General features: G+C 34.2%; 5 protein-coding genes and 1 long non-coding RNA gene across 17 annotated transcripts; 3 read left to right on the plus strand and 3 right to left on the minus strand.

Annotated features, from left to right (window-relative positions):
* Window positions 1-10165: 10165 nt before the first annotated feature.
* On the minus strand, window positions 10166-143370 carry LOC100369010 (cAMP-dependent protein kinase catalytic subunit PRKX-like). The gene is made up of 7 exons (XM_006825822.3): window positions 142959-143370; window positions 104707-104875; window positions 19982-20245; window positions 12947-13066; window positions 12038-12133; window positions 11024-11159; window positions 10166-10474 (listed from the first exon to the last, which is right to left on the minus strand). Exons 1-7 carry the CDS (start codon window positions 143092-143094, stop codon window positions 10349-10351), a joined length of 1047 nt encoding a protein of 348 aa, XP_006825885.1. The 5' UTR covers window positions 143095-143370; the 3' UTR covers window positions 10166-10348.
* On the minus strand, window positions 31166-33461 carry LOC144344247 (uncharacterized). Its single transcript, XM_085496274.1, has 7 exons — window positions 33410-33461; window positions 32814-32899; window positions 32583-32687; window positions 32183-32482; window positions 32004-32099; window positions 31724-31844; window positions 31166-31351 (listed from the first exon to the last, which is right to left on the minus strand). Exons 1-7 carry the CDS (start codon window positions 33436-33438, stop codon window positions 31348-31350), a joined length of 741 nt encoding a protein of 246 aa, XP_085352400.1. The 5' UTR covers window positions 33439-33461; the 3' UTR covers window positions 31166-31347.
* A 426-nt stretch (window positions 143371-143796) lies between the features above and the next one.
* LOC100368706 (elongation factor G, mitochondrial-like) lies at window positions 143797-191643 on the minus strand. Of its 2 annotated transcripts, none has more exons than XM_085501956.1 (20): window positions 191528-191643; window positions 180567-180865; window positions 176522-176569; window positions 168087-168200; window positions 167308-167440; window positions 158453-158618; window positions 156797-156952; window positions 155959-156032; window positions 155713-155789; window positions 154944-155104; window positions 154761-154836; window positions 154412-154549; window positions 153091-153192; window positions 152933-152989; window positions 152423-152512; window positions 151726-151856; window positions 150064-150133; window positions 148797-149034; window positions 148387-148547; window positions 143797-145856 (listed from the first exon to the last, which is right to left on the minus strand). In XM_085501956.1, exons 2-20 carry the CDS (start codon window positions 180621-180623, stop codon window positions 145668-145670), a joined length of 2238 nt encoding a protein of 745 aa, XP_085358082.1. In that variant the 5' UTR covers window positions 180624-180865; window positions 191528-191643; the 3' UTR covers window positions 143797-145667. The 2 variants fall into 2 exon arrangements, with proteins under 2 accessions (XP_085358082.1, XP_002742278.1); XM_002742232.4 differs by lacking the exon at window positions 191528-191643 and adding an exon at window positions 183541-183691.
* On the plus strand, window positions 171491-172820 carry LOC146750887 (uncharacterized). Its single transcript, XR_014928675.1, has 2 exons — window positions 171491-171786; window positions 172657-172820. It is a non-coding gene; the product is annotated as an uncharacterized LOC146750887 (long non-coding RNA).
* LOC102810162 (muscleblind-like protein 1) lies at window positions 187772-222495 on the plus strand. 11 transcript variants are annotated; one of them, XM_085501966.1, is made up of 11 exons: window positions 187772-187997; window positions 200260-200336; window positions 203473-203649; window positions 207651-207836; window positions 208069-208314; window positions 210109-210174; window positions 210599-210731; window positions 217558-217625; window positions 218561-218663; window positions 219243-219296; window positions 219468-222495. In XM_085501966.1, exons 3-11 carry the CDS (start codon window positions 203572-203574, stop codon window positions 219611-219613), a joined length of 1080 nt encoding a protein of 359 aa, XP_085358092.1. In that variant the 5' UTR covers window positions 187772-187997; window positions 200260-200336; window positions 203473-203571; the 3' UTR covers window positions 219614-222495. The 11 variants fall into 11 exon arrangements, with proteins under 11 accessions (XP_085358092.1, XP_085358083.1, XP_085358091.1 ...); XM_085501957.1 differs by having other exon boundaries at window positions 187774-187997; window positions 200260-200797; XM_085501959.1 differs by having other exon boundaries at window positions 187776-187997; window positions 200260-200797; window positions 218579-218663.
* A 3672-nt stretch (window positions 222496-226167) lies between these two features.
* On the plus strand, window positions 226168-228676 carry LOC100368551 (transmembrane protein 256 homolog). Its single transcript, XM_002742231.4, has 4 exons — window positions 226168-226317; window positions 226836-226873; window positions 227188-227268; window positions 228113-228676. The coding sequence occupies exons 1-4, from the start codon at window positions 226224-226226 to the stop codon at window positions 228254-228256; spliced, it is 357 nt and encodes a 118-aa protein (XP_002742277.1). The 5' UTR covers window positions 226168-226223; the 3' UTR covers window positions 228257-228676.
* The last annotated feature ends 59682 nt before the right edge of the window (window positions 228677-288358 follow it).

The following is a 288358-nucleotide window of genomic DNA, read 5'->3' on the forward strand; positions in this document are numbered from 1 at the left end:
GTTCGCTACTGCTGTACACATGTATGTACACACGATGACAAACCCGGAAGTGAGAATACTGACAGCGCTAAAACAATGTGCAAAAGCAGTCATTTTGTTTGTGATGTAAGCGGATCAGAGTTTTTATATAAAATGTCACGTTTTGTAAATTCAATAAAATTATGTGCATTTTATGTATTAAAAATTATATTTACTACAACAAACAAATTGTTTTTGATTCAAAATAATGTTTTTATTTAATTAAGAAAATACGTGGTGCGGTGATATTTTTAATATTGTGCACCAACTATCCGTCGAATCACAAATGTCAAAATGGCCTTAAATGCAAAAAACGTTTTTTCTCTTCAGACTTCATAGTATTCCGAACATGTCAGAGAAATACAGATCAACCCGAGGTTCAAAGTCGCCACTTATCTCCCAGGAACCCTGGGGATCAAACACCGGTCCGGGATCGTTAATTTTTAGAGGAAACACTTTTTTACTGCTTAAAATGGTGAGTTTTTAATATTTGGGCCTATTAAAAAAAACGTGACCCGATATTTCATATTTTTTGGCCGGTCGCTGAGGGCAACGAAACAATTTTTTTAGGAGTTTTAGGAGTCCAGCTGTTAGGACACAAATGTCATATTCTAGCTATAATATTTTTGTTACAAGATTCTCTGTCTACATAGCAATGGTCAATACGTTACACACTTAACTGAATCGCAAAATACCTCTGGTGTTCCTATTCTAAACCATGTATTCAATTTGCATAGAAATCAAACCATGCAATACACATTGTTAAGATTAAATTTCTATCTCCAGTATATTTGTTTTAAGCTCTTTACTTGTAATAGATTCTAAACTTCTGCTTTAATGTTGGTAACTGAACTTTCATTGTAATGTCTATTAACACTTGAATGCACTAATTCAATAATTGTCACTACCTGAATAAATGTTTTCATATATTTCCAAGTTTATGAAAATAATTACACCCAAATAATTGTTAAAAATTACCAGACACAACACTGGTGTCATAAATTCACTTTCTCACCCACAACAATGTTCAGTATTGACAGAGGACAAACAAATGATTGACATTGTTCGAACTATATACCTTTATACACATTTAAAAATTCAATTGATGACAGAAATATCAATCTGCGATACTCAGAGTCATTATGTTCAGCAAGTGATTTCTATCATATCATATCAGTGAAGTGAACACTGATTTACAATATTTGTATGTGTATAAAACAATCTATTATTTGATCTTTTAGTTTATGAATAGAAATACACAGCCTATAATCTTGGGATAATATGAATATGTCACACACATAATCTGGTTGAGATCTGAGTTCATCATAGTCTGTTAGTGTGTCCATTGCATGTATCCACGAGTCTGAAAATGCATGTAATATGCAAGTTATCAAATTGAAAATTGTATTGTTATTTATCAGCATGTCTCATCTTTGTGACAGTGTTTTCTAATTACACATGCTTCACAGAAATTACTGTACAAGGCGTCAACCATAGTTGGCACAACATACAGCACCCTTTAAGTGTATGCAGGACAAGCATTCCTACAGTCAAGAATATAGCACATGTGAAAGATTAGCATTATGTTGTTGATACAAACATATGATAACTAAGTGTTTCAGCCAGTACAAGACACAGTCGTGCTATACTGTAGTCTGTGGTATCCAGTACTGGTTTTTACAAGATGTTGATTGCACAAATAACAAAACTATTGTGTGTTTCTGAATCAGTTTCCAATAGAACAATGCCAACAAATCCGGCAACAACCTTAATTGTACAATGTAACTGCTTGAGATGTTTTGGCAGTCTTCATCACTGGTGGCATTGTCGGGCAATTTGCAGTTTTAGTATCTCCATTTGGCAAAAGATTTGGTGCTGTGAAAATTGTTACTACATGACCTTTTGAACATGTAAATCCAGTATTTGGGGCCAAAGAAAATATTGAATTAGCATCATGAATATTTTAATCACGACAAGTTTTGTTCAATGACAAATTCATTCCAAACCTGTGCATGTATATTGATGTTAACATTTATCACAAAGGAGTTTTCCGATTTTAATTTTTTTTTTATGCAGCTGAACATTTCTATGATCAAAAGTTAAATGAAGCTTGTCTTCAATTTATCTCATGGATGGCATAATAAAACTATGTGCATTGTATAGTATGGAGTGGAATTGTTGGTTCTCTCTTGTATGCACATCTTTGGTGACAATTTCACAATTCTTTCCCATTTGTCATCCAAATATAATTAATTTAAGAGAGAGTGGTACAATTCATTGTCTTTGACAAACGTACGCGTTTCAGATTAAAAATGATAATTTCATTTAACAGTGGATGATGCTTTGTAAGAGGATTGAAACCGCAGTCAGGAGGGTGCCCTCAACTATTCAAAAAAAAAATATATAATTGTCAAATATTCCTATTGTATCAGCATTTGTATATTAAAAACAAAATATTATATCTTAGTATTATATGATTCAGCTGGTTTAAATATCACCAGGGTTTATTCAGAAAAGTATACATATATGCAGCCAAGAGTTTTGTTTTAATTATTTAAAAGCAAATTTGTTGATACTTATCTGCCATGGAGAATAGTGTGAAGTCTGATTATATAATTCCTGATGGATTTCCCAGGTAACACTATGATTACTTGAAGTGATTAACCAGACTTGTGCTTTGAATCACAATCAACCAATTATAGTTGTGCCTAGTGGGAACATGTTGATCTCTGGTTGTATGATGTGTATTTACTTTAAGAAGACACTTTTCTTTCTATCCCAGCAATTTATCTGCTTCAAATAGTTATATAGAGAGTATACATAAAAGCAGACATGAATTTGATACTCCCAATTGTGCTTGCAGAACAGATATGCCAACGTTAAAACAGCAGCACGTACCGGTATTATTTATTCTATTATTAGCGTTCACTCACAGCTCCTTAGCACGGGCTAAGAGGTCAAATGTACGGATTAAATCTGGCCTGCTTTTAAGATCCAGTCCAGTAGCACGGGCTAACAAAGTGTGCGTGAATGCATGCTTAGCTCGGGCTAAGCACCTAAAACGCCATTATATTCAATGTTCATTTGAACAATTTACTATCATATTCATAACTATTCATTTAGGCATGACAATCAACAGAGTATATCTAGGGACATCGTTCTTGAGAAAAAAAAGAAACGATGAGACTTAATTCCTGTTATTCTGCACTTGAACTTGTTTTGCTATTCTTTTATAACCATAGAACTAACATGTATATCTTCTGAGTTATCGTACTTAGTAATTATAGTTAAAATGACTGAAGATTTTTGTATGAGCATTTGTTAGCCTATGCTAACCACTGATTCCTTCTGTGCATGAACGCAATTCAGTCTATCCGATATGCAAATCTTAGCCCGTACTTCGTGTAGCGCGAACACTACTATTTATTCAGCCTAATCTCCCTGTGCGTGTGTGATGCTATCATGTTTTGATCATTACAAGTATTGTGACTTTAATAGTTGAAATTTGATTTTAATGTTTGGTAAACACCCATGGCTTTTTGTAAGCAATTTAAAAAAAAAAAAAGTTATTAATATGTTAATTATGTATATTGTAATGAGAAGTATGCCATTCTTGTGCTTTAAGTATGCAAACTGAATGTGGAGTACACTTTTGATTGCATGCATGAAATTTGGTGTTGTGGACCTTGCAGTGACATTAATTACATGAAATGGTATTTGTAACTTTCAATATGATGCAGCTTATTTCAAATTCACTCAATATATTTTTAAAAGAAAGAAAATGGGACACTATGAGATGTAAATAAATCATGAAATAAAAAATAAGAATTTTATCCACAATTTTAACATTGTATTTATTAAGTTCTGATGTAGATGTTGGATGTATTCTGTAGTTTTAAAAGTTGGTACAAGTCACAATGGCATTCATGCGCAATATTCAACACACTTTTTAAATGCAAAATCAACAGATTGTTTAATCTTTAAAATGCGTGATTTCATTCAATTTGATTGAAAATGGCCGACTGGTGAGAATTGCTCATGTTGTCTACCCATTTTTGTGTTCATTATGAGTCCCTGCTAAGTGCCAACAATAACAAGCAGCCTGTCAGTTGAGATAGCTCTGCTGTTAGCAATGCACATTTCAATTAAAGAACTGAAGACATCATTAAAAAATGAACAATATGTATAGTATCAAAGCAATCAGACTTGTGGTTTTTAACAAGAAGTCAAAAATATCACTTTTTACCAAAAATGACAAAGATCATCATTACGAAATGAACAAATCGGAGAGGTGTTCACATGTAATACCTATATATGTAATATAAAAGCAATCGAACTTGTGGTTTTTTACAAGAAGTTGAAAATATCACTTTTTACCAAAAATGACAAAAATATTCACCAAAAAATAGAGAATTTGACATGAAATGAACAAATCTGAGAATATCTGCATATCAAATTTGAAAACATTCTGACTTGCGGTTTCGAAGAAGAAGTTGAAATTGTAAAGTTGACGATCGCAGACCATCAGTAATATGAACAGCTCCGCTGTGTTGACTTTGTGTAACATGGTTTGGCTGACATGCTTAACAGATTTATGTTAAACAGTTTTGGTGAAAAAAAATCAAATTTTAGTTCAAAGATGCCTGCCAGTGTGAGCATAAACCATTATGCATCAAAGCAAACAAATCCCGCTGTTTCATTGACACTGAATTCAAAACAAACTTTCTGCTCCAACATCACTTTTTTATTACAATATAATGAAAACACTCAGTTTTGGAATGTAACAAAAATTATTACATTTAATTATTAAATTACAACTAATTTTATTTTATTGGCAGAATGATGGTACTTCATATATTGATAAACTGTGTCTATATATACAACAACTCTAGTTGACTTATGAATAAATAGTTAACAACTGAGAAAACTTGCTAGGAATGGATTTCATTTGCAGCATATATTTTGGTCCATTCTAAGAAACATAACTTGCATCACAGACTGATCATTTTTCATTTGCACCCTTATGTGCGCTGACAACTGAATCTATATTCAGGGTTGTGTCTGTAATTAATAATTACAGAGCAATGGTCATGACACTATGATGTGTTCTCAAGAGACGTGTACAACGCATGTATAAATACATTCAATTTGACAACTTTATTTACACAGAATTCAAACATGCCGCTTGATTGCCACAGACATTTTGAAAAAAATTGCTTTTGTGGTGAAATATCCATAGAACAAGTTATCTCATTTTTGTGACCTTAATAAATTAACATTTACATATTGGGTTTATACATGGTTATGCATCAAAGACAGACTGTCCTTTATTGAAACTCCATATTTTCATTGGTCAAGTACAGCCCTGTTATTTAAACAATAAAACCCCCACAGCCACATATTGAATGAGAAGAAGTGTCTGAGGCAAGATAATGCACGATGCAAAGCCAAACATGTTATCGCATCTCAACCCTTCTCTAAATTTAACGTAATGCTGTAGGGGATTCGTATTATTTTTATAAATCACTACCATCAGAATAAAACAAATTCAGTTAAATTTTTTGTTGAAGTGAATTTACTTGCAAATAGAGGTTTACATGATTGTTTGATAATGTAAAGTTATGTCATAAAAAGCTCAAATTCTGATACTGATGATTTATAACCTACAATAACAGGGGAGTGCTTTAGATCAAACTTTTCATGATTCAGTCATGTTAAGAAATCCTGTTTATTTTCATCAATATATTTATCTACGAGTGTGTTTTCACACATCATTTTCCACGAGTAACAAAAATACAAGTGCCATGTTCTACAACACAATTACCACACTGTTGATTCCTTCTTAAGGTACTATTACATGTATAATTAATATCAATAAGACCTTGCACTGCTCATTATTGCGTGATAACAAGGCACGGATGAGGATATTCGTCCAACTAATGGTGAAGGTGGAGTTGTGATAATATGCGAGTAGATACAAACACATTATCATATATAGACACTTCGCTGAATCCAATATGAAATTATGGGGGATTCATTGTTATAAATCATATGGTGATAATAAAAAGCTCTAATTCTGATAGTGGTGATTTATAATACTAATAATGAGCATTGCAAATTCCTTTATTCTCTAATCACGTTGTACTTTGAAATTAATATATACACTTAATGAAAACATTTCTATTTTTAAAATGAATACAATAAAAATTCTATAATAGTTGTGTACAAAATTTTATCTTAATTGAAATACATAAAAATGGTTACTACTTAATACTTATAATAGCACAGACAGAAAAATCCTAAAATTAAGTAATATATTTAATTATAATTTGGTCTTATTTTGTTTAAAATAACCAACCTTAAATAAATACATGCATACCATTAAGATATGACAAAAAATAATTCAAACAGAAAATGTTTAAATTTATATTCAATTTTCTGAAAGTATCCTACTACCAATCACCTACCTAAATAAATTAGGTGACATTTTTGTTGACAGGTGTATTTTAGTACAAGCCTGCGCAGTAACAGTACACTCACATATGTAGTTACACTCTATTCATTAATATATTCTACTACTATAAAGAATCTATTCACTCTAATCAGGTGTGTGCTATTCATTAGAAATTAAATCAAGAATTCAGTCTGTCCAACTTGAAGCCCAAGACAAAATACAAATATGACTTTTGCAGAATGTAATGGGAAAACTGGAATAATTATTCATGTTTCTTGAAATACAAAATGTTTGTCAGTTACATCAGATGAAATTTACTGAAAGGTTGGGTAATGAAGCGTTTCAAGCTGAGTGAATGCAACTTAGAAAATGTCACCCATCCTTCAATTGTAGTCTACTCAACCAAATCAAATAGTTTAACCTTTTTCCACAAATATCCTGAGTGAACCGTGATATAAATTGAGTATTGATATATTGCTATGGTTACAAACTATTTAAGTAATTGGTAGGAAAGATCAGAGCTCATAATACCACTTGTCATCGCATCATTTATCATCAAATCACTTATAAGTTCTTCACTTTCTAATCCACATTTTTCATAGACCACCTCTCATTGCAGAACTTATTAGATCATTTTACATCCCTTCTCACTATGTCATTTCTCATACACCCCTGATCTTCACAACATCTAGATTTCTACTCAGACTGAGCAAATCCCAACCATAATTTGATGACAACCTGTCATGGATTATAACAGCTGCCTATACATGTATGTATCTATGCACAGCATACCAATCAGTCTGCAACTATTGACAATGGGAAGAGAAATCAATGATAACATCAGGTGACAATAGCACACCTGAACTACAGCCATGCAAGTATGCTTCAACAAAGGTTAAGATAAGAATACATGTCTGAGGCGACAAGCTTCCACTGGTCTATAGAATTCATGAGACGTATATTTTTAGAAAAACACTAGCATGTATATTTGTAGCTACATCTGCCTAGAGTTGTCTCTGCTCTGCATGTTTATGCCTTGAGCTGCCTTTGCTCTGCATGTTTATGCCTTGAGCTGCCTTTGCTCTGCATGTTTATGCCTTGAGCTGCCTTTGCTCTGCATGTTTATGCCTTGAGCTGTCTTTGCTCTGCATGTTTATGCTTGGAGCTGCCTCTGCTCTGCATGTTTATGCCTGGAGCTGCCTCTGCTCTGCATGTTTATGCCTAGAGCTGCCTCTGCTCTGCATGTTCATGCTTTGAGCTGCCTCTGCTCTGCATGTTTATGCCTAGAGCTTCCTCAGCTCAGCTTGTTTATGCCTAGAGCTGCCTCTGCTCTGCATGTTTATGCCTAGAGCTGCCTCTGCTCTGCATGTTTATGCCTAGAGCTGCCTCTGCTCTGCATGTTCATGCTTTGAGCTGCCTCTGCTCTGCATGTTTATGCCTAGAGCGTCCTCTGCTCAGCTTGTTTATGCCTAGAGCTGCCTCTGCTCTGCATGTTTATGCCTAGAGCTGCCTCTGCTCTGCATGTTTATGCCTAGAGCGTCCTCTGCTCAGCTTGTTTATGCCTAGAGCTGCCTCTGCTCAGCTTGTTTATGCCTAGAGCTGCCTCTGCTCTGCATGTTTATGCCTAGAGCTGCCTCTGCTCTGCATGTTTATGCCTAGAGCTGCCTCTGCTCTGCATGTTTATGCCTAGAGCTGCCTCTGCTCTGCATGTTCATGCTTTGAGCTGCCTCTGCTCTGCATGTTCATGCTTTGAGCTGCCTCTGCTCTGCATGTTTATGCCTAGAGCTGCCTGTGCTCTGCATGTTTATGCCTAAAGCTGCCTCTGCTCTGCATGTTTATACCTAGAGCTGCCTCAGCTCAGCTTGTTTATGCCTAGAGCTGCCTCTGCTCTGCATGTTTCTGCCTAGAGCTGCCTCAGCTCAGCTTGTTTATGCCCTAAGTTTATTTCCAATACTGACTTTGTGCATTTGTTCTCCAACAATGTTAACACCATCACAAGTGTCTATGATGTTTTGTCATGGCGTATGTATGATCTGGTGACAGGTGTGTATAATCTCCAGACTGGTGATCTGATGTGTATAATCTCCAGACTGCTGATCTGATGTGTATAATCTCCAGACTGGTGATCTGATGTGTATAATCTCCAGACTGGTGATCTGATGTGTATAATCTCCAGACTGGTGATCTGATGTGTATAATCTCCAGACTGGTGATCTGATGTGTATAATCTCCAGACTGGTGATCTGATGTGTATAATCTCCAGACTGGTGATCTGATGTGTATAATCTCCAGACTGGTGATCTGATGTGTATAATCTCCAGACTGGTGATCTGATGTGTATAATCTCCAGACTGATGATCTGATGTGTATAATCTCCAGACTGGTGATCTGATGTGTATAATCTCCAGACTGCTGATCTGATGTGTATAATCTCCAGACTGCTGATCTGATGTGTATAATCTCCAGACTGCTGATCTGATGTATATAATCTCCAGACTGGTGATCTGATGTGTATAATCTCCAGACTGCTGATCTGATGTGTATAATCTCCAGACTGGTGATCTGATGTGTATAATCTCCAGACTGGTGATCTGATGTGTATAATCTCCAGACTGCTGATCTGATGTGTATAATCTCCAGACTGCTGATCTGATATGCAAGCATTTCTGAGAAGTGCCAAGCATATACAGAATAAAGTGTTATTATCAACTGGTCTAACTATTTAACTATAGCAAACTAATTTATCTAAAAATTAATTTTAAATTAAAGTATTAAAATAAAATATTTTTTGGTAATTGTTGCCAGTGTAACCAATCATGTGTATTCTTACATTTTTACATTTGTCCAGTTCATCCAATCACAGGTGATCTTACATTTTGACACTTATCCATTCAACAGGCCATCTATATTAACATTTGGGCAGTATGGTAAATATTCAGCCAGACAAGTCCAATCACATGTCATCGTGTGCAATATATACCTCAACAGACACATTAATTTATAAAGTAACAGGCCACCTCAATCATTATACATACATTATACATACTCCTTGAATGCGAACGTTTACGGTACATGGTACATTACGGTACAATGTGTATTCACCTATTAACCAAGTTTCCTATCAAAGGGTCATTTGACATTGTCCATCCAATCACAAACACTCTTACTTGGTTAATATACACATGCAACTGGGATTATCCAATCACAAACACTTTTACTTGGTCAATATACACATGCAACTGGGATTATCCAATCACAAACACTCTTACTTGGTCAATATACATATGCAACTGGGATTATCCAATCACAAACACTCTTACTTGGTCAATATACACATGCAACTGGGTTTATCCAATCACAAACACTCTTACTTGGTAAATATACACATGTGACTGGGTTTATCCAATCACAAACACTCTTACTTGGTCAATATACACATGTGACTGGGTTTATATCTAATCCACGTACAGTTCTCTCACTGTTTCATTCACCTGTTTTTGTTGCAGCAAGATTCAATCACTAACAACCCAAAAACGTGAGAAATACACCCTCGAGGGAATACAATAATTCCAATAATGCTGTCATCCTATTTGAACACCCCCCCCCCCCCCAAAAAAAAGATTAAACTGTCTAATTAAAACTGTACACAGATTGACAAAGAAATGCAGAGGTTAAATTACAATCTTCCAACATCATCATCATCAAGTATTGTGGTCAATTTCAGTTTGATTTTAACATTAAAAGCACAAGCATGCCCACAATATTAAAAGCACAGGAATGCATGCTCTCATTTCATAGAGGTCAAGAGGTCATGTTTACCTAAAATGTTATCTGGTCAATATGGACAAATACTAATCAAAATCTTAGCACACAGGCTCAGAAATCTTTGAAAATCTCGACATCTTTTTCACTAACTTCAGCAGCATTCTGCCAGTCTTCTTCATCATACTCATCAAAGTTCTGTGTGTCGCCGTCATGCAGTACTTCAGGTATGATTGGAGGCTGTAATCAGAATGAACTTCATTAAAATTAATGAAATTACCCTGCACTGTGGAAGAAATAATCACCACACAATAGGGCAATGTTTGCATCAACGATATCATCCTGCTCCGTTGAAGAAAAAACAAACTGAATACAATATATTTGAACTTTGCAAAGTAATAACATTTTTAGTAATTTTTGCATATTTCATCAAAGCAGTTGATTGTGACCAGAGAAGTTTGTGACACATTCTATGTACAAGTAGTTTCAGCATTAGAAATAACAAAGAAACAAATTTTAGTCGCTTTTCAGATTATTTATTGACCAAGACATCAGAGGTAAAAAGTACTTGAATGCCATAATTATTATAACAAAATCATATGACTCTTAACGCATAAGGTGTGCTGCTAATAGAAGAACTAAAATGCACAGTACAACTACCATCTTGTACTTGTAACACACTCTATATACCTAGTATGAATACAAACAATACTCTCATAGATGTAATCATGCACGTTCACTATTCAACATTTGTAGATCTGATTGTACTACCCAGGCATTGTAACTCACAGTTAATTTACGATCTGTGACTTCCTCCCAATCAATTCCTTTAAACCATTTATGCTTCTTAATATCTTCAGCTCCATTTTTCATAGCCCCAAGTCGTTTAGTTCGGTCGATCACCAGCAATCGCTTGATCAAATCTCTGTTCAGAATAAACGAGGTATATTGATAACAATATAGATAGACACATAGTAATCTGTATGATGGAATAGACATGCAGACATCTCGTCTGTAGGAGATATGCAATATCGGAAATGAAACATTATCTGATATTAATCTTTATTTTGTTGTTGCTCTAGGCAACAGTTTTCTAATTATGAAATCATAGAGGTCTCTCATCTATTACATTTCTTAAGAATACTTGCCATCAATACTATCAACAAAAACTAATTATTCGAAAATATGTCCCATCATATACTAATAGATGTATATTAGTATTATCTGAAAATTTATCTAGATCATCAAAAGTTTGATCTAGATCATGACCGACTTATAGAATGCAAGCACAAATATCCCATGAAGCAATTTTGAATCACGTGTTAGAGATATAAAATCGATGTATGGATCTGGAACACCATTTTTGCAAACATTATGGCCACTCAACGGTCATTTTGAATCAGATCTATTTAACAAAAGGGCATCCATTGCTAAACAGGGTTTAATATTGTAGAACCAAGTTTGAAGTAAATTGTACTATGTATGCCTATAAGTTTTGGATTCAGAATTGCAGAAATAATGCTTGATTTGGGTACACAGGTACACTTGAGGTCATAAGTCTCTGTTAACGTTACCGTCATCGAGTAGAAGTTATTGGCCAAGGCCAATGTAAAATTAATAAAAAAAATACATATTATGATATACCCCGGTAATATGTATTGACTTTCTTTAAATTATACACTCCCATTGCTCTCACTATTGAACATATTTAGTAATATTTCATTAACTTATAATCTGTCACAATCTGAGCAAATATTTCAGAGAAGAATGAAAACGTGTTATATATAATTATTGATGTCTTACTTGGCATTCAGGTCTAGATGTCGTGGCCATTCAATCTTAGCAGCCAAAATTTTCTCGTAAATACCAAAGGGATTGTCATCAAAAAAAGGAGGATATCTGAAAATAATGAGATAAAAAATACTTTCAAATTGATGACATGTCAAGATGGTTTAATAAACCAGTACAATAGTTGTCATCAATCCAGAATACATATTTACCATATTTGTTCTATTAGAAGCATATCTCCAATACAAGTACATATAAACCAAAGTTGTTTGCATTTTGTTGTATACTCAATTATTAAAATATTAATTTACTTATTTTGACCATAGAAAACTAAATGTGGAAGAACTATTAAGCAGATTTCTGAATTTCCAGCTGTACATATGTACATTGTTTAATATATATCATGATTTTTGTTTTTCAAAAAACAAGTTTATAAAGTTTGTGATATTTTAATTCCTATACTATATAACATTCATACTGTACAGATGTACTTTATGGAAATATTTAAATTGTCCACACTGTTAGATTGTTATGTCTAATATCATGGCTGCCAGTCGGCCACTCCAATAACACAACTTTAGTAGACACATACATGTACATGTATATGTTCTTATGATGCACTGCAGATAATATAACCAGAGAAATCAATAAGGACAGCTAAATAATAAAAATTGGCAATAATAACCTTTTCACCACCAGTTTCTTCTTTTCATCACAAATTCACAAAATAGTCCCACTTTCCTTCAGAAGATTCGGACAAAAATAGCTAAATTTTTTGACTAAAAGCTGTTGTCTGTTGGCTCCAATATTAGGAAATTTACAGAAATATTGAAGAATATAAGAAAAAAGTGCAGACAAACTTGAGCACGAAATCTGGTGTTGAAAAGGTTAATTACAGTAATGTATAATGATTATTTAACTTACCCTACCAGCATTTCAAATATAAGAATACCTAATGCCCACCAATCTACAGACATTCCATGTCCTTTACTTTGGATGATTTCAGGTGCTAAGTATTCTGGAGTACCACATAAAGTCCATGTTCTAGTATAAAGCATATAATTATTATAATTGTTTACAACTGATAGCTGAGTAATTAACTAATTAAACTGAATTGCTGGGTATATTTCCAGTGTTATAATTACCATGGATTTTATTATCAGAATATCATGTGTAGTTTTTGTTTAAATAGTGTTTAGTTCTATTAAATGTTTTCTGACTTTAATTTGTACTACAAATGTATTAATGTCAATATTAATATGACAATAATCTGACAATGTTGAGGTCAATGCCTGCACATGAATGAATTTCCCACATTTATAAGGATCTATTATAAGTCATTGACATAGTCCTCGTTTTCATTATAGCATTAGATATTGCATGACTTGCAAAGCATTATCCATAATATCAACCAATGCTTATCACGTTGTGGTGAATGTGCCTACCATATGTTATAGTGAATGCCTACCATGTATTAATGGTGAATGCCTACCATGTGGTGGCATATGTATATCATGTCGTGGTGAATATGCTCGCCTATCATGTCTCAGTGAATGCCTATTGTGTTGTGATGAATGACTATCACATTGTGGTGAATGACTATCATGTTATAGTGAATGCCTATCATGTTGTGGTGAATGCTTAACATGTAATGTATCATGTTGTGGTGAATGCCTATCATGTTGTGGTGATTGCCTATCATATTGTGGCGAATGCATATAATGTTGTGGTGAATGCATATCATGTTGTGGTGAATGCATATCATGTTGTGGCGAATGCATATCATGTTGTGGTGAATGTCTATCATGTAATGGTGAATGTGCATCATGTTTTGATAAATGCATATCATGTTGTGGTGAATGCATATCATGTTGTGGTGAATGTCTATCATGTTGTGGCAAATGCATATCATGTTGTGGCGAATGTGTACCATGTTGTGATAAATGCATATCATGTTTTGATAAATGCATATCATGTTGTGGCAAATGCATATCATGTTGTGGCAAATGCATATCATGTTGTTGTAAATGCATATCATGTTGTGGCAAATGTCTATCATGTAATGGCAAATGTGTACCATGTTGTGATAAATGCACATCATGGTGTGGTGAATGCATATCATGCTTTGATAAATGCATATCATGTTGTGGCAAATGCATATCATGTTGTGGTGAATGCATATCATGTTTTGATAAATGCATATCATGTTGTGGCAAATGTGTACCATGTTGTGATAAATGCATATCATGTTTTGATAAATGCATATCATGTTGTGGCAAATGCATATCATGTTGTGGTGAATGCATATCATGTTTTGATAAATGCATATCATGTTGTGGCAAATGCATATCATGTTGTGGTGAATGCATATCATGTTTTGATAAATGCATATCATGTTGTGGCAAATGCATATCATGTTGTGGTGAATGCATATCATGTTTTGATAAATGCATATCATGTTGTGGCAAATGTCTATCATGTAATGGCGAATGTGTTTTATGTTGTGATAAATGCATATCATGTTTTGATAAATGCAATCATGTTGTGGCAAATGCATATCATGTTGTGGTGAATGCATATCATGTTTTGATAAATGCATATCATGTTGTGGCAAATGCATACCATGTTGTGGCGAATGTCTATCATGTAATGGCGAATGTGTTTTATGTTGTGATAAATGCATATCATGTTTTGATAAATGCAATCATGTTGTGGCGAATGCATATTATGTTGTGGCGAATGCTTATCATATTACGCCGAATGCCTATCATATTATGCCGAATGCCTATCATATTACACTGAATGCCTATCATATTGTGTCGAATACCTATCATGTTTTGACGATTGCATAACATGTTGTGGTGAATGCATATCATGTTGTGGTGAATGCATATCATGTTGTGGTGAATGTCTATCATGTAATGGCGAATGTCTATCATGTAATGGTGAATGTCTATCATGTAATGGTGAATGTGCATCATGTTTTGATAAATGCATATCATGTTGTGGTGAATGCATATCATGTTGTGGTGAATGTCTATCATGTTGTGGCAAATGCATATCATGTTGTGGCGAATGTGTACCATGTTGTGATAAATGCATATCATGTTTTGATAAATGCATATCATGTTGTGGCAAATGCATATCATGTTGTGGCAAATGCATATCATGTTGTTGTAAATGCATATCATGTTGTGGCAAATGTCTATCATGTAATGGCAAATGTGTACCATGTTGTGATAAATGCACATCATGGTGTGGTGAATGCATATCATGCTTTGATAAATGCATATCATGTTGTGGCAAATGCATATCATGTTGTGGTGAATGCATATCATGTTTTGATAAATGCATATCATGTTGTGGCAAATGTGTACCATGTTGTGATAAATGCATATCATGTTTTGATAAATGCATATCATGTTGTGGCAAATGCATATCATGTTGTGGTGAATGCATATCATGTTTTGATAAATGCATATCATGTTGTGGCAAATGCATATCATGTTGTGGTGAATGCATATCATGTTTTGATAAATGCATATCATGTTGTGGCAAATGCATATCATGTTGTGGTGAATGCATATCATGTTTTGATAAATGCATATCATGTTGTGGCAAATGTCTATCATGTAATGGCGAATGTGTTTTATGTTGTGATAAATGCATATCATGTTTTGATAAATGCAATCATGTTGTGGCAAATGCATATCATGTTGTGGTGAATGCATATCATGTTTTGATAAATGCATATCATGTTGTGGCAAATGCATACCATGTTGTGGCGAATGTCTATCATGTAATGGCGAATGTGTTTTATGTTGTGATAAATGCATATCATGTTTTGATAAATGCAATCATGTTGTGGCGAATGCATATTATGTTGTGGCGAATGCTTATCATATTACGCCGAATGCCTATCATATTATGCCGAATGCCTATCATATTACACTGAATGCCTATCATATTGTGTCGAATACCTATCATGTTTTGACGATTGCATAACATGTTGTGGTGAATGCATATCATGTTGTGGCAAATGCATACCATGTTGTGGCGAATGTCTATCATGTAATGGCGAATGTGTTTTATGTTGTGATAAATGCATATCATGTTTTGATAAATGCAATCATGTTGTGGCGAATGCATATTATGTTGTGGCGAATGCTTATCATATTACGCCGAATGCCTATCATATTATGCCGAATGCCTATCATATTACACTGAATGCCTATCATATTGTGTCGAATACCTATCATGTTTTGACGATTGCATAACATGTTGTGGTGAATGCATATCATGTTGTGGCAAATGCATATCATGTTGTGGCGAATGTCTATCATGTAATGGCAAATGTGTTTCATGTTGTGATAAATGCATATCATGTTTTGATAAATGAAATCATGTTGTGGCAAATGCATATCATGTTGTGGCGAATGCATATCGTCTTGTGGCAAATGCCTATCATATTACGCCGAATGCCTATCATATTGTGTCGAATACCTATCATGTTTTGGCGATTGCGTAACATGTTGTGGTGAATGCATATCATGTTGTGGTGAATGCATATCATGTTGTGGCGAATGCCTATCATATTACGCCGAATGCCTATCATATTACGCCGAATGCCTATCATATTACGCCAAATGCCTATCATATTGTGTTGAATACCTATCATGTTTTGACGATTGCGTAACATGTTGTGTTGAATGCATATCATGTTGTGGTGAATGTCTATCATGTAATGGCGATTGCGTAACATGTTGTGGTGAATGCATATCATGTTGTGGTGAATGCATATCATGTTATGAATGCATATCATGTTGTGGTGAATGTCTATCATGTAATATCGAATGTGTATCATGTTGTGATAAATGCATATCATGTTTTGACAAATGCATATCATGTTTTGATAAATGCATATGTTGTGGTGAATGCATATCATGTTTTGATAAATGTATATCATGTTGTGGTGAATGTCTATCATGTCATGGCGAATTTGTATCATGTTGTGATAAATGCACATCATGTTTTGATAAATGCACATCATGTTTTGATAAATTCATATCATGTTGTGGCAAATGCATATCATGTTGTGGCGAATGTCTATCATGTAATGGCAAATGTGTTTCATGTTGTGATAAATGCATATCATGTTTTGATAAATGCAATCATGTTGTGGCGAATGCATATCATGTTGTGGCGAATGCATATAGTCTTGTGGCAAATGCCTATCATATTAAGCCGAATGCCTATCATATTGTGTCGAATACCTATCATGTTTTGGCGATTGCGTAACATGTTGTGGTGAATGCATATCATGTTGTGGTGAATGCATATCATGTTGTGGCGAATGCCTATCACATTACGCCGAATGCCTATCATATTATGCCGAATGCCTATCATATTACGCCGAATGCCTATCATATTACGCCGAATGCCTATCATATTACACCGAATGCCTATCAAATTGTGTCGAATACCTATCATGTTTTGGCGATTGCATATCATGTTGTGGTGAATGCATATCATGTTGTGGTGAATGTCTGTCATGTAATGGCGAATGTGTATCATGTTGTGATAAATGCATATCATGTTGTGGCGAATGCATATCATGTTGTGGTGAATGCCTATTATATTACGCCGAATGTCCATCATATTGTGTCGAATACCTATCATGTTTTGGCGATTGCATAACATGTTGTGGTGAATGCATATCATGTTTTGATAAATGCATATCATGTTTTGGTGATTGCGTAACATGTTGTGGTGAATGCCTATCATCTAGTAAAAATGAGTAGGATAAGACAGTCATGGCTTTCCATATGTACCAAGTATAAACATATTCCATCAATGCACAACTGAGATCTACAGGAATGGCGGCCATCTTGAATCTGATCATGAAACAAATGCATGTACATATCTGAATTTATAATATTTGACACATGTAAAATTTGAATTTCATCGGACCTGGGAGCATGTGTGAATATACAGACTGATGGATGCACAGAGGTTAATCCATAAGTCTGTGTTTTTGGACTGCATGTATCCAAAAGAAACTAGCCCATTATTTCTTTCTTCTCAAATGCACCACTGTATGTACATTGCATATTAAATTTTTCAACATCTCTGGGCATTATAATTGAAATAAAACTCTGTATATTGTTCATTATTGTGCCTTATAATCCACTACTATCAGAATTAGAGATTTTTCTGATGTCACTTCACATTATCACTTCACATTGATATATAATCGCAGGTATTATTATTAAAATCCACCTCAACAAAAAGCCCCCTAAGTTGACTAGATTTGTTTAATCCCAATAGTGGTGATTTATAAGAATCCTCCACAGTGTCATATTGAATTTGGAGCAGGGTTTAGATGCTTCACCTCACACATTATAGAGACCAATATGGCACTGTGCATGGGGACTCATTGTTAAATACTAGTAACAGGGCTTGATGGGAATGTTTGCTTAAAGCATGGTGGTCGTCGCACAGCGTGTTTTAAAATTATGTAAATAAACAATGTATTTTACATGCATTGTATACGTGGCTATGAGTCCCATATCGAACAGGATGCGGCATGGGATGCATTATTTAAAAAATTTTCAGTCTACCTTACACAACTACAATTTCAACAGATCTTAGAGCTTTTCAGTTTTAAATTATTCATAGATATATTCCAACGTTTTCAAAACTTTTTGAATGGAAGTTAGTAGCCTCCCCTCTCTGTGTTATGTGTCATGCAGAAATTGAAACCATAGAGCACTTGTTTGTGGAATGCCACTGTGTACAGTCATTGTGGGAAAAACTGCAGCAAAACTGTAATTTAATTTCAAATACAGATTGTAATGTACAAAATATTATACTTGGCATCCATGAGGTGAAAAATATTATGTTGAATCATTTTATTTTATAGTTTACAAAATACATATACAAATGTAGGGGAGAAGTGAAAATCTTATCATTCTTTGGTTTCAAGGCATACATAAAAGACCATGAACATATAGAACATCAACTTGCTTTTAATAGAGACAAAATATTATATCATTATCAGAAATGGGAGCCAGTTAGGATTTGGATTAACGGATAGCCTATCTTTCAAGCCAGCAGTCAACATTGCTCAATTTTATTAATACCAAGGAAGCGAACTGGTTAAAATGTTTTTTGGTAATTGTAAATAATTTCTTTTTGGCTATTGAAATAGTACAAACAAAACATGACAGCTGGCTTTGAAGGGTACAAAATAGAAAACACCACATATTAGCCCACATCTCATTCTTGTTTTCGTTTCAGTTTTTTTTTTGTGTATGTATGCTTTTGTTATTGTATATTTTTATGTTGTGTGAAAAATAAAAAAAATCATACAAAAAAAAAAAAGATGCGGCACAACGACTGTCGTCATTTAAATAATGGGCTTGACTGATTCTTGACCATTATTGCACACATCCTTGTATATATAATGGAGTGTTTTTTTACTGAGTAATAAGATTTAGATAAGTTTATGTTAGCAGGTGCAAAGTGTACATATCGAGGTGAAGATGAGCATGTTTGAACCCTGCAACCTTTGCAGTCTACAGGAGATATTTTCATTACTAAAAGTGATGTTATCTCGTGGTATAATCAATGAAGTTTACACTTTACAGCTGCTGTGTACTTCTATTGTACACAAGACATAAATCAACGAACAAAAATATAAATGAATGGGTCAACAATAGACCATAAGCAAGCGTTGACATTAACTTCTATCCACCTGTCCCAAACAGGCAGATTTTATGAAAATAAATGACACCTAATTGTTGTAGTATAGAAACCATAATGAAGCCTATAAGTTATCATGACTTTCAAAAAAGTTTCAAAAATACTTTTTAATTATCAAAAGAATTAGAGAAGAGTGTGAAAAGTCTTGAACTACAAATATTTTTGAAATAACATGAATATTTAATATATACTCACTTATCTTCTAACTTCTTAGCAAATCCAAAGTCTGTAATTTTAACATGTCCATCTCGATCGAGTAGTACATTTTCCGGCTTTAAGTCTCTGTACACAATGTCAAGATTATGTAAATAATCTAAAGATGTTATTATCTCTGCCGCATAGAATAAGGCATTAGCCGTATTAAAACGTCCCTGGTCACGTAAGAATGTGAACAATTCACCACCGCAGGCATATTCTAATAACATGTACAGAAAAGTGTTGTCATGGTGACTCCAACATCTACGGGTAGAAAATACAAATACAATTAGTTGTGATTGATTGTTTTAGTACTATGTAGGGTTAATTTGAACCATCTTCAGAAAACTGTATATCCTGGACTATTTAAAAAAAGACCCTTTCCTGAATGCTTGAGACATGTATATCCCAAAAATGAAATGACCAAGAACTGTTATATAAAAGTGAATACAAATTTCCCAGCATGCTATGCATATTTGCTCTATTGCACATGAATGTCCTGTAACTACAATTTTGTCGATTGTCATGATCATATTTGCTACAATTCACCAAAAATTGCAACTGTAATAATCATTCTGTAAAAAATGAACCATTGCTTATTACATTTTGTAGCTAGAAATTAAGCTCCAGTTAACATTTCACTGCATAATGGTAAAACTATTATGTGATATGGTGGTGATGCATCTTGTATATAATTAACAAACTTAGCAGATCACACACGTTGATAATAGTTCAACTTTGCTTTTAAAATAGGAGTATATAAATAGCAGATTTCAATTGAATATACATGTTATATGTCTTCTCTTCAATGCAGTTCTAGAGTTCATTTATTCATAGCAATTATTCATTATGAAACATGTGACCTGACAAAGTATGCATATCATTATTGTCTTCATTATGAAATCGATTGTGTGCACAAGAATTGATTACAACATTGCCACACATGTCATGCATGTATTAATTTAAAACTTGAAATCTTATTCTGAATTATGAGACAAAAATAAACTATTTATAATACATTGTATGTGTACATGCAGCTGGCACTGAGTGCATTGATTATGTTACGTTAGATTTTCTGTTCAGTCAAATTAGTTTTCAACATATTCTGTTGGTTCCTTCTATGAAAGTCAAAGAAAGCTTAAAAAGAACTCCTGTGTGCTGACAGTATTGGGACACATTAAAATTAATTCAAAATTTAAAATTAGCCTTTATACAAACAAGAAGCTTGGCAACTATTATTTGTCTGCTATTTGAGATGTACAATGTGAAAACAATGTGTTTCACATTTTCAAAATTTAGAATACACAAAATACATTTGGGTTTTTTTCATCTGTGGTTTCCAGCCTAATTAATTTCAGAGCACCTCTGTGATAAATTCAATTTAAATCAGATTTTTTTAGATATCAATGATGGGCTAATAATAGATCAATAAGCATGTTTTTCAACATTAAAATAATCAATTAAAAATGAATTATTATATAATTTAAGCACTTATTATGCATAGATTTAGGCATGTGTATTGCTTCAGGGTGGAAATGTACCAAGTTTTGTTATGATGTGATGATTAACTTTAACTAAATTAGTTGAAAAGCTGATTATGCAAATTAGGTAATTATTATGAATGTATATAAATAAACCCAAAACTAATTAGATCATCACATTGTCAAAAAAATCACAACTTATTATGCACATTGAGTAATTAATATGAACAGATTTTAACCTAAAACCTCTCAGGTCTGTGCAATGTCCTGTGACATCTACATGTATGTACCGAATTTCATTGAAATGTGATGATTAGTACTCGAGATATCAGTGGAAAAGCCGAAAAATTTACTAATCATTATGTAAATTAGGGAATTAATATGCAAGGATTTTTACCCAAAACTGACCAGTCTGTGCATTAGTCCATAGCTTTATGTACACAGTTTCATCAAAATCCAATGAGTGGCTCTTTAGATATCAGAGGAACAGTCATGGAACAGCTACAAATTAGCTAATTATCACACAATTAGGTAATTAATATCTATGGTTTCAACCAAAACTTAATCAAATCTGTGCATTAACCCAAAGTATCTATATATGCACCAAGTTTCATCAAAAACCATCATACGGGTCTTGAGATATCAGTGGAAAGGACACCTACACACACACACATACAGACAGCCTAACTGCAAAGACCCCCAATGTGTGCTTTGCACACGAGAGTCAAAAACATATCTGTCTCAATCAGATTGCCTTGGCAACAGACTTAGAATAGTGAGAATTAATGATCGTCTTGAGAGTCTATAGATAAATATTTACCAAGATGTGACTTGAAATTCAACATGATCTATGAGGAATTAATTGTTCATTTATAAAACTTTATATATTTAAAGATATTTATAGTCATATAAGTACTTCATCCCACAAACCAGTTGGTTCATGGAGCTCTCTAGCCTATTCATCTAAAATCCCTGCGGACATGTCTGCACACCCTCAGAGTAGGAACCAAATTTGTATAATAGATTAATTACTTTTTTAATCCCAGGATAGAGAGTTCTGGGGAACTGAACCTCATAAGTAATCAGTCATTTTTAAATTATGTCATCGGTATACAGACAACAGTTTGTCATGTAGACTACATGTAGATTTTCAACACGTAAACAACATGTAGTTTTAATATGTAGTTTTAATATGTAGTTTTAACATGTAGTTTTAATATGTAGTTTTAACATGTAGTTTGAACATGTAGTTTTAACATGTAGTTTTAATATGTAGTTTTAACATGTTGACAACATGTAGTTTTTAACATGCAGTTTTAACATGTAGTTTTAATATGTGGTTTTAACATGTAGTTTTAACATGCAGTTTTAACATGTAGTTTTAATATGTAGTTTAAATATGCAGTTTTAACATGTTGACAACATGCAGTTTTCACATGTTGACAACATGTAGTTTTTAACATGACTAGACAGCATGTAGTTTGAACACATGCACAAAATGTAGTTTTAACATGTAGTTACAGCATGTTGACAACATATAGTTTTTAACATGACTACTTACAGTCAATTATTGTTTTAACAATTACAGAAAAAGACCTGTTATATCTCTGCTAATTGATCCAGTACCCCAAATTAAAATTCTCATACACATATCATGAAATGAACATACATGTATCTGAGAAAAAACCATGTCATGGAAAAATATGGTAACCCTGAGAATATCTCCCATGGCAACCTTAAGAATATCTCCATCGAAACGAGGAGAATATCTCCCATACTAACTTAAAAAATATCTTCCATGGTAACTTAGAGAATATCTCCAATGGTAACCTGGAGTACACATATACCTCTCATGATACCTAGAGAATATTTCCCATAGTAACCTGGAGAATATCTCGCATGATAACCAAGAGAAAATTTTCCATGGTGACCTGGAGAATATCTCCCATGATAACCAGGAGAATATCTCCCATAGTAATCTAGAAAATATCTCCCATAGTAACCTAGTGAAGATCTCCCATAGTAACCTGGAAAATATCTCCCATGATAACCAAGAGAAAATTTTCCATGGTGACCTAGAGAATACATGCATCTTCCATAGTAACCTGGAGACTATCTCCCATAGTAACCTGGAAAATATCTCCCATAATAACCAAGAGAAAATTGCCCATGGTGACCTGGATAATACATGCATCTTCCATAGTAACCTGAAAACTATATCCCATAATAACCTGGAAAATATCTCCCATGATAACCAAGAGAAAATTTTCCATGGTGACCTGGAGAATACAATCATGTATCTTCCATGGTAACCTGGAGAATATCTCCCATAGCAACCTAGAAAATATCTCTCATAAAAACCTCGAGAATATCTCCCATAGTAACCTAGACAATATCTCTCATGGTAACCAGGAGAATAACTCCCATGGCAGCCAAGAAAATATTCCCCATGGTAACTAAAAGAATATCTACCACAAAGAATATCGCCCATGATGACTAAGAGAATATCGCCCATGATGACTAAGAGAATATCACCCATGATGACTAAGAGAATATCGCCCATGATGACTAAGAGAATATCGCCCATGATGACTAAGAGAATATCGCCCATGATGACTAAGAGAATATCGCCCATAATGACTAAGAGAATATCGCCCATGATGACTAAGAGAATATCGCCCATGATGACTAAGAGAATAACTCCAATGGTTAACTAGAGAATATCTCCCATGGTAACCTAGAGAATATCTCCCATGGCAACCTAGAGAATATCTCCCATGGTAACCTAGAGAATATCTCCCATGGTGTCCAAGAGAGTATCTCCCATGGCAACCTGGAGAATATCTCCCATGACAAACTGGAGAATATCTCCCATGGTAACCTAGATAATATCTCCCATGCTATCGAAGAGAATATCGCCCTCGGTAACTAAGATAATATCTCTCATGGTAACTAAGAGAATATCCACTAGAAGAATATCTCCCATGGTAACCTAGAGAATACCGGTATCTCCCATGGTAACCTAGAAAATATCTCCCATAGTAACCTGGAGAATGTCTCCCATAATAACCAAAAGATTGCCTCTCATAGTAACCTAGAAAATATCTCTCATGGTAACTAAGAGAATATGTACCACGAAAAATATCTCCCTTGGTAACCTAGAGAATATCTCCCATGGTAACCTGGAGAATAACTCTCATGGTAACCTGGAGAATATCTCCCATGGTAACCAAGAGAATATCTCCCAAGGTGATCAATAGAATATCTCTAATGGTAACCTAGATAATATCTCTGATGGTAAACTAGAGAATATCTCCCATAGTAACCTGGAGAATATCTCCCATAGTAACTTAGAGAATATCTCTCATAGTAACCTAGAGAATATCTCCCATAGTAACCTAGAGAATATCTCTCATAGTAACCTAGAAAATATCTCCCATGGTAACGTAGAGAATATCTCCCATGATAACCAAGAGAATATCTCCCATAGTAACCTGGAGAATATCTCCCATAGTAACCCGGAGAATATCTCTCATAGTAACCTAGAAAATATCTCCCATGGTAACCTAGAGAATATCTCCCATGGTAACCAAGAGAATATCTTCCATAGTATCTAAGAGAATATCTTCCATGATAACAAAGAGAATATCTTCCATAGTATCCAAGAGAATATCTCCCATGGCAACCTGGAGAATATCTCCCATAGTAACCAAGAATATACCTTGTGGAAAACTAGAAAATAATTTTCATGGCAATATAGAGAATTTCTTCAATGGTAACCTGGAGAATATCCTACATGGTAACCTAGGGCAAATTAACCAGTTTTGTGTCAACAATTCAATATATCATTATGAAATATACAAATTTGAGATGAAATCTATATTTTAATATCTGCATGGTATCTGGTTTATAGTTGGTGAAGCCCTCAAAGTATAGTAAGTGGATTATTCAAATAGATCCACTGGCCTATCTGCGGAAGAGCTATAATATAAACATGCATGCTATGTGCATTGCCAAGCATAAGTTTCCATTCATTGCTGCGATACCAATATAAATTATTAATTAATGACTAGTAATTACATACACTACAGGGATGATATGTTTCTACTGCCACATAATAATTCATCCAGTTTATATTATACAATAAATGCCAGGTAAATTGGATTCACATATGACAAAGTTGCCAGGCAGAATGCATGCATTTTCATGGTGAAATATACATATTGGTCTAATTAGTGAATTTAAACATTCTGTCACACATAACATAATCAGAGGCAGGATTCAAAGATAACAGCACTGATATGTAATGCATAAATGCTTAAAATAGTTAAACATAGTCTGTACAAAAACACAATTATAAGTAACATATTCACTCTATCAGAAGTGTATTTTTACTAGAATCACATACATGTATAAACCAGAAATGTCATTTGTATGTTGGATCATTGAAATATGACTTATTCTGACCATGGAAAGATCTGTAAGCAAAATAGAGCAAATACATACTGTAAATCCATTATTTTCACTGACATTTAATTTCACTATTTCACTGTACGTGTTTTAATTTCATGAATTTGTCAAGAAAACAGTAAGTTATTTCACATGTTCATGTTAATTTAGCTAATTTTAAAACCCAGTGAATAATTACTGCATTCACAGTATTCAGATCTAAACTCCGGGCTTAAACAAGTGATCCTACATTTTTCATAATTGACATAATAATTAAAAGCATTACTAATTTATAATGAAACTGGATTAAAATGCCCAAATTGCTTAGTCTCAAAAGTACAATACTGTCACAATAAACCTCAACAACTCCACTGGGGAAACAGTTAATTTTTTTAAATATAACTCCAGTATTGACCCATATTACTCCGAGTCAGCCTGCCTGCCACAATCCAATATATTTCAATTTGTGAAAAACCTCTTAAAAATTCATGTCTGTATACTCAAGAATGCTATCTGATAATTTTACTAAACAAGTGTATATTGAAATGTGAAATGAGGTGAAAATGAGGTGACAACAAAACCATTTCATGTTTGTTTGAATGCTGAAATTAATATATTAGCTAATATTAATTTTGTATACCCGAGAATTGGAATTCTTCTTTTGAAACAAGGGTGCATATATATATTCAAATTTTATATATTTATATATTATTTTAAAAACACAGGCGACAGCATTATCAATTACTGTAAAACCATTTATTTTCACTGACATTTAATGTCGTTTTTTTAATGCTATGGACATATTTACCGGTACATGATTTTCAAGGATTGGGTTACATCTTTAACAAATACTGAAATTTTAGAACCTTAATACCTTTCCAATTTACATATTTCATCCATTTTTAATTGGACTGTGCAAGAAATTCATGTACAAATGTATACCAAGTTTGAACAAATTTTGACTTTTATATACAGGACCAATGTCTGGTTCTGGATTTACAGAAATGCTTAATTTTGATGAATTTTCAGTACTAAAATGGCTGCCATAACCAACTTAAATCGGATTAAAAATACATGCATATAAGTATTCCAAGAGATATATGTACATTTAAGATGTAATTGAATGATCGGTTTGGCTCACATTAGAAATGCACATCTAATCAACAGGTTTTATAGGAGTTTTGACCATCCTTTGATGTATTACAATAATGCAAACTTTCAATTCAGGTCGCACATACCATATCCATCTTCAGATCACAAATAAAATATCACACCGAGGGGAATTTATTATTATTATTTTATAGCAAGATTAAAACAAAATTCTGATCCCAAGACCACAATATCCTCTTAAAACTGAAATATTTCTACCATGTCTTCCCTTAGGGTGGCATTTATAGCAATACATAACACTACACAAAGACCGCAGATAACACAAGATGGCAATACAATCTAAACCTTCTGTTTACAGGGTCATAGCAAGACAAATTACACCTTCGTGATGACGATAGATCTGAACCTGGAGAATAACTATTAAAGCCATTCTGTGAATGTGTTATCCACTAAGTGTTATGAACTAGGTTGGTGCTTTTTAGTTGGTGAACTTTTAGTGTATGATTCTATGGAATCACAATCAGATAGGAAATGAATGAATCAGGCTGTACATGTATACACAATATCATCTAATGTCAATCGCTCAAATTACAGTTAAGGTTTCACAATGAAAAAAAAGTTTTGGTGAATTTATTAATTTATATCAAGTTCTCTAAATGGGAATACATATCTACAGAATGTGAAAGTGAAAATATGAGAAAATTTATTATGTCGAGAAACAAGAAAATCTTTTTAATTTTATTGTAGTTGAAAATGAAGGGTATGATTGACAGGTACATGTTGAAAAGTTCATGTGCTATTAGGTGAAAATTGTTCAAAACAATGTGATAAAATTAATATAGCTATATTTAAGACAAATGGATTTTAAATTTGTTTACCAATTTTGTAAATTGTAAAATTTTGAATGACCTTAGTTAATTAAAGAATATGCGTGTCAACAAAAAGATAAAACTACATTGTATACTCTACCTCACTTTTTGCATCACTTTGTATATTTAAGTTGTTCACCAAATACTAACTGAATGTGCAGTTGCATTAGTCAACTCCTAACTTGCTTTTTAGTAAAGCTAAATCCCCCATGCATAAATACACTAATAGAATGTAAAATGTATATTTAAATTACGATAATCTCAGTAAATGGTCAATTTCACCATCAATAATGACAAAAGTTGTTCCAGGCACTAATTGCTCTGTCACGACAGTGTAACCACAATACGCACAATGGTAATTTTCTATCCAATGATAGGGGTTGAAAAAATGGCTGCCATATAAAACTAATGATTTGATTTTGAACTTGATTTTCTTTTTTTATAGCTCAATGTCAAAATGATCTTGAAGAGGGAATATGGCATTCAGATATCCTTACTTCATTAAACTTGACTGTCATCTAATGTGTATAGCACATTATTACTGGTAGGTATGAAAATACCCAAAAAGTACTTTCACATTTGTCAAATCCCATGCCATGTTTTGATGCCACTGCAACACTAATGTCTTTATTTATCCTGTTTTTACTAGTAATGTTACATGAAATGCAGGATCTCATAGTGAACAAAAAATATTCTATTACACATGACTCAAAATATATTACGGATATATCATGTTTTCCTTATTAATAAAACATTCCAATGGAATAATAAGTTAAATATTGGTATGTGACTCAGACATTCTGTAAAAGTTACTCCTAGCATATACTGTTGTAACAATCTATACATAATCTGAAAACTAAGATATATGTGAAGACATTAGTGCATATGTAGTACCAAAGGAATTATGGGATGGATAATTTTGTTATTGTGCTTTTTTGAACATTCTGACTATGGGAAAAAAAAAACATTTTAACATAAGCCATATTTCATTTAATAAGCATACACAAAACTAATTTGTTGGTTTATGTGAGCGTCTATTGATTGGAAAGACATAATTAGAGGATTAGAGGAAAACTATTTTGCGATAGATGAAGCAGATTTGCGCACACATTTCACACTATTAACACCTCAAAGAGACCATTATATAGTCATTAGTCAATCATCCTGTTCATATTGTAAGGGGTATATAATTATCATATCAAAATAGAAGATTATTTTAATTATACTTATTATTTTGTCGTGACATATTTTCATACATTTGTAGTACATGTACATAAAAAAAAAGTCTGATTTCCATAGCTACCTACATGTAACATTACTTTACAATATAGTACAATACTGCTTAGTGTAACTATTTGAATCCCATTCAGCAACACCAATATTGTTTGTGTCATCATAGACCTTAGAAGGTCTATGGTACCATTTACAATTTTACTTTTTAGTACCTCCAATGATGCATTGTGGTACCTCCCATGATGCATTGTGGTACCTGCCATGATACATTGTGGTACCTGCCATGATACATTTTGGTACCTCCCATGATGCATTGTGGTACCTGCCATGATACATTGTGGTACCTCCCATGATGCATTGTGGTACCTGCCATGATACATTAGGTGGACTCGATTGGCCGCGCCGGTTGGATACGCCGTAATATGCCGATCACGTGATAGGCACATCGGTCGCGTGAAGGTCAATCGAGGGCGTTCCATCTTTAACGGCACATTTGAGTAACAGCCCGGTTTCGTAATGACACAACACAGGCAACGTTCGCTGGGTATGGTCGGTGTAATATCGGAGTTATTCGAAGAGGAAGAAATAGAAACCGATAATTTACTGTTAGTAACTCTACTGTAAGTAATCATAAATATGATAAGTTTTTATTTAAATAAAAATAGTAATATTTGCCGACTCTCTTTTGATTCAAGCAGTTACCTTGTTTTAACAAAGAAATGTTTAATTTTATTTGTACAAATACATGAAAATTCTACTGTCTTTATTTTAAGTTTTTATCGTATCACTGACTAAAATAGTATACCTATATTTTTTTGCAGTCTGAGAGATGATCACGTGAAAATTAACAACTTTTGGGAATATACAGTACCACAATACCAAGATCGCCGATTCAGACGAGCGTTTAGAGTGCCACATTCTGTGTTCGAGTATTTGGCAGACATTCTAACGGGGCCGCTAATTGAAAACGAACCAATTCATTGTGGTGGTCGACCAGCGATATTACCCGACAAAAAAATAGCGATTTTTTTAAAATGTGTCGGGTCGATGGAGACGATACTTGATATAGCACAGTTATTTAACATAACTGAATCGTCTGTAATCAAAGTTAGACGTCAAGTAACAAACGTGATTTTAATTCATTTATTGAATAACACTATTCATTGGCCACTCAGAAGAGAACTACAGGGCATTTCGGCATGTTTTAATGACATGCACACCAGCAACCTTCCAAATATCATAGGAGCCGTCGATGGCTCACATATACCTATATCTACGCCACACGAACAACCTGATGCATATTATAATCGGAAAAAGTTCCGTTCTGTTGTTCTTCAAGGTGTTTGTCGTGAAGACTTACAATTTATTGACGTCAGCGTAGGATGTCCGGGCAGAATGCACGATGCCAGGGTCTTACGAAATTCTACCCTTTGGAACACCGGAATGGGCAATTGTCAACGAGGTCAATATCATGTTATAGGTGATGCCGCGTACCCGTTGACAAATTGGCTCATGACACCCTATCGTGACAATGGTCATTTAGACGAACACCAGAGATTGTTCAACACTTCTCTGTCAAGAAGAAGAGTGATTATTGAACGGGCGTTTGGATCGTTGAAACGAAGATTTAGGAGACTTCTGAATGGCATCGATATCACAGACGTAAATGAAATCAATAAAATCGTGCTTGCTGCATGCATCATCCATAATATTTGCATTAAGCACGACGATATTGATTTCGACGAAAATGATCATGATGATGACGACAACGCTGTTGGTGTCCAGTGGCGTCAACTAGTTGCTGATGATGTCGTAAACGACGTTATTCCACATAATCCAGGACGTGAAGGGAGATTGAAAAGGATTAATTTAACTTATAATCTTTGAGGTTGCCAATAACTGCAGCAATAATGATTCTACTTTGGTTGCACTTATATTATCGTCAATTGCCTTACAGTACCAATGTCTGCGACTAAGCTGAGCGTTAGTTCCTTACATGTTTTAGTTAAATGAGGAAATTTAAATTATAAAACAATGCTGTATTGTATTTATATAACATTTAATGTTTCTTATATCAAAAATGAAAAAAAAAATGTACATATTTCTGGTCTAAATAAAATTGTTTAAACATTTAGACCATAATTGCAAAAAAACAACGAATAAAAATAATAATTTATAACTGCGACATGTTCTTTTTTCTTTGAATTGAGTAGGTCAGTGAAGTTCATCTGAAATGAAAGAAAAATAAAAGGGGTAAGTTAGTCATATATATATATATATATATATATATATATATATATATATATATATATATATATATATATATATATATATATATATATATATATATATATATATATATTGATTGTCTACACCTAAATTTAATGAAACGGTAAGTACGACCTTGAAATTTGTACTGTTATTGTTATATAGCCATGATAATACAAACATGCACTACTTTCCTTGTTTCAGTACTGAGTAATCGTAGTTTAAAGAAATCAGAAGATTTGTACATATACTTTAGCCCGTGTTAATGACAATCTCAGCACTTATTTATAATGCTTCTATTTTCAAACTACTAGTGATTATTCACAACATACTTATCCTTCAAAGCTGAGATTAGGTCTCTTAATATGCCATTCCTTTCTTTGTGGCGCTGTGCAGCATCCTTCTCCTTTTCTTTCATAAAAGCTATGACTTTGTCAGCACCACTCATTTTATCTAAAGGAATAGTAAATTATTTTAAAATAAAGGTAAGAAGATGATAAAATATTTCTAGTATGGGTATTTTGATGCACGATGTACTGTATCAAGAATCCGGTACGCAGACAATTTTAAGATCATATAATATGAATAATGTATGCAACTAATGCAACTTACTTGTTACTTTAGTATTTGTTTTTTTCATCTTTTTTTTGGCTGGTGTCGCAAGACTTTCCTCGTCTTCACTCTCACTTAATGAGACATTCACAATTTCTGAAAAATTATAAAAACTATTAACCCTATAACATAATTTTAATTTGTGTGTATATTGAAGCAATTTAAAATACTATTCTTACCTTCGCCGCCATCCGCAGAATTCAGCGTTTTAATATTTATGTTTATATCTTTTTCAAAAGCACTCACAAGGCTTTCGTCGATTAAAATTGGATTATTTCCAGATTTTCCGTTGTGTGCTTTTTGTCGCTTATATTTTTCTTCCAGTGATCTTATTTTTAATCGACATTTTTCTGTTGTTATACTTTCCATCCCTGGAATTCCACGCAGCTTTGCAGCAACCTTAACCCATTTATTACCATCTTGTCTGTAACAAGTATAGGCGTCTAATATAGCTTTAATTCTAGGCTTGATCCAAAAATCTGTAAAAATACACGATTATGAAACAATTATTCAAAGCTTATAATATAAAAAATCAGTTAATATAACTTATTTATCTTTTTTTTTATAAAATCAACATACCACTTTCATGTCTCTGTACGCCACTGGGACCAGCTACGGGCGTTTCCTCCACACAAAATGATGTAGACATAACAGACTTAGAAAGAGTTTCAAGTGCTATTTTGTCTGAAATTAAACACATCAAATATTTAATACATATTTGTTATCTTCTGTGGACACATTTCTGTTGTTATATATGCTTAGCTTTTATGATTACGTTAATAGATATCGAAATATTGTATTGTATCTTACCACCAGATTTTATTCTGTTCAACATTGTTTCATCAACAATGGCTGTTATTTGTTTTCCTGATGGCACTGTTACACTAACTTTGAACCTAATACACACATAAAAAAATCATTTATTTTTACTATTATACATTAAAGTATACATTACAAAGATAAATTTGAATATATTTGTTATCCTTTATTTAAACAGTCGTCATATAATATTTTTTTTTAAATTATTGAACCATATGTCGTTTGGCAAATTACTGTGAGAATGACATATCTTCTGTTTATTACACAGTTTATATCAAAATAAATTCTACTTGATGAGCATAGCTTATGCGAAAAATTATTAGATTTAATTCCATCAAAAATCGTAACATAAATATTATGATTTAGAAAAAAATTAAAAATTCCCGCCATGTACTGTTGTACACGGCTGCGCTATTTGTTGCGATAAACCAACTACATCCTCATTTTCAAGAATTACGGTCGAAAATTTTGTTATTTTTTTAAGTTTTGAAATATTCGAGTAATTTAAGCATAGTGGTATAGTTCACGAAGAAAATAAATATAACACTTCAAATAAAAACCCCATTTCCCCAAAAAAATGTACTCACATTTGCCGCTGCGATGTTTGCTCCGCCATGTTTACGTAGGTTGCCCCGAAGGTCACTGGGCGGGACAACCGGTATACGCCGGTTAGATGCGCGCGCATCCAGCCCGGAACAATCGTGGATGACGCGGTGTACCTAGTTGCGCCTAGGGACATCAATCGAGTCCACCCATTGTGGTACCTCCCATGATGCATTGTGGTACCTGCCATGATACATTGTGGTACCTCCCATGATGCATTGTGGTACCTGCCATGATACATTGTGGTACCTCCCATGATGCATTGTGGTACCTGCCATGATACATTGTGGTACCTCCCATGATACATTGTGGTACCTCCCATGATACATTTTGGTATCTCCCATGATACATTGTGGTACCTGCCATGATACATTTTGGTACCTCCCATGATACATTGTGGTACCTCCCATGATACATTGTGGTACCTCCCATGATACATTGTGGTACCTCCCATGATACATTGTGGTACCTCCCATGATACATTGTGGTACCTCCCATGATACATTGTGGTATCTCCCATGATACATTGTGGTATCTGCCATGATACATTGTGGTACCTCCCATGATACATTTTGGTACCTCCCATGATACATTGTGGTATCTCCCATGATACATTGTGGTATCTGCCATGATACATTGTGGTACCTCCCATGATACATTGTGGTACCTCCCATGATACATTGTGGTACCTCCCATGATACATTTTGGTAATCCGGTAATCTGAAAGCACTTCTCAATAACAAAAATTCTGAAACCGTCCAAGCAATTGCCAAGTTTATCAGCGACTGTTTCAATAAAAGAGAGAATTTCATGAAAAGCAATTTACCAGCTGCCTCAAAATAACACCAAAAAAATATTTATATAATAATATTTTCACAGTATTACTATTTATTTCTTTTTTATTATTATTATTACTTATGTATTTTATTGTTCCTTATTGTATTCTAATCTAGATCCCAGAAGGGATACAATATCAATAAAGGTTGTTATTATTATTACATTGTGGTATCTGCCATGATACACCTCCCATGATACATTGTGGTACTTCCCATGATACATTTTGGTACCTCCCATGATACATTGTGGTACCTCCCATGATACATTGTGGTACCTGCCATGATACATTGTGGTACCTCCCATGATACATTGTGGTATCTCCCATGATACATTGTGGTACCTCCCATGATACATTGTGGTACCTCCCATGATACATTTTGGTATCTCCCATGATACATTTTGGTATCTCCCATGATACATTTTGGTATCTGCCATGATACATTGTGGTACCTCCCATGATACATTTTGGTACCTCCCATGATACATTGTGGTACCTCCCATGATACATTGTGGTACCTCCCATGATACATTGTTGTACCTCCCATGATGCATTGTGGTACCTCCCATGATACATTGTGGTACTTCCCATGATACATTTTGGTACCTCCCATGATACATTGTGGTACCTCCCATGATACATTGTGGTACCTCCCATGATGCATTGTGGTACCTCCCATGATACATTGTGGTACCTCCCATGATACATTGTGGTACCTCTCATGATACATTGTGGTACCTCCCATGATACATTGTGGTACCTCTCATGATACATTGTGGTACCTGCCATGATACATTGTGGTACCTCCCATGATACATTGTGGTACCTCCCATGATGCATTGTGGTACCTCCCATGATACATTGTGGTACCTCCCATGATACATTGTGGTACCTCTCATGATACATTGTGGTACCTCCCATGATACATTGTGGTACCTCCCATGATACATTGTGGTACCTGCCATGATACATTGTGGTACCTCCCATGATACATGGTGGTACCTCCCATGATACATTGTGGTACCTCCCATGATACATTGTGGTACCTCCCATGATACATTGTGGTACCTGCCATGATACATTGTGGTACCTGCCATGATACATTGTGGTACCTCCATGATACATTGTGGTACCTCCCATGATACATTGTGGTACCTGCCATGATACATTGTGGTACCTCCCATGATACATTGTGGTACCTGCCATGATACATTGTGGTACCTGCCATGATACATTGTGGTACCTGCCATGATACATTGTGGTACCTGCCATGATACATTGTGGTACCTCCCATGATACATTGTGGTACCTCCCATGATACATTGTGGTACCTCCCATGATACATTGTGGTACCTCCCATGATACATTGTGGTACCTCCCATGATACATTGTGGTACCTCTCGTGATACATTGTGGTACCTCCCATGATACATTGTGGTACCTCCCATGATACATTGTGGTACCTCCCATGATACATTGTGGTACCTCCCATGATACATTGTGGTACCTCTCATGATACATTGTGGTACCTCCCATGATACATTGTGGTACCTCCCATGATACATTGTGGTACCTCCCATGATACATTGTGGTACCTGCCATGATACATTGTGGTACCTCCCATGATACATTGTGGTACCTCCCATGATACATTGTGGTATCTCCCATGATACATTGTGGTACCTCTCATGATACATTGTGGTACCTGCCATGATACATTGTGGTACCTCCCATGATACACCTCCCATGATACATTGTGGTACCTCCCATGATACATTGTGGTATCTCCCATGATACATTGTGGTACCTCCCATGATACATTGTGGTACCTCTCATGATACATTGTGGTACCTCCCATGATACATTGTGGTACCTCCCATGATACATTGTGGTACCTCCCATGATACATTGTGGTACCTGCCATGATACATTGTGGTACCTCCCATGATACATTGTGGTACCTCCCATGATACATTGTGGTACCTGCCATGATACATTGTGGTACCTCCCATGATACATTGTGGTACCTCCCATGATACATTGTGGTACCTCCCATGATACATTGTGGTACCTCTCATGATACATTGTGGTACCTCCCATGATACATTGTGGTACCTGCCATGATACATTGTGGTACCTCCCATGATACATTGTGGTACCTCCCATGATACATTGTGGTACCTGCCATGATACATTGTGGTACCTCCCATGATACATTGTGGTACCTCCCATGATACATTGTGGTACCTCCCATGATACATTGTGGTACCTCTCATGATACATTGTGGTACCTGCCATGATACATTGTGGTACCTCCCATGATGCATTTTGGTATCTCCCATGATACATTGTGGTACCTGCCATGATACATTGTGGTACCTCCCATGATACATTGTGGTACCTCCCATGATACATTGTGGTACCTCCCATGATACATTGTGGTACCTCCCATGATACATTGTGGTACCTCCCATGATACATTGTGGTACCTCCCATGATACATTGTGGTACCTGCCATGATACATTGTGGTACCTCCCATGATACATTGTGGTACCTCCCATGATACATTGTGGTACCTGCCATGATACATTGTGGTACCTCCCATGATACATTGTGGTACCTCCCATGATACATTGTGGTACCTCTCATGATACATTGTGGTACCTGCCATGATACATTGTGGTACCTCCCATGATACATTGTGGTATCTCCCATGATACATTGTGGTACCTCCCATGATACATTGTGGTACCTCTCATGATACATTGTGGTACCTCCCATGATACATTGTGGTACCTCCCATGATACATTGTGGTACCTCCCATGATACATTGTGGTACCTGCCATGATACATTGTGGTACCTCCCATGATACATTGTGGTACCTCCCATGATACATTGTGGTACCTCCCATGATACATTGTGGTACCTCTCATGATACATTGTGGTACCTGCCATGATACATTGTGGTACCTCCCATGATACATTGTGGTACCTGCCATGATACATTGTGGTACCTCTCATGATACATTGTGGTACCTCCCATGATACATGGTGGTACCTCCCATGATACATTGTGGTACCTCCCATGATACATTGTGGTACCTCCCATGATACATTGTGGTACCTCCCATGATACATTGTGGTACCTCCCATGATGCATTGTGGTACCTCCCATGATACATTGTGGTACCTCCCATGATACATTGTGGTACCTCCCATGATACATTGTGGTACCTCCCATGATACATTGTGGTACCTGCCATGATACATTGTGGTACCTCCCATGATACATTGTGGTACCTCCCATGATACATTGTGGTACCTGCCATGATACATTGTGGTACCTCCCATGATACATTGTGGTACCTCCCATGATACATTGTGGTACCTCCCATGATACATTGTGGTACCTGCCATGATACATTGTGGTACCTCCCATGATACATTGTGGTATCTCCCATGATACATTGTGGTATCTCCCATGATACATTGTGGTACCTCCCATGATACATTGTGGTACCTCCCATGATACATTGTGGTACCTCCCATGATACATTGTGGTACCTCCCATGATACATTGTGGTACCTGCCATGATACATTGTGGTACCTCCCATGATACATTGTGGTACCTCCCATGATACATTGTGGTACCTCCCATGATACATTGTGGTACCTCTCATGATACATTGTGGTACCTGCCATGATACATTGTGGTACCTCCCATGATACATTGTGGTACCTGCCATGATACATTGTGGTACCTCTCATGATACATTGTGGTACCTCCCATGATACATGGTGGTACCTCCCATGATACATTGTGGTACCTCCCATGATACATTGTGGTACCTCCCATGATACATTGTGGTACCTCTCATGATACATTGTGGTACCTCCCATGATACATTGTGGTACCTCCCATGATGCATTTTAGTACTTCCAATGATGCATTGTGGTACTTCCCATGATGCATTTCGGTACCTCCAATAATGCATTTTAGTACTTCCAATGATGCATTGTGGTACTTCCCATGATGCATTTCGGTACCTCCAATAATGCATTGTGGTACCTTCAATGATGCATTGTGGCATCTCCCATGATGCATTTCGGTGCCTCCCATGATGCATTTTGGTACCTCCAATGATGCATTGTGGTACAACTAGCAGTAATAGTCCCTGTTAGTCAAATAGTAAAAACTAAAATGATTCAGCCAGTTTCAATCAGAAAATGAAAAGAATTAAATGAGAGTGAGGAAATAATTAAGAGTTATAATTTCCCTTCCAAGGAAGAGAAATTTTTTATTTATTTCTGCTTTCTTCTCAAGTCATATAGTTGTAAAGTTTGATTGCAATCAGTCAATGTATGTCAGAGACATGGCTCTACAACAATGCTTGTATTCATTACATGCATAGAGGTCAGTCTACAAATCCTCATTTTAAGTGCGTTCATTGCATTGCATTATGTAATATACATCGGCACTATAGGACAACCACTTCTCATTTGGAGAGGGGAACTATTCTACTGTAATAAGCAATTCAACCTGGAATGCAGTTTTTAATTAACCAAAATGGAAAACATCATCCAACGAAAGAACCAATCAGTGACAGCTTCACAATTGATAAAAAAAATTCTGCACCTACATGTATGTTCTTGGCAAAAGATTTTTTCAAACAAAAACACTGAATGTGGTAGAATTTCATAGTCATGTCTCACAACTTTAGTTTTTATATACTTTAAAATATTTTATTTTCACTTGGAATAAATTTTCGCTGAAGGAATGATTCAGTGAAAATAAAATCCAGCGAATACAACTTTTTTCCTATATTTTACGTTCAACTCATCAAAAATCGGTGAAAATAAATTCCATACAAAACATCTAAAAATACTTTTCAGTGAAAATTAAATTGAGCTAAAATAAAGTATTATACAATTACAATATATTAGTCACATTTATATTTTATTATTACTTGTATGGCAACTGAGTGTGTTTCTACCATGCATACACTCAGTAACATAGCAAGCAAGGAAAATTGTCTATTTCCATTTAGTTTTAGTGACTTTCCAAATAGTACCATAATAGTTTAATGAGAATTTATCTCCCAGAATGCATTGTGCATTCTGCTCAGTAGATGCAAATCTTAAATCTAGCTCTAACTTTATAAACATCATGAAATTTTGAGCTCAGAGGAAATTACGCAGTACACTTGGTTTACTGCCTAGGATATATAGTTGTATAACCCTAGACAGACATACACTATAATCAGCAGTATGAAACGATGCTGAAGGGAAGAATCCAAAAGTCATCCGGCTTGGGAATTACGGCATGATCAATAGCTATTCCTATCTGTAGACTGACAGCTTTTTGTTAGTTTGTAGTCATACTACGAAGTCACAACCGAAAATTGCTCTAAGCAAGTACTAAAAATAGTCATGTAAAAAGGGTACCCAAAAAAACCTTATCCAATATATTCTTTTTTTTTTTTTTATATTTACAAAACCTAAACACGAGGTTGTAATTGGTAAATAGTTTAAAAATTTCATAAGTGAAAACTGCCAAATTATAGCAGTGATAATTGTGAGTGTCCGCGACTTTCCTGAAATGTTTTCTTCTTGTATGCTATAAACTCATCAAATCTGGAGAATTTCTAGCGTTGAAAATTAAATGGTTTACAGTATGTAAATTATATGTAAATTATATGCAAAGTATATGTAAATTGCATGCTGATTAACAAGATGTCTGAATATTTGAAGACATCAGATTTGAGGAAGTTGTATTTTTTCAAATCTACGGATATCTTGGATGCAATGTTTTCGATATAAAATGTCCTTACTTTCGTCATCATTGTAATAATATAATATGATGCTATCAGAATTTAGAATCGGAATCATTATGACATTTCAGTATTAAAACCGGTCACAAAAAAGCTAATTTTTAATCTGTTGATCACCATTTTTTATTGGAATCTTCAATGAATAGTCACTGGAAATATTCATCCATGAAACCAAGCCAGAGTGAGTCATGTTTTTTTATAGCAAGAGTATGACAGGATATACATGTACAGATCTATATATGGAGATATCTGGTATGTGCAGCAGTGCCTGACGTAAAATTGAAACACTTCTTATACCGTTTAACAAATCCATATTTCAATTCTTTAACGACATTAAAGGTATTTATGAGCCTGAGGTATTCACACAGCAAGGATAAAATTGAAGCTGAGTACCCCCAAAACATTTGAAAAAAGATCACATTTTTTACTGGAAAATATTAAATACATTTATGAAGAACATAAAAATGTTAAAAGGCATATTAATTTGAGATGACAGAGGTTAATAAACATTCTTACATAGTCATAATGATTTTGATATCAGTGTATTAAAAGAATTTTTTTACATTTATAAAGAATATTTTGAAATAAAAAAAATCATTAATGCATTTTTATCTCACTATAATATACTGTAAAACATGTCTTTTTAGCTAGCATGTTATTTCAGCTAATTCAGCTAATCTGTAATTTTGCTAATTCAAGATGTCGCTAAGTTAGAATAAAGTATATTCTCACAATGAGATTGTTGACACTTTAGATAAATTAAGATTCACTTAATTCATGCATGGAGTAAAATTCGCTAAAATGGCATGTAGCTATTTAAACATGTTTTACAGTACTAAGATGATACTGGAGAACACAGAAACCAGCAACTAGTATTTTTTGTATGGAGGTATGAGGAGATTCTAATGCCATAATGAATTAATTACACAACATTATAATTTTCAATGGACGAATTTCAAAACAAAAATATATATTTAAGCAGTGAACAACTGCAGTTATGAAAGAGTTTGATACATTGTGACAGGTTTACATGAATGAATTGAACAGTTGAATTTTTAAGACTAAAGCATGTAATGGAATGGTTAGGTAACAATATTTTTCATCAAGTTTTAAACAAGTACCTACATGTAAATAGTTGAGACATTTTTTTGATACAACATTTTTTTGACAATTGGTCACATAAACTATTCAAAAAATTGTCATATGAACAATTTAGAATATTTGATATGCACATAAAACAAGCAGCCTCTCGGCTGAGATAGCTGCGCTGTTAGCAATGCACGTTTTAAATAAAGAAATCATTAGAAGATGAACAAATCTGAGAAAAGCCTACTTGAAATGCCTATATGTACATGTATAGTATCAAAGCAATCAGACTAGCGGTTTTCAACAAGAAGTCAAAACTATCACTTTTTATCAAAAATGACAAAAATATTCGAAAATTAGAGAATTGAAGATATCATCACGAAATGAACAAATCTAAGAAAGGCCTGCCCAAGTATCAAAGCAATAAGAATTGCAGTTTTCAAGAAGTCGAAAAAGTAAAAAGTTGACACGGGCGACGGACAATCACTCATATGATAAGCTCCACAACAGTGAAGCTAAAAAACATGATATACCAAGAAAATTAATATTTAACAATAAATACAAAATGTAATGTGAGTAGGAATCAGTATTGGGTGACTGAATTTTGCACTACATTTGGTGCACTAGCGCTTTCAGCAGACACATGTCTGGATCAAATATAATCCCCACATTAATGTACTAGTAATTCAATAAAAATACTCTAATCTATTAAGCACTAACTTAAGCAGGCTGATACTGTAACAAGCCGGTAGGCTGGTTGGCGATCTGCACAGCTCAAAAAAAACAAACATGTTTTTGGCTGTTGTCATGGTAAGATACAAACATAAAGTCAACATTGGTTTATACATGTAGGATCAAAACATCGCCCACTATTTGAAACATCGCCCATGGGCGGGATTTAGGATGGACGGGGTATCAGCCGAATCCGGTAACTAAAACCTGGCCCTGTATCTGTTCACAAAAAATCAGAAATAACTTTATCACTAGCACTATAGCTGTTATAATTATTATTTTGCGGTTGTATTTTCTAGATTTATTGATTGAATGCAGTATTTATAGTTCATTCATAGTTCAAAGTTGCGTTTGGATAACGTTGATACAGTTTAACAATGTCAGTGCTGGTGATCTATTGTCGGTGCGCAATTTAGCTAAAATAAAAAGCATGATCATTTGAACACTGCTATTACAAGACTGGTAGGAGGTAATACATTTGTGGCGAAAGTATTCAAAAATCAGTTTTTTGGCTGTTGCCATGGCTGTGAAGACGGTATGACCTGCCTGCCAAGTATGAACAAAATTAGCCAAGCCAAAAAATTCACAGAAGAGTTAAAAAGCTGTTACTGGTGAAAAGTTACTCCAACTTTGAGGTCAAATTTCTTGGTAATGAAAAAAGATTAAAAAAATCAAATACTAACTTTGTGCCCACACTCAAGCTGAGTAGAATGAGTTATGTCTGAGGTGTTCAATCCTAAATTTGTAAGAGGAGATACAATTAGTGTGAATTAAGCTATTGACCAGTTGGCCAGACATTTTTTCAAGATTTTATCTACTAACTTAAAAGTGAAAGTGTGACCTGCCTGCCATGTTTGAGTGAAATCAGCCAAGCCAAACAAAATCAATGACGAATTAATACACAGATCCACTGGAAATCACACACACAATTTAGTGATTATCTCATAATTTATGTCACTGCCTAAATTAGTGTAAGATCTTCACACACTTGTCAATACACACTATTTTGTTTGTATTTCCTTACTACATGCAGGTAATTTTATACCAAAAAATTTATGAAATCAGTGAAATAGACATCAGTATCACATGACAGAGCAATTATAATACAAGTTGTTAAATAGTATGCATTTTAATTTTGTGAAAACAAACAATTTGAGTTGTGTGTCGTATATTTCACATGGAAAACGTATTTACCAATGAAACACAATGTATCACAAAATGCTTCAAATAATAATATAACTCTAAGGTATGAGATCATCTTGTTACCTTCATTATGTATATGAACAAGTACAAGTGTAACTATGACAATTGATGCTGTATAATATAATTGATATAAATATCATTTTTGAGATTGTCTTCAAAGTTAGTCTGGTTTATATAGACAGGTCTGTGATGTGTGAGATATGGCTGGAGGAGAAAACTAGATGAAATTATCACGACAAAACAGTTTTGGCGCCTTCCACCATTAGTGTAATTAGCTGACAAGACATTAGTGAAAATGTTGTGTTGTCATGTCGTGTTCAGATAAAATGTACCTAAACAGGTTAATTAGTTACAGGTAATGGTATTTATGTCAGTATAAACATGTATTCTCCAAGGTGGAGGTAAGACATAGAAAACTCTACGTGGCTTAGACGCAACATTGTACAATGTATTTCTATGGGCTCTGTGTGAACTGCTGAAAACGCCGGTTGAGGACTGGTGAACACAGCTAAAGTCGAGAAAAAAAGAACAAACACAATTTCGTGGTAATCAAATTTATATAATTGTTACACATAGCACTAACATGTAAGAAGTCTTAATTGTTACACAGTTCATTGAAATGCGTTGGTCAGTTTTTTAGATGTCAATCGAAAGCTGGAAATTGATTATTACGCAAATTAGGTAATCAAACCTATTAAAATCTATGAAATGTACCAGGGCATGTAAGTACTACCAGCAGGTTTTATTGGAATCTGTTGAGATCATCTTGAGATATCCATAGAAAAGCTGTAAATTGACTATTACGCAAATTAGATAATTAATATGCAAGATTTCAAACTAAACCTAATCAGGTCTGTGCATTGTCCAAGGGCATCTATGTACCAAGTTTTGATTAAAATCTGTTGAGTTTTTTTTAAAATAATGTTGGAACTGACATGCATACACATACTAGTACATACTGTGATTGCTATATGTTCCAAGAACATTCATTGGATTAACTTTTAATATAGCTGAATTAACTTTTAATATAGTTGCGCTATGTTTGGATTAATTAAAATGCAACCCTAATATAATATTCTCATTTAATTAGAGTTTACCTTTTTACTTCATGACTAATTAACCCTAAGCTAAACGTCTAATGTATGGTCCTTAATAAAAGTTATATGTCATGAAAAACATATAGTAATGTGCAAGTTCATACATACATACGCAGACATACAAACAGACTGGCTAATCACATAGACATCATTGAGTGCTATGTATACAAGAGTCAAAGAGTATCAAAAACATTACAATTTATTCTCAGTTTGGTTGTTAACTGGAAACATCCTCAAACAAGACCTCTATAATACCTCTATAAATTTTTAGCTTAATTTCTACTGTAAAATGATTAATTTTCACTGGGTTTAAATTTCGCTGATTTACCATTTCAAGCATATTCAGTGGGTTTTAAATTAGCACATTTTCCAGTCAGTGAAATAAGCAAAATTAAAAGCCAGTGAATAATTAACCCCTTCAAAGTATATCCATATTTTTCACTGTCACTGATCCCCGGCTATAAAATTTAACATTTCAGACTGTCGCTCACAAAATAGAAAAGAGTTTCAGTATCTGACAGTGAAAAATAGCTACAACCGATTCATATGATATAATATTAAATATGCTTTCTGATCCAGTCTGATACATACATAAACCGGAAATTAATTTCCATTGATCAACACAGCATGTTCTATTCATATACATTCAAACAGAACACTGTACCCTGGGGGGGGGGGGGGCTTAATTTGTTTAAAGTATCTAAAATATTAAATCTCACCTACCTCTCATCCCCCCTCAATTACTCTGAAATATTAAATCTGACCTACCTCTCATCCCCCCTCAATTACTCTAAAATATTAAATCTCACCTACCTCTCACCCCCCTCAATTACTCTGAAATATTAAATCTCACCTACCTCTCACCCCCCCTCAATTACTCTGAAATATTAAATCTCACCTACCTCTCATCCCCCCTCAATTACTCTGAAATATTAAATCTCACCTACCTCTCATCCCTCCTCAATTACTCTGAAATATTAAATCTCACCTACCTCTCATCCCCCCTCAATTACTCTGAAATATTAAATCTCACCTACCTCTCACCCCCCTCAATTACTCTGAAATATTAAATCTCACCTACCTCTCATCCCTCCTCAATTACTCTGAAATATTAAATCTCACCTACCTCTCACCCCCCCTCAATTACTCTGAAATATTAAATCTCACCTACCTCTCATCCCCCCTCAATTACTCTGAAATATTAAATCTCACCTACCTCTCATCCCCCCTCAATTACTCTGAAATATTAAATCTCACCTACCTCTCACCCCCCTCAATTACTCTGAAATATTAAATCTCACCTACCTCTCATCCCCCCTCAATTACTCTGAAATATTAAATCTCACCTACCTCTCATCCCCCCTCAATTACTCTGAAATATTAAATCTCACCTACCTCTCATCCCCCCTCAATTACTCTGAAATATTAAATCTCACCTACCTCTCATCCCCCCTCAATTACTCTGAAATACAATGTAAATGTAATGAACAAAAGCTTTGTCCAACATGAAACAGGTACTAAATGTTTTATTTTTTCTCTTATTTACTTTCATTCAATTTAAGACTCAACACACAGATTTGAACAGTTTCTTAAAAGAATGTTGATACAGTTAATCAAGGTGTATAAGTTTCTATATTTAAACATTTAAATATTAAAAGTATATCTCAAATCTAACTTACAATTTTCATAGTTGCAACTCACCAAGCTGAACGATTAGATTCCAAATACATGTACATCTATGTAAATAATAGGTTTTGAGAGCCGAAGTGGCTGTGGGGGAATCTCTGAACTCTCAGTAGATTTTGGTGGGTCAAAGATATTACATCATACATGTACCAGTTTGTCCTCATAGAGGTTTGTGGTTTTTGTGATTCATAGAACTACATGTGAAACAACCCATTACATGTACATATATGTACCAAATTACTAACTCTGTGATCAGAACACAATTACGATAATCTACAATGAATATGTAAGCACCCGGTCGGTATGAATCACGGCAATATTTGTCAATGAACAAATATACACAAATATTTAGTAGTGACTCAATGCATGTCTCAAAGAATGAAATGTCCAATTTTGAACTTCTATGCAGCGAATGGAATCAACTCAATAAATATATTGTAATGAAATTATTAAATTCATCATAAATTAATAAAAATGACATGATCTGGTCGGTACATTCAATTATCATAGATTGTATTCCAGATTCATTAACCAATATCACCAATCTGTGAAAAAATATGTGATTGAATGGCCTCCTCTGACTTTCCAATTTCATTACTGGAAATGGTTATTCATTACTGCAAGTCTCTGAGCGGCAGCCCCAATCCCAGTCTCAATGTCACATGTTTATGTTGGAGATCAAAGTATGCCACCCTTATGACATGCTGGAGTATTATACAAGTATCAACTGATAAAAATCCTAAAAACATAGTGAACACATTTTTACCTTGCCATGCTTTGAAAATCCAGTCTCACACATTTTTTGTTGTTGCAAATTTGCAATTTCACGTACCTGTGAATTGTGCTACATTCGGCAGAATGGGGAATATTTGTTTACTGTTTCTAAATCAACGTTTAATGCATGTATTCACCATTTAATAAATATTAAACATACATTTATAAGATATTAGTAATTATATTATACCAGTATATTGATGGTGTTAATCCATCAATTTGATTGGTTCAAACACAAAATGGTATATTGGCTGATAATGCACGGCTAAACCAAGTGGCCCTGGAACATGAATTGTCTACAGGTTTAATGCAGAAATGCATAAAACTGGTACCAGTAGTATTTTATTTTTAGGGAAATATAGTGGTTGAATTTTGAAAATATATTGGAAAAATACCGAATTAAAAACATCTGAAAAATCATATAACCATAATATTGCTTTTTGTTAATGGTGGGATCCAAGTTGTGAGCGCCAGTCGTTGGGTGATCATTGTTTGCCACACAAACCTAAACCACCATCCCTCAACACCGTGAGGGACAGTGCCTAAATGAACACCAGAGCGTTGTGTTCTCCGTGTTGTGACTTTAAAATGGATTGGGAACCTCAAACAAAGAAAACATGATCTTTAAGTTTAACTGGTGACCAACTAGATGAAATTGGGGAATTGGGGGATTGAAGGACAACAAAAATGCAAAAAAACAACGAGTCACAGGCAAAAATGTTTGCCACCAATAAACAACCGGTGCATCCAGTAGCGGCGTTCGAATTCCAGCTAACAAAATTGCAGTGAAATTGCACTCTGGTAATTGCCATCCAAAGAACACGGGACAACTCAGAATTCGATGAAAATATATGGTATTGTAATTCTCCACTATGGGTAAATAAATTACAGGAGATGATGAAGGTAATTTCAAAATCTGCAGATTTGTGCCAAGTGTACACGGCCGAAGTTGAGGCAAGGCATATCATGTACATGTACGTGTCACAAAAACGATGCAAGAATCCGATTTTACACCAACAAACTTACCTCAGTCTCAGAACAATGACAAAACCTGTCAGGCACACTGTCACAAAGCTTTGGTTATTATACCAAAGATGTATCCAGGTCAGATGTTCGGACTGAGGTCGCCGTGCCGGTCACCGTACATGTTACACTACCGCGTCCTGCTATGTCGCAAACGATGGTCGAGCCAAGTGCCGCTGAACGTAAAATATCTACAGATCAATACATTGTTTTTAAGCAAAAATTCTTTATTTTTGTCCTAAATGACTATTAATCAGATATCCTAGATGAACTATAATGCGTATGTAAGGATTAAGGTATGAATATTTACAGCTTGCTTGATCAAATCAGGACTTGTCAAATAATGAAACCAAATCTCTTGCAATTGGAGTTATTCATTGGAATGTGATTAAACTTCAGCTTAAATTAATCTAAATGATCCTTGTTCATTAAAACTCATGATTGAGTTTGCTTTCATATTGCACTTGAACTTGTCGCTGCATAATTTATCCCCGAAATTCAGAATCTTTGTTGCCATACAATGACTGAGTAACATGTTAGAATGATGAAGCAAATGATGAAAATGGTTAATTAGTATGCAAATTAGCTAAATAATATACATAGAGTATTATACACCTTTATTAGTTATTAATCTATATATACAAAAAATACGCTAAACCAATTATTTATCTAAATTAGCTAATTAAATTATACAGATTGATTCAGTCAAGAATTTATGCAAACTGTATACACGAACCAAGTTTCCATTCAAGCAAACTGTTAAAATATTAGCAAAGTGTGAATTTAGTTAATTGGTATGCAAATTAGCTTATTAATATGTAAAAATTATTATATACAGATTATTTTTAATAATATCATTATGATAAGATATTATTTTCAAACCATTTGAGAAATATGATACGATACAAAGAACATTATGACAAACAACAGTTGATTAGAAAGTAAATTAGCTGATTAAAATGAAAATTTATTAGAAACTGTTGTCAGACAATCAACTGTACAAAGGATACATACCAATGCATTGGAGCAAACCGGTATGATTAACATGCATAAATTTGTATCATGTCTGGCGTTCATTATATAGTGGCTGTGTACCAATTGTCATTTCAATCCAGCAAGTGGACACGCAGACAGGCAGACGAACGGACAGACATTAGTACAACATTACCTCCCGTTTGTGTTTTGCACTCATGGGAGTCAAAAAGAAAATGTTATGACGTAAAATGCATGGCTCCATCTATCATTGTGATGCAAAAATCCAGCTGTGTATGTGGAGACAAGCATTAATAATTAACTGTATACATTTAATAGTGTCCAGACTAATTTCAGAAAATCTATTGATGTTTAGTATAATGTTGTTCATTATTGACATGGGCTGATAGTATTTATTTAATTCTTATTGAAACATGTAAGTACATTGACAGTAAAAAAAGCTTCCAGCTAATTGAGAAAACAAAAAATTGACACATTGGGAGGGGGTTCAAATTGTTGGCATTTATTTGGGGCCAAATTTGTGTGTAGTGAGGTAGAGAATTGTTCATGTCAAGTTGAATGCAGGTATGTTCATATACAGATGAGAATTAAATAGATACATGTACTATCAACACAATATATTAGTTTGGATGTTGTTATGATCTTCATTTAATTGTACATCCAATACTTAGGCAGTTAGGGTATCTATATCATTTATACATGTATTAAAGTTGTATACAACAATACAAGTGTTCATATCATGATTAATGGCTATAATATGAGCAATCAACATTCTGTAATACCTGTAATGGAAGTCGACATGAACAAAAATATGTTTTTTTGGTAATAGAGAATGTTGTACATGTTGCTATGGTGATAATTTTGCGATAATGAAAAAAAAAGCTGCATTTTCATGGTTTTGATTGTCAGTCTAATGTACGTTGATAAGAAAGTTTGTCCGTTGGATGCTAGTACAGACAGGTGAGAAAATTTAAACATTTAATGATGGAATTGATAGACAAATAATTAGTATAACTGTGATGAATTTGATTTGAACAGAAACAATACCATAAAATTGCAATTAAAATTACTGTCTTATATCCACAGAGTCATTATAAGCAATGAAACAGATTATATTTCACTTTTCTGTGTCAATAGATTTGACTCAAATCACATCAAGGAATTTGTAAGTCTTACTGGTACAGACTAGAATCTTTTTTTTTTTTTTTGACAGATTGCTCGATGCATCAAGAGCTTCTGTGATGTGATGCAAATCAAATTGTCTATATTTAGCTTTACACAGACCCACACAAAAAAAAGACTAAACGAATTTAAAATGGAAGATTCTAATACTGTTCTGGGGTGTGTAGCTTCTGAGACAATGGTGACAGTGTCACACTCAAAAAAAAAAAAAGGTTCACCAAATTATTTAACTTTCTAAGTTTCATTTTAATGTATGACAGTATATTGGTATCAGTATCACTGAGTTATTTGTTTGAAGAGGAATAAATCAAATTTGAAACACACCTGGGCTATACCATTTCTATACAGGTTCCGGCAGCTATGAATGATAAGAGCTTGTTCACTACTTGTGTGTGTTTTAGATGCGAAGCAATAGCATCTGTAGGTTCGATAAAACTAATTGAAGTGACCGTAATCCAGCAATAATCAGATCAAAGTTGGGGCACAACCATTTCCTTTTTGATTGTCTATAGCAGATGAGAAGCCGACAAAAAAGGTAAATCTATTTTTTCTTCACATGCAGATGAAAATTTGTTGAAGGATTTCATCAGTTCATTCATCTCTGAAATACATTTGTCTTTAGACTTATTTCTATAAATTGTAAAAAAAAAAAAAAAAATTATAAGATTCTTCGGAAATTGTTTGTGACAATTAAATTTATCACCGATATAAAATTTCTTTCATTGGAACCACTCCCACCCAACCAACTTTAGCATCATTCTGTAGCGCAATTAAATGACATCATACTTACACGGAAATATACAGAATCAATTTTGTCTACATTGATATTTTGGTTCGTAAATTATGCAAAGAGTTCAAATGTAGCTGAAAAATGTTTGTGGACACAAATCGTAAAACGAATTACTATTTACGATGTTCGTTTGCCACTATTGTCACTTCCTATTTGCTGTACGTGTATGTAGTATTGGAAGAATTGCTGATACATGAAGGCTTTTGATAGAAATGTAGTGAGACTTATGAGAAAATGAAGAAAAACACGGTACACAACTCTTTAACATTACAGAGTCAAATTTCAATCTCCCAATTTATTATTAAAGCATTCCAAAATTCGATCTGTTCACTTTCATATGATATGTGTAATATAGAGATTTTCTTTTACTGCAAGTTTAATGACTTTCTTATTTAATCTTTACATTTTTCCCCATTTCCAATTCAGCAGTTTTTGTGTTAATTTTTTTAACAATTCATGAGTAAATTGAAAAATTCAAGGAATTGCGTGTGAATTAGCAGAATTTAAGTCATTGCGGTAATGTTTTTGATTGTGCAGATCACTTAAAGAAATGTTAAATTCCATTTTTGCATTGAAAAATTAAAGGCTTATTGTATAACAGAAAAAACACAAAGATAAATATTTTGTTGTGAAAATCAAAATATGAACATATTGTTGTGAAAATCAAAATATGAACATATTGTTGTGAAAATCAAAATATGAACATATTGTTGTGAAAATCAAAATATGAACATATTGTTGTGCAATCTTCACTATGATATTTCATCTCAGTGGTGTCTTTGTGATGTACGCTCTGCTCTCATATCGACGTGTTTGTAAGTATTGATGTGGTATTAGTCATTCTTATATTTCTTTACAGACAGGTGTGTAAATAAAAGAGGATAAATTAAACTCAAATCAAATACTACACAAGTACCATGAAAATGGTTAAAACCAGATGTCATTTCATAATAATTCACTATAATTACTGCAAACAGAATGAATTTGTCGAGAAACCTTGATTTACTTAGCAGCTAGTGAAGATGAGGATTTATATTAATTTCACACTTTTTTTGCAACGAAAATTTAACATCATTCTTCATTTTATTCTTGATTTAAATAAGGAGCTTCCATTATCAAAGTTAAAAAACAGTATTCATTTCCTTAACGATCGATATAAAAACATTATCCCATACAGAGAGAAAAATTATACAATGTATATAGCACAGTCAGTCGTATATTAAAACGTGTATTAAATAATAAAGCTGTAGGAACCATTACACAGTAGAAATGATGTCTACAATGTACTCATTTATATGCTATTGTAGTAACTTTAGTTGTCAATATATAGCTGTAGGGCTACACTAGTCAGTCATTTCTCACTATAGTCAACATTTGTAGGTAGTTAGTGTATATGGTAAGCAGCATAGTTTCCCTTCATACAGAGACCACTAGAGGGCTCTAAATTTACACTTATTCAGGAAAATAAATTTGGCCATTCAAATTTCACCCACTATAAAAATGATGTAGGTTGAGGTTATGATACAGGATGAGGGACAGGCAATATTATTTGTTGGGATGGTTTAATATTTGACAGTTTTCATCTGTACAAATAATTCCTTCCCTTAACTTAGTGGTCTACATCCTCTTCAAAGTTTTCAGGAATAAAATGAGGAGCTGTATATCATATTTACTCTATTAGAAGAGGATAGGTTGATGTGAGTAATGTGAATATTTGCATCTCAAGCTTAGCAGATGAAGAGCTTGATATACCGCTTAAATCATCAGAACTTCTAGAAATACCACCCAAAAAAAAAAAGATTTAGATTATGGTGAACATGAAATGGTGAGCTGTATAATTTTAAGTACACAAGTCTTTATACAGTGATGCTCTTACCAATTCAATTGAATTTGTTGTGAATTTACATCATTGTGTGGAAACTGCTACAAGAGAAATGCCTCATATCAATACAAGCATGAAGAGAATGAAGAGAAAACTGATGGTGGGTATACAACCCACACATCCTCTTACTCAACCACCAGTTGTGTCAGCCGGCTATTATCCTCTTTTACCCTATTAAATAGTCACATGTCCAGTGACATGTTACAAACTCCTCATTAGATGTGTAGGTTGTATACCCACCACCAGACATAATATAATATGAGGTTATTACGATGATACCTCAAAGTAATTGCACAAGGACAGTACAGCAGGAGTATTGTTCGATGGGCATAGGAGGTTGATGTGATGGTATACTCTCTGAGTGCATACTTTGAGGTATCCTCGTAATAACCTTATATATTATACATTTTTTCCTTCCAAGGATACATCATGGGAATGCCAAAAAGTTTAGAACAGAATCAGCGAACTTCTTTGTGTGGAGTCCGGTCAAACCCTAGAGGCAGCCATGTTTGTGTTTATTATTAGAGGACGCTCATGTGCGTAATCATTCCATATTTGGAATTCGCATTTCCTAATATGGTAGGATGAAAATGCCTCTTAAATACCGCAAAATTACGACACGCTGTAACTTACGACGTTATGGTGACTGATGTATCTTAATAGTAATCATAATACACCAGACATCTTGAACCGCAAATTTATGTCAATTTTGTAGATATTATTTTACAAAAAGTACATTTATTCTGTTGTTTCTTGTAATCAAGACATGCATGTCACCATAGTTACCATCTCAGTAACTTTTGAAAAGCTAATAATATTTACATATGCAGCGCGAGTTATAAGGGGATAATATTCTTTGCAATGTTTAATAATAATTTCTTAAAAATATGTCTGCATTAACTGTTTTGAATATTCGTTTATTCAAGTATGTCATTCATGACACAATACAGACCTTTATCACCCAATTTCTATGTGAGACCATCATGTCTCAGCTACACTCAGAGAAGCAAGACTTGACAAGCAGGGGGCAAGGGGGCAAGGGGGTAATTGGGCAGGTACAACACATATTAGAAACCTAATTAGTACAAGCATGTTGTTGCTTATAATAGCGCACAAGCTAACCTGTACTCATCTGAGGTTACTATAAATAGTACGTAGTGTCATCAATTATTTAAGATAATCTATTTTTAGAACATGCTAAAAGTAAATAAATTTTACATTACACATACCTTAATTAATACACATGCATAATTTGGGTGGATACCTTTGCTCTCAGTATATGGATACTGTGTTGTATTTATCTATAGGGTAACATGATGATTATTATAATGCAGACTGTTGCCATGGTAACTATTTATATTGGGATATATCATAACTCTACCCATGTCAGTACATTGATGATTCCAACCATGCATGATTATACTGAAACCATCCATGCATATTCACATTATTAAAACAGAAAGTAAATTTTTATGGAGTCTGAATTTGTTCAGAGTCCATAATTATATTGATATTGGGAATTGAAATATTTTCAAAGATTAATGCAACTTTACTTTTGGAGCTCAGTATTTTTGTCTGCAGAATATGACACAAACCTTGTTTTATAAATGATTTATATATTTATAAGTTTATATATATTAATGAGCCTTGCATTTAATGAACACCATTCTTATCCAAATCCATTGCTGTCCCATTCAGCTCAGTGACACAGCTGTTGACAAAACATTAATCTAGCAATTAAAAACAGTAAAAGCTATTTAACTGATACTGTTGAGCTGATCTAATTCTCATTCTATTATTTCACCTTATGTATAATTCTTAGATGTTATTACTCCAAATATTGGGGTGATATATTTTATGAGTTTGTTATAAATACATAACATTTTTCATTATAGCATCAGTCAGCTGATCAAAGAAATTTTGATGAGAATATACTGGATATTGACCACCATACATCCCTCTTATATAAAATAAAGATTTGTCTCTTCAATGAATTCAAAAGTTGGGCCATGAAATGAATTAATTTTTTTCTGAATTGATATTTAGTGAATAATTAGTGCAGATCACTTAAAGAAATATTAAATTCCATTTTTGCATTGAAAAATTAAAGGCTTTTTTAAAATTATTGCTGGTTTCTATGGTGATGTAGAAAGTTTATGGGTGTTTAATTTCTGCTACTCTCACATAACAAGAGTTTAAGTATGAAATGCAGGAAGCAATTTATACATGTAGTTAGAGCCACGATTAATATCATAAACAAAATACAATTGACTGCATGGTGCCATACATAGAAACATTCTCTTCTTATCCACACAATTGAAATACATGAACCAATGATATATAAAACCTGACATTGTCGATGAAATACCAGTAGTCCCATCAAGTTTTTAGTGGCAGTGTGAATTATTAACAATGAAAGATGTAGACTATAATTAAATATTGCTGGAGCATTCAGCTTAATAACTGAGTAAAGACAATTTTCTTGAGCAAAATCTGTAAATGTCTAAGAAATGGTCAAGAACTTATGAAAATAAAACCAATTTTTAACATGGCCACCAGTCAGCCATTATGAATCAAATCGCAATGCAAACTTGTGTGTATCAAAACCCTCATGTGTGATGTCCAAACCAAGTTTGAATAAAATTGGCCAACACATACCTAAGAAATGTTTGATTAAATGTTCCAAAGTTTTATGGGACTGAAATGGCTGCCAATCGGTCATCATACATGTACATGCATATGTAGAAGCTAATATTTGGTAATCGTAGTCCTAAATAACTATTAAAAATATTTATCAGTTCGAGCAGCGTTTATTTATTTATAAACTACATGCATATGTATATCGATAATTAAGTTTTGTCTACCAATACTTTCAGCAAAATCAGTCAAAGCATGTTGAGAGGTGTCTTGCTTTTTCGCCATATTTAAGTAAGTCTATACAGGTGTACTAAAAAACTGGTGGAACACTTGTCAGCCATGTTTAATCAGATCACAAATAATATTGACTTGCATCAGTAACCCACCATGAGTGATGATAATAATATGTAGCAGGCAAAGTCTGGTGAGCGAGTGCAGCCGAGAAGTTTACGATTTACTAAAAATACTGACGTAACCATAAAACATCAAAGCGCATAAACTGCGAAGTCGAAGTCTTAATTAGCTCATGCATGAGTTGAGCAAAATTCAAGATGGTGCAAAGCATGATTCGTGTGTTGCTGATAATCAAACTGATCCGAAACACTATTGAAAGTTGAACTATTTTAAGTTCGTTGAAAGAAAACGATTGCCTTTTCATTGAATCATGAATGAGATGTTTTCACTTCTCATAATTTGTGAAACAATAAACAAAATGGCACCACCCACCGACCGAAAGTGGACCAAGTGGAGTATATAGATTTCTTCTATATTCTTCTATATACACACATGTTATCTATAGAGCTTGCTTCACCTCTCTCACTGCGCTTGCAATAAAGCTTGCCTCAGCAATGGTTGGTCAAAGGTCAACAGAACAAGAAACTAATCGACGTGCATATCAAAATCAGTGCAGACATCCCTGAGAAATGGTGTTGAATTGACACATGAATGGACAGGGTCGGTATGCAACTTGAATATCTACATTGTGTGTATGGTGATCTTGCAAGTTTCATGTGTGCATCAAATGAACATTTTTAAACCAATGGCAAGAACACAGTGGACTCAAAAGTGTTTGATTGTGTAAACAGAAATCAACAAAATTACCACCACATTCGAAAACATGAAGTAATTCGTGAATAACCAAACAACACAGTCTGAGACAAAAAATAACCAGTTCTTTGACAGAAACTCTTATTGTATTCACATAGTATATCAAGCAGAAATGTACATTTGTATTGTGATTTAGTGATCATCTCACAATTTGTGTAATTCTTTAATTCTCATGACATCTTTATCACATATCACATCACTACCATGCCTTCATCTTATAAATCCTTGGAAATTGCAAATTGAGAAGGAGCACCAATCTTTTGTATAAAACAAACAATGCACATGCGTACACAGCACATGGGAATAACCATGCAATTTATGTATGGGTGTCTCAAAACAGCGTATGCGACCACAGTTGCGACTCGCCAAAGTGGTAGCAAAGGGGCTTTGCCACCGCAGAAAGACATTTTGTGCAACAGCGTTAAACGTTCTTTTTATGGCCAATATTCATCCTCCAATATTTATAGTGAAGCTTTGTTTGGCTTCATTTCCACGCCAGCGAGTCATTGCCATTTGTTTTGTTTATTTGACTCAATTACCTATAGGTTACATTTGTGTGATATTTCTGAGAAGTGGACTTCCTTATGTAAAGAAGGTGATAGCTGGTTTTCACAGATATTAATCATTCACTCTGACACTCACCTTTTGTCAACTTTCAAATTAGTGTTAAGATGCATTTTCTCATTCAAATACAAATTGCCAATGGGCCCGATAAGTGTCACGTTTCAATTTCACTTGCTGTGCCGAAGAAGTCTGATTAATGTTAACGGTGTGACCAATCGCTATATCACTTTAACAGTTGACAATTTCGAGCATGTCAATGTGACTGTCGAATGGTTTCTACTTATGATATGTCAAGTTTATTTATTTCATCAGTTCATTTTTTCATCAAAACCATGAGTTATTGATCATTTTTAAAAGATTAGATAGGTATCAAGTAAACTACTTCGGTATTCATCATTTGATGACTTTAAGTTCAAGGAAGGGAAAATACAAGTTTCTATTTCTGTTTTCTTTTCATGTCATGTCATTGCATTTGGCAATTTTTTTTTTCTGTATAAACTGACACAAGTACATCACACAAGTATTTCTATATTGTGCAATGTTGGCATCAATGATTGATTCAAGCAAAACAACATCCTGCAAATCTGCAAAACTAAAAAAAAGGAAAAGTATAATTAGAGAGTTAGCCAAGCAAGTATTTTTTGTCTGAAAAGCATAAAATACTGTAAAATTATAGGCAGTCGCTGAGTTGAGGCTCTACTTACCCAATTCAATAATAGATTTATATCTTAAGTGAACAGATTATCTGTTTTTATGGTGTGATCAATAGCCTTTATAAATTCTATGTTAATTATATGCAAAGTGAATACATAAAATTTACATCTGCATAGACACGGTACTACATTATTCAGCCACATGCTGCAGAGAGCTGTACATCAGCTCAGACAGCATGGTGGGCATTCAATCCCAACGCTCATATTGATTTTAGCCAAGAATAACGAGGAAATACAACGGTACCTATAAGTACAACGGTAAGATAAAACTCACACCATAGATTTTATTTTAAACTACTGTTCAGAAAATATAATCCTTTTAACCTACTTTTAAATGATTATTGAATTATTATCAATCATTAGGTTCAATCCTTTACTTATAGATTTTGATGACTCATAAGACTTTTAATTTTATTATATTCCCAACCTAAAAAGAAATATCACTGTAACGCTACTGTAATGTTATTATTATTATTATTATTATAAGTGTTATTATTAATGAGACTGGACATGTTTCATGTCTCATTCACTGGGAAACTTTGAAATCCAGCAAATTATTAGACAGCATGGCTAGAATCAAATGCTAAGTACTCAAGATACAACAATATTTCAGTAGCAGTTTTCATTCAATAAGATGACTAAGAATTAAGCTAATGAACTGTGCAAACAAGAGTTACTAATATCGCATGCATCAATTAGTTGGTATATTAATTCTTTTGTTTTTACAGCAAAACTCTTTTGTTTTTAATGTTAGAGTCCAATAAGTTAAAGCACTGCATGAACACACACACAAGGTCAGCAAGGCATTTTAACAAATTATACATTTATTGTTATAAAGTTATAACATAGTTGAACTATGGTGACCTTGCCCTTTGTTATATAATATTATTCTCTTTATCATAGTTTGTTTCAATATGAATATGCATTGTCATAATTAATTTTGAATAAAGTTTTTGAATTGAAACAACAGTAGGAAAGCAGTTTACCGAATGTCCTTGATTGATATAAATAAAGATATTTAATAAAGATATTTATAAGATATTTATCTCACAAAAACATTGGTGCCTAATTTCCAGCTTTATTCAAAGTAATTTAGATATTTTAGTATAAAAAAAAGTGCTGCATTTAGACACGAATAGATTCATAAAACATGCAAGATAACAGAAAACCTTAGCTGCCTTTTGCCCAAGTATTTTGTACAGGTGTCTGTCAAAAATTAATGACTCACTGAGACAATATGAAATGCCTTATTATATTCATTGTGTGACTACTCTATTATTTGAAAAGTGAAAAAAAAACGCTCTATATGAATAGCTATCATGTTGTAAGCTCTGCTTTGTATTCAAATCAACTTGCATAGTTAGTTGGTGTCCAGTGGAGAGAGAAGTCAACAGTATTGTTGCCTCCTGAGAATCTACATCTTCAAACACTGCAATCTTTGTTTTTGAAGTGCGTATTTAAAAAGTATTATAAAAGCTCTATCATTCTGAAACAAATTCCTGTGAATTTTGATTTTCATTTGTCGAATTAACTGTTTGTCAAATGCAGAATACAAAATGTGGATGCAACGTTTTGCTTTTTATGTAGTTTTTATGTATTATTTTTGATTTGATAACTTTGGACTAAACAGATTTTCTACTGGCTTCAGATCTTGATCAAAAGTTTGGCACTCAATTCATAGGAGTGCTTATATTGATTATCTGACGTACATCTTGTTTTCTGTAAAGATTTTATTGGTAGGTTTGCAACTCTCTCCACGATTTTTTGTTTTGAAACCCAGTCTAGTATTCCCAGGGGATTTGGGAGATACATGTATATTGCCAACATATTATTACAAGATAAATGATTAGCTTCATTGAACACATACAACAATGCATATTTCCACTGAGACCTTTCGATGTGTATCACCAGTGATCAGTCAAGTAGAACGGTCAAATCAGATTTTCTCAATTTTTGTACAACATTTTCATACAAGACATATGTCGTTCATACTAAGGGAAGGCTTTATACTGATGAATAAGGTGACAAAGTTTGATAAAGTTTGGAATAGAATTAGTAAAGTTATTGTGCACACAATAACACGTATTAACGACGACAACGATTACAACAATGACGACGACAATGCCGGACAGAAATCTTTCCCTTAATATATTTCCTTTAATATAGGTAAAAATGTAATGTTAATATTGAAATCCTGAAAATAATGTTAATATTGAAATTAATGGTGAGTTAATTGAAGAATATTTATTTATATACCATTTAATTTTTAATACTATAAAGAATTTTTACAAAACAGTCATTTTAAGGCATTTGTGCAAAAATTGCTTAGTCTTTCCATGACTACAAAATCTTTTGAAAGCAGCTTAAAGTATTTTAGTCTTATGTACCCGGTATATACAAGTACCCCCCCCCCCCAAATAGGATTAACATGGTTAATAATTTATTAACTGCATTAAAAGTTTCTTATCCCTGAACACGAAAATATTTATTGTCAACATTTATGACTTTAAAAGCAGTAATATAACACTAACTTTATTACTCATCCATAACCTAAGTAATTGAAATGCAGAACATTATGTATCCAATCATGGCAAGAACTTCTAGATTTTACTTTGAATGAATGAGAGACAAGATCAAATTTTCATGTACCAAGGAAACGGGTCAATTAGAGAAAAAAAAAGAGATTATCTTCCAAGATGTCTGTCAGCTGCTGCTTAGGATACTAATGGGTACAGGGGATTGTGTAACCTGAGCTGAGCCTTCCATGTTTGGACTGATTGCAGACTTTATGGCCACAACATTAGTGGTAATATGTCACCAAGTCAGTTAATAATGAAAACACGATGTAGCCACGAGGTAATAATCGCAACAAACAGCAGTCGCTGGCATTCACGCTTCCTATAGTTATAACAGTGCCGACAATCTCACTGCGCCTGTTGTGAATTCCTCAAAGGCAAACAATGATAAAAGGAAAAATTAGATTTTTGAATTCATTAGAGTGCTACAGAAGATCAAGCCAGAAATACTGTTGTTTTTTTCTCCTCATCGCTACAGTTATCAAATTATAAAACATACTACAACTTAATGTTGGATGAATATTGGATCAATACGTTACAGTGCAGTATTTTAAAATTTCCAGAACAGAACAGAACTAAGGAAAAGAAGCTTTTCATCAGATAGATTATAGAATCAATATATAGGTTAATAGATTGAATGCTGCATTTGAACATAATGGATCACAAGAATTAATGTTTTATGTGTGCTAAATATGAATTTAATATTTAATGGATAAAGGATCATAGTTATCATTCTATGGAATTTATGATAGGCAAAAAAATCATTGCCAACAATTGTGTTTTTTTACAAGGGTTTTAAGGAATGTGTAACTGATGACAGAGACAGAAAACTCACAACACTTGATAATATGTGAAGCTCAATACGTGTATAATGCATGCTGATTTTGAGAGCGCAGTCATCTGAATTCTCAAAGAGCAAAGGAACCAATTTATCACATGGTAATTATCTGGAGACAATCAATGCTGATCCTTTGCCTGAAGAAATTTGTGCTTTCCAATTGAATCACTGAAGGTATCACGGAAATGGTTTATTAAAACTGAATGCATAATTTGATATTGTGATTAAAGTTTTTTGAACTAAAAGTTTTGAATAATTAATCAAGAATGTGTTAGGGAAAGAGGGCTGTGTTACTTTTGAATATTCAATAAAATGAAACTGACCATCAAAAATGTAATTGACAACTTAAATCAGCAAAAGTGGGGAATACCACAGGCCACCCATCAGTACAGAATTGGATGAAACGGGAATATTAGCAATACAAAAATGGCTATTACGTAGTCAATTATTTGCCTAGTACAAAATGGTTTTATTTCGTTCTGAGCTTTGAGAGCAATACGAGAGTAGTATCTCTATGTCTAATGTTGTTTATATCATGTTACCATTAAAAAAATTAGCTTTGTATTTGTATTTTCTTTTCATTTTTTTAAATTCTGCCAAAAACTTATAACTGACACACGATGACCAAAATCATGATATACATGCTTGTTCATTACCAATCAAAGCCATGAATAAAACACAAATAAAAATCATTGCAATATAAAGCAAAGGACCTTAAAAAATCGCTACAATTACTGAGGGTTAGTCACATGACAATGGCAGAACAGTAGAGACTAATGATACACACTGATATTTATAAAAGTCATGACGTACACGCACTTGTTAAATGAACCTTGAATACATAGAGAACATTTCTCATAGATTGAATTAAATTTTTCAACTTTATGAATACTTACATGTGCTAACTCATCTGCCGTACTAGAGGTTGCCTGATACACATACAAAGAAACAAATAATAAAGCTCTTCAAAGTAATAAGATATTTTTGAGCTTCTTTCATTTTGTCACAAATGTAATATCGTTTTCACTATCACCAACTCACATACAACAGAATACTGTCCTACATTCAATATTTGTTTGAGTTCATAAAAGACACTGATAAAAGATTGACATATCTGATAAAAATCCAAAAGCAATATCATATTCTGTCTGTTGGATGAAGATTTATATTGATATAAGAGAAAATGGCAGAAAACATGCCAATATTAGCACCTACAGAGGACAGGAAAATACCAGGCTAAGACAGGGTATAGGATGGTGTAATATTAAAGCGAGTACACCGATAGGTCAAATCTTGTTCAATCATTTGAATGTCATCATTTTCACGTCCCAAATACTAGTATGCATGCAATATTCCATAAATTTGTATGTATTTTTCTAAAATTTGTTAATTTTGGATTAAATAAACATAATTTCAATTAATTGGCTTGTTCTTTATCAGTATACATGTACATGTATGTGAAAAAAAGAATATGGGGAAAAAGGTTACGCGTACATTAGATCCATATGGACAAATTTTCAGCCGGCACTTCTGATGGTGTAATATACTAGTATTCTTTATGAAACAACAAATTTTAACAAGTTATTAAAAAATAGTTGACAGATGATATTGATTACTTTCACTCTGAAATGTCAATTGTAACATAATTTTTGTCAAAAATGCACTAAAAATAGATGAAAGGTAAAAACTAGATAAAACACAATGTGACTACATGTATACATATTGTTCAGTACTATCACACTGGATGACATCATCTGTATATTACTGTGTTGGCTTATTTTAGTCTGCAAGTTACAACGCACTGATTAATCCTTTATACTCGGTGACATTTCAATACAAAATATCATGTCTTAAAGGATGTCAAGAGATTTCCCCTCGTAACAAAAACTCCCATACATCATAAGAAGTCATTAAAGGCTGCCATATCAGCATTTATCAAATGAATCGATGAATACAAATTCATACTCAGAGAAGAAATAAATCAGGAGTTTTACTTTCATCAAAATAGACAACTTTTGTGGAAGTGTCTAAATTGCTATTTTTTTTTAAACATTTTGTACAGATTAAGTTTTTTTTTTGCAAATTATTCATGCATATCAATACATATTTTTGTTCATATTTTTCTGCAAATTTTAGTGAATCATTTATGGCCGAATTAAAAGAAATTTTTTTTGGTACTTTAGAATATGGACAATAAAATACTAGTACTGAAATGAGGGTAATTGTAGGTCAGTGGCATTGATAAGTTTGTCCAATTTAATATACAAACCATTTTTCATAAAATTTTTCTCACCCACATACTAAAAAAACAATTTTTCGTCCTTTTATTTTTTGTATAAGACTATTCAATACTAAAACAACATGATTAATGTTCATTCTTTATTAAATAATAATTTGAAATACATGCATTAAAGGAAAACAGGCATTTTCTCCCATTCTACCATATGGGGTGGTGTATTTTATCTGTATGCAAAATTGCAAACAAACAAAATTTAGAGGCGCAGGTTTAATATTGTGTGCGGTGACAAGAAGCAAAAGTTAATGTTTTTTTTTTTAAACATAGCAGTTTGGTTGAGTAGATTGAAAACATGTACATGCATGACTTGTTTATATCAGCATGGTTTACGAAAAATGACAATTTGAACTTTGACCTGAGTGTAGGTAATACGTTTTATTCACTTTTATTGCATTGAAAGTAGTTGCTAGGGAAATCATTATAATCAATTGTTTTTTTAATTTCATTCATTGTCATTTCCTGCGAATAAGTATCATTATTCTCGACCGTGGACTGACCTCACACTTTTCAACTATGCCAGGAAAATCATGGGGTGTTCACACAATAACAAAAGTGCGGTAAAATTCATGGATGAAAGAAATATCTCCTTTACTCTGTTGTAAAGTTTTGTATCCAAAAATTAAAATATTCGCTTAAATTGTTTAAGAAACTTATGGTCTGAAATTAACGTGATTTCTGTCAGAATATCACACCTAACACTGAATGTTGTGTTCGAATGTCCCCTGGTAGAGATTACATATATTCTGAAAGCTTGACATATTTTGTAACAATGTTAGCTTTTAATTCTTTGAACACAAAACTTTTACAAAATCAACTTGCATAATTTTTATCAAAAATGTTGATCAAGACCTGTAGCTATGGAAAAATTATGTATATTTGGTGAAAATAATAAGATAATAAGAATAGAAAATACCGTTTTCTCTAAAACCTAGTGAGAAGCCATGCAACCTTCTTAAATTAAACACAGCGACTTTTGTTACAAGATGAAAAATTAGTTTGAACTTTGATTACTATTTTATATTTTCCAACATGTCAAACATGCTAAATTATTTGTATAATTATTTGATACTGCTGAATTATACATCAAAACTTGCTTCCTTGTTGTATACATGTATCATAAAACTACATACATGTCTCATCAATTATTCTGTGCCCGGGTAAGATCATTAAACACCCTCTGAATGATTGAATGTAAAGAAATCATTTTTATTATGTTTGTCATTGAAACAACTTTATATTATCTCCATCTTTAACTATGCATGTAGAATTAATATTAATTAGTACCAGTCTGAAGCAAAAAACATTTTGATCAGTTAATGAAATTTTCCAGTCTCTATATTCTGAAAGCAAAGCATCATGAATTCATTACATGTCCATGCAGTCTTTTAATGTGAGAAACTCCACACAAAAAACCCTGTTAATTTGAAATGTGTTTTTAAATGAGTATAGAATTTTAAATACAAAGTAAATTTTTCCATGTCATGCATAACCTTGATACTACCAACTGGTATTATTTTAGAATAATATCAAACATATATTTATTTATTTATGAAATTACATAGTATATATAACAAAGTAGAAATCGTAAATCAAGAGCTGTAAAGAAAATTTACCATTAAAGTCTAAGAACACAAGACAACAAACAATCAATAAACACACTACAGTGTTAAAGTGTCAAGAAAATTACCAGGACCTCAAAGTAAACTCCATTTAATAAAGGCATGAATGATTTTTTCATATAAACAATTTTGATAAAATGTAAAAGATGATTGAGAAACGATTTGATCAATCACAGCAACGCTCTAGCAGATACATATACCCATATATATGTAAAATATACTTGCATGGCCATTCATTGAAAGAACCTGCAAAAATGCATACTAGGGAATGGTCGTTATCAAATGTCTTCTATATAGAAAAGTCATGAATGATATAGTCCCGTTGGAATTAGGGGAAATGTTATTCATGCCAAGAGTAATATGAACCAAAAGCATAGTTGATAATTTAGAATGAATAATTGACTGGTCTATAATCAACAGAAATTAGATGTATTAAATGAATCTTCCAAAATCATAGTATATGGTCATGAAATTAGCAGGATATGTTATTTTGTTTTCTTTTTTATCAAAATTGAATTTCATTTCCTGTCCAAGATACCACATTTTCCAAAGAACAAGATGGATGCCAGTTGGCCATCTTTGATCTGATTAAGGAACAAACTGACATGAACATGTATTCCAATATGTATGATGTATGTGCCAAGTATGATTGAAAATGGTCCCTAAGCCATGGAGATATAGTTACTGTAGTACGGTCAAAAAGCAAGATGGCCACCAGTCGGCCATCTTTGATCTGATTATGAAACAAACTGACATGAACATGTATTCCAATATGTATGATGTATGTGCCAAGTATGATTGAAAATGGTCCCTAAGCCTTGAAGATATAGTAGTATGGTCAAAAAGCAAGATGGCCACCAGTCGGCCATCTTTGGTCTGATTATGAAACAAACTGACATGAACATGTTTCCAATATGTATGATGTATGTGCCAAGTATGTTTAAAAATGGTCTCTAAGCCTTGAAGATATAGTAGTATGGTCAAAAAGCAAGATGGCCACCAGTCGACCATCTTTGATCTGATTGAAAAACAAATTGTCATGAACATGTATTCTAACGTGTACAAAGCATGCAGTCAGCCATCTTGGATTGAATCAGTAAACCACTGCATGTGCATTTGTCCAAGATAAAGTACTAGGAACAGTGTTCTGAAATATGACTCTGGACGGACGGACGGACAGACGGACAGAGACAGGATTATAAATCCCTGTTTCAAACTTTGTTTGAATGGGGACTAATGAAAGCATAGATTTGAATGAAATGTTTTATGAATACTTTACATAAAAAACATTAATGCCTTCATGAAACGTGCATATGGGTATTAAAATAAATGTCAGATATTTTCACTAACAGTGAATGAGCTAGGGCTCCACACCTGACACATATATCTTCTAGTTTGTGTTAGGTTTAACAGTCAACTGATGTTGTTGCCATTTAAGAGCACATTTCAGTTGTTATTATAATACAGTCATTTTAAAATACTATTGAATCTTTTTACAAAACCTGTCAGCCCATATTTTGTAATTTAAATAGATTAGTTTACAAAAAACAAGTAAAGTAAAATGACAATGCAAGAATGGTAGATAATTTTATAAATGTAGTTTACTATAAACTGGCTGTTAAAATTACAATGACCTTTCCCTCATATCCATTCATGCACATGCAACCAACATTACCCTTATCCCCAAATCCCAAGAAAGATTTAAATCACAAGAAGAAAAAAAGTATCAATGTCATAGTAGCCTGAATTCACACTTGTGGGAGCATTCCATCAAATGGGAATAAGTATGACATACTGCTTACGTAGGTAATTTGATCACCATGGTAATGCAGCAGATGAGCTGCCAAAGATTGATTGAAATCGGGACTAAAACGGGGAATTCATTAGCATTATAAAGATAGCATCTCAGGTTCCATACCCTCCAACTATTTGATAATTTATCGTTCCATTTTAACTCTTTCTCACAAATTGTGCCGACGAAGAGAAGAAGAAAAAACGATAATTACAATTATGCGCATGCCAGTGCATGTAATATACAATTATAAAACATGACCAACTGCACGTGTTATAATTATATTAAGATGCAGAATGAAAAGAAAAATGACAGAAAACGACAATAAGAGAAAAAACACCCAATTATGCATATTTGTAGATATTTTTAAGAGCATGACAAATAATGCATGTATAAGTGTTAATAAAGTATAAATGTTGTACAAGAATAACTGTAGAATACAACACTTCATAAACTTCTGTGCATGTATACTTTAGAAAGATTATTATTTTCTAAATTTCGAAACAAAACTTGGGAAAAATGTTCTTTAAAAAATTAAACGTGCAACAGACTCTGTCAAATCAGAGAACAACAATGCTGAGGATGGGAAAACACAAAGTTCTGTGAGAATTAAGTTTCTTATCATTTTCCTAAATTTTAGTATGATACAAAGGTTTGACTCAAAATATAAGCAAAAATTGAAAGAAGATAATAAACGGATATATCCCCCCTGATAGAGCTGCTTGTATCAAGTTTAAAAACAAATTTCCTGATATTGTAACTATGGTATTTGTAACAGTGGAGGCAATGATGGAAGGGCAAAAACAAGTCATTGTTCACAGCAAGATCTTGTTGGCAATTGCTTCTGAAGGTCTATTCAAGCCCCAATCAAATATGGAGCAATTAGACTTTCCAAAGTGTCTATAGCACAGACCTTGTAATTGTGTCCAAGGCTCAGAAGTTTGAATGAAGACAATATTCAGTTGATTTATGTTTAATGCCATGAACTTCTACTCTGCCTTAATTCATACATCAAAACAATCCATAGCATACTTCTACCTAAAGGCAGTTATAGTGAGAACATTATGGCTAGGTCCATTTAAATAAAGCCTGCGGTCTCAAGAAATATATTGTTCTTTTTTCTTGTATGCCTTCATTACACGCCTTATTGTACAGACTTTCAGGTTAAATTCAATTATACAAAGTCAGGCCAACATCAATTATATTGCCGCTCATGCCTCATGAAAATACGCCATTTGACTTGAAGCATCGTTCCTGACGATCACACAAAATTAGACGTGATGTAGTTGAATTTTATGATGTCCTGTGGAGAATTGAACCTCACTATCAACTTATCAAGCTAATACTGTAAATGACTTTATTATTCACTAGGTTTAATGGTGCTATTTTCACTGATAAGTGAATTACATGCTAAAATGTGATCATCTTTTCACTTGAAAATCTTACAACTTTCTGTAAATCCCAATGATCATGATCAAAATAATGAACTTTCAAATAGCAGGGAAAAATAATGCTTTTAGAGTACATCATGGTCAAATATTTTTTTAAAACTTTTTTCACACTGTTTTCCAGATCAGATTATTTCATGCCTCCTCCACAGGGAATAATGCAGGGTTTAACTTTTATTGTTGGCCATTGGTGAAACCCATAGTAATTACCAAATAATGAAGTTTTAATCAGAATTTTCCATTTCCTATAAAGACACAATGCAGTCAATGGTTGTCCAAACTGAGGTATCTTGAATATAGCCTTCCATTCCGTTCAGCAGAGATAACCTGACTTACCAGCTTCCAAGGTCCATGCATGCCCTACGAAATTTACCTAATTGGTTTGCTTGAAAATAATAATGCTTTTGCTATATCCTGTTTTAGTCATGGTAATATGATGCAAAGTAAGTTTTCAAAGTATGTTGTTGTAGTTTGAGGCAAATATGTCACGTTCTGGCATACACAATGTGTGGAACAACATTGCACATCTCCGTAATCATAAAATTGATTTTCAGACAATTTTGTATCATCTACATATATATGTTCCAGGAATCCTTGAAAAACATCTTTTGACCACTGAAAAAAAAAACCTGGGTCCCTGTTCAATTTCATTATTATGTAGAGCAGTAATCCAAATGCTAGCAGCAGTCGTGGATTAAAATAGGCTTTTAAATCGAGAGATGATGATGACAGTCTAACTTACCGCAAGCTGCATTAATTTCCTGAATCATGCAAGTCGGGGGAAATCGTGAGACTGTGTAACAGTTACAGGGAATTGGGAGTTAATATTTCACTAGGTTTCTTTACACAGGGAATCACATGGAATATTTCACTAGGTTTCTTTACACAGGGAATCACATGGAATATTTCACTAGGTTTCTTTACACAGGGAATCACATGGGATATTTCACTAGGTTTCTTTACACAGGGAATCACATGGAATATTTCACTAGGTTTCTTTACACAGGGAATCACATGGAATATTTCACTTGGGTTCTCTATACAGGGAATCACATGGGATATTTAACTTGGGTTCTCTATACAGGGAATCACATGGGATATTTCACTTGGGTTCTTTACACAGGGAATCGCATGGAATATTTCACTTGGGTTCTCTATACAGGGAATCACATGGGATATTTAACTTGGGTTCTTTACACAGGGAATCGCATGGAATATTTCACTAGGTTTCTTTACACAGGGAATCACATGGAATATTTCACCTGGGTTCTTTACACAGGGAATCACATGGAATATTTCACTAGGTTTCTTTACACAGGGAATCACATGGGATATTTCACTAGGTTTCTTTACACAGGGAATCACATGGGATATTTCACTGGGTTTCTCTTTCACAGGGAATCACATGGAATATTTCACTTGGGTTCTCTATACAGGGAATCACATGGGATATTTCACTTGGGTTCTTTACACAGGAAACAACATGGAATATTTCACTTGGGTTCTTTACACAGGGAATCACATGGAATATTTCACTTGGGTTCTTTACACAGGGAATCACATTGAATATTTCACTTGGGTTCTTTACACAGGGAATCACATGGAATATTTAACTGGGGTTCTTTACACAGGGAAGCACATGGAATATTTAACTGGGGTTCTTTACACAGGGAATCGCATGGAATACTTCACTTGGGTTTTTTACACAGGGAATCACATGGAATATTTCACTAGGTTTCTTTACACAGGGAATCACATGAAATATTTCACTTGGGTTCTTTACACAGGGAATCACATGGAATATTTCACTTGGGTTCTTTACACAGGGAATCACATGGAATATTTCACTTGGGTTCTTTACACAGGGAATCACATGGAATATTTCACTTGGGTTCTTTACACAGGGAATCACATGGAATATTTCACTTGGGTTCTCTACACAGGGAATCACATAGAATATTTCACTTGGGTTCTTTACAAATTCAAAATGAAGTTCTAATCATTTAAAACAAATAAGCATGTTCTTTTTCTTCATTTTATTTTATACTGCTACAACTAAAAAATATCTTAAAACATGATACATAAAAAAGCTATAAACATTTCACTTAATATAGCCTGGAACTGTGTTAAATAAATCAACTCGCATGATCACTCACAAAAATGAATAAGCGGCAAGATAAAACTGTTTTCTTTGATGCATGAATGTTTAAAAATTTAGAAGGGTCTTGTGCGTGACCAGATCCCCCCAAACTAAGTGATATAGAATATCATTGTGGAGATAATATAACATTGAAATGTTATTTACTTATCACATCATGAACTAAAAAGTGACATTGAGTACTCTATGTTTATTTCAGGTATTTTATGTTTGCATTAGAAATGGCAAATTTACGTAATTCTTTTTTTTCACTTATTTATGGCTCTAGCAAAAATAGCAAAATTGTATTTTTAGTGAAAACAAACTTTATAGTTATCTACGATGCATCAAGGCACTGTTTGAAAAATAAAATGAATTTCAGATTAAAATGAATAAATCTACATTTAATTTTATGTGTATAATCGGACATGATTGACACAAATTACCACACTCATGGTAGATTTCATAAACTCAATGATACAACAGTTTCTTGAATTATTAAAATACACATCATTCATAAGATGTAGAACAGACTTTGATTCACTCAGAATTATTGAAGAAACTAGATAATAGAAAAAAAATGTTAGCGGAATAAAAAGGGTTAGAGGTGATTGTATTACGTGGGTGATTTATTAGGTGTTCATGGTACTGCACACAAATAATACAAGTACATTGTCAGTAATTAGTGCACATTTTTTTACCATGAAACAGCACATTATAGAGTTCACAAACAGAAAACATTCATCAGGAAACCTGAAAAGTGATAGCAACGGATATTGAGGTTCGTTTTACAGTGGTTGGCAAATACAAGAAATGCCTTCATATTGCCGCAAGGTGTAGTTTAAATGAATTCCGTTGTCATAGTTACTAATCATCATCACTGATTTCCAAGGCCTTTGTCCATTTTTAATAAACGTTCTTAGTTACCTATTATAACTTTGAATGTCGGGAATGTACCACATGGAAGTATTGTACTGAATAGAAGTGAAATGCATCAATTGAAAACATATAACCGTATTCTGCATACAAAATATTTAATTTGCCTAAACCCTTCAAATTTGACTAGAAGCTGAGTTTTCAGATGATTTCACATGTATTCATGTGCAGGACATCGCCCAAAACTCTTACATATACAGTATTTGTTCTATTATAAGCTTGTCACTGGTAGAAGCACATATAAAACAAACATTGCATTTTTTTAAACTAAATCATTGAAATATGACTTATTTGACCCTAGAAACACTAGTATGCACTACTAATAGAGCAAATACAGTACATGAACATGTACATCTGTGGTGTATTGAAGTTATTTTCACGAGTAATTTGGTAATCCATGCTGTATTTCCATGAGCTATGATTCTGGAGGTTTTATTCAAATATGCATAACCATAACATAAAACAATATAAATTGAGTATCTGTGGCAATCAATTTGTGCATCAACAGCCAAGAAATCACAACATGAGAGAGAACTCATTTGCATATTTTTTCAGTTAATATGAAGTTGTTATGAGGATACCTCAAAGTATGCACGAAGACAGTACAGCAGGAGTATTGACTGACATGCAGTGGAGGTCGATGCGACGGTGTACTGTCTAAGTACACTACATCGAAACTTCCCATAGAAGACAATGTAGAAATCTTACACTACATCGAAACTTCCCATAGAAGACAATGTAGAAATCTTACACTACATCAAAACTTCCCATAGAAGACAATGTAGAAATCTTACACTTCATCAAAACTTCCCATAGAAGACAATGTAGAAATCTTACACTACATCAAAACTTCCCATAGAAGACAATGTAGAAATCTTACACTACATCAAAACTTCCCTTAGACAACAATGTAGAAATCTTACACTACATCAAAACTTCCCATAGTTGACAATGTAGAAATCTCACACTACATCAAAACTTCCCATAGAAGACAATGTAGAAATCTTACACTACATCAAAACTTCCCATAGAAGACAATGTAGAAATCTCACACTACATCAAAACTTCCCATAGAAGACAATGTAGAAATCTCACACTACATCAAAATTTCCCATAGAAGACAATGTAGAAATCTCATACTACATCAAAACTTCCCATAGAAGCCAAATGTAGAAATCTTACACTACATCAAAACTTCCCATAGAAGGCAATGTAGAAATCTTACACTACATCAAAACTTCCCTTAGACAACAATGTAGAAATCTCACACTACATCAAAACTTCCCATAGAAGACAATGTAGAAATCTCACACTACATCAAAACTTCCCATAGAAGACAATGTAGAAATCTCACACTACATCAAAACTTCCCATAGAAGACAATGTAGAAATCTTACACTACATCAAAACTTCCCATAGAAGACAATGTAGAAATCTCACACTACATCAAAACTTCCCATAGAAGACAATGTAGAAATCTCATACTACATCAAAACTTCCCATAGAAGCCAAATGTAGAAATCTTACACTACATCAAAACTTCCCATAGAAGGCAATGTAGAAATCTCACACTACATCAAAACTTCCCATAGAAGACAATGTAGAAATCTTACACTACATCAAAACTTCCCTTAGACAACAATGTAGAAATCTCACACTACATCAAAACTTCCCATAAAAGACAATGTAGAAATCTCACACTACTTTGAAACTTCCCATAGTTGACAATGTAGAAATCTCACACTACATCAAAACTTCCCATAGAAGACAATGTAGAAATCTTACACTACATCAAAACTTCCCATAGAAGACAATGTAGAAATCTCATACTACATCAAAACTTCCCATAGTTGACAATGTAGAAATCTCACACTACATCAAAACTTCCCATAGAAGACAATGTAGAAATCTTACACTACATCAAAACTTCCCATAGTTGACAATGTAGAAATCTCACACTACATCAAAACTTCCCATAGAAGACAATGTAGAAATCTTACACTACATCAAAACTTCCCATAGAAGACAATGTAGAAATCTTACACTACATCAAAACTTCCCATAGAAGACAATGTAGAAATCTCACACTACATCAAAACTTCCCATAGAAGACAATGTAGAAATCTTACACTACATCAAAACTTCCCTTAGACAACAATGTAGAAATCTCACACTACATCAAAACTTCCCATAAAAGACAATGTAGAAATCTCACACTACTTTGAAACTTCCCATAGTTGACAATGTAGAAATCTCACACTACATCAAAACTTCCCATAGAAGACAATGTAGAAATCTTACACTACATCAAAACTTCCCATAGAAGACAATGTAGAAATCTCATACTACATCAAACCTCTCATAGAAGACAATGTAGAAATCTTACACTACATCAAAACTTCCCATAAAAGACAATGTAGAAATTTTATACAACATCAAAACTTCTCATAGCGGGTGACCGATCCCTGGATCTTTCCAGGTGGTGACATCCTGTTACGGGATACCGCTGATATCTCCATTTCCCCTGTCAGTGTCTCCCCTGTTGGGCATTGCCAGGGGACTCCCGCAAGGCGGAAGCAATCAGACAGGAAGTAGCAGTTTGCTGGGAAAAGGCGCCATACACAGGGTACATCAGCCGGAACCAAGTCTAGGCTTCTACCCAAATGTGTTCGTAGTACCAAATCTACAAGTTCAGTGCTGGACCTAGGCAGACTGAATCAGTACGTGCTCCTCGATGGGTTCCACATGGAGACACCATTCAGGGTTCTTCTCTCCATCCGACGCTTTGACTGGCTAGCCCCACTAGACAATGTAGAAATCTTTGAACACTATAATTTTACCTGCCAACATTCATTTTTTTTATTTATTTTTTTTGACAAATTTCTCTTGGTTATAGGTCTTATTGAAAACTTTGTAAAAATTGTTATAAAAATTTATAAATGGTGACAAAAGTTGACTTAGGCACTTAAATAGGCAGAGCAAAAAGTTTTTAAAATTGAAATTTCTAAAAAGTCGTATCAACCACTCTAGCTATTGGATAAATTGGTGTGACTCGGTAGCTACCTCTAAATGTGCTATTTCAGAGCTACCGGTAGTTAGTTTTTAGATATGCAAGGTGAAACCTGCAGTGGTTTCTGAATCAGTAAAATACCTGGTAGTTAGAAAATGACAAAATAAATCTACAGCCAACAAGTTCAAGTTGTATCAGATTTTCTTTACAATTTGACCACCATCAAAATAAATTCTGATCAAAATTATTGAAAAATATATGGTTCAGATGAGTATTATTGTGATAATAACAAACTTCACAGAGAGAAATTTAAAGTTAATGTGTTCTCATTGTGAATAAATTGTTAATTCAATCATGTATTTCAGTGAAAGCCAAATATGTAGAAGCCATGCTCGCCTAAGATCCAGTCTTGTTATACAGCTACAGACCACAATTAAATGCATGCAGTTGTCAACTCAGCACTTGTAAGTTGTCGCTGTAATCTTTGCTTTAATTAAGTGACTTGAGATACAACAGCATTTATATATCAGAAAAACTTTAAATACACCACGGAATACTCAATGACAAGACAACAAGTACGGTAATATAAGCACATTTAAGGTAAATAACTCCAGTTGATGCTTTTTGTAAGCAGTCTGTAAGTACAGTTAAACATTAGTATTAGGCAGATATACTGTAATCAAGCTATAGGATCAATTTTTAAATGTGTCCACTGAGATTTATATTTATTAATTTATCTGTAAAACGTAACTTTAAAGAGCTAGCAGTCTGTCAGTTAATAATAGTTTTACAGATTATGATCCATAGTATTAAATATGAAGATCATTGCAATTCATATAATTATGAAAAATATAGAAATATTTTGATATGTACTGGTTCAACAAAATAAAAATAGCATATTTGAGTAAATATGAAACTGTGAAAAATAGAAATGCAAGATATGAAACATATCAACTACAACTAGAGCAATGGTAAAATGATTAGCATGTTCACGTACGTGGGATCGAGGCAGTGGGTATGATTACTGGAGCTGACTGTTTACTCAGCAGTTTATCGAATACAGTCAGCCCTGCCTTCCTAACATGCGATAATAGGTTTTGGAGACGAGAGTGTCGTTCACGTTAGAGATTTAGGCACGCGACTATAATCGCGACTGAGAGTTTGTATCAAAACGTGTGTGAACGGTCAGGACCTTGCCGGAAAAATGCTAGTATGACATGACGATTGAGGAAGTGTAGCTATATATATGATCGGATGCTGTAGTAATGAATGAAATGAATGCAAACTGTCAGGGATGCAGTGTCAGTGTGCTGCTGTAACTGGTATTTTCTCAACGTGAAAAAATAAACGTTTTTCGAATCTTCTTTGCCGTTCATATGTACACAATTACTTGTAATAAATACCTTAACAACAAATGGATATAAGGTCAATATAGCAATCAACATATGCTATTGTTTTTTCCATGTTTGGGTCGAATAACAGATTGACAAATGAAGACATGAATTTGGCACAAGCCAAGTGGGTCCCAAGTGAGTCCCGACTAACGTGAACACAACTGCTGTAATCCCTCTGCAAACACAAAGGATTACAAATTTTGGCACCCAGCAGAAACAATTTTTTTTTTTTTATAAATATTTTTTGTGCCAGGCGACAGTTCCGGACATTCAGTGTCACTGTTGTCTCTCCTGACTTTTTTTTTTGTATGTGCAAATTGCAAGTGCTAGTGACGACACATAGTGCATTTTGCCACAGAAGTCAGAAACAATTTTTAACCACTTTCTTTATATATTGTAAATTAAATCTACCTGACAGTTTTCGAGAGGAAGTCAAACATATCAGTTTGGACCAAAAAACTAACAAGAGTAGTAATAAATTCATCATCCATAGTTAAAATGTAGGTACTCTGACCACCATTCAGCATTTGCCAAACCAATCTGGCTTACTTCTGTTTTTGTTGATGAAATTTAAAATGTAAAACTTGGTGGGGTACAGGAGGAGAACAGCTGGACAGGGACATGTTATTGACAGCTCAACTAAAAATAACTTGTAATTTCTGTTACATACATACATGTATGTATTGAGTATAACGTCATTTTAATGCAAATACAATGTCTTTTTTATATTAAACTTAAAATCTATCAGTTTATGGAAAGCTTTTAAGTGATTTACTACAGGAAAGATAAGTGTGGGAATGACAAAAAGCTAGCAGACCATTACTAAATTGTACACTTAGGTTATAGTATTCTATTGGATATCTGTATTTCATTCTAGGTTGAAAGGTATATTTCACGTTGTAATATATGTGTTTATTTCTCTGTAAATTCATACAATGTATATTGCCCTAGTTAACTGTGAATTTTTAACCTGACAGACATATTACAATTACAAATTATGAATTTAAATTAAAAATTAGCATAATCCTATAAATATAACATAAACAAAGTGGATAAAAAGATCAAATTTTAAAAATTCAACATCAAGCGCTGTTTCTCCTCCTATTCTGAATGGACTACTTCAGCAATCAGCAACATTCACCTGGCAATTAAAGCACATATAGAGGAGTTGGACAGTCTGTAATTTAGGATTTTTCAACAATCTCTCTTGACAGTTCCACTCAGATAAAATGTCAAAGCTTCATTTCAAGTGTTTTTTTACATATAAATTAGATACAAATTTAGCATATCGATGACCTCATTGGCAGCTTTGAGCCTATTTTGTATTGAAAAGGTGATTTATTTAGAAGGCTAATTTCTTGAACTAGCAATTACCTATTTTTACAATCAAATAAATTCAGCTCGTTATTGCATTTAACAGCATTCCATTATAGGAGATGCACTGTTATGACAAGTTTTGGCTATTACCGGTACTTATAAATTCTTTTGTGAATTTGCATCTTTCATAGCATATTTTAGAACAATCTGCAAAACAATATCTAAGATTTTATTCAAATTTGAATATTTTCCACACCAATGCGAGAACACCATTTAAAGATTACACATCTCATTAACAACATTTTTCACTTGTGTAATATTTGCATTAATTGGTGGAGGGGAAAACCTTTTTTTCCATTCATTTTGGCAATCTATGGAGGTCTCCAGCGGGGGGGGGGGGGTGTTACACCACAGTCCCTCTATATGGTTAAACCATGATGAAGTCATCCAATATAGCTGGAATAAAAATGGATTATAGCGGTACATCAACAATCTCCAAAGTGCAGGATAATACCTTCTGGGCAGGACAATGTTTAAAAGTATGGCTTAATCTCATCCCCAATGAATAGCATTTATGACCTTTGTATTAACTTTTCACATTAAGATATAACATCTAAAATAAGATAAATTTATTTTACTGACACACCTTAATGCATCCTTTTACCAAAAATAAATCGACTCCCTTAAAAGACAAGTTTGCATAAAGGTCAACACCTGGACGATTATGCAAAAAAAAATGGATTTATGTTTTGACGTCACTGCCATCAATCAATATATCTAAACTTGGATGTCGCTATGCTAAGTAAATTAACATTTTATATTGAATATTGAAAGCATTTTCTACTGTGATGCTTGCTCATAACAAAAGAGTCAGAACAATTAAAAGAACATCCTATATGATCTGCAACCATGTATTGTTGTGACAGTATCGTTAGTACCTTTTGATGGTTTTTGCATGGAGTGTGAAAGAACAGTAAAGTCTGCCGAGAAATTTGTTATACATACATTTTGTACACTTTGTTCCTTAAAAGGTTTAATTTGTTATTGTATAATTCCCTTTGCTGATTTAAGCAACACCTATTGGTGCATGGACAACAATTGTCAATTTTAAAAACCTAACAATGCAAACAAAAATAGTAATTTAAAATGACACCATTTTTTTATGTATATTAAATAGAATATATAAGTTACACTGTGCTTTCTATGACATCTAAGTTGTTCCAAAAACATTAATACTATACATGTATACCAGTATTCTAGAGGCCATGCATACATGCATGCATATGCTCAAAATAAAGCGAACGCATTTACACATATGTCATTTGTCACACATTAGTTAACATAATAGACAACAGTTATATTTAATACTAGATTGATACATACTTTCAAAACAACCATAATCAAATACACTGGAGAATACAGAGACAAGCAGGTGCAGACTTTTCTTTGTTGTAGTGTCTTTAGGGATTTGTATGCAATTTTGAGCAATTAACACACAATATTATGTTTGAATATTCCAAGAGAAGACCACACACATACAAAATCCAAGAAAATATTAGTTGCCGGGTGAATTTTGAAACAAAACTTTGCCTATGCTACACACTGTAGACTGTAGGACATACATAAGGATGAGGAATGTTACACTAGATGCACCAAGTCACATGGTTATCATTTTATTTCTTTTGATGTTTGCTACAGATGCCTGCAGTCATGTGTTCTCTAGCGTTTTTGCCAAAATATATTTCTACATAGCTTATATACTTTTATCATGTACATGTACTTTAAACTGGCTTTCTTTATACCCCAACAAACTACATCCTGTCTGCATCAACAACAAAATCCCAGGGGTTTGAAACTCAACATCCAGGGAATCAAGATTCACTGACAGTATTAACATATCACAATTAAATTATCTCAAAAACTAACATAATACATAACAATTAAGTTATTAATGTGCATACTATAGTATATATTGATCAACTTGTTGTACATCTGACGCCAAAATATTAAAATTCCTCTGTTAATAAAAAGCTATACACACATGTTCACAAGTGTTATGGATGTGTTTAAATGTCTTCCATATTTGGAACACTTTCCTTTGTGAATTTCACTGAATACAAAAGTTCACCCAACGCAAAATGTATTTCTACACATAGGAAAAAGATGTATAATAAGGTTATAAGAAATACTACACTCAGTATACACTCGGTGAGCACTCAGGCCATACCTGCATGAATACATCAGCCTACACTACATGCCTTGACTGCTTTAATGCCTTCATACATACTTTGCGGTATCCTCAAAATAACCTCATACTAATCAGGTGCATATACCGGTACATACATGCATTATTGCATTAGAATATGTACTAGTCTTTTTAATAGCTTTCTGAATATTTTGAACCCTGGACACACAAGGAAGGCTTCTGAAGATTTATGATATACTTGTCTGGGAGTTCCATTAAAGATGAATATAGTGGAATCCCCTAGCTGATAAATACTGGCATTATAGCATAGCATATGCCATCCTTGCATGCACCATTTATTGTTCACAACCCACGCACTTAGGAAATTATCAGCACTGCATCCAGAGAGAAAGTTAGTTGAACTGTGAAGAGATTTACAAATGTGCTTCTAAAATGATTTTATAATACATTGTAGTAGATCATAAATTTCATTCAGAGATATTATTTGCTGACGTTTTCTCAATTTTAATAAAGTGCTGCAGTGTATTAATGCTTCTATGCAAATTTAACAGATCATTATTCTAGGTTATTAAAACATATAAACAATGTTAAATTGTCTGTTTCTTCCAAAAATAACATGATATAATTTTTTGGTACAAAAAATTAAACCAATTTTCATGTAAAAATGCTCACCAGAGTGGCTATTATTATATAAATAATTCTCAAAAGCATAATCAATATGTCAGTATTTAAAGTAAATTAGTTGTTCAAACAAAAAACTCAGTTCTGTTTATTTAAAGTTTTAAAATTGACCTACATATATTTAATTAGGCACTATACATGCAGTATTTTATAGATGCAACTTTCACATTGGTGTTCAATGTGTAACACTGTTGATTAACTACATTATAACATTGAATACAGGCTTTACATTTACAATCCATTCATGACTGACTACTTAAATACATACAGACATTTCCTTTTTCATAATTGAGTGTAAAACTAATAAGTCTGTGCAATGTACCGTAACAGACCATCTATGTGCCAAGTTTCATTGAAATATGATCAGAACCAAAAAATGATGAAATATTATGCTAATTAGGAATTAATATGAACAGATTTTAACCCAAAACTGATCATCTTTGTACATTGTCCTAGAGCATCTATGTATAAAGTATAGAGATATCAGTGAAACAGCTGAAAATTGAATAACTATGCAAATTAGGTAATTAATAGGCACAAATTATTTACCCCCAAACTAATCAGGTCTCTGCATAGTCCTACAGAACCTATGTACAAAGTTTCATTGAAATGTGACGATTAATACTTGAGATATACGTGAAAATTTGAATTATGCAAATTAGGTGATTAATAAGCACAAATATTTATCCAAAAACAATCAATCTCTGCATAGTCCTTGAGTATCTATGTACCATGTTTCATTGAAACGTAATGCTTACTACTTGAAATATCAAAAGCTGAAAATTAATTTATTATGCAAATTAGGTAATTAATATGTACTAATATTACCCTAAAAACTACCAGGTCTGTGCAGTGCCCTATGACATCTAGCTACCAAGTTTCATCGAAATGTCATGATTAGTTGAGAAATCTATGGAAAAGCAGAACATTTACTAATCATTATGCAAATTAGGTAATTAATATGCACAGATTTCATCCAAAACTAATCAAAACCTGGCATTAGTTCAGAGTGTCTATGAACCAAGTTTCATCAAAACCCAATGAGTGGTTCTTTAGATATCAGTGGAACAGTCATGGAACAGCTAAAAATGACCTAATTACCATGCAAATTAGGTAATTAATATGCATGGATTTCTACCAAAACCTAATCAAATCTGCGCATTGGTTCAGAGCATCTATGCACCAAGTTTCATCAAAAAACGATGTATGGTTCTTGAGATATCAGCGGAACAGACGGACACAGACACATATACACATACTACACAAACACACATACATACACACACACTAACTGCAAAGACTCCCATGGTGTGCGAAGCACACAGGAGTCAACAAAAGACTTGACATGTGTTCATTGGAAGTGCCCTCTACTGACCAACAGTAGCTGACATGACGAACTGTTTAGACTTGCTTACAGTCTGCTGTTTTCTTGCTTTGTTTTTTTTTTAAAAATACTAGAAAACATATGATAATCAATATAACATGATTCATCATGCCTAGTGACTACAATACCAGTCAGTCAGCAGAGGGTTCTTCCAAGGCACAAAAATCTTTTAGATTTTTATGGCCATTCTGACTTTTGCAAAAAAGACTATATATATGTACATGTACATGTAAAAGTCTATCAATGTCTCAAAAACTACATGCTCTTTCAAATATTGCTTCAATTGAGGAAGGATTAATATACATACAGCTCCAAGGCTTTCAAATGTGCTTCCTTTCTGTCTGAATGCTTGTCACATTTTCTCATATTGACATGCAATGACAGATGTGGATTTGAACAGGATAAGCAAGCACAGATTTCCATGATGTTTTACTGAAATCCAAGCTATATATACATGTAAAAGATTAAGTGTAGCAATGGACTGGGCAGGATCAAATTACATTCCCCGGTCTATTGCACATTTTCAACAACTTACAATAACTTTTTTTTCATTTCACATTAGATTCCATTAGGCTTTGAAAAGTAGAAACCACAGAATGACATGTCATCACGATAATACATGTTAGCATTATAGATAGTATTTAAGTTGGATTTAAATAAAGATACTTAAGAAACCCAAAGTAAAGTGTTTTGATATGAATTACATTATTGATTAACTTAAGTTGGGATATTTAATTTTTTTTCATCTTGAGAAAGACACTATAAGATGGTATCATTTGAGTTCTCTTGAATCAGTGATATTTTAAATTGACTCAATCATTTGATGTACCTGGTCATATTTTCTTTAACTGACAAGCTCTTGTCAACATTGGTTAATTTGTTTAGTGTATACGTGTGCATGTGTGTGAATCTTCTTGTAAATATAATTGTTTTTCAAACACAGTGTGACCCTACATGTGAGGGGGACATTGGATATACATATACTGTATGTGCACAGCAATTGTAATGTTTTCATCAAAGCTTCCACCTCGCACAACCCTTCTGATCCTCCCACTCCCTGTAATATGTGGAAGCAATAACTTCAATAACACATGCCTACAATCATGCAATGTTTCAACAAGGAACAATGTTTCAATTTCAGCCAGCTTCAGTTTTGATGTTTCTGATACATGTTCCAAAAAACAGTCCATATTGGTGCGCTTATACATAAAAGCATTGGAGCCCAAGCAACCGAAAATGACCATGTGTACAAACACGTTCGACTCAAGCCAAGTTTGCGATTTTAACAATTGTTATTTTGCATATTAATGAGGTTGTACTGTGACTATGGCCAACACATTGTAAGACATTCAATTCTTTTACTATATGCATAATATGTATATTAATTCATGTCATGTGAAAACAGTAAAACACTATTGGAATAGACTGCATGTACGTCATCTGCAAAAAAGAACAGATACATATAGCTGACGCACACAATCAAGTTGCAGAGTGGGTGGTGAAAGATATATAAAACAAATTAGTGAAACAGGATGGGTTGAGTTAGTGATGACAGATCAAGCATTTATAGAACTATCCTAGGGGATTCAAGAAGTTAACAGTTATTGGTTCCGTCAGTTCACATCATCATTTGCCACCAAATCTAGTGGAGAATTTAGAATAGAACCAGAATTGTATATGAAATCACACTTTAGTTTATGTTATTATTGTAATTTAATGCTTTATACATTTGACCGATATGAAGAGTGATGTTTCCGCAATTATTTATATTAAAAGTAATAGAAGTAAACAGAGGATAATAGATTTAGATGACAAATACAACTTATTTTAATCTTATCTTTATTATCTTGACAGTTTAAGATTTGGTTATGAACGTATGAACATTCAGATATTAAAGATAGAAATTTGCTGAAAAAGAAAATACTGGAAGGTCAATTTTTCAATCTAAATGTGCATGTATAAGTTCTGGCCTGTGAATGATGTCTTTAATGATCACCAAGCTCAATTTTCAATCATGGGCATGCGTGTTAGAAAAGTCAAATCAATGATTCAGAACTAATTAGATTAGTTATAGTGCGATAGATTAGTCAGTGTCTGTGGAATCATGAGAGTACTATGGCAATCATTTGTAAGTTTTTATGAGAAAAATTATGACAATGAGTGACTGTCGATAATAGACTTCAACACTTTATACCTTGAATACAGGGGAGGGGGGGCACATCATAAATAATGACTCTGACATCACTCATTGAACATGGCATAAATTACAGACTCCATTTCTCAAATGCCAAGTATTGCTTTCAGTAAACATGTACTTTACATAATAATAACATATTTTTTAAATTGTAAACAAATATTGAGAAAATTTGGTAAATTTAGTAAAATTACTGACATGGCTATTTTGTTTACATACATGTAGGTGAAGCCTTTTGTAATTCAGATATGTTCTACCTTTAAAAGGTGTATACGCAAAATATGTATGAACAAGTAGGACAATTTACACAGATCAATGAGTACAAACTGATACATTTGTTACCAAGCTTTAACTATGCAATTTCTTTAGTGATTGGAAGGTATCGAATAAGTCACCAATGATAATTAGTCCATGTTGCACCCAGGTCAAAACTTATAGTAAGTGTGACGACCATCGCCCTTCAACACTTAAATTATGACAATGTTTCTATTGAACGCTTTGAAAGCCAGAATTCTCCTCACCAAAATCTTGGTGCAACATTTTTATGTATTTTTCTCTTTTTGTTAAGTTTTAACTCAATTAGACATAATTTCTACAGGTCTTGATTAAAATTTCTAATAAAATATAAAAAAAATGTGTGTTTTAATTTATGAAGTGTAACAATAGTTGACTTTGGTGCACAAAGGTTTTATTGAGTTCAGTGTAGTATTCGGAAATGAAAACAAAATAGAACATGATTAAAAAACTGCAATCCACGGTACATAAAATAACAACGTTCCTGAATTGGCTTACCCGGCAACCAAATTAAATTAAAGAAAAACAAAATATAAATTGTGTAACCTTCAGAATCAATTTCGATGTTATTTTACAAATGGCTGTACAGGTATACGTTACTATGTTACGTCTTAGCCACCATTTCCACAGCAACTAATAAGAACCAAGAATTGGACTAGTTTTTTAAAAAAAAAATACATATAATTGCAATTATAAATTGTGAAAGTCAGAAATTTGATTCAGCTGACAATACTGATAAAAGGTTAAGAAATTATAGAACTTCCTGTCCGGCCACAGTGCTCTATACAGGGAATACACATGACATTGAGGAATACATATATAGGTATATGCACACTGCATTGTGGGAAATATATGTTTTTGTAAAATACACAATGTATTACAGGAAATAAACATTGCATTACTGGAAACATGCATTGCATTGTGGGAAATTCGAATTGCTTTTTGGGATCATGCATTGCAGAAATATAAATTGCATTATGGGAAATTTGGCCATTTTAAACAGTAAACAGAAGAAGGCATTTTAGTACAACATATAAACTTGTCATATGATTTTTTCCCAACGATGTTCATAGATTACAAATAGTAGGTTTTTAAATATTTTCTTCAATCTTCTATAAATAGACTCAATTATAAAAGAAGTTCAAGCTGAAATCATACAATCAGTTGAACAATTCATACTTAACAAGAAATGAACCAGTTTTCCCGTCGGGAAAAAAAACGAATCAAGCGTTTTCCAGAAATAACTGCACACTTCAACACAAGGGAATATCAAATAAGCAATTTTACACACTCATTAATAAAAACTGATCAAAGCAGCAATGTAGAGCACATGTATAACCATGAAGTAGAAGGTAAAGTGCAGAAGTGCCAAATGTTAAAATGAAACTATTTATAATAATAACACCCTTAGAGAGACATGATTCAGCTAACAGGGGAACAGGTAGGTGCAAATAAACATTAGTGATTTCTAGCTAGTTTAAATAGGTGAAATAAAGCAGTTGAATTATTCAAAAAAAGTTATAATAAATATTGTCAATAGTTCATTGATACTCAAGGATTTGATGAAGAACCTCTTTACAAGAACGAAGACTGATTCTACTTCAGGGGCGGATCCATTTAGTGATGATGCACCAATACAATGACGTCATTGTCACATTGTATTGCGAGCTATATGTGCATGAGTAACTATGGCTTGGGGGGTACCCCATGCACTCCCCACTAAATCTGCTTCTGCATTTCATTGAAAACTCATGATAATACACATACTGATTTAAGATCATTTCGTGAACACCATGAAAAATGAATTAATTATTACAGCCACATATAATATGCAGCTAAAGATGGATTCATATTACAAGATTTAAAGCTCAAATTTAAACCTGGTTATAATCCGATACCATTTTGAAAGGATTTCATTTCATTCAGTTGACCGAAATAAACTTTAGAAGTACAATAAATTATTAAAGCACTAATTGATTTACTGGTAATTTATTTTCACTCTTCACCTCCACAATCACTCAGAAGTGGGTGTATGGATGTTTTATTCATGTTGCACATTTTCAGATATTAATGTGCAACAATGCCACCTGGTCTATGAAATGTGGGAATATATGTGTGTAAAAACAAGACATATGACCTCACATTTTTATCAGAATATTATATTGATTTGAGGCAACCACGTCAGAAATAAAGAAATTTAAATAACTGACATACGTCATATTATTATAGATCTAGCAATAAAAAAACTGAAATTTATTGTGCAGTATAAATCTATATGTGTATCACTTTGAAAACGTTCTGTACTCACAGGAATGTACAAATTTGACTTTATTTGAGGAAAACTACGTCAGCAACATTGACGTATTCAGGATTATTGACATATCATTTGAACTCTTTTATTTGTTCACATCAAGTACAGAAGCGATATAGTGTGGGACGAAAATAGAATCTCTTCCCTGAATGCACACAGCACAAAAAGTATTTTGTTGTATTCAAGGCTGTTGTATTTATTAGAAAAAAAGATATAAACATGTAATAAATATGGTTGTCATGAAAATACTTTGTGTTCTTTGTTTCATTGTTTATAAATTGATTATATATTGACGTTATTGATGCATTTGTCACTAGGCATGTCATAATTGGTGTAAATGCAAAAAATCAAAACTACAGACTTTAACTTTAACTTTTAGGCTTTGTCTATTTGCTGAAACAGTGTGGTTGTCAGTTTTGATGCAAGTTTAGTGGAAATATATACTTGAATTCTCCTACCCTATTGTATTAGAATGCCTTGGATGGAATAATCCCCCTTTTTTTTGCAATGTTTTTAAGATATAGACTCTATCTGAAAATAGAAACATTAATGTGATCAGAAATAGGCAATTCTGCTTTGAATATATTTATAATAACTAAAACAACATTTTCAAGCACATCAGATGATATTCACAGTTGTTTCATTGTGCATTAAATTTTACAACACAAATCGATTTCCCATTTATCAATGACATAGGTATCAAATTTAATGCAGGTGTAAAATTTTAATTTTGTTGAGAGTAAAATCTAATCTTGATTACAATTTATCTCTTAAATGACAAAGATGATGATAAAAATGATAATATACTGATTTTTTTTTAAAAAAAGAAATTTGTATAAAAGAAATTGCTAAAAGATTTGATTAAAGATAAAATGGAATTCTAAATAAATTCAGAATAATAAAATTTTAAATACATAATTTCATATTTTAGGTTCAATAAATCCATTATAGCATTGAAACACACACGTTACACTTGAGAAGGTAAATTGTGTCTTAGTGAGTATGAAATGATGCAATATGGTACCATTATATGTGAAAAATATACAACTGGGATACATTACAGATGCATTAATGCATGAACATCTTCATGATCCACAGTACCTTAAATAAACAGACATCTATATCCAAAGTAAAAGTAAACAAAGACTAATTCCATCCAGTCTCATTGATACCATCTTTTATTTAATGATACTGCTGCAGTGGTTTTATTGAAAAATATTTGTAAGTTATATGTGCGTATGTATAGAGTGTAACTAAAGAGTGGTACAATGACTGATTTGCATGATAATATCTCCCACTTACGATTGAAATCCTCATTTTGTCAATCCATGACATGGTAACGAGTCGCCTACAGACAATTTGCAGTATGTGCATGTCCACAATTTGAGAGAGAATTGGTTGTACCATATATCGAGGGTTCATCATGATTGAAAGATGGGGTAAGATCGTGCCTTACAGTATTCCTCCTTTCACTCCATTCCTGCCAAATGAGGTAAGATCGTGCCTTACAGTATTCCTCCTTTCACTCCATTCCTGCCAAATGAGGTAAGATCGTGCCTTACAGTATTCCTTCTTTCACTCCATTCCTGCCAAATGAGGTAAGATCGTGCCTTACAGTATTCCTCCTTTCACTCCATTCCTGCCAAATGAGGTAAGATCGTGCCTTACAGTATTCCTCCTTTCACTCCATTCCTGCCAAATTAAGTAAGGTAGTACCCTAAAGTATTCTTAATTTCACTCCATTCTTGCTGAATTCCTAGCATGTAACACTATAGATCCCACATGTACATATACATGTACTTAATTTTTTTCTAAATCATCTTTTGTGATTGTGAAAGTAAATGTGCTATTGGGTAGAAGGTTTGATTAAGTTTTTTTTTCTATCAGAAGCTGAATTCTACCATTTTTTTATTTTCAAAACTATGATACAGCCAATGTAGTGCAGAATACAAGATCAAACATGTACTTTCATGTATTTTCTGGTCATACAGAAATTATGCTTATTAAGACGCCTACATGCATGCCTGTTAATGAGTACTCTTATAGTGAGACTGCATTTAAAGAGCATATCGTGATTATTATTATTCAGATTCTGACAATAAAAAATGAATGAATTTTACAAAATTTAGTTTTAAAATCATAAGAGATTGTTCAAATGATGACAATTTGAATTGATGAATATTTGTCTCTAGTAACATGTACATTTTGTAACACGCTTTTAAAGATCAAATAGAAATAATTATAAACCAATTTTTTCATCAAAAATACTTTACACCAATATCAAATGATCTTTATAGACATGTGCTCTTTATATGGAGGTTGGATTATTTTTTGGATGGATTGCCGACTCATACATTTAACATAATTTGTCTTGAAATAGTGAGATAGTACTGTTGCAACAAAAATACATTCATTTGAGTTGATCCAAACCAAATATGTTTGGTTTGGGGGAAATTAAACATTATTTTATAAACAGAATATTAAATTTAAGTGTGGTCTGTAAGCAAAGTAAATCTTCAAATATATTGCTAGAAAGGTCACTTAAGACAGGTGGTTTTTATATACAGGTTGCTCATATGCCTTAGGACTGCCTAAAAATGGTCATTATAAACAGGTTGTCTTTATATAAATGGTGATCAATAACACAGGTTTTACTGTTCTACTCAAGTTTGTATCCCATAATATATCCCGTTCTAACAATAATCACATAATAGTGGTGTATCTGTAACTTACCAACATCTGATAGCAAGTTTTATTTAAACAATTTATTTGAAGTTTTTATAATAATAAAGATATGATCTAACATTTTACATCAAAACAGAAACCGGAAATTAATTTTAAAATACAAAGTAAGTCGGTAAAAGAACATTTTCATGGTTATTATAATTTTAGATAATATATCATTGCTCACAATGTGTTATCAACATCAAGTTATTTTGTTCCACAACATTCAATGTACACAGTTTAATTCTAATAATAGTGTGAATTGATGAGTTACTTGCAAGTAATGAAAACGACTCTAGTCATTGCATAGAATCATAGAGTTGATAAAAACCAAATAAGTTTGTTTTGTGGAAATAAAAAGTTGCTTTATAACAATAATCTATCATCTTTTGGACATCCATTGGGATAGGAGGAGAGGTGTTTCTGAAAGAATGTGACTAGAAAGTTCTTGCCTACTATTTGACCAAGAAGTAATATATATGCTTCTGTGACTCGCAGCTTTTGAACTATTGTTATGTTGACAAATATAGAATAAAAACTATTTCAAAATAGTGTAGTGTCTATGTAATCCCCCCCCCAAATAGTTTACATTGAAGTCAGTGACAACGATGAGAGATACCCCCCACCCATATAACTTTCTCTTCATGTATGATGATACAGGCAAAAGAATTAGAAAGAAAAAAATGTATATAATCACCATGTTTTACAAATTTATGGATAATAGTATGTATAAAATCATTTTAGTTCATCTCTTTTCATCTAAAAGTTCAGTGAAAAATCATAAAATAAATATTTATAGCAGAGCTTCAACAATAATGTCTCAATAGACATGATATCAGAAACATTTATCTGCAAAAACATAAAAAGTCTCTCATAGCTACTTTCCTTTCTCATGCATTTTTCACACTTTTGACTACATTTCAGTCTCCAGAATCTCTCGACACTGAGTGTGCCAATTTGATTTGATACAATGACATAATGCTTAAGGGTGTGATGGGGCAAATGTCTTCTTCAAATACTAGCAGCAAGCAACCAAGGTGCAATCATCCAGAATAACATCACTCAAGACTGCAAAGCACTTAAAACAGTAAATGTCATGACCTGGTTGAATATAGCAATGCATTTTTCACACCAATAAGTTGTATCATGCTTGGCTTCTTTTAACGGAAACTCCAGGCTACAAGAATATCTCTTGAATGAAAGACTTAGTGGGAATTTGACACATGCTTTTTTTCACATTTGAATCTTATGCTTGTGGTGAATTACTTATAATTGTTTATATACAGCAGCATCTTTCCCATGCAGTCTCACACTAATAATTTAATCACTTGAAAATTAATAAAAAATTATATAAAATATTTAGTAAGAAATCTCACCTTTATGCAAATTAAATTAATTAACATGCACAACAATGCAAAAATAACCAAGCAAGCATGAACATCATAAAATTATGTGGAGGACTCAAACAAACTTATCTTATATGCATGTTAATTGTGGCTACACTTGTTTTCCTTTAAAACCAGTTTATATACTGGAAATTACCCACTCTCAGGATTGGTCCACCCCTGACCCGGCTCAACCATGTAATTATGTACAGTGCTTTATATCCCAATATACAATTACAGTTAATGTTTGAATCTATCAAGCTACACACAAACCAAAATCTATTAAGGCAGTTTGAGCCAAATTTAAATTTTGCTCTACTGAGTATGTTACTGCACATACATGTATATGCAATGCATTATGGGAGATAAACTTCTATTGTATATAATGTAAACTAGTATCACCTCACAGAATTATGTGTCATTTTTTTAAAAATGATTTCACAATGTTAGATTTTATATAAATAATAGTATATATGATTTTTTCATACATACAAATAAGCAAAATATGTTATTTTTGTGCTCAAAAGTTAAACACTGTTTATATGAATTATATAAGCCCCTCTTGCTGACTTTCATACGTGTTTGAAACAGGAGTTGTCAAATTCAGCTAAACACAATTATTATGTACATACAAACGATTCAAAATTACGTGTTTTGAATTACAAATGCACATGTACAAGGAAAATCATTATCATCAATTTATAACAAATGAAACATATAAAACATGTATGTCTCAAACAAAATCTGTTTACAGCATTATTCTGTTTTTGAATTAAATCTGAATTTGCCACCCCGATAATTCATCTCTTTTTTTTATACTTGGTGATCCAGTATCAGAACTGATAAAGACGAAAGCATCAAAACAGGTTCAAAGTTTCTCATCTTTAAGCCTGTCTCTGCCTCCCTATACTTATACATATATGTATACAAATTGCATTCATTTCAACATGGAGACAGTACATACATGTACGTGCTAAGTGTCACAGATGACACATTTGCTTTGTATCTAATCTGTGCGGAATATACGCATATGGCCAGTAACTGATGAGTCAATTCTTATTAAAGTTTTAATAGTCAATTATAAAATAAACTGCTTCATTACAACTATATTTATCAGGGTTCATAAAAATGTCACCTTACTTTCCTTGCACAGACTGCACAAGTACATGGTGTATATACATACATACATGTATGTAAGCTTAGTCTAATTTTGCACTTTCTACTTTAATGGCTTGGCAATGAGTCTGAACTGCTGATGGGTACATTCTACTTAGCTAGAAATAGCTCCATACACAAATCCGCATCTAAATAATTGGTGAAATGAATAAACACGAAATTCATGAACAAACTGGAGTACCAGCTAATATAGGTGCATGTCAATTTCTTGAATATGTAACTCTGATTGGACGACGAACCTGATTTAGACTGAGCTTTAAGATACATATGCATTGTTGTTTTATTTGTTTATGACTCTAAATATGAATAAGAGATAAGTATGTGCAATCACATCTGAAAACTGGCTTCAACTTTTATACTGTATTTGTTCTATTAGTGATCATACGCCAAAAAATGCATTTATTGTACGTTTGATCATTAAAATATCACCATGGATACACTTCTGTTATTTATGTAAGCACATGTGCTACTAAAAAATCCAATAAGGTACTGTCTACCGTCGTCATATGCAATCACGTGCACTGCCACCTATTCACTGCACCTGTTAGATATAGTATGTTATTCAGCAACTGATTTGTTTGAGGACCAAGATATTGATCTGATTTTATGCTGTCGCAAAGAAAAGAATTTTAAAACCAAACATGGTTTTGACTACTTTAAGACAGGCTGCTCGCTCACACTTGTTCATTTGGATCAATGCATAATGAAATAGCGCCCCCATTAGTCAAGTGAGAGAAAACTGCCCATGAGAATATACATATAGGAACAGCTTAAGATACCCAATCAGTGTTCTGGAAGAAACTTTCAATTCATGAAGCAGATGCTTATGGAATAAAATTCAACAGATTATACGAAATGGAAAAATGTTTGAATTCCTGATCCTCACAGAATGATAACCTGGATGATACAAGCGCAAGCTAGATGCTAATTATTATAACAAGCAACCTTTCAGCTGAGATAGCTTTGCTGATGCAATGTACATTTCAATGAAAGAATTAAAGATATCATCATGATATGAACAAATCTGAGAGAGGTCTACCTATGTATCAAAGCAATCAAACTTGCCGTTTTCAAAAGAAGTCAAAAATATCACTTTTTACCAAAAAATGACAAAAATATTGATCGAAATTGGAGAATTAAAGATATCATCATGAAATGAACAAATGTAACAGTTTGGAGGGGAAAGGATAGATACTCATAGAGTTGCTTACTTTCACTAATAATTTCCCAATTTCATTATGAACACAGTCTGAAAACCAAATAGTGATTTGAATCCAAATATTGTATGCTAATTTTACCCTTAAATCAAGACTTGCATTAATGTACAAAAATTTTGACCATGGCCTTGAACCACATGAGACAGTTGACTGATAGAATCTAAGCGGTATAGGGTAAAGTACATCCGTCCCTAGAGGGTATCAATAATACTGACTCTGGTAATAGAAGTTTTAGTGCATTTGTCTTATAGTTACAATGAATTAACTGTCAGTCAGTGTATTCATATATTGTAGTTTAGTAGGTCGTATTTTTTCACAATGCCTAGTGGGTATAAATACACTTAATATAAAAGTATCATTTTATAAATAGAATTTAAGATTATTTGTATTTATTGTGTACCATTTTTTATAAATTACAGTAAGACAATGCCAGGCTTATACTTTCATTGCAATGTCTCATTTTATATGTTGGTATGTGAGTTCTTATTGATGTTGGTATGAGCCAACATGTTCCAATACCACATGATGACAATGACTATTTTGAGTAAGTACACTGCACTGTGTTTTGATTTTTGAAATGTCAGCATTTATATGCTCCTTTTTGGACAAGTGTATATGTACCAATTCTACACTGTAAACTTTATGAGTGTCATACAGTTTAACAGATGTGAGTCTCTAAATATCTATGTTAGGAATGTAAAAAAATGGCTGCCAAGCGACCATCTTAAACTGGATCATGACACAAATCAACTTTCATTGATGTTGACAATTGTTTGGACCTAAAATTGTATGAAAAAAGTTGCTGATTGTTGTCAAACAAAATGGCTTCCAGTAGGCCATATTGGATGGAATTTCAAAAATATCAATATGCATCTTTGTGAAATAATATAATGTACTTTATAACTGAATAAACTTGGGTGATCATAAAAAGGCAGCCAGTCCCCAAAATCCGTGAAAAGTAATGTATGTGCTTCAGTATGCGAACAGCTAGATACATTGTATTAACTAAGTTTGAACTGAATTGGCCTGCACGAATCTGAGATAATGCTTTACATGTATAAAATGCATTTTTTTAAAGACTTTTGGGGTCAAATGTGGCTGTCAATTGGCCATTTTGAACGTTATCAAGAAATAAAATCTGAAGCATATGTATCAACTATATACCAAGTTTGGCTGAGAAAATGTGAAAGTCGAACAAACTGACAAAACCCAATCCATAAGTCTCCCCTGTATCCAGTTAGAGTTACAATAATTATTTTATAAATGAAATTATTAATCACTGCAGATGATGTTTGTTATGAGTATGATGAATAATTTAACTGTTATACACATGTACATGCATATGTCAACTATTATAAATTCAGAGGCTGATTTCATAAGCTGTCAAGCAACATTTAATCAGTTAAAAGACAGTTCTACTAAATTTTCATGTTAGCCATAAACCACTAGCTATTAAGACATATTAAAGGACAGTAAAGAGACTTAAGTTACATGACATACAATCACTAGCATTCAATTCATTATTATTCATATTACACTACCACCATGTACCGATTTAACTGTCGATATCAATATCACATATTTAACTATAGCACATAATTAGTTGGCTGATTTGTTATGTAACAGTATCAGACGTTAAATTTATTTCTACAGCCACCCAATCAGCTAGGTAATTATTTCCAATATACCCATGTGTGTGTTATTTCAGCTGGGAAGGCATGGTTTTATCTTCCGTACAACCTGGGAAACATTCCTCTCACCCACAGCTCTGGGATTAGCTTCACACAGCAAACAAAAATGTACAGCTTAATTTTCATGTGGCTGACAAATCAAGAGAAGAGCATTTCTTGAACTTTCCTAATATTGTTCTCATTGAAAAAAAATGTACATATGATATTAGTTTTTGACACTACAATTATAACATAGCAAAACTATGACAACCTAGCCTATAAGATAAGAGAAACTGATATTTTGATGGCAGAACTGTCTTCTTATTGTCAATCACTCCAAATTTAAAGGTTAGTTTCATTGGTTTAGATTGACTATCCTATACCAGGCATTAGAATCAGGGGTTGTGGGCTTTCAAGCCAATGCAGATTAGCCCAGAAATATTTTTCATGGTTTGAAAATCAGATTTGAATTCACAGGACATAAATATCACCCTAGTGATAAATAATATTCCCAGTAATAAATATCCCAGTGAAAATTGCTATAAAATTATGACTTTCTTGACTAGAAAAATTAACAAATTATGTCATTTTTGAATACAATCAATATAATCAACGAGGACGACAACAACAATTATAAGGACAGACACTTGCCATATATCTTTTCTTCTATTTAATGATTCATGCAAGGTAAAAATATACACCCCTCCTAAATATATATCATAAACTCAACATGTGTCAAATAGTAAAATAATGTTTGTGTTTTTGCTAGACCAATTCACTCACATTCATAGGCTCAATGATATGTGAAATGTACACCATTTTACCATGTAATTAGCATTGGCAGGGATACACCCTCACAGGGACTGGTAGCTACATGCCTGCAGGCTGTCAAATGAATATAATTACAACACACCAACAATGTGTTATATCTGCTGAGTACACTCCTGCTTAACTAGGCTAATTTTAACTTCAGTACTCTTATCAACTTCATCTACGGACAACAGACTAAAAAGTACAGTGGTAATGAATAGGAGGAGACAAAGTAAAGCGTGAGTACCGAAAACATAATGGATGCAATTCAGTTTTACTCGTGCCAAGTCACGTTCAACTTTAGCATTCATTTTGTCTACACAGTGAAAATATGTGCATGGCTTTCACTACATACTTAAATCCAGCCCCTTCAGTAATATTTGGTGATATGATGTGTGCGTGATGTATCAACTGTCAAATTTAAGTTTGAGTGAATAATATTTACACATTTTAATTTTTTGTGTGGTCATACCAGCTTTATTTACATATTGTGTGTATCCTTAAAAACAAACGTTACTGTACTCAACAATCTACTATCATTTTATTATTTGTAGCCAAATAGATCATTGTGGTAAAATGTTTATATCTAATGTTATAGATAATGGTTTCTCATTCACATTAATTTTCACACTTTTATCTTATCCTTGTTAAATTTTTTATCAAATTATTTGTAAGTTTTTCATCAATTTCTGTATATTTATACTATCTACAAAACTTTATTTTTAAGAAAATAACTTCTTAAAATAATTCTTAATCAAAATCTTAATCAAAATATTTAAAACTTTTGATCAAGATAAAATAAAATTACTGAATATAATCTTTTTCAAAATTAGTAAAAAAATCCTTGAAATAAGATATAATGGTCATATGAAAACTATATTTTCCTCAGGAAACATATTTTTGTTTTGGTCTGTCTTAGGCCAAAACAAATGGTTTCTGGTCTTTAGATATTAGTGTAATGATGCACATTTGTTGTGCCCATATTCCTTTCAATATCACAATACTTCAGAAGAAGCTTCCCAAAAATGGGGCAATTACATGTATAATAATGGCCTGAACTTTACAAAATACTAAGAACAATATTGACTGTTCTTAGCACTGTAGATTCCATGTACAATTCAAATCTAGTTTCTAACCACATAAAGGTAATGACATAACAAGTAAACGAGAAATAGACTAATGTGCAATGAGTCATTCTTACAGACAAATCTGTTCACATTTTCCTTTTTAAAGGGTGCCATATTGAAGAATATTGACGCTTATAAATAGCACTTCAGTATTGAACCAATTAGTGAGGCTGTGATGAGGTAACGAGATATCACTCAACTGTCAACTTAAAATACTGATACACAAAAACTACCTGGCAACCTTCTTAACCGTGGGTGAAAACATGCGAACTAGGTGACCGCATGAGTACATTGTTTCTCAGGAGACATCTACAGGGAGTACTGATGTTTAATTAGATTAATTAATTTCTATGACAATCACACTGTGCAGTCAGTGTGGTGAATATTACGTAATATAAATCTAATTATTCGATAGCTTAATCCTCTTTTTATTCTATTTTTCTGTGTATAATTTTCTGAACAGCATTTGCGCAATTACAGGAAGGACCTTGCTAAAAATAGAACTATAGAATGTTGTTCTGTGCGTGAAATGGATCAAATACAGGCAACATGTGCAGCTGATAAAAATCACTTATACCTCAACTGGGTTATTTTGCTCTAGCCTTTCAGAGATTAGTCATAAGTTCCAATTACTGCTTGAACAAATCCCAACAACCAAATGACATGTTCAAACAACATAACAGTTATATGTTCATTCTAGTTTTTGTTTTTTACATAATGCATCATGACTTCATTAATGCCTTGACAGTTTTGACAAAACAGTAAACAATACTCTGAAACCTAATGTACAAGGGTAGTACCAAAGTGTCTTGAGGGGAGAAGAGGATTAAAAAAAGTGTGGCAGATGAATTAGGTCTTTCACTTTACTTTATTTTTTTACCCTACTTTATGTGAAGTAAATCTATAAATCAGTCCATCCACCCCCCCCCCCCCAATGGTTTTAAATGTATCCTCTCTGGAGCATGATCAGCAACCATATCCAGAGAATTACCCCTGTGACCATCTAATCTGATCGAGGTATTATATACAGGAAATTAATTTTCAATCTGACAGGTCAAAAAGCTATTCATGTACTATAGCAATGACATCTATTATCATTATGAACAAATATATATTTCCACACCATAGTACAATTATATTATAACAGTATTCACAATCACCCCTTCGTTGATTTGACATTACCTCAACCTTTAGGCATCACCTGTTACTTAACTTGCTGGCACATATGATATTTACGTGATTTATGCTATGGCTATATTGCATACACATTTCACTATCGATTTCTGTAGATTTTCTTCTGAATTTCGATATAGACACATGAATGTAGTATGGATTGTAAAGTTGAAGTCATGTAATCCTCCAATTAACCGAAAACAACCTATTCTCTATGGACCAATTAAAATGCATCATCAGATGAATGAAATTCTGCCGCTATGTGTTGTAAATTTTAATGCAAAATAACAGTTTCTGTCATGGATATACAAAATACAGCCAAAATATTTAATATTTTTTTCTGAAATGTTTCATTGCTTAATTATTTTTAAACTTTTCTGCAATATTTTATTTTAACAAATCTTTATAGTTATTCTAGATTGCAAAATGAAAGGTGTATAATTATCACATTGCTCATTGTCATTTAAACTCACAGTTGCTTGTAACATAAGAAAGACCGGGGTAAATCACAGAAATAACTCTGTATACAGAGTAAACAATAAGGTAATCAAAGCATAAACATGCAGGCTTTAATAGCGATTTGATGCCATACGTGTGCGCTAGGGGTTTGATTCATGCACACTGTACATATTTACTTTGATCAGCATGTGTGTGTCTACGACAATAGACAGTCTGAAACTGGTACAAAATTTCAATGTGATCAATGGATAAAAGAAACAAATGATATTAAAAAATGTAATTTCCTGAACACAACCATAAAAGGCAGGTTACTGATCATAAATGTTTCAGCTGTGCACCAGTATTATGTGACAGTCAGCAGCAGAAATTATAAATATTATTTTTGTACGATTGTAATGATTTGAGACTATGACAATTAGTTTAGTTATTTGCATAATGATATTGATACATTGTATAGAACATCTCATGAGTATTTAGACTCCAGGCCTAGCAGTTGAGCAATAAACATCTTAGCTACAAGTGCTCCTTTCCAGTGCGTTATTCTCCTCCCGGATTTGGTGACCAGTACTCACTTGGTACCTTGAGAAGTCTGTTCTCAGTTTACAACGAAGTATTCATATTTTAGAGGAGCGGGCTCCCTGACTGATTACATCTCATATTTCATAGTGATTTTAGCTTTAATAAACTTGAAAATATGCCAGTCATTGAACTATAAAACTTAATTCTAAAACAAACAAAAAGTTTATCCTACAGAATATTATCTAAAAATTATTATTAAATAATTTAAATTCTTATCAAATCCCATCATCAAAAAAAGATTGCCACATTTTATGTTAATGTGATTTAAATTATATCTCATTATTATTATTAGAGGTATTTTTTACTTAGTATTATTATTGATATTAATATCAATATAAAATTATTCTTATGATTTTTTTCAGATATCTGAGTGGATGTATATGCCTGGCAATTCAGAGCCAAAATTGGTCATAAACTACTCCACGACTGTTACCATAGAGCAGAGGAGAATATATTGTAGATGCATTGAGGGAACGAATTGCAATTTATGACAAATCCCCTAAGGGATGTACAATTGCATGGTATTTGAGTTGTCTGCGTAAGTGCCCGAGTCGTGACTGACAAAGAAACGCCGCTTTCTTCCACATTAGTAACAAGCGGAGTGCATCGATACATGCCTTAACGTTTTGAAACCTTATATGTGGATTGAAAGCATGGCAAACAAAAATGAAAGCTATCCGGTTATATTGGATTTTATTTTGGCAACAAATATAACAAATGCATCTACCGGAGATTCAAGTGATGCACATGATAGATCAAGCGCTGCTATCATCGTGGAAGCTATCATCATGATCCTCATCTTCTTGACATCGGTTCTCGGAAATGCCTTAGTGATTATTGCCATAGCAACCCAGCCACGCCTGAGAACTGTTGGAAATGTATTTATCGCTAGTCTGTCGTCAGCAGATATTTTGTTCGGCTTCATTATGATTGTCAGTATTGACTCATTACTGAACAATGAATGGCGGTTTGGACACTTGATGTGCAATATTTCGGGAACACTGCTTGGGACATCGGCGGTAGCCTCTCTGTTACACTTAATGGCCATTAGTCTAAACCGATATCACTGCATTACATCCAGGAATTTCTACCCTCGTCTTTATCGTAGATGTAACGTGTACTGGATGATCACCGTTCTGTGGATTGTATCCATCCTTATAAACCTACCACCAAACTTTGGTTGGAGCAGTATCTCTTATGATAGAAGAATCTACTCTTGTCAAGTGATTAGAGTACAGGACTTAGCTTACTCTCTCTTTTTATTCCTAGCTGTCTTTGTGACCCCATCGTGTGTATGTGCATTCTGCTACTACAGGATATTCCAGACAGTACGGATGAGCCACAAAGCCATACAGACGCAGCGACGTGAAAGCCTGGCCAGTACGAGCTTTGAGTCATCCAATATGTACCGATCCACCCATCATCACATGACACGCTTCATCGTCTTTCTTTTCTTTGTGCTAATGTGGCTACCATATATGATTTCCAACTTCCTTGACTACATGATGAAGGTACCAGACAACGTCCACACTTGGTCGGCACTTGTTGCCTGCCTTAACAGTTCCGTGAATCCAATTCTATATGGTGCCCTCAATCGTAATTTCAGGGAAGGATACAAGGCCATGTTCTTTGATAGCCGATGTCTATGTAAATCACGTGATCACAAAATGGAGACATCATCAATCGATCGAGTATGAATCGTCACTCTTTGCAATAAGAGACCCAGAGAAAAATCAGTGGGTGGTTTTTGATGATATTTTACAAGGCGATGATGAATCATCCAGTCAAAATGAACACTGACGCTCTTATTCGATATTGCCTGTAGGCCACAATAACTCATGAAAGGCATTACAGAAATAATCATGTACGCAAAAAAAAAAGATTTTGTGGCAAGGAGTTGTAAATAACATTTTACTTATTCGTTAACATTGATAAAACATTACTATTACTAAAAAAATGTTGATCATCAACCATAAGGTGAAAATAATGACAATACATGTACATGTAATAATTAAATCAGGCATTCAGTATGGCCGAACACTATCAATAATAATATGTATTGTACACATGTGTCAAATAGAAGGTGGTTGTGGTTAGTTATGTTGTTTGACATTGCTTCTGTGAAATATTGCAAGTAGAGCTTACTGCCAAAATCTGCTTCAATTCAGCCTTATGTTATTCAGACTTTCTTTTTCAAATATACAAGTTACTGGTACTGTATGTAAATTGCTTCCCAATATATATTTATGATATAATAAAATGTGCTATGCTTTAAAAGTGTTCCCAAGGCTATTCATTTTTATCATAGACTTTATTAGTTTACTGGCATTATACTTTAAATAGTATGTATAAACAGAGGAATAAATTTAACTGCCACCAGAGGGCGCTATTCAATGTAATACAGATTTACAGTAATCTTCAGAGTATTAGTATCCATGGAACCAGTTTTGTAAGAAGCGGAAAAAACACTCTTACTAATGAATGAAATATATTGATATATACGCCAAGCAGATCTCACAAAAGCTACCAGCAGGTTTGATCTCACCACACATCTGTACATGTGACACCATGCAGATCTCCCAAAAGCCATCAGCTTTGATCCCACCACACATCTGTGCATGTAATACCATGCAGATCTCCCAATTAAGATCATCAAGCTTTAAGTATTTCAGTCTATCATTACGACTCCTGCTAAATTTGGAGATTGATCATAGAAAGTTGCCTCTTCACCTTAGAAGCCCCATTACGATACTACGCTGTAAACACCTAAGGTTTTTGGTAACCTGCCACAAGAGGGCGCTATATCAATAGTTCAGGCATTAACTTTTCTATAGTTACAGTGGTGATGACCATTGCAAGGAACTAAAGTTGGATATAACAGATAGACCTTGAATATATTGTGGATTACACAATACATCAGTTCTCTTATAAAGACAAGTCTAACATTACTTTGAGGGGGCTATTAGCATCGTAGTTAAAAAAACAACAAAATGTTGCTATGTAATCTTGACATGAAAATACATACATACATGTAATGAATGCTGACATCAACTTTTTTCTCAAACTATTGCTACCTAATTTATGCAAATTTATGCAAAGTGTAGGCACTACTGAAAGAGAAACTACCACATGTCATGGAATGCATAACAAAATGTGTATTTGAATCATGTACTAGCTGTACTGATGTCATTATACTAAGATCTAAGATGAAAACCAGATGTAGTCGTCATTAGGTAACATCTGTAGATGATTTAAAATATTCTTGAGCTTATAACTTTAGTTATAAAAGCACTTGTATTTTCAATTTTTAGTTTGAAGTAGGTTTCTGCCAACCCTTGTCAGTTAGTTTTAGATTTGACAGAAAATTGTTGAAAAGTTGAAATTCAAATCTTTTGAAAAAATCACATTAATCACCATTGAAACATTTAAAGTTATACTGTGAAAAGCTTACTCTGTGTTAAATATTAATGGTTGACAAAATACAATACCATATTTTATTTATTAGTAGCACATAATAAATACAAAGATTGCAATGTGTACTTTTTTATTAGAGACATGCTTCTAATACAGCAAATGTGATTATTTGTGTGTATTTTTACTGCAAGCATATATCTGAAATATCATAAATTCTCATAGGATGATGTTATCTTGTTCACCAAATAGATAAAACAAGCCAGTTATTTGGCTAAGATAAATACTGCAGTATTAGTCACCATGGTTACAACTATTTTACACTTTAGCAAATCCCAGGAGGTGTAATATATACAGCATACAATATACAGTGTGTAATATAAATTCCAGATGTGAGCTAAAAGCTTTATTGTAATAGAACCCTAGAGAAATATTGATCTTGATAATTTGAACTGATTTGGATCTATCAGGTCATCTGCTGATAGTGTATATGGTTAACAACCAAACAAGTATTCAATGCACATTAGAGGAGGAAGAGAGAGTTTGTACTAGAGGGGGAAATGAGAGCTTGTACTAGAGTGGGAAATGAGAGCTTGTACTAGAGGGGGAAGACAGAGCTTGTACTAGAGGGGGAAGAGAGAGCTTGTACTAGAGTGGGAAATGAGAGCTTGTACTAGAGGGGCAAGACAGAGCTTGTACTAGAGGGGGAAGAGAGAGCTTGTACTAGAGTGGGAAGAAAGAGCTTGTACTAGAGGGGGAAGAGAGAGCTTGTACTAGAGGGGGAAATGAGAGCTTGTACTAGAGTGGGAAATGAGAGCTTGTACTAGAGGAGGAAGACACAGCTTGTACTAGAGGGGGAAGAGAGAGCTTGTACTAGAGTGGGAAGAGAGAGCTTGTACTAGAGGGGGAAGAGAGAGCTTGTACTAGAGGGGGAAATGAGAGCTTGTACTAGAGTGGGAAATGAGAGCTTGTACTAGAGAAGGAAGACAGAGCTTGTACTAGAGGGGGAAGAGAGAGCTTGTACTAGAGTGGGAAGAGAGAGCTTGTACTAGAGGGAGAAGAGAGAGCTTGTACTAGAGGGGGAAGAGAGAGCTTGTACTAGAGGGGGAAGACAGAGCTTGTACTAGAGGGGAAGACAGAGCTTGTACTAGAGGGGGAAGAGAGCGCTTGTACTAGAGGAGGAAGAGAGAGCTTGTACTAGAGGGGGAAGAGAGAGCTTGTACTAGAGGGGGAAGACAGAGCTTGTACTAGAGGGGAAGACAGAGCTTGTACTAGAGGGGGAAGAGAGCGCTTGTACTAGAGGGGGAAGAGAGAGCTTGTACTAGAGGGGGAAGACAGAGCTTGTACTAGAGGGGGAAGACAGAGCTTGTACTAGAGGGGGAAGAGAGCGCTTGTACTAGAGGGGGAAGAGAGCGCTTGTACTAGAGGGGGAAGAGAGAGCTTGTACTAGAGGGGGAAGAGAGCGCTTGTACTAGAGGGGGAAGAGAGAGCTTGTACTAGAGGGGGAAGACAGAGCTTGTACTAGAGGGGGAAGACAGAGCTTGTACTAGAGGGGGAAGAGAGCGCTTGTACTAGAGGGGGAAGAGAGCGCTTGTACTAGAGGGGGAAGAGAGAGCTTGTACTAGAGGGGGAAGAGAGAGCTTGTACTAGAGGGGGAAGAGAGAGCTTGTACTAGAGGGGGAAGAGAGAGCTTGTACTAGAGTGGGAAATGAGAGCTTGTACTAGAGTGGGAAGAGAGAGCTTGTACTAGAGTGGGAAATGAGAGCTTGTACTAGAGGGGGAAGAGAGAGCTTGTACTAGAGGGGGAAGAGAGAGCTTGTACTAGAGTGGGAAATGAGAGCTTGTGCTAGAGGGGGAAGAGAGAGCTTGTACTAGAGGGGGAAGAGAGAGCTTGTACTAGAGTGGGAAATGAGAGCTTGTACTAGAGGGGGAAGAGAGAGCTTGTACTAGAGGGGGAAGAGAGAGCTTGTACTAGAGGGGGAAGAGAGAGCTTGTACTAGAGGGGGAAATGAGAGCTTGTACTAGAGGGGGAAGAGAGAGCTTGTACTAGAGGGGGAAGAGAGAGCTTGTACTAGAGGGGAAAGAGAGAGCTTGTACTAGAGTGGAAAATGAGAGCTTATAAAATCCCGAAGCAAGTCATAGTCATCCTAATGGATATACTGTTTAAGCTGGAAACAATGTTTGTGTTCACAAGAACAGAAAAATCATAGCCAGTTTGACAAATAGTATGTATATTTGAGTGTATATTGGTCAAAAAATTGTTAGTTTCAAAGCAAATACGCTTGGTAAAGTAATAAATGAAATTATCATACCGAACATGTGTAATACCATTCAAGATTATGGGTTACAAACTTGATAAAAAACTATGAGACACCAAGTTATTGCATGAACATTTAGACTACCATATTTAGTCTAGTAGTGCATACACTTACATACGTAAATGAAAGTTAACTAGCTAGAATACAATTTTCAATTCATGTTACGGTACTCTTTTATTTGAGATTCACATCTAGTAGGAATAAATAAAAGATGAATGCTTCAGTGTAATATTTATAATATTTATAGATAATTCAGGGATATTTTTTCTCAGTTTGACGTCATCTGAATTAATCCGAGCTATGGTGAGGATTGACGCTACTCTTGTGGTAATCACAGCAGTGATCATTATGTCACACTGTGGAGATATGCAAGTTACGCATGTGATAAGGATCAACAACTGACCGCTGTATGCAAATAATCAATTTGTATCAGCAGTCTATCAACAACGGTTACATCTTTGTTCATCTGAAGAGTGTCACATGTAATACATACAATGCATAGAATGTTCACATGGTTAAATATAAATGGTTGTAACCTTCAGAACTGCACAGATCTTCATTGCAGCGAACATTAATTTCATGTTCTGGCAGTAATCGCGCTTGTCTGCATATAATTGCATTTCCAGAATGACAAAAAGTTTGAAAATAAAATATACTTACAATTTTATCAGGAAGGGATGATTGATCTGTTGTAAAATTGACTTTTCACTCATAATATGTTCAATTTGTTTCAACCTAATAACTTCAGATATATTCAGGACTTTTAAAGCAAAATATGTCTTAGTTTTTTTGTCTTTGACAAGCACAACTCTGCCAAATGTTCCAGTACCTGAAGGAGATATTAAAGGAAAGAGGTGATTAGAGAAACATAAATAAATAGAAAATATTCATTCCTGCTGGTCTAAATAATTGGAGCGATTTTATTTAGCTGTCTATTATTTGTCTTCATTACCATATTTATTCTATTAGCAGTGCATCTCCAATAAAAGCACATACCATATTTATTCCATTAGCAGTGCATCTCCAATAAAAGCACATACCATATTTATTCTATTAGCAGTGCATCTCCAATAGAAGCACATACTATATTTATTCTATTAGCAGTACATCTCCAATAAAAGCACATACCATATTTATTCTAGTAGCAGTGCATCTCCAATAAAAGCACATACCATATTTATTCTAGTAGCAGTGCATCTCCAATAGAAGCACATGCCATATTTATATAACAGTGCATCTCCAATAGAAGCACATACCATATTTATTCTATTAGCAGTGCATCTTGAATAGAATCACATACCATATTTATTCAATTAGCAGTGCTTCTCCAATAGAAGCACATACATGTACCATATTTATTCTATTAGCAGTGCATCTCCAATAGAAGCACATACTATATTTATTCTATTAGCAGTACATCTCCAATAAAAGCACATACCATATTTATTCTAGTAGCAGTGCATCTCCAATAGAAGCACATACCATATTTATTCTATTAGCAGTGCATCTTGAATAGAATCACATACCATATTTATTCAATTAGCATTGCTTCTACAATAGAAGCACATACATGTACCATATTTATTCTATTAGCAGTGCATCTTGAATAGAATCACATACCATATTTATTCAATTAGCAGTGCATCTCCAATAGAAGCACATACATGTACCATATTTATTCTATTAGCAGTGCATCTTGAATAGAATCACATACCATATTTATTCTATTAGCAGTGCATCTCCAATAGAAGCACATACCATATCTGTTCTATTAGCAGTGCATCTCTGATAGAAGCACATACCATATCTGTTCTATTAGCAGTGCATCTTTGATAGAAGCACATACCATATCTGTTCTATTAGCAGTGCATCTCCGATAGAAGCAAATACCATATTTAATATTTTAATATAATTATTTTAATTTAGCACATACATGTATAACTATCAGCAAAATACTGCCTAGTACATGTACATGCAAGTAAGACCTAACCCTAATATGTGCTATACAGTACATTTAATTTTGCTTTCTCTATTATGGGCAAAAAGAGAAACAATTCAACTTGAATTAACAAACAATTCTACATCAGTTGACATCTCTAAAAAGTTGAATATGTATTTGTGCATTTCAGACAATTTACCACATAGCCACAACTACTGTCATATTATTAGTTCAAGAATTAACATGTCAAGTTTGAACTTACTGCAGTGATGCTGTTAATATGCACAAAGAACCACTTAACTGAATACCAATTACGGATGACAGAATCTGGGTTCAAATTCAGGATAAAGGAATTTGTGATAGTATTCATAGAATACAAGAAAGGTGCCAGTACACAGTGTAGTTGAACTGTTTTCAGAATGTTTTGTTCCCTTGGCATACCAGACCTAGATTACCTTCCATTCAACCCAATGTGCAAATACAATTGATTCCAAAAATAATGCTTTAATTTGACATACAGCTGAATGTTTGCAACATTCCTGATACTGCCCTTCCACCTCCCTCTAGAACTGTGCATGTTTTCTCCTGAACTTCCAACTTCAAGTCAAATTCAATACTGAATTTCACTTACTCATTAAAGCAATGCATCCGCTTAGCAACAACAAGTTGTACACAAAAGGATTTCTTTCATAGCGTGTTTCAAACATCCTATTTTTTTCCCTATCAACTGTCATTACCATGGAACAAATAAAATGTAGAGAAATTATATGTTAGTACAAAAAATGTATCTACACATGAAATGTTAAACTATTCTCATAAAACATGTCTGCATATTCAACATTATTTGAAAACAGAGTAGTTTATTGCAAAATGTTGTTGTTCATTTGCATATTTTTTAACCCATGTAATACTGAAACCAAAATGATCTTTGTGGCACCATACATGTCCCTTTAAGACAAACTATGGTAAGACATGGTAGGAAATGGTAAATTATGTCTTTTTAAGACAAACCAAGACATGTGGTAGGATAAGGTAAATTATGTTCATTTTGGTCAAAGCATGTCATAGGTAATGGTAAATAATTTCCATTTTTATCAAGACATTTGGTAGGAAATGGCAAACTATGTCTATTTTAATCAAGACATGTGGTAGGATATGGTAAATTATGTCCATTTTGATCACGACATGTGGTAGGCAATGGTAAATTATGTCCATTTTGATCAAGACATGTGGTAGGCAATGGTAAATTATGTCTATTTAGATCAAGACATGTGGTAGGCAATGGTAAATTATGTCTATTTTGATCAAGACATGTAGTAGGCAATGGTAAATTATGTCTATTTTGATCAAGACATGTGGTAGGCAATGGTAAATTATGTCTATTTTGATCAAGACATGTAGTAGGCAATGGTAAATTATGTCTATTTTGATCAAGACATGTAGTAGGCAATGGTAAAATATGTCTATTTTGATCAAGACATGTAGTAGGCAATGGTAAAATATGTCTATTTTGATCAAGACATGTAGTAGGCAATGGTAAATTATGTCTATTTTGATCAAGACATGTAGTAGGCAATGGTAAATTATGTCTATTTTGATCAATACATGTAGTAGGCAATGGTAAATTATGTCTATTTTGATCAAGACATGTAGTAGGCAATGGTAAATTATGTCTATTTTGATCAAGACATGTAGTAGGCAATGGTAAATTATGTCTATTTTGATCAAGACATGTAGTAGGCAATGGTAAAATATGTCTATTTTGATCAAGACATGTAGTAGGCAATGGTAAAATATGTCTATTTTGATCAAGACATGTAGTAGGCAATGGTAAATTATGTCTATTTTGATCAAGACATGTAGTAGGCAATGGTAAAGTATGTCTATTTTGATCAAGACATGTAGTAGGCAATGGTAAAATATGTCTATTTTGATCAAGACATGTAGTAGGCAATGGAAATTATGTCTATTTTGATCAAGACATGTAGTAGGCAATGGTAAATTATGTCTATTTTGATCAAGACATGTGGTAGGCAATGGTAAAATATGTCTATTTTGATCAAGACATGTAGTAGGCAATGGTAAAATATGTCTATTTTGATCAAGACATGTAGTAGGCAATGGTAAATTATGTCTATTTTGATCAAGACATTTAGTAGGTAATGGTAAATTATGTCTATTTAGATCAAGACATGTGGTAGGCAATGGTAAAATATGTCTATTTTGATCAAGACATGTGGTAGGCAATGGTAAAATATGTCTATTTTGATCAAGACATGTAGTAGGTAATGGTAAAATATGTCTATTTTGATCAAGACATGTAGTAGGCAATGGTAAATTATGTCTATTTTGATCAAGACATGTGGTAGGCAATGGTAAATTATGTCTATTTTGATCAAGACATGTAGTAGGCAATGGTAAATTATGTCTATTTTGATCAAGACATGTAGTAGCTAATGGTAAATTATGTCTATTTTGATCAAGACATGTAGTAGGCAATGGTAAAATATGTCTATTTTGATCAAGACATGTAGTAGGCAATGGTAAATTATGTCTATTTTGATCAAGACATGTAGTAGGCAATGGTAAATTATGTCTATTTTGATCAAGACATGTAGTAGGCAATGGTAAAATATGTCTATTTTGATCAAGACATGTAGTAGGCAATGGTAAAATATGTCTATTTTGATCAAGACATGTAGTAGGCAATGGTAAATTATGTCTATTTTGATCAAGACATGTAGTAGGCAATGGTAAAGTATGTCTATTTTGATCAAGACATGTAGTAGGCAATGGTAAAATATGTCTATTTTGATCAAGACATGTAGTAGGCAATGGAAATTATGTCTATTTTGATCAAGACATGTAGTAGGCAATGGTAAATTATGTCTATTTTGATCAAGACATGTGGTAGGCAATGGTAAAATATGTCTATTTTGATCAAGACATGTAGTAGGCAATGGTAAAATATGTCTATTTTGATCAAGACATGTAGTAGGCAATGGTAAATTATGTCTATTTTGATCAAGACATTTAGTAGGTAATGGTAAATTATGTCTATTTAGATCAAGACATGTGGTAGGCAATGGTAAAATATGTCTATTTTGATCAAGACATGTGGTAGGCAATGGTAAAATATGTCTATTTTGATCAAGACATGTAGTAGGTAATGGTAAAATATGTCTATTTTGATCAAGACATGTAGTAGGCAATGGTAAATTATGTCTATTTTGATCAAGACATGTGGTAGGCAATGGTAAATTATGTCTATTTTGATCAAGACATGTAGTAGGCAATGGTAAATTATGTCTATTTTGATCAAGACATGTAGTAGCTAATGGTAAATTATGTCTATTTTGATCAAGACATGTAGTAGGCAATGGTAAAATATGTCTATTTTGATCAAGACATGTAGTAGGCAATGGTAAATTATGTCTATTTTGATCAAGACATGTAGTAGGTAATGGTAAATTATGTCTATTTTGATCAAGACATGTAGTAGGTAATGGTAAATTATGTCTATTTTGATCAAGACGTGTAGTAGGCAATGGTAAAATATGTCTATTTTGATCAAGACATGTAGTAGGCAATGGTAAATTATGTCTATTTTGATCAAGACATGTGGTAGGCAATGATAAATTATGTCCATTTTGATCAAGACATGTGGCAGACATTGGCAAACTATGTCTATTTTGATCAAGACATGTGGTAGATAATGGTAAAGTATGTCCATTTTGATCAAGACATGTGGCAGACATTGGCAAACTATGTCTATTTTGATCAAGACATGTCATAGGAAATTATTTTCTTTTTTAGTCCAACAAACAAATGATAGCAAAATACATAAAACATACAAATTTTCCAAGAAAACTATGTCTGAATGAAAGGGGTTATTTAAAGGTTATTAAATTATTTCTCATGTGCATTACAATACAAAAGAGTAACAGTATTTTAATATGTGAATATATCAGTGGTACCACAATAGAGTGGTGACATACCATAACATCAATACTTCATCTATATGGCAACCAACAACATTATTTACAAAGTAAACTAGAGGTCACCGGGGTGTCTCACTACATGTATATACTTATTGTATGTATACTAACTGTTCACCACTGATTAAACCAACAAATAATGTTACACCAATTGAATATACATTTTACAATACCATTCTTGAAATCATTTTCTAATCTGATATTTGGAGTTATTAGGGTGCAAACTGAAGAAATTTTAACAATATTATATATAGTTGAATTTTATACTGAGTTACAATGTTTGTCAAGTCAGTGCAGAAATAAACACACTAAACTGTCAAAACAGTGCTCCTTATTTTAACAACCAATTAAAAGTGTGATAAAACTACTAGCAAATGAAAGTATGATAAAAAATACTAGCAAATAATAAAAGAGTGAAATGTTTTTTATTGTTTTTTTTTCAAAACATTATAAAACAAAATAAATTTGCATATGGTGGATGGCCCTTAGATATTACAGCAGGCAGAATGAATAAATTTAGGATTATTCAGGACATAATCTTGTCATAGTTTAACAAATTAAGAACAAGTCATTGTAGGCGACATAGTTCTGTTTTATTGCACATCTATGTGGCTGAATTGATCAACATCTGACGTCACATTTGTCAATATTGGTCTATGGGCATTCATTGCTTTTTTTTCACAGGAAACCGCAGTAGAACCTGTAGGTAAAACCACAGTAGAACCTGTAGGTAAAACCACAGTGGAACCTGTAGGTAAAACCACAGTGGAACCTGTAGGTAAAACCACAGTAGAACCTGTAGGTAAAACCACAGTGGAACCTGTAGGTAAAACCACAGTGGAACCTGTAGGTAAAACCACAGTGGAACCTGTAGGTAAAACCACAGTGGAACCTGTAGGTAAAACCACAGTGGAACCTGTAGGTAAAACCACAGTGGAACCTGTAGGTAAAACCACAGTGGAACCTGTAGGTAAAACCACAGTGGAACCTGTAGGTAAAACCACAGTGGAACCTGTAGGTAAAACCACAGTGGAACCTGTAGGTAAAGCCACAGTGGAACCTGTAGGTAAAACCACAGTGGAACCTGTAGGTAAAACCACAGTGGAACCTGTAGGTAAAACCACAGTGGAACCTGTAGGTAAAACCACAGTAGAACCTGTAGGTAAAACCACAGTGGAACCTGTAGGTAAAACCACAGTGGAACCTGTAGGTAAAACCACAGTAGAACCTGTAGGTAAAACCACAGTGGAACCTGTAGGTAAAACCACAGTGGAACCTGTAGGTAAAGCCACAGTGGAACCTGTAGGTAAAACCACAGTGGAACCTGTAGGTAAAACCACAGTGGAACCTGTAGGTAAAACCACAGTGGAACCTGTAGGTAAAACCACAGTAGAACCTGTAGGTAAAACCACAGTGGAACCTGTAGGTAAAACCACAGTGGAACCTGTAGGTAAAACCACAGTGGAACCTGTAGGTAAAGCCACAGTGGAACCTGTAGGTAAAACCACAGTGGAACCTGTAGGTAAAACCACAGTGGAACCTGTAGGTAAAACCACAGTGGAACCTGTAGGTAAAGCCACAGTGGAACCTGTAGGTAAAACCACAGTGGAACCTGTAGGTAAAACCACATTGGCTTATTTAATTTACTCCATTCGTTAACAGTGTTTAGGGGAAAAAAATAGGTTTTGCTTTTTACATTATATACCTCACACATTTTTTATTATTTTTATTTTGCTTACTGGTAATGTGCGCCACATATGGTAGAATAAAGAAATGTTTTGTTTTCAGTAAGAGGATATTTTGTTGTTCCAAACCAGCCATTAATGCATTTATTTGAAAGCATTATTTAATGAATGTTAAACATTGAACAAATATATTCTTGTTCTGATATTGAATGATTCAAATACAAATAATTTTTTTCAAAAACAAGTTAAAACTGCAGTCTTTTTCAAATTTTTCCTAAGGATAAAAAAAAAATCTTTTTTTTGGCCTTGTTGTGGTCTGAAAGAAACATGATTTCAGCAAGAATATCATCAATAACATTTTCATTGTACTCTGATGTCTCATAGTTAATAACAAATCAAAATGGCCTCCATTTTGAGTGAAATGTAAGAAACAGTAATACCTATATGTAATATGAAGTACATGTACATCAAATTAGCTTTTTATATTTTCTGTGATTTGTTACTACCAGTACAAAACATTCTAAATATCAGGTTGTTTTTATTTACATATTGGCATTCAAGTTTCCGCTAACATATTTGGGAAAAGTTTTTCTTCCTTTTATTCATATAACCATAAAAACCTATTATAAATTGGCACCAAAGAAGACTAAATATATACCGTAAAATCTGTATTAGAAGCCGCATCCCTAATAGAAGTCGCATCCATACTATTTGAATAATTGAGAACTAAAAATTCATCATTTCTCATATGTGTAGATGCTCTAATAGAAGCCGCATCCCCTCTGTTGCATTGTACCATTTTAATAGAAGCCGCGGCTTCTAATACAGATTTTACAGTACTTTGACTGGTATGTGTTAATCAAAATTCACTCTAAATAAAGATTAAATACAGTCATATACACTTCTAAATTTAGTTAATATGCCTTGTTCAAAGTTTGTGCAAGTTTTAATATAAAACATTCACCACAAGATCAAGTTTACATGTAGGTCATTTTCAGGTCAATGATGTTAATAAGCAATGGTAGCAGTATATGTACACTGATAAAACCTTAAACTTCATGCCTACGAGACAATTAGCGGTATTGCTTTGAGAGAGGTCATATTACCTGACAATAAATTTCATTGGTATACTAATATTTGTTCAGACATGACAGAACTCTAAATCCCCATGTAAATCACTCTAAATTGTCAATCAGTAAAATATCGCCATAGTGATAGATGATAAACTGCGGCTAATCTATAACTATATTCAAATATGTGTATTGGTAGATGTAGCTGACTGACACTGATTCAATGCAAACCATTCAACTGACGAATTAAAAACATTTTTACATTGACTTAATTTGAAAAAGTTCAGTTTTTATGTGTGAATAATTGTCTTGCAAAAAAAAGCAGTCTACAGAACAGAGATTTCAATAAATGAAGTTTATACAATTATTATTCTGTTATTAGTCTCACAAATATCAACAAGCAGCTGTTAAATGCTTTCATTTTATTGAATCAAGAGTTTAAAATTATTTTCTTTTGTATATTCTCATGTTTAACCCTTTCCCCACCCAAAGGATATGTGTAATCAACTAAAGATAAAGATATTATTCTGCTGTAATACTGTAAATGAAAAATAAACAAAACCATTATCAAAAAATGAATAAATTTGATTATAAAAGTAGAATGCAAATAATGTTAGCAGTTTTGACCAAAAATACGAAAGTATTCATCAAAATAAGGGAATCATAAACATGGACATGAAACATCTTCTAATTTAACTGTTACTAAAATTTTCAAATTAATCCGAGTTTCAGGAAAGTTAATCTGTTTAACAATATCTCCATAAATTTATTGATGTGTGTGCAGAGAAAATGTTTTCAGATTGAATTAAGCTGTTTTGTCTAATAGTATGATTTGACGCTCATTTTATCTACAGTAATTCTCCTAACCTCAACATGTGTAAATGCCATGGATTGAATTACTTCAATATTTAGTAAACAATGTGATAAATGGGTCTCTGAAACCTTAAATATATTGTAGCCCCCACCCCCAATAAACATTTCACTGTTCGTTCTGTATGCAAATGAGATGAAATATACTAAGAAGCTTGAACGTAGACACAAAAATATGATAATTATACTAGTTTTGTTATGAATAATTATAAGTGTGATAACTAAAATATCAAAGTAGAGACCACAGATATCATATTTATGCAACTGACTGTTACACACTGTATCTTTTGGGATGGACCTATTAAATTATGTCAGAGATAAAACTGTTTATGACACTAACTTTTGTAATTTGTTTTATAGTAAATACGTGGATGTGATTACTGGTCAGTCTTTACCCAGATGACATTGGAATCCAAATAAACAACTTCAGTTTTCATATGTTTCTATATGTGTTTGGTGTGTTTCTAATGGAGACATATATATATACAACATTTGGGGTACCTAAATAATCTGATAACACTACAAGGAAAAACACTACCCACATGGGAATCATTGTCAAGTTTATTCAATACTGACTTGGTCACATGGTTAGGGGCATTGATAACTTGATAGTGGACTTTAATGATCCTGGCTTTGCAGTATGGGATTATTATAAAAACAAAAGTAGAGAAACTAGAGTGGATAATTGGAAAAGACTGGATAACACGGATAAGAACTATTGCAGCATCTATACACAGATAGAAGCATTGAGTGATGAGTACATTGTATATTGTTATCACTGGTACCGTGGTAGAGGTGCACATTCAAACAAACAAACCCTGAGGTCACATATCCTGATATTTTGAAAAAGAGATGCAAAATTATTATCAATTACTAGTTTGTTACCTACATCACAATCACTATAAACTATTGGCAGGTCATTCTAATGCAATATTGAATTTATTATCACAAAAAATCCTTGAACTCTGACCAAGCTTGACAAATAATTTGATTTTAGAAATTTTGGTATTTATAAGTAGCACATCAAGATTTTAACAACTCTTTAAAGAAAAGGTTGTTATGTTACCATGACAATTATGCTTTAACCTGGCAAAAATGGAGGTAAAACTTTGGAAATTATTGTGTGGACTTCAAGGGTTGTGGCTATCAAAGAGAAATGTAATCTGTACAAAGTGGGCCAAACAAAAAAATAGTAATGCTGTGAGAAAAAATTTCACAGCAGGGAAAACATTAGCATCAAAAATCTCAACTTTCAATACATGAATATGTAAATTAAATTACTGAACAGCAGATACAGTGTACAACTTTAATACCATCATGATGCCCTATCAAATTTTTATTATTTTCAGTGATTTAGTGAAACCCAAGACACACTTGATACATCTTGGAAATAGTTTGTTTGTTGCAATAAAATATAAACTGAAAAAATCATGACATAGTCCCAGTCTGTTTTCAATATAATACATCTTAAAAGATAAATGTCTTAATCTTGTATCGGTATTTTTCCTACAATGCATAAGGTCAACAATTATGAAACAGAACTTGAAACAAGTGCCATTCAATGTGTGTGATTTAATTCATAAAAGTATATGCATAACATATATACAAGTTTGTGCAATCAGCCAAGGCACTTATCAGAGATATAGCTCCTGACCAACATTCTTTAAAATATGACAGCCACAAAATGACCATTTTTAATTTGAATCAAATTTACAAAACAAAGTGATGCACACCAAGATTCAAAGCATTTACCGGTACTAAGATTGAATGAAATTCGTCCATATGCATATGACATTGAAATCTGGTTTCAAAATGGCAGAAAATGCTTGCTTTTAATAACATTTTATTTAGTCATCTTGAATCAGATCACAAAACAAATGCACATGTGCATGTTTTTCAAGACGCATAATGTACATGTAACGTTAAACAATGAGATACAAGTGGGGACACACTACTCGGCCATTTTGAGTATCCCAAGATGCATGATGTATGTGTAAAGTTTGAACATGTTTGAGGTAAAGGTGAGAACACACATTTATTAAAACAAAATGGCCACTAGTCAAGCCATTTTGAATCTGATCTGCAAAATAAAGGGATGTGCATTAAGATCCTAAAATGTAGAATATGTGTTCAAAATCTGAATAATAAAAAATATATCCATACATGACCGAGATCCTGTTCCCGAATTGCAGCATGATTGATTTTGATGAGTTTTTTAAGCACAAAAATGGCCGCCATTCAGCCACTTTAATCAGATCACAAAACGAATACAATGTGCTTATGTATCCCACAATGTATGATGCACGGCTAAAGATAATGACAACAAAGCATTTTTAAAATGTTTTACCTCAAAAATGGGTGTTCTTACAATTCTAAAGTTCAAGTCCTGATAATGTATGCGTGAAGTTTGAATGTGATTGGTCCAGGCATGGCTGGTATTGACATGCATGGCAGAGATGCAAAGTCAATCCATACGACCAAGTGTTGTCAGTGTGTCTTACCATATTCCATACTATTCAATGTATGCAATTAAAAAACATTTAAGATAGGTATAAATAAATAATTATTTTGGCAAAAGTAGGTTTTTGCCACCACAAGGCTTTCACATGAAAATTCTGGCGAACGGGATTTTTTCTGTCCTTACCAGTATGTATAATTGGAATGGTTCTGAAATATCGCCTTTAAACAAGTAATGCACTCTTAGTTCAAAAACTTGGACTAAATGTTGGAGCAGTAAAAATGTGCAATTACAGATCAATAAATTACAGAAATTTATCAAATAGGGTTCTAGTGATATAGCAAAAATACTGTTACAGTACCATATAACATTGTAACTATATAATGTTCTTATTAATCATTTCATTCATGCCAATGAAGCCTGCATACTTCCAGAAGAACACTTTAAAACAATCATCCACTCTGCACCATCTGCTTATTCCCCATCTATATCATACACTGAGTAGCAGACAAAACAAAAAGTTCTGCCTTGTTGAACATCACATAGTAACATTACAGTCGTCATGGCAGCAAATATCACAACACGTTACTGAATGATTAATTATTATGAAAAAAACCTGATAGTTACCATGGGTTACACTTTTAAATGATGTGTGGGTCAAGTACAAAGCTGACCTTTTCAGTAATTGTCATATTATCAGTTCTTTACAGCTGTTTACATAAGCAATGTATCAAAACATTTAGTAACTCTTTACAATTTTTGGTTGGTACACATCTATATTAATGACGTCTGTAATGAACACTGATGACACATTAGCAATTGTATAGATAAGTTAAACACAACAGTAGCAGCATTCTAAAATAAAAACAAATGTGGACTTCCTGTGAATCCTTTTTTATTTTATTTTTCCATTTTCTAAATTATTCATTTTCTAATTGAATGTACTGTAAAATACTTTATTTTCTCTTGGAATTAATTTTCACTATTTTCGCTGAACGAATGTTTTACTGAAAAAAAATCCAGCGAATATACATTTTTCATATATTTTACATTCAACTTTTCAAAAATCAGTGAAAATAAATTCCATACAAAACACTTAAAATGTCTATTCAGCGAAAAATAATTCCAGCTAAAATAAAGTATTTTACAGTATTGCATAATTTGTTGAATAGTTCAATTATATTCTATCCCTTTTTATTCTATTCTAATTATTCCATTCTATTCAATGAACTGTGCTCTAATCTAATTCCAGCATTTCATTCTACTCTATTCTACTCATTGAATTCTTAAGACTATTCTAATCTAACCATTCAATAATATATCTCACTGTTGTAACATTAGTTAACTATTAAAATCAATCAATCGACATACTGACTGACTGGCAACTGATATTTGGACTATTCCCTGGCCCATTAACAGCCTCGCAACCCTAATAAATTTGACTTCACTTAAACACCAACCAGAATATAACACAATACAGGCCCTTGAAACAGTTTTAAAGTTTGTTTTAAATGACAAGTACTGCCATAAAATAAAACTATCTACCAGGTAACACATAGTTGATAGGTGGTAACATTTTTTTAAAGGGGAGAGATGCACCATATTGGATGGTGAAGTTTTATTTTTCATGGCAGCATTTTTTTCTCAAGCAAAATACATCTCTATACCAATTATCTGAAAGCATACATGCATGCAACTTTGAAAATGAGAAGAAAAAAAAAACATTTTCGCAAATGGTAAAAATATACAAATTACTGAACAGGAATATTAAATATCACCACACTTCAACATAGTCTAACAAGTAGGCGTGAGTAGGCCCTCCCTCGGCATCAGACCTCGCTAACGCCTGACAGAATAGTGTACGTCTCGCCAGCAAGTTCAAGCCTTCTTACAAGGAGTTCAATGAATATTCATTTAGGTGGTCATGGTAACACCGTGGTAACATTGGGCGGAAATTTGCCAGCACCTTATCACAAATTATGTCAACAAATAAACTCTGCCATGAATGGTTAATCTTTGATGGCTTTCACTATCTGACGTTCCTGCAATTTGATTGGTACTGACAAAAAATCATTCTGGCAAGTGAAAAACTACACTATTCTGTCAGACGTGTGTTGGGCTTAGAGCACCGCAGAGGGCACAACTCATGTGACTTCGTCAGGCTAACTTCAACAGTACCAGCATAAAACCAGTTTTATTCTTATGCATACAGTAAATATTGTTTTAAATATAGCATTTTTCAAGTCATATTTACTTTTTACACAACAAGCATACACAAGCATTTGTTAATTGTTATCAATGACAGTGTGAGAAGTAAGATTTTCTTACTGAAGAATGAACAGACTCCCAAATTCATTTGCCCCATGTTGTGGAGAAAGGCATAAGAAAAATTTCGAGAAAAAAAATGCTACATGGGAAATTACAGAATGAAAAAAAACAATTTAAAAAGAAAATCCCACATAGATTTCATAGATAAAAGAAAAACAAATTTATAGTAACACTAAATAAATGCAGAGTAGTTCTAGTTCAGTTCCATCTCCCTACCTAATATTCTAATGGTTAAGCCCCTTAGTAATATACAGATTGTAACAAGAAATCAAGAAATAGGGCAGGTTTGGCGTATACTTTCACATGCTAACACATCATGTGTAATTCTATAGAGGCGTTCTAGTGTGACATTCCACTATACTTATGATTGTCAGCAAGCAGCATGATACATCAGCAAAGTAAGGCCTTTCTTCAGCGACTTCACAAACTTTCACAATACTCGCAACGCCCACTTCAGCAGAATGAAATCTCTAACGCTCAACGAATGGAAGCTAGCTATGGAATGACTCTCTCAATTTTTCAAGCAGGATTATATTGCCATGGTAACTTCACATAATAAATCTTTACATAAATTGTGCTGAACATTACATGTACTTATCTGTGTTATACTGGCCATGGCCATAAGAATGCAAAGAAATGAACACTTAAAATTCAAATTTGTGTAATAGCTCATATTTGCAAAGTCAGATTTAGATCAAGAAAACAGAATGGTTTATGTTGACTGCAACTCCAGTTTGTGACAATTAATGATAAAAGGGGGCACCGACTGGGACTGTGGAAGGTCAAACATCCTAAAAGAAAAACAATTCAACAGACATTGTAATATAATCAGTATCTGGTATGCCAATACAATTAATAGGATATCCATCAGACAAAAATAAATGTTTATTTGGAGAGGACTGAAATGATACGAGAGTTCATCAGTGGGAAAGCATATGCACGGCGTGGGTAAATTGCATGTGTTGAAGGTAACGGGACTGTTCAAGATTTTAGAAATATCAAACAAGTAGCCGGGAAAAAAAATAACAAATCAATCAGTCCAGCCAATTTGAAGACAACGAGAATACCATGCACTATTCACAAAAAAGAGTAAATTTTAGTTATTGACACTAAATGAATTCACCTGATAAAGAAAGGAATCAAAGGAGTCAAAAATATTATTTTTTACAAAAATTTACAGAAATATTGACTAAAATTACCGGTAGAGACAAATCTGACTGAGGTTCACCCAAAGTGTCTACATATAAAATATCAAAGCAATTGAAATAGCATTTTTAGAAAGTTGAAAATATCACTTAATTTATTACCAGAAATTTGAAGACGGCGTCATGAAATGAACAAAACTGAAAGAGGTCCACCTGAGCTGGTAATTTTCAACAAAACGATGAAAACGTAATTGTTGACAGACAGATGACAGACGGACAATGACATTTCCATTCTATCATCTATGATGACAGTGGAGCTAAAAAGTTGATGCGGATGATGACTGACAATCAGTAACATGACTAGCTCCGCTCAACAAAGTCGACAGTCGGCTTTAAATTGTTGTTTTTATATGAATGCCATAGGCGTTAATTGAGTATCGAAGGCATGTAGGCACTTATAGCGTTCTAGACAACTACTCCGTAGGCAAGACGACTGTTAACAGTCTATATGCAAATGAAATTTATCGACGTACTGTATGTTACTTTTAATACTGTAAAACATATCTTTTTAGCTAGCATGTTATAATAGCTAATTTAGCTAATCTGTAATTTCGCTAAATTAAGATGTCGCTAATTAGAATAGAGTATATTCTCACAGTACGGTTATTGGCAGTTTAGCTAAATTAAGATTCAGTTAATTCATGCATGGAGTAAAATTCGCTAAAATGGCATGTAGCTATTTCAAAGTGTTTTACAGTATGTAGTTCACATTTAATACAATTTAAAAAAAAAAAGTATTCTCGAGATGCAACAGATAACAGGGATAACGAGACAAATTATTATGCAAATTGTAAACTAACTTTTTTTAAATTACACTTAAAACAAATCAGTTAATTTTCCATTTAGTAAATAATAACTTGATAATTATCAGATTGTCCATTTCAGTGGGCAAGTTGATTATGCAGTTCTACAAATTAATATATCAAAAAAAACCTAAAAATGTCTAATTGGTATGAAAATTAGGTGGCGTATATACATGAATTAGATACATACATGTATTAGGACTAAGAATTATTCCAAAGCTAAGCTGCATGCACACATATGATTAAAAAAACACATCTGAAAATTTGAAGAAAAACAAATTTCTAAAGACTGCATTAGAAGTACAGACCTATTATGTGATTGAAGCATGAAACTGACAATTAAAATTGCACTATATAATTTGAAAATGCTCAGAAAAATAACATTTAACGCTAGTATGCAAAGAAATCAATATATAGACGTTTGAATTTACAGACGACATCTAAATGGCATCCAACAAACCAACACAGTACATTTAAAACATCTGTCACTTGAAACACAATTTCCAACGACTGGCACATTAAATGCAGTAGAACCAACTAGACAGCATTTAGTTTCACATTAAATTTTGTTCAGCCATGTGGATTTTTCAAACTAAATACATGTAATTGACAACCTCAGTATGTTGATGGTGTTTAATTGCTTGGAGATCGGGAGGGAAGCAGCTACAACCCAGTAACAGGGAATGCTTATAAACAACCATCATCAGAGAATAATGTCTAAATATGGACTATATACTAAATATGGAAATGGTAAAATATACAAAATTAGCATGGAGGTCACACCTTTGACCTTCTGCGATCTCATTATTCCACTGTTTACTGTTACTTGAATGCGCCAATGCATAGTAAATTTAATTTCCTATAAACTCTACCATTTAGACATTTTCCAAAACACAACATAAGATTCCAAATTTGCGAATTTATTCCAATATATTTTCACAAATCAGAGAAATTGGAAAGATCACTGTAAGATAAAATTAGGCTATTCTCAAAGTTTAGTAGATTTTTATGCGATACATTCATCACTATCTTGAACTTAAATGACATTCCAAGCTGACTGACATGTTTGAAATCAGAAAAATAAAAATATTTAAATTGTGGTAATTTAAAGATATTTGATGGCAACAACAACAGCCATTTTGTGGCATATACCTTTCCTTTAATTTAATGATGAAGTCAGTACCTGGCAGGGTAATAAGGTTTCAATATATTAAGCTTTATTAATATTCTGTAAATTAATAGTTAAGTTATTAATATTAGAATTGTAATGAATTCAATAAATCAGATAATCCTGAGGACTTACTGACTCTCAGCATGACTTGAAATTAATTATTAAGATTAATTTCTTAGAAAGTAGAAATTCTGCTCTGGTGGGAGATTTCATAGCGAGCAATACTTGTCAGTGAACTGTCCTACATAAATTTGAGACGTTAGCATTAATAAAAAAAACACATAATTATTAATAACCATCATCTTGGCAAATAGAAAACCAGCATTGTGAAAGATTGCACGACCTGCAGTAATTCTCCATGAACTGTCCTACATAAATTTGAGACATGAAGAATGTTTTCTCTTATATTACTGGTACTTAAATCTGTATTTGTGTCCTATAATAGATGGGAAACCCTTGACATACATACATACATGTGTGTCGTATACCAAAAGCAATATGGTGTAGTATTCTCAAATTATCTGCATCAGGGTTCTTGCACATAACTTAAAATTACCGAACATTTTCAATAGTTTATTTGTGGTAGCATTGATCTGAATTACATGCAGGAGTTCACCAATTCAAAGATGACTTGTTAACAAAATTAACATGTGAACATTTCCTTTTATGATTGGTGATTTTTGACTTGTTTTCTATTCAGTTTTAAGTTTCTGAGTTTGAAGACAATGAAGGCATTTTAAATTCTCATATTGCCAAGCATCTCAGAATTTATTTAAATATACATTCTGGGCGAGTTGTTTTTTGCAAACACCCAAAGCAGAACTGATTAGAAAAACTACAATCCAACACTAATATGTCAGTATCATTCAAAGGGAATAATTTTAAAATTTGATTCATAAGACAAATTACCTTAATGATGCAAGGTATAAAGTTTCTTTTATCAAAAGTCTGTGCTTTCTCTTCATTTTTTTTTTTCATTTTCTTAGGAATGTTTTTTTTTTTAATTGTCCATGTACATGTAGATTGTTTTTGCTGACAAACCCCCTCCCCAAAGTTTCTACATGTAATGAACAAACCACATACAGTATAATACTTACAGCTATAACAGTACAATTGAATTAACTGTACACTTAAAGCAACACACTGATTTGATTGACAGTCATGTACCCATAGTTCATGCCAGCACCACACAGTGTATGTATAAGTTTCAACACTTGTATAAATAAATATAAGACTATTATTGTTAATTGTTGGAATTTGTTTCCTCTCTTTGATCTCCAATACTGCACAAACCGTTATTCAGTTACACAATATTTATAAAGTTCAAGTGAATACCAATTTGAACTGATGCAGTATCACAAGGTTTGGGCAAGTAACACAAAAAATGTTGTTTGGTTACCAAGAAATTTGATTCAGACTTTGACACCCGCTGCACAGGAACAGATAAACTAGGAAAAAATGGGGGCTTACTACATAGCACAAATAGAACAATGCAAAGTGGTAAAAAAGAAAACAAGCTTAACCTGGGATATATAAAATGTGTTGAGAACCATGGGTTCCTGAACAATGTATGAAACTAACTGCATTATCAACTTTAATGTACATGTATAGAACAGTGAAAAAGACCTTTAATCGTTGAGGCTTTGGATTCCTGGTTTATTATTATTAAAGTGTCGATGAAATGCTTGCTATTTTCTTGTCCAAAAACAATTATCGGTGATTGATTATTATTATGGTTTATATGTTTCAGGACAAAATAATTATTTTTAACTCAGTCAACACCATATCCTTTTAGTGTCCCTCACACTGAGGCTCATCAATAGTCCTCATTAGCTTCTTATTTGCATACAAAAATACCCTAGTGATGCCACTAGTAAAGTCGCTGCCACTAGCGCAAAAGAGAGTGGTTTCTTATTCAGTTTTTTCGTCATTTGACTAAATTGACCATGTACTTATCCATCAAGGAAGATTGTACCACAAATTGTACTTAGCTGGTCACTAAGATCAATGGCCTTACGAAAAAGTCGTGTGGACCCCATCTACGTTCAAAAATAATTCAAAATAAAATGTTTTAATATTATATTATAATAGTGATCAGTGACATGGCGAAATAATAAATGACCTAATATAATGTAAACTGGTTAATGAACTACACGCGAATAAACTAACATCGAATAGAAATGAGTGAAGTCGGGTTACGTTGAGAACAAGTGAGCAGATGACAGTTTGATTTATTAAAAACAATGAAAACGACACATAACCAAACTTCACATTTTTATATTACCAATGTTCTAAAATACCTGTATGTGATTAGGTTAACTTTAACGTGTTAACATTCAGTTACTACACTTCTTTAAAGTCCAGATTCTTAGTCTACGAATTGTAACGTCATCATTCAACACCTATTATCAAACAATTCAGAAATTTATAGACAGCGAAATTAAAAACAATTGGCAGCATGGAAGTGCTGCATGATTTCCTATTTGACTAACACTTAGGTGATCGCATCACTAGCGGTGTGTCAGTACTGAGCTTGAAGAACTTGTCTTGAAAACAAGTAGTTCCAAGATCTTTCACAAATGAGGACAGTCGTACAACAAAAGAAGTTGCAGTATAATTGTCACTGTAAATGACGGTGCAAGGAGAGGCTCATCTCATGTAAACATTGTAAATATATTCGTCGTGAAAACAACTTTTACTAAAACTTTTTGAAAAAACTGTTGGCCGAAATATATATAGTATTAAATGATGTAATATTGTGGCATAAGAGTATGGTTTCCAATCATGGTGGCACACTTCTTGGGTGGAGCCGGGCAACCAGAAACAGTTGACTGCCCCAGGACAGGACGCTTCAACACAGAAAAAATCTTGAATTTACTAGAATATGATTTATTATTTTAAAAACACAAAATTAAGAAATGTGCATTTCAGAGGGACACAAATTGAAAATGAGAAACATGTTTGAGTGCATTAAATCGGCACTTTAAGGTGTAGACAAATCCACAATCAACATAAAGGTTAGATACATGTGCTTGGAAACGCACATATTGATACATAAATAGCTAATTATTAAATATTTTCAACCAAATTTCACTGACAAAACACACAAAAAATAGAAATTAAAAGTGTACATGTTACATCATTTTAGAAAAAATTTGATTAAAAATGAATTTTTATGAAAAATCAAAATAAAAGAACATGTGCGCATCTATTTTGTAAAACAGTGTACATGTATATACTACTGTTTTGTTTTGGCTTGAATTCATTTTTCTAGTGTTTAAAGTTTTGTACCTCAATATTACTTATTTTTTTGTATTGCAGGACTAGACTGACAGTACAAAAGTGCCAGGAGGCATTTAACGCTCACAAACTACACACACATCAAATAAACCCCCAAGGTACATCTCAAGATGAAATACTGAGTGAATGACACAAAGGTTGTTGTGTCAAAAGTCAAACACTTAAGTCTCACTGTAAGACAAGGCTATAATTGTTATCAAGCTGAATACCTTATAGGGGAAGAATACATCCAAGTGTCCCACCTAGAGATCGACTCATAGGACCTTAGACACCGATATCAAAGTGGTTTTATACCCATAGTTGAGCCATACCAAAATTTAATTTGCTTGAAAATAAAGATGAAAATGGTTGGAATAAAATTGTTTGAGTATTGTATTAAAAACCGGATAAAAGTTGACAGCAACTGGACAATAATTTTCAAAAAACTCAAATAAATGCAAAACTACATGCACTTGTCAGATGGTAAAATATTCAGTTTGTATACATTGCATGCATTCCTGCAGTGTGTCGGAATCTCTGGCATGGTATAACAATATTTCCATTTATTTAACTGATAATGAGCCATAAAATAACTTAATCGTGTTACTAGGACATCTGTTAAATCATATTCTAGACTATTAAACAAGATTTACAATTCATAAGACCTTCACCTGTATAAAGCATTCAGGTTATACTGCCATAACCTCATACATGTAACCAAGTTTATTTTTCGCAAAATTCGTCAAATTGCATGTAAACCATATATGTAGGCGAAATATTCTTTTTGGTGAATATTATTTTCCTTTAATACCTAGTCAACAAGAAATAGTTGTGCAAACAGACACTGCCACATCAATGATGGTCACTGTGACCCCAGCAATATCTTCCCTTATACAATATTTTGTGTTTTTTCCTAACAAAAATTTGTATCTTTCAAATTTAAAGCAGTTTATAGTGAATTCTGAGTAAAATTATGAACTCTACAGTATTGTGATAACTGCAAGTAATTTTTTGCTGCATCCCTGAAATCAGTATTTCCACATTTAGGTGTGCTCTCAAAATGTTTAAAATACAGGAAATGCAACAAATTGTTTTTATGACCAGTGTTTACTGGTGATATGCCAATGAATATGTCATTTGATGACTGTTATGCAAATCACACGTGTCAAATGGATAGATGCCTTTGATATGTACATGTTTTTTTTATTTGGAAAAACTTTTGAATATTGTTTCATTTCTCAATCTGCATTTTCTTCGCTAACTGCGCCAAACATGCAACTCCTAACATTTGCATATGAATAGAACATCAAGTTAACCAAAAAACAAACAAACAAATGCCATGTTCACTGCACCTGTATATTTTTACTACTAAACACAAACAAATATGAATACATACATTGTTTTAAATATCATGCAAGTATAAATAAATGCATACATTGTTTTAAATATCATGCAAGTATAAATAAATGCGGACAATTGTTTTAAATATCATGCAAGTATAAATAAATGCATACATTGTTTTAAATATCATGCAAGTATAAATAAATGCGGACAATTGTTTTAAATATCATGCAAGTATAAATAAATGCATACATTGTTTTAAATATCATGCAAGTATAAATAAATGCGGACAATTGTTTTAAATATCATGCAAGTATAAATAAATGCATACATTGTTTTAAATATCATGCAAGTATAAATAAATGCATACATTGTTTTAAATATCATGCAAGTATAAATAAATGCATACATTGTTTTAAATATCATGCAAGTATAAATAAATGCGGACAATTGTTTTAAATATCATGCAAGTATAAATAAATGCATACATTGTTTTAAATATCATGCAAGTATAAATAAATGCGGACAATTGTTTTAAATATCATGCAAGTATAAATAAATGCATACATTGTTTTAAATATCATGCAAGTATAAATAAATGCATACATTGTTTAATCACCTTTCACAAATTGGACTAGCAAAACATTTTCGTTTTTTCTCATGAAATGTGAATCAAATCCTGAAGACATTATGACTCTAATGGTTGCACATGTTCACTGAGATTTTGGTGAAAAAAATGAAGTTGTTCAAAAGTTTAAACGAATACATATATAGACGCCAGGAATGAAAATATTTGAATTCTTTACAGAATGATATAAGATTGTTATTGACAATTTGTAAGGGTCAACAGTTTTTAGAACAGAATGTAATCATCAGCATTCCCCAGATGTAACACAGACTGTATGTTCTAGAACCAATTATTGATTAATTGGTGTATTGGTGTGTGTCCTGAACTATTTGATTTCACTTTTTTTTTCAATAAGGTTGTATGTGTATATCAACATTTTACACTGGCTTTTAAATATAAATATTAAATAACTAACTCTTCTACCCCCCCCCCAATTTAGTTCAGTGTGTGGACCCTTAATGTTTAAAGGGGTAATCAAGAATTCCTTATCTTAATTGGAGACACAAAATTCTGCTGACTTTGACCAAATTTTGCTCAGCATTCACCATGCTGTTTAGTATTTAGTGTTGAATTACAGTGGAGACCACATACATGTATATATTTATTAGACATTCTTCTGTCACAAAATACATATGATACTATCAATATGAACAAATGTATGACAGGCATGCAGACAAATTGTAAAAATTTCAACAGGTTAAATAACTCTGTCTTAAGGGTCAACATGCTCATCAATTGAACAAAATACTACTCCCTGGGCAGGTTCATTGTTTCTCAGGAGCTGACCATTAGAAGGGAAGGGGATCTACTTTTGCCAGCAGCAATGTTGCTTTAAAAATATTTACTTTGTTTTGCTAAATCAAATTATTTTTACTTTCCAAAATGATGTACATCTAATAATGGACACTCTCAAACACATTTTTTTTATTTTTGTGCAATATATATGACTACTAGTATTTTAGGGCCTCGCTATAAAGCTTGTCTGATGCATTACAGCTGGATAAATGGTATCCCAGTAGCAGTTAAGATGTGATGAAAAAAACCTGACAGCGATTTGAATCATAGTTGAACGCCTCAGCACTTATGAAATGACTAATACCTAGAATGTACAAAGATGTCACATTCCACATAAATATCCTAATTATACGCTTCATTATACACATAAATTGAAAATGATCAATGTATTAAAATTTACAATTACTAATTATTTTTAAATCAGATGATTTATAGTGAGTTCATAAATAACAAGCACTTAGACAACAATGTTTCAAACATACATGTCATATTATACATTCCTCTGTACCTTTGTATTGTCATATGTAACAATGTTAAACTGATTAACTTCAATTTGAGTATAGCCTCCCATAGTGTATTATACAGAATGCTGCGACCAATTCTACCAAGTGGTTATTGAATTAGGCAATAATTCAAATAATGTAGATAAAACATGCAATTATTTGCCTTTAATGATTGGAATGAAATAATGCATACCTAAGGACATAGTTTTAATGAAATACACTTTTATAGATCTATCCAGCCAGGCTTTATGTCAATACACAAGTATATTATATCCATTACCAATTAACTATTACATGTATAATTAACAAACTAGACCTCATTGAGCCTGGTAAAAAGTAACTACATATATAGTGGTCATTATTGTATCTGTTACAAAGTAATTACTAATATAGTGGTCATTATTGTATCTGGTACAAAGTAATTACTAATATAGTGGTCATTATTGTATCTGGTACCAAGTAATTACTAATATAGTGGTCATTATTGTACCTGGTACAAAGTAATTACTAATATAGTGGTCATTATTGTATCTGGTACAAAGTAATTACTAATATAGTGGTCATTATTGTATCTGGTACAAAGTAATTACTAATATAGTGGTCATTATTGTACCTGGTACCAAGTAACTACTAATATAGTGGTCATTATTGTACCTGGTACCACATAATTACTAATATAGTGGTCATTATTGTACCTGGCACCAAGTAATTACTAATATAGTGGTCATTATTGTACCTGGTACCAAGTAATTACTAATATAGTGGTCATTATTGTACCTGGTACCAAGTAACTACTAATATAGTGGTCATTATTGTACCTGGTACCAAGTAACTACTAATATAGTGGTCATTATTGTACCTGGTACCAAGTAACTACTAATATAGTGGTCATTATTGTACCTGGTACCAAGTAATTACTAATATAGTGGTCATTATTGTACCTGGTACCAAGTAATTACTAATATAGTGGTCATTATTGTACCTGGTACCAAGTAATTACTAATATAGTGGTCATTATTGTACCTGGTACCAAGTAATTACTAATATAGTGGTCATTATTGTACCTGGTACCAAGTAATTACTAATATAGTGGTCATTATTGTATCTGGTACCAAGTAATTACTAATATAGTGGTCATTATTGTACCTGGTACCAAGTAATTACTAATATAGTGGTCATTATTGTACCTGGTACCAAGTAATTACTAATATAGTGGTCATTATTGTACCTGGTACCAAGTAATTACTAATATAGTGGTCATTATTGTATCTGGTACAAAGTAATTACTAATATAGTGGTCATTATTGTACCTGGTACCAAGTAATTACTAATATAGTGGTCATTATTGTACCTGGTACCAAGTAATTACTAATCTAGTGGTCATTATTGTACCTGGCACCAAGTAATTACTAATATAGTGGTCATTATTGTACCTGATACCAAGTAATTACTAATATAATGGTCATTATTGTATCTGGTACCAAGTAATTACTAATATAGTGGTCATTATTGTATCTGGTACCAAGTAATTACTAATATAGTGGTCATTATTGTATCTGGTACAAAGTAATTACTAATATAGTGGTCATTATTGTATCTAGTACAAAGTAATTACTAATATAGTGGTCATTATTGTATCTGGTACAAAGTAATTACTAATATAGTGGTCATTATTGTATCTGGTACCAAGTAATTACTAATATAGTGGTCATCATTGTACCTGGTACCAAGTAATTACTAATATAATGGTCATTATTGTATCTGGTACAAAGTAACTACTAATATAGTGGTCATTATTGTATCTGGTACAAAGTAATTACTAATATAGTGGTCATTATTGTATCTGGTACAAAGTAATTACCAATATAGTGGTCATTATTGTACCTGGTACCAAGTAACTACTAATATAGTGGCCATTATTGTATCTGGTACCAAGTAATTACTAATATAGTGGTCATTATTGTACCTGGTACCAAGTAATTACTAATATAGTGGTCATTATTGTATCTGGTACAAAGTAATTACTAATATAGTGGTCATTATTGTATCTGGTACAAAGTAATTACTAATATAGTGGTCATTATTGTATCTGGTACAAAGTAATTACTAATATAGTGGTCATTATTGTACCTGGTACCAAGTAATTACTAATATAGTGGTCATTATTGTACCTGGTACCAAGTAATTACTAATATAGTGGTCATTATTGTACCTGGTACCAAGTAATTACTAATATAGTGGTCATTATTGTACCTGGTACCAAGTAATTACTAATATAGTGGTCATTATTGTATCTGGTACAAAGTAATTACTAATATAGTGGTCATTATTGTACCTGGTACCAAGTAACTACTAATATAGTGGTCATTATTGTACCTGGTACCAAGTAATTACTAATATAGTGGTCATTATTGTACCTGGCACCAAGTAATTACTAATATAGTGGTCATTATTGTATCTGGTACAAAGTAATTACTAATATACATGTAGTGGTCATTATTGTACCTGGTACAAAGTAATTACTAATATAGTGCTCATTATTGTATCTGGTACAAAGTAATTACTAATATAGTGCTCATTATTGTATCTGGTACAAAGTAACTACAGGTACTAATAAACTGGTCATTACTGTATCTGGTACTAAAGTGGTCAATATTGTCATTATTACAAAACAAACAAATCTAGGAACATATGGACCAATCATAAAAGCAATTGAGTTAATGGTTTTCAAAAATAGGTTGTTTGAAAAAAAGTTGACCTTGGACATGGGACGACAACAATGTTGATCGACATTCATCTAAACAAACAGTTCCTTCAGTCATCGAAGATGACAGCAGAGCTAAAATGTTAAATCAATGCTCATGACATTTTCAGGAGAGGTTGTTTTTTTACACAAGAATGAACCAATTAAATTTTTGAAGAGATGAATCTAGATGCCAAGGAAACCTTAATTTTCGGGAATGATTTTTCATTTGTAACTTAAAAAGTTAATCTATTCCGGATGGAGAATCTGGTTTAAATGTCATTTATATAATCTCAACTTTTGTTACATGTCTTGCACTAACAATTTCATTTAATATTCAAAGAATATATCATGACAACTTTTATACCATAATATTAGATGGCATATGTTAACTCCAGCAAATTTAAATAAAAATTGAACACAAAATTCTTGTCAAACATCGAAAATCATGAGCAATGACCTCACTTGAACTTAATAGAATTAACTAAAAACTTAAACAATCACTCAAATCTGTGGGCTATAAAGTTAGAAACATTACTCAAGGTCCTACAGGTTATACTGCCCATGGTAAGAGTCAACTAAGGAGTCAGATTACTTTTTATCTAGCCATCTATGAGCTCTATAAAACAATTATTGTATGGTATATACTGATACTTAAGTCGCAGCTTAAACACACATAGCTGTCAAAGATTAAAGCTACAGATACATAGTCTGGCTGCCAAATGTACTCTATATGAATAACGTTTCATATACACTTTGTGCTATAATCCGGTCATTGTGCAAGACTGACCTCATGATCTCTAAGAAGCTTGGTTAAAAAAAAGGTACTTTATAATAAATTGCACTTTTTGATCTACTCCATATATCACAGGTTGTTGTTTTTTTTATTTATCTATTACTCTCTAATGCATAGGTGTTCAATTAGTAAAAAAAAAATGATTTTATAATTCTTTCGACAAAAATTATTATGACTAGTAACATAGATGATGATATATTAAACCAACCACAAAATTAAGGTATTTTTATTTCCCTTCTGGCTGAAACAATACACTGTGTACAACACCAAATCCAAGACGAAAATACTGAAATTACACAAAATATGGGTATATATAACTAATTCCTCTAGCTCTGACACTCAATTTTTTTTACAGAGACATTCTCCACAGAGAATGTGGTTCAGGTTTCAAGCCGGATGTTCATGCCAGGTCAATTAAAGCCACTCCACTCCACTCCACTCCACTCCAACATGGCTTGTCACGTCTTGCCAGGCCAGGCAGTTTGACTTTGTAGGATATTCACCTCGATTGTCTGGCATATCTTCAGATGTTATTACATCTATAGCAGTACTTAGTAACTATAGTGCCTGAAGTATTATCCTGATATGACATCATATTAGGCATATCTTGAAAGATATATTGAATTGGATTCTGGTCATTCATGCATGAAATCACCTAAAGTGTTATGACCTAAAGTGAACCTCAATCAACCAATCAAAGCAACCAACCAAGACACAGTATGTAAATACTAGTAGTCACTTTCAGTAACACACTGAAGTTCAACTCAACTGTGAACTGATAAACAAAACTTTTCAAAAAGAGAGTTAATCTCTTATTTTCAACTTTCAAATGAAAGTGTCCTGCTGTGATAATTTTCAAAATACAAAGCGACAACAAAAATAAGTCTACCACTCAGCAAACATACATATGATATGCCACTGAGTAACATTCATTTCACCTTTACTGAGTTCTAAGATTGAATAGCTATAATCAAGGACAACCACTGTGACATTCATTCTTATTGTATGCGGCAATGTACGAATTACATGGCCGTGCAGTTTACACCATTGAATGAAGCAAGTGAAATCACTATGGCTTCTCCAATCAATTGTTACTGGCACTGTGCGTGGCACAGGAAGAATTATAAATTAAGTTAAATTGTTGATTACACCGACATGTGGCATACGAATGAGCAGGGAACCTACTCTAAGGTGTGGTAATATTCTATTGGGGGGGGTGTGTGTTTGGAAAGTATTTGCAATGAAAATATTTCACTTTTACAGTACTGCTTTCAGAAGAGCTGTTTACACATACACAACAACTAATTTATATAACAATATTTACCAAATGTTTTATTAAAATCCAATCAGAAGCTGGTTGATATGCGTACATCTATGCGCAGACTGGGTTAACCTTTCCAGGAACATGTATTCATTTGCAGTGACGTCACAGCAATCGTTCTGATTTGTCAATGGCAGTTTAATAATTTATAAATGTTTTATGTTTATAAACTGTAAATTTTGTAAATAGCTATTCTGAAACACTGTACAATAGTACATATTAAGTCGCCAGAAATCTAAAAGGAAAGTACAGAATAAATTTTGCAAAAAAAATCTGTCCAAACTTAATATAGTGTCTGCAACTTCAGCCATCCCTGAACATAATTAAGGTGACTGACCCAATCTGATTAAAATCTGATGTATTGTAAGGCGTGTATTTTATTTTATATATTTACTTTACTTTTACTATTTTTTTTCAATTAATTTGCATTTTTTATGTTTTTTGTTACGTACTTGTGATTTGGTATATTTTTAACTATTGCCTGGTTTTGGCATTCGCAATTACCAAAACTTTAAAAAACTATCAACAAAAAAATTATAGAATAAAATAAAATAATATTCAACAACAAGGGGACATTCAGATGAATACAAGCTTCAAATCAAAAATTGTATTAAAAAATATGATTTATGCATTTTTATAACTTTTTCAATCAAATAGTCACTAGTATATAATAAACAGTTACAAATATTGCATTATATCATACACCCATTGTGCAATATTTGTTCTCTCTCTCTCTCCATTTTACTCACTCAGGCCAGACTTTTTTTAGGGGCCCAAGCCTGTAGGGCGTGGCCCCTATTCTTATTGTTCGGTTTTTAGGGGCCCAAGCCTGAAGGGCGAGGCCCCTATTCTTTTTTCTTTCTTCTTTCTTTCTTCCGTAACTTTTTTCGTCAAGCCGTTTGAGAAAACTGCTGAACTTAATAGTCTGAAAATGCTCTATACTTATAGTCATTAATGTGAACTGGTGCAACATGCTTTCAGAATTTCGATTGGTCAATTAGTTTGGCAGCCATATTGGATTGAAATAAAACCGGAAGTGGCTGTTTGACCACTTTCTGAGGGTCTAGGCGTCTAGATTTTTTTATGGTATATAGTACAACTCATGTGTAATAAATATCAGCAATAAAAACTTTAGCGGTCATGTGACTTTTCCCGCCATTTTGTTTTTCCTAAAAACGGCAAAAAACACTTAAAAATCTTCTTCTTCAGAACTACCAAGCAGAATGCACTCATATGTAGTATTTAGCTTCTTTATATGAATCCCATTTATGTTTGAAAAAATGTTTACGATTGGTCACGTGGTTTGGCCACCATTTTGGATTTCTTCTAAACAGGAAGTAGTTTTTTACTCTGGCAACACTTGAGGGAGTATTTTCAATTTTGCTTCATGGCATCTGTGTATCAAGCCCTTTCAGAAACCTAAAAAAAAATTCAGATCAGTCACATGGTTTGGCCGCCATTTTGGATTTTAAGCAAAATTGACCAAAAGTTTGGGTATTTGTTTCTCAGAGACGATTCAACCAATCTACTAGACGTTTCTATATTTACCATGCCTGGCCTTAGCTGCATACGAGAAAAATAATATTACTTTGATCAGTCACGTGGTTTGGCCGCCATCTTGGATTTTGTGAAAATAGAAATTATGCAACTACATGTTTTGTATTAGTCTGATTTCTTTCAAATTTTGTATGTGCATTTGTGTCATCAGATGCATAATTTTGACCCAATAGCACACTGTTAGGCCTCGTGGCTGGGCACCCATGGGGTGGGGGCTTCTAACCTCATTAATATGCATAACTGTTATAACTCAAGCACTGTTGTAGTTAGGATGATGAATCCTGTGTTATTATGACAACGTTGAACAAGAGATTCGATTAAAATAACAAATGACCATATATGGTCATGTGAGCTCATTAATATGCATAACTGTCATATCTCAAACACTGTTGCAGTTAGGAAGTGGAATCCTGTGTTATTATGACAACATTGAACAAAAGATTTGATTAAAATAACAGATGACCATATATAGTCACGTGAGCTCATTAATATGCGTAATCGTTATATCTCAAACACTGTTGCAGTTAGGAAGATGAATCCTGTGTCATTATGACAACAGTGAACAAGAGATTTGATTAAAATAACAGATAACCATATATGGTCATGTGAACTCATTAATATGCATAACCATTATATCTAAAACACTGTCGCAGTTAGGAAGATAAATCCTGTGTCATTATGACAACAATGAACAAGAGATTTGATTAAAATAACAGATAACCATATATGGTCATGTGAACTCATTAATATGCATAGCAGTCATATCTAAAACACTGTCGCAGTTAGGAAGATGAATCCTGTGTTATTATGACAACAGTGAACAAGAGATTTGATTAAAATAACAGATGACCATATATGGTCATGTGAACTCATTAATATGCATAACCATTATATCTTAAACACTGTTGCAGTTAGGAAGATGAATCCTGTGTTATTATGACAACAGTGAACAAGAAATTTGATTAAAATAACAGATGACCATATATGGTCATGTGAACTCATTAATATGCAAAGCAGTCATATCTAAAACACAGTTGCAGAGCAGGACATGTAACTCGTGTCACTATGAAGACATTGAATGAAAGATGTAACTGACATTAGAAATGGCTATATATGATTATGTAATCTCATTATTGTGCATAAGAACATGGCTCATTATATATCCTGAAAACCATATTTCAATAACCAAACGAGGTAAATACATGGTACCAACTTCATTTCGACCTCATGTTACTGATAATACAATCTACCTGCAGCTGATTGTCTGACATGTGACCTCATTAATCATGAAACAGAATCTTATCAGCTTGGGCCCCGGTGACGCCGCTTGCGGCTTTAATTTCTTCTTCTTTAGGGGCCCAAGCCCGAAGGGCGAGGCCCCTATTCTTATTGTCCGGTTTTTTCTTCTTTCTTTCTTTCTTTCTTTCTTCCGTAACTTTTTTCGTCAAGTCGTTTGGGAAAACTGCTGAACGGAATGGTCTGATAATGCTCTATACTGATAGTCAATAATGTGAACTGGTGCAACATGCTTTCAGTATTTCGATTGGTCAATTAGTTTGGCAGCCATATTGGATTGAAATAAAACCGGAAGTGGCTGTTTGACCACTTTCTGAGGGTCTAGGCGTCTAGATTTTTTTATGGTATATAGTACAACTCATATGTAATAGATATCAGCAATAAAAACTTTAGCGGTCACGTGACTTTTCTCGCCATTTTGTTTTTCCTAAAAACGGCAAAAAACACTTGAAAATCTTCTTTTTCAGAACCACCTAGCAGAATGCTCTCATATGTTGTATTTAGCTTCTATATATGAATCCCATTTACGTTTGAAAAAATGTTTACGATTGGTCACGTGGTTTGGCCACCATTTTGGATTTCTTCTAAACAGGAAGTAGTTTTTTACTCTGGCAACACTTGAGGGAATATTTTCAATTTTGCTTCATGGCATCTGTGTATCAAGCCCTTTCAGAAACCTAAAAAAAATTTCAGATCAGTCACATGGTTTGGCCGCCATTTTGGATTTTAAGCAAAATTGACCAAAAGTTTGGGTATTTGTTTCTCAGAGACGATTCAACCAATCTACTAGATGTTTTTATATTTACCATGCCTGGCCTTAGCTGCATACGAGAAAAATAATATTATTTTGATCAGTCACGTGGTTTGGCCGCCATCTTGGATTTTGTGAAAATAGAAATTATGCAACTACATGTTTTGTATTAGTCTGATTTCTTTCAAATTTTGTATGTGCATTTGTGTCATCAGATGCATCATTTTGCCCCAATAGCACACTGTTAGGCCACGTGGCTGGGCACCCATGGGGTGGGGGCTTCTAACCTCATTAATATGCATAACTGTTATAACTCAAGCACTGTTGTAGTTAGGATGATGAATCCTGTGTTATTATGACAACCTTGAACAAGAGATTCGATTAAAATAACAAATGACCATATATGGTCATGTGAGCTCATTAATATGCATAACTGTCATATCTCAAACACTGTTGCAGTTAGGAAGTGGAATCCTGTGTTATTATGACAACATTGAACAAAAGATTTGATTAAAATAACAGATGACCATATATAGTCATGTGAGCTCATTAATATGCGTAATCGTTATATCTCAAACACTGTTGCAGTTAGGAAGATGAATCCTGTGTCATTATGACAACAGTGAACAAGAGATTTGATTAAAATAACAGATAACCATATATGGTCATGTGAACTCATTAATATGCATAACCATTATATCTTAAACACTGTCGCAGTTAGGAAGATGAATCCTGTGTCATTATGACAACAGTGAACAAGAGATTTGATTAAATAATAGATAACCATATATGGTCATGTGAACTCATTAATATGCATAACCATTATATCTTAAACACTGTTGCAGTTAGGAAGATGAATCCTGTGTTCTTATGACAACAGTGAACAAGAGATTTGATTAAAATAACAGATGACCATATATGGTCATGTGAACTCATTAATATGCATAGCAGTCATATCTGAAACACTGTCACAGAGCAGGACATGTAACTAGTGTCATTATGAAGACATTGAATGAAAGATGTAACTGACATTAGAAATGGCTATATATGATTATGTAATCTCATTATTGTGCATAAGAACATGGCTCATTATATATCCTGAAAACCATATTTTGATAACCAAACCAAGTAAATACATGGTACCAACTTCATTTTGACCTCATGTTACTGATAATACAAGCTACCTGATTGTCTAACATGTGACCTCATTAATTATGAAACAGAATCTTGTCAGCTTGGGCCCCGGTGACGCCGCTTGCGGCTTTAATTAGGGGCCCAAGCCCGAAGGGCTAGGCCCCTATTGTTATTGTTCAGTTTTTTCTTCTTTCTTTCTTTCTTCCGTAACTTTTTTCGTCAAGCCGTTTGAGAAAACCGCTGAAGAGAATGGTCTGATAATGCTGTATACTGATAGTCCCTAATGTGAACTGGTGCAACATGCTTTTAGAATTTTGATTGGTCAATTAGTTTGGCAGCCATATTGGATTGAAGTTAAACAGGAAGTGGGTATTTAACCACTTTCTGGGGGTCTAGGCGATCAGGGTTTTTTATGGCATATAGTACAACTCATGTGTAATAGATATATGAAAAAAAATTCTAAACGTAAACCTCAACTTTTTCCGCCATGTTTTTTCTCCCCAAAACGGGAAAAAACGCTTGAAAATCTTCTTCTTCAGAACCACCAAGCGAAATGCTCCCATATATAGTATTTAGCTTCAATATACAAAGCACATTTAAGTTTGAAAAAATTGTTATGATTGGTCACATGGTTTGGCCGCCATTTTGGATTTCTTCTAGACAGGAAGTAATTTTTTTTTATCAAGCTACAATTATGTGACCATTTTCTAATCAGCTAAATTGCAGCTTTATAATGACCTATTTCAGATATCGAAGAAAAAATTCAGATAAGTCGCATGGTTTGGCCGCCATCTTGGATTTTAGGCAAAATTGACCAACATTTTGGACATTTGTTTCTCAGAGGTGCTTCAACCGATCAACTAGATACGTTGTATGTCAGATGTATGGCCATAGGTCCATTTGAAAAAAATAATATATTTTTGATCAGTCACGTGGTTTGGCTGCCATCTTGGATTTTAGATAAAAATGACCAAAAGTTTGGCCATTTGTTTCTCAAAGGTGCTTTAACCTATCAACTAGATATGTTGTATATATTATGTTTGGCCATTGCTCCATTTGAAACAAATGATATAGTTTTGATCAGTCACATGGTTTGGCCGCCATCTTGGATTTCAAATAAAAATGACCAAAAGTTTGGGCATTTGTTTCTTTAAGCTGCTTCAACCGATCTACTAGATGTTTTCATTAATAATATGTCTGGCCATAGCTCCACATGAGAAAAATAATATAATTTTGATCAGTCACATGATTTAGCCGCCATCTTGGATATTGTGCAAACAGAAATTGTTCAATTACATGTGTTGTATTGGTCCGATTGGAATAAAATTTTATACGTGTATTCTACTCTTTAGATACATTCTTTCCCCTGAATGGCATATGGCTAGGTCATGTGGCTACGCACCCATGGGGTGGGGGTGGGGGCTTCTAACCTCATTAGTATGCATAACTGCTATATCTCAAGCACTGTTGTAGTTAGGAAGATGTAACCTGCGCTATTATGATGACGTTAAACAAGACATTTGACTAAAATAACAGAAGACCATATATGGTCATGTGAACTCATTAATATGCATAACCATTATATCTCAAACACTGTTGCAGTTAGGAAGATGAAACTTGTGTTATTATGATGATGTTGAACAAGAAATGTGATTAAAATAACAGATGACCATATATGGTCCTGTGAGCTCATTAATATGCATAACTGTCATATCTGTAACACTGTTACAGAACAGGATATGTAACTTATACCATAATGAAGGCATCAAACAAACCTCATTATTATCCATAAACACATGGCTAATTATATATTTTGAAAACCATATCTTAATAACCAGACCAGGTAAATACATGCAACTAACTGCATCTGTACTTAATGTAATTGTTCATTCAAACTTCCTGGTCTACATTATTAAGATGATGAGCTCTTACTAAAATAAAAGATGACCATATATGGTCACGTGAACTCATTAATATGCATAACTGTCATATCTGAAACACTGTTGCAAAACGGGACATGCAACCAGTGCCATAATGAAGTAATCAAACAAAAGACTAATATAAAAGAATACCATATATGACATTGTAACCTCAATAATATGCATAAGCACATGGCTCCTTATATATTCTAAAAACCATATCTCATTACCAAACCAGGTAAATAGAAGGCACATCAACCTCAAGGTACAAATCATTCAAAGTACCTTAATGGCAATTCGGTGACCACTTTAATGACGAAATTCGTCCGATAGCTTGGGCCCCGGTGACGCCGCTTGCGGCTTTAATTCATCTTCTTCTTTCTTCCGTAACTTTTTTCGTCAAGCCGTCTGAGAAAACTGCTGAACGGAATGGTCTGATAATGCTCTATACTGATAGTCCCTAATGTGAACTGGTGCAACATGCTTTCAGAATTTTGATTGGCCAATTAGTTTGGCAGCCATATTGGATTGAAATAAAACCGGAAGTGGCTGTTTGACCACTTTCTGAGGGTCTAGGCGTCTAGATTTTTTTATGGTATATAGTACAACTCATGTGTAATAAATATCAGCAATAAAAACTTTAGCGGTCATGTGACTTTTCCCGCCATTTTGTTTTTCCTAAAAACGGCAAAAAACACTTAAAAATCTTCTTCTTCAGAAGCACCAAGCAGAATGCTCTCATATGTAGTATTTAGCTTCTATATATGAATCCCATTTACGTTTGAAAAAATGTTTACGATTGGTCACGCGGTTTGGCCACCATTTTGGATTTCTTCTAAACAGGAAGTAGTTTTTTACACTGGCAACACTTAAGGGAATATTTTCAATTTTGCTTCATGGCATCTGTGTATCAAGCCCTTTCAGAAACCTAAAAAAAAGTTCAGATCAGTCACATGGTTTGGCCGCCATTTTGGATTTTAAGCAAAATTGACCAAAAGTTTGGGTATTTGTTTCTCAGAGACGATTCAACCAATCTACTAGATTTTTTTATATTTACAATGCCTGCCCTTAGCTGCATACGAGAAAAATAATATTATTTTGATCAGTCACGTGGTTTGGCCGCCATCTTGGATTTTGTGAAAATACAAATTATGCAACTACATGTTTTGTATTAGTCTGATTTCTTTCAAATTTTGTATGTGCATTTGTGTCATCAGATGCATCATTTTACCCCAATAGCACACTGTTAGGCCACGTGGCTGGGCACCCATGGGGTGGGGGCTTCTAACATCATTAATATGCATAACTGTTATAACTCAAGCACTGTTGTAGTTAGGATGATGAATCCTGTGTTATTATGACAACGTTGAACAAGAGATTCGATTAAAATAACAAATGACCATATATGGTCATGTGAGCTCATTAATATGCATAACTGTCATATCTCAAACACTTGCAGTTAGGAAGTGGAATCCTGTGTTATTATGACAACATTGAACAAAAGATTTGATTAAAATAACAGATGACCATATATAGTCATGCGAGCTCATTAATATGCGTAATCGTTATATCTCAAACACTGTTGCAGTTAGGAAGATGAATCCTGTGTCATTATGACAACGTTGAACAAGAGATTTGATTAAAATAACAAATGACCATTTTTATGGTCATGTGAGCTCATTAATATGCATAACTGTCATATCTCAAACACTGTTGTAGTTAGGAAGATGAATCCTGTGTTATTATGACAACGTTGAACAAGAGATTTGATTAAAATAACAGATGACCATATATGGTCATGTGAACTCATTAATATGCATAACCATTATATCTTAAACACTTGCAGTTAGGAAGATGAATCCTGTGTTATTATGACAACAGTGAACAAGAGATTTGATTAAAATAACAGATGACTATATATGGTCATGTGTACTCATTAATATGCATAGCAGTCATATCTGAAACACTGTCGCAGAGCAGAACATGTAACTAGTGTCATTATGAAGACATTGAATGAAAGATGTAACTGACATTAGAAATGGCTATATATGATTATGTAATCTCATTATTGTGCATAAGTACATGGCTCATTATATATCCTGAAAACCATATTTCGATAACCAAAGCAGGTAAATACATGGTACCAACTTCATTTCGACCTCATGTTACTGATAATACAAGCTACCTGATTGTCTAACATGTGACTTCATTAATTATGAAACAGAATTTTGTCAGCTTGGGCCCCGGTGACGCCGCTTGCGGCTTTAATTATTCCTTGTTTCTCGAGTTTTTATAAGGCAATTTTTTTCAGGAGGGCGAACAAAAATGAAAAAAATGTTATTCCATGTATAACCTTGTTTCTCCTCTGCAAGAGACTTCAATACTTTCATCATGATACTCCCGCGAAAATGCAACTTGGGTTTGTTATGCAGCGGGCAGGAAAAAAATGAAGATAAAAATATTTTTTTAGCAATTTTTTTTATATTTCATTTTCAGCTCCTGTTCATTCGGCGGGTTCGCGAAACAAGGTATAATAAAAGTCTGGCCTCATCCACCCCATTTAAAATGTGTAATACCTTATCCACAAGACAATTAAATACTACTTTTTATATTTCCACTCTTTCATAACAAGAAAAAGGAAAACTTACAGTCTATTGTTTGTGTTTGGGGTGTTTATTCGCAGTAACCTAGCTTTTGTCCCTTATACACCTGCGTAATATTTTATTTTATTGAAAAAAAACACCCCCCCCAAAACAAAAAAAAACCAAGCAACTCTAATGACTACTACACTGAGTTGTTGTTAGCATAAAAATACAATGATTGTTGACATGGTGCAGGTGGTTTTTAATTCAAACCAGGGTCTCATGGTCAAATGAAAACATTGATAGGGAAAGACACAAATTAGTTCACTCAATTGGTTCAATTCACTCTTCCTGAAGTTGCCCTTCATCACACCACATGGACCGTGGCCGTACATACAACATGTTACATATTAATGACGGAAGACATTGGTTCCAGATTTATTTTAGGGTAGAACTATTTGAGCTTTTGTGATACGAAATGTTACCAGTACAGAGACACCCTGAAATCAAATGGACCCGCCCTCAATTCAAATCATCGTACACAGCGTCGTCTGTTCCGGACCAGGCATACAGGAACACAGTGCACAGTAGTAACATACACACTCATATATATATAGATAGTGTTACAATAATTGATGTTGTGATGATAAATACACTCTGCACTTGACGACATGATCGATCAGACGATTAAAGTTCATACCAAACCTAAAGTACTACCTACTAGCACGTCGTCAACTTACCGACGGTTTTGTGAATGTCGAAGTCTTCGAGTTTATACTGACGTTCGCCTTCGTCGTTAGCTATCGGTTCCGGTGGTGGCAGCTCCTTTATCTTATTCCGTTTTGCCGATTTCCCTCGAATCCTTGAAGCTGCCATCTTTCATGGAAAGTAAATAAGTCACGAACATAAACAAAGTTTCATTCAAATTTGGTCCGATTCACATCGTTGGTCCCGGGCCCATTAAAGTCGCCGTTGTGGGATCCGATCACATCGCCGAATACACTCTGTACAATTGACACTTCACACGTTTATCACTGCGTCTTTCAGGTTAACCGCCACTCCTTTTAGCGATTAATAGACCATGAAAATATTACGTATGACCGCCACTCCCAACAGCGTGTTCGCACCGCAGTGAAGGTCACCACTCTAAAAGTTCTCACATTCAGCAGTCAATGACCATGTGTACATACTAGTATACGAAAGATAAGCGCACCGCCAGCTTTGAAAATCTCTCGATAGCACGACTATATCGGTTCTTGGTGAAATAAATATCCCTTAACTTTATTTTTTCAAATATTTAGTTTACGTTTTGCGATACAGACTGACAATACAGCAATATTTGACGCAATTATGATCAGAATTGTTTTGATGAAAGTAAAACTGTGAGGGCGCAATTGCGTGAGATTTGCTTTGAAGTTGGCCTTTAGCTGAAACCATTATTCATCTTAAGACACATTCAGCTAAATTGGATTAAAACACAAACAGTTATTATTAATTAAGTCTTCAGTATGTATTACATAAATCAATTAGATATGAATATTCTTAGTAGTAATGCATGAGCCATTGAGAGCATGAATATACATATATATAAAACTTTTATTCAGAAAACTTTACAAATGTCCAATTTCAAATAAACACTGCACATCAATAGACTTGTTGACTGAGTCTGTTACTGGGTCTATAGTTAATATTGTTTTGAACTTGAATTAAAATTGTCTAAAAATTACAATTGAAAGGCGCTACTGAAATCACATATGGCAAGTGACGGGGTAACTATATATCCATAATAAATGTGTATGCTGAAATTCAAAGCAGGGTTCAGAAATAAATACTCTGGCAGCAGATTTTGTTGCAGTGCTATGAAATTATATATTAAAAATAGAAAGCTATAATTTAAAAATACCCAGAAATTTTCTAAATTTCGATATGACAGTAAATACGTTAAATCCTTAGATGTGAAATATTCAGAATGCAATTTTAAACATGTTCATTGTTGGTTCCTTTTACATGGTGATAACTATGAATATTGTTAGTCACAATACTAGTTGACTCAGATTAAAATTAAAAATGGTTAAAAAATGAAATAGAGGTAGGCTTCAGCCTCAAACAAACATTTGGTTAACTGAAATGTAGAGGCTGTTTATCTGCAATAGGATTAGAAGTATTTATTTTCAAGCTTGATTTTGACCCCCCCCCCCCCTCTCCAAACATGCAAGAACCACTTCATGCCAAATTATAAGAGGGAATTCAATGTCAAGATCAATTTGCCCAATAACATTTTAAAGACCTGTGGGAAGTTATTATTTGTACATTTTTTTGAGCAAATCATTTTCAAATCATAGAAACCAATCAAAACTGTCATTATAAACTGCTTTCTAGATATATTTCATTTGGATAAGATGTGCTCTGAATTGGTTGTCAAATCCAACCAGAGAAGAGCTGCCTCATTCATATGTAATTTGTTGGCCATATATATTTTAAAAAAATCCTTCCCTGTCTGGGCAAACAACATAATGCTTCCAGATGAGAGCTTCATAAATGTAGGAGAATGAAATTTACAGTTTTTGTTTATCACTTTTCATTCTTTAGATATTCATTTCATGAGTCTTTATGTAGTCCACCATCTTGATTCTCCAGCAAAGATTATGACTTAAGTATTACATTATAGCCACTGCAGTGAAAAATGATTTTATCTATAATTTGAGAAATACTGATCCGAATTAGTTTAAATTGTCATTGTTTGTCCTGGAAGGCAAGTCACATTGTTAGGTACCTATGTTTGTCCAAGAAATAATAACCGTCAATACACTTAAAATAAAAAGTGTAAATAGCTCTGGACAGGGCATCCGCCTTTAATATTTCATATTTATTAGCTAAAACAACATCATTTTCACACATTTTAAGTTTTTAGCTCATTGTGGGAGGATTGTTCACAAAGCTGCATAGTGTGAACGCAACTTTAAGGTTCCAAATAAAATGTTCACAGTGATGACATTTCACAAAAGGCTATCTCATGAGAAGCCATAAAAACCATCAATATTATATCGATCTATATAGAGTACATAAATAAAAAAATATCTTTGAATCCACTCCATACCACGTATAATAAAAATGGTTACTAAATATTTATAAACGTAATATCAACTATTATGAAAAAAGATTAATCTATATTACCACATAAAAGCCAGATTTCCATGGTAATGTTAAACATGTTACAAAGCACACAGATTGCATATGAGAGAAGTGAAACATGACTGTACCATGTAACTGATGGAATACAGATGGACCAACTTTATTTCATTTTTAAGATGTGACACATGTACAGGGATAACTCTATCTATGATAAATCCTTAATATTCTTTCTTCTTCCATGAGAAAATGTGGCAGGAATTTAACATAAAGCCAACACCAGTATGTGAGACATTTATGCAGTCAGGAAAAATTATTATCTAGTTTTTGTATTTTTTGGCAGATTTTTCTTTAATTTGTCCTGTTTCAAGCTGATATTGATGTACAAGTTCATCTTGAAGTGATTGTCTTGTAGGTTGGTATCGACAATACTCCATACTGAATTCTCCTTTCCCTTGTGTCTGGGAACGTAACTCAGTTGAGTATCCAAACATGTCATTCAAAGGAGCCTGTGATCAACAAAACAAAAAAATTGTTAAAAATAAAATCAATTACCGGTATATATATTATTATTTTTCGTTGAATTTATTGAGGATGAAATAAATAGAAAAACAATGATTGTTGGATTCATTTTAAGTTCATTGTTCAGTAGTGTAAATGCTACAATGACCAGAAAAGATACAAATATACCAGAAAAAGTATAGCATATAGTATCTCAGAAAATAATCATTTAATGGAAGCGAAAATATTTAACACAGAGGGCACTGTCTCAATTCACCTTTTATTATGCGGCGACTACTGCTGACAAATTTTCATTCCAAGCCTTGCATGTGGGACCCTAAACTATGAACAATGCAAAAGTGAGGCTTAGAACCAAAATAGTCAGCAATGGCTGCCACTTGATAAAAGCAAATTACGCTATCATAGGTAAAGAGCACATTGCCACTGAGGGAACTTAATTAATTTATGTCATAAGCCAAGGCCACATAGGCTACACTATGCATATATGAAGGCAGTGCCTTAAATTATGTCATATCAACACCAAAGGCACTACCTTAAATTATGTCATATCAACACCAAAAGCACTACCTTAAATTATGTCATATCAACACCAAAAGCACTACCTTAAATTATGTCATATCAACACCAAAGGCCCTGCCTTAAATTATGTGATATCAGCACCAAAGGCACTACCTTAAATTATGTGATATCAGCACCAAAGGCACTACCTTAAATTATGTCATATCAACACCAAAGGCACTACCTTAAATTATGTCATATCAACACCAAAGGCACAAGCTTAAATTATGTCATATCAACACCAAAGGCACTACCTTAAATTATGTCATATCAACACCAAAGGCACTACCTTAAATTATGTCATATCAACACCAAAGGCCATGCCTTAAATTATGTCATATCAACACCAAAGGCACTACCTTAAATTATGTCATATCAACACCAAAAGCACTACCTTAAATTATGTCATATCAACACCAAAGGCCCTGCCTTAAATTATGTCATATCAACACCAAAGGCACTACCTTAAATTTTGTCATATCAACACCAAAGGCCCTGCCTTAAATTATGTCATATCAACACCAAAGCCCCTGCCTTAAATTATGTCATATCAACACCAAAGGCCCTGCCTTAAATTATGTCATATCAACACCAAAGGCCCTGCCTTAAATTATGTCATATCAACACCAAAAGCACTACCTTAAATTATGTCATATCAACACCAAAGGCACTACCTTAAATTATGTCATATCAACATGAAAGGCACTATCTTAAATTATGTCATATCAACACCAAAGGCACTACCTTAAATTATGTCATATCAACACCAAAGGCACTACCTTAAATTATGTCATATCAACACCAAAGGCACTGCCTTAAATTATGTCATATCAACATGAAAGGCCCTGGCTTAAATTATGTCATATCAACATGAAAGGCCCTGGCTTAAATTATGTCATATCAACACCAAAGGCACTACCTTAAATTATGTCATATCAACACCAAAGGCACTACCTTAAATTATGTCATATCAACACCAAAGGCCATGCCTTAAATTATGTCATATCAACACCAAAGGCACTACCTTAAATTATGTCATATCAACACCAAAGACCCTGCCTTAAATTATGTCATATCAACACCAAAGACCCTGCCTTAAATTATGTCATATCAACACCAAAGGCACAAGCTTAAATTATGTGATATCAGCACCAAAGGCACTACCTTAAATTATGTCATATCAACACCAAAGGCACTACCTTAAATTATGTCATATCAACACCAAAAGCACTACCTTAAATTATGTCATATCAACACCAAAGGCCCTGCCTTAAATTATGTCATATCAGCACCAAAGGCACTACCTTAAATTATGTCATATCAACACCAAAGGCACTACCTTAAATTATGTCATATCAACACCAAAGGCACAAGCTTAAATTATGTCATATCAACACCAAAGGCACTACCTTAAATTATGTCATATCAACACCAAAAGCACTACCTTAAATTATGTCATATCAACACCAAAGGCCCTGCCTTAAATTATGTCATATCAACACCAAAAGCACTACCTTAAATTATGTCATATCAACACCAAAGGCACTACCTTAAATTATGTCATATCAACATGAAAGGCACTACCTTAAATTATGTCATATCAACACCAAAGGCACTACCTTAAATTATGTCATATCAACACCAAAGGCACTACCTTAAATTATGTCATATCAACACCAAAGGCACTGTTTCAAATAATGTCATAAGTGAAGACCATTGGCTACATTATGAAACACTGCAAGGGCAAATTATGCCATGAGTGGCTACATTGTCATAGAATTATGCTTCAACTTTGTTCACTGAAGAAAACATCATTTAAGACAGCGCCCTCATTAGTCAGTTGGAAGAAATTTTTTATTTATTCCAAATTATTATTTTTCCAAAGCAATACAAATCAAACAATGGAGACACGGTTTTAACAACTTTAAAATTTGTTTATTTCATACATTGTCAACTCACCTCACAATACAATGTGAAGTAACCCTCACTGGCATCAGTACCGATGATCACAGCGTGTCTTCGATTCACACCTGCTAAAACGGATCCTTGGAATTCTTCTGGTGCATTGATTTCAATCGTCATTATCGGCTCCAATATTTGACATGGAGCATGCATGAAAGCTGTAATTAAAATAATTACATGCAGGATTGAAATCAGAAAAGCAAAATATCTCCTCTACTGGATTAAAAATTGGATCAAATTAAAAATGAACATTGTGCCATGTTTGAAATGATGAGTTGAAGGAACATTGTCGTTATTTTATGAACAAATTTACTCAATGATGATTTATAAGAAAGTGTTCTAAAAACAAATATGTAAATTAACATTCGCCATGGCAGGCCCAATATAATAGTTCAAGAATAACTTACTTTGTTGGACAGCATATTTCCCAGCCAACTGAAATGCCAAATCACTTGAGTCCACTGCATGATGTGCACCGTCTACGAGTTTCATTCGTACACCTGTTATCTGTTGTCCAATGAGATGACCTTTCTCACACGCTTCACGAAAACCTTTCTCCACTGATGCAACATACTGCTTAGGTACGTTTGTACCTACGGTTAAATCTTCAAACTCAAGCTTGGTGTACGAGTCCGCAGGAAGAGGCTAAATTCATAACAAACATGTTACTATAAATGGCATTGTCACTGAAAGTGACTGTAATAAGACTACAAAGTAACCAAGATGATTACCATAATTAAAGGTTATATAATATGTACCAAATTACAACCTACCACGGCAATGGTCACAAACAATCAAAGAATAGCCACCAGTCAATTAAGTTATATTTAGACAAACAATCAAAGAATAGCCACCAGTCAATTAAGTTATATTTAGACAAACAATAAATTGTATCTCTATATCGATTTGTTTTTACTTCACTTAGTTTGATATGGAATTATTTTCAGGATGATGTTGTTTTAAATGTGTTGTTTATTTTCTGCTATCAAAGGTATGAAAGCTTTTTTTTGCCTGAAAATGTTTTCAAAAATGTAAACAAGCAGCCTGTCGGCTGAGATAGCTCCGCTGTTAGCAATACACATGGCAATTAAAGAACCGAAAATATCATTACAAAATGAACAAATTTGAGAGAGGTCCACATGTAGTACCTATATATGTAATATCAAAGCAATTGGACTTGCAGTTTTCAACAAGAAGTCGAAAATATCACTTTTTACCAAAAATGACAAAAATATTCACCAAAATTAGAGAACTAAAGATATCATTACAAAATGAACAAATCTGAGAAAAATCCACATGTAGTACCTATATATGTAATATCAAAGCAATTGGACTTTCGGTTTTTAACAAGAAGTCGAAAATATCACTTTTTACCAAAAATGACAAAAATATTCACCAAAATTAGAGAATTGAAGATATGATCATGAAATGAACAAATCTGAGAGGTCTACCCAAGGTACATATACATCAAGTATCAAAGCATTCAGGCTTGTAGTTTTCAAGAAGAAGTCGAAAAAGTAAAACATTGACACAGACGCCGCCGGACAATCACTCATATGATAAGCTCCACTCGACAAAGTCGACAGCAGAGCTAAAAAGATCATTAAATGTATTATAAAAGACATGAATACAAATATTAGCTATTTGATTCAAAGATCAATGGTTTTTACCAACCTCAAACTCTCCAATAACTTTAGCATACTGCCCAGCACCACCAGTTTGCTTTTTATGTTGATATTCATACCTTTATAACAACCAAACACAAATATAACTAAATAAATTTTAAGATACAGTTGTCAAAAGTTGGACATTGTATGATGTCACTGCTATACATTATGTTACATACAGTATACATAATATGTTACATATAATCAAATGAACGCAAAAAAGGATTACTACATTATCTGATGATAAAATATTCATTCATTAGCAGATATTGATACATTCATATTGCATAGACCCTGAATCTGCATAACATTGATATAGCATAGGTCCTGAATCTAGATAACATTGATATATTGATATCACATAGGCCCTGAATCTGCATAACATTGATAGATTGATATCGTATAGGCCCTGAATCTGCATAACATTGATATCGCATTGGCCCCAAATCTGCACTGATATATATATACATGTATAATCCCAAGATATTTTCTCTTAGGATGCCATCAGCAGACACCAGTGATTATCGTTTTATAACAATCCAAGCTGCATGCAAGGATTGATGCTACTCTGGTAGTAATCATGAATGCCTGCTGACCATAACGTAAAAGATAATATTGTGGGATTATACATTTATAACATGCATATTTACACAGTGTGAAATAGTGAAATAACACCAACTAAAATATATGATTGGGTGCGTATTGTATGCTAATTTTGATAACACTATGGTGTGCATATGCTGTGTTACGATTTTGCTCATTTGTGATATTTGCTCCAAATCGCTGGGATTATTATAAAATTTCAATCGATTTTTTGAAGGGACTGAATAATATTTCTGAAAATACACACATGAGCCACAGTCTGTAGTTACTGGGTCAAATAAAAACTAAGAACTCTGGCAACTTTTAGGCAGCATGTACAATGAGATAGCTCCGCTGTTATCAATGCACATTGCAATTACAGAACAGAAGATATCATTAGAAAATGAACAATATGTATAGTATTAAAGCAATCAGACTTTTTATAACTTTTTATCAAAAATATTAGATAATTAATTAAAATTAGATAATTGAAGAACAAAATCATCACGAACTGAACAAATCTGAGAGGTCTACATGTATGCCTATGTAGTATATATAATATCAAAGCAATTAGACTTGCGGTTTTTAACAAGAAGTCGAAAATATCACTTTTTACCAAAAATGACAAAAATATTCACCAAAATTAGAGAATTAAAGATATCATCACGAAATGAACAAATCTGAGAGAGATCCACATGTAGTACTTACATATGTAATATCTAAGCAATCGGACTTGCGGTTTTTAACAAGAAGTCAAAAATATCACTTTTTACCAAAAATGACAAAAATATTCATCAAAATTAGAGAATTAAAGATATCATCAGAAAATGAACAAATCTGTGAGAGAAGCACCCAAAGTACCTTCCAAGAAAGTTTCACAGCTATACAGTTTGTGGTTTTTAAGAAGTAGTCAAAAATGTAAAGTTGACGACGGCGACGGCGACGATAGACACCGAAGGACAATCGGTAATACTATAAGCTCCGCTCAACTTCGCCGACAGCGGAGCTAAAAAGGCAGTATGTGATGCCCTGTGTTACATCACTTTTTGGTGATACATAAGTCATGCATATGATAATGAGTACTTACGGTACACCTCTAATTAGTGTTTCCCTAAAAGCCACTTTAGGTTTTCCAGTAATTACAGGACAGTTATATTCATTCTTCATTCTCTGTGCGTAAATCTCTAAATGTAATTCACCCATACCTGATACAATGGTCTTAAAGAAGAAACAATACACACATGTAAGGAAAACTGTATGTATGGACACAAAATAAAAATAAAACAGAATGTACTCAAGTAGGCATAGATATGTAAATGACACAAGTATATAATCATTTTATACCCCCGAAAGCATATATTTCAGATATATGTATGCAGTAAAATAAAACAGAGCACATAATACATTTGCTCTATTAGAAGCACATCTCTATTAGAAGAGCACATAAACCATGCTGGGTCATAAATATGTTATTTATTTTGATGTAATCACATGTGCTACTAATAGAGCAAATATAGTATTCCGTATTGTTGCTATAGTTACACACATTAATATAATAACATCATCTAAATCCAGAATTGAATGTATAACTTCATTCATTAGGTGAAGAGTAGACAAATGATTAAGCAGAAAAGAGTTTAAAATTTATAATTGATTTCATTTTGATACCCACAATTTAATACTAAACATAAACTTGATAGTCCTATGAAATAGTAAATCATACTCACTTGATCACCAGATCTATTTATTCAATCTACCCAGTAAACAAAAAAAAGTTTACACACCTCTCTACTTTCTACATCATAATGAACTGTAAATGTTGGATCTTCTTTCGTGAATCTGCCAATGGCTTTACCAAAATTATCAGAATCTTGCTGAAAAAGTATGTGCAAAATGTTATTCCAAATGTAACAGCAAAAATCTCTACAACTTTTACAGTACTCACAGCATTGATAATCTATAAAGCATTTAAAGAAGAATTTGCCTGCTGACATTGTTATATACCATTTATACGAGCCCCATAGAGGTTTTCAGCAGGTGATTAAATTTGGCCACCAAAGTAGTCCATAATTGGCAGTTTCTATACAATCCTATTTTTTCCCCATGTCTAGTGTTGCTGTTCTGAGTTGCCAACTGAGGGCGCTTCATTCATTAGGTCACATTTCTGCAAGTTTGATAGCAAGAAACTGGGTCAGACTTTTCCTGATCTCCAGGATAATGCAATGAAAAAGAAACTGTTACTTGACTCAAAATTAGAAGTCATAAGAAGCATCGCAAATGTCAATTGTCTTTACCTTTTTCTCTGGTCGCATTGACAATGATATAACAGGGTCAGGAACAAACATTGACTCCTGAGAACAAAAAACAATGATATAATTACCATACAAGAATTAATTATTAAAAGGAGAAAAAACAGAAACTGCAACCATTGATGATCAGCAATACCACTTACCATTGACAATGAGAGTTTAGGGTTGGTTACAAATGTATCTCCACTAAAGCAGTCCACTCCAAATAATGCACAAATATCTCCTGCGAATACTTCATTCACATCCTTAAAAAAAAAATCATATTGTGTTTGTTTTGTTTTTTTCTTTATTTGTTTTGTTATGTATGAGATATTACGAGTTAATATTACTATTAAAATAACAAATATCATGATTAAGAGGATATGGATAATTTGGTAGTGTTGGTGCTATTAAAGTCCGAATGCAAGTGACAGATAAAGCTCTAGAAACTTTCAAATATGCACCACGTTTGAACAAAATCTATTCATTATTCCCTGTGACCTTGTTATATAACGGGGAGGGGGGTAAGTGTTTAGACAACAAAAATGGCTGCAAACTATGAATGGCATGTTGTTTATATCTATGATGAGACATACCACATATATTGGTTTGAGTGCAAGATTTAATAGTCACACAGACATGAATCTACACAATATCATTTGAATTTTTTTTTTTTTTTCATTTTACCGTACTCATCTGACTTTGGTCATTATTTGACTTTTCCAAGTATCGATAATCAAATTTATATAATACAGTGTGGATATCCACCACTGTGAATATTTTGTTAATGCACAGACAATGGTAACTGTACAAAAAACACACTTTGATAATAAACTGTTAACAACTGTGAAATATAAATACTTTCCACACCTTTCAAAAATTGCTACCGGTAATTACTATTTTTTTGGAAATTTTATTTTTTTCGCCAAATTAAATTCCAACAGATCAGAGAATTGCATCAGTACAACACAGAATTCTGATTGGTTATTAACAGACTTGACCTATGAAGTCACAGGATGTTGCTGCAGGTCAAATCATGCAAGGAAACATGGCGGAAATTGCTTTGCATCAAGATTGTACACAATTGAACACATTCAACAATGACTAATTTTAACATCGTAAATTCTGGTGGTAGGTAATTAATATTGGAATAAAATGTGCATATTTTTTGAAACCATTTCTGTTTATTCATTGTAAAAGTGTTGTGAAAATCAATGACAACGCAAGCAAGTAAGATGTATATTCCCCTCAATCTGGCACATGGTGAAATTGTCACTTGCATACTTTTTCGAGGGAGGTGCTCAGCTTAGTGCCTACCTGCCTAGAACATATGGTTTTTGGAGTAAACTGGACACTAAGTCATACAAGTACGATAAGTGTGAATCCATTCTTCCTATCAGGAACACAAATATATAGATTCATTGACAAAAGTTATATGTACCGTTAAACTTAATTTTGTTTTACCTATCCGTGTGGGTTACTCACCTCCATTTGGTTGGAGTGCATTCTCACCAAGCGAGGTACACGCACTTTCCTACCAGATCGTGTATTAAACATAGTGTCACCTTTCTTGAGATTACCTTGGTAGACACGTACATATGTCAACTGACCAAAACGTCCAGCCTATAATGAAAGGATGTCATAGCATCACAGGTTGTATCATCCACACACCTACTATTCATGTATAATATTAGCCTATGACACACTCATGTCAAATGGTTGCACAAACAAATATCAGTAGATAAATATATAATATTATACAATTATAATTTATATAATGTATAATTTATACAATTTCATATCTGAAATAAAGAATATATGTGTAACCTCTTACCTCTAGTTTAAATGCCAATCCTACAAATGGATCGTCAGCAGTTCTAGCAGGACTCATTCGAATTTTATTCTCCTCGCTTTGATGAGAAAATTTAAGCAAATGTTAAAATTGTAGAACATAGCAGTGATTCATGGACACAGAATTCCTAAGCATGGTATTTATATATATACAAAATGGACCTACCTATCATCTTCCATTGAGATAGCATAATTATCGACTTGTGAGGGATTTGGTAAATACTCCACCACTGCATCTAACAATGGCTGTACTCCTTTATTTTTTAATGCTGTCCCGACTAATACTGGAGTAAATGCTCGCTTTAGACATGACCTCCTGATGGCAGCCTAACAAGAAAGCACATAAATAGATACAAAGCCTACTCATCACTTTTGAGAAAATTTGTCATAAATCGCTTGACAATGTTCATAAGTTTATTATGTAAAATCATAGAGCTATTGTCCCATGACACCATAAAATAACATTCTTTTGTGTGTTACAGTGACCTATTTTGAGAAACTTGTCCTAATATTTTTCAAAAATGGCTCTATCCACTGCATGTATCAAAACATGACCACCTCATATTATACCCAAAATTATATGTATGGAAACCACGTTCAAACAATCAACCAGGACACATGTTACAAGTTTCAGATACAGAATTATCTAATATATTTAAACAAGAAACTTTCTGATTGGAGAAGATTGCTTTGTATGATTAACATACCATGTCAGATTCAATATTATGTGATCAAGCTACTATCCAGAAAAAATGTTAACTGTCCAAATCTACTTGAATCAGAATAACAGGAAACAGTATATATTACGAACAGCGAAATCATTTATAAAGTATAAAATGAAAATGGAATGTGGATCAGGATTAAATGGCCAGAGACTGAAAATCTGGATTGTACTGAATTTGTATTGTTGTGCAGTAAAGTAGTATAATTCTTACCTTAATCTGTTGTTGTGTTGGTTGCAATTCTTCTAAAAACATTTCTCCTAACTCTTCATCAGCATTAGCCACTGATTCTATGGACAAATGACAGACATCACTGTTCATATTATTAAAAATTATTAATTGTCTTGCACTTCACAGTTACTGTGAGTGATTTTTATATTGTTTTGCAACATATTGATAAGCGCTTCCCACGAGTTAACACTGTTAATAAAATTAAAAAAAATTATGTATAAATCATACCTATAAGTTCTTGTCTCTTATCTCGAGAGACAGCCTGCATCTCACTTGGAATGTCATCTTGTCGAATTTCATTTCTGAAATAATGTAATATGGTAGTTTTAAGAGAAAAACAATTCACAGATGCCACGGACGTCAATTGCCTCCATGGACGTCAATTGCCTCCATGCCCTACCTGAACATATTCAATCCCTTTTAGCCTTGAAGTTCAAGCACTGGTATTGGGGCAGTGAGTACTCATCACATGAAATACGGTTGCTTAAATCAGATTTTTTTACAACCACGTCAAGGAACAGGTGGAAACACTGACTCAGACTTGGCATGCCAATCATCCATTTAGCAAACTTTTACATCAGGATGTATAATACTTCAAGTCAACATAATTAAGCTTGATGAGATCACAATGCAAAATTTAATGGAGTTTCATAATATTTAAGTGGTAATTTTAAAAAGGTGGTTTCTACAACCATTAAATTACATGTATACAGGTAAAAGTACAAATGTATACATGTAGGTTACACAAAGGGATATTGTGAGGGTATAGCCGGAAACAACACAATGTCTCATGTTACACTGGTTGCTTTAATTTAATTTAAAGTAGTACAGAATGTCAATATAATTCCCTATCAATGAATGATGCTCAAATTTCTAGTTGACATTGACCACTAAGCATCCAGGACCAAATCTCCTCTATGACTTCACTGCTTAAAATAATTCCATGTTCTCAACACTAAAAATGTCAAAATAAATTCAACACAAAATACCTGAAAAGTCTTTTTTAGAGAAAATTAATTTCAGCTAAAATAAATTATTTTACAGTAAATTAAATGTTTCTGCTTACCCATATTCTCCTTCAAAGTAGAGCGCCCTCTCAGTTATAAGATCAACAACTCCTTGGCATTTGTTTTCCACACCAATCGGTAACTGTAAGTATGCTGCATTATGATTTAACTTTGACCTCAGCTGACTCACTACTCTGTCAGGATTGGCCCCCATTCTGAAACAAACACAAATACAATATCAATGTTGGTGTTATAGTCCACCCCAAATAAAGGAAAACATTATAACGAGTGCAGATATATTTTGGAAGGAATGGCTTTTTACAGAATGTAAATTCTATTATATTATATTGTATTATTATGTAATATGATTCATTAATTGTCTTGCATCACTCACAGGTATGCACAGAGGCAGTATGGAGACATAGAGGTCACAAGATCCATACTGTCTGAGAGCATACTTTGCCCTATTATTTTTTTTTTCTTGTAGTAAATTGGCATGATTGCATTTCACATTATTCTTAAGAATTTTTATGATTTATTGCAAGACAGTATTGAAGGTGCACTAAAGATACTAGGCTATATATCACTAAGAATACCAACAAAAGGGGTATGCATACACTACTGGTCACAATGTTTGTGTGAGAGAGTCTATAATATCACTGATCGCCAACTCAATTTCTTGACAAACAAACATCTTCAGGCCAGCTTTGAACAATTTTCTACAGTTATTCGATTTTTTGATCTTTGACCTACATACAGTGCAAATGCATTCCTGAATCCTTAGTGATACAACAGTTGTGAGGCGAGCTAGCGATCACTTGCCAGCTATTCATCTTGAAAGATTGTAAACTCATATGTATACACTCTTCAAATCCTGTGGTATCTGAATTACCGTACGTCAATTTGTGACATCATTGAAATGCTTAATATTAATAGCGAGAAAACCCTTTGCAAGGATCACAAGTCTCTTGTTTATTTCGGGGTAACTCAGCTTTCACTATTTATACCCTATTTATACACGCCCATATTTTTATTGAGTGTATGTAAGTCTAGCTTGATGCAAATGATGAGCAAAACTTTTTCATGAAGCAGATTAAGGTTTGACGATTTCAAAAATTAGCGTTATATGATTTTTTTAAATATTTAGTAGCTGACTCTTGTATCCAACCAAATTTATTTTAAAGTGTGGGCCATTATTTGTTTTATAGGAAAATTGTTCTCACTATTTAAATCAAGGATTCCTTATCACACTGTATTTAAACAATGCTTAAACATAGTAGTACATGCACCAAGACACCACTATTATTGGTTAATAATACTACAGTTCATGGATAATACAGTGCATGACATGATAAACAAGTGATAATAGGTGATAACCTTGTAATATTAAATGGATAATGCGATTAGAACTGTGCATGTGTGCATTATTTGTCACAGCTCATTCAAATGATATGTGATTGTAACATTGAGCATGGTTGTAATTAGTATTTTATCATCATAACTATGAGCAAGCCTGATAAATAATTCAGCTGCACAAAAAAAAAAATCAGGTCTTGTGGTCATGATAAATTTGCTATTCATTCCAATCAAGCTAGTAGCTCTTGAGATGTCAGTGGAACAATTGAAACAGACAGACAGGCAGGCAGATGAACGGTCTGTTGGACAGAAATATTGGTTTATATTTTTTATATTAATAAAAGTTACAAATAGTATACCTGTCTAATTTATTTATAAATGCAACACAAGGTACATTGTATCTTTTCATCTGTCTATTGACTGTCAATGTTTGGCTCTGCACACCTCCTACAGCGCACAATATTAAAACTGCACCATCAAGCACACGTAATGCTCTTTCCACTTCCACAGTGAAATCGACATGGCCTAGAAGAAAAAAAAACACAGTCCCCGTTAGTTATCAAATTTAAGATATATAGTTTTGTTTATAGTAATATAGCTGGAATATAACCATGTCAGGAATATGATTTTTTAACATTAAAATGATTGACATTTGTATCTGATCATCAAACAAGTACTTGTCCATAATGAGAGATATTGCTCTGAAAGAGCATTCAAAATCAGCCATTTTGAATACATGTATATATATATATAACATGATGTATAACGAATATATAAAATTTGAATAAAATCAGTCAAAGCATTTAAGAGATAGCCTAATCATTAAAACAAAATGGCTGCCAGTCAGCCATTTTGAATCTGATCTGAAAAATAAAATCAAAGAAAGCTTAGAAAGAACTCCCGTGTGCTGAGAGTATTGAAGAAACATTAAAATTAATTCAAAATTACTTGTACATGAGATATTGATGGAAAAGCTGAAAACTAATTATGTAAATCAGGTAACTATTATGAACAGAACGGAACAAAAAAATTATGAATTATTATGCTAATTAGAGAATTAATATTAATCAAAATTAATCAGGCCTGTCTATTGTCCTAGAGCATTTATGTACCAAATTTTATTCAAATGTGATGATCAATAATTGAGATATCAGTGTTAATTATGTTAATTAGGTGATTAATAAGCATAAATATTTACCAAAAACTAATTAGGTTTCTGCATAGTTCTCTTTAAAAGTTTCATTAAAATCCAATTTGTGGTTCTTTATATATCAGTGGAACATTATGCAAATTAGGTAATTAATATCCAATCAAAACTAATCAGGTGTCTGCATAATCCTAAAAGATCTATGTAGCAAGTCTCATTGAAATATGATTACTACTTGATATATCAAAAGCTGAAAATTAATTAATTATGCAAATTAGGTAATTAATATGTACTCGTATTACCCTAAAAACTATCAAGTCTGTGCAGTGTCCTATGACATCTATGTACCAAGTGTCATTGAAATGTGATGATTACTACTTGAAATATCAAAAGCTGAAAATTAATTAATTATGCAAATTAGGTAATTAATATGTACTCATATTACCCTAAAAACTATCAAGTCTGTGCAGTGTCCTATGACATCTATGTACCAAGTGTCATTGAAATGTGATGATTACTACTTGAAATATCAAAAGCTGAAAATTAATTAATTATGCAAATTAGCTAACTAATATATACTGATATTACCCTAAAAACTATCAGGTTTGTGCAGTGTCCTATGACATCTATGTACCAAGTTTTATTGAAATGTGATGATTAGTACTTGAGATATCAGTGGAAAAGCCGAAAATTGATTAATCATTATGCAAATTAGGTAATTAATATGTACTCATATTACCCTAAAAACTATCAGGTCTGTGCAGTGTCCTATGACATCTATGTACCAAGTGTCATTGAAATGTGATGATTACTACTTGAAATATCAAAAGCTGAAAATTAATTAATTATGCAAATTAGCTATTAAACTAATATATACTGATATTACCCTAAAAACTATCAGGTTTGTGCAGTGTCCTATGACATCTATGTACCAAGTTTTATTGAAATGTGATGATTAGTACTTGAGATATCAGTGGAAAAGCCGAAAATTGATTAATCATTATGCAAATTAGGTAATTAATATGTACTCATATTACCCTAAAAACTATCAGGTCTGTGCAGTGTCCTATGACATCTATGTACCAAGTGTCATTGAAATGTGATGATTACTACTTAAAATATCAAAAGCTGAAAATTAATTAATTATGCAAATTAGCTAATTAATATATACTGATATTACCCTAAAAACTATCAGGTTTGTGCAGTGTCCTATGACATCTATGTACCAAGTTTTATTGAAATGTGATGATTAGTACTTGAGATATCAGTGGAAAAGCCGAAAATTGATTAATCATTATGCAAATTAGGTAATTAATATGTACTCATATTACCCTAAAAACTATCAGGTCTGTGCAGTGTCATATGACATCTATGTACCAAATGTCATTGAAATGTGGTGATGATTACTACTTGAAATATCAAAAGCTGAAAATTAATTAATTATGCAAATTACGTAATTAATATGTACTCATATTACCCTAAAAACTATCAGGTCTGTGCAGTGTCTTATGACATCTATGTACCAAGTGTCATTGAAATGTGATGATTACTACTTGAAATATCAAAAGCTGAAAATTAATTAATTATGCAAATAAGCTAATTAATATATACTGATATTACCCTAAAAACTATCAGGTTTGTGCAGTGTCCTATGACATCTATGTACCAAGTTGTATTGAAATGCGATGATTAGTACTTGAGATATCAGTGGGAAAAGTCGAAAATTGATTAATCATTATGCAAATTAGGTAATTAATATTGCACAGATTTTTACCCAAAACTAATCAAATCTGCGCATTAGTTTGGAGCATCTGTGTGCCAAGTTTCATCAAAATCCAATAAGTGGTTCTTTAGATATCAGTGGAACAGCCATGGAACAGCTAAAAATCAGCTAATTATCATGCAAATTAGGTAATTAATATGCATGGATTTTTACCAAAACCTGATCAAATCTCCGCATTGGCCCAGAGCATCTATGCACCAAGTTTCATCAAAAACTGATGTATGGTTCTTGAGATATCAGTGGAACAGACGGACACACAGACACACACACAGACACATACAGACACACTAACTGCAAAGACTCCCTTTTTGTGCTTCGCACACGGGAGTCAATGATGTGCATCAGGAAACTGTAATGTCTAATTAGTATATGTACCAAGTTTGAACGAAATCCATCCATAAATGCTTGATATTTGATGATTTTTTAGCACAAAAATGACCACCATTCAGCCATTTTGAATAGAATCACCAAACCAATATATCTGTTTATCTATGACATGATGTATAATGAATATTTAAAATTTGAACATAAACAGTCAAAACAAGTCGGAGATATGGGTCATTAAAACAAAATGGCCAACAAGTTTGATTGAAATCCATCCAGAAATGCTTGATATTTGATGATTTTTTTAGCACAAAAATGGCCACCATTCGGCCAAATTTCAACATAATCAGTGAAAGCAAGTCAGAGATATGGCACGAGAACCACATTCATTAAAACAAAATGGCCACCAGTCGGCCATTTTGAATCTTATCTGAAAAACAAAATTATTTGCATCAAGGTCCCATAATGTCTATACCCAGTTTGAACAAAATCCATCTGTAAACAGCCGGGAAATGCTTGATTTTTAGCACAAAAATGGCCGCCATTCAGCCATCTTGAATTAGATCGTGAAACAAATTGACGTGCATATGTAAAATATCATGTATGATGTATGTGTGAAGTTTGATTGTGATTGGTCCAGGCATTTCTAAGATACAGGTCCAGACGCATGCACGCATGCATGCACACACGGAGGTCAAACATAAGTCCCCGTTTTCAGACTGCGTCCGAACGGGGACTAAAAATGTAAATTTGATACACAGAGCTTGTCAATATCCAACCATATGGAAACCCAAAATTCTCCGATTTAACATACAATGTACATTTTTATGTCCGATGCCACATTACAAGCCCTGTGTCTGTGATAAGCATTGAATATATAACTGTAAACTGAAGCCAAAAATGTTCATGGTCTGTTAATTGATAGCATTTGTAAGATCTACATCCATAAAACGTATTGTGACTCCCTGTTAAAAAACACCCAGCCAGGGTCATTTTCAGTTCTATGACATTTGGAAATTTTGACCTAATGTTGGTCGAGTCACACATTTTTCTTCTAAATCCAAACAGGTACCTTTGTTTTTATGCAAATAATAATAATAACTTTATTGCATCCTTAGAAATACAATGTTTCTATCAGTTAATAGCAATAAAGATTAGTTGTGATAACTACTACTACAAAAAGAAAGTTAGTTGTTAAAAAAAAAAAAAAAAAAGATAAAGCAAGTGTTACATATCAAATGGCATTTTTATTTCTTGATTGAAATGCATTATGAATATAGTTGCCAATCTTTTTTATTATTACATCATCTTTTGAAGTCATCAAGAAATTAAATTTCTGGAGATCATCGTGGGTTTCTTGTGGAAATATAATGTCTTGTATGATTTGTTGGCGTATTACTTTATATTGTGGACATTTCATAACAAAGTGCAGTTCGTCTTCTATTTCATTCTGTGAACATTGTTTGCAAATTCTATTTTCAGTAGGTATTTTTGGTTGCATATGTCTCCCTTTTTCTATTGCTAAAATGTGATTACTACCGGTAGTTCAAAATTTTGTCATTGAAATTCTTTGTTTCAAATTTAGCACATCTAAGTATTTTTCAAAATTATAAGAGTCTTTGAATTTTTCATAAGTTCTCAGCTTTGTTTTTTCAGTTATATTTTTTCTCCAGAAATTTATGTATTTTTGTTTGACAACTTTGCCAATTTGCTGTATATGTTTTGTTAACCAATCATTCTGTTGTTCTCGTGAAAAGTTCATGTTGTTCATCATTTTTTGTATTGAAGAGTACCATTGTAAATTGGATTTCTTTTGTTCAAGGTATGCTTGTTTTGTGATATTATTGTCTGGTAATTTACTGATACGAGTCCAGTATTTTATTAAATTGATCTGAATATCTACTAAGAGTGGGAATTCTCCTACTTCGGCTCTGCATGCAATGTTTGCCACAAATTTGTTCAGTCCTAGTAGTTGTTTGTAAAAATTCAATTGTGTTTTTTCTGTTATTGTTTTGTCCCATTTGTTGTAATCTTGAATTTCATGGCCCCAGATTTCAGACCCGTACAATAATATTGGTTGAATACACCTTTTAAAAAGATGGATGAAAGTTCTACAATTTGTTTCTGGTGGTAGGAACTGTTTCAATGCATACTATGCTCTGGCTGCTTTATCTGCTAAATTTTGTTTGGCTTCAGTGTAGCAGCCATTTGACTTTAAATTTATACCCAGGTAGTTGTACATATCTATACAGGTAATATTTTGTTCATTATAATAGAATTTTTCTGTCTTTTTCAGTGTTCCTCGTCTGAAAATAACAACTTTTGTTTTTGTCAGATTTACCTGAAGTTTCCATTTATGACAATAAACTTCTAAACTATTTAGTGCATTTTGTAGACCGGGTTTTGTTTCAGATATTAACACTAGATCATCTGCATAGAGTAGGGAACTAATTTTACAGTTATTCAATGTAACCGGATCTAATGATTCATCTTCTAGTGATTTATTTAAGTCATTAATAAACAAATTAAAAAGCATTGGGCTAATGACACAACCCTGCCTAACACCCTTGGTCGTTTCAAATATGGGTGTAATTTTATTTTTGAAACGAATGCATGATTTTGTATTTAGATACATATTTTTAATGATGTTATAGAGATTACCATTTATACCATTATTAAGTAATTTATAGAAAAGCCCTTGTCTCCAGATTTTATCGAATGCTTTTCGAAAGTCTATGAAACATGAGTACAATTTTCCCTTTGATTTCAAGTATTTGTTGACAATAGTTTTCAATACAAATATCTGATCTGTAGTACGATATCCCTTACGGAATCCTGCCTGGTTATTGTTTATAATGTTATTATCTTCGGTATATTGACTAATTCTAGTGTTAATTATACTACAAAAGGTTTTACCTACACAACTAGAAACAGCTATTCCTCTATAATTTTCTGGGTCAGTTTTGTCTCCTTTTTTGAAGATATGAGAGATAATACTAATGTTCCAAAGATCTGGATAAATACCTGAGTCCAGGATTATATTAAATAATTTACGTAGTGGCTGAATTAGGAAGTCTGAACTGTATTTAAGTAATTCTGGGCAATAACCATCATATCCTGATGATTTTTTACTCTTTAGTCTTTTAATGGCTAGCCTAATTTCTTTTTCAGATATAACATTATTTAAATTATAATTGTAAAAATGTTCTTTTACTTCCATAGCTGAGATGTTAGAGATGATCTGTTTTTGAAAAAGAGTATTATTATTATCAGTAGCATTATTATTTAATTGTTCATAGAATTCTTGCCATTTTCCTGGTGAAATTGGATTAGATTGATCATTTCTTGAGCCTTTTAGTTCATTGATTATTTTCCAATATTGTTGGGGATTATTTTCTTTTATGTCAGTTAATTTATTAACAATTTTATTTTGTTCTTCTTTTTGTTTTGATCTAATTAACTTTTTGTATTTCTTTTTCTTGGCAAAGAACACATTTCGTAAGTTAGCATTAAAAGGATATTTGCTGATTATACGTGCAGTATTACGCAGATCTGTTTTAAGAATATTACATTCTTTGTCAAACCATTTTTTCTTTGATTTACGTTTAACATTTCCACCATTACTCTTTCGTTTATGTTTAAAAATCTGACTGGCTGCATTATTAATAATTAAATTAAAATCTTCTACAGCAGTATTAATTCCTTTCTTATCTATGCTATAAATTTTATCAATAAATGACTTTACAATAGCTTGAACCTTCTCAGATGCTAGATTATCCTGGTAATCGAAGACTGACAATCTATCCCAAACCCAACTCTTTGGTAAATTATTTAAAGTACCTGTGTTATTTATCGGTATATCAAGTGCATTCTGATCTAATCGTAGTAAGCACGATATCTGGCAGTGGTCTGATGTACATGTAAAATCATGAACTTTAAAATATTCAATGCTGTCAAATATGTTTAGTGAGGTTATGGCATAATCAACAGTGCTTATTCCATTGTAATGGTAGCATGTAAAATTGCCACTGGAATCTCCGGGCATTCTTCCATTTAGAATTCTGATGTTACAATTTTTACATAATTCTAATAATGCTTTGCCATGTGCATTAATGGATGTGTCCCTGTTATTACGAACTGTTGGTTCTGATATGTCATCATCTAAGTAAGAATTAGGTAATGGTGTAAATCTATTATTATCATTATCAACATAATCAGGTAGTGTGCCTGTTCTACTGTTAAGATCTCCGAGTAGAATAATGTTGCCTTTTTTTGAAAATTTGGATATTTCATTCTGTAAAATGTCAAAAAAGTCTGATTTGCAGTGTCTTGAGTTTGAAGGTGGATGATAAGTGAAGCACAAGTAAATGTCTCTTGTAAGGTTAAAAAAGTTCTTCTTCATTCTACACCATAGCATATCCTCAAAAGGTGTATCTTCAATTGTGATGCCCTTTTTAAGATGTTGTTTTATGGCAATTGATATTCCTCCTCCTCGTTGCTTGTTCCTTGTTATAGAGTAACAATAGTATCCAGGTATGTCTATAGTGTTAGATTTTGAACTCAACCATGTTTCTCCTAGACCAACGATATCATGGCAATTTATATTTGCTATAAAGTCATCATCTTCTAATTTCCTTCCTAAACATTGAATGTTCCAATAGGAAATTGATAATGCTCTTTTTGAAGTATTAACTGTCTTTTTTTGGTAATACATTATTTCTTGAGTTGTGGTCTCTGACCATACATTTGTGACCAATTTGGCTGAAAGTGTTGTCCATGAAATGACATAAGATTAAATGGAAATAGGTTTCCATATGGTGGATACATATATCCATTATTGGTTTGTTGCTTTGATTGATAATTGTTACTTCTATATTTGTTGTTTTTTCTTTCTATTCTTTTCACTCCGATGAGTGGTCCAATAACATCTTTCATGTTCTTCACTATTGCTGCAGTACCTTGATCATTCAGGTGAACTGAATCCATTAAGTGAATATCAGGTTTGATGTTACTATTATCAATGTATGATTATCAATGCAGATTGTAAACCACTAAAATTGAGTGTAATTGCAGTTGTTGACTGTGGACTGTCATTGTGATAACTACATACTTGTAAATTGTTAACTGTGCAGCTTTAGTTAAGGTACAACATCTGGAGCTAGTTGATGAAGAGATATAGTTCTTCTTCAACTATTGAAAAGGAGTGAGGTTCGAACCCACAACATCAAACCACATCAGGAAAAGCCTTTAATAATAGAGCTATTGCAGGTCCTGATGTAGGTTCTCACCAAACAGACTCATTAAAAAGGTCTTCTCAATGTCATGTGGTATGCATTATACATTAGCCCTTTTATATTTGTATAAATCAACCGCAGTTCAGCACTGTGTAAGTAGCTGATTGATGAATCTTTCAATTCAACTGTCTTCATTTTGGTATTAAGCGAGGGTTCTCCAAACCCGCCTATTCACATAATTCATACCCACCTTAGACTCTGGTCAGTCAAAATGACTATTTTGAACTGTAGGCATTAATCAGCGATTCTGTCGGTGACTGAGAGATAGAATCTAGGTCAGGGGAAGCCCAATGACCCCAAGATTTTTTACCCTCTACGTCACAAACCCACATGACCGAGGCCACATGGCAGCGCCATAGGCAGCCATACAATCACTCTTTCTTTCATCTGCGCCTCGTCAGGAATGATTCTGAGCAGCTCTGCCTGGCTCTGTTGCCTTTTCCTGTCCGGGTTTCTAGCGTGGGTCGTCGCCGCAGCAGTAATAGCAACTTATATTAATGATTGTAAATGCCACAGTTATGGTCAGCATCTTATAAGCATAATTGACCTTTGTATGATCATATAAACACACTGACTCCTGTAATTACCTATACTACACTTCTCATTTACTACTTTATTTAGCATCTGTTTAACTATGTCTAATAAATTCAGATGAAAATACTGTACCTGGAGTGTCAATGATATTGATATGTTTTCCTTTCCACGTTGTATAAGTTGCAGCTGACTGGATAGTGATACCTCTTTCCCGTTCCAGATCCATGGAATCCATCGTTGCTCCTACTCTATCTTTTCCTTTCACCTGACAATGTTAAACAATAGAGAAATTAGTGACACATTCTTTCAATTAGAAAGCACACATAAACCAAAAATTGCATTTATTGTATTTTAAATCATTAATAAACAACTTTTTACTCTGTAATACACCACTTTCATTTCACGAGAGACACATTTGTTGTGAAAAAACACAACATTTTCTACCAGTGTAAATTTCTCTGCGGTCCAACTACAGGGAGCGTTAGCGACTTTCACTGTTGTCTTTACAAATGCCACAAAAGCCTGAACATAAAGTACTAGTACACATAAACGCTTGCACTGGCTAAGAGCAAATACAGTATATGGAATGCACAGAATATTGCATATCTATCCTAATGGAATCTTAAACATAACACCTCAATGACATTTTTAATTGATTCCTTAGGACAACGTATTTTAGACTAAGAATAATATTTCCAGGCTGGACTTAGTAATAGCAAGCACACATAGAAATGTCTCTTTTATATGAACATCGTTGCTTTAAGAAAGCACCATACTCAAAATGAGATAGTCTCATGATAATAACAAAACAGTTGTATTATATAAGAGAACAATGGCTTAGCTAAATTACTGAAGAGTGAGAGGGACTTCTGAACTGAGCTCTGTAAATATTACAACATTAAAAGACTTGCCTCATGCATTTCTTCAATCCTCCCAGTGTAATAAAGTATTCTTTCTGTTACTGTCGTCTTACCAGAATCAATATGTGCAGATATACCAATATTACGCATATCTTTCACATCAACCTGTTTGAGAAAAAATAACCTTCAATACACCTGATTGTAAGTTGCAAGTATTTAACTGTGACATCAAAATAATACAGAATGGTGTAGGCATGTCGATGGTTTAATTTCTGTTCATTATCTGAAATATACTAAATCTCTCAAAAACTTTTTATTTTTGATGAACTACTAACAATATTGATGCCATGAAGGGAATGCTGTCCTTTTACCAATTTATGTAAGTGGGCATGACATATTTCCATTCAACATGGTCATGGCGGTACAGAAGTTTGACTTACAAAACACAGCAAATACTTACATACGAACACAATAAAGATAATTATTATTATTACATGTATATGTACATCACAAAGTATAATCACTCTGGTACAGCTGTTTGATCTAATTATAGATCAATATAGTATAAGCGGCTGTCCTTAATTATCGGTATAGGTCACCAAGTTAAAATAGATCCACACAATGTGATCACTGGTCAATGTCCTACATATGTTTGACCTAACCATGGGTCACTGTGGTAAAGGTGTTTGACCTATCTAAGGTCCTCTCTGGTAAAGGTGTTTGACCTAACTATGAATCAATGTGGTACATGTGTTTGACCTAACTGTGGGTCACTGTGGTAAAGGTGTTTGACCTATCTAAGGTCCTCTCTGGAAAAGGTGTTTGACCTAACTATGAATCAATGTGGTACATGTGTTTGACCTAACTATGAATCAATGTGGTACATGTGTTTGACCTAACTATGAATCAATGTGGTACATGTGTTTGACCTAACTATGAATCAATGTGGTACATGTGTTTGACCTAACTATGAATCAATGTGGTACATGTGTTTGACCCAATCATGGGTCACTGCGGTATAGGTGTATGACCTAACTATGGGTCAATGTGGTACATGTGTTTGACCTAACTATGAATCAATGTGGTACATGTGTTTGACCCAATCGTGGGTCACTGTGGTACATGTGTTTGACCTAACTATGAATCAATGTGGTACATGTGTTTGACCCAATCGTGGGTCACTGTGGTACATGTGTTTGACCTAACTATGAATCAATGCGATACATGTGTTTGACCCAATCGTGGGTCACTGTGGTAAAGGTGTTTGACCTATCTAAGGTCTTCTCTGGTAAAGATGTTTGACCCAACTATGAATCAATGTGGTACGTACATGTGTTTGACCCAATCATGGGTCACTGCGGTATAGGTGTATGACCTAACCATGGGTCACTGTGGTAAAGGTGTTTGACCTAACTATGGGCCAATGTGGTACATGTGTTTGACCTAACTATGGGTCAATGTGGTACATGTGTTTGACCTAACTATGGGTCAATGTGGTACATGTGTTTGACCTAACTATGGGTCAATGTGGTACATGTGTTTGACCTAATCATGGGTCAATGTGGTACATGTGTTTGACCTAATTATGGGTCAATGTGGTACATGTGTTTGACCTAACTATGGGTCAATGTGGTACATGTGTTTGACCTAACTATGGGTCAATGTGGTACATGTGTTTGACCTAACTATGGGTCAATGTGGTACATGTGTTTGACATAATCACTGGTTATGTAATAGCTAATGAAAGAGTTTGTTAGATTAGGAGTCATAAAATGAGGAAGCGAAGCCCTGAGTAATTGACATATAATCTACCAAACAAGCAGCCTGTTGGCTGAGATAGCTCCGCTGTTAGCAATGCACATTTCAATTAAAGAACTTAAGATATCATTAGACAAGCCATGCATGGCACAGTTCCCATTAGTTATCAAATTTAAGATACATAGTTTTGTTTATAGTAATATAGCTGGAATATAACCATGTCAGGAATATTATTTTTTAACATTAAAATGATTGACATTTGTATCTGATCGTCAAACAAGTACTTGTCCATATTGAGAGATATTGCATTCAAAATCAGCCATTTTGAATACATGTATATATATATATATATATATATATATATATATATATATATATATAACAATATATATATATATATATATATATATATATATATATATATATATATATATATATATATATATATATAACATGATGTATAACGAATATATAAAATTTGAATATAATCAGTCAAAGCATTTAAGAAATATGGCTCTAGAAGCCCAATCATTAAAACAAAATGGCCACCAGTCAGCCATTTTGAATCCAATCTGAAAAATAAAATGACGTGCATCAGGAACCCGCAATGTCTAATGTATGTACCAAGTTTGAACAAAATCCATCCATAAATGCCAGAAATGCTTGATATTTGATGATTTTTTAGTGCTAAAATGACCACCATTCGGCCATTTTGAATAGGATCGTCAAACCAATATATCTGTCTATCTATGACATGATGTATATTAAATGAATATTTAAAATTTGAACATAATCGGTGAAAGCAAGTCGGAGATATGGCACGAGAACCACATTCATTTCTATCTGAAAAACAAAATTATTTGCATCAAGGTCCCATGTATAATACCAAGTTTGAACAAAATCCATCTGTAAACAGCCGAGAAATGCTTGATTTTTAGCACAAAAATGGCCGCCATTTGGCCATCTTGAATCTTATTGAAAAACAAAGTGATGTGCATCAATTTAAAACAAAATCCATCTGTAAACAGTCCCAAAAATTTTGATTTTGATGATTTTTAGCACAAAAATGGCCGCCATTCGTCCATCTTGAATCAGATCGTGAAACAAATTGACATGCATATGTATAATATCCTGTATGATGTATGTGTGAAGTTTGATTGTGATTGGTCCAGGCATTTCTAAAATACAGGTCTGGACGCACACACGCACGCACGGATACATGGACGCACGGATGTCAAAGCGCAAGTCCCCAGTTTCGGACTGTGTCTGAACGGGGACTAAAAATGAACAATATGTATAGTATCAAACAATCGAACTTGCTGTTTTCGACAATAATTCGAAAATAACACTTTTTACCAAAAATTACAGCGGAGCTAGAGAGGTTATTATCTGACTCATCACACAGTATGATTGGTTAAGAACTAAATATTTGCAACTTTTTGCAAATAATTAACCATCTGTTGCAACTTATTTGGCAGCATGTTTACATTTGTGCATTTATTTCATTTCTGACCAAGTAACAAGATGGATAAATCCCTGATTGTGATTAAGACTGCACCATTTGGTCTAGAATGGTTTTACATTATCTTTTATATTATCTTGATGAAATACCATAGGAAAACCCACGGCAAATGTGATATCCCAGAGTTCAATGCGTTTTGTACCATCCAATATACACTTTATCTCCGCACGAGGGCGCAATTTCAAATTGAAAGAAAAACTAGCATACACGCTATTACCATTCTATGACCTCAATTGACCCACCAGCCTCATTCCCAACTTGATACTGGAATTCTCATTTTTTTGATGTATTTAAAGTTTTTTACCCGGATCGTTTTAACCATTTCAATAAATAGTTATAGACTATAATTGATTATGCGAAATTACTGCATTTTTGGTGGTTTTTGGCCTACTCCTTTCACTGTTATGTTAGAATTACCGCGAGAGTGCCTCCTATGGATTGTCAACATGGCAGCTCACAAAGTTACGTTCGGTAAGTCCTTTTTTTTACGTTTTACACAAAAAAAAAGCAATTTTTAGAAAATAACGTTCGATTTCTTCAATTATTGGCGCCTTTTTTGTTGCAAAAATGCTGGTCGTGAAAATGAAAAACGTAATTTTGTTGGGGATTTCGAGAGCTTTACAACGATATGTAGATCGACCATATACACGTTATGTCCTTCATAGGAGTAGTGAATAAAGTGTCATAATGTATTTTGTCATTAATTTGCATACCATATATTCACTATTGAGATAATATATACACTATTGAGATACTATCGGTATAGGGATAAAATGAACTTTTTCCATGTATCTGTTTTTGATACCAATGCATTTCATTCGTTTCTCTCAATATTATTTTCTGACATATTATTCATAATAAATTATGTAATATTAAAGTGAGAGTATACTAAATATAGTTAATAACAAATGATTTTCAAAAAAAATGTGCCACGCCCCCTCCACTTGTCACATTTCTCCAGTAAACATGACACACATTGATGTGTTTGAAGTTGAAGAATTAATACCTAGAAAATAGTGTCATTACAAATTTGACAATTTAGGCTGACTTTAGAATAGTTTTACCAAGTGTAAATAATAAATTATTATTATGACAGATTTTTTATATTAAATATTGAGATTAGTTTAATAACAAATGATTTTCAAAGAAAATGTGCCAGGCCCCCTCCACATGCCCCATTTTTTACAGTCAAAGACTTCATAGAAAATGGTGTCATTACAAATTTGACAATTTAGGCTGACTTTGGAATAGTTTTACCAAGTGTAAATAATAATTTATTATTATGACAGATTTTTGATATTAAATATTGAGATTAGCAATGCATCTTGTGTTTTGTTTCAGATCTTTTGTGCTGAACTTACCATGGACAGTTTGCATGTGACGAGTGATACCTGGCTTGATTTTATATACAACATGGAGATGTGATGCACATAGTGTGCATTTGTATTCCTTGTGTGTGCCAAATAAAATTTCAAAATGTGATTCAGCAGAATCCAACAAATTCACTTCAATGTGTTCAGTGTATTTAATTTCAAATGCTAGTGAAGCTGCTTCAAGTTTCTTATCAAGTTTGTTAAGATCATCCTTTTTAGTAACTTGAAGTAACTTTGCTGAATGATTTGCTTCATTAATTTCAACCTTGGTATCAAATTGGTCGACCAGTTTTGTTTCATATTGCTTCACATCATGTTTTTGATCTTCAGATAACTTTGCAAACTTTTGTATAAATTCCAGTTGTTGGTCGATCTTTTGAGCCTCGTTGAAGAGCTTGTCAATTAGTTTACCCACGTTTCTCAATTTAGCATGAAGGTGATCCATAGTGTATTCATTTATGGGGTCATACTTTATAAGAGGATGATTACTCTGACCATTACTTTTTTCTTCTGCCCATGAATTCATATCCGCAAGAGTGATAGACATATCCCATTCATGATTTGGATTGTGACATTTATGAACTGTAGCCAAACATAAATTGCAGAAAAAACTGGTATTCTTTCTCTGCAAGACCAAATTTTTATACTTTTCATCTCTTTCCAGTTTTCTACAGTATTTCATCCCCTTTATACCATGTTGGGCAAATTTTTCAGTGCATGCCAGAACAGGAAGAATATCAACTTCTATCAGTGCATCACTCTCTGGGGCATTTATAATGGCAAATGGAATGCGGCTTGCATCAGAAGACTGGATTTGGATTTCTCCATACTTCATTACCATTATATTTTATCAGACGTATAGCACCACTGATGGCAAATACTTTGAAATTTTGGGACACTCCCTTGAAATCTTGGAAAGTGTGGCCACCCTCACCTACAACTATTTCTAACTTCTGTCTCTCATTTTCATTATCAAGGTCATAATCCAATTTGTTTTCAGTCAATATGTTGAGGACACTTCTCCAAACCAGGCCTTCAATATCATGAACAAACCAGCCCTTTTTATTTTGAGAGGCAGTTTCTGACACCATAGTGTGGAACCGTTTCAAATTATTTCACAAAGTGGTTAATTTGAGAATTCTTGAAACATTTTCTTGTGTTCTCAGAAATTTCTCTAAACCATCATTGTCAGATTCAGATAGACCGCCCCCTAGATGGATAAATATGTGTTCTGCTTCAGAATCATTCCATAATTTAGTGTCATTTGTAGTCTGATCTAATTTCTGGGAAGATGGTGCTGCTAATAAAGCCAATTTAACAGAAGGAGGCAGAATATCTTATGTAATGGCTTCCTTGAAAAAGGATACAGATAATACTGATTTGGCAATGTTTTATCTTTATTTAATCGTAATTGACAAAGGGCACTCTCATCAAATCCATACAACTTTTCACCTACTGCCTGGTGCTGATTTAAGATTTTACTGATGTAGGCTCGACTCCCAGTGGCTTTCTTAGAAATTGCTGATCTTTTCGAGCTAAATAGAACTGCAAGAGAGACTTCCAAATATTTCTTTGAATCATCCCATTCGTGACCCTTTTAATTTTCCAGCAAATTTCTCACCACTTGTCTTACTTGAGATGGCTCTTTTTGAATGATCAAATCGGAAAGTTGCCCTATTTTATTAGCAATGAGCGATCTCGCCTTCATCAGCTTAAATCTGTGAAAAGCACGGCTGGCAATAGAGCTTGCCGTCATTCCCATAACGAACAAATCATTCGACGCGATAGCATAAAATCGCCTACAAACCATTTGAAGTGAGCACATCATTTTAACTTTCTCGAACTGTGAACTATAGTCATCACTGTCATTAAAAAAGCAACAAAACCCGAATATTCGAGTCAAAATCTCGGAAGAAAGATCAGAAAGCGAACGACCTTGTGTGCCGACGGACAACATCGGCGATCGAGTGAGCAGTTGAAGCCAATTTCCCACGTAATTTTGCGGCTAAACTTGCCTGCTTGACTCTTTTGGATACTCTTAGCATGATTGTGTAGGAATACGTCCAGAAAATGTGATATTGGTACAATAAATCGCACGATAAGCACATGGAAGGCTAACCCGGAAACAACTCAAGCGCTAAAAACGTTTTTTGCGCAGAACAATGCCAGAATTTCAGTTCTGCGCATAGCAATATGCGTTGGTACAGAACGTGTTGAATTCTGGGTAAAACCTCGTACCGTGAAACCTTCAAATCATGTCAAAAGAAAATCTAGTGATTGACTTTTGTTGCAAACTGGCTGCAATTAACTTGATGATAAACACAGCCAATGTTGGTGAATTTACTGTGAGAACCTTTTCAATTTGGTCAGTGACGAAGACAATTTCGATAAAAATTCTGTTGGTATGATGATCATATATATTGGGTTAAATATTGTCGACTGGTTACCATTTTTTTTTTTACATTTTTTTCATCCTTTTCTCAGATGTGCTTTTCTAGATTTGGTTTAAATTTGATAGAAAAGGCAAGAGACATAATATTGATTTGTTTTCCATATCCATATACATGAGGCATCAAAATTGCTGAATGTGATTTTCAACATGTTTCAGTTTGTTTCAATATTAGTGACACCCAATTATTCTTGCCTTACAGTATTGTTATATTATTTCTCTTTAGAATTCTATAGTGTTTCTAGACATTGGGAAAAGTGCTCCATTTTAGTTTTTTTCAAAAAACATTTCATACTGCAAAAAAATGGTATATAGATAAACTGTGCTAGACATATTTTCTTCATCAAATCTTCAGTCACCTGAATACAAACAGGTACTATGTCATTGACAATGACTTGTTTACATTAAAATGATTGCCAATCTGCCATCCTGAATCTGATCATCAAATAAATACATATGCATACATGTATGTGTGATATGACCACCAGTCAATCATTTTAAAAGCAATCTAAAAAACAAAACTACATGCATGTCCCATATGTTCAGTGTATGTACCATATTTGGTACTGGAATGACAGAAATGCTGTATTGTGATTAATATTGAACATTAAAATGATCACCATTTAACCGACTTTTGTCAGGCAATGAAACAAATGAACATGCATGTGTCTCAAGATGTATGATGCATACATGATAAATTCTGACATAACAAGCAATGTCAGCACATCACTGCAAGACACTTTCTCAAGAAAAAAATGGCCAGACAATGAGACTTTGTTCTATTTTCTTCTATGCTATCAATAAAGAGCAATTCCTTGAAACATCTAGCTATTTTTAATAGTTACTTAGGACAAATATTATCTACTAATTATCACATTTATCGATTTGAATCAACCTGCAAGTCATTTTAAGATGTCTTGCCAAATTTCAGACAAGAATTACAATGAACTAGTAAACTAACGTCACACTGATATTCTGCAAATGAATGAATGAATCATTTTGATTGTTGAAAAGAGGAATTTCACAGAGCGCATTCTGAGACTCAACAGACCACCATCAAGTGTGATTTGCATACTGAAATCTGGTTGCACTCTTTTCCTTTTGTGTACTCAGATCTGTAGCTTATGTTCGCAAAGAGATCTGTGATCTGACTTCTGGCAATAATTCTCAGTGCAGTGTTCTGAGCAATTTGAAGTGGTACAGTATCTTTGGATGATAGAATACGAAGAAGAGTGCTACAGCTAGATATCAAGTTTAGATATACATGAATCTAAACAACATATCATCAGGAATTTGCAATGCATGTTGAATTTTCTTTCAGTATTAAATCATGCTGAATAATGAAAATACGGGAACCAATGCAAATATGAATGAGCTTATTTACCTGATGTGTTGCTGATGAGCTGGAATAACTACAGAGGCATGGTAAAACCTGCGAAATAAAAAATATATTTTAAAGCAGTTATACTGATATACAAGGCAGAATTTGATACGTCAAAATATGACATGCCAATCAGGCACAATCTTGTAAGTAGCTTCGCACTGACTCAAAAGTAATTGACATTTGTATCTGACCGTCAAACGAGTACTTGTCCATATTGAGAAATATTGCTCTGGAACAGCATTAATTAAAACAAAATGGCCACCAGTCGGCCATATTGAATACATCTATATATCTATAACATGATGTAAAACAAATATATAAAATTTGAACATAATCAGTCAAAGCATATCAGAGATATGGCTCTAGAAGCGTGTTCATTTAAACAAATTTCCCGCCAGTCAGCCATTTTGAATCCAATCTGAAAAATAAAATGATGTGGATCAGGGACCCATAATCTCTAATGTATGTATACCAAGTTTGAACAAAATCCATCCATAAACGCCAAGATCCAGTTCTAGAATACCAGAAATGCTTGATTTTTGATGATTTTTTAGTACAAAAATGGCTGCTATTTGGTCCTGTAATGACCAACGCGTTTACCAAGTTTAAACAAACTCCATCCATAAATGCTAGATTTTGCTGATTTTTTAGCATAAAAATGGCCACCATTCGTCCGAATCAGATCGTGAAACAAATTGGTGTGCATATGTATAATATTATCGTGGATGCTCATCCACATGTGTGTTTCCTCATTCATTAATATTACTTGTTGTTTATTCAGTTTTATTCTTTCGTATTTGTAATTAAGTGATATTATTAGCCTATATTTTATACTGTATCTTTTCGTCCTTATTTTATACAATTCCAAGCTATGTTAGCTGAGATACAACAATTGAAAGTTGTTACATGCCTGAACTATACCATAATGCAGGTATCTCCTAATTTTCGAGTTGTTAGTTTTCTACGGAATTCCGCTAGAGGGCGCATCCAAAATACCCCGATGACAAGCCTGAGTAGGGTTGTTTTTATTGAAGTTCTGTATTCTTACATGCATAAATCAATAGATTGGAAAAGGAAAAAAGTTCCAGAACTCTGCAAATGTCTTCAGGATCGTGGTATAACTTGCAGCAATGTTCGTAAAGCTAAACTGTTTGAACTTGTTGAGTTAGCAAACGAGTTAAATGTTCGCCAAGAGTCAAACAATCGTCGTCGTACTGTAGATCCGTGTAACGTAAAAAACTTGGCAAAAAAAAACTTCATACTTTGCCTTTGTTTGAAAGAGCTGATATGTTTGCATATTTGTTGCATCGAAGTGACTGGACAACAGCCAGACTGAAAGAATATCACCTTAATAATGGCTATTTACCTTCCATAAAGCTTCATCATGTGCAGAATACAGAATTTATTTTCGTTATAGCAGAGTGTATTCGGCAATGATCCATGAAGGAAAATCCTTACAAGCCATGGTTTATTATTAAATCAAACTCGAAAATAGTTTCTGGTGTTTGTAACTGTGTGGTGTAAGTTTGATTTAATATTTTATTCACCAGGCGATCAGCAGATGCAGTTATCATAAATGGACACACGTTTTTTCCTTCCGTAGTTATTTTAACTTCAACTTCGCAACAAATGCCATCATAAGGATTCTGAACAAAAAGATCGATGTGGGAATCGGTAACGAGCGAATTTTCCATCAAATCCGGCTCAATGTTTCCGTTTGCGCTCGTCTCGGGAAGCTGACAGAGTCGTCGTTTTTTCAATCGATGTATAACTGCGGTTGAAAGACGACTGTCTCCAGTTATTGAACCAAAAAAATACTGGCGCAGGATGGAAAATGCTGTGAACAAACCCGGGAATATAGTTTGGCGTCCACTCAGGTTCCCGACGACGCATTCGAATCCACTGGGCACTGGCGTTGAAGTGTTGATTTCTTGGACGAGAGAAATGTATGCAAAGTTACTGTACGCCTTTCATCTCAGGATATTTCGCCGTTTTTTCTTTTTAATCGAACCCCAGGAATAGCCTGGGGCATTACAATACCAGTTAACCATTTTGACCAATTCTTGCAAAACGTTTGTAAAAAATAAGACTTTGGCAACAGTAACTACTAGTATATTGCTTACAGCAGACGCCGCTCAAATTTCAATTCCACCACGAACGTTGAACGGACTGTCATCTGGGTACTTTGAGATTGCCCTCTATCGAATTTCATGAGAAAAATAGTAACTCAGAAATTAGGAATTGTAAAGAAACACAGATTCGGTTTACATAAGGGACGACCGTCAAAAGATCGATGTCGGATAAAAAACTTAATTCCTTTAGTTTTTTTCCAAACCCCCCTACCCCCCACTGAAACTTAATTGATAAATATTGGTCATGGCGTCAGACTACATTCACCATTAAATACAAATTGATAATCGGACAGTAGTATTGCATAGTAGTTGGTTGTCGGGTGGGTGTAAAACGATTTTACAAATGCACCTCATTTGACGCACAGATTTACACTCGAACCAAACCATTTTTCTGTTTTTTTCCTTTTTCGGTTATTTCTGTCCATGATTGGATAGAAAAAAATGAACTACAAATACTCCAAGATTTTTTTGACTTCATTAAAAAATAAAATCGTTTTTGTAGGATGGGAACTTTTTGAGGTCAAACCCCCCACCCCCAAACTAAAGGAAATAAGTTTTTTATCCGACATTGATCTTTTGATGTCGTCCCTAAGCCATTTAATAATAATCAATAGACAGCACTAACGCAATAGGAATCAGTTGCAATGTTGATTTGTATCAATATTGAAAACCTATCACTGTGTCTTCCTCTTATTTTAATCCATAGGTGTGAATCCTACTGAACCCTATAAAAGGGGCATTCTATTGTGTATTCATCAGTTGCCTTCTTGTTACATTGTACTTTCTTTGTTGTAACATTGCCATAAACAGTGTATTGTTTAAATGTACATTACGCTCACTTCCTTTATTGTAACTCTACGATCCAATGCATGCAGTTTGAACCTGATCGAATGTGAGCGAATATCATCCACAAATACTATGTATTATGTATGTGTAAAGTTTGATTATAATTGTCCAGGCATGTCTGAGACGCACAAAGGTCAAAACATAAGTTCCCATTTTTGGACTGGGTCCGAACGGGGAGTAATAACATCCTGCAGTATCAATTCTTTTGCATTGTCAGGGATTGAGTAGGGAAACTTTTTTGCCTCGATGAGAATTTCGTTTTTAATTTACTAAACTTACTCAATGCATTGACAGCGGGTTTACCCTTTTATAGTAAGAAAACTGCATTCAACCATAATTTTTGTTTTTCATGTGAATAAATATGTACATTTACTTTTTGGTGATATGGTTAGTTCATATTATCATCTTGGATGTTCATATTAAATATATAATAATATGTTCTGTTCTGTTTGCAGTTTGCAATTGCAGTGCTCAAGTTTGTGTACACTCAGCTTCCTGGCTACTTGTCCAAGGTGTGAATGGTTAATTTACCCACAACCAGCCCTGGGACAATAGACTGCCAAGCGTTTCCAGACAGGGGATTGATGGACTGTGGTGATAACCATCAATGAGAGTTATACAAATGTAAATAATTTTGCACACACTATGCAAATATTATTTATTATTACATAATGTTAATTACATATTTATCAGCAATTATGCTACTACACCAATAGACATTATAAGGTATAAGTATATATTACTAGGCGAAGATGAGCTGAGGAAGACCATGGAGGTAACTAGAACATATACCTCCACGGTCACCAGCTGACTATTCAGGGTAATTTGGTTTGAATAGTCAAGGTGACGTTCTTCTCTCAATCTCAATCTTATTAACTTCGGTAAAACATACTAAAACGGTGAGATGTGCAAGATAAAGTATCCTATGATGGGCCATCCTATATATTTGAAAACAGTGTAATAAACCGTACGCGTACGGACGTACGTGCACACGTGTGATCGAATCACTACCACGGTCGCACGCGTATTCAGTAGGTAATAAATTTGCAATTAACAAATTTACTTACCTTTTGTATAATTTTACGTCGCCCAGCTAAGAAACCTGACAGCCTAAACAAGCTCATGTTGGTATGAACTATAGTTACAAAGCCGGTACCAAATAAATCAGAGGTACATCGATCATATTCGATCACAACCACTCAGGCTCAATGTCGTCGTAAACGTACTGTTGAGCATGCGCAGATATCATCCTTTTACGGCACATTGGCTTGTAATAATATACGAACTAAACGTCGCAAACTCCTTAGGTCGTAAACTCGTAGACGATAGTGGTATTCACCGATTAGAAACTTTTCAGGGATCGATCCTACAGACAGAAAAAATAACCACACATTCGACAGCGTAAAGCTAATGATTTTTACACAATTTCATCATCAAAACTTCCAGCCCACTGGTACCCAAGTTTTCTGAAGTATAATTAATCGTGCGTCTTAATGAAAGAAGGCGTTGGCAGGTAAAAAGTTACACTAAACAGAATAAAACAAAATACGAGGCATACGAGTCTATCGTTCAGATAAGTTGTAGCGATACTGAAGAACATACATGAAAACACCTTCAACAGGCCACTAGATTTGGGGCGGGTGGTCAGCATATATTTGTTCTGCTTGATACTATTAGTCATTTTTTTTATCGATTAGAATGGTTTCTTTGAGTTTCGGTTCTGTGATTGAACCTGTTGAACGCCATATTTCCCCCGTAAAAAACTAATTTTTCCTTAATTTCAGAACAATATTTCATATAGCATGGTTTCAATTTTCAAAAGTTGTCTTTGACATTTAATGAGCTTCAAGTTGGAAAGAGCAACCATGCGCTGGGGGCATGAAATATATAATACTCGTATATAACTTAAATACTCAAAAATCCATTCATCATGGCGTCCACTGAGTCGCCTAAGTAATCACGTTATTTGGAACAGTGAACGAAATGATAATAGAGAATGTAACACTTTGGGGAGCATCCATCAGCTGTGTTGTGATTGTTGTACAGTCTTCCGAATACCGATGGAAACCCCAGTGGCAAACAAATACAAACTGTACCAAGCCACTGACAGAGAATCACATTCTTATTAAAATTCACTTTCAAACCTGATATGATAACATCAACTAATAGTGAGATCACATTCGACATTTTTTGATGAAAATATACTGATGACTTTCACAAATTATTACATTCAATAATTGTTTAATTCTCTTGGCAGTACGTAGCACCAACTTCACCTGTCCACATTTAGCTGTGTGATTTTACACAGATGCAGATTGTTTTCCCTGTCTTTGTATAAAAGTAATTATCCGCGAGATGATTGGCTCTGTGACATGTATTACCCTATAATAGCGGTCTGGTTAATGATTTAATCACTTGAGTCCAATAAGACCACATTCGACTTATAAAACATGTGTAAACACAGATTTAGTCCATTGGAAACATCACACATTTATTTGCCCATCATACAAAATATCATGTCATATACAAATTGTAAAAATATTTATAATAAATCATGTGGCATAAGTTGTATAGACTTGTGTGCCCGTGTACAGTTGAGGGTAGTGTAACAAACAGGAACAGCGAAAGACATATACACATCTAAACAGTATGGCTGAATCTATTTTTAGTATGTGGTAATATGTTTGTTGAAAGTCAACTTGAATTGAACCACATGTTTTATCAGGTGAAAACAATGATATAGAATTCAAGAAGTTGTCCTGAACTCATAGAATTCATTACTGTTATATGGGTTACACAGTGATTCATTTATTTGTATAATAAGATAATCCAAAGAGTATATAACAGAAACCGTTCACCTGAACCAAGACCAAAAAGTATGGGTAATCCCTTGAGACTGGCAGTAAGGATTTTAGAAATCCACATGGTATGAATAGAACTACAATGCAGGATGGGTCCTGGTGGTTATTTGAAAACAGTAGACTGGCTATGTGGAGATTTTTTTAAAAATTGTGTATTTTTAATGTTTTAGCATGAACGTGAAACAGGGATTTTGCGAAAACGCTAAAAACAATGAAAATTCACTATTTTTCAGAAAACATAGAAGAAATTACGCCCAATTTCTAACAGCTAAAGTATTATAATATATATAGACCCATGTTTGTCATTACTTTTGTTTTTAAAGGTTTTCCATGGCAAATTTTATAACCAATTTATATTTTAATTTCTGTTGTGGGTGGAATTTCCCGGATGGCTCAACGAGAGCGTAAAGTACAATCTCATTGATTTATCATACTGTCAGCATTACCAGTAATCATATGCTCCGTTCTCTTGTCCTCCGTTGATGAATACTTTCACTTGTATTTAGCCATGGGATGAGTTGTTCCATGTAGGTTGGTCAACGTCAGCAAAGTCTAGACACAATAAATCAATGACGGTGCGCACCGGGCATCCACGTGATCATACGGAGTTGAGTTTGATTTGAAAACTCAGTCGTTTGTATGTTTGATAACTACGATATAAGGCGAAAAGATAACATATTCGGAAACATTTGCTTTCCGTATATATCATGGACTCAGTCACCTACAGCACGGTTACTAGTAACCGTGCCTACAGTTATAACAGGTGCGTCATTTTCTGATTCACTGTGACGAGTCAAATACCCTCCCCCGATCTGTACAACCCTGACGAGGAAAAAGAAAATTACTGAATCACCGATCACAACTGACATACAGTTTGCTTGGACGTTGTATTCTGTTTTCAGCCTTCGAAAAAAAATGAGCTAGTGATCAAAACAATGCTGAAATATATGACCAAGCACTGTCCCGTCCTAACAAGGAGGATTTGGAGGAAATGGTCGATGGAAATTTTGAGAAAAAAGTGCAGAGCGTTTAACAGAAATTATATACATGTACATTGTAAAACAGAGACACACATAAATAGAAGGAAACGATGCAAATTGGTACAGAAATATCATCCTTTGGGACGGTGTTTATATGATCTCTCCTCCCAGAGCTTCTAATGGTCAACCCCTAAACTTACTCAACATGTCACGACTGTCCAATGAATGCCGGTTGATATATTGTCAGTATTGTGTCGGAACACGTACTGTCTAGTAAGCCGGTGCTCACGTAACACGCGATTTCGGCGACTACTGTTGCTGAATCGTCCGTCTCAAGCTGTAGCCACTTTGTTCAGTAGAACATGAAATCCCCGGAAGGCGGATTTGAGCACGTACTCAGCGTAATGTGTGCCAAGCCAGTCTGTTTTTTGTTGAACGTACATTTTATAAATTGCGCCCGCTGTTCGCGAGAACGCAATTTTCATGTACACCCTAAACGTGTATTTTTTATTTTTATTTTACATATTTTATTTGTAGTATATTTTTTTAATTATTTACACATTACTAATTACTAACACATAAAAAAACATGAATAAAATTAACAAATAATAAATTCGAATACAATACAATAAAATGAGTACTAGTATATGAAAAATAAACATTTAAATGCATATTTAAAAACTCAATAAAGCCCAAACTTGCACTTCGATAGATAGAATATCATAATACGTATTGAGCAATCAATACTGTATACAGCATAATGATAACATAAATGATATTTCTAACATACAACAACATAATGTTCATTCCAACACTAGATAGTCGAAAAACTGCAGTGATGAGAACTTGATTTTATCCAGCCAGAAGGTGTAACTAGAATACAAAAATAAGGGACGATTCCTCATGGGCCAGCAAAAGTAACTAGCTCTTTCCCATTTCCACACGAGTAAAACAAATCACCCCTTCACTTTCAATTCAGCATTTCATAGTAGGAGCTGGTATATAGGTGAAATTGTGCAATATGAATGAGGGATAGTAACTTTCTAAATGCTTTTTGCTCAAAAAACTTCGAAAATAATAATGTTAATGAATGTCAACAACCAGTCGCTAAATTCCTATTTAGTTTCGTACTCAATATTCAACAGGGACTGTTTTTTTAATCAGATGCTCTCTAGAATAGAAACTGCATAAGATGCAAATCAATTACATTACATCAATAATCAGATCAAGTGTTAGTAATGAGGAAAAATACAAAAAAGAAAATTGAATCAAAGGTTTGTATCAAAAACAAATGTAAACAAAAATAGTGTTTCAAGTTAATCTAAAGTTTGACTGGGCTCAATTATACTTATAAAGAATTGTTTGACTTTAATTTGTCAATGCTGTACAAAAATATAATTATTTATATAGTTCTGTATTGTCTTTCAGACTTAGGTATATATTTTTCTTTCTTTTTTCAGAATCTGCACAGAGTTTGTTTTCTTCCCTACTCAGTAAGATAGCCCCTTCCCATTAGCTTATCTAATGCAACGAGGACAAAATGCTCTAGGGTTTCATCTTCGTCCTAACAACATGGGCAAGTACAGTCTTCAGAGAAGTGTTGTTTTTCCATTTTCCTTTTCTTTTCGTATGCTAAATCAAGCGTATATGATACACAGTTCGTTATATTGTTCTAATACTAATTTACTTATAAAAAATACCAATTATATTCTTTTACAATTAGAGCTGGGTCGAAGATTTTCATTGCGGGGATGACATATACTTGGGTTACCATTTATACACTATTATATTTTATTTTATTGAAAAATCAAAAAATAAACAAGAGATTGTATGCAAGTCTATGGATTACAATAAATGTATTCACATTGACGTTTGGTGTGATTACTCATATCATTTAATTTCTTTTATATCATACACCAAATTGGTATCCAATAAGGCCACTTCATTTGTATCTACAATTTTCGTTGTTTAATTGGGAATCTAAAGAAAAAATAGAGACGGAAGAAGAATTACTCGTAGGTCGTCAACAAACCAGTCTCGACGATGGGTTATTCATATTTTCTTCATACCATGCATCCATTGGAAAGTACGTTCTTTCAATACGCTTTTGTAATTTGGCTTATTTTTCAGAAATTTGCATTTTAAAAATTATAATACCGTAAAAAATTACTACAGGTTAAAGTGAGTCGGGTACTGGCAGGAGTCCAATACACTGGAGATTTAAGCACAGTCCATTTGTGAAGGAGCTGGTACTTTAATAAATAGGTGGATTATGAAATGTACACCAAACTGGCATGGCACATATCGCGGTGTTATTTTTTGTTAGGAACCAAAATGTTGAATTTTGCCGAATTTGTAATGAGGGCGCTTTTGTGATGCAAAATGTTAGTCGTTCTGTCTATGGAACTACGTTCTATGTTTGAACAGATTACGTCACTCGTTTATAACTCAAGTCATTTAGTTTACTCGTCAACATTTCAATGACAAGCCCCAAGGCCACGCGTCTCTTTGATAAATTAACAATCGATGTTTGACAATGAAAATGCATTTGCATGTTATAACTTGCGTAATTGATCGAGATCAAAGTCATGAAATTGCTCCTGTCGAATAACATCCAAAGCTTGATGTTATTTTCTAATCACCTAAATCTAAAACTTATTTTCTTGAATGATAATATCCTAAAAGCTTGGAGGTCGTCATGCAGCAAGTAAGTAATCATATGGGCTGCATCATCCACAGTACTGTCTCAATCTTTACTAAGACACGAAATCGTCTATGGATATGCTGGCGACACCATTATAGTTCTCCTAGAAAACTAATAAATCAGATATAATGCGCTAAATATCTGTCACGCTCTGAAAGTACAAGTGGTGGGTCATTGGATTATAATCCAGAAGATGAAAAAGTAAGGAATTCGTACGAAAAAAGCAAAGGGTGTCCAGTCAGGGATGAAGATAAAAAAACACTGAGTAGGATAAGAAGCGCCCATTGTGCAAAACGGTGCGCAGAAAGGATACTATGCTTTGCACGGAAAATACGGTAACACTTTATCATAAATAATGGTGCAACCCTAAGTGGTACACTATACCACTCGTCTGAGTGTTTCAGTGACCGGATCCACAGAAACTAAAGCTTTCACTCCCGGTGTTGTTACCCGGAATCACAGCCCGGGGTGCGCGATATGTTAATGAAGGTGACACAAACCATATACTTTAGAAAACAAGGTCTATGGACAAACATAACTCGTAAACCAAAAGAAAGCGACATGACAATAGAGTAGTTGACACTTTTAATTAAAACTGCGACGCCACTTCATGTAAATTTTGCCATGCACGTACATGTACACATCAAAACAAAATTCCGTTGGAAACCAAACAAGAAACAGTAAGCCACTCACTCTCGGCGGGCGGCCAATGACCGGGCTCAACTACTCCAGACAAGCCATGACAACACATTGTACTTAACAGGGGTAACCTTTTTAAGAACTATACACAGAGAGGTGTATTTCATATAAAAGAAGTCTGTAAGATGTACTCAAACCTTTCATGGCACGCCGCCAAAAAACAAATCACGAACTCGTATATTACAAGGGACACTTGTTTTTGCTGGGGTGCGTAGTCTAAAGTCGGAAAATAAGTGAAATAGTCCACATGAAAAGAGGCAGAAATAGAAAATACAAACACGCCTACATGAGCAAAAAATCTAGTAAAAAGAAATAAAAAGCCTACGTCAATTAAAACCTAGTATCTCAGGTCAACTAAAACAACCATCCTGAAAAGTGACCCGTACTTCATTCATAGAGTTCAAACAAGTTTTTAAAAAACTCCATGCAACTTTGAATAGTTAGTTTTGCAACAGCTAACAATAGCTACAGCGATCCAGTAAAATTGCGCAAATATTCCTTTTTCCTTCTCATTTTCGACCGTAAGTGTTAATGAATTTGACCTCCTCCCGAGAATGAATAGTACAAAAACAGGTCAGAGGTCACCAAACTACTCAAGGTCGATTGAGGTCGCATTTGGGAGTTTTGGGTGTAGAATTGGAATTATAACTAAACCATCTGCTGTATCATGCTATGCAATAAATACAGACGGTTGTGCTAAGCTAAGAGTGCAAAGTTCCACAAGAATGTAGTGTGTACAGTTCACACATACACAATGGCAAAACCTCTACGGGGTCAAGGCAGCGTCGGGCCATTTATGTGACGACATGTACCACATATTTAAGCGGTGGCGGCCATTAAAAAATCTATATACTAGTTATTGCAATTTGTAATAAAGATATATTGTGCTTTCGCGCGTCGTGCGTAGAATAACATTAATGTTGATGATGATGCTGGACACAAAGTACGGATGTCTCTTGAATATTAAAAGCTGTTAAAATGAAGTTTTATAATGTCGACTTTCAATGTCTGGCGTTGGCGACTCACTACGCATGCGTTCGTGTGATTACATTCCGGTGTGCTATAGTGTGTCAGTTGACGTGCCACACTCACACATGTCGCTTCAAATTGCAGCTCAGTAATTCCCAATCAAGGCATTCTAACGGCTTCCAAATCACCCAGCCGTCTCTCAGCTTTTGCTTCTACTCATCTCCAGCGGCACTGCGGGGCTTGGCAGCAATCGGTGCAGTTTGGACGCTGATATATCAACTGCAGGTAATGTCAGCATTAGTATATATATATATATATATGTTGATCGAACCGCTGCCTATTATGTATGGTGGGCCGGTCTGTCTGTTGGTCGTAAGTTTGCCTTGTTGTCGAGTCTTGACCCGATCGGCGGACGATCTCAGCAGATCTGTCAACAAAAACTTCACACCGCGGTGTTTATCCAATGCATCAACACCTTCTCGCAAAGTGAGAAAGGTGTGATCAGAGCATGGCAGTGATTTTATAGCTGTGGTGTTCGTTTTAAGAATGACGCGTGGCGGGTTTCACGTTGTGGCAAGTGGAAAGCAGGAAATCGACAGCAGACAGTCATTTGCATACAGACATGAAATCGACGAGACACACCAGACAAGCCGGGTTGTACGCACCTTCAATCCGAAAATAACGGCGTACCAACAAGAAAGACGCGCCGATTGTGAAATTAATATCGAATCTCAGATCGAATGGCCATAATTAACGCGCGTTATATCGATGTAGCGGAAGTGAACAATGGTCGTTAGTTTAAAAAAATGATCATTTTTTTTCTCAGAAATAGCAGCCCTCGAAACTGGCATGGGGAACAATGTAACTAAAATCCGATTTCCCATTAACTAATCGGCATCAGCGGAACAGTTATTAAAATAATTACCAAGGTCGAGAACGCAGCCATAATTTATTACTAGAGCGGTGTAAGTGTCAACTCGCATATAATTGTTTTTTTGTCTCAAAACTAATTAGATGTAATTGTAAAAAATATTTTTAATAACTTAAAAAAAAAAACAGTTCTCGGTTTTACAATAAGATAAAATCCCATGTATCTTAGTGTCAGCCATTGCTGGCATGCGTGGTTGCTATTAGCATTACGTCACAGATGGTATGATGAGATGACCCTAGATGCCCCCAACAATGCTGATGTATCAACCAATAAAAAGGACTTGCAAGTACCAATGTATTATAACAGTTGTGGAACGTGCCTTGGCATTTCTACCTATGTAACATGTTTATCATTTTTCAACAGTCATTTTAGGTAGTGTTATTTAGCCGATGGGATGGCTTTTATATTTGGAATGGCAAGAACATTTATTAAACAAATAAACCTAGCTCAGACATATAGATTACGGTTTACATTAGGTGTCTGGCTACAGGTAGCATTATACTGCTGTCACCCTGCTATTACCCAATCTGTTCAATTATTTCTATTCTGTGACACCTTTGATTTCTATGAGTGATTTCAAGACAGTTTTGTATGACACCATATTTTGCATATTTTCTAGAGTCATAGTTACAGTCTTTTATTGTTCCTTTTGACATTCACTCTCATTCAGGCATCATGTACATGTATATCATTTCCACTATACTGACCACACCCACAACTTTACTATTGTTACCAATGAACAATGCCATGCTTTGTTCCCTAATCAAAGCTTTTACAGTATTGCATTCACAGATTTTGTGTTGTTGAGTTTATTGTTTATTTGGCAATATGAGTTATTCCACCAGACAAAATTTAAACAGTCTTGTATTACATGACTAGTAGACTAGTATGTGTTTGCAGTTCAAGATGGCTGAACACTATTGATCTGTTTTTTTCAAACAAAATTTAAAGAGGAAGTCAGAGATAATATATTAATGTAGTGGATATAGGTTAAGGTCGGGTCATGATCATGATCATTAACTACAAGGCATTACAGGCATTATATTCAAGAATATATTGCAAATCATAAAATGCTGTGAAGGCTTTGTTGTAGTTTCTTTTCTATGATGTGCAACTTGACTGAATCTAACAGTTAACATTTTCAGTGTTTTTTTTTAATGTCACAGCTGAATTGGATGTCAGTTGCTAAGAGATAAGAATCACGCACATTGGACAATGTCTGGTTTTTGAATGCGGGTCAGGTACAATGATGTAATCATTGTCGTTAGCAACCAGTACGGTTACGATTGAAATGTTGACAGCTATTCAATTCAAAAACTCACCTCAATGACCCTGTGTATTTTATCACAAACTACCTTTAGCATACATGGCACTTGACAGTTTATTGTTTACATAATCTTCATAATCATTTTTAATTTTTGTGCATGGATGTTTTGATTTATACTTAACTACTAATGCTACAAATTGAGTTGTCATTTTTGATAATGTTTATGATATCATTTAATAGCATTATGTCAACAATGATTCATTGAGAATAGGGACCTGAAACTAATAATGAGGAAGTGATCAGAATAGGTTTCAATTCTTGATGATAAATCCTACATATGTGTTTGCACAAGATTATAAGGATACAAGGTATTGACTTACATAACTGTTTAGAGAAATAAAGTTAAAAAAGGCCCATAATCAGTTTGCACACTGCACTGATCTGGCTGCACTCCAATATTGTTTGATTATTTTGAGACCATGCGCAGTTGTTAGGCTGATAATGAAATGTCACATGTTTAACACAGAATAATCTGTTACCTAATTGTTTGGAATCTGTTTTCCATCAATAATTTGAAAAAAAGAAAAAATTCTCCCTACACAGTTGATAGTTTGCTAAAAATAAATATTGATCCGTATTTTCAATATTATTTTAAATAGATTAATGTGGCTGTGTGGATCTCTGTATGTGTGCAACGTTAAGTATGAGACCTGCATATTTATCAAACGATGGCCATCATCATGAATATTTGTAGCTGTCAATTCAGTGGGTGCTTAAGCTTCTCTTAGTTCCTCTATTCATGGACAAGATACACGTAACTATTACGCAGTGTCTAGACAGTTCTTAATGTTATTACAGCATACACTTGATTGGTTCATTTGGGTTTGGTTCCATGCCCATCCCGTATTTTTGAATCGCTGAGCGTCTGTTGAATGACGAATTAATAGAACGGCACTTCCTGTAGCGCAATATATCGATTTTGTGTAAACTGAACTGAAAACTGCGATTTTTTTTTTCTTTTTCTTGAATCTTGTTTACAAATTCATATAAATCATTCACTTTTTTGTTTCAGAGTTCATTTCATGCCTAGATGTTATTTACACAGTTCAGTTTCTCTTTTGACCACGTGGCTAGAAAGTCTACAGACATGTCCTGTTCCTCTGTAATTTAAATATAGATCTTGATAAACATGATTGTTCTATTTTTAACCTGTGATTTTAAATTTTAACCAAATTTGAAATATAGCCAAGTGTTTCTGGTTGTATGACTATTATCGAATTTTGTGTCTGATACTGTGTTGTTACAAACAAATCGCCCCCTCAACTACCGGGCGGTAGACATTTGCCATGTAAACCTTTTCCAAGGTATAATATCATACATCTACTGAATGGTATGCTGAAAATGAAATGAAATAAAACAAAAACCTTCTGAATGAACATTTTTTCATTTTTTTTTTCTTAGTGAACAACTTAGATGATAATATGAATTGCAACTATAGATAGTCTGAACAAATTTTTTATAATTTTTTTCTCTCAATTACAATACCATGTCTAGGTTTTTCTTTTCAAAAAAAAAAACAGTAATGAAACTGGTAATTAACATAATGAGAAACATTACTTCCGTTCGTTCTTGAATCTCAGTGCAACCAACCACAGATGTAGATTCTTTTGGCGTGACTGGGCATTACTTCCATTTGCATGAGTCTGTCAATCATTAGAAGAGGGATAGCATGGACAAAAACAGTCTGTTGATTACATCAGTGCAGTTATTTCATTCTGGTGGTATGCAGACATGTTCAGAGGTAGGCTCAGTTAATAGCAGACAAGACTAGCTCTAACCAGATTCAATCAGAGACAGTGGCAAGGTATGTTGTATGTGGGCAGATTTAATCAACTTCTCTCAGGTACTTTTTGTGTGTGTGTGATGAATTTCAAATTTCTCCCAAAATCGATAATCACTGGCAAGATATTGTACCCAAGAAACACAGGTAGTTGCGACAGTCTAACAAACTACCAATAGCTGGAGATGTATCAGGGATAGTATGCACAAATGAGGGAAGATGAATTATGACACTGATAATCAATTGATGAATAACATCATAAAAATGATTGTTAGGTTTTTTGAAAGGTTGACTGTTGGATGAACTTTATAACAGTCAATATATATTTTGTAGTAATCAGTATTTTTTGCAATAATTTATCCATCCTGTCTTGAGTTCATTTGTTTCTCTCACCACATGTATTATGTAACAGTATCTGTATCAAATGTGAGATCACTATTTATGTTCACCCACACATCCATCATTTTTAAATATGTTGTTCATCAAATTTCAGAAAATGAAATCTCTAATATGTTTGTACTATACAATGCGTTTTATTATTAGTCTGCAGCTTGTACTGCAAAGACTAGTCGTATGAATTATTTCATCCATGTCAAATTCGTTTTTTGAATATTGTGGCTTTTTTTCAACACTTCCTAAGCAGTTTTCTGCAACAAGGAATAACGATAAGTTTCAGTATCTTAGTTTCAATCTTCATGTCTTCGTACAAAAAATAAATGGGATTAGCGGGAACCATATTCAGGTCATCTTAACCCCCAGGGTTGTCTGGCTAGTAATAATTTATAAATTTATATTCAAAACTACAAATAATGGTGTCTTCTTCAGAATTCGATCCACACTATGAACCATGTGTTGTCACAAGCTGCCAGACCAGTCTTTTCGTGTCCCAAGCTGTTAAAAAATAAAGCTAGTGTACACCCACACAGAAACTAAAACATGCTTTTAATCCGGCTTTCAAACATGGCTGCACTTATACGTAAGGGTGCATGCTGGTCAGGTAGCCTGTGTGTTTTAGTTTGACAGGTAGCAAGATAATCATCTTCAGAGAAAATAAATTATAAGTGTGACTTTTTACATACAAATGAGATCACATAACCAACATTGATACATTTTAAGTTATTTGGCTACAGTGTGTCATTGCAGGTTACTAACTGCATATTGTAATGGCAGTTCATGCATCCAAAGAAATGTGGTTTTAGTACAACTGCCCTGGTGAGTGATATACTGGCTGATTCATTGTATTCTAAGTTGAAAGCATGATTTCATTTTATGTGATAAAATGCCCTTGTCTTTGTTGATCTTTTCTCTACCAATGAGGAAGCAGCTTGGTTAATGTTGTTAGTATATTTTAAGGTGTGGATAGAGCCAGCCAGTCAGTCAGCCAGCCTGCCAAACATGTCCCCTTTTTACCTGGCTGTCAAAACCTGATATTGTCCGATATTTTGTATACAAAGGGGCAAGATTTATTCAACAGTCGGTGACCCGAGATTGGTAGACTTTGTCAATAGTTTAATTGACGGGTAGCTTGGCAAGCTTTGTTGGTGATGTAATGGTGTTTTTCAGTATTTCCATTGACAAGCCGGGCGGTTACAAGGTGATTTCTGGCAGCACACTGGTCCATTGTTATCTACCCTAGACATGTTAGGTTATATTATGTAGGAGAAATTATTCATTATCCAATTTGTATATCCAGTTATAAATTATTAACACGGATCACACCTACACATAGCTTCCTGTGGTGCCTAGCAGGGAACTATACTTTGTTCCAACGGATTGGGGTCAGGCAGGGTTATTTCAGGTCATCGATGTGCCACATGGTACTGTTTCCCGCCTTGTTGCGAGAATCAGTTATTGGCCAATATGATGATTTAGTTTTAATGTTCACAGCAGTGGTGCCAGTCAATGTTGTCCTAAAAAATTGCTCTTAACAATTAACCAACTGTCATCCATGAAGGTAGAACATAGACGAGGCAGGGTTCCAGGATCAGGTTATCAAAAAAATGGTCTCTACATATTTATCTAAAGTGACTTTTATTAATCACATGTTTTAGGTAGTTTTTTGGTGATTTTTAAGTGAGAGTGCAATCTGTGTTGAATATTCAGGTTCAAGAAAATGTATACTGTAAATTCATTAATTATTCACAGGGTGTTAATTTTGTTATTTTTGTTTATAAGTAAAATCTGCTAAATTAAATCCTCATGAATGTGTAAAATAACAGTATAAGTCATTGTTTCACTGGCATATTTGTGAACTTTAAACTCAGTCAATATGCTCAATATACCAAAATACTGAAGTTAAATGCCAGTGAAAATAAATGGTTTTACAATAGGCTGTAACTCTGAAACAGACAAGGCCTCAGGCCATTTTCAGTTGTGTTGATTTAATGCAGGGAGACCTTAAGATGTGAAAGGTAATGCTATATCGCATTTTCATGAAGATTTTTTTTTGGAGTTTCAAGAAGAATAGTATAAATAGGTTATGACGCTATATAAAAATGGAAACATTATTTTTATACTTTTATAAATGTCTATCAGTAAATGCTGATAAAATTGTGAAATAAATATACTGTATATACATATATAATTTGTATGTAATGTAGCGATAGCAATTTAAACTGTGTTAGAAATCTCTATCGTTATAACAAAACCCACTTGATTTCATGTGGGATCCGAAGATGTTACTAAAGAAATGTTCTTTGAGGTTTGTAAATAGATCAAGTTGTCATGAATTGATTCCACTGTATTGCAATTCCTATTCTGTTTGTCAAGTGCTTTAGTCTCTTTAGCAGTCAGCAATGATACGTGAGGCTATATGTATAGGTGTAGGAGATGAATTTTAATCGAATATGCAAATTTAAAAAAAACAGTTCATGTAATTATTCTTGCCTTATAATACAAAATTTACATTAAAGACAGCATTTCGGGAAACATTCGACAAATGTACTTTCAATCTGAGTCTATATTGTAATTTCTGCAAATATTTGGTTGTTCCATTTTTAATTGCAATGCTACAAGAAATATAAAAGCTACTTATTTATTGCTGGTTACTAATCCCCCGACTGGCAACCAGTAGCAATTTGTTTCAGAAAACCAACGTAGTTGACATTTAGAGTGGATGCATACACGTCTGCAGACACAGACAGATTGATTTCTGGTTGCCATGACGACATATATTGGTGATTATGGAAATGCAGTGAGGACTGAATGAATATCCTAATTATTGTCTTTCGGGTTTTGGGATTAGCATATTATAATGATTGTGACCTCAAACTAGGTTATGATGGTTGACTTTGTATAATTGCCGTACCTTTCCATGACCTTTTATAGATTATTGCTAATTTATGTGTTATTTCCACCATCTGTCCATGTGTCTGTCTGTCATTTTCTGTACAAGAGATATCTTTCTTTTTGAATTCACATATTATAAATCACTATACTTTTACAGCTAGAAATTTTCCAATTACATTTAAGAGTGTTGATGAGGACAGAATTTTGAAAAATCATTGCAACTCCCTATCAAACAGTAAGATCACTGCTTAATTAAATTGCCCCTCATAAAATAAAGCAGTTTACAGTAAGCGCTCTTAGAATTTAATTTTTTTACACCACATTGAAATGCTATACTAGTAAATTCTTTGGCTGAATATTGTGGTTGGTTTGTAATGATTAATTCCAAAATGCATTGCTGTTATAAAACACTTCAATCTATCCAGTTAGGCATCTTTATTGCATTATATTGTAGTGATATCTATTCAGTAATGCGTTGGTATCATTAACTATTTCTTTTTATAAATAGTAGCTATTATTACAAAATAATTGATGACCTGAAGTTTAAACGATTTTTGTTATTTATTTCCACTCCAGGAATGTCAGGGAATTTTCTGTCTGTCTATGGAAGGAGCCATTATAAAATGCGACACTCATATATTGATTCAAAATGTTCTTTTAAACTAACCAGTCTTGGTCAGATGTGCCTAATTTTAAATGTATTGCTTGCTAATTTTTGTTTTAAATTAATAATGTAAGTATCACATTCTAAATTCTGAAATATTTATCTTAAATTTAAAACTAAAACAGATGTGATCAATATTCAAATTAGGTAGCTGAAATATGCAGAGCTACATGACCTTGGCTTGTGACATCTCAGGTGTTCGAGGTCAGCAAGATGAACAAGGATGTTCTCGATTCTATAGATCTTAAAAACTGATCTGTAACTCACACAGATTTGTTGTTCAAAAAAGAGGGAGTAAAAATGGTGAATAACAATTATATACATAATAAAATACCATATGCCATATGCTAATGCATTTTTGTTTGGCAAATAAACTGCCTTGGTATAAAATATCACATTTTTCTTTAAATTTAATACTGCAGGTTAAAAAAATTGAATTCCAGTCTAAGAATGTAATTGCAATTATTTCAGGAATATGGATTATGACTTGTTGATGTAATTTTCTGGCTGTGTTGTCTTTAATTTCTTTGAGTTAATATTTGTTAAATCTTCATTGGGTGAATTTCTAGACTATAGAATGCGCTGTGTGATATTAATAAATATTATCACGTGGCTGACATATGGGCATGGCTGCGAGTGTTCCATTAATGTTCAAGATCTTTTGAGCTCTTTCAAATTCTTGTATATTTAAAGTTTTGGAATTTAAAGCCAGTTTTTACTGAAATATAATTAATAGTGCATTCATTTTTTATAACTCAAAACACACACACTTACATGAATTTATCTGTAACCATACCAGATTTTCACTTTTGTTCTTGCCATGCTTTATATGCTCATGACAACCATAGACCCTCTAACTGTTAGAGGGTCTATGTGACAACCCATAGAATTGTTGTCATAGAGCTCTTACAAGTGGCATGCTAGACTATCTCAGGAATTTTCATATAATCTGATTAAGTGTTGTTTTTTCCATGATTTTTGTCAAGCATTTGTTTTGGATTGGACAAGCCGTATGGTTTATCGATGTCTATGCAAACAAAACAACGCTAAGCTACATTAGAATAGCGCATAGACTGCAGTTCACTGAGTAGGCAAACCATTATGTTCACCTATATGGTTTTTCGGTATGTCTAAGTTGGTGTATATTTATACCTCTTGTGTTAGTATCATACCACGTATGAAACAGTCTTAATGATAAATGTATGCCCACTGCACCATAGTTAGTGATTACAATTTCCAATTTTCTTCCACAAAATCAGTTATTCTGTAGAGAACTGACATTGATGCTTTTAAAGTGATTGAACAGCTTCTATGTTGTCTAATGACCAATAGGTCATTTTGGGCCAGACATATGAGACCCCTTAGCTTACTGCGCCATAGTACTGGTGACATAGGTCACCATACACAAGTATTCGCGGTGAACATATTTTTGTAGTTCAGTGCAAATTATACTGTCTTCAAGGGGTGTGACTTTCTTGTATTTCATTAGACCTCTGTGCTAATCTGTCACTGAAATTGCTACTTTAAAATATCTGATCTATGTTGTGGCATGTGGGGGAGCAATAGTATTCTCTGATTAAAAATGTTTTTATTTATTTCTGACACCCCCCCCCCCCCGCCCTCTAACAAAAACTGATTTGTTATGCGCGATATATTATGCTGAGATTGTTCCATTTAGCAAGACTAAATTCAATCACATAGTTCATTCCAGTTGGATGTCTGGTTGGCTAAATATCAAGATTGCATATTCACATTGGAATGGAATCAAAAATAGCATAACTGAATTCAACATTACATACTTGGTATTCGGCATTCGATATAGTACACATACCAGGATGATTTCTTCCTCTCTCTAATTCTCTTGGATCAGGTGCTATTTGATTCTGAAACAGGTTTGTATTTTAATAGATCCATTTCAATTCCTTGCGTGACAGGAAGTCCATATTGCTGTACTCTGGAAATATATATCGGTCTGTTAAAACAGTCTGGCAGGTCATGAGACAATTGTGAGGACATTTCTCTAATTCTAACTGCAGAAATATTTATTTTCTCTCACGAAAAGACAGACAGGTTATTATTCAGTAATCAACAAGTCTGGTTTCTATGGCAACCAGCTACTACATGTCTGCACATGGGCATTAAAAGAAGATAATTTTCCATGCTGTTATACAAACTTATTAGTTATGCAAATCACGACTAGATTGTCGATTCTTAAGATGACATCATGTCTGGCGAATTTATATGCTAGTGTTCAGTGTTGCATGCTCATAACAGTCATTCCAAGCCACTGGCAACATATTTTTGAATTATTTATATTCAGTATTAGAAGATTTTACATCTACAAAATTAACTTCTCTCTGTTTATAATTAATTATTTGTTTCTATACCAATTTTCATATAATACACTAAGGTATGGTTATACTCTTTTAATTATGTTTTGCACTATAACAACACCAAATCATAATTGATGACAATTTCATGTCAAAAGCAAGACAGGCTAAGTTATCTGCTTTATTATAACCATTTAGTCTAAACTAGATAATGTGTTAATCATTATCCTTTTTATGTCGTTTTTCTCTCGATTATATTGCCTGCATCTGCGTTTACATTATCATTTGCATACCAATTAGGTAAATTTGCCAACATGGAATCGATACAAGAATACTAAACCATGTGACTATGGAAATGGTTGTTCTTTAATATTTATAATTCATATGTTGTAGTTTTGTCAATAGAAAATGTGAAGTACTGCTCAGTGTTTTAATTAATGTAGCAGAAGTCAGAGGTGAACATATTTTGTCTATCCCCAGTAAAAATAACAGTGACTGTCTGAGTTTCATGGATATATTTCTGTTAATATTTATAAATTGTTATCAATATATTCTTAATTGTGCATGCAATATTCATATTGCAAATGTTCTTTGCATTTGGCAATGTGTCATCATTATTATTATTAATTCATGAGAGCTTATAGACCTTTTGCATACAATATTCATTTCTAGACATTGAAGATTTCTCAAGACTGATCTTATGATCCCTTCAATTTTAATAATCTTGCAGGCTGTACTGGTCTGTAATGTACTGTAATGTTACTGGTCGCTTTGTTCTTCATACCTTGGCTGCTAAATTTTGGGATAGTACAGTAACTCACATGCGTACAATTTTTGAGCTTTTCACAAAATGATATACTGCCTGTGCTTTAGTCCATAATATAATCTGAAATAATAATTCCATCTATTATTTTCCTACAGAATTATCCTATATCATACCTCCTTGCAGGAGCTATACATTTTGTACTGATTTGCCCTCTCCCCCAACACACACACACACACACACACACTCACTCAGTCAGTCACATGACAGTACCACCCAATATGTTTCTACCTAATTATCCGATATCATAATTCATCACATGTCCACTACATCCATCTCTTTGTCTATCTGTCCTTCCCACACTCATTTATATGGATACAAGGTTTAGTAAAAATGAGATGTTAAGCAGTAGACATGATTCAGGATCAAACACAGAAGAAATAAATTAACTTTCTCCATTTTCTTACAATTAGAATTGGAATAATGGTGAGAAACTGCAAATCTCATGAAAAACTTCAATTAGTAAAAAAATATTGGGTGTTAATAAACTTATTTTACATTTCCACTTCCATCTATAATAAACTGCAGCACATCTACAACCATAAAACACTTCAATATTCAAATGTAGTTGCTGACACACTAAAACTCTTCACATATATTTGTAATCTGTGGGGTGCTGTAATGGAATTTTTACTTGAGCACATGGCAATTGTTGTGTTGCTATGGTTTTGAATGGACAAGCACAAAATTAGGTGCTTCCAATAGCATTGGACTAAATGGTCTACATGTACCAATGTCTAATTCAGTGCACAATTTCATTTGAGGGGAATCAAATCTCAGAATATGAAATTATACCCAACCAAGTATGTGTGAACTCTGGAGTTCATACAGAAGGCCAGACTTGTCAAAACTGTAGTTGACAGAATAATTCATTTAATGATCTAATCCCTACTTATGGCTGATAAAATAGTTTGCTGTGATAACATGAATTGTAGTTACACTTGGCTTGTACAAACAAACTGTTGACACACATTGACAATGGAATGAGACTTATAACCTTCATGTTCTTGTGTAGTGAACTGGATACTGTAAAATACTTTCTTTTAGATGGAATAGATTTTTTTTCGACTTTTTGGGTGTCATTTATGGAATTTATTTTCGTTAATTTTTAAATAGTTGAATGTAAAATATAGGGAAAAAAATATATTCACTAGATTTTATTTTCACTGACTTGTCCCAATGAAAAATAAATTCCAAGCAAAAAAAAGTATTTTACAGTCCTGTAAAACACCTACAGTATTAGAAATGTATGTGCTTATTTTATTATTTTTCTCACCATAATTGTGGTGCAACATTTTGGACACTTCTAAGAATGGACATATTATCTTATTCGGCAAGTTAAAGCAATAATGCAGGTTGATTTTAGAAAAGTTTTTTATTTTTGTCTGTTTTTTTTTTTTGCAGATTGCAAGCATAGGCACATAGTGAATTACAGTGACCAGAACCGTATGTAGCTTGAGCCTTGGAGTTGATAGTAACTGGTATGAAGTTTTATGTCCTCCTCCTCCTTCACAATAGCTTAACATAGTGCTACCCTGGCAACAAGGCAACAAGTCCATGAATGAGAAACAATTCAAACAGTACTGCACTGCTTTTATCAAGGTACTCCAGCCAGCCAAAGTAGCCAGCAGTTCTGATTCTCTTTTTTTGACTTGGCCCGGCAGCAGTCCAATATAGACCTCTTAGGTTGATTTCTTAAGCTTGCCAGCTGAAGCTCCGCTTATAGCCCCATATTGCAGCTTAATATTGGTCAGCCTTGGTATATTCATTCAATTTGTTTATTATGGCACTGAGGGACAATCGATGGTTGACGCTAGAAGTGTGCAGAGAGTTCCAGCGTGGAACATGTTCAAGGCCCGACACAGAGTGCAAGTTTGCCCATCCATCAAAATCCGTCACAGTAGAAAACGGCCGTGTTACTGCTTGCTTTGATTCGCTTAAGGTATGTATACCAATGTCCCCATTTCCAAGCAATGTTACTCACTCATTCTGCATGTAACTTGTTTATGTCACATTTCTTTTTGCTGCTGTCATGGTGACTTTTGATTTATTGTCCGCTTTGAATGAAAAATTGGCTTTTTATTATTATTGCTTGATATTGCATGTCTTAAATGTGCTGCCCATGCTATATTGCAGAAATCAGTTATACATTCCATGATTAACACTTAAAATGGATCTACTCTCTCTACTGCACTCTGCATAATTCAAATGTTGAACTGTTGCCAAACAAATATTGCTTTTCTGTGAAAAAGAAATGGGTTGGTGCTAAAACATGTGGAGATTTCATTTCTCATCAGGCATCACAATAATTACTTGGTTGTTCCATCAATTGGGGTGGGTTGGTTACTCTCATGAGACTTGGTACCATTGTTAACATCCTTCCAATGTGAAACCATTTCCTTAATTGTTTCGCTACACTGAGATTTCTCTGTTTGAAACCATACTACTTGTACCTCTAATATTAATTCACCTGTTAGAATAGATGATATTGTTTGTTATATGTGTAGCAAAAAATTGGGATGAATGATCTGTACAGTCTGCAAAAACACCAGCCTGCCAATGTTTGGTCTGTGTTAAACCATATACCCAGTCAAAAATAACACAGTTTAATGTCAAATAAATCAATTTATATTTAAAAAAAAAAATTATATACTCTGAGCTGCCTATAAAATGAGTGAAATTTGGGAGACCAGTAGTGCAGTCTAGTTTAGTAATATTAGGAATAGTAGAAAGAGAAAAAATACCTGAATACTTCAATTGTAAATAGAACATTTCACATAACTTTCTGTTCATAGCAATGTATGCACTTTCAAAAAGCTGTTATATGGAAAGATATAACTGCACATTTCACTCATGGGATTAAGAAATTGTTGTAAAAAAACAGAAAATGATTTCACAATCTGAGCCCCCCTCCAAGAGTGCAGTTGTTTTGCATATGGTAAATAGCTAACAAGAGATACCTTGAATTTTTATTGATTTCCTGGTTTATAAATAGGAGCCTGTCATTATTAAAAGTGTGTTCAGCACTAATTCCGGTTTCAAGTTGAACTGAACACCTGGCAATGGTTCAGATTGTATTTTGTAATGGGATTTTAACTTAATCCTTCAGGCAAATAACGACACAGAATGTGTAAGTCCTATGCTCCTAAATCCTTATTTCTTGAAATATATATTGCAATGGTTACTGGTTTAGTATCTTACAGAGAATTACAGAAATAGAGTTATAGTCTTAATGACACATTAATTATTTGTGTATTTGTTCACTACCTATTAAAGTTGAAACTACGTTAACTAGGTACAAAAAATGATATTACATTAATATGAAAGTGAAAGTGTGCTCAAAATTCCCGGCCCTTGTCTTAGGATATCTAACCACTTTTAATTGTCAGTATGTGTAACCAATGAGGAATTATAATATCTTGTCTGTTTGTGACAAGTACTCTTGAAGTACCGTCTCCCTCCTAGTTGTAAGTTTGAAAGTGTAATTGTTGTCACTATTATATACACCAGTGGCAAGACTTCATTTATTTAACTATTATTTTTGAGATCTATCTTGTCAATGGGATTCATATTTTTAGTTGAAATTCAATCTCACCAATTTGATTGATATATTAATAACAAGAATATTTTTTTAGTATCGTAGTAATTATGGCTGTAAAATATTTAATTTTGTGGGTTGTGGGATTAGTCATTCAATAAATACTTGGAAGGAAGGAGAATTGTATATTTTGATTAGTTAAGTCTGGATTTATAAACATGACCGGTTTTGGCCAAATGTGCTATCGTGAATGTGCATTTTCCACATAGTTGACTAATATTAGTACAAGTACTGTAGAAGTGAATGATCGTGTTTCTTCTAACTTTCCAGTCATGGTTGCAATAGATGGAAAAAATAACTTCATCGCAATCATGATGTAATTAATAGTTATCAAAAATCAGATGTGAAACTCAATATGTAAAAGTATGTATGAAATTAATGCACCGTCTTGGCAGAGGCTTTTGGCGTATGTTTTTTTTCTCTGGTCAACTTATTAGGTCAACTATTTATATATGCTTCAGACAGGACATGATATGCCTCTGGGGTTTTAAGTTCTATTTATTTGGAGGTTATGTATGCTGAATATGTTTAAATTGTTAACACTTTTCTAATGTAAAAGACAAATTGGCTTTGTGTGCTATGCTAAGAGTTGAAGGACAACTAAAATTTCTCTTCAATTTTGGCCTAAATATAGAAATTGCAGCAATAGCTATTTTTAATGGGTTTGTAAAGTACACTTTGTGGAGATTTGTTGTAGAGTAAGGGTGCATTATCTCATCTTAAAGACTCTACAGTCAACAATTAGGTGTATACAGTTGGGCTTCATTGTGCAGTACTTGTGGCGAGGCTTGGAGATCAGAACTATTGCTAGAATTTGAATTTTGAAACTGTGCTATAACATATGATCATACCCCCAGTACTATGCAACACTGAGTTTTTTTCGGTTATGATTCATTAACCAATTTTATTATATTTAATCTGTATTTCAGAATTGCTCTAAGGATATGATGACAATTTATTGTGACCACTCTTCACTGCCATTTCATGTCGCCTTGGTGTTATTTTATATTATTTTACAGGCAAAGTGCACAAGGGAAAACTGTAAATATTTACATCCACCACCACACCTAAAAAATCAACTGGAAATTAATGGACGAAACAATTTAGCAACTCAAAAGATGCTTCAAAGTTTGAACCAACACATACAGTTTCCGACTTCTGCGCCTCTAGTGGCAAGTCTGGGCAACCCAGCTATGGTAAGTAGGTTTGTGATTCCATGCTCTGTCTTAATCTTATCATGTGACCATGGTGTATATCATTCGCATTTGGCAACGAAAACACTAAATAGCATTCTCTACAAATCTGCATCTGCATTCATTTGAAGCCTATTTAAACATACAAAATTTCTCTTATTAGAGCCAAGTTTTGAACCAGCACTGTAGCATGTAATGAAAATAAAATTCCAGTGCAACACTCAATGAGACGCATATTTTGAGGTCATTTGGAACTGTTACCTCTCATTAAATTATTATGGCAAGCAACAGTCACATCCTGGGATGTAGCAACAATTTACTGATTTACCCGGTAATAGAATCACATCACTGGGTGCAAACGTGCAGGCATGAATATATTTTGTTGGCATTTTGGGTTGGACAACAAGCAGGAAGGGATGTATATAACAACGTTATCAAGAGAATACTGCAAATGATGTACTCAGGCAGGAAGGGATTGCATCAACTTCCACTACATTTGGGTAATAGAATCACTGATACCTCCTTTATCCATAATTTGCGATATTATTGTAATAATCTCATAGTATGCACTTTGCGATATCTTGGTTGAAATAATCAATGTCTTGGTTGAAATAATCAGTGTCTTGGTTGAAATAATCAATGTCTTGGTTGAAATAATCAGTGTCTTGGTTAAAATAATCATAGTCATACTGTCTTCATGCTTTCTCTGTGGTAGTCTCATGATAACCTCTTAGTACAAAAAAAAAAACAATTGTGTTAATGTACTGTATTTATCGGAATAGTAATTGCAACAGAAAATTTTTTTAAAAAAAAATAAAAAATATTCTGCTGATCATTGAAAGCTGTCACATCTGCAACAGCATGTCACGCAGACATGCTTAGAATATAACTGCAGCTATCTGATTAGGGGGTTCAAGTCATTATTGTTGTAAATATGATAATTTATGCAAAATATACATGATGTCTGACTCTTCAGTGGCCTGACACAACCACCTGACATGAACACTTTTAAAATAGGACATTTGGTAATTGGTCGATGAGGTAGTTTCCTCATTAAATGAACTGTATAGTGAATATGTACATACGTATGAAAGACCTATCAGTCAGTTGTGATAAAGTTTGTTGCAACCCATGCCAGTAAGATTGAGAGAGATCACAATACCGGTAGATAGAACTACCTTATAGCTCATTATTTATTCATGAGCTTGATTGCCACGTTAATCGTCATATAGAAGTAGTGAGGTTTACATTAACCTTTTTTCACTTTTGAGTGTATTCACTTATTGAAATATAAATATCTCTAAAAGAATCAGCATTTTTATGTTATAATTAAAAAATAGTGAGGTTTTACATGACCAAAATTTGTGTCAGTAATTTATTATTTATGGCAGGTCAAATTGCCATTGATATCTTTGAATGTATTTTACTGCTTTCTGATGGCTTTGTAAATTGGTCACATAACATTTGCAGTACTGATCAATTGCTGAAAAATTTTGTGCAGTAATACATTCTAGATTTATTTTGTCAACATATTTTGGGTTCAGATACAAAATGATAATTTTCCCTTATACATATTGATATAATGTGATAAATTCTGCAAGCAGGTATCGATCATGTCTACAGTGACATCACATGAGAGTAAGTTTTAACTCAACATTTACCGAGTTTGGTTATAACAGTCGTTAAACATTAACCAGTGATCAATGCATAGATTAAAACACTTGGCTTAATATAGTGTAGAGCTTTGTTCATGTGGAAAGACACCTTAGAAGGAGTGAACAATGAGATATTCACTGTAGGGGGTGGTGTAAACTCTGGATTACAAAAGAGTCTAGACAACTTAACCAAACATTCATTTATAATTTGCTGCATTACATGTTCACTACAATATTTGTAGAGCTACATGTATTGTCACACCTTGGTCCATGCATGAGATCATGACTAAGGTGCTGGTAAAAAACTGCATTCAAGGGAGTTTAAGCCAGATTAAGGTTTTTGTATTACTTGCCATGCATACAATGCATTATGGGAGAGATATACCTAATGAATACGTCAATTAAAATTCACTTAAATAATTAATATTAACTAAAAATAAAATAAGTATGTAATTGTAAACTGATTTCTCAGAGTAGAGTGAGGCAAGTGAGTATTGGTCACCATCATATTCAGGAGGAGTATAACGTACTGTAGAGGAGCGCTTGTAACTGAGTTGTTTTGTATTTAACTTGTAGGCATGGAACAGAGACTAATATTAATATGTAAATGACTAAACTTACATAACAGCTTCAAATCAATATAATAATTTATAACTATTTTGATAATTTTGAACCAAATGGACATAATTTACCATTGCCTAATACATTTACCAAGTCTTTCAATTATATGAATAAATTATGCAGGTTTATATTCAAGAAAGGTGATATAGAGTGAAAGGTGTTTAAACGTTTATTAATAGGTTCACTACAGCCACCAAGAAATGTATGACAGCAATAAGTAATATCTTGCTACTAATTACAACATGAAAAATTTATACTTATCTCATGATCAGGTTGTAATTCTGATTTGACTGCATGGATATCATATTATATATTTTTTAATTAATATACCGGGTAATTAATATATCGTATATATCTCTAATAATATATTATTATACCTCATAGCCCTACCAGCCAATCAGATTCACATATTTGGCGGTCGATATATAATTGCATATTGACTTCTCAACAGTCAAGGATATCATATTAGGCTCCAGTGCTTGTGCAGACTCTATGATAGATCTAAAAATTGCTTATTCACCATTAATGTTTGTCAGAACAATTTGTGAACAGGTCGAACAGCTGTAATATTTTTTGCTCAACAAAGTATCTTGCATGTGATAGTAATTTGGAAGGGCTTATGGAATATACTAGTAAATCAACAAATCTGTATATCGACCTTGGCCTGGTCAATCTTCAAGAATATTATATTCTGGATGATTATTAAAATATAATTTAGTTTGGATATAGACACACACCTCTGTCATTTTACATAAGTGTATGTGTTACTAATAGAGCAAACATGATAGTTCCTCTATTCATAGTTTTGGGTTATATATCTACTACTGCCATAATTTATTTTGGTTTCCAATTGTGTTTTCTTCATATTGTAGTTTAATTATTTGCATTTCTATTTCTAAGGGATAGCCTCAAAATGTTACAGATGCTCAATTTGTTGAAAAGGCTTTCATTATGTGATATTACATACATACAATATATTGTTACAGCTCTCACACTTAATGATTATGCAGTTGCCCTGGACAACGATATTTAGCCCATTGTAACAACCATGAAAATAAATCACAAATACAAAAATAAAATATGTTTTTTGTTTCAATATTCCTTACATTTTTGCTGGAGAAAAACATTCAAAATAGTTTTTTTAATGAGAATGTCAGTAAAAATGATCAGAAAAATAACAACGTCATATTAAAACAGTGATTTTGTGAGATTTTAGTGTGTTCATGATTGAACTGTGAGGGTGCTATTTGCCATATCATTCATGTCTGTGGCTTGTTAGCTTGTCCAGCTATTATTTTACAACGGCGACAATTCATACAATTTCAAAGTGACAACTTCTTTCTTCATTAGGTGAAAAACCATTTTGCAAAACTGATTGACCCACTGACAAGTTATTTTTTTAAATTTTGAGTTCTGTTACCCTCCATAAACTGAGAAATTATGTTCTACATTGTGCTATAAGAACAGCTTTTAAAGTTCATCATAAGTCATAGTTCAATGTATTTATCATTATACAGCATCAAACAACAATACTGGTACTAAAAAATCACATGTTCTAGTCCATTAAAGTCTGTACTTATTGTATTCTGTACTTACTTATTAATTCTCGGTATTGAACTGAGTATTTAAAAATAGAACATTATATTCTGCTTATTCTTTGCTTGTACAAATAATTTCAAGTGGAAAATCTTGCAATAATTTCACTATATGCTTTCACTTTCATTACAGGGTCCACAATTTATTAACAGCCCGCCTACTGGTACAGCATATAATCCCTACCTGACTCATGTCCCGACTACTCTGTCACATGATATACAGCTTAATACAAACATACATGGGAATATGTTACCAACACAACACATGATAGCGCCTGCTGCAGCTGCCCAAAAATTAGCTAGAAATGATAGGTTAGAGGTATGTATCACTTTATTACACAAAAAATGAAAACAAAAAATTTGATTTAAATTATTCAAAACTTGAAATGGAATATTTTGCTGTTACTGTTTTCTGTATCACCTGGAATCAGACTCTTGTGAAATGTTTTTAGTATTAAAATTCTGTTTTTCAAAATGTATATGCTAATAATAAAACAAATATGCCAATATATTATGTAATCTCATATCGGGGTTCTTTTTCTAATGAATAGACATGCCGTGAATTTCAACGTGGTAACTGCACACGTGGTGAGAACGACTGTAAATTTGCTCATCCTGGCGAGCATGTTACCATAGATACCACTGACAATACCGTAACTGTATGTATGGATTACATAAAAGGGAGATGCTCTCGAGACAAATGTAAATACTTTCATCCACCGCCCCATCTCCAGGCCCGTATCAAAGCAGCCCAACACCAGGCCTCCCAGGCATCAGCTGCAGCTGCTGCAGCCATGGTATGTAACTGACCTGTAGCGATTCCAAACAGTCGCTGTATCACTTTATAAGAGAAAAAAAATCAATGAAAAAGCAGAACAGTAAAGCCAAAAAAAACGAGTTGCATGAGATTGTGTTCATATCATTCCATCTGTAAGGTCATCTATCATGCTGCACCAGCTAGACAATTATTATTTTAATTTTAAATGCTTCTAGTTTATTATTTTGCATTAACTTTATGCACAGCTTGCTGTAAAACATTTATAATTTACTGTATTCTAACCTAGAACTAAATGTTTACTTTTCTTTCGTCAGCTTATTATGCCATAATTATTGCAATGCTTTTGCTGTATCTGCCATCTATATACCTTCAATTTAAAAAACATTGTTTGAACTTTGATATCAACAATAATTTATGAATCAAAAGTATAAAGTTTGGTGACGATCAGATATCATTCACACAACTGACCCATTAATATGTTAAAAAAGCAGCTGCTTTTAATTATCATTTGCGAGGCTTACAACATACATTGCATACACAAAGTTCAAATTGAAAAAAATATTGCCATCTTTCCATGTTGAAGCTCTAACCTTTGTCTGCTGTGATTTTGCAGTGTTCAATTTCTGTTGTGATATCCAAATAACTGTTTCTGTGTGTTCTGATGTACTTTGTAAATTGTTGGTATAATTTGCTGATTTGTTGATCAATTTTTTTTATATATAATTTAATCTATTCTGTCGTCTACACATGTTTTAAGCACCATTGATTTGACTGTCTAATTTACTTTAATGCATGTCTACCAGCAGGTCTAACCATTGGTTATGGTTCCTAGATTTGCCTGTGCACCATTGACATTTTTATTAATAATCGAAGACTTATCACCACTGTAATCTCTCTCTATATGTTTACATATATATATTTACAGTCGGTCTTATTTACTATGAGTTGAGTTCAGAGCAATGCATGTGTGCCTGTCAGCTGTGTATCTACGTCAACTGCCTTGAACATGTGACCTGGCCAAACACGCCTTCCTGGGAAAATAGACTGTTATTTCACTTTCAATAAAATAAAAAATAAAACTCAAAACAAACAATAAACAAACAAACCAAATTACTTCTTCTGCTTCTGTTTCTGATTGATATTGTTGCCATGGGAATCAGGTAAATGCAAATATTGGTCTTGTCATCCTATTTGCCATGTTTCTTGCCTTTCATTAGTGCATCCGAACTTATACAAATAATTTCTTTTGAAATCTGGATCAATATCATTCAAATATTATGTCAAATAATTCGTAAAATACTAAGAACAGACTAAGAACACCTAGCTATAGAATCTTGATATCTACATGATGTAGTTTCTTTGACTCACTTGCAAATTGAAAGGCAGGATACACAGTATAGTTCCTATAACATTGTGCTGGCCTGGCTTATTAAAGGTACTGATCTTTGCATGTCTGGTTTTCAGGAGATCACTGACACTACAGCTTCTGAATGAATTTAGAAGGCCATTTTTCTTTTTTCTTAGATTCACTATGACGTGCTGCTGTCAGCTGTATATTATAATGTAATTTCACGTTGGCATTCAATGCATTGTTCTTTCTCTGATATATATATATATATAGGCCGCCTTATATCAATCACCTCAACACCATTGATTGCATGACGGTTCACTTACATCCTCCCTTTTGCTCTTTTTTTTTTTGTTTCCACCCATGATGCATTGCTGTGCTTGCTGTTTATGTTAATGACTCTGCCTGTCCCATGCTGCAATCCCATTGGCCCATTGCCATCATGTGCTACGCATACTAATAAAGCTTCCGACCACGCCTGATAAGAGCAACAAGAAGCGAGCCAGAGACCCTGCTGATGAGATATTACTGGTACTGAACTGTCCTTGCTTTGTGCCTTTCATACCAGATTTTTAGAGTAGCCAAACAAATTATTTATATTACGTTATAAAATTTGAATCAGTATATAAGTTAGTGAATGAACAGTTTTTTTTTTCTCTTTGACGTTTTGAATGAAATTATTTCTGATCACGCAATGATAAGAAAGATATCACATTTCGTTTATACAGTTAATTGTTTTGTTTATGCTTGTGTGTGTTATTGACATGTAGATATTAATTGTAGAGTGTGTATAACCGATAATAAAACTCATGATATTAATTATATTGGAAAATATACAACAACTACTGGCAAATTGTATTTACTGTATTTCGACTTAATTATTAAAAACCAAAATCTATATTTATTAAAGACTGCCAGCCCTATATCATATTCTGTGTCTTCTCCCTCTGTCTAGGCTTTGCCAGGAATGATGCCATACAAGAAAGGTCCGGGAGCAATTTTTCAAGGTGCTAACCACAATCCATATCAGCAGGCTGCCTTGGCTGGTCTACATTTAACCCAACCATCACCTTATCTACAGTCACCATGTAAGTGAAGACCCCTAAAACAATTGAACAAACGTCTACTAGTAAAACCTTCCCACAAGTAATTGTGTTAACTGCAATGATTCATGGGAATGTTTTATTGCAACTGTTTTGAGCAGGCAATAGTTGTGGGATATGAATGTTGCTAACATCATAAATACCCAAAAGTCATATCCAGAATTTCACATAATAGTTTACACATTACTGAAACATAATTCTTGGTAAATGTGAAACAAAACTCTCTATTCACCATAGATATTGTCTCAATGGGAATGCTAACACACACTGATAAATGCTAATAGTTTTCTAGCTTACAATATAACTAACAAGCCATGCATGGCACAGTCCCTGCGGTTCAAATTTCAGACCTTTAGTGAGTTTGAAAATGAAATTACACATGTGCAAGTTTTCCAGACATTTCAAAATAGCCAATATTAGTGCATGTTAAAAACCACAATGGTGCCAGCAGCGATTTTGGATTGGATGATAAATATGTACATATGTATACCATGATATACAAATACAAAGGTTGAAGTGTTCCTCTAAAAATGTCTGAGATATTATTATTAGCAAAAATGTCTGAGACAGTATTAAATGTGACTTGCCAGTCAAAATAACCTCCCTGTCTCACCAAAATAAAATAAAATAAAATAAAATCACCAAAACATTCATTAGCTTAAAATAGAAAAATACGCAGTTCATCACAAAATGAACAAATCTGATAGAGCTTAATCCAATGTTACTATATACCTAACAAAAGGCAATCTGGCCATCTTAAAAAAATCGAAAATATTATTCTTGAGAAAAAAGGCAAAAATATTTGCTAAAAACAGACAATTTCGCCGGTTCATCACTCCTACCAATGTTACTGCATACAAGACATCGAAAATACTATTATTGACCAAAACAAAAATATTCAGTTCAAATAGAAAATCAGTGGATCTCTATCCAAGGTAGTTGTATACCAAATATCAAAGCAGTCTAGTGAGTAGTTTTCCCATGACAAATCGATTAAGATTTTCCATAACTTTAAATTAAATTCCCACTACTTGTCTATGACCACCATTCTGATTGATAAGACTCAAATTACATAAACCAATAAACCAAATGTATCATGACAGTATGATATCTCGGATCAGCAATCTGATTGGTCAGACTCAGGTGACATAACCAAATGTTATCATAACAGTATCATGTCTATGATGACCAATCTGATTGGTCAGACTCAGTTTACATAACCAAATGTTAGCATAACAGTATCATGTCTATGATGACCAATCTGATTGGTCAGACTCAGTTTACATAACCAAATGTTAGCATAACAGTATCATGTCTATGATGACCAATCTGATTGGTCAGACTCAGGTTACATAACCAAATGTTAGCATAACAGTATCATGTCTATGATGACCAATCTGATTGGTCAGACTCAAAGGTTACACAACCAAATGTTAGCAAAACAGTATCATGTCTATGATCACCAATCTGATTGGTCAGACTCAGGTTACATAACCAAATTTTAGCATAACAGTATCATGTCTATGATCACCAATCTGATTGGTCAGACTCAGGTTACATAACCAAATGTTAGCATAACAGTATCATGTCTACGATCACCAATCTGATTGGTCAGACTCAGGTTACATAACCAAATGTTAGCATAACAGTATCATGTCTATGATGACCAATCTGATTGGTCAGACTCAGGTTACATAACCAAATGTTAGCATAACAGTATCATGTCTATGATCACCAATCTGATTGGTCAGACTCGGGTTACATAACCAAATGTTAGCATAACAGTATCATGTCTATGATGACCAATCTGATTGGTCAGACTCAGGTTACATAACCAAATGTTATCATAACAGTATCATGTCTATGATCACCAATCTGATTGATCAGACTCAGGTTACATAACCAAATGTTATAACAGTATCATGTCTATGATCACCAATCTGATTGGTCAGACTCAGGTTACATAACCAAATGTTAGCATAACAGTATCATGTCTATGATGACCAATCTGATTGGTCAGACTCAGGTTACATAACCAAATGTTAGCATAACAGTATCATGTCTATGATCACCAATCTGATTGGTCAGACTCAGGTTACATAACCAAATGTTAGCATAACAGTATCATGTCTATGATGACCAATCTGATTGGTCAGACTCAGGTTACATAACCAAATGTTATCATAACAGTATCATGTCTATGATCACCAATCTGATTGATCAGACTCAGGTTACATAACCAAATGTTATCATAACAGTATCATGTCCATGATGACCAATGTGATTGGTCAGACTCAGGTTACATAACCAAATGTTAGCATAACAGTATCATGTCTATGATCACCAATCTGATTGGTCAGACTCAGGTTACATAACCAAATGTTAGCATAACAGTATCATGTCTATCATCACCAATCTGATTGATCAGACTCAGGTTACATAACCAAATGTTAGCATAACAGTATCATGTCTATGATCACCAATCTGATTGGTCAGACTCAGGTTACATAACCAAATGTTATCATAACAGTATCATGTCTATGATGACCAATCTGATTGGTCAGACTCAGGTTACATAACCAAATGTTATCATAACAGTATCATGTCTATGATGACCAATGTGATTGGTCAGACTCAGGTTACATAACCAAATGTTAGCATAACAGTATCATGTCTATGATGACCAATCTGATTGGTCAGACTCAGGTTACATAACCAAATGTTAGCATAACAGTATCATGTCTATGATCACCAATCTGATTGGTCAGACTCAGGTTACATAACCAAATGTTAGCATAACAGTATCATGTCTATGATGACCAATCTGATTGGTCAGACTCAGGTTACATAACCAAATGTTATCATAACAGTATCATGTCTATGATCACCAATCTGATTGATCAGACTCAGGTTACATAACCAAATGTTATCATAACAGTATCATGTCCATGATGACCAATGTGATTGGTCAGACTCAGGTTACATAACCAAATGTTAGCATAACAGTATCATGTCTATGATCACCAATCTGATTGGTCAGACTCAGGTTACATAACCAAATGTTAGCATAACAGTATCATGTCTATCATCACCAATCTGATTGATCAGACTCAGGTTACATAACCAAATGTTAGCATAACAGTATCATGTCTATGATCACCAATCTGATTGGTCAGACTCAGGTTACATAACCAAATGTTATCATAACAGTATCATGTCTATGATGACCAATCTGATTGGTCAGACTCAGGTTACATAACCAAATGTTATCATAACAGTATCATGTCTATGATGACCAATGTGATTGGTCAGACTCAGGTTACATAACCAAATGTTAGCATAACAGTATCATGTCTATGATGACCAATCTGATTGGTCAGACTCAGTTTACATAACCAAATGTTAGCATAACAGTATCATGTCTATGATCACCAAACTGATTGGTCAGACTCGGGTTACATGACCAAATGTTAGCATAACAGTATCATGTCTATGATGACCAATCTGATTGGTCAGACTCAGGTTACATAACCAAATGTTAGCATAACAGTATCATGTCTATGATCACTCATCTGATTGGTCAGACTCAGGTTACATAACCAAATGTTAGCGTAACAGTATCATGTCTATGATCACCAATCTGATTGGTCAGACTCAGTTTACATAACCAAATGTTAGCATAACAGTATCATGTCTATGATCACCAATCTGATTGGTCAGACTCAGGTTACATAACCAAATGTTAGCATAACAGTATCATGTCTATGTTGACCAATCTGATTGGTCAGACTCAGGTTACATAACCAAATGTTATCATAACAGTATCATGTCTATGATGACCAATCTGATTGGTCAGACTCAGGTTACATAACCAAATGTTAGCATAACAGTATCATGTCTATGATGACCAATCTGATTGGTCAGACTCAGGTTACATAACCAAATGTTAGCATAACAGTATCATGTCTATGATCACCAATCTGATTGGTCAGACTCAGGTTACGTAACCAAATGTTAGCATAACAGTATCATGTCTATGATGACCAATGTGATTGGTCAGACTCAGGTTACATCACCAAATGTTAGCATAACAGTATCATGTCTATGATGACCAATCTGATTGGTCAGACTCAGGTTACATAACCAAATGTTAGCAAAACAGTATCATGTCTATGATGACCAATCTGACTGGTCAGACTCAGGTTACATAACCAAATGTTATCATAACAGTATCATGTCTATGATGACCAATCTGATTGGTCAGACTCAGGTTACATAACCAAATGTTAGCATAACAGTATCATGTCTATGATCACCAATCTGATTGGTCAGACTCAGGTTACATAACCAAATGTTATCATAACAGTATCATGTCTATGATGACCAATCTGATTGGTCAGACTCAGGTTACATAACCAAATGTTAGCAAAACAGTATCATGTTTATGATCACTCATCTGATTGGTCAGACTCAGGTTACATAACCAAATGTTAGCATAACAGTATCATGTCTATGATCACCAATCTGATTGGTCAGACTCGGGTTACATAACCAAATGTTAGCATAACAGTATCATGTCTATGATGACCAATCTGATTGGTCAGACTCAGGTTACATAACCAAATGTTAGCATAACAGTATCATGTCTATGATGACCAATCTGATTGGTCAGACTCAGTTTACATAACCAAATGTTAGCAAAACAGTATCATGTCTATGATCACTCATCTGATTGGTCAGACTCAGGTTACATAACCAAATGTTAGCAAAACAGTATCATGTCTATGATCACTCTTCTGATTGGTCAGACTCAGTTTACATAACCAAATGTTAGCAAAACAGTATCATGTCTATGATCACTCATCTGATTGGTCAGACTCAGGTTACATAACCAAATGTTATCAAAACAGTATCATGTCTATGATGACCAATCTGATTGGTCAGACTCAGGTTACATAACCAAATGTTATCATAACAGTATCATGTCTATGATCACCCATCTGATTGGTCAGACTCAGGTTACATAACCAAATGTTATCATAACAGTATAATGTCTATGATCACCAATCTGATTGGTCAGACTCAAAGGTTACATAACCAAATGTTATCATAACAGTATCATGTCTATGATGACCAATCTGATTGGTCAGACTCAGGTTACATAACCAAATGTTATCATAACAGTATCATGTCTATGATCACCCATCTGATTGGTCAGACTCAGGTTACATAACCAAATGTTATCATAACAGTATCATGTCTATGATCACCAATCTGATTGGTCAGACTCAGGTTACATAACCAAATGTTATCATAATAGTATCATGTCTATGATCACCCATCTGATTGGTCAGACTCAGGTTACATAACCAAATGTTAGCAAAACAGTATCATGTCTATGATCACCAATCTGATTGGTCAGACTCAGGTTACATAACCAAATGTTAGCAAAACAGTATCATGTCTATGATCACTCATCTGATTGGTCAGACTCAGGTTACATAACCAAATGTTATCATAACAGTATCATGTCTATGATCACCAATCTGATTGGTCAGACTCGGGTTACATAACCAAATGTTATCATAATAGTATCATGTCTATGATCACCCATTTGATTGGTCAGACTCAGGTTACATAACCAAATGTTAGCAAAACAGTATCATGTCTATGATCACCAATCTGATTGGTCAGACTCAGGTTACATAACCAAATGTTAGCAAAACAGTATAATGTCTATGATGACCAATCTGATTGGTCAGACTCAGGTTACATAACCAAATGTTAGCAAAACAGTATAATGTCTATGATCACCAATCTGATTGGTCAGACTCAGGTTACATAACCAAATGTTATCATAATAGTATCATGTCTATGATCACCCATCTGATTGGTCAGACTCAGGTTACATAACCAAATGTTAGCAAAACAGTATAATGTCTATGATCACCAATCTGATTGGTCAGACTCAAAGGTTACATAACCGAATGTTATCATAACAGTATCATGTCTATGATGACCAATCTGATTGGTCAGACTCAGGTTACATAACCAAATGTTATCATAACAGTATCATGTCTATGATGACCAATCTGATTGGTCAGACTCAGATTACATGACCAAATGTTAGCATAACAGTATCATGTCTATGATCACCAATCTGATTGGTCAGACTCAGGTTACATAACCAAATGTTATCATAACAGTATCATGTCTATGATGACCAATCTGATTGGTCAGACTCAGATTACATAACCAAATGTTAGCATAACAGTATCATGTCTACGATCACCAATCTGCTTACTAGGAAACTTGCTTAATGAATGTAGTGCAAAAATATTGCAGCAGCAGACAATTTTGAAAACAAGTATGAATATCTTTGATTAAGGCACCTCAAGTCAACAATTGTTAAAAATAAATAGGAACAACCACCAGTATTGTGTTCGGATCTTTCTGAACAGTATTATTGCATGTTCGTGTCAGTCTTTTGCATGAGTCATTGTTTAGTACTAGAGTATGTACAAGATTTGACTTATTACCTTCATTAGATTACCCTGAGTCATGTGGGATAACAAATAGATATGTACACCAGTTTATAGTCAGTGTCAATGTATTACCAAATAGAATGTTTAGAATAAATGCCATTCTTTCTAATTTTTCGCTTTTTTTTTTATTTTTATTTTTTTATATATATATTTTTATTTCATGACCATGCGGCGGCTGGGTGCAATCTGTGCATGTGCTGGCAAACAATTGGTTATTGCTTGGCTGCTCTACATTGTTTACTGCTGTTGTTGCCCTGGCTGCGTAGTTCATGTGGTGTCCCCTATCCCTGGTGCTCAAGCTGCTAATGTGCCATACTACAATGCACAGAATCAGGTAGAATTATTAATTTTACCTACATTTTGTTTTTGTTGTTTTATAAGACTTAACTATCTGTTCGTTCATGTTTTGTTTATAAGAATTAATTAACCAGCTTTCTTCTTTAAATTATGACATTTTGAAATGGTCTTAATAAAAGAAGAAAATCTATTTCCATTTTGTACATGTGAAACAAGCTTGCTGGTTGGTTAGTTGCCCATAAAGTATTACTCGGCCTAACATTATAGTAGTAATTGTATGATTTACAACAACACTGCATGCCTGTTCATGATTGTAAAATTTTATTTTGAAATATTGGGGAACAAGAAATAGCTGTTGTTTATATGCATATTTTCATCTGGGCCTCAATGAGACGAATGTGATAACATTATGAATTATTTTATTTACAACCACTCTGCACATATTCATATTTGTTTTTCAAGATTCTGTGTACACTGCATGCATGTATGTCACTATATGGTTCTGACAGTGGGCATTATGAAGGTTACTAGATTTTCATTTGTTAGTCATGGTCTTCATTTCAGTAACAATAACTTGCTTCCATAATCCATATTGCATAAAATGGGTATCTTGAAATACAATATTATTTAAACAATTTTTAATCTTATTACATTGTAATATATTGTACTAATCATGAAAGATTAGGTTAGTTTTCCTCGGGATATTGTTAGTCATGATTGCTATTGATCATTTCTATGTCCCTGGATAGGTCACACATCCCTGGGTATGTAAAGCTAGATTTTTGGTATGAAACTGGTTTGTGTCACACCTTTCCCAAAGTAAATAATAAACTTTGTAATCTGTCTATAAAATATCAGGAGGTATACCCTCTCAGGGTAGGGTGGGGTGTTTTAGGGGTGTCATACAACTGATATAATTTGTAGTTGGTTAGTTTCTGTCAACTATACACTCATGCTCCTATATTAATCTAGATTTTTACCTGTTTCCAGTTGGTCGAAACTTTACCTGTCTGTCGTGACTTCAAAGCCGGCAACTGCAAGCGCCCAAACTGTCGTTATGTGCATTTAACTGAAGGTGAGTCAGCAGTTTTCTCTGGAGGGAATGTTTAACTTCGGTCTCAACCTTGCATGGCATAGAGCAGCTGATCAGGTATGCATGATGCTTATCTGAATTATTTTTTGATCAGATGAATAGTAGTGAATATTGTTCCCCCCTAGATCTACATGTATCAGCTTTTATAAACTTATGCACAGGCCCTATAACTCTATACTGAATATTGAAATACCGGTAGGTAAGAAAATATTTCATTGAGGACTTGTTTCCTATTTCAGTTCAGTAAGATCCAAACAAAAGAACCACATGAAACCTAAGTGGCTCATTAATTACATGCTGTTGATATCATTATTCATCAACAGTATAAACAATGGGTTCCAGGCTTTCAATTCGTTTTTTTTTTTTTACTAGCATATTTCATGAAATACATATGTGACTACATTTCTACAGAGAATGTAGAAGCATTTTAATTTGCATGCTCATTTTCATCTTTCCCTCCTTCCACGGCTGTCCTGAGCTAGCAGCACCTAACCAATCACGTGTTCACTGTGGTATAGGACCTTACTAGTATTAATGATTATTATAATTTCTTTTGTTTAGATTATGTAGAAGTGATAGACGGCAAGGTGACCCTTTGTCGATATGCTGCTCAAGGCAGGTGCACACGTCCAAAGTGTAAATTTTATCATTTACCAACCAGTACTAATGTTGCCATGACTACAATGCCAGTACCGGTGACAACAACCATGACAGTGTGATATTTTTTTTTTTTTTTACTTTTTTCTATTCATTGGAATTTTTTTTCTTCTCTTGTGCTATCTGTAGATCATGTAGAGGTAGTTGATGGGAAAGTGACTGTATGCCGCGACGCTGCCAAAGGCAAGTGCACCCGCCCCATGTGCAAATATTACCACATCCCAGCTCAATTATTGGCTCTCCAAGCTACTGAAATGAACCGCCCGGGTTGCTAGGCCAGCTATGCCATACAGCCAAGCTCTGGTGCCTGCTGCAATGGGGTTTCCGCCACAGCATGAATGCCGCAGATCCTTTTTTCGCTTGCCACGCAGGATAAGAGAGGAATGCTTTGCTTCGCATGGCTTTTGTCAGCTGCTCCGTACTACTACTGGATTTGATTTTCTTCCCGTCACATGTTTCCTTTTGGGGGGGAGTGTAGGGTAGGTAAAATAAGAGTGGGGATTATAATTACTTGTAATAATCAGAGGTTTAAGTACAAGCTTGAAAAGTTAAATTCTTTCCTTTTTTTCATCTCTTATTATTGTACTGGTACAATTACAGGGGGAAAAACAAAAGGCATAGAAATTTATAGATTGTTTCCAATTATTTGTTGTTACTGCTAGTTAAAACTAGCATTTTTGTGTGTATTTAGGTGTGTTGTCCCTCTTAAAAGAGGGTTTATATAAGTACGTTTTTAAGTCGTCTTTTTTTTTTACAATTTTTGTTCTAGGATGTTAAAAGTTATTTTGAACCTATAGAGTTTTATATTGTTTTATTTGTTTATCAACATTATTCTTAAAGTTGAAAAAAATCTTGTGGAAAAACTTGAAAGATATTTGAGGCTCACCATGTGCAATGGTGTCCTAGTGGTTATGGAAAGAAAAAGTACATGAGTTTTGTTTTTGTTCTGGACTTTTAGAGTAGCTATACTAACTGCCATCCAAAAACATGGAGTTTTAGACAAATACATATTACAACTTATTATGTAAAGGTGAATGTACTTACTTATTTGCAAGGAAACTTGGATGGCATGGCTGCCAAATAATATTGTTGTCATGGCAACTGCTTATAGCATGAAAGAATCACTCTCATCCAATGCTGCTTTCTTGCTTTTTAATCTGCTTTAGTGCTGCATTTTTTGCTTTTAAAGAAGAGAAAAATAATACATTTTCTTATTTTAAAAATAAACTGTATATTAAAGTTTGTTTTAAACGAGGAAATGACAAATAATTTACAATGTAATTGTAATTAATTACCAGACATGGTGATAAAGTTTGAATTTTAACCAAAAAAGGAAGTTTTGAAAGGGATTTACAGATGCAAGATTTTCTGGTCGTGTCTTCTTTTTTTAAAAAAAAATACTATTAACAGGATGTTATCATGTTATATCATAATGAAGTCATTTATGCATGGATTCTAATGGCACATAGTAACTATTATGGGTTGGAGAAGTTTAAAAAATACATAATTCTTAAAAAAAAATGATTTCTAAAAGCTGAGCCACTACCTAGTTTACAATATTTCTATGGTCTGTGACCAACAGCATTAATATGTTCATCTATAACTTCCTGAGAAAAAAAATCTACAAATATCTGATTGTAATTGAAAGGTGACACTTTATCAATAGATGTCTGTAGTCCAATAGAGTATAAAAATGGCTGGTATTTTTGGCTGCATTAAGTATATTATAATTACAGTTTATGACATGCCTCTCGCAGTAGAGAATGCTAGCTTTAAAGGAGCACCCTCTACAGGCAGGAGGCAGCCTAAATATTCCATATATGGTCATGTACTTTGTCTGCTTTTAATTAGGCCCTGAGAGTAATGAATTTTTTCAAAATTAAACATAATTTAGTTTGGTGAAGAGTTTTAAAAAATTTCTTCTCTAAATTATAGGTCAAAGGTAATGATGTAATCATAATTACCAGTCCATATACGGAAGAATGCGCCTTATAAGGAACTCAAATATTACAATAAACTCGTATAGTTTGGCAAGTGGGCAATTTCTATTACATATATAATTAGAAAGTAGAATACTAAGCTGTCCATGTGAAGAAAAAAAAAGTGCAAGAATACGAAGCAATATTTATTTTAAAAAGAAAATGTATAAATAATGTGATACCAGCAGCCAGCAAAAATACCAGCTATTAATACAATACAATACAATATAATTAAGTATATTTCCATTGTCTTTCTATTCTAATTAATAAGAAACGAAAAAAAAAAAAATTAAATATTTTGAAATCTCTTTGAAGGGTGCTTGACTGTATACAGTTCTAATATATGTCATGTTGGTCAGTTGAGACACATTTAAAAAACCGGACATTTTGAATTAGTGAGGATTTTACACATGAAGGTGCCGTGCCAAGATTGCCAAGATTTACAAAACCTTGATTTCAGCTCTATGGTATATCCAGTACACTAATAGCTTTGATATGCGTCTCAACTGGCATGAACCCCTCCCCCAATTTTGAGGTGTTCACAAATTGTGTACAATTACAACGATAACAGACGATCTGTCTGTCTACAATTCCAGTTAGTAGTGCTTAAATTCATTGTGATGTGTGTCTATTTTTTTCATTTTTCTGGTCCAATATTTTGTTTTTCTTACCAAGTATAGATTCAAGTTAAACTTAGTTCCGTGCATCAATGTTATCACCACTTATGCTCAACACCTTGACTTTGAAATGAACGTCTTTTAGAATTAGTCATCATAGTGTATCCATTGGTTTAAGTTATAATACAGCTAATCCGACTTAATACCATTGTATCTATGACTTAAAGCGTAATCCTTGTTGCTATAGTAACCGCCAATTTATTCAAATGTACTTCTCCTAGTCACATACTATCACTACTTATTACTCACACAAGTAACTGTTGTGTTAATCACTTGCATACAGAATCTTGCCAGTTCTGAGATGGACAATCTGTCGCGAAGACACTAAACTGAATCCAATCAATGTTTACACAGAGAATACACTTTAAGCAAGAGGATACATATTGTTTTTGACATTGCGTGATACAGTGTAGTTGTTAGTCAGTTCTGCTTTCAATTGAGTGTGCATTTAATGTACTCTGGTCAATGCTATGACAACAAATAAATCAGAGTTAAAACATACTATAAGCGTGTCTGTACTTGTTTTATTCTCTATCAGCACTACTGTGCAAGTCTGATTCTGAATGACCTTCTTTGGCGTTTTGCCTAGATTGCACCTATCAGTATTGTTGTTGGGAGGCAATAGACTACTGTCTGGTATTCTCATTGCTTAGTTACCATATACAAGAAAGTGGGGTTGATCAATGATGATACACAATGGTCATTAGGAATGTTTTAGATGGATATATTTTACAATTTATGCTTCAGTTTTGTACCCAACATATTAATTTGAGAATCTAGGAATCTAGGCTACCTTTGAAAGTTTGCAAAATGTTTGAAATATGGAAAATTTCATACATGGCCAATGAAACAGAACAAAATATTTGTGATATCTGAAAGATAAACATTATTATTCATATGAATCTGAATATTGTGAAAACATTTCTATAAATTGACATATATTTATCATACGAGTTTCTAGGTTGTAAATAATTTTCCATTATATTAGAAGGTTATCTCCCATGATGGATACATGTGTAGTAGTGCATAACTTGAATACAGTTAAAGTACAAAATACTCTGGTTGTCATTACGTTAAGTATTCATTCATGTTGATTCTTTAAGAGGGGCCTGGGTTGACAGTATATCAATTCAGGTATGTGTGCGAACTGGATTTTACCTCTTCCTTACCCTGGGTACATAACTACTATTACGCTGGTTGCACACATCTCTACAAATAAATGTGACTGCTAATATTTTGGTTATTTACCATGTCAATTTATTTGCATCCTACTAAAGATTGAGATGGTTGAACTTTTCTTGCTTTGGCAACTATCTGTTGATATCACATGAAAAAAACGTCTAAATGTCATCCACTTCAGACCTTCAGATGGCAACCATTTTGGTCGCCATGGCAATCAACCTTACTGATTGGCAATTAAATAATACCTAGGTCACCATTGGGCCATAATAATAATAATAATAATAATAATAATAATAATAATAATAATAATAATAATAATAATAATAACTTTATTGCATCCTTAGAAATACAATGTTTCTATCAGTTAATAGCAATAAAGATTAGTTGTAATAACTACTAGTACAAAAAGAAAGTTAGTTGTTAAAAAAGATAAAGCAAGTGTTACATATCAAATGGCATTTTTATTTCTTGATTGAAATGCATTATGAATTTAGTTGCCAATTTTTTTATATTATTACATCATCTTTTGAAGTCATCAAGAAATTAAATTTCTGGAGATCATCCTGGGTTTCTTGTGGAAATATAATGTCTTGTATGATTTGTTGGCGTATTACTTTATATTGTGGACATTTCATAACAAAGTGCAGTTCATCTTCTATTTCATTCTGTGAACATTGTTTGCAAATTCTATTTTCAGTAGGTATTTTTGGTTGCATATGTCTCCCTTTTTCTATTGCTAAATTGTGATTACTAATTCGAAATGAAAACATCTGGCTGGTGACAAAATTTTCTATAAAACATATTATACAGCACTTTATATATTCAGATTAGCTGTGAACTAAATATATTGGCCAATCAAGATCATATCCACCCACTGACCATGTAGATAAACTATTAGTAACTGTTCCATATATGACTGGAAAGTGGATATAACCAGTAGAATGGTAGTTATGTACCTAAACAAGCTATACTTAGCCATACAATATTTGCTTGATTTGGCAGAAAACCATTGTGTCAAATACATGAATATCCCATCTTCCAAGACAAATCTACATGTTTGAATATAGTTTTTAAAATATATGTAGTATATTGTTGGTCTCAGTGACTGGTGTCATCTATATTGTTGGTGGTCTCAGTGACTGGTGTCATCATCAGTTCATAAGGTTGAAGGTAAGATGCTATTTTGGCTAATTTATAATATATTTTGTAAGCAACTTATAAGCAACATTAAGTGTAGAATTCCAGTTTATGTATGCTTCCCTCAGCAGGGTGTCTTATAACTTGCATTGAACACTGACTTTTGGTAAGTCGGGGAGTATGAAGTACTACAAAAAATTGGGCTAAAATTAGAAATATATCAGGTATATCAAGTGATATCAGGCATGGCGAAAAAAAATACATGGGTATAATGCACATGAAAAATCATGAGATTTGCAAATTCTAGAAATATTAACCCAATTCAAGGGAATGTGTGATCGAACGAAAAATGTATGTATTGTTTAAAAGTTTTCGCCTCAGGACGTACTTGCTAGTATTCTTGTGAGTTTGAAGAGTGTTTTTGTCTACTTAAATATAATTGGGTATGCACAACCATGATCATGCAAAAGTAAATCAGACTGACAGATGATGTACATGTAATTCCCCCTGCCATGCAGAAAATGTTATTATAATATGAAAACAGGTGACATTTTTTTTGCAGTGCCATGCAACAAATATAGCAATGTTAATGTCCCTAATTATTCTTTTGCCTTTATATAAGCAAGAAAAAGAATTATTTCTAGATTTGTTTTGCATATTTTAGTTTTCACAGTGTATAGAAGGTTGAAATGACACAACAATTTCAATGACAATTGAATTCAACCAGCCAATAAACGATCACATTGTACAATGACAGTATTTTAAGATTGCTTAGAGGTGTACCACTGTACCATGTATTTCCGTAAGCTCTGTGCAAGCTGCTCTGGAATGCGAGTTGAGCCAGTGACAACAGCTAATCATGGAAACAGCACAAACTCAACTTAGAAGTAAACCTGAGCAACCAACTTTATATATGTTGCACACAGTGCACACTTACACTGTTCAGGAGCGCCCACATCTAGTTTTTGGCCTTCATTGTCACTAGGATGGTTACCATCCCGGATGGCCACCCAAAGAAACTTGTTCATTCCATCTTTATGATTATTTATAAATTTCACAATTCAAAATAAAACAAGGTTTCTATTGGCAATGAAATAAAGTTGAAACGTTTTCAAATGTGTTGTTGTGCACTACAACCATTGATTGGCTGTTTGGATTCAACTGCCTTTCGAATTTTTGAATATTTATAATATAGATGAAAAGGAACAGGTTGGTTGTGCCAATAGTAAATAAAACATTTAATGAGAAGTAAATAACATATTTAAATTGGACGTCCATGACGAAACCTGTACACGTCAGTCACACAGTCGTCTTGTAATCATTTTGCCTCGCAATGCAAAATAGTCCAGATTTTACTCAGAAACTAGATGGGAGACGCACCAGAGAGATGCATTTGTGTCCACACTCAGCTTCGTGGGGTGTATCCGAATGTTTTTTTTTTTTTTTTCTAACGTTCACAATCTCATCATTCAAAAGTTAACGTACATAAGAATCTGAAATTATCTAATGTTTGTGTGAACACAGCTATGGTATTGTATGCAGTGAAATAGGCGAGCGTGAGTGTAGTTTTTTGAAAATGTCGTCTGCTACAATATTGCTCGATCAAGCTGACTGTCATTCTGTTTTTGTTGATACAAAAGTCAAAACAAAAGTTATTGAAAAAAGTGTTCGAAACTCTTATTTCCCACTTACCCAAGCCTGACCATTTCGTCGATATATGTCATTTCTTGGTGAATTTCCAATGCAGGGCATGCATGAGTGAAACCGGTCAACAAATACCCAGTGTGATGTCTTTACAATCAAACCCGGTTCTAGCGGCCGAATATTCAGATACTTTCGTTTACTGAGTTTGTCGTAGAGGGGGCAAAGGTAATATTTCGATAAATTTATTAGATATCGTTCGACCAGCCATGTTGTCGACACGCGAAATTGGGATGCTGTTTTTGCGGGTTGGAGCACTTTCTGGTGCTACTGCTGTCGCACTTGGTGCTTATGGTGCACATGGTAAGAAATACAACAACCCATTATCCCACTTTCCCAACTGCGACACGAACCAGAAGCACAGTTTAATCGTGTATCCGTCAAAAAGGTCATGAAGGAAGGTCAGGTGACAATATTATGGAAAGCAACACGTCCGAATGTCAGCGAAGGGACTGATTTGTTTATTAAACTACAGCTAGTATTTAACTTGTTGTAATATAGATGTGAACAATATTTCATAGTGGAATTGTTGTTAAATTTGTAGTGAAACTTTTACCGGACAAAATGTGGCTTGACGTTCGATGATTATATCCACAAATGTTTCAAATCGTTCAACTACATCTTATCGTTAAATATATACCCAGATATTACTGTATTGTAATACCGTAATAATACTATGTAAAGTATGGATCATATTCTGTTAGTCCTGACTGGGTCTTATCCCCCAAATACAAGTTTAGGAACAGCGCCACCAAGTGACCCATAACAACAATGAGTTTGATCGTAGAAATGTTTGTTTTGAAATTGTATTTTATTTCTAGCATTCAAGACGAATACACAAGACGAACACAAAAAACATGTAAGCATAACTATTTTGTGTTCCGTACTAAAATTGCCATATTAGAGTGCTTCAATTTTTTAATGTCATCTACAAGGATTATGGTGAGTATGAGCATGTGTTCTCAACCATTTTCATTTTTGTGATAGACATTTTTGTGAATTTTTCATACAGGAAAAATAGCCTAAACAAAAATACACTGTACTTATATATATATAGCTATAAAAAACATAATTTTGTAAATCATGGAGTATTAAATTCTCAATCAGGAATTCTTTGTTACTACTTTGTTAGATGTCTGTTGTGATATTAATAAAGTGTTTTGCTTTTTCAAGGTGTTTGATACAGCGAACCGATATCATTTCTTACATAGTATGGTTTTGTTAGCTGTTCCACTTGTCAGGAAACCATTAATAGTAAGTAGAAATGATAGCTGCTGGGATAATGCGTAATTTTAAATACAATGTAGTTATTGAAATTATATTTTGTGTAGCGATTCATATTCATTCATTCATACTTTAGATATTCTCATCACCGTATTATATACATTGTTTATTTATGATTTCTGCTGGCATGGTGATGAATCAGTGATATGCAGAATTAATAGAAACCTTGGAAAATTTGAAACTAATTATATCCGTTGGATTCAGCAGTAGTCTTATACAGATTTTCACCACTTTTTAGTGTCAAATTTTGCCATTTAGCAGAGATCAGAGATACGCATTTTCCGATTCGAACATGCATGTTCCTGAAAAAAACTGTAAAAGTGTCATGAGTGAAACTGTACAAATTGAATATATTTGGGAGAAGGACGAGTACACTTCAAGTATATCATGATGTTGATAAACATGCTTTCCTTGATATCAAAATAGGATTTTATAATTTTAGGCTTGAATGAAGTTTTCTTCAAGACAGATTTCTACTATGGAAAGCTGTTTATTCTGTCTGTCGACCAAATGAACATTTTGCATTTTTTTTTTTTAATTTTGATGTTTATTTCGAATCAAATGGACATAATGTCAAATTGACTACAGTTGTGAAAAATTATATAAAAAATGAATTAAGGTTTATTTTGTATAAGGCGGCAAAAATTGATTTTGGCATCCAAAGGAGTTGATAATGGTGATCGGCAATTTTGAGAATTTGAAAAATACATATATATTATATAGTCTGGGAATTTCTGATGGAAACTTATTAGCAAATACTTGATATGCTCAATCATAAATAAATACAGGATTCTTATGTATTTATTTTTTACAGGCTGGCAGTTTGTTGAGTCTTGGATTGTTGATGTTTTCTGGATCGTGTTATGTCTACGCAATACATGATGTTGATAGTATAAGAAAAGTAACTCCATTTGGGGGCACTCTTCTCATAGCGGGATGGATAGCTATGGCACTGTAAAATAGTGTTCATTATTATGAAAAAAATACAGAGTCAGATTTTATCATTCTGTGTCACTCTGTTTAATGTCAAAAATATGTAGAATCAGCAACATGTTATACTGAGTCACATGAAGGCCTGAATTTGTTTTATATGAAATTTTTAAATGGTGATTGAATAAAACTTGACCAAACACAAACCCAATTCGGATGAATACCACCCATATAGAACTCCACTGCGGTCAGTTAACCTTTAACCTCTCCTTCGACACTTGCTCGCTTTTGAAATTTATGATGTTCTGTTCCAAATCAAAATGGTATCAGTTTTTGAATTCTTTTTAATTTATTTCAGCAAATGAATCCAAGTTTCTCAGCAAATGAAAGCATTTTGAATTGAATGAAGTGTGAGGATCTTTCAGAATAAATGTTTTATGAATATTTATATATTCATGAATCTTAGTGTAATTGATTATATGTGGTAAGAATTTCTTTCATTGGATTTTTAGGTGTGGAATTATTGGAAAAATATGGTTTTTACTGGATTTTCTCTAATACAATAATAACAAACTGATAAAAAGAGACTGTTTTTTTATTTATACTTCAAAATTTCTTTGTTGTAGAGGCTGTCTCACATTTTGCATGCATACACAGTGGTTGTGTATATTTGGATATTTTAACTTTCTCAGAGTGTGTGTGTAATACTTTTAATAATACTTGTACATGTAATACCTTTACAATATGGCGTAATGTGTATGCTAGCAAAACTCTAGTGCATAGGCTCTATTTAAGTAAACATGTATCAAATTTCTGTTATTTGATATACTAGTACTTAACAAACTAGATCACAATTTTTTGCAACCTAGGGTTAGGACCATTTGGATTTGTGACACTTATCATATGCATCAATGAACAATAATATTGCAAGATCTGCCTTAGTCAGGCACCAGTTGTAAAATATGTTATAAAATTTGCCAAAAGTGATTTATATTTCATATGTAAATCTTTTATTTAGACTTGGTTCTATCAAAATTAGTTTTTGTTTTTTGAATTATGGCATCAGTAACAAATGACTATCATTTTGATTAGGATCAATAATTGAAAACCAACTTATCTCAACAAATTCATATATCATTCAATATCTTTTAGTAAAATGTAAAATTGAAGCTCAGTCAACTTAATACCATGGTTATGCAAATTGTTCTTATTGGATATGTTCAATTTGCATATTCATGTAAATCCCATTTCCAGTACAGATTATATTTAATTAGTTGAGTATCAATTCCACATTATTTTATCGTCAATAATATAAGTGACATTTAGGAGTCAATCTGTTCAATAGTTATATAACACAATTTCCAATAATTTTACCTAACTATAATAAATCATGGTAATCAAATGTATCATATTTAGGCTTAAAACTCTCCAATTGTGGCAAATATTTATGCAAATTATTGAATTTGCATAAACATTTCACCGTTTTTATTTTATTGTATGGGTCAGACAGATTAAGTGTTCCTTAGCCCATCCCTAATTGATCTTGAATTGCAAGATAGTCGACATGTATGTAAGTAAAGTGTACATAAATCCATCAATTGCTGGCAAATAATTATTCAACTAATCAAATTTGCATAATATCAATATGTATTACATTTAATAATGCATAGTTAGATATATACAGTTTTGTTCAGTAAGATAATGCTTTCACTCAATAAATCTACTTTCTGAAATTTGTTTCCATAATGGTAACATTATGTAAGGCATTTTTAATAGCATGAGCTGGATCACTGTATCACTAAAGATATTGGGATCATTAAAGCTGGCTCACTGTATCACTAAAGATATTGGGTCATTAAAGCTGGCTCACTGTATCACTAAAGATATTGGGGTCATTAAAGCTGTCTCACTTTATCACTAAAGATATTGGGATCATTAAAGCTGGCTCACTGTATCACTAAAGATATTCAGTCATTAAAGCTGGCTCACTGTATCACTAAAGATATTGGGGTCATTAAAGCTGTCTCACTGCATCACTAAAGATATTGGGGTCATTAAAGCTGTCTCACTGCATCACTAAAGATATTGGGGTCATTTAAGCTGTCTCTCTTTATCACTAAGGATATTGGGATCATTAAAGCTGGCTCACTGTATCACTAATGATATTGTGCTCATTAAAGCTGGCTCACTGTATCACTAAAGATATTGGGGTCATTTAAGCTGTCTCACTGTATGACTAAAGATATTGGGGTCATTTAAGTTGTCTCTCTTTATCACTAAGGATATTGGGATCATTAAAGCTGGCTCACTGTATCACTAAAGATATTGGGATCATTAAAGCTGGCTCACTGTATCACTAAAGATATTGGGGTCATTGAAGCTGTCTCACTGCATCACTAAATATATTGGGGTCATTAAAGCTGTCTCACTTTATCACTAAAGATATTGGAATCATTAAAGCTGGCTCACTGTATCACTAAAGAAATTGGGGTCATTAAAGCTGGCTCACTGTATCACTAATGATATTGGGTCATTAAAGCTGACTCACTGTATCACTAGAGATATTGGGTCATTAAAGCTGGCTCACTGTATCACTAAAGATATTCGGTCATTAAAGCTGGCTCACTGTATCACTAATGATATTGGGCTCATTAAAGCTGGCTCACTGTATCACTAAAGATATTGGGGTCATTTAAGCTGTCTCTCTTTATCACTAAGGATATTGGGATCATTAAAGCTGGCTCACTGTATCACTAAAGATATTGGGATCATTAAAGCTGGCTCACTGTATCACTAAAGATATTGGGTCATTAAAGCTGGCTTACTGTATCACTAAGGATATTGGGATCATTAAAGCTGGCTCACTGTATCACTAAATATATTGGGGTCATTGAAGCTGTCTCACTGCATCACTAAATATATTGGGGTCATTAAAGCTGTCTCACTTTATCACTAAAGATATTGGGGTCATTGAAGCTGTCTCACTGCATCACTAAAGATATTGGGGTCATTAAAGCTGGCTCACTGTATCACTAATGATATTGGGTCATTAAAGCTGACTCACTGTATCACTAGAGATATTGGGTCATTAAAGCTGGCTCACTGTATCACTAAAGATATTCGGTCATTAAAGCTGGCTCACTGTATCACTAATGATATTGGGCTCATTAAAGCTGGCTCACTGTATCACTAAATATATTGGGGTCGTTTAAGCTGTCTCTCTTTATCAATAAGGATATTGGGATCATTAAAGCTGGCTCACTGTATCACTAAATATATTGGGGTCATTGAAGCTGTCTCACTGCATCACTAAATATATTGGGGTCATTAAAGCTGTCTCACTTTATCACTAAAGATATTGGAATCATTAAAGCTGGCTCACTGTATCACTAAAGAAATTGGGGTCATTAAAGCTGGCTCACTGTATCACTAAAGATATTGGGGTCATTGAAGCTGTCTCACTGCATCACTAAATATATTGGGGTCATTAAAGCTGTCTCACTTTATCACTAAAGATATTGGAATCATTAAAGCTGGCTCACTGTATCACTAAAGAAATTGGGGTCATTAAAGCTGGCTCACTGTATCACTAAAGATATTGGAGTCATTAATGCTGTATCACTGTGTCACTAAAGATATTGGGGTCATTAAAGCTGACTCACTGTATCACTAATGATATTGGGGTCATTAAAGCTGGCTCACTGTATCACTAATGATATTTGGGTCGTTAAAGCTGGCTAACTGTATCACTAATGATATTGGGATCATTAAAGCTGGCTCACTGTATCACTAAAGAAATTGGGGTCATTAAAGCTGGCTCACTGTATCACTAAAGATATTGGGATCATTAAAGCTGGCTCACTGTATCACTAAAGATATTGGAGTCATTAAAGCTGTATCACTGTATCACTAAAGATATTGGGGTCATTAAAGCTGGCTCACTGTATCACTAAAGATATTGGGATCATTAAAGCTGGCTCACTGAATCACTAAAGATATTGGGTCATTAAAGCTGGCTTACTGTATCACTAAGGATATTGGGATCATTAAAGCTGGCTCACTGTATCACTAAAGATATTGGGGTCATTTAAGCTGTCTCACTTTATCACTAAGGATATTGGGGTCATTAAAGCTGGCTCACTGTATCACGAAAGATATTGGGGTCATTAAAGCTGGCTCACTGTATCACTAAAGATATTGGTGTCATTGAAGCTGGCTCACTTTATCACTAAAGATATTGGGGTCATTAAAGCTGGCTCACTGTATCACTAAAGATATTTGGGTCATTGAAGCTGTCTCACTGCTTCACTAATGATATTGAGGTCATTAAAGCTGTATCACTGTATCACTAATGATATTGGGGTCATTAAAGCTGGCTCACTGTATCACTAAAGATATTGGAATCATTAAAGCTGTATCACTGTGTCACTAAAGATATTGGGGTCATTAAAGCTGGCTCACTGTATCACTAAAGATATTGGGGTCATTAAAGCTGGCTCACTGTATCACTAAAGATATTGGGTCATTAAAGCTGGCTCACTGTTTCACTAAAGTTATTGGGTCATTAGAGCTGGCTCACTGTATCACTAAAGATATTGGGTCATTAAAGCTGGCTCACTGTATCACTAAAGATATTGTGTCATGGAAGCTGGCTCACTGTATCACTAACGATATTGGGTCATTAAACCTGGCTCACTGTATCACTAAAGATATTTGGTCATTAAAGCTGGCTTACTGTATCACTAAAGATATTGGGGACATTTAAGCTGTCTCACTGTATGACTAAAGATATTGGGGTCATTTAAGTTGTCTCTCTTTATCACTAAGGATATTGGGATCATTAAAGCTGGCTCACTGTATCACTAAAGATATTGGGATCATTAAAGCTGGCTCACTGTATCACTAAAGATATTGGGGTCATTGAAGCTGTCTCACTGCATCACTAAATATATTGGGGTCATTAAAGCTGTCTCACTTTATCACTAAAGATATTGGAATCATTAAAGCTGGCTCACTGTATCACTAAAGAAATTGGGGTCATTAAAGCTGGCTCACTGTATCACTAATGATATTGGGTCATTAAAGCTGACTCACTGTATCACTAGAGATATTGGGTCATTAAAGCTGGCTCACTGTATCACTAAAGATATTCGGTCATTAAAGCTGGCTCACTGTATCACTAATGATATTGGGCTCATTAAAGCTGGCTCACTGTATCACTAAAGATATTGGGGTCATTTAAGCTGTCTCTCTTTATCACTAAGGATATTGGGATCATTAAAGCTGGCTCACTGTATCACTAAAGATATTGGGATCATTAAAGCTGGCTCACTGTATCACTAAAGATATTGGGTCATTAAAGCTGGCTTACTGTATCACTAAGGATATTGGGATCATTAAAGCTGGCTCACTGTATCACTAAATATATTGGGGTCATTGAAGCTGTCTCACTGCATCACTAAATATATTGGGGTCATTAAAGCTTCTCACTTTATCACTAAAGATATTGGGGTCATTGAAGCTGTCTCACTGCATCACTAAAGATATTGGGGTCATTAAAGCTGGCTCACTGTATCACTAATGATATTGGGTCATTAAAGCTGACTCACTGTATCACTAGAGATATTGGGTCATTAAAGCTGGCTCACTGTATCACTAAAGATATTCGGTCATTAAAGCTGGCTCACTGTATCACTAATGATATTGGGCTCATTAAAGCTGGCTCACTGTATCACTAAATATATTGGGGTCATTTAAGCTGTCTCTCTTTATCAATAAGGATATTGGGATCATTAAAGCTGGCTCACTGTATCACTAAAGATATTGGGATCATTAAAGCTGGCTCACTGTATCACTGAAGATATTGGGTCATTAAAGCTGGCTTACTGTATCACTAAGGATATTGGGATCATTAAAGCTGGCTCACTGTATCACTAAATATATTGGGGTCATTGAAGCTGTCTCACTGCATCACTAAATATATTGGGGTCATTAAAGCTGTCTCACTTTATCACTAAAGATATTGGAATCATTAAAGCTGGCTCACTGTATCACTAAAGAAATTGGGGTCATTAAAGCTGGCTCACTGTATCACTAAAGATATTGGGGTCATTGAAGCTGTCTCACTGCATCACTAAATATATTGGGGTCATTAAAGCTGTCTCACTTTATCACTAATGATATTGGGGTCATTAAAGCTGGCTCACTGTATCACTAATGATATTTGGGTCGTTAAAGCTGGCTAACTGTATCACTAATGATATTGGGATCATTAAAGCTGGCTCACTGTATCACTAAAGAAATTGGGGTCATTAAAGCTGGCTCACTGTATCACTAAAGATATTGGGATCATTAAAGCTGGCTCACTGTATCACTAAAGATATTGGAGTCATTAAAGCTGTATCACTGTATCACTAAAGATATTGGGGTCATTAAAGCTGGCTCACTGTATCACTAAAGATATTGGGATCATTAAAGCTGGCTCACTGAATCACTAAAGATATTGGGTCATTAAAGCTGGCTTACTGTATCACTAAGGATATTGGGATCATTAAAGCTGGCTCACTGTATCACTAAAGATATTGGGGTCATTTAAGCTGTCTCACTTTATCACTAAGGATATTGGGGTCATTAAAGCTGGCTCACTGTATCACGAAAGATATTGGGGTCATTAAAGCTGGCTCACTGTATCACTAAAGATATTGGTGTCATTGAAGCTGGCTCACTTTATCACTAAAGATATTGGGGTCATTAAAGCTGGCTCACTGTATCACTAAAGATATTTGGGTCATTGAAGCTGTCTCACTGCTTCACTAATGATATTGAGGTCATTAAAGCTGTATCACTGTATCACTAATGATATTGGGGTCATTAAAGCTGGCTCACTGTATCACTAAAGATATTGGAGTCATTAAAGATGTATCACTGTGTCACTAAAGATATTGGGGTCATTAAAGCTGGCTCACTGTATCACTAAAGATATTGGGGTCATTAAAGCTGGCTCACTGTATCACTAAAGATATTGGGTCATTAAAGCTGGCTCACTGTTTCACTAAAGTTATTGGGTCATTAAAGCTGGCTCACTGTATCACTAAAGATATTGGGTCATTAAAGCTGGCTCACTGTATCACTAAAGATATTGTGTCATGGAAGCTGGCTCACTGTATCACTAACGATATTGGGTCATTAAACCTGGCTCACTGTATCACTAAAGATATTTGGTCATTAAAGCTGGCTTACTGTATCACTAAAGATATTGGGGTCATTAAAGCTGGTTTACTGTATCACTAAATATATTGGGGTCATTAAAGCTGTCTCACTTTATCACTAAAGATATTGGAATCATTAAAGCTGGCTCACTGTATCACTAAAGAAATTGGGGTCACTAAAGCTGGCTCACTGTATCACTAATGATATTGGGGTCATTAAAGCTGGCTCACTGTATCACTAAAGATATTGGTGTCATTGAAGCTGTCTCACTGCATCACTAAATATATTGGGGTCATTAAAGCTGTCTTACTTTATCACTAAAGATATTGGAATCATTAAAGCTGGCTCACTGTATCACTAAAGAAATTGGGGTCATTAAAGCTGGCTCACTGTACCACTAAAGATATTGGGGTCATTGAAGCTGTCTCACTGTGCCGCTAAAGATATTGGGGTCATTAAAGCTGGCTCACTGTATCACTAATGATATTGGGGTCATTAAAGCTGTATCACTGTATCACTAATGATATTTGGGTCGTTAAAGCTGGCTCACTGTATCACTAAAGATATTGGGATCATTAAAGCTAGCTCACTATATCACTAAAGATATTGGGTCATTAAAGCTGACTCACTGTATCACTAAAGAAATTGGGGTCATTAAAGCTGGCTCACTGTATCACTGAAGGTATTCGGTTATTAAAGCTGGCTCACTGTATCACTAATGATATTGGGGTCATTACAGCTGACTCACTGTATCACTAAAGATATTGGGGTCATTAAAGCTGGCTCACTGTATCACTAAAGATATTGGGGTCATTAAAGCTGGCTCACTTTATCACTAAAGATATTGGGATCATTAAAGCTGGCTCACTGTATCACTAAAGAAATTGGGGTCATTAAAGCTGGCTCACTGTATCACTAAAGATATTGGGTCATTAAAGCTGGCTCACTGTATCACTAAAGATATTGGGTCATTAAAGCTGTATCACTGAAGGTATTCGGTCATTAAAGCTGGCTCACTGTATCACTAATGATATTGGGGTCATTACAGCTGACTCACTGTATCACTAAAGATATTGGGATCATTAAAGCTGGCTCACTATATCACTAAAGATATTGGGATCATTAAAGCTGTCTCACTGCATCACTAAAGATATTGGGATCATTAAAGCTGGCTCACTATATCACTAAAGATATTGGGATCATTAAAGCTGGCTCACTGTATCAGTAAAGATATTGGGATCATTAAAGCTGGCTCACTGTATCACTAAAGAAATTGGGGTCATTAAAGCTGGCTTACTGTATCACTATAGATATTGGGTCATTAAAGCTGGCTCTCTGTATCACTAAAGATATTGGGTCATTAAAGCTGTATCACTGAAGGTATTCGGTCATTAAAGCTGGCTCACTGTATCACTAATGATATTGGGGTCATTACAGCTGACTCACTGTATCACTAAAGATATTGGGATCATTAAAGCTGGCTCACTATATCACTAAAGATATTGGGATCATTAAAGCTGTCTCACTGCATCACTAAAGATATTGGGGTCATTTAAGTTGTCTCTCTTTATCACTAAGGATATTGGGATCATTAAAGCTGGCTCACTGTATCACTAAAGATATTGGAATCATTAAAGATGGCTCACTGTATCACTAAAGATATTGGGGTCATTGAAGCTGTCTCACTGCATCACTAAATATATTGGGGTCATTAAAGCTGTCTCACTTTATCACTAAAGATATTGGAATCATTAAAGCTGGCTCACTGTATCACTAAAGAAATTGGGGTAATTAAAGCTGGCTCACTGTATCACTAAAGATATTGGGGTCATTGAAGCTGTCTCACTGCATCACTAAAGATATTGGGTCATTAAAGCTGGCTCACTGTATCACTAAAGAAATTGGGGTCATTAAAGCTGGCTCACTGTATCACTGAAGGTATTCGGTTATTAAAGCTGGCTCACTGTATCACTAATGATATTGGGGTCATTACAGCTGACTCACTGTATCACTAAAGATATTGGGGTCATTAAAGCTGGCTCACTGTATCACTAAAGATATTGGGGTCATTAAAGCTGGCTCACTGTATCACTAAAGAAATTGGGGTCATTAAAGCTGGCTCACTGTATCACTAAAGATATTGGGTCATTAAAGCTGGCTCACTGTATCACTAAAGATATTGGGTCATTAAAGCTGTATCACTGAAGGTATTCGGTCATTAAAGCTGGCTCACTGTATCACTAATGATATTGGGGTCATTACAGCTGACTCACTGTATCACTAAAGATATTGGGATCATTAAAGATGGCTCACTGTATCACTAAAGATATTGGGGTCATTGAAGCTGTCTCACTGCATCACTAAATATATTGGGGTCATTGAAGCTGTCTCACTGTATCACTAAAGAAATTGGGGTAATTAAAGCTGGCTCACTGTATCACTAAAGATATTGGGGTCATTGAAGCTGTCTCACTGCATCACTAAAGATATTGGGGTCATTAAAGCTGGCTCACTGTATCACTAAAGAAATTGGGGTAATTAAAGCTGGCTCACTGTATCACTAAAGATATTGGGGTCATTGAAGCTGTCTCACTGCATCACTAAAGATATTGGGGTCATTAAAGCTGGCTCACTGTATCACTAATGATATTGGGTCATTAAAGCTGACTCACTGTATCACTAGAGATATTGGGTCATTAAAGCTGGCTCACTGTATCACTAAAGATATTCGGTCATTAAAGCTGGCTCACTGTATCACTAATGATATTGGGCTCATTAAAGCTGGCTCACTGTATCACTAAAGATATTGGGGTCATTTAAGCTGTCTCTCTTTATCACTAAGGATATTGGGATCATTAAAGCTGGCTCACTGTATCACTAAAGATATTGGGATCATTAAAGCTGGCTCACTGTATCACTAAAGATATTGGGTCATTAAAGCTGGCTTACTGTATCACTAAGGATATTGGGATCATTAAAGCTGGCTCACTGTATCACTAAATATATTGGGGTCATTGAAGCTGTCTCACTGCATCACTAAATATATTGGGGTCATTAAAGCTGTCTCACTTTATCACTAAAGATATTGGGGTCATTGAAGCTGTCTCACTGCATCACTAAAGATATTGGGGTCATTAAAGCTGGCTCACTGTATCACTAATGATATTGGGTCATTAAAGCTGACTCACTGTATCACTAGAGATATTGGGTCATTAAAGCTGGCTCACTGTATCACTAAAGATATTCGGTCATTAAAGCTGGCTCACTGTATCACTAATGATATTGGGCTCATTAAAGCTGGCTCACTGTATCACTAAAGATATTGGGGTCATTTAAGCTGTCTCTCTTTATCAATAAGGATATTGGGATCATTAAAGCTGGCTCACTGTATCACTAAAGATATTGGGATCATTAAAGCTGGCTCACTGTATCACTAAAGATATTGGGTCATTAAAGCTGGCTTACTGTATCACTAAGGATATTGGGATCATTAAAGCTGGCTCACTGTATCACTAAATATATTGGGGTCATTGAAGCTGTCTCACTGCATCACTAAATATATTGGGGTCATTAAAGCTGTCTCACTTTATCACTAAAGATATTGGAATCATTAAAGCTGGCTCACTGTATCACTAAAGAAATTGGGGTCATTAAAGCTGGCTCACTGTATCACTAAAGATATTGGGGTCATTGAAGCTGTCTCACTGCATCACTAAATATATTGGGGTCATTAAAGCTGTCTCACTTTATCACTAAAGATATTGGAATCATTAAAGCTGGCTCACTGTATCACTAAAGAAATTGGGGTCATTAAAGCTGGCTCACTGTATCACTAAAGATATTGGAGTCATTAATGCTGTATAACTGTGTCACTAAAGATATTGGGGTCATTAAAGCTGACTCACTGTATCACTAATGATATTGGGGTCATTAAAGCTGGCTCACTGTATCACTAATGATATTTGGGTCGTTAAAGCTGGCTAACTGTATGACTAATGATATTGGGATCATTAAAGCTGGCTCACTGTATCACTAAAGAAATTGGGGTCATTAAAACTGGCTCACTGTATCACTAAAGATATTGGGGTCATTAAAGCTGTATCACTGTATCACTAATGATATTTGGGTCGTTAAAGCTGGCTTACTGTATCACTAAAGATATTGGGATCATTAAAGCTGGCTCACTGTATCACTAAAGATATTGTAGTCATTAAAGCTGTATCACTGTATCACTAAATATATTGGGGTCATTAAAGCTGGCTCACTGTATCACTAAAGATATTGGGATCATTAAAGCTGGCTCACTGAATCACTAAAGATATTGGGTCATTAAAGCTGGCTTACTGTATCACTAAGGATATTGGGATCATTAAAGCTGGCTCACTGTATCGCTAAAGATATTGGGGTCATTTAAGCTGTCTCACTTTATCACTAAGGATATTGGGATCATTAAAGCTGGCTCACTGCTTCACTAATGATATTGGGGTCATTACAGCTGACTCTCTGTATCACTAAAGATATTGGGGTCATTAAAGCTGGCTCACTGTATCACGAAAGATATTGGGGTCATTAAAGCTGGCTCACTGTATCACTAAAGATATTGGTGTCATTGAAGCTGGCTCACATTATCACTAAAGATATTGGGGTCATTAAAGCTGGCTCACTGTATCACTAAAGATATTTGGGTCATTGAAGCTGTCTCACTGCTTCACTAATGATATTGAAGTCATTAAAGCTGTATCACTGTATCACTAATGATATTGGGGTCATTAAAGCTGGCTCACTGTATCACTAAAGATATTGGAGTCATTAAAGCTGTATCACTGTGTCACTAAAGATATTGGGGTCATTAAAGCTGGCTCACTGTATCACTAAAGATATTGGGGTCATTAAAGCTGGCTCACTGTATCACTAAAGATATTGGGTCATTAAAGCTGGCTCACTGTTTCACTAAAGTTATTGGGTCATTAAAGCTGGCTCACTGTATCACTAAAGATATTGGGTCATTAAAGCTGGCTCACTGTATCACTAAAGATATTGTGTCATGGAAGCTGGCTCACTGTATCACTAACGATATTGGGTCATTAAACCTGGCTCACTGTATCACTAAAGATATTTGGTCATTAAAGCTGGCTTACTGTATCACTAAAGATATTGGGGTCATTAAAGCTGGTTTACTGTATCACTAAATATATTGGGGTCATTAAAGCTGTCTCACTTTATCACTAAAGATATTGGAATCATTAAAGCTGGCTCACTGTATCACTAAAGAAATTGGGGTCACTAAAGCTGGCTCACTGTATCACTAATGATATTGGGGTCATTAAAGCTAGCTCACTGTATCACTAAAGATATTGGGGTCATTGAAGCTGTCTCACTGCATCACTAAATATATTGGGGTCATTAAAGCTGTCTCACTTTATCACTAAAGATATTGGAATCATTAAAGCTGGCTCACTGTATCACTAAAGAAATTGGGGTCATTAAAGCTGGCTCACTGTATCACTAAAGATATTGGGGTCATTGAAGCTGTCTCACTGTGCCGCTAAAGATATTGGGGTCATTAAAGCTGGCTCACTGTATCACTAATGATATTGGGGTCATTAAAGCTGTATCACTGTATCACTAATGATATTTGTGTCGTTAAAGCTGGCTCACTGTATCACTGAAGGTATTCGGTCATTAAAGCTGGCTCACTGTATCACTAATGATATTGGGGTCATTACAGCTGACTCACTGTATCACTAAAGATATTGGGGTCATTAAAGCTGGCTCACTGTATCACTAAAGATATTGGGGTCATTAAAGCTGGCTCACTTTATCACTAAAGATATTGGGATCATTAAAGCTGGCTCACTGTATCACTAAAGAAATTGGGGTCATTAAAGCTGGCTCACTGTATCACTAAAGATATTGGGTCATTAAAGCTGGCTCACTGTATCACTAAAGATATTGGGTCATTAAAGCTGTATCACTGAAGGTATTCGGTCATTAAAGCTGGCTCACTGTATCACTAATGATATTGGGGTCATTACAGCTGACTCACTGTATCACTAAAGATATTGGGATCATTAAAGCTGGCTCACTATATCACTAAAGATATTGGGATCATTAAAGCTGTCTCACTGCATCACTAAAGATATTGGGATCATTAAAGCTGGCTCACTGTATCACTAAAGAAATTGGGGTCATTAAAGCTGGCTCACTGTACCACTAAAGATATTGGGGTCATTGAAGCTGTCTCACTGTGCCGCTAAAGATATTGGGGTCATTAAAGCTGGCTCACTGTATCAGTAAAGATATTGGGATCATTAAAGCTGGCTCACTGTATCACTAAAGAAATTGGGGTCATTAAAGCTGGCTTACTGTATCACTAAAGATATTGGGTCATTAAAGCTGGCTCACTGTATCACTAAAGATATTGGGTCATTAAAGCTGTATCACTGAAGGTATTCGGTCATTAAAGCTGGCTCACTGTATCACTAATGATATTGGGGTCATTACAGCTGACTCACTGTATCACTAAAGATATTGGGATCATTAAAGCTGGCTCACTATATCACTAAAGATATTGGGATCATTAAAGCTGTCTCACTGCATCACTAAAGATATTGGGATCATTAAAGCTGGCTCACTATATCACTAAAGATATTGGGATCATTAAAGCTGGCTCTCTGTATCACTAAAGATATTGGGGTCATTATAGCTGGCTCACTGTGTCAGTAATGATATTGGGCTCATTAAAGCTGGCTCTCTGTATCACTAAAGATATTGGGCTCATTAAAGCTGTCTCACTGTATCACTAAAGATATTGGGTCATTAAAGCTGGCTCACTGTATCACTAAAGATATTGGGATCATTAAAGCTGGATCACTGTATCACTAAAGAAATTGGGGTCATTAAAGCTGGCTCACTGTATCACTAAAGATATTGGGTCATTAAAGCTGGCTCACTGTATTACTAAAGATATTGGGTCATTAAAGCTGTATCACTGAAGGTATTCGGTCATTAAAGCTGGCTCACTGTATCACTAATGATATTGGGGTCATTACAGCTGACTCACTGTATCACTAAAGATATTGGGTCATTAAAGCTGGCTCACTGTATCACTAGAGATATTGGGGTCATTAAAGCTGTCTCACTTCATCACTAAAGAAATTGGGGTCATTAAATCTGGCTCACTGTTTCACTAAAGATATTGGAGTCATTAAAGCTGTATCACTGAAACACTAAAGATATTGGGGTCATTAAAGCTGTCTCACTTTATCACTAAAGAAATTGGGGTCATTAAAGCTGGCTCACTGTATCACTAAAGATATTGGGTCATTAAAGCTGTATCACTGAAGGTATTCGGTCATTAAAGCTGGCTCACTGTATCACTAATGATATTGGGGTCATTACAGCTGACTCACTGTATCACTAAAGATATTGGGATCATTAAAGCTGGCTCACTATATCACTAAAGATATTGGGATCATTAAAGCTGTCTCACTGCATCACTAAAGATATTGGGATCATTAAAGCTGGCTCACTATATCACTAAAGATATTGGGATCATTAAAGCTGGCTCACTGTATCACTAAAGATATTGGGTCATTAAAGCTGTATCACTGAAGGTATTCGGTCATTAAAGCTGGCTCACTGTATCACTAATGATATTGGGGTCATTACAGCTGACTCACTGTATCAGTAAAGATATTGGGATCATTAAAGCTGGCTCACTGTATCACTAAAGAAATTGGGGTCATTAAAGCTGGCTTACTGTATCACTAAAGATATTGGGTCATTAAAGCTGGCTCACTGTATCACTAAAGATATTGGGTCATTAAAGCTGTATCACTGAAGGTATTCGGTCATTAAAGCTGGCTCACTGTATCACTAATGATATTGGGGTCATTACAGCTGACTCACTGTATCACTAAAGATATTGGGATCATTAAAGCTGGCTCACTATATCACTAAAGATATTGGGATCATTAAAGCTGTCTCACTGCATCACTAAAGATATTGGGATCATTAAAGCTGGCTCACTATATCACTAAAGATATTGGGATCATTAAAGCTGGCTCTCTGTATCACTAAAGATATTGGGGTCATTATAGCTGGCTCACTGTGTCAGTAATGATATTGGGCTCATTAAAGCTGGCTCTCTGTATCACTAAAGATATTGGGCTCATTAAAGCTGTCTCACTGTATCACTAAAGATATTGGGTCATTAAAGCTGGCTCACTGTATCACTAAAGATATTGGGATCATTAAAGCTGGATCACTGTATCACTAAAGAAATTGGGGTCATTAAAGCTGGCTCACTGTATCACTAAAGATATTGGGTCATTAAAGCTGGCTCACTGTATTACTAAAGATATTGGGTCATTAAAGCTGTATCACTGAAGGTATTCGGTCATTAAAGCTGGCTCACTGTATCACTAATGATATTGGGGTCATTACAGCTGACTCACTGTATCACTAAAGATATTGGGTCATTAAAGCTGGCTCACTGTATCACTAGAGATATTGGGGTCATTAAAGCTGTCTCACTTCATCACTAAAGAAATTGGGGTCATTAAATCTGGCTCACTGTTTCACTAAAGATATTGGAGTCATTAAAGCTGTATCACTGAAACACTAAAGATATTGGGGTCATTAAAGCTGTCTCACTTTATCACTAAAGAAATTGGGGTCATTAAAGCTGGCTCACTGTATCACTAAAGATATTGGGTCATTAAAGCTGTATCACTGAAGGTATTCGGTCATTAAAGCTGGCTCACTGTATCACTAATGATATTGGGGTCATTACAGCTGACTCACTGTATCACTAAAGATATTGGGATCATTAAAGCTGGCTCACTATATCACTAAAGATATTGGGATCATTAAAGCTGTCTCACTGCATCACTAAAGATATTGGGATCATTAAAGCTGGCTCACTATATCACTAAAGATATTGGGATCATTAAAGCTGGCTCACTGTATCACTAAAGATATTGGGTCATTAAAGCTGTATCACTGAAGGTATTCGGTCATTAAAGCTGGCTCACTGTATCACTAATGATATTGGGGTCATTACAGCTGACTCACTGTATCACTAAAGATATTGGGGTCATTAAAGCTGGCTCACTGTATCACTAAAGATATTGGGATCATTAAAGCTGGCTCACTGTATCACTAAAGAAATTGGGGTCATTAAAGCTGGCTCACTGTATCACTAAAGATATTGGGTCATTAAAGCTGGCTCACTGTATCACTAAAGATATTGGGTCATTAAAGCTGTATCACTGAAGTTATTCGGTCATTAAAGCTGGCTCACTGTATCACTAATGATATTGGGGTCATTACAGCTGACTCACTGTATCACTAAAGATATTGGGATCATTAAAGCTGGCTCACTATATCACTAAAGATATTGGGATCATTAAAGCTGTCTCACTGCATCACTAAAGATATTGGGATCATTAAAGCTGGCTCACTGTATCACTAAAGAAATTGGGGTCATTAAAGCTGGCTCACTGTACCACTAAAGATATTGGGGTCATTGAAGCTGTCTCACTGTGCCGCTAAAGATATTGGGGTCATTAAAGCTGGCTCACTGTATCAGTAAAGATATTGGGATCATTAAAGCTGGCTCACTGTATCACTAAAGAAATTGGGGTCATTAAAGCTGGCTTACTGTATCACTAAAGATATTGGGTCATTAAAGCTGGCTCACTGTATCACTAAAGATATTGGGTCATTAAAGCTGTATCACTGAAGGTATTCGGTCATTAAAGCTGGCTCACTGTATCACTAATGATATTGGGGTCATTACAGCTGACTCACTGTATCACTAAAGATATTGGGATCATTAAAGCTGGCTCACTATATCACTAAAGATATTGGGATCATTAAAGCTGTCTCACTGCATCACTAAAGATATTGGGATCATTAAAGCTGGCTCACTATATCACTAAAGATATTGGGATCATTAAAGCTGGCTCTCTGTATCACTAAAGATATTGGGGTCATTATAGCTGGCTCACTGTGTCAGTAATGATATTGGGCTCATTAAAGCTGGCTCTCTGTATCACTAAAGATATTGGGCTCATTAAAGCTGTCTCACTGTATCACTAAAGATATTGGGTCATTAAAGCTGGCTCACTGTATCACTAAAGATATTGGGATCATTAAAGCTGGATCACTGTATCACTAAAGAAATTGGGGTCATTAAAGCTGGCTCACTGTATCACTAAAGATATTGGGTCATTAAAGCTGGCTCACTGTATTACTAAAGATATTGGGTCATTAAAGCTGTATCACTGAAGGTATTCGGTCATTAAAGCTGGCTCACTGTATCACTAATGATATTGGGGTCATTACAGCTGACTCACTGTATCACTAAAGATATTGGGTCATTAAAGCTGGCTCACTGTATCACTAGAGATATTGGGGTCATTAAAGCTGTCTCACTTCATCACTAAAGAAATTGGGGTCATTAAAGCTGGCTCACTGTTTCACTAAAGATATTGGAGTCATTAAAGCTGTATCACTGAAACACTAAAGATATTGGGGTCATTAAAGCTGTCTCACTTTATCACTAAAGAAATTGGGGTCATTAAAGCTGGCTCACTGTATCACTAAAGATATTGGGTCATTAAAGCTGTATCACTGAAGGTATTCGGTCATTAAAGCTGGCTCACTGTATCACTAATGATATTGGGGTCATTACAGCTGACTCACTGTATCACTAAAGATATTGGGATCATTAAAGCTGGCTCACTATATCACTAAAGATATTGGGATCATTAAAGCTGTCTCACTGCATCATTAAAGATATTGGGATCATTAAAGCTGGCTCACTATATCACTAAAGATATTGGGATCATTAAAGCTGGCTCACTGTATCACTAAAGATATTGGGATCATTAAAGCTGGCTCACTGTATCACTAAAGAAATTGGGGTCATTAAAGCTGGCTCACTGTATCACTAAAGATATTGGGTCATTAAAGCTGGCTCACTGTATCACTAAAGATATTGGGTCATTAAAGCTGTATCACTGAAGGTATTCGGTCATTAAAGCTGGCTCACTGTATCACTAATGATATTGGGGTCATTACAGCTGACTCACTGTATCACTAAAGATATTGGGATCATTAAAGCTGGCTCACTATATCACTAAAGATATTGGGATCATTAAAGCTGGCTCTCTGTATCACTAAAGATATTGGGGTCATTAAAGCTGGCTCACTGTATCAGTAATGATATTGGGCTCATTAATGCTGGCTCTCTGTATCACTAAAGATATTGGGCTCATTAAAGCTGTCTCACTGTATCACTAAAGATATTGGGTCATTAAAGCTGGCTCACTGTATCACTAAAGATATTGGGATCATTAAAGCTGGCTCACTGTATCACTAAAGAAATTGGGGTCATTAAAGCTGGCTCACTGTATCACTAAAGATATTGGGTCATTAAAGCTGGCTCACTGTATCACTAAATATATTGGGTCATTAAAGCTGTATCACTGAAGGTATTCGGTCATTAAAGCTGGCTCACTGTATCACTAATGATATTGGGTCATTACAGCTGACTCACTGTATCACTAAAGATATTGGGATCATTAAAGCTAGCTCACTATATCACTAAAGATATTGGGTCATTAAAGCTGGCTCACTGTATCACTAAAGAAATTGGGGTCATTAAAGCTGGCTCACTGTATCACTGAAGGTATTCGGTCATTAAAGCTGGCTCACTGTATCACTAATGATATTGGGGTCATTACAGCTGACTCACTGTATCACTAAAGATATTGGGGTCATTAAAGCTGGCTCACTGTATCACTAAAGATATTGGGGTCATTAAAGCTGGCTCACTTTATCACTAAAGATATTGGGATCATTAAAGCTGGCTCACTGTATCACTAAAGAAATTGGGGTCATTAAAGCTGGCTCACTGTATCACTAAAGATATTGGGTCATTAAAGCTGGCTCACTGTATCACTAAAGATATTGGGTCATTAAAGCTGTATCACCGAAGGTATTCGGTCATTAAAGCTGGCTCACTGTATCACTAATGATATTGGGGTCATTACAGCTGACTCACTGTATCACTAAAGATATTGGGTCATTAAAGCTGGCTCACTGTATCACTAAAGATATTGGGATCATTAAAGCTGGCTCACTGTATCACTAAAGAAATTGGGGTCATTAAAGCTGGCTCACTGTATCACTAAAGATATTGGGTCATTAAAGCTGGCTCACTGTATCACTAAAGATATTGGGTCATTAAAGCTGTATCACTGAAGGTATTCGGTCATTAAAGCTGGCTCACTGTATCACTAATGATATTGGGGTCATTACAGCTGACTCACTGTATCACTAAAGATATTGGGATCATTAAAGCTGGCTCACTATATCACTAAAGATATTGGGTCATTAAAGCTGGCTCACTGTATCACTAAAGATATTGGGGTCATTAAAGCTGGCTCACTGTATCACTGAAGGTATTCGGTCATTAAAGCTGGCTCACTGTATCACTAATGATCTTGGGGTCATTACAGCTGACTCACTGTATCACTAAAGATATTGGGGTCATTAAAGCTGGCTCACTGTATCACTAAAGATATTGGGGTCATTAAAGCTGGCTCACTTTATCACTAAAGATATTGGGATCATTAAAGCTGGCTCACTGTATCACTAAAGAAATTGGGGTCATTAAAGCTGGCTCACTGTATCACTAAAGATATTGGGTCATTAAAGCTGGCTCACTGTATCACTAAAGATATTGGGTCATTAAAGCTGTATCACTGAAGGTATTCGGTCATTAAAGCTGGCTCACTGTATCACTAATGATATTGGGGTCATTACAGCTGACTCACTGTATCACTAAAGATATTGGGATCATTAAAGCTGGCTCACTATATCAGTAAAGATATTGGGATCATTAAAGCTGTCTCACTGCATCACTAAATATATTGGGATCATTAAAGCTGGCTCACTATATCACTAAAGATATTGGGATCATTAAAGCTGGCTCACTGTATCAGTAAAGATATTGGGATCATTAAAGCTGGCTCACTGTATCACTAAACAAATTGGGGTCATTAAAGCTGGCTTACTGTATCACTAAAGATATTGGGTCATTAAAGCTGGCTCACTGTATCACTAAAGATATTGGGTCATTAAAGCTGTATCACTGAAGGTATTCGGTCATTAAAGCTGGCTCACTGTATCACTAATGATATTGGGGTCATTACAGCTGACTCACTGTATCACTAAAGATATTGGGATCATTAAAGCTGGCTCACTATATCATTAAAGATATTGGGATCATTAAAGCTGTCTCACTGCATCACTAAAGATATTCGGATCATTAAAGCTGGCTCACTATATCACTAAAGATATTGGGATCATTAAAGCTGGCTCTCTGTATCACTAAAGATATTGGGGTCATTAAAGCTGGCTCACTGTGTCAGTAATGATATTGGGCTCATTAAAGCTGGCTCTCTGTATCACTAAAGATATTGGGCTCATTAAAGCTGTCTCACTGTATCACTAAAGATATTGGGTCATTAAAGCTGGCTCACTGTATCACTAAAGATATTGGGATCATTAAAGCTGGATCACTGTATCACTAAAGAAATTGGGGTCATTAAAGCTGGCTCACTGTATCACTAAAGATATTGGGTCATTAAAGCTGGCTCACTGTATTACTAAAGATATTGGGTCATTAAAGCTGTATCACTGAAGGTATTCGGTCATTAAGGCTGGCTCACTGTATCACTAATGATATTGGGGTCATTACAGTTGACTCACTGTATCACTAAAGATATTGGGTCATTAAAGCTGGCTCACTGTATCACTAGAGATATTGGGGTCATTAAAGCTGTCTCACTTCATCACTAAAGAAATTGGGGTCATTAAAGCTAGCTCACTGTTTCACTAAAGATATTGGAGTCATTAAAGCTGTATCACTGAAACACTAAAGATATTGGGGTCATTAAAGCTGTCTCACTTTATCACTAAAGAAATTGGGGTCATTAAAGCTGGCTCACTGTATCACTAAAGATATTGGGTCATTAAAGCTGTATCACTGAAGGTATTCGGTCATTAAAGCTGGCTCACTGTATCACTAATGATATTGGGGTCATTACAGCTGACTCACTGTATCACTAAAGATATTGGGATCATTAAAGCTGGCTCACTATATCACTAAAGATATTGGGATCATTAAAGCTGTCTCACTGCATCACTAAAGATATTGGGATCATTAAAGCTGGCTCACTATATCACTAAAGATATTGGGATCATTAAAGCTGGCTCACTGTATCACTAAAGATATTGGGATCATTAAAGCTGGCTCACTGTATCACTAAAGAAATTGGGGTCATTAAAGCTGGCTCACTGTATCACTAAAGATATTGGGTCATTAAAGCTGGCTCACTGTATCACTAAAGATATTGGGTCATTAAAGCTGTATCACTGAAGGTATTCGGTCATTAAAGCTGGCTCACTGTATCACTAATGATATTGGGGTCATTACAGCTGACTCACTGTATCACTAAAGATATTGGGATCATTAAAGCTGGCTCACTATATCACTAAAGATATTGGGATCATTAAAGCTGGCTCTCTATATCACTAAAGATATTGGGGTCATTAAAGCTGGCTCACTGTATCAGTAATGATATTGGGCTCATTAAAGCTGGCTCTCTGTATCACTAAAGATATTGGGCTCATTAAAGCTGTCTCACTGTATCACTAAAGATATTGGGTCATTAAAGCTGGCTCACTGTATCACTAAACATATTGGGATCATTAAAGCTGGCTCACTGTATCACTAAAGAAATTGGGGTCATTAAAGCTGGCTCACTGTATCACTAAAGATATTGGGTCATTAAAGCTAGCTCACTGTATCACTAAAGATATTGGGTCATTAAAGCTGTATCACTGAAGGTATTCGGTCATTAAAGCTGGCTCACTCTATCACTAATGATATTGGGGTCATTACAGCTGACTCACTGTATCACTAAAGATATTGGGATCATTAAAGCTGGCTCACTATATCACTAAAGATATTGGGATCATTAAAGCTGTCTCACTGCATCACTAAAGATATTGGGATCATTAAAGCTGGCTCACTATATCACTAAAGATATTGGGATCATTAAAGCTGGCTCTCTGTATCACTAAAGATATTGGGCTCATTAAAGCTGTCTCACTGTATCACTAAAGATATTGGGTCATTAAAGCTGGCTCACTGTATCACTAGAGATATTGGGGTCATTAAAGCTGTCTCACTTTATCACTAAAGAAATTGGGGTCATTAAAGCTGGCTCACTGTTTCACTAAAGATATTGGGATCATTAAAGCTGTATCACTGAAACACAAAGGATATTGGGGTCATTAAAGCTGGCTCACTGTATGACTAAAGATATTGGGGTCATTAAAGCTGGCTCACTGTATCACTAAAGATATTGGGGTCATTAAAGCTGGCTCACTGTATCACTAAAGACATTGGGATCATTAAAGCTGGCTCACTGTATCACTAAAGAAATTGGGGTCATTAAAGCTGGCTCACTGTATCACTAAAGATATTGGGTCATTAAAGCTGGCTCACTGTATCACTAAAAATATTGGGTCATTAAAGCTGTATCACTGAAGGTATTCGGTCATTAAAGCTGGCTCACTGTATCACTAATGATATTGGGGTCATTACAGCTGACTCACTGTATCACTAAAGATATTGGGATCATTAAAGCTGGCTCACTATATCACTAAAGATATTGGGATCATTAAAGCTGTCTCACTGCATCACTAAAGATATTGGGATCATTAAAGCTGGCTCACTATATCACTAAAGATATTGGGATCATTAAAGCTGGCTCACTGTACCACTAAAGATATTGGGATCATTAAAGCTGGCTCACTGTATCACTAAAGAAATTGGGGTCATTAAAGCTGGCTCACTGTATCACTAAAGATATTGGGTCATTAAAGCTGGCTCACTGTATCACTAAAGATATTGGGTCATTAAAGCTGTATCACTGAAGGTATTCGGTCATTAAAGCTGGCTCACTGTATCACTAATGATATTGGGGTCATTACAGCTGACTCACTGTATCACTAAAGATATTGGGATCATTAAAGCTGGCTCACTATATCACTAAAGATATTGGGATAATTAAAGCTGTCTCACTGCATCACTAAATATATTGGGATCATTAAAGCTGCCTCACTAAATTACTAAAGATATTGGGATCATTAAAGCTGGCTCTCTGTATCACTAAAGATATTGGGGTCATTAAAGCTGGCTCACTGTATCAGTAATGATATTGGTCTCATTAAAGCTGGCTCTCTGTATCACTAAAGATATTGGGCTCATTAAAGCTGTATCACTAAAGATATTGGGTCATTAAAGCTGGCTCACTGTATCACTAAAGATATTGGGCTCATTAAAGCTGTCTCACTGTATCACTAAAGATATTGGGTCATTAAAGCTGGCTCACTGTATCACTAGAGATATTGGGGTCATTAAAGCTGTCTCACTTTATCACTAAAGAAATTGGGGTCATTAAAGCTGGCTCACTGTTTCACTAAAGATATTGGGATCATTAAAGCTGTATCACTGAAACACTAAGGATATTGGGGTCATTAAAGCTGGCTCACTGTATGACTAAAGATATTGGGGTCATTAAAGCTGGCTCACTGTATCACTAAAGATATTGGGGTCATTAAAGCTGGCTCACTGTGTCAGTAATGATATTGGGGTCATTAAAGCTGGCTCTCTGTATCACTAAAGATATTGGGCTCATTAAAGCTGTCTCACTGTATCACTAAAGATATTGGGTCATTAAAGCTGGCTCACTGTATCACTAAAGATATTGGGATCATTAAAGCTGGCTCACTGTATCACTAAAGAAATTGGGGTCATTAAAGCTGGCTCACTGTATCACTAAAGATATTAGGTCATTAAAGCTGGCTCACTGTATTACTAAAGATATTGGGTCATTAAAGCTGTATCACTGAAGGTATTCGGTCATTAAAGCTGGCTCACTGTATCACTAATGATATTGGGGTCATTACAGCTGACTCACTGTATCACTAAAGATATTGGGTCATTAAAGCTGGCTCACTGTATCACTAGAGATATTGGGGTCATTAAAGCTGTCTCACTTTATCACTTAAGAAATTGGGGTCATTAAAGCTGGCTCACTGTTTCACTAAAGATATTGGAGTCATTAAAGCTGTATCACTGAAACACTAAAGATATTGGGGTCATTAAAGCTGTCTCACTTTATCACTAAAGAAATTGGGGTCATTAAAGCTGGCTCACTGTATCACTAAAGATATTGGGTCATTAAAGCTGTATCACTGAAGGTATTCGGTCATTAAAGCTGGCTCACTGTATCACTAATGATATTGGGGTCATTACAGCTGACTCACTGTATCACTAAAGATATTGGGATCATTAAAGCTGGCTCACTATATCACTAAAGATATTGGGATCATTAAAGCTGTCTCACTGCATCACTAAAGATATTGGGATCATTAAAGCTGGCTCACTATATCACTAAAGATATTGGGATCATTAAAGCTGGCTCACTGTATCACTAAAGATATTGGGATCATTAAAGCTGGCTCACTGTATCACTAAAGAAATTGGGGTCATTAAAGCTGGCTCACTGTATCACTAAAGATATTGGGTCATTAAAGCTGGCTCACTGTATCACTAAAGATATTGGGTCATTAAAGCTGTATCACTGAAGGTATTCGGTCATTAAAGCTGGCTCACTGTATCACTAATGATATTGGGGTCATTACAGCTGACTCACTGTATCACTAAAGATATTGGGATCATTAAAGCTGGCTCACTATATCACTAAAGATATTGGGATCATTAAAGCTGGCTCTCTGTATCACTAAAGATATTGGGGTCATTAAAGCTGGCTCACTGTATCAGTAATGATATTGGGCTCATTAAAGCTGGCTCTCTGTATCACTAAAGATATTGGGCTCATTAAAGCTGTCTCACTGTATCACTAAAGATATTGGGTCATTAAAGCTGGCTCACTGTATCACTAAAGATATTGGGATCATTAAAGCTGGCTCACTGTATCACTAAAGAAATTGGGGTCATTAAAGCTGGCTCACTGTATCACTAAAGATATTGGGTCATTAAAGCTGGCTCACTGTATCACTAAAGATATTGGGTCATTAAAGCTGTATCACTGAAGGTATTCGGTCATTAAAGCTGGCTCACTGTATCACTAATGATATTGGGGTCATTACAGCTGACTCACTGTATCACTAAAGATATTGGGATCATTAAAGCTGGCTCACTATATCACTAAAGATATTGGGATCATTAAAGCTGTCTCACTGCATCACTAAAGATATTGGGATCATTAAAGCTGGCTCACTATATCACTAAAGATATTGGGATCATTAAAGCTGGCTCTCTGTATCACTAAAGATATTGGGGTCATTAAAGCTGGCTCACTGTATCAGTAATGATATTGGGCTCATTAAAGCTGGCTCACTGTATCACTAAAGATATTGGCCTCATTAAAGCTGTCTCACTGTATCACTAAAGATATTGGGTCATTAAAGCTGGCTCACTGTATCACTAGAGATATTGGGGTCATTAAAGCTGTCTCACTTTATCACTAAAGAAATTGGGGTCATTAAAGCTGGCTCACTGTATCACTAAAGATATTGGGATCATTAAAGCTGGCTCACTGTATCACTAAAGAAATTGGGGTCATTAAAGCTGGCTCACTGTATCACTAAAGATATTGGGTCATTAAAGCTGGCTCACTGTATCACTAAAGATATTGGGTCATTAATGCTGTATCACTGAAGGTATTCGGTCATTAAAGCTGGCTCACTGTATCACTAATGATATTGGGGTCATTACAGCTGACTCACTGTATCACTAATGATATTGGGATCATTAAAGCTGGCTCACTATATCACTAAAGATATTGGGATCATTAAAGCTGTCTCACTGCATCACTAAAGATATTGGGATCATTAAAGCTGGCTCACTATATCACTAAAGATATTGGGATCATTAAAGCTGGCTCACTGTATCACTAAAGATATTGGGATCATTAAAGCTGGCTCACTGTATCACTAAAGAAATTGGGGTCATTAAAGCTGGCTCACTGTATCACTAAAGATATTGGGTCATTAAAGCTGGCTCACTGTATCACTAAAGATATTGGGTCATTAAAGCTGTATCACTGAAGGTATTCGGTCATTAAAGCTGGCTCACTGTATCACTAATGATATTGGGGTCATTACAGCTGACTCACTGTATCACTAAAGATATTGGGATCATTAAAGCTGGCTCACTATATCACTAAAGATATTGGGACCATTAAAGCTGTCTCACTGCATCACTAAAGATATTGGGATCATTAAAGCTGGCTCACTATATTACTAAAGATATTGGGATGATTAAAGCTGGCTCTCTGTATCACTAAAGATATTGGGGTCATTAAAGCTGGCTCACTGTATCAGTAATGATATTGGGCTCATTAAAGCTGGCTCTCTGTATCACTAAAGATATTGGGCTCATTAAAGCTGTCTCACTGTATCACTAAAGATATTGAGTCATTAAAGCTGGCTCACTGTATCACTAAAGATATTGGGATCATTAAAGCTGGCTCACTGTATCACTAAAGAAATTGGAGTCATTAAAGCTGGCTCACTGTATCACTAAAGATATTGGGTCATTAAAGCTGGCTCACTGTATCACTAAAGATATTGGGTCATTAAAGCTGTATCACTGAAGGTATTCGGTCATTAAAGCTGGCTCACTGTATCACTAATGATATTGGGGTCATTACAGCTGACTCACTGTATCACTAAAGATATTGGGTCATTAAAGCTGGCTCACTGTATCACTAGAGATATTGGGGTCATTAAAGCTGTCTCACTTTATCACTAAAGAAATTGGGGTCATTAAAGCTGGCTCACTGTTTCACTAAAGATATTGGAGTCATTAAAGCTGTATCACTGAAACACTAAAGATATTGGGGTCATTAAAGCTGTCTCACTTTATCACTAAAGAAATTGGGGTCATTAAAGCTGGCTCACTGTATCACTAAAGATATTGGGTCATTAAAGCTGTATCACTGAAGGTATTCGGTCATTAAAGCTGGCTCACTGTATCACTAATGATATTGGGGTCATTACAGCTGACTCACTGTATCACTAAAGATATTGGGATCATTAAAGCTGGCTCACTATATCACTAAAGATATTGGGATCATTAAAGCTGTCTCACTGCATCACTAAAGATATTGGGATCATTAAAGCTGGCTCACTATATCACTAAAGATATTGGGATCATTAAAGCTGGCTCACTGTATCACTAAAGAAATTGGGGTCATTAAAGCTGGCTCACTGTATCACTAAAGATATTGGGTCATTAAAGCTGGCTCTCTGTATCACTAAAGATATTGGGGTCATTACAGCTGACTCACTGTATCACTAAAGATATTGGGATCATTAAAGCTGGCTCACTATATCACTAAAGATATTGGGATCATTAAAGCTGGCTCACTGTATCACTAAAGAAATTGGGGTCATTAAAGCTGGCTTACTGTATCACTAAAGATATTGGGTCATTAAAGCTGGCTCACTGTATCACTAAAGATATTGGGTCATTAAAGCTGTATCACTGAAGGTATTCGGTCATTAAAGCTGGCTCACTGTATCACTAATGATATTGGGGTCATTACAGCTGACTCACTGTATCACTAAAGATATTGGGATCATTAAAGCTGGCTCACTATATCACTAAAGATATTGGGATCATTAAAGCTGTCTCACTGCATCACTAAAGATATTGGGATCATTAAAGCTGTCTCACTGTATCACTAAAGATATTGGGTCATTAAAGCTGGCTCACTGTATCACTAAAGATATTGGGATCATTAAAGCTGGCTCACTGTATCACTAAAGAAATTGGGGTCATTAAAGCTGGCTCACTGTATCACTAAAGATATTGGGTCATTAAAGCTGGCTCACTGTATCACTAAAGATATTGGGTCATTAAAGCTGGCTCACTGTATCACTAAAGATATTGGGATCATTAAAGCTGGCTCACTGTATCACTAAAGAAATTGGGGTCATTAAAGCTGGCTCACTGTATCACTAAAGATATTGGGTCATTAAAGCTGGCTCACTGTATCACTAAAGATATTGGGTCATTAAAGCTGGCTCACTGTATCACTAAAGATATTGGGTCATTAAAGCTGTATCACTGAAGGTATTCGGTCATTAAAGCTGGCTCACTGTATCACTAATGATATTGGGGTCATTACAGCTGACTCACTGTATCACTAAAGATATTGGGATCATTAAAGCTGGCTCACTATATCACTAAAGATATTGGGATCATTAAAGCTGGCTCTCTGTATCACTAAAGATATTGGGGTCATTAAAGCTGGCTCACTGTATCAGTAATGATATTGGGCTCATTAAAGCTGGCTCTCTGTATCACTAAAGATATTGGGCTCATTAAAGCTGTCTCACTGTATCACTAAAGATATTGGGTCATTAAAGCTGGCTCACTGTATCACTAAAGATATTGGGATCATTAAAGCTGGCTCACTGTATCACTAAAGAAATTGGGGTCATTAAAGCTGGCTCACTGTATCACTAAAGATATTGGGTCATTAAAGCTGGCTCACTGTATCACTAAAGATATTGGGTCATTAAAGCTGTATCACTGAAGGTATTCGGTCATTAAAGCTGGCTCACTGTATCACTAATGATATTGGGGTCATTACAGCTGACTCACTGTATCACTAAAGATATTGGGATCATTAAAGCTGGCTCACTATATCACTAAAGATATTGGGATCATTAAAGCTGTCTCACTGCATCACTAAAGATATTGGGATCATTAAAGCTGGCTCACTATATCACTAAAGATATTGGGATCATTAAAGCTGGCTCTCTGTATCACTAAAGATATTGGGGTCATTAAAGCTGGCTCACTGTATCAGTAATGATATTGGGCTCATTAAAGCTGGCTCACTGTATCACTAAAGATATTGGCCTCATTAAAGCTGTCTCACTGTATCACTAAAGATATTGGGTCATTAAAGCTGGCTCACTGTATCACTAGAGATATTGGGGTCATTAAAGCTGTCTCACTTTATCACTAAAGAAATTGGGGTCATTAAAGCTGGCTCACTGTATCACTAAAGATATTGGGATCATTAAAGCTGGCTCACTGTATCACTAAAGAAATTGGGGTCATTAAAGCTGGCTCACTGTATCACTAAAGATATTGGGTCATTAAAGCTGGCTCACTGTATCACTAAAGATATTGGGTCATTAATGCTGTATCACTGAAGGTATTCGGTCATTAAAGCTGGCTCACTGTATCACTAATGATATTGGGGTCATTACAGCTGACTCACTGTATCACTAATGATATTGGGATCATTAAAGCTGGCTCACTATATCACTAAAGATATTGGGATCATTAAAGCTGTCTCACTGCATCACTAAAGATATTGGGATCATTAAAGCTGGCTCACTATATCACTAAAGATATTGGGATCATTAAAGCTGGCTCACTGTATCACTAAAGATATTGGGATCATTAAAGCTGGCTCACTGTATCACTAAAGAAATTGGGGTCATTAAAGCTGGCTCACTGTATCACTAAAGATATTGGGTCATTAAAGCTGGCTCACTGTATCACTAAAGATATTGGGTCATTAAAGCTGTATCACTGAAGGTATTCGGTCATTAAAGCTGGCTCACTGTATCACTAATGATATTGGGGTCATTACAGCTGACTCACTGTATCACTAAAGATATTGGGATCATTAAAGCTGGCTCACTATATCACTAAAGATATTGGGACCATTAAAGCTGTCTCACTGCATCACTAAAGATATTGGGATCATTAAAGCTGGCTCACTATATTACTAAAGATATTGGGATGATTAAAGCTGGCTCTCTGTATCACTAAAGATATTGGGGTCATTAAAGCTGGCTCACTGTATCAGTAATGATATTGGGCTCATTAAAGCTGGCTCTCTGTATCACTAAAGATATTGGGCTCATTAAAGCTGTCTCACTGTATCACTAAAGATATTGAGTCATTAAAGCTGGCTCACTGTATCACTAAAGATATTGGGATCATTAAAGCTGGCTCACTGTATCACTAAAGAAATTGGAGTCATTAAAGCTGGCTCACTGTATCACTAAAGATATTGGGTCATTAAAGCTGGCTCACTGTATCACTAAAGATATTGGGTCATTAAAGCTGTATCACTGAAGGTATTCGGTCATTAAAGCTGGCTCACTGTATCACTAATGATATTGGGGTCATTACAGCTGACTCACTGTATCACTAAAGATATTGGGTCATTAAAGCTGGCTCACTGTATCACTAGAGATATTGGGGTCATTAAAGCTGTCTCACTTTATCACTAAAGAAATTGGGGTCATTAAAGCTGGCTCACTGTTTCACTAAAGATATTGGAGTCATTAAAGCTGTATCACTGAAACACTAAAGATATTGGGGTCATTAAAGCTGTCTCACTTTATCACTAAAGAAATTGGGGTCATTAAAGCTGGCTCACTGTATCACTAAAGATATTGGGTCATTAAAGCTGTATCACTGAAGGTATTCGGTCATTAAAGCTGGCTCACTGTATCACTAATGATATTGGGGTCATTACAGCTGACTCACTGTATCACTAAAGATATTGGGATCATTAAAGCTGGCTCACTATATCACTAAAGATATTGGGATCATTAAAGCTGTCTCACTGCATCACTAAAGATATTGGGATCATTAAAGCTGGCTCACTATATCACTAAAGATATTGGGATCATTAAAGCTGGCTCACTGTATCACTAAAGAAATTGGGGTCATTAAAGCTGGCTCACTGTATCACTAAAGATATTGGGTCATTAAAGCTGGCTCTCTGTATCACTAAAGATATTGGGGTCATTACAGCTGACTCACTGTATCACTAAAGATATTGGGATCATTAAAGCTGGCTCACTATATCACTAAAGATATTGGGATCATTAAAGCTGGCTCACTGTATCACTAAAGAAATTGGGGTCATTAAAGCTGGCTCACTGTATCACTAAAGATATTGGGTCATTAAAGCTGGCTCACTGTATCACTAAAGATATTGGGTCATTAAAGCTGTATCACTGAAGGTATTCGGTCATTAAAGCTGGCTCACTGTATCACTAATGATATTGGGGTCATTACAGCTGACTCACTGTATCACTAAAGATATTGGGATCATTAAAGCTGGCTCACTATATCACTAAAGATATTGGGATCATTAAAGCTGTCTCACTGCATCACTAAAGATATTGGGATCATTAAAGCTGTCTCACTGTATCACTAAAGATATTGGGTCATTAAAGCTGGCTCACTGTATCACTAAAGATATTGGGATCATTAAAGCTGGCTCACTGTATCACTAAAGAAATTGGGGTCATTAAAGCTGGCTCACTGTATCACTAAAGATATTGGGTCATTAAAGCTGGCTCACTGTATCACTAAAGATATTGGGTCATTAAAGCTGGCTCACTGTATCACTAAAGATATTGGGATCATTAAAGCTGGCTCACTGTATCACTAAAGAAATTGGGGTCATTAAAGCTGGCTCACTGTATCACTAAAGATATTGGGTCATTAAAGCTGGCTCACTGTATCACTAAAGATATTGGGTCATTAAAGCTGTATCACTGAAGGTATTCGGTCATTAAAGCTGGCTCACTGTATCACTAATGATATTGGGGTCATTACAGCTGACTCACTGTATCACTAAAGATATTGGGATCATTAAAGCTGGCTCACTATATCACTAAAGATATTGGGATCATTAAAGCTGTCTCACTGCATCACTAAAGATATTGGGATCATTAAAGTGTAACTGAATTGGGACAATTGACTTCCTTTGTGTGCAAAATTTATTTATAAACAACATTATGAAAAAAACAAACAAGTGAAAATGTACATAAATTAAATAAACGATCAATAATAATATTCTGGATAAGGAAACGCCCACGTCCAATTTCTTGGCCGACTCAGAACGAGGCTTCAGCTAGAGAACCTAATTAGCATGCAAGGGTGATTTGTGACGTCACGGGGGAACTTGTCATCGTTTCACAATGGCCGCTATACGCATGCAGTGCTCGGAAAGCGACACGGAATCTATCTTATCATCGTCTGACGAGAGTTATGAGATCGAGGAATTTGATGACAACGAGAGATGTCACGATTTTGTTTTACAGTGCCAGGGACAAAGTGGCTCATACAGGTTTGAACCTGCGAGAAAATACGCGATGTGGGTGATCGTGTACCTCCCCAAAATGACCATGACGATTCAGGCACCCGGTTAAGGCACAGGCACAGAGTTTGAACATCGTGACCGAAAATCTTAACGTTGTTATTTTTATTAAACTCCACCTGAACAATGTATCAATAATGTTAGAAAATCTGCACTCTAAAATGTAAATTTGTGTGCGTCCGGTAGGACGCGAATACCTACAACTGCAAGATCGAAACAAATGAAATTGTACTGATAAATGATTCGGGCGTAAATGATACGTACTGATAAATGATTCGGGCACTGCAGATAAAGTTATGAGGAGAAGGTCCATTCCAATATTTCCTGGTGTTCTTGACGGCTTTGGTCCACTGATGCCGTAAATTCGAATTATTGTTGTTTCCCCCCCAAGGAGAAGACAAGCCGAAAAACCATAAAAGCATAATATTACACGTCTTTGTGTATTTGTCAATTTTGCATATATTTGGTATATATATGTTCGTATATATCTAGAAAAATCTCGTCTTTCGTTAATAATTTCATTTGTTTGAAAGGTCCACCGACCGTGTCCCAATAATTTGTTTGGAATATCGATCCCCGTTGGTTTCTCCAAACGGTCCCGACGTCCGCCATTCAACACAATCAGCATTTATTTATAGCAATTCACCTGGATCATGTTCCGTAATTTGCTGTAAAACCAAATAATGAAACAAGTACTATTTATTATATTTTTTTTTACCTCTCGAAACTACAACAGTGCGTAGAGTTATTGCAGTGGAATAGTCGCCTTGAAATCGATGGAACTTCAACTATCCATTTCTCACCTTGAAATATAAAAAATCGAAGAGCATCGGGGGATATATTATTAACCAGTCTTGCCAATCGCTAGCTTTATTTTATTCGAATCCATAAAATTCACGAGTTTTTCGACATTTGTTGGCAACTTCCGCGCTAAAAATGGATGAAAATGTGGGTGTGGTTCTCTCGCAAAGTTCTGTCGATAATACGGACAAATATGGTTGTGTGACCCAGGTCGTGCCCCGATCAGGTGACTCTCATCCAATCAGTGATGTTGTAACAAAGCATATTTGATGCAAATTGAAGGGTCGTCGTACCACCCAATCTCCGGCGTCGATTCACTAAGTTTTTTTGCGGTGTGACAGGCTTCACAATTATTCACTGAAAAAACATCAGCATATTTTTACCATGGAGCTCCATGTTTTGACAAACGGATGGGATTTGACCTCAGTTCAAAAAAAGAAAAAAAACAGGGCTGAGATACAAATCAGTTTTGTGAGTTGGGAAATAAGATAAACCAGACTAGGCTGGGGTCGACGATTTTCAGTATCGAAGGACTTCCGTGTGAATCATAATTTTCAAATTGTTCATCGGCTGGTCACCAAATACGTCCATGCTGATCGTGACTTAATTTTGAAAATTGGATGTCAAATTTTATCAAAGACCGACGCCATCACAACCATCCAATCATAGGTGGGAATGTACGCACTTGTTTTGGAACTTTGTATCAAGATGACTGGCGACAACGCCGACGCACCAGGCAGCGTATGTGGGTTTTGCATGTATTAATAGTCCGGGCATGGGATCGGTTCTCTTACCAGCAAATAAAATGAGTGAAAAAAGGTAATTTTATAACAAGAACAGTTTCATTTCGTATATAGAAAATTTTGTTGTATCCGAACGACGATTGCATCGTGTGATTTAAATTTATCACAATTTTCCTTGCAGCCAATACGACACACCTTGCCGATTGTAATTTACTTCACAAAGTTGTTGGTGCCCAATACTCGCAACACTAAAATAATTCAACAAGATATCTTTTTAGTAAAATGTCATTTTACTCTTGATTATTTTATTTTATTATTTTATTCCCCTTACCGCCTTGAATTTCAAATCGATTATATATCGAACTTCTTTACATGTGTTTTCCTTTACTGTGTGCAAATAATGAGGTCATACTCATGTCACAATACTTTGAAGCTGATGCCATGTTGATGCCATGAGACTGCGAACCTGAGGCCACGATGATGCCACAAAATAAGAGAGGCGAACACAGCTTCAATTTTCAATGACGCGAAGCTGATGCCACAATGATGCGATGCTGGGGCGACAATGAAGCCATGCGTAGGCGACAATGATGCCACAAAGGCCAAAGCTTTCGCGAGAACTGTACTGTATGCTGGTTTACTAAACGCTTGCGTATGGAAAATGGTTAACAATCTTGTCTGCTAGCAATCTCTAGTCTGGTTCCCTGCCCCATTTCAACGCTGAGGGCGGTTTTAGTTTTTCTTTGAGCCCTCAGCGGTGAAAACTGAGAAGGGTTATGCGCACGCCACATTGGGTCGTATCTGGGAGCTCCCAAATAGGACCTCACGAATACGACCTACTTTACATATTACCCATATTGCATTATACAAAATGGCTGGTAGGTTAGTTGTTAGTTTTTTTCGGTTTCTTCGCAGTGTGTACTCGATGTTTTGCGTTTACCAGTAATCGTACGTTTTCCTGACGCAGTATTTGAACCAATATCGCCTCGCGAGATAGCGATTCAGTTTGCATGTTTATTCATGTTTATGAACGTAGGATTTATTGACATTTATTGGAATATTTATTGGCATCGGACTCGTTGCGTTGACCCGAATCTTCGACAGCTTGTTAAACGGAAGAATAACAAATAGATTTCCATACTCTTCAGGAGTAAAACAGAGCTGTAACTTAAGCCCAACATTATTTAATCGTTTTTATTCTATAAATGCTCTCCAGACATTTTTGCTATGAACACTTGTGACCCTCCAACCAGTCGGAGCCCAGGAACTTTGATCAACTGTACGCAATCCCTATGAGCGGGGGGGGGGGGGTTACGGCTGGTATCTAGTTTAAGAAATAAGGGATGAAGGCTCCAGCCAGCTCATATTTTTTAAACTCGAAAAAACAGTCAAACGGAATGAAAATATAAAATCTAAAAAAAAATACCAGCTTGAAGAATATTGGTTGCTGTTTAAAATTTCAAATTTGATCATAGTTCCTGTGCTCCAACACGGGGGGGGGGGCTCCTTTTACCAAAACCACCACCCCATACCACTCCTAGCCCAATTTAATTGCGTATGTCTCTTCTAAGGACGCCTATAGTTATCTAGAGGGGGTATAGGGAAGAAGGCTTATTACTGAAACAAACGTACACTAGTACAAGTTCGTACTAAAACAAACACTCAATTCTGTCTCAAACCTCAAAATAAGCATAGCTCTAAACCTATTTGATAAATTGATAGCACCCATCATTAGCTATGGGTGTGAAGTATGGGGAGAGGAAGTCACTAAAAATAGCGATATTATTGAAACTGTTAACTATTCTTTCTACTGACTACTCCTGAGGGTTAAAAAGAATGCTACTAAGCTTGCAATCTTAGGGGAATTGGGAAGATACCCTCTTGCCATAAAAATTATCACACAAATAATTAAATTCTGGCTCAGATCAAAACTTCCATAGATGCCAAAGTTAATAAAAAGCACCTTTGATGAGGTCAATACAGTAAAAACTAGGTGGACAAGAAATGTCGACAAAATAATCAGTGACAACAATCTTGATAAGGCAATAAAACAACAAATAAAAAAAAAGAAACCACACCAAACCAAGACTATCTCTGCTTTACTGAAAGAAAATTATAAAATAAAATGGAAAGAAGCTCTATTTGCAGACAACAGAGCAAATGGTGGAACAAACAAATTGGAAAATTATAGAACATTCAAAACACAGTTTAAAATGGAAAAATGTTCAATAACAATGAGTAATATTAAACTGAGACACTCCCTATGCCAGTTCAGAATCTCTGATCACAAACTTCATATTGAAACTGGCAGGCATTGCAGAACTCCAAGGAATGAAAGGGTCTGTAAACACTGCTAAAAAGCAGATTGAAGATGAGATACATTTCTTTATGGACTGCAGTCTGTACAATACACACAGAATTGAATTATTCAAGTACTGTAAGGAAATTATACAAAATTTTAGGAAGTTAAATGAACTAGAAAAATTCAATGCAATCATGAAATATTGTTCAGGAATAAGAACTGCACAATACATACAAAAATGTATGCAAATGAGATGTGAGCAGCTCCACCAAAATTAAAAATATTCTTTCCACTATAATTATGACTAATGTGATTTTAATGTGATTTTGTTACCTCTTAATAATATTAGCTAGTGTATTGTATTGTACCGTATAAGTTTATTATGATCTTTTGTGTGTTTGTAATATTATTTAGCTTTATTTAGCGTTCTGTGTAGTTGATTAACATTACTGTATCTTAGTGTAGTTTATTTTATTTTATCTTATCTATTTTTATTGTTATATGACCATAGAACAACTCACTGTAGTAAATAAATTATTTGACAAATTAATTTATTTTTTAATTCAGCTAATCCTTGTTTGAGGTAGTGATGTCTGGGGGCATTGAAGCATGTACTGTTCCAATGTACTATTTAACATCTAGTATGTTAGCTTGTAGCATTTAACTGGTACAATTGTATAAAACCAGTTTAATTCCTCTCCAGGAATTTGACATGTTTCAATAAATGTAAGGTTATCCTGATATTACTTGTTCTAGACCTGAGTGTTTTGGGGTAAATTTTTTTTCTAAGATTGGGGAACACAGCATTAAAGAACTGGGTAATATTCTTTCCACATTAGACGTAAACAAATTTCACTGGCTAACTCTGACTGTGTATTATTGTTGTCGTTAAAACAATATTTCATAGCTTTGTAATTTTTAAACATTATTATCTTGGTATAGTAGTGGTTTATACCCCGGTATAAGGAGCAGTATAAATTTGATATCTTAGAACATAACATGTTTCTGTTTTAGCATGTTTGGTCTTATATTGCTTCAGTGATCAAAACATTCAATCCCATTCCTATACACAAGACAGAACCTATATTTCAAAACTGTGATTGGAATAAACATCTTTCATGATGTTGAATAGTTCCTTAAAATAAAAGAAAGACAGTGATTGGTGTGCTTACTACAGGCTAATTACTGCAATGTATTTTACAACAACTTTCTTTTGGTAACCATCAGGTGCTACAATTTTTTTCTCAATAATGATCAATGTATGTTTCTAATTTGTGTTTATTGAAAATCAAATTATTTTACTAATAGATGTCATCTCTATTACTTATAATAAATAAAATGTGGCTAATGATTTTTATCAAATTTACCGCTGCATGTACATAAATCAGATTAAATTATTACCAGTAGCTGATTTGGATGGCTGATAGACAGTATGAACCTATTAAAATGGTCCATGATTTAACAGTAGAATGTATAGTTTCCTTTCTCAAACAAGTGAATTTTTAACCTAATGAATATTTCTATTTAGTATCCACTGGAATTCAAACCAGTGAATGTTTTTTAAATACACAGTGCCCTCTATGGGTTGCTTGGAGAAAGATACAAAATAATGTGAACTACCCCCGGTAATTGAAATTGAAGATTGCATAGCAATTGTTAGTTTTATAGAAGTTCAAGAAAGATTAATGTCTGATAATTGTAAATGTAGTTCCACCTTGTTCAAATTCTACCATTTAAAATCATGAAGTGAAGAATATCATTTTTCAGGCATGCCTTAATATATTGTGTGCACCATAGTTTTGGAATCAGCTGTCCTGAAAATTCATTTATTTAATATTTTAATCATTCATATTGTGAAAGGTGCAGCATTTGAATATTGCATAATATTGCATATATAAATACAATACTGTATCTTATTGTTCACATTTGTCCAGCCATCCCTTTGTGCTAGGCAGCATTATTCAATTTTTGAGACTAATTGAATCCCACATCCCAAATGCCTGGGTTGAGATTTCTCATGGAAGGAATATTGTTTTGAAATAGAAAAGTGATTGTGTTTACAAATCATCAACATACCATTGTAGCTATATAAGGGGATTATTAGGTTTGGGCCAATTGATATTTAAGGTAGAGATGCAGTTTACCAGACAGGTATTTTAATTAGTTAATTAGGCAACCAAGATGACCTCCCTTGTCCACATAACTATATATTTTTAGAAAGCTTATTGTATGAATTTTAAAATTTTGTAAGTATTTTTTTGTATGGACATTGTAGTTTGAAATATGCACAAAAATGTTTTTTTTTGGTCAAAAGTGATTTAAAACAAATTCGCTTCTAAACCATGTCTCTGTTTCCTGTCAAAATTGGTTTACGGGTACATCTGTTTACTATGAAGAAAGTTTCGTCTTGAAAACTGTCTACCTGGGCAGCAGCTCAAATTTCACTAATTCAAGTTTATGCATAAATTAACACCCAGGCTAGTTGTCTGTAGGATTGTTGTAACACTGTTCAATCAAAAACAATGCCCCTACGGCGTTTTGAAGATAAACACATTGTCAATCATTTGTGAAAATTTCAAAACAAAAGGTCAAAGCGTAAAGTTTATAAGAGATAATTGCTAATTTGCATATTTTATAGTTAAGTAAAAATATATGCTGATTTACATTGCTATTGGATTTAACAGAGTTCCACTAAAAAATGCTCGGCACCATCTAAAAAAAAATTGTTATATATATATATCTGTCAGATTTGTTAAATTCGTGTAAAAATATGGAAATTTAGATTTTAAGTGAATATTTTTGTCATTTTTGGTAAAAAATGTTATTTTCGACAACTAGTTCGAAACCATAAGTCCAAATGCTTTCATATTTCCAGCAATGATACGTTGGATGGTCAGATTTGTTAAACTGGTGTCAAAATAAGCAAATTTGGATTTTTAGTGAACATTTTTCTCATTTTTGGTAAAAAATGTTATTTTTGACAACTGGTTCAAAACCATAAGCCCTATTTACAGAGAGCTTTCAACTAAATATAAAACATAATACAGCTTTAAAGTATACTTTGAATATGTAATAGCACAAGTGAGTTAAGTAACTGGTATTTTTGATGAAAAATGCGATGATTATTCTGCTTATATCAGGTCCCTTAAATTGCACACATAATAATTTGGACGGTCATTAAAAATAGAACATTGATACAGTCATTAGAAACAACTTTTAGATCTTCTCAGCTTATTTCAGAAGCCACCACATATATGGAACAACAATTGATCTTGCATTCAGCAATGTCTTATGTAAAACTGGAGTACATTTGTAATTGACTCTTTTATACCTGATCATAAGATTATTACTGCACAGATTTATTGAACATTTGTTCTTGGGTGTAACAAAACAATTACATATATGTACAACGTATCAGGAAAGATAACATTTCAAAAACATGACCACAATTTTCAAACAAAAACATATTTTTTTTTTCTCGACTATTTCTCAGGTTTTTGCACATCCATGATTTCTTAAGTTTAGCCTCAATGATGTTTGTCCAATGAAATGCACTATCCTTATGAACACTATAAAAGTTCATAATTGCAACTGCAAGAAACTGCAACTGCAATGTTTTCTAAATGACTGACTATGAATGACAACCACAATGCCACTTCACTGATTCTTGTTCCATGATAATGAAGACAGCGGACCTATTTCGACCGTCAGGTCGCTTGGTTTTCAGTAGATTAATGATTTATTTCACAGCACAAATCATCACTGTGTACATGGTATGCTATCAAATCACATACATGTATGCAATCTATAAACGACAACCATTACAAGTTCTGAATATTAGGGTAACATCCATGTGAAATATAGGAATCTGAGTCTTTGATTTGCACAGAAGATCTGAAGTTTGTGGACTCCTAGTGATACGTCACTCAAAATAGGGAATACTATATAATAGCTTGTGTTGCATGCTCGTTGAATTATGTTTCTTTATTATTTTACCATTTGATCTTAAAATTTACATTATGTTGTTCCTGATAATAAAATCAACGAAGATCCCATAAATTTGCATGCACAAAGTTTCTTAAAAGTGGGAATAAATATACCCACAGTTTGGCAGTGCCATATTTACAATTAAATAATTGTATTTAATGTATTCATGGTCATTAAAGCGTTGCTGCGCATTCCCTGTAAACAAATGTGTATTTTACACGTATTGTGTATGTCATGAGTTCCATATTGATTAGGACAAGTAGTAGTTTGACCAATCATTTTCATAAACAGATTAAACAGCAAATACAGTGTTTATGTTAGCAACATATTTCTTAAGAACATTTCCCATCATTTCCAATGCTACTACCAGTACTGCAGAATTTACAGTTGATGGAAAATGTTACTGATATTAAAATATACAATCAATACAGTTTTTCTCTATTGGTGCATTAAAATTGTTGTTCTCTATTTCTTTTCTCTAATTTTTTTGGAGTATAAAGAAAACTGGTATTTTTTTTTTACAAAATTGACCATCGCATTAAATGTTTTCAGTTTTCCCCATAGACCACCATTTAAACTGAAAAAGGGTGTATAGTAATGAACCATTTTATTTAGCCATTTCTGAATACAGTCTTGAAAATGTATTGGTCACCCTTAATTTCTGTGCAAATGAATTTATTCACTGATTTCACCTCAAATTTGGTTGTTTTCCAGACTTTTACAAAATTATTATATAGGCTTGTACATATGACTTACATATGAACATCCATTTGTGATACAGACTTATTTAACATGGACAAACAGTGGCAATTTTAGTGCTAAAAATACATCAAAATTCCCTGTTTTGGCCATTTCAGAAACAGATCTTGGTAATGCATAGATTGATTACATTCAAACTTGGTACAATGAAAACGAATGGGACCTTGATGCACGAGACATGCAGATATAATTAAAAATGGCTTACTGGTGGCCATTTTGTTTTACCAAATACAGTTCCAGGTCTCTATATTGGAAACACTGGAATGGTCAAGTTCAAACTTTATACAAACACCATACAACATGTGCTACTACTTGATTCAAGATTTAGTACTAAAAATGCATTAAACTTATTTAAATTGGCCTTTCTGAACTAATATTGAACCTTGATGCGCGTCCTTTCCTTTTGATTTAACAAATATAATTCTGGTTCCATATCTTGAAAGTACTTGGATAGTTAACCTGAAACTTTAAACATGCACACAACTCGGGATGCATATTTTTTATTCATATTTGTTTTTGATTTGTTTTTTATTTTTAGAATAGTGTGTTTTCTTTTTTGTTTTGTTTTAAATTATAGTTTTTAAATTTCTTTTTGTAAGACCCTTTTTATTCTTCCCTGAGGATTTTATGCATCTAATAAATATTATTAAGATGACTGCAGAAGGCCCCATCTTGGATGGATTTTGTTTTTTATGCAATGACTTAAACTTCATAACCAATGAGGACTGTATAACTTGTTAATAGTATTTTTGGGCAGGCAATACAGTAAAACTTGGGTTTTATCTATTTATAGCAGTTTAATTGTACCACAATAAGTCAAAGGTGACATTGTACACTCTTTGCCCAAAAACAATGTTTCTGGCCAAATTATTTTTTCAAAATTGATGCATTTCTTTACTACCATGGCCAACTACAAAAAATAACATTTGACATGTAATCTTTGAGTGATGTGCATGGTGATCTGAAACATTATTTTGTTTTGTTGAGCTTAAACTATATATAAATCTTAAAAAACATGGCTAAGAAAACAGAAATTCTGTGGAACCACAGATAAATCATCCTTGTATATATCATGTGTGTTTGACATTCTGAGTGCATGCTTTTCTAGTTTGTATGTTACATTAGTATAGGAAAATGCAGAAAGTATTTGGTGTCCCTTGATGCCCTATTTTCACAAGTTCGTACAGAGTCCTGTCAGGAGCACTAGTGCATATAGAGATAGTCACACAGTGTTATAATGAAGACATTGCACACTAGACTTGATTAACCTATTTAACAAGTTTATAATTCCATAGTTTGTAATAAAATGTTGAGATGACGATGACATAAGTATCCACCACATTCCAGTATATTACTTACATGCACTGTAGGCAACTTTAATACAATTATGAGGGTATTAGTGACAACTGATTTTCATGGATGTCAGTTCAAATTTAAATAGCTAATTATTGCTACTGCAGAACTGACACTTGCCATATTAGTCATCTAGAAGGCAGCACATTTACAGTTTTCAATTTTTTTGGAAAATTATCTTTACCTACTTAAGATACTTGATGAAATTTGTGGTGCAAATTTTCACTGGCCCTTTAAATTAGCTGTTCATAATTGTGGATGTACAGTTATTTATATTTTGTGGACACAAATCTCAATTGTCAGTTTTGCGCCTAAAATGTCACACAAATCATATGGACATTCAGAACCAAGTTTATTTAGTATGGAATAACACTGCAACCATTTACAATTATTATAAAACAAATTGTGTTTTATTAGAGAACCTGTATAATATAACTGAGGATGCTGATAAAGAATGCCATATTTTTTCCTTTATACTAGTATTCTTTAGAACAAGCTGTATGGAAACCAACATTACTGCACTGTATACTGGATATAATATAAATTAATACTGGCTAACCTGGAATTATCAACATTGTATAGATGTGGGTGCAACGTCAGGACAGACATTTTGCCAGAATATCTCAGTTTATAATGAAAATATTTTTTTGATAATCATCTTATAAGCTATTTTCATTTGTTAACTTGAGTCTCGAGTCCAGGAAATAATTCCCTTCCCTCGATGGGTTAAATAAAGTGACACTGAAACATTACAATGAAAAGAAATTGTTTCAGATGATATTTAAATGTTTTTCATATTAAAAGTGCTGATAATACCATGAACTAACAAACATTCATTGTCAGCTGGCTACACATGAAGCTCCATGTAATACATAACCCCCAAAATAGCTTACTGCGGAAGCACCCAACACTGTTCTGTACACTGTTCTAATACATTTGGAGTTATTGCTATATACCGGTACTGATAGAAAATTGCGTATTTCTAAAGATGCAATACAGTACAATTGATTAACTCATAACAACCTACTGAAGGAGGTTAAAGGTTACAACAACAACAAAAATTACAGAAAAAAAATTAATCAAATTACAATGGCTAATAGTTTAAAGACAACCAAAAACAGACTAAAAACAGAATAAAAGTTAGTAACGGAAATATATAATAAAGTAAAATAAAACACCAAAAAAAAACTATAAACTGAATATAAAAACAAAAACCCAATGAATAGGTGTAAAAAAAAATAAAAGAAAAAGTCAATGACTAAGTACCAGGGGTAGGTGCTGCTGTCTAATAGCAAAGCTGTATTTCAGATATTGTGCCAGAGGAATTGCTAAGTTATTATTTGACATTATTTTTATGAATTTATTTTCAGGTGTGAGATTAGTAAAGTCAGGAATAATCTTTTCAGCTTCATTGTATAAAACGACCCTCTCTTTACTATATACTGGGCATATTATGAGGAAGTGATGTTCATCTTCAATATCATTTTTATTACACAATTTGCAGATTCTGTCGCTACTTTTGATTCTGTTGTGTCTTTCTTTTTCAATTTCTAAACTGTGATTGCTCAGTCTGAATTTAGTTAGGGTACTTTTCAGTTCTTTATTTTTTAGCTTAATTAAGTAGTTTTCCAAAATGAAGTTTGTTTTAAATTTTTTGTAAGTCCCCAGTTTGTTTTTTGTATTAGTGTTTTGTCTGTTATCATCATTAATTGAGTTAATCCAATGCTTTATAAATACATTTTTTATTTTATCGTATATCCGTGACATTTGTGACGATTTTAGCTCATTATTGTCAATATCTGATAGTGTTGTATTTGTAGATTTAAATACAGTTATTATTATTATGCGTCTTATATCTACTTCAAACAAAAGTAGCCGCTATTCATGATGAGAACTGGAAAACCAACTGTAACTCGGGTAGCTGGTAAACTGACCTAGCTGATGACAAACCACTATCAAAAAAACTTTCGACCCCATGTAGCCACGTACGGCCGTCAGCTATATGAACTGCACTCCGTCTACAAATGTTCATCTGCCGACACGTTATTGGACTTTCCCACCCACGATGACAACCAATAAATCATGTTTGTGACGTCTGGTCTGATTACACCCAGCAGCACAAGCTCTAAATCAGGGTCATATATTGCAGATTTGTATTTGAACAAATAATCGTGCATGGGCATCCTGTCTTCTAAGCTTTGTGAAAGCATAAGGTTTTGAAAGCATTGTGCATATTTACAACTTTCTAGCATTTCACACGTAATGCGCCATATACTGTAAAAGGATCAATTGTTCACCGGGTTTTAATTTGGCTTATTTCGCTGAATGAAAAATGCGCTAAATTAAAACCCAGTGAATATGTAAAATTTAGCATAGAATACATTATCTAAATGACAAAACCGTGAATTTAAAACCCACTTAATATACCTGAAATGGTAAATCAGCGAAATTTAAACCAAGTGAAAATTAGTCATTTTACAGTATGTGTATCGATGTCGCCATGCCAACGTTTCGTTTCGTCCTAGTTGTGATATTTATCTGTAAATGTCAGACCATTGGTCTGAGGTTCATCGCAGACTCTATTTGAAAGGCTGCGGTTGAGGTTTCATGTTGATCCGTCGAAAATGGCAGTTACTTATCACACAACAAAAACTTATTAGTTACGACAATATTTTCTTAACATTTTATGGAAACAATTCGTAGTGTGCATAAACCTTAAAGAAACATAATAGACAAAACAGTAAATTTTAATATTACTTGTTCGTGCTGTTTTGCAGCACTGCGAAGGAAAATGAAAGATTACAACAATTAGCAAATATGGCTGGAAGTTACATTTGCTCCGTTGTGTAGACAGGATTCAACATTTCATCAGATAATACAATTTATATCCAATCATCTAGAACAAACTTTTCTAGAGAACACGCGCACAAAGATTTTGTGGTCTCGTATTGGGGGGGGGTCACAGTAATATAAACAAGGATACATTTTGCCGAGATATCCAAATCAGTCGCTATTATGATTTACAGAGGCGGCGGCACGAAATGTTCCATGGAGGGGCGAGATCTGCTCATCACCCCTCGCTTACTAGGAGGACCCAGGGGCATACACTTCCTTGAATTTTGAAATCTAGACCCTCTACAACCTAAGCTATTTCCTACATTTTGAGGGGCAAATTGTGCTGACACAAAAGGTTTCAGCTTGATTTTCGAGTGGCGGCATATTTTACGTGCCCCTGAAGTGGTTCTCGTTTTTAGAATATTAGAAATAAGTATCGGTCTTATTTCTGATCAAGATAGGTATGAATATCGGTAGTATTTTCCCAATTTGGTGTATTTATGGTTCCGTATATGAGCGAATATCTCCACCTCAGATTCCGGCCTCATATCCCTAGGTAACTGTTTTATTCGAAATAAACAGTGAGGACAGAAATGGTACTTTGGTATAAATATGGGTATAGATTTTGCCACTATCCAGTTATAAAATTGGCCACACTTTTGAGCACTCAGGGGCACTTACCTACCCAGCTATGTATCAACTGCCCCCCCCCCCCGCGTGCATGCCCGTGAATGTGGTTATGCAATAGAAAGTAATGTCTACACGTAGGTAGGGTTATTAAAATCGAGAAAACAAAATACGGGTATATTTTTTCCGACATATAAGATAAACGGAAAAGAGGTTACTAATCAATCTTCAAGTTTTACATTTTTGTAATTTCTTCTGTGTATCTCTCCGGCGAACCTACCAGCGAATCTCCAGTAAGGTATACTTAGTAGTACGTGACGTTCAGAATTCCCCCGCCCCTGAATAATCGCGAAGAACAGACTGGCGTGTTAACTGCATAAATATGTATAATTTCCTTCCTGAATACAGAATTTAGTTGATCTAATCGTTAAGGCGTATGATACATTTTGATGTGAGTTAATTTGTAATGAATAGTTCAGCCAAACACTGAATTATATCATGATGGTGGTATGATGAATTATATTTTTTTTCAAAATGATATTTCTGGATTTCATAGAAGTATATTTTCATTTTTTGGCCGGCTAATGTTGGATGTGCAAACCTCATTCGGGAACATGTATATTCGGTGTTTAGAATAAAGATGGGCAAAATGCTAACAGGGCAATCGTTTTTATTGATGTGTTGAAATTACGCCAATAGGGTATGCTTTTGATGTTTTTGTTAATTGAATGTTTTTGTTGTTGTTGTTTTTAAAAAATTGTGTACGTATTTGAAATTTATTTAAAAAGCTGAAGAACCCTTGTATCATCAGAGGGACTGTGCATCATCATAAGAATAGCGGATTTTGCACGGAATAATGTTTACTTTCTCACTTGACTGAACGCTTAAAACCCAGAGTAAAGAATAAACTTTATAAAATAGTCGGATGGTTGAGGTGATCTACTAGTATCACATGTATATGTGTAGTTGTAGTCAGATGGTTGAGGTGATCTACTAGTATCACATGGATATGTGTAGTATAGTCAGATGGTTGAGGTGATATACTAGTATCACATGGATATGTGTAGTTGTAGTCGGATGGTTGGGTGATATACTAGTATCACATGGATATGTGTAGTTGTAGTTGGATGGTTGGGTGATATACTAGTATCACATGTATATGTGTAGTTGTAGTCGGATGGTTGAGGTGATATACTAGTATCACATGGATATGTGTAGTTGTAGTCGGATGGTTGGGTGATATACTAGTATCACATGAATATGTGTAGTTGTAGTCGGATGGTTGAGGTGATCTACTAGTATCACATGGATATGTGTAGTTGTAGTCGGATGGTTGGGTGATATACTAGTATCACATGGATATGTGTAGTTGTAGTTGGATGGTTGGGTGATATACTAGTATCACATGGATATGTGTAGTATAGTCAGATGGTTGAGGTGATATACTAGTATCACATGGATATGTGTAGTTGTAGTCGGATGGTTGGGTGATATACTAGTATCACATGAATATGTGTAGTTGTAGTCGGATGGTTGAGGTTATATACTAGTATCACATGGATATGTGTAGTTGTAGTTGGATGGTTGGGTGATATACTAGTATCACATGAATATGTATAGTATAGTCAGATGGTTGAGGTGATATACTAGTATCACATGGATATGTGTAGTGTAGTCAGATGGTTGAGATGATATACTAGTATCACATGGATATGTGTAGTTGTAGTCGGATGGTTGAGGTGATATACTGGTACCACATGAATATGTGTAGTTGTAGTTGGATGGTTGAGTTGATATACTGGTATCACATGAATATGTGTAGTTGTAGTCGGATGGTTGGGTCATATACTAGTATCACATGGATATGTATAGTGTAGTCGGATGGTTGGGTCATATACTAGTATCACATGGATATGTATAGTGTAGTCGGATGATTGGGTCATATACTAGTATCACATGGATATGTGTATTATATGTACATGCCGGATATTTTGTCTTTTACGCCTTGATGAGTCTGTCACAGGGTTCACAAAGAATCACGTGTAACTGCCCCTTAAAAGAAAAATAACATTGCATACTCCGAGGTTAGTATTAAAGCCAATCGGCGAATTTTGCAGGGGCTTATTGCCAGTAGCCCATATTCTCGAAACCGTGGCGAAATGAAACATTAAGCTCAGTGGTTAGTTTACGCATCTTTTAAATGTGTTTTGATTCACAGTGCATTCGGCAATCAACTGCAAGTCAGTTATGTGAATATGAATTGCATTCACTGGCAGCCGTACTAATGAACAAGTTGAAATCGCATTTAACGGTAGAAATATGATAATTCTTAAAACATCTACATTTCTATGAAAGGCCTCAGTACTCTATATTGTTTTAATTTTTATGTAGCTGTTGTTGTATTTTCTGATTTAGTAGTAAGTGCAATGTATATTTCATTAAATGAGTGAAACAAAGACGTGGAATTCATCACCTAAACTGAGTATAATAATTTGTCAAAATAGCAATAGAAAATAATATTTCTTTGGCATTACCCAATCTCATTTAATATACTTATTAGACAACAGAAAGACAGACAATATGCAGGGTTACATCCTTAAATGACGATTCACCGTGAATGGAAGGGGTTCACTGCCAAGTTGAAGCTCCTTGTGTTGGAGAGTTATAGGTACATTCTGCGCTACGGAGTTCTCATTTCAAACTCTTTTCAGTGTAATGTAGAACTATGTCTTATTATGACAACACATCTTCATCAAAATGTCGAAATTTGAATATCCATTTTAGTACAATTTACCCAAAATGGAGCCTGAGTTTTAAGACCTTTTCTAATATAAATAAGAAGTGGAGTTTAGAACACCTATTAAAACATACCATCTTACATATTTCGACATTGATTTTGCAAATAAAACATTCCCTTGAATGGTATCATCACACTGCTGTCATTTGAAATAAAATTTGCACTCTGAGAGAATTTATAAAGCGTTATTAGTGTACTGGAAAATGCCATTCTCTGTAATAGCACGGACTGTTACAAAACGTGAAACCGTGAGTTCTATATAAGTTTGTTGAACGTAAATAATTCCATTACAGCATTAAAACATGAAACTTAGTGCTGATGGTCAATTCAAATAATGGGTCAAATATTTTTTTAGTCTATGAAGACGAATCATGTATATTTTATGTAATAGATTGAGAGTTTCCTGTCACCCAGATTATTTGGAAATCTGTTTTTCAAAGCTAAATTTAGATAGCACCGCAGTTCTATTCAACCCACACATTTATAATTATAAGCAAACGCTGTTTTATTTTAGAATTATCTTGCGAGCATCATTGTTTGTTGTCATCAGAGTACTTCGCTAGGACCTACAGGACTCTATAGTAAACGTGTCGCTCTCCATGACCAACTTCTACAAAGTACCGAAAAATCTAATTGTTGAAAACATCACTACCGGTAAGTTGAAGATTATGAACTGGAACTCGAAGGCCTCAAAACACATTCTGTGCCCAGGAATATAACGGCACACGGCGTTTGAATCAGTCACAGTACCGACCGTTACATCGCGAGTCATCGAATAGTAGCACCGCAAACCAAGGGTCATTCAATAACCAAACACTCCCTTGCTCCCTTGCTCTGTCCGACTGTGTGCGACCCGAGTCCACGTCGCGAGCTCAGTTTCTATTTACGAAATACCAAATATATTGATACTAATGGGCCCGGCAACGTTAAATTATAAGGTGCCACAACGCCATTGAACAATCAATACGTCACTTCCTGAGTCCTATTCGTGAGGTCGTATCTGTGAGGTTCTATTCGTGAGGTATATAGCGTGCGCATACATCAATTGTGAAAACTTGGGCAGGGAACCAGACTAAGCAATCTCCTGCTTTATGGTCCCGTTGGTGGCGTCATTTCGGCAACACTCGTAATGCCGAAAAAACTCGAAGGTGACGGGAGAGGGGGGCGTGGCCCGGTTTTGGAATATCATTGACTGTTTACCCAATTTATATACCATTTTCACTTGATTTTTTTTCATAATGTTGTTTATAAATATTTTTTGCACACAAAAAAGTCAATTGGCCCAATTCAGTTACACTTTAAAGCTGGCTCACTATATCACTAAAGATATTGGGATCATTAAAGCTGGCTCTCTGTATCACTAAAGATATTGGGGTCATTAAAGCTGGCTCACTGTATCAGTAATGATATTGGGCTCATTAAAGCTGGCTCTCTGTATCACTAAAGATATTGGGCTCATTAAAGCTGTCTCACTGTATCACTAAAGATATTGGGTCATTAAAGCTGGCTCACTGTATCACTAGAGATATTGGGGTCATTAAAGCTGTCTCACTTTATCACTAAAGAAATTGGGGTCATTAAAGCTGGCTCACTGTTTCACTAAAGATATTGGAGTCATTAAAGCTGTATCACTGAAACACTAAGGATATTGGAGTCATTAAAGCTGGCTCACTGTATGACTAAAGATATTGGGGTCATTAAAGCTGTATCACTGAAACACTAAAGATATTGGGGTCAATAAAGCTTATGTAGTGCTGCTCAATATACAAATTTCGATTTTAATTTGCATGTAAATATGATTTTTTTAATTACAATGTACCCATAGTAAATATTATATTTAATATGTTTGATACATTATTTTACCTTAAATGCACACAATTTTAGCTGGTACATACAATAAAAATAGCGAAATGTTAGCGGTTATGTTAGCAATTGCTGTCAATTGGTGAATTTTATATTAGCTTTAATTTGATACATTTTTTGATTATCAAGCACTTTCGTATATAATTCATGATTTTGTAGAAATTGGTAAATGATATCTTATCTTGTGAATTTTGTTGCGTTACTATTGGATGGTACATGGAGGTAAATGTCAATTACCTCCATGGATTGTCAGTTTCACAGGTTGTAATCAGACATAATGTGATTGCTAACTTACTTTTATTATTTAAGATAAAACATTAAGATAGGAAAGTAGACCCGACAACAAAATATAAATATAATCTACACTCTAAATGAAATTTATATAAATTTTCACAATAATATGCAAATTGATTTATGCACATACAGATAATTTAAAAAAAATGAATAATGAGCATTTCATAATGTAATTTAACACAACAGATTTTTGCAATCGTTTTATAATGATATACATATGCACACAAAACAACAAAGATATGGTTTTGTATAAAAAATATTAGATGAATTTAGGGCAAGGTATAGACTACTCCAATTATTATACAGAGAACACGACTATCTGTGTGTTTTTTTGCATGGAAAATCCCCTACAAGATTATGTCATAACCTGGTATGGGTAGGCAAGATTTTTCTAGAACAAACTATATTCTAGTAGACATATTGTAGTCGGTATTGATCTTTATCCTCCTGGCAGTTTGAGCTATAATCCAATAAACCCATGGATAACCTCCGAATCATTCATTTTGGTTAGCAAAATACGTATCCTGAGGGGGAGGGGCAAGGGAGGTAGCAGGAAATGGAAAATGCATTTTACGGTTTTACAGGAAATAAAAAGAAAAGTTCCATTTACAGTACAAAATAGTTTTTCACAATTTACAGGTAAAGCAAATTCCTAATTACATTTTACATTTTTATAATATACTTGAAAATTTGTGTTTAAGAATTAAATTAAAAATTGCGTACAAATTATACACTTACAAAAATAAGATCTTTGTACAAATTACGGACGAATAAAATAGCTGATTACATTTTTCATCTTGTCCAAGTCCATGAATTTACGTGTTTTATTTATTTAAATTACATTATTACGAAAATAAAAACAACTGATTACAACTTACGAAAATACCCCTTGCCGACCCTGTATTCTCGCGTGACGTTGTAATTTTGTCGTAGACAGATTGCATCATCGAAATGAGTCCATGGGTATTTCATTTGTATACAGCAGTGATATAATGACGTCATTTCATGTAATCAATCATGAAACGCCCACTTACGTCAGTTTGTTAATTATGTATGTGTGTGTGAGCGAGGGGTGGGTGTGTGGTGGCAGTACCTTGAAGGGTGATACTCATAGCGTCTTATTTGACGTAGCATTTTTAGTATTTTTAGTAGATTTAATGTTGTTGTTTATCTGCTGTCTATTGTAGAATGTACACACCGTTCAACCAACGGCGTATTAATATTGCTTCTCCCGCTTAGATATGCTGCGTGAACGTCTGATATGTTCTACGTATTGTAAAACGGGTACAATAAGACAAAAGCATTTTGAAAACTGGACCAACAGACAAACACAACTTGAACATGGCAAATGGGGTTGACCTGTGCCTATTAATACGACATTGAAAGACAAAGTGATTCAGGGATTTGGTGTTTGGCATTGTAACAAAATAACACAACATAAGTCCATAAGATGTGTGCCCGTTAAAATAGCGATTGGTGTTTTATCATTCATATGATATATCACAGCACGTGGGTGAATCGATCAATCCGAAACGAAATTAGAGAAGCGCGGTTGCCTTACACGTGCGTAAATCGTATTACCTTGCTGTCAGTTTCTGAGTTATTTAAATAGTTATCTTATTCTGTACACGTATTACATCTCAGAGTTCCATGGTTGATTGATTCATAAGAATCGACGCGACACTTAATTACACCAGATGTGATTGATGATTCACCAGTACGATAGTTCTATTGGTAGTTAGACTTCCTGTCGGGTTATTGTGATATGTCATATACGAGTCATGATATTGTAATGTTTATATACACACTTTATTATTAGTGTATTGCAGCACACAGGACACCAACTATGCAAATGCAACTCAGCTTGAACCTGAAAAGCGAAGAAAGTTTATAAAGAATTCCTATGTTTTGAGGGTATTGATAGATATGAAGTAGGAATACAGAATATGTCGGCGAATACAGCTCTACTCTTTGAAATGCAAAATATGAAAGCAATCTAGTCGACAGTAATATAATATCTCTTTATTTCGTACTGTGGCCATTGGCCTTATGTACAGATACAAATAAATACATAATAAATTAGATTGGAATGGTCGCAGAAACAAGTAAAGAAAAACAAATATAAAATCATAATACATAACATTTGCATAATTAAGTGTTCTCTTCAAGCATAAGTTGTCGCACTTGAAAACTATAAAATATAAATTTACCAAGGTTTAATTGTATATATGGGGTTTGATTCTGAAATAATGAAATAAACTTTATCTCTGTAGATTATTATTATTATTATTATTATTATTATTATTATTATTATTATTATTATTATTATTATTATTATTATTATTATTATTATTATTATTATTTTTCTTTTGATGGGTAGACTGCTCAGCAGTTGTGGAATCCTCTTGCTCGATCCTAGATTGTTCATAAAGTGGACATTCATCCTCTATAACATGGTTATCTTTTTATGACAGTAAATACTACTGAGTTAGAATGGTGCATTGTTCACTGTTAGTTTGTGACTAGAACAACGTAGTCTGGCCAATAGAAATTGTACAACATAAATACAGATCAGTAGTCTTTGCTGAAATAATGCTAAACAAATCATATTCACTTGTTCTATCCAGACTATTCAAAAACCATATTTAAATAATCAATTTCAATTAATCTGTCTTGCCATGAAATTCCCTCTGTTATGTCGTGTTCTTATAGCATTTCATAACATTCTCTAGAATAACGTAGCCTATTCATTTTTATAATTTGCAGCAACGCTTTTTATAAATACAGATAAGAGGGAAACATCTGAATTTGCTCAAAAACATTTCTGTATTTACATATGATTAAATACAAATCTACAAAAACTTAATTAAACTCTCGTCCAGTCAATGAGTATTTGTAACTCTGTAACTGTTGCACCAAATAACATAAAGACCACCTAGCTTCGTGATAAGAAATTGTATTTGATATGATACCTTATTTCCCGGGTAACTAAATTTTCATTAGTCGGTGTCCATGGCAACCTCAATGATTTTAACAATGTTTTACTACATTAATATTCATTGGACGACCGTTGTAAAATCATTTTTCAAATAATCTAATAGACCCTCCGTTCCTAAAACCGTGATTTGTATGTCGTCTTCATTAACCATCATGTCATTACAACATTTCTTCAAAATGTTTAATTTTATTTGTAATACACTAGCTAAGTCCGTAAAATTGGCAAAATTATCACCATACATAAGAATATGTTTTCTGAACTGGTGAGTGTTGTCAATTACTCCAATGTTGCGTGCAGATGCGAGTGATTGAAGAATTGATGCTGATACTGCTAACAGGGTTTGGGTGCAGTTAAATTTGAATCTGATGAGCAAAACTTCTGTTTTTTCGTCATTGAGTTGTAGCTTGTTGATTGTCATCCATTTAATGATGTCATATATACGTATATATTCTTTCATTTGTTCGAATGTCGTTGATTGGCTCCGGTGAATGCTAGATAAAAGTTAAGATTATATATGTGTCGCATACGACTTATTTACCACTTCCGTGTCACTGAGAATGTTCTAGAACCGTACTGTGTCTGGGTGGAATATTCTAGATTTTTTTAAGAAACTGGTTGAATAGGTAATAGAACACTGTAGGAGGCAATATAAGGTAATGGAATATTCTAAAAATTTGTAGTAAGTTCCAGACTCATTATGTATGCTGATGTAATGGTCTATTTATAGACAGTGGGGGTATATATAGGGGAGTTGTTCAGCACTGAGTTCAGATCGGAGATCTCGTTGAATTGTGTTGGAGTTTAAGTATCTAGTTATTGGAGGTTTGGAGTTTTACCGCGTTATTGTACTTGATGTTTGCAGAGTATAATAATACCAGTACCAGTTGAAACCTCATCTGTTGGCTCCGTGTTCGTATGTTATCATCGCCGCCGGGGAAGTCTTTATGTTACTGTTGCCATTTTGGCATTTGAACCATCACACCTGTACTATACCAATTATGGTAATATTACGTTGCGTGTGACAATATGTTGACGAATGATCTGACCGATTGGAGTTATTTATAGCAAGATTAACTAGTGGTTCAAGTAATGATCCCTGAGGTCTGTCGTATTGAAGTTTTAATAGCGATTAATAGCGATGGATTTGTGTCTATCTGTGGCATATGAGGATAGCCATTGCAAAGCAATATACTGTATGCCCAGAGTAGATATACGTGCATGTGGTATGACGTGGTCTTTAGTATCAAAAGCAATATACTGTATGCCCTGAGTATATATACGTGCATGTGGTATGACGTGGTCTTTAGTATCAAAAGCAATATACTGTATGCCCAGAGTATATATACGTGCATGTGGTATGACGTGGTCTTTAGTGTCCAAAGCAATATACTGTATGCCCAGAGTAGATATACGTGCATGTGGTATGACGTGGTCTTTAGTGTCAAAAGCAATATACTGTATGCCCAGAGTATATATACGTGCATGTGGTATGACGTGGTCTTTAGTATCAAAAGCAATATACTGTATGCCCAGAGTATATATACGTGCATGTGGTATGACATGGTCTTTAGTGTCAAAAGCAATATACTGTATGCCCAGAGTATATATACGTGCATGTGGTATGACGTGGTCTTTAGTGTCAAAAGCAATATACTGTATGCCCAGAGTATATATACGTGCATGTGGTATGACGTGGTCTTTAGTATCAAAAGCAATATACTGTATGCCCAGAGTATATATACGTGCATGTGGTATGACGTGGTCTTTAGTGTCAAAAGCAATATACTGTATGCCCAGAGTAGATATACGTGCATGTGGTATGACGTGGTCTTTAGTGTCAAAAGCAATATACTGTATGCCCAGAGTAGATATACGTGCATGTGGTATGACGTGGTCTTTAGTATCAAAAGCAATATACTGTATGCCCAGAGTATATATACGTGCATGTGGTATGACGTGGTCTTTAGTATCAAAAGCAATATACTGTATGCCCAGAGTATATATACGTGCATGTGGTATGACGTGGTCTTTAGTATCAAAAGCAATATACTGTATGCCCAGAGTATATATACGTGCATGTGGTATGACGTGGTCTTTAGTATCAAAAGCAATATACTGTATGCCCAAAGTATATATACGTGCATGTGGTATGACGTGGTCTTTAGTATCAAAAGCAATATACTGTATGCCCAGAGTATATATACGTGCATGTGGTATGACGTGGTCTTTAGTATCAAAAGCAATATACTGTATGCCCAGAGTATATATACGTGCATGTGGTATGACGTGGTCTTTAGTGTCAAAAGCAATATACTGTATGCCCAGAGTATATATACGTGCATGTGGTATGACGTGGTCTTTAGTGTCAAAAGCAATATACTGTATGCCCAGAGTATATATACGTGCATGTGGTATGACGTGGTCTTTAGTATCAAAAGCAATATACTGTATGCCCAGAGTATATATACGTGCATGTGGTAAGACGTGGTCTTTAGTATCAAAAGCAATATACTGTATGCCCAGAGTATATATACGTGCATGTGGTATGACGTGGTCTTTAGTATCAAAAGCAATATACTGTATGCCCAGAGTATATATACGTGCATGTGGTATGACGTGGTCTTTAGTGTCAAAAGCAATATACTGTATGCCCAGAGTATATATACGTGCATGTGGTATGACGTGGTCTTTAGTGTCAAAAGCAATATACTGTATGCCCAGAGTATATATACGTGCATGTGGTATGACGTGGTCTTTAGTATCAAAAGCAATATACTGTATGCCCAGAGTATATATACGTGCATGTGGTATGACGTGGTCTTTAGTGTCAAAAGCAATATACTGTATGCCCAGAGTATATATACGTGCATGTGGTATGACGTGGTCTTTAGTGTCAAAAGCAATATACTGTATGCCCAGAGTATATATACGTGCACGTGGTATGACGTGGTCTTTAGTATCAAAAGCAATATACTGTATGCCCAGAGTATATATACGTGCATGTGGTATGACGTGGTCTTTAGTGTCAAAAGCAATATACTGTATGCCCAGAGTATATATACGTGCACGTGGTATGACGTGGTCTTTAGTGTCAAAAGCAATATACTGTATGCCCAGAGTATATATACGTGCATGTGGTATGTCGTGGTCTTTAGTATCAAAAGCAATATACTGTATGCCCAGAGTAGATATACGTGCACGTGGTATGACGTGGTCTTTAGTGTCAAAAGCAATATACTGTATGCCCAGAGTAGATATACGTGCACGTGGTATGACGTGGTCTTTAGTGTCAAAAGCAATATACTGTATGCCCAGAGTATATATACGTGCATGTGGTATGACGTGGTCTTTAGTGTCAAAAGCAATATACTGTATGCCCAGAGTAGATATACGTGCACGTGGTATGACGTGGTCTTTAGTATCAAAAGCAATATACTGTATGCCCAGAGTATATATACGTGCATGTGGTATGACGTGGTCTTTAGTATCAAAAGCAATATACTGTATGCCCAGAGTATATATACGTGCATGTGGTATGACGTGGTCTTTAGTGTCAAAAGCAATATACTGTATGCCCAGAGTAGATATACGTGCATGTGGTATGACGTGGTCTTTAGTGTCAAAAGCAATATACTGTATGCCCAGAGTAGATATACGTGCATGTGGTATGACGTGGTCTTTAGTATCAAAAGCAATATACTGTATGCCCAGAGTATATATACGTGCATGTGGTATGACGTGGTCTTTAGTATCAAAAGCAATATACTGTATGCCCAGAGTATATATACGTGCATGTGGTATGACGTGGTCTTTAGTATCAAAAGCAATATACTGTATGCCCAGAGTATATATACGTGCATGTGGTATGACGTGGTCTTTAGTATCAAAAGCAATATACTGTATGCCCAGAGTATATATACGTGCATGTGGTATGACGTGGTCTTTAGTATCAAAAGCAATATACTGTATGCCCAGAGTATATATACGTGCATGTGGTATGACGTGGTCTTTAGTATCAAAAGCAATATACTGTATGCCCAGAGTATATATACGTGCATGTGGTATGACGTGGTCTTTAGTGTCAAAAGCAATATACTGTATGCCCAGAGTATATATACGTGCATGTGGTATGACGTGGTCTTTAGTGTCAAAAGCAATATACTGTATGCCCAGAGTATATATACGTGCATGTGGTATGACGTGGTCTTTAGTATCAAAAGCAATATACTGTATGCCCAGAGTATATATACGTGCATGTGGTAAGACGTGGTCTTTAGTATCAAAAGCAATATACTGTATGCCCAGAGTATATATACGTGCATGTGGTATGACGTGGTCTTTAGTATCAAAAGCAATATACTGTATGCCCAGAGTATATATACGTGCATGTGGTATGACGTGGTCTTTAGTGTCAAAAGCAATATACTGTATGCCCAGAGTATATATACGTGCATGTGGTATGACGTGGTCTTTAGTATCAAAAGCAATATACTGTATGCCCAGAGTATATATACGTGCATGTGGTATGACGTGGTCTTTAGTGTCAAAAGCAATATACTGTATGCCCAGAGTATATATACGTGCATGTGGTATGACGTGGTCTTTAGTATCAAAAGCAATATACTGTATGCCCAGAGTATATATACGTGCATGTGGTATGACGTGGTCTTTAGTATCAAAAGCAATATACTGTATGCCCAGAGTATATATACGTGCATGTGGTATGACGTGGTCTTTAGTGTCAGAAGCAATATACTGTATGCCCAGAGTATATATACGTGCATGTGGTATGACGTGGTCTTTAGTGTCAAAAGCAATATACTGTATGCCCAGAGTATATATACGTGCATGTGGTATGACGTGGTCTTTAGTATCAAAAGCAATATACTGTATGCCCAGAGTATATATACGTGCATGTGGTATGACGTGGTCTTTAGTGTCAAAAGCAATATACTGTATGCCCAGAGTATATATACGTGCATGTGGTATGACGTGGTCTTTAGTGTCAAAAGCAATATACTGTATGCCCAGAGTATATATACGTGCACGTGGTATGACGTGGTCTTTAGTATCAAAAGCAATATACTGTATGCCCAGAGTATATATACGTGCATGTGGTATGACGTGGTCTTTAGTGTCAAAAGCAATATACTGTATGCCCAGAGTATATATACGTGCATGTGGTATGACGTGGTCTTTAGTGTCAAAATCAATATACTGTATGCCCAGAGTAGATATACGTGCATGTGGTATGACGTGGTCTTTAGTGTCAAAAGCAATATACTGTATGCCCAGAGTATATATACGTGCATGTGGTATGACGTGGTCTTTAGTATCAAAAGCAATATACTGTATGCCCAGAGTATATATACGTGCATGTGGTATGACGTGGTCTTTAGTATCAAAAGCAATATACTGTATGCCCAAAGTATATATACGTGCATGTGGTATGACGTGGTCTTTAGTATCAAAAGCAATATACTGTATGCCCAGAGTATATATACGTGCATGTGGTATGACGTGGTCTTTAGTATCAAAAGCAATATACTGTATGCCCAGAGTATATATACGTGCATGTGGTATGACGTGGTCTTTAGTGTCAAAAGCAATATACTGTATGCCCAGAGTATATATACGTGCATGTGGTATGACGTGGTCTTTAGTGTCAAAAGCAATATACTGTATGCCCAGAGTATATATACGTGCATGTGGTATGACGTGGTCTTTAGTATCAAAAGCAATATACTGTATGCCCAGAGTATATATACGTGCATGTGGTAAGACGTGGTCTTTAGTATCAAAAGCAATATACTGTATGCCCAGAGTATATATACGTGCATGTGGTATGACGTGGTCTTTAGTATCAAAAGCAATATACTGTATGCCCAGAGTATATATACGTGCATGTGGTATGACGTGGTCTTTAGTGTCAAAAGCAATATACTGTATGCCTAGAGTATATATACGTGCATGTGGTATGACGTGGTCTTTAGTGTCAAAAGCAATATACTGTATGCCCAGAGTATATATACGTGCATGTGGTATGACGTGGTCTTTAGTATCAAAAGCAATATACTGTATGCCCAGAGTATATATACGTGCATGTGGTATGACGTGGTCTTTAGTGTCAAAAGCAATATACTGTATGCCCAGAGTATATATACGTGCATGTGGTATGACGTGGTCTTTAGTGTCAAAAGCAATATACTGTATGCCCAGAGTATATATACG

The sequence above is a fragment of the Saccoglossus kowalevskii genome, chromosome 1 (assembly GCF_978046115.1).
Source record: "Saccoglossus kowalevskii chromosome 1, keSacKowa6.1, whole genome shotgun sequence".
Taxonomy (NCBI): Eukaryota; Metazoa; Hemichordata; class Enteropneusta; family Harrimaniidae; genus Saccoglossus; species Saccoglossus kowalevskii.

Bases quoted from the DNA above. Each gene is read 5' to 3' on its own strand.
- LOC102810162 (XM_085501957.1), top strand. From the start codon at position 200,639: ATGGCACTGAGGGACAATCGATGGTTGACGCTAGAAGTGTGCAGAGAG. The intron at 217,626-218,560 runs GTAGAATTATTA...ATATTAATCTAG, and splicing joins ACTACAATGCACAGAATCAG to ATTTTTACCTGTTTCCAGTT. The intron at 218,664-219,242 runs GTGAGTCAGCAG...TCTTTTGTTTAG, and splicing joins TTATGTGCATTTAACTGAAG to ATTATGTAGAAGTGATAGAC.
- LOC100368551 (XM_002742231.4), top strand. From the start codon at position 226,224: ATGTTGTCGACACGCGAAATTGGGATGCTGTTTTTGCGGGTTGGAGCA. The intron at 226,874-227,187 runs GTAAGCATAACT...TGCTTTTTCAAG, and splicing joins AAGACGAACACAAAAAACAT to GTGTTTGATACAGCGAACCG. The intron at 227,269-228,112 runs GTAAGTAGAAAT...TATTTTTTACAG, and splicing joins TTGTCAGGAAACCATTAATA to GCTGGCAGTTTGTTGAGTCT.
- LOC100368706 (XM_085501956.1), bottom strand. From the start codon at position 180,623: ATGAGCTTGTTTAGGCTGTCAGGTTTCTTAGCTGGGCGACGTAAAATT. The intron at 176,570-180,566 runs GTAAGTAAATTT...TTTATTTCGCAG, and splicing joins GACGTAAAATTATACAAAAG to GTTTTACCATGCCTCTGTAG. The intron at 150,134-151,725 runs GTAAGTACTCAT...GTTGTTATAAAG, and splicing joins ACACTAATTAGAGGTGTACC to GTATGAATATCAACATAAAA.
- LOC144344247 (XM_085496274.1), bottom strand. From the start codon at position 33,438: ATGGCGGAGCAAACATCGCAGCGGCAAAT. The intron at 32,900-33,409 runs GTGAGTACATTT...TGTGTGTATTAG, and splicing joins CAAACATCGCAGCGGCAAAT to GTTCAAAGTTAGTGTAACAG. The intron at 31,845-32,003 runs GTAAGTTGCATT...CTATTCCTTTAG, and splicing joins AACAAATACTAAAGTAACAA to ATAAAATGAGTGGTGCTGAC.
- LOC100369010 (XM_006825822.3), bottom strand. From the start codon at position 143,094: ATGGCAGCTTCAAGGATTCGAGGGAAATCGGCAAAACGGAATAAGATA. The intron at 104,876-142,958 runs GTAAGTTGACGA...TATCTCCTTCAG, and splicing joins CGACATTCACAAAACCGTCG to GTACTGGAACATTTGGCAGA. The intron at 20,246-104,706 runs GTAAGTATATTT...TTCTACCCGTAG, and splicing joins CATCCCTTCCTGATAAAATT to ATGTTGGAGTCACCATGACA.